The sequence below is a fragment of the Triplophysa dalaica genome, chromosome 14 (genome assembly GCF_015846415.1).
Source record: "Triplophysa dalaica isolate WHDGS20190420 chromosome 14, ASM1584641v1, whole genome shotgun sequence".
In the NCBI taxonomy this organism is placed as follows: Eukaryota; Metazoa; Chordata; class Actinopteri; order Cypriniformes; family Nemacheilidae; genus Triplophysa; species Triplophysa dalaica.
This window is the reverse complement of record NC_079555.1, coordinates 19,224,624-19,512,981: the sequence shown is the minus strand read 5'-3', so window position 1 is coordinate 19,512,981 and position 288,358 is coordinate 19,224,624. Positions and strand designations below refer to the sequence as shown.

General features: G+C 40.4%; 1 protein-coding gene across 2 annotated transcripts; it reads left to right on the top strand.

The window, feature by feature from the left end:
- The first annotated feature begins 141,638 nt into the window (after positions 1-141,638).
- spon1a (spondin 1a) lies at positions 141,639-262,965 on the top strand. 2 transcript variants are annotated; one of them, XM_056766733.1, is made up of 16 exons: positions 141,639-142,084; positions 142,998-143,104; positions 162,096-162,229; positions 168,642-168,715; positions 169,007-169,129; positions 171,858-172,006; positions 235,855-235,919; positions 244,547-244,745; positions 251,143-251,283; positions 253,337-253,412; positions 254,340-254,522; positions 257,226-257,396; positions 257,805-257,972; positions 259,045-259,209; positions 259,385-259,651; positions 260,712-262,965. In XM_056766733.1, the coding sequence occupies exons 1-16, from the start codon at positions 141,847-141,849 to the stop codon at positions 260,873-260,875; spliced, it is 2,424 nt and encodes an 807-aa protein (XP_056622711.1). In that variant the 5' UTR covers positions 141,639-141,846; the 3' UTR covers positions 260,876-262,965. The 2 variants fall into 2 exon arrangements, with proteins under 2 accessions (XP_056622711.1, XP_056622710.1); XM_056766732.1 differs by having other exon boundaries at positions 244,544-244,745.
- The last annotated feature ends 25,393 nt before the right edge of the window (positions 262,966-288,358 follow it).

Below are 288,358 nucleotides of genomic sequence, written 5' to 3'. Positions count from 1 at the left end.
CAAAATAGCACCAGGGATTGTTTGCGCCGGAACACGCCTCCTTTTTTGCGCAAGTTCATTCACTAGTTTAGCGACGTGCTTCTGTGGAGGGAAAAGCGCGCTCTGCGCGGGTGCAAAATAGGAATGACACATCGGTGTACAAAGTCAATTGCGCTCAGTGGCGGAGCCAGAGGGCTAGTTGGGGTGGCAATTGCCACCCCAGACGAAGTCCTTGTCACCCCTGTTGCCACCCCGCTGAAAACATAAGACTGTTAGATTTTTACGAACATTTCCCAAATCTCCCAGCGGACGTGAATGCATCCTTACGCAGCACGCACAAGCGTGCAGCCGCAGCGTGCTTGTTGCTGCTACACTTTTCATTGGTTAAGCTGACACGCAGCACCTTCGTGACGTGCTCAAAACGGCTCCAAAACTACGCCGACAGCACACGGGACAGATGAAGAACATTTTGCTGGTATGTACGGCTTTTATTGGTATTAAATTAAACGAAGTAGTGTTTTATCGGGAAGTAAGGGAGACGTTGCACTTTAGTGCTTAGCATTAATACTTCATGAGCATTACTAGTCGTGAAACTGACTGACTAATACTGTCACGCCTGCGTGAATATGCTTAAAACATGTCGTTAGCAAATGTTCAGCAACAATCACAGACATTAGGTAGACTTATTCATATTGGCACGTGTAATGCAGCACTAAGCTTAGTATAACAGACCGTTGTCATGAAAAACAGAGCGTTGCCATGGACGCAGGATTCTAACCGTAGAGACCGAACGGACAATTTTCTTTAGCGGAAGCAATATAAATAGTTTTTAAATCAATAAACTCCCTTTTAAATCAATATGTTGTGTCAAATTATTTATTTATTTGGTAGGTAGCCATGTAATCAGAGGGATAATGTATAGCGAGGCGGTTGGCTTTATGACGTTTAATGTTCTTTGTAGAGCTGCACGATTAATGGTTCAAAGATCCTGATCTCGATTCGAACACCCACGCGATCTCATTAATGAAAATCAACGATTCTCGTGTGTCTATTAATTTAGTTAAAAAACCTTCAGTAAAGTTAAAAATGATTGTTATAAGGTATGTAACGACGTCACAAACAGTCTTTTCAAAACACACACTATCATTATTTCTGTGACATGATCACAGAAGTACTGGGATTAAAGCAGTGAGTTGCCGACTCACAAGCATATGACGTGTTTACAAGCTCCTACTCTGCCCAAATTAATTTCACACCAAAAAACAGACCAACGTATAAAGTAAATACAGCCTGACAACAAAACTGTTCTTATGAGTGTCAGGATTGTGATACATTGTTCTGATTATGCTTCACATCTTAACTGGAAATGTTAGTAACGAAACTAACGATTGTAGTTTGTAGCGCGGACAAATCGGAGTGAGCGCTTATATCCGTCATTATGGTAAAACATGTTATCAGAGCGCCTATTACTCTATTAAAGCTAATAGAGAAGCTGCGCTATTAGAGCTTTCGTCAAGTTGCCCATCATTTCATGTTTTCAGGTTATTTTAAACTGTTTACAGGGGAGAATTCTGCGTTATGTTTATCAGTAGTGTCTTTCTGTAAAGACCCCTTCAAGCGGTCTGTATATATCAGGCAAATGTATTTCCCGTTTGAATAACTGATGTTTATGTTCCTTAGATTTAGAGAATTAAAACAGCAATAAAACAGCAATTCAATAATTCATAAACGCTTCTCAGCTTGTTTTGTAGCTTGTAATCATGAACAATATAATACTATCTGAAAGTAATAATCTAGATCAAGAAACATCAAGGGGCAATAATCCGCAGCAATGATTTTGTTATAATCTTGCAGTCCCATAGAATGAATATATGTTTTATCAAACATGTAAGATGCTCTGATCCACATCACTTAAAAGACACCTCTGGTGCTGCTTTGCTCCTGTTTAAATTAAGCAAGTTATCATGGTTAAACTATTTTTTCAACATTTTCATTATTTATATTTTATAATGTATTTAATCCAAATACATTCAGAATTAAATTAATGCCATTAAGTTGTGCAGCTGTTTTGTATACTGTACATATGTCACAGGTCAGGGTTAGACACACATTTTCTGCCGTGGTCTGTGGACCCCCTGAAATTGCCTTGGCCACCCCCTTGCCACCCCATAAATTAAACTCTAGCTCCGCCACTGATTGCGCTGGGTGCAAGATAGGGCCCATAGTGTTGAAGTAACTAAACAATAACTACATTTTTGCTCTGTGGTTTCAGCCGTTATTACCAGACACTTTTCAAAGCCCTCTGGTCTCGCTTGTTCTATTGCCTGTATCTGGATAGTGCGTTGTCGAGTATATTAACACATTCATCTTTTTGATGCCACACATACTTAATGGAGTGAAATAGAGATATCGCTCTCTCGCCATGCCCTGCTTCCACCTTGCCTCCTGCCATTTTGTAATTTCAAATTACTGATGCTTGGTACTGAATAAAAGCTTTGGTTCAAGAAATCTATTTTCTCTCCTGTGAAATCAGGATTCAGAAACCTTCATGTGACAAATGTAACCTTAAGAAGTTTTCAGCTGCCTCTCGCTGGGAGATTTATAATCATAGACCAGTAGTCTTATAAAAGAGAATGAATTTGTCTGTTGACACAGTCTGACTTCTCGTACCTCAGAAGAACATGCTGTAGGCTTTCGCTGTGATAAATGACAGTGACAAAGGCTGTTTTCAGGGTTGAGTCTCTCTCTCTCCCTCTCTCCCTCTCTCCACCTCTGTCTTATTTTAACTCCCTCACATTCTCTCTCTCCTACTTCCCTCTTTATCAATCTCTTATCCAGAATGACAAATGGGTCTCTACGTGCAGTTTATCTTGTAGCAGTGTTGTGAGGTCTAACCCAGATCAATTCTCTAAGCTGTGCACTGATTACAAAAACACCACAACTAAGATCCTGTCCACTGTTTGACATGACTCTTTTTTCAACCTTCAATGTACCACTGTCAAACATCTAGCAACGAAACATGAGGCAAAAAAAGTATCCAAGAATCTTTATTCCAAGTATTTTCATTTTTATTCAATATATTACATCTCCTGAGATCTATCTGCATACCATTCCCTGTCACGGTGTCAACATACATTATTATTGGTTTAACAGGTATCTGAATATGAATATAAATCTATTACGGTCTAGCATATTTTAGGCTGTTTTACATGTGTTACATTTAATGTTTATTTTGGTTGTAACGCTCTGTCTGCCGGAACGGCGTTTACCTGTTTGTTTGATTAAACTTATTCCTTTTAAAGACCCTTTACGGTGTACTTAAAGGAAACTGCTTCGTTACACTCAGGGGCGAGACTGGAGCGGTCGTCCGAGCAGAGCTGTGCTCCTTTGTATATTTTGTTACCTGATTAATTTCTTCCCATTCAATGCTTATGTTATTTAAATAAAACCCTAGACCGAGCCTTGTGTTGTCTCCCTCTTAATGTTATGGCAGTGGCCGTAACAGGCTGTGATTTACAACGATGTATTTTATGAATGGACCTATTATGATAACTAGTATATAAATCTGCTTTGATTATGATATACCACTATGAAACCACATGATGAATCAAAGTTCATCTCAAGTGACCTCTTCTTAGGCTTTTCATGTTGCTAATACTTAAATATATACAAAACATCAACGTTGACACTGAATAATGGTATACATTAATTAAACAACATAAAATGAAACATCAGCAACACAAATTATGGGGACCTCCTCTTACTGATATTTTACAGCTCGATTGTTACTGTAAATGTGCATGTATAATCTTGTTAAATTTATAAAGACTGACCGAACAAAAATGGCTTTAACCGTTTATTCATGTCATTTTTACCCCTAACATATTTCTTTCTTCGGTAAAGTACAAACAATATTTAAGGGCAATGGTTACACACAAGGAAAGTGAATCAGGATTAATACTGTCAAACTAAGGTTAAATTCTTATATTGCAAAATTACCCTCTTTATTACCACAGGTCTCACTTTGTTAGGCTAAAATATGTTGTTTCTTTTGTAAATTAACATTTCAAATATTTTGCCACAAAAGAATGATCAAACGTTAGAAAAGCAAATTTATTGGAATGCTAAACATCTTCATCATATGGTGAGTCTGTTTTTAAAATGGAAAATTTACTTTCAAAGCACACATAGAGTTCACACACCATTTATGTCCATTGTCTAATTCATGATTGTAAGAATTAGTTTTTACGAATTTAACTTTGTTTTGAAAAGTGGCGGGGACAAAGACAATAACGATACTCTAATAATTTTTTCGGTAGTAACTATTTGGTAATATTTATCATATAAAGTGGGCGGTCCGTCCGTTGGCTTCTTTGCTATTTGAATCCAGCTCTCACAGTATGTGGTTCCGAAACTATCATTTGGGGAAGGTCACTTGGCTGTTGCGGTACATTACACTTAAAATCAGTTTATTCATATGATTAAAAATGTCACTTGTTCAGTGGTTTACGTGTTTTTGTGCTTGGACATGCCCAAGCAAGCCCGCGAGTGCGGATGATGATATATCTAACAAATGTGAGCAACGGGAGATGTTTTCCACGAGAGTTTACAGTATCTCACAGAAGTGAGTACACACCTCACATTATTGTAATTATTTTCTTATATCTTTTCATTTGACAACACTGAAGAAATGACACTTTGATACAATTTAAAGCAGTGAGTGTACAGTTTGCATAACAGTGCTAATTTGGTGTCCCCTCAAAATAACTCGACATACAGCCATTAATGTCTAAACCCCTGGCAATAAAAGTGAGTACACCCCTCAGTGAAAATGTCCAAATTGGGCCCAAAGAGTCAATATTTTGTGTGGCCACCATTATTTTCCAGCACTGCCTTAACCCTCTTGGGTATGGAGTTCACCAGAGCTTCAAAGGTTGCCACCAGAGTGCTCTTCCACTCCTCCATGACAACATCACTGAGCTGGTGGATGTTAGAGACCTTTCGCTCCTCCACCTTCAGTTTGAGGATGCCCCAAAGATGCTCAATAGGGTTTATCTCTGGAGACATGCTTGGCCAGTCCATCACCTTTACCCTCAGCTTCTTTTGGGGGCGTTATCATGTCGGAATACTGACCTGCGGCCCAGTGTCCGAAGGGAGGGGATTATGCTCTGCTTCAGTATTTCACTTTACATATTGGCATTCATGGTTCCCTAAATGAACTGTAGCTCCCCAGTGCCGGCAGCACTCATGCAGCCCCAGACCATGACACCTACACCACCATGCTTGACTGTAAGCAAGACGCACTTGTCTTTATAGTCCTCACCTGGTTGCCTCCACACACACTTGACACCATTCGAACCAAATAAGTTTGTCTTGGTCTCATCAGACCACAGGATATGGTTCCAGTAATTCATGTCCTTAATCTGCTTGTCTTCAACAAACTGTTTACAGATTTTTTGTTGTTCATCTTTTGAAGAGTCTTCCTTCTGGGACGACGGCCATGCAGACCAATTTGATACATTGTGTGGCGATTGGAAGAAGTACTGACAGGCTGACCCCCCCACCCTGTCAACCTCTGCAGCAATGCTGGCAGCACTCATACGTAGGTTTGGGATTTGAAATTCAATTCCATTTCTGGAATCAGATCTATTAGAAAGGAATCCGATCTTTAAAAAAAAACATTTGATTCCACTTAACAATTCCGGATTTTCACGTCATCTGTCAAGACCTGAGTTACATGATCTAACATAGCAATCTGCGAGTACCTTCTGCTCGAATACTAAAAGTCATTTCACACGATGGACCGTGGAATGCGCACCAAACTGTGGCTGCTTTTTGCGAAATCACAAAAAGACAAAGCTAAGTGTAATTAAAGCTGCAAGCAGCATTTAGCGGGTTCGAGCAGTCTAAGGCCTCTATTGGCCTTGCCATTGTCAACTAGGCTCAGGAATGGCACCGTAACAAATCCACAATGAATGACACTCTTCCACACCAAGAAATATGACAGAAATGTTTGGTAACTTTTAATACAGACCATGCATGCGTACACTCGTATGCAAAAACGGGCGTAAACCGATAATACCTAAGGGACGAGTGCAATAAACCAATTCTCATGTCTCTATGATGATTTGTTGCAGAGATAGAGATCTTGCTAAACGGTTGCTAAGCTAACCTGTTCGGTTGCCATGGGTGTCAATTAATACCTGTCAATTAATAACACATCAAACCACAAGTCAAACGAACCAAGCCCCGTGTCTTTATAATATTCTACTGCAGAGATGTAGGTCTGGCTAGACGATTGCAAAAAATAATCTGTTTGGTTGCTAAGGGCGTGGCTTGGCAGCTGTCAATTGATAAAGAATGAAGCCATTAGCAAAACAAAGCAACTCCTGTGTCTCTAAAACATTCTATTGCACATATATAGGTCTTTTTTTTAATACAATGCACATTCTTCAAAATAGCTTATTTTGTGTTCTGAAGAATTGATAAAAAAAATACGACCAATTTAAATAGATAATTGATTCACATTCATGGTCTGCAACAATATTCCAGAAGACCTTGCCATTTAAGTGATGCTTATTTGGTTGAGTCTGGTGACTCTGAAGGCCATTGGAGTACAGTGAGCTCATTGTCATGTTCAAGAAACCAGTTTGAGATCATTTGAGCTTTCTGACATGGTCGATTTTTTTTACTGCTGGAAGTAGCCATCAAAACATGGACATGGTTGGCAACAATCCTCAGGTGGTATGTGTTATCTAATATATCCCATACCATATATCCAATTGTTTCTCCATTTTGATGCTCGGTTTGAACTTCAGCAAGTGTGTTTACCACGTCTAGAAGCCAAAATGGATTGAGTTTATGCTATGTGACTGGCTGATTAGCAATTTGACTAGCAAATGATGTATTTATTAAAGACAAGTTTAAAATAGTAATTTTAAATGTATGATATTTCACCTTTTTGACTGTTGTGAAGGCATGCCTCTTCCGATAAGAATCACATGTTGCATGCTTGTTTTGTGTCATAATATGTATAATAGTACTTAATGGCAAGTCAGTTGGATTAATTATTAAGGAGTGGTGACCTTCACCACACTCGTTTCACGCTAATATAATAAAGGACCCTGTTATGGTCACAAAAAAAAAACTCAACATGTTTTTGATGATTATTGACCTAGAGAGTCCAGAGAAATGCACTGTGTTGGAAATTTTGTAATTGCTTGAAAATCCTTGAACAAGTTTGCAAAAGTAGGTTTTATACATCATCACCAATAACTCACAAACCATTTGATAGACATCAATGGTTCAAGAGGCAAAGTTGTTATGAATGAGGAGATCTATCGTTTGATATCAATAGTTTGTGTATTAGTCAAATGTCACATGACACAAAGTTGTCCAGGCCACCAAAATACATGTACATTTTGCCTTTTTTAATGTTTTAGCGCCACCTAGTATCCAAACGCCACCTTCCTTTGTATGTGACCTTGGAGTGATGGTCTACACATGTCATCTGAGCCCCATGATGATATGTTAAGCCGTTCTGGATTTATGGCCATTTTAATGTGATAGGCTCAGACCATTTTAAGTTTTGGCGTCCCTAAGCAGCGGTGAAAGAAAAATTTCAACTTTTTTTCAATGATTATTTACATTCACACTCCACAGAAGTCATCTGCATTGGTTTGGTTCCGATCGGTTGAAAAACCAGGAACTAGTTCGCGAAAGTAGGTTTTTGACATCATCAGCGATAACTCACGAACCGTTTGATCGATAGAAGTTGTTCCAGAGGCAAAGTTGCTCAGAATGAAGAGTACTATCATATTATAACCATAGTTTGGGTAAATGTCAAATATCACGTGATACACAGTTGTGCATGCACTCCAAAAACGCTATTACGCCCCCCGGTGGCCGAATAAGTTCATGTTTCTTACACACCGTCAGGACCATGAGACAAATAAGCCCAGTGAGTGGCGTTTTGATCGGCCTCCGTTAACCCGGCGTAATGAGTGCTCAAACTTCATCGACCAATGGCGGCCATGTTTTTTGATATACGCCAATGTCCATTTAGATATTCATGTAGAATGAGACAAAGACACACCATACCAAATAATAAGTCAATCGGGCAAACTGTTGCGTAGTTATAGACATTTTCTAGCTCATTCAAATTATAGCGCCATCTAGTGGCCAAACGCCACTGTTTTTTTATTGTGACCCCGGACTGAGGGTCTACACATGTGTTCCAAGCCCCATGAAGATATCTCAAACAGTTCAGGAGTTATGGCCATTTTAGCTAAATATGTTACTTCCGGTTTGGATGTTTTAGCGCCACCTAGCGACCGTGAATTGAAAATTGAACTTTTTTTTAATAATTATTCATATTCACACTCCACAGAACTCATCAGCGTTGGTTTGGTTCCAATAGGGCAAAAATCCAGGGACTAGTTCATTTTTTTTTTTTTTCATAAAATGCTAATTAGCGAAAAATCTATAATGGCGGAAATGAAATCGGAGATATACGTTTTTTAAGTTTTGAGCCAGTGATTACACTGATATAAGACACTTGGGTGTGCGACAAACGGTTTCGGAGTAACAAGCGCAAACGCGTTTGGTATTGCTATAGCGCCACCTATGGGTCGATATGGCTGGCTCCGTGTATCTGAGTAGCGACAAGGACTACTACCATCTGACCAAGTCTCAGCTCTGTCGGCTTTACGGTTTGGGCTGCACGATCAGTTCTAGGGAAGAAGTATAATAATAATTAAAGCTGCAAGCAGCATTTAGCGGGTTCGAGCGATTTGAGGCATCTAAGGTACGTCTGCCATCGCCGATCAGTTTCAAGAATCGCACCATAACAGATCAAGGACGGACGACACTCTAGCGCACCAAGTAAAATGTCAGAAACATTTAATACTGTTGCAGAGATATAGATCTTGCTAAAAGGTTGCTAAGCTAATCCGTTTGGTTGCTATTGGCGTGGAATGGCACCTGCCAATTAATAACACATCAAACCACAAGTGGCGAAACAACTCCAGTGACTCTGCGATGCTCTATTGCAGAGATGGAGGTCTAGCTTAATGGTTGCTAAGTTAACAGTTTAGTTGCTATGGGTGTGGTATGGCACCTGCCAATTGATATTACATTAAGTCACAAGTGAAATTAACCGAACCCCTGTGTCTCTACAATATTCAACTGCAGAGATATACGTCTGTGTAACTGATTGTAGAGCTAATCTGTTTAGTTGCTATGGGCATAGCTTGTCACCTGTCATATTATAATACACTTTTCCATGAGTAGAACGAAGCAACTTCTTTGTCTCTATGACATTCGATTGCAGAGATATTGGTCTTTTTTGTTCATTTAATGCATATTTTTCAACATAGCCTCTTTTGTGTTTTGAAGAATTAAAATTGAATTTAAAATTTAGGACAATTTTAAATGGATACATTGATTCATATTCATGAATACATTGTGGTCAGTAGGACATTGACATTGTCTGCAATAATATTTTAGAAGGACGTGCCATTTAAATTATGTTTCTTTGGTAGACACACCTCACATGATATATCCCATTTCTTCTCAATTTTGATGTTTGGTTTGAACTTCAGGAAGTCATGTTTACCATGTCTAAATGCCTAAATGCATTGAGTTGCTGCCATGTGACTGGCTGAGTAGCAATTTGGGTTTACATGCAATTAAACTGGTTTTATCTAATAAAGGTGTGTTGTATATATATATATATATATCAACACAGCATCTTAAAACCAGCCAGACATGTGCTATATTTATAGATGTGTAAATATGGAGCAACTTTTAATCTGTAATACATTATATTTCTAACACTGTCTTCCTGTGAGACATATTTCATTACACACACATGCACAGTCTCGATCACACAAGACACACAGAACTATACAGTGCATTCACACTCTTATGATAAAGAGGGAAATGATACCCAGAAACATACACACATGCACACTACACACCTTTATCCTGCACACATTTATCGTTCCTTAAGCAAAGCTACATGCATTGTGATCTGGTGACTCTATAAGAAAGCCATTGAAATGAATGATATTTCACCTTTTTGACTCTTATGAAGGAAAGCCTATTCCTATGAGCATCACATTTTGCATGATTGTTAAGTATCATAATATGTATAATAGTACTAAATGGCAAGTCAGTTGGATCATTTATTAAGGACTAGCGACCTTCACCGTACTCGATTCACGCTAATATCAAAAAGGACACTGTTATGGTCACAAAACTAAAAACACTCAACATGTTTTTGATGATTATTGACCTAGAGAATCTGAAAAAATGTACTGTGGTGGAAATTTTGAAATTGCTTGAAAATCCTTGAACAAGTTTGCAAAAGTAGTTTTTTACATCATAACCAATAAGTCACAAACCATTTGATAGACATCAATGGTTCAAGAGGCAAAGTTGTTATGAATGAGGAGATCTATCGTTTGATATCAATAGTTTCTGTATTACTCAAATGACACATGACACACAGTTGTCTAAGCCACCAAAAGACATGTACATTTGGCCATTTTTACTGTTATAGCGCCACCTAGTGTCCAAACACCACGTTATTTTGTAGGTGACCTTGGAGTGATGATCTACATATATTTCCCGAGGCATATGATGATATGTTAAGCCGTTCTGGATTTATGGCCATTTAAATGTGATAGGCTCCACCCATTCTTTTATTTTGGCGCCCCTAAGCGACCGTGAAAGGAAATTTCTACTTTTTTTCAATAATTATTTACAAACACTTCCCACAGAAGTCATCTGCATTGTTTTGGTTCCGATCGGTCGAAAATCCAACGACTAGTTTGCGAAGGTAGGTTTTTGACCTCATCAGCGATAACTCACAAACTGTTCGATTGACAGAAGTTGTTCCAGAGGCAAAGTTGCTCAGAATGAAGAGTACTATCATATGATACCAATAGTTTCTGTATATGTCAAATGTCACGTGATACACAATTGTTTAAGCACTCCTAAAGCGTTATTTCGCCCCCCGGTGGCCGAATGAGTTCACATTTCTTACAGACCTTAAAGACCATGAGACGAATGAGCCCAGCGAGCGTCGTTTTGTTCGGCCTCCGTTAACCCGGTCTAATAAGTGCTCAAACTTCATTGGCCAATGGCGGCCATGTTTTTTAAGATACGCCAATGTCCTTTTAGATATTCATGTAGAATGAGACAAAGACACACCATACCAAATAATAAGTCAATCGGGCAAACTGTTGCGTAGTTATGGCCCTTTTCTAGCTCATTCAAATTATAGCGCCACCTAGTGGCCAAACGCAGCATTTTTTTTACCTTGACCCCGGATTGAGGGTCTACACATATGTTCCAAGCCCCATGAAGATATCTCAAACAGTTAAGGAGTTATGGCCATTTTAGTTCAATATGTTACTTCCGTTTTGGACATTTTTGCACCCTCTAGCGATGGGGGATGAAAATTTCATCTTTTTTTTAATAATTATTCATATTCACACTCCACAGAACTCATCAGCGTTGGTTTGGTTCCAATAGGGCAAAAATTCAGGGACTAGTTCATTTTTAATTTTTTTCATAAAATGCTAATTAGCGAAAAAATTTGCATACCGGAAATGAAATCAGAGATATACGTTTTTTAAGTTTTGAGCCAGTGATTACACTGATATAAGACACTTGGGTGTGCGACAAACGGTTTAGGAGTAACAAGCGTTAACGCGTTCGGCATCGCTGTAGCGCCACCTATGGGCCGATTTGGCTGGTTCCGTGTATCTGAGTAGCGACAAGGACTACTACCATCTGACCAAGTCTCAGCTCTGTCGGCTTTACGGTTTGGGCTGCACGATCAGTTCTAGGGAAGAAGTATAATAATAAATATAACTGCAAGCAGTAATCATCGGGTTCGAGCAGTCTAAGGGGACTAAGGTCGACTGCCTTCGCTGACTACGGTCAGGAATCGCACCATAACACATCCGCAACGGATGACACTTACCCATATCCAGAAAAATGAAAGAAATGGTCAGCAACGGTTAATACAGACCACGCATGCTTACACTCATATGCAGGTTTAAACAGATAAGGGACGAGTGAAATTAACCAATTCTCATGTCTCTACGATGTTCTGTTCCAGAGATATAGGTCTAGCTTAATTGCTGCTAAGTTAACCTGTTTAGTTGCTATGGATGTGGCATGGCACCTGCCATACATTATGATAGACGTGTATACATTTTTTTTAAGGCTTAAGGCCAGGAGCATCTTAAATAGATACATTGATTCACATTCATAATATTCTAGAATGCCATGGCATTTAAATTATGCTTAATTTTATACAAACACCTCACATAATACAATATACCCCATTTTGATGTTTGCTTTGAACTTCAGGAAGTCATGTTTACCATGTCTAAATGCCTAAATTTATTGAGCTGCTGCCATGTGACTGGCTGAGTAGCAATTTGGGTTTACATGCAATTAAACTGGTTTTATCTAATAAAGCTGTGTTATATATATATATCAACACTCATCTTAAAAGCAAGCAGACATGTGCTATATTTATAGATGTGTAAATATGGAGCAACGTTTAATGTGTAATACATTATATTTCTAACACTGTCTTCCTGTGAGACACATTTCATTACACACACATGCACACTCTCGATCACACAAGACACACAGAACTATACAGTGCATTCAAACTCATATGATACAGAGGGAAATGATATCCATAAACACACACGCACACTACACACCTTTATCCTGCACATATTTATCGTTCCTTTAGCAAAGCTACATGCATTGTGATCTGGTGACTCTATAAGAAAGCCATCGAAATGAATGTCTCTTCCTATGAGCATCACATTTTGCATGCTTGTTAAGTGTTATAATATGTATAATAGTACTACATGGCAAGTCAGTTGGATTATTTATTAAGGAGTATCGACATATAACATACTCGTTTCACGCTAATATAATAAAGGACCCTGTTATGGTCACAAAACAAAAAAAAACTCAACATGATTTTGATGATTATTGACCTAGAGAGTCCAAAGAAATGAACTGAGGTGGAAATTTTGAAATTGCTTGAAAATCCTTGAACAAGTTTGAAAAAGTAGTTTTTTAAATCATCACCAATAACTCACAAACCATTTGATAGACATCAATGGTTCAAGAGGCAAAGTTGTTATGAATAAGGAGATCTATCGTTTGATATCAATAGTTTGTGTATTACTCAAATGTCACGTGACGAACAGTTGTCTAGGCCACCAAAAGACATGTGCATTTTGCCATTTTTATTATTATAGCGCCACCTAGTGTCCAAACGCCACGTTCTTTTTTATGTGACATCCTAGTGATGGTCTCCAGATATTTCCTGAGCCCCTTGCTGAAATGTTAAACCGTTGTTGATTTGAGGCCATTTAAATGTGATAGGCTCCGCCCATTTTTTTATTTTGGGGCCCCTAAGCGATCGTGAAAGGAAATTTCAACTTTTTTTGATAATTATTTACCTTCACACTCCACACAAGTCATCTACATTGGTTTGGGTCTGATCGGTCAAAAACTCAGGGACAAGTTTGCGAAGAAAGGTTTCTATCAATATCTGCGATAACTCACAAACCATTTGATCGACAGAAGTTGTTCTAGAGGCAAAGTTGTTTAGAATAAGGAGATCTATCATATAATACAAATAGTTTGGTTATATGTCAAGTGTCACATGATACACAAATGTTTAAGCACTACTAAAGCGTTACTTCGCCCCCCGGTGGCCAAATGAGTTCACATTTCTTACAGACCTTAAGGACCTTGAGATGAATAAGCCCAGCGAGTGTCGTTTTGATCGGCCTCCGTTTACCCGGTGTAATGAGTGCTCAAAATTCATTGGCCAATGGCGGCCATGTTTTTTGACATACGTCAATGTCCTTTTAGATATTCATGAAGCATGAGACAAAGACCCACCATACCAATTATCAAGTCATTCGGGCAAAGGGTTGCGTAGTTATAGCCATTTTCTAGCTCATTCAAATTATAGCGCCACCTAGTGGCCAAACGCCACATTTTTTTTATTATAACTCCGGACTGAGGGTCTACACATATGTTCCAAGCCCCATGAAGATATCTCAAACAGTTCACGAGTTATGGCCATTTTAGCTAAATATGCCACTTCCGGTTTGGACGTTTTAGCGCCACCTAGCGGCCGTGAGCAGAAAATTCAACTTTTTTTCGATAACTATTTACATTCACACTCCACAGAATTCATCAACGTTGGTTTGGTTTCGATAGGGCAAAAATCCAGGGACTAGTTCATTTTTTTTTTTTTTCATAAAATGCAAATTAGCGAAAAAATTTGCATACCGGAAATGAAATCGGAGATATACGTTTTTTAAGTTTTGAGCCAGTGATTACACTGATATAAGACACTTGGGTGTGCGACCAATGGTTTAGGAGTATAAGGCGCAAACGCGCTTTTCATCGTTGTAGCGCCACCTATGGGCCGATTTGGCTGGCTCCGTGTATCTGAGTAGCGACAAGGACTACTACCATCTGACCAAGTCTCAGCTCTGTCGGTCTTACGGTTTGGGCTGCAGCATCAGTTTTAGGGCAGAATAATAATAAGAATAAAACTAACAAATACAATAGGTTTCTAGCCCTTCGGGCTCGAACCCTAATAAAACTAACAAATACAATAGGTTTCTAGCCCTTCGGGCTCGAACCCTAATAAAACTAACAAATACAATAGGTTTCTAGCCCTTCGGGCTCGAACCCTAATTATTGTGACAAACTATTATGTTGCAAGACGGGTGTCATCAGCAATCTGGCAAAGTATCTGTGGTTGGTTCATCGTATGAAATTACAAGAGTGCACCATGTTTGATGTGTTGTGCATCCTGAGTGCTCACACTGCCGACTCCGATTTCTCTTAAATAGCGTGCGATTCTTATGCTCTCAGTTTCTCAATGACTTACGGTTAAATGCCGCCACGTCTGAAAGCCGGAGGGACCTCTTGCGCAGAAATTCCGAATATGGGAAACAATTAGTTTCAAAGAAGAACAAATAATTGCAGGAAATGCATGTGGTCAAATTGTATCACTGTTCTTAAAACCTTAATATTTTCAGGATAATAAAGTATTTTAATAGTGATGATGTTTGACGAGTGTTGCTTTTTCAAATGTACGTTATAAACAACTCAATCTCGTAGTGATTTTAGATCGAACAGTACCTCCTACTGATCAAAGAGCTATTGTTCAAGGAAGAGCTGTGCATAAATATCAAATCAGTTTCAGAATCGATTTAAACATGTATAATTAGTATGAACCGCGATTTATGTATTGCCCCCAGCCCTATGTACACTTATTTGATGTGTTCATTTTAAAATTGTAGGACTATCTGACTGTGTATTTTGCATTGTAAAATCATCCAAGCTCTTTATTTTGTCAATGTGGTTTAGATTATATTAGGTTTTGCCCTGTGGTATCTGACAGGGTCAGTGTCAAACCCAAAGCCATGCTGGTAAATTGGATGGTCGCACTCCGGTGTTGTGAAGGCAAGAAAAACGTGAAAATGCCAGAAATGAGGTGGTTTTATTTACAAGTGCCAGAATCCCAATGCGTAGCAGGTGTATTTACAAATCCATATACAAAGTGCAAAGTAAACAGAAATAAACATAAAAAATATTTATAAGTTAAGCAAAATCAACAAATTGGCCAAAACTATACAGCAATGTCTGCTCTCTCACTATACGACCTTAAATCACTCAACAAGCTCTAACTCTTTCCAGCAGTAGTTGCAACAGCCAAGTCTCCACTCAACATACAATGGTTGTAAGGAGCCATTTAAGTAGATCTAGCACCTCCCATGGGCTAAAGCACCGTGTACGGTAAACAAGTAAGAAAAATAAGCTTTGTAAATTCTTCACATTTTCATCCATATAAATCAATCATTGTAATATACAATTCTTTTTTAACATTTGCATAATCATCCACAATAATCCACATGAAAATAATATTCACTAATTTCCCAAATAAGAACAGTATGTCAGATTCCCCTCCACAACTATATAGTTGGTTGGCGCCTTGTAATGGCGGGAACTGGTCAAAAATGCATTTGCCCATGGCTTGGTTTACATGGTTTGGAATGGAGAGATGACCCAGTACGTAAGTATATCTGTTTGAATATGTAAATGAATGAAATAGGAAACTTAAGAAATAAACCTTGCAAACTTGTTTTCGTGCTTATTTCTTAACCACATGAATGGATAACATAAACTAATAAACATTTTACTTCGATTAAAGCAGGATTACAAACATTTAGCATCCAACAATAACACATCAATGGAATTATAAACATTTAGCCTCCAACAATAATACATCAATGGGATTATAAACATTTAGCCTCCAACAATAACACATCATTGGGATTACAAACATTTATATTTATATACATACTCATACTTATGCATTTGACATTTTTATCCAAAGCGACCTATATGGAACGATATTCCGGACATTATTAAAATGGAATTGCAAATTGTATTTGCAATTGCGTTTTCAATTTGTGGAATCATAAAATGTGACATAATCCAAACTCAATTGCAAATCGCGCATTACCGTTTGCATTTTCGTTTAAGCAAACGCACACTGACTGCCAAATTTCAAATGGAAAAGCAAAGTCCGTTTGCAACTGTGTTTCCCATATTTTACGAGTTTTGACCCGGTCATATTTAAATGGTAATTTCAATTACCACGTCTGTTTTTTCACTTTCTCAGCGTCGCGTGTGTAGCCAGCCAAAACTCAAATGGAATCGCAATTCCCTTAGTATTTCCATTTCCGATGCCTTACACGGAAACCTGTCAATCAGTGTCAAGGGTGGGATTATGCTATGGGGCGTGTTTGTGTTGGGAAGTGACGTCACTCACAGTTGACGGTCAAGAAGCGATGCCCTAAAAAATCCGTGTGTCGTTCGTTCTTTTCATATTTAATTGAGATTTCAAAATCGGAAAATTAAAAAACAGTTTGATATTTCGTTATTCGTTTATAAATGTAATACCAAAAAACAAATAACGGGTCATTTTTTCAATCCGTGTATCATTCGTTCTTTTCATATTCAATTGAGATTCCAAAATCGGAAAATTAAAAAACGGTTTGTTATTTCGTTATTCGTTTATAAATGTGATACCAAAAAACAAATAACGGGTCATTTTTCGTACTTTTGATTTAATGCTCAGATCAAAAATAGGAAATGAAATAAAGGGGACACGACAGATTTTGATTTTGAGATTTAATTTGTTCGATTTGGGTAAACCGGAAGTTATCTTCGTGTGTATGTGTTGCACTTGGAAGTTTGCCGCATTTGCAAAAAGTTAAAAGAAGCCTGAAAATCCTCAATCTTGCAGTGATTGACTAAGTAATTGTTTTTGTAATTTCGTATCGACACCATGGCCGTACTGGAATCATATGCTGATTTAATTAAAGACTTATTTGAAACTGTCAAGACACATAAAGAGATGTCAACTACGCTGCAGAAGATGGGTATCCAGCGAAGTTCTGCTACAAAATGCTACAATAAAAATATCTGCTTTTTGGCTAGATGTTAGTCATGAATACTGGGTATAACTCCAATGTAGAACGTCTAACGCACCCTCAAAGAACTCGAGATATGGCACCCCAAATTGTCCAATAACCCAAAAATGCTACAGTAAAACTGTTTTCTTGCATGACGGTAGACATCAAGACAAGGTGTAACCTAGCTGTGGAACTTTTAACGCACCATCAAAGACATACTTGTACAAAAACACAGTTCTGTGTCAAAGTTTACTTAAATATATATACATGTAACTACATAGCAGTAATATAATGTGTGTATAATGCACTGGCTAAGACCAACAAGAGTATAATAAATTGTATAAGAACAATGGATCAGTAAAAAATTAGAATAAGCTTTATTTTCAAATTGTGCACACAAAGACAAGCAACGTGTTGTGGTTTCAGGAGCTCAGAATGAAAAAATACAGTATAGACAAACAAAGGAAATAGAAAAAATAAATATATAGAATAAAAACAGTTAATTATATATATGCAAAGTATAACAAAACGGTGTATACTATGTTTTTTTTACAAATATACACGTAAATTACTCATGCATAAACCGTACTGCATGTTCTGCACCAGAATATTGCACTTTCAAACATGTAGGTACTTTTGGATTCGATTAATATTCATGGTGGACATAGGCTGCCTAAAAAAACTGTTCGATCAAAGTAATATAGAGAATGTTAAGGGGAGTGGGTGATGGAGGTTCCACGTGAAGTTCACGGTCATCTCAAGGGGCATTCAGCAGGTCATGACTTAGACAGCGAGCAGCAGCCCATCCTCTGTGCACTCTCTCTCACACACGCACGCAGGCAGGCACAGACACACGCCAACAGACACACACACACGCGCGCGCACACAGAAACACACACACAAAAAAGTTTTTATTTTAAAAACGTAAAAGAAGAGAAACGCGAGATGGTCCCTAAGAATCTAAGCGTGAATAAGAAACTGCGAATAAGAAGCTGGATTCAGCCTCGTCTCATTTCAGAACTTCGCTGGATACCCATCTTCTGCAGCGTAGTTGACATCTCTTTATGTGTCCTGACAGTTTCAAATAAGTCTTTAATTAAATCAGCATATGATTCCAGTGCGGCCAGGGTGTCGATACGACATTACAAAAAAAATTACTTAGTCAATCACTGCAAGATTGAGGGTTTTCAGGCTTCTTTTAACTGCAACACATACACACACGAAGATAACTTCCGGCTTACCCAAATCGAACAAATTCAATCTCAAAATCAAAATCTGTCGTGTCCCCTTTGTTTCATTTCCCATTTTTGATCTGAGCATTAAATCAAAAGTACGAAAAATGACCCGTTATTTGTTTTTTGGTATCACATTTATAAACGAATAACGAAATAACAAACCGTTTTTTAATTTTCAGATTTTGGAATCTCAATTGAATATGAAAAGAACGAATGATACACGGATTTTTTTCGTACTTTTGATTTAATGCTCAGATCAAAAATAGGAAATGAAATAAAGGGGGCACGACCGATTTTGATATTTAATTTGTTCGATTTGTGTGAATCGGAAGTTATCTTCGTGTGTGTGTGTGTGTTGTAATTTCGTATCGACACCATGGCCGCACTGGAATCATATGCTGATTTAATTAAAGACTTATTTGAAACTGAAAGACACATAAAGAGATTTTCACTACCCTGCAGAAGATGGGTATCCAGCGATGTTCTGCTACAAAATGCTACAATAAAAATATCTGCTTTTTGGCTAGATGTTAAGTCACGAATAAAAGAAATCTACCAATGGTGTAAGAAAAATATAATCTTCAATTAAGTGACTAAGAAAAAGGTAAACCTTAATTCAAGATTATTTTTCTTACCCCATTGGCAGATTTTTTTGCTTGTTTTAAGCACAAATTCACTGAAATTTCATATTTTTTACTAAAAACAAGACTTATTTTCTTAGGTCACTTTGCTCACCAAGAAAAAGCATCTTGTTTCAAGAATTTGTAGACATTTTTACTGGAAAACACGAAAAAAAGACTAAGAACGTCATCTTTTGCAGTGTAATGGCCCTTAAACAATACACACCTTCCTCAAAAATCTCTTAATTTCTTCCGAAAAGTTATGGGGAGATGTCCCACCTGCAAACTACGCATACGGCAAAATAAGATACCTAATACCATAGCAAAAACTATTAACCAAACAAATACACAGTTCAAACGTTTTAAAGACAAGTAAACAATCAGTAAATAAGAAATATCTTTATTTCGGGTCTGTGTCATTGTGTTCGCTGCATGCAGTTAGTAAACAAGAACCAATTAAACAAGCCATGGCACATAATATAAATAAACAAACAAATTAAACTTTGCTTTAGATGCAGATATAATCAAATGCAATAATCAAAATGCTAAATTATATTTTCAGATAAGAATGCATACTCTCACTGTGTTACTTATAAAAATGACAATTTAACTGACTGTTTTCCTGGATTATGGTCATGTCGGGTATTTTGACATACTTCTGTATGTATTTGTCCCTTCAAGCATAAGACGACATGGAAAGAAAGGGAGAGAGAGGTCTGAGGCGCGCGCCCTCAACTCTCTTGAGCATCTTTCATACTGGCTATCGGGCACTCCAAAGCCCTGAGCTGGCTTTTTTAAATTAGACAAAGAGAAGGTAAGTGACAGCAATCATTATATGTTTTTTTTTACATTTCATCACAGTGATAGGCAAGGCAAGGCAAGGCAAGTTTATTTATATAGCACATTTCATACACAAGGGCAATTTAAAGTGCTTTACATAAAATGATTAACAGAAAGAAATAAAACGTATCTTTAAAATGCAAATGATTTAACATTACAAATACTTTAGATTTTAAGAAACAATAAAACAGCTATTAAATTGATTAAAATGGTGAGTGTATATGTGGCAGGTGGAGGAATGACACGTACACCAGAGCTTAAACACACACACCCCGGAGGGGAATTTATTTAAGTAAATAGGGCCTCCCGTGGCCGTGAAGGATCTCCCAAGTGTCCGTGACGTGGTGACTTCAGTCCGGGAGGTGTAATGGTGAGGTGAGTTCGTAAAGTTTGTGGTGATCTCCAACAGGTACGAATTCTTCCCCGTGTCTCTGTGGGACTGGATCCCAAGGTGAACTGCCGGTCGTTAGTCCGTGCCTGCTTAGGAAAAAGGGAGAGACACGTTAAAGCCTTCATGCCGTGGAGTTGTAGCCCTCTCTGCTCTGGGTTTGTCAGGCTTTTATGCTGCCTCTCATTATTTCCTAACGCCCGGCAGCTGCGCCTCAATGAAACCCTCTGTTTCCATGGCGACGCTGATTGCGCTAAGGGAGACTCGTCACACCCCCCTCCCCCTAAGCGTCGTCATGGGTCGACGGGACGTCCTGTCCGTGGGAGAATGTGGTTGTAGGGGGGGTGGATGTCGCTTACCTGACCGGGATGTCCAACCTGACTACATCCTCGACAGACCGTCCGCATTGCCATGGGAGGCACCGGCTCGGTGTATCACGGTAAAGTGGAAGTCCTGGAGCGCCAGGAACCAGCGAGTGATCCGCGAGTTTATGTCCTTTGCTTTGGCCATCCACTGAAGTGGGGCATGGTCTTTCACCAACGTGAAGCTTCTGCCCAGAAGGTAATACCTGAGCTCCAGGACTGCCAGGGCCTTGATTGCCAGGGCCTCCTTTTCTACCGTGGCGTAGCGTGTCTCAGCGGGGTTGAGTTTCTTACTTATATATACCACCGGGTGTTCTTCCCCCCCGAAATTCTGAGACAACAATGCGCCTAGGCCTGTATCCGATGCGTCGGTCTGGAGGATGAAGGGACAGCTGTAGTCGGGAGCGTGAAGTATTGGGGACGACGAGAGAGCCTCCTTCAGGGCTCGAAATGCTTGATCTGCTTCTGTAGTCCATAGAATCTTCTCCGGCCGTCCCTTTTTGGTCAGGTCGGTCAGGGGGCTGGCGATTGATGAGAAGTTGGGGATGAAGCATCTGTAGTATCCACCAGCCCCAGAAAGGCTCGTACCTGGGTCTTATTCTGAGGTCGGAGGGCTTTCCTTACCGCCTCCACCTTTCTCTTCTGAGGTTGGATCAGACCTCGTCCCACGCGAAAACCCAGGTACTGAGCTTCGTCGAGCCCCAGGTGACACTTTCGTGGGTTTGCCGTCAACCCTGCCTTCCTTAAGTCGACCAGCACCCTCCGTAATCTATCTATATGGTCTCCCCATGCCTCCGAGTGGATGACTAGATCATCTATATAGGCCGCGGCATATGATTGGTGAGGACATATAAGGACATCCATCATCCTCTGGAACGTGGCAGGGGCCCCATGGAGCCCAAACGGTAGTACCCGGTACTGCCAGTGTCCAGAGGGCGTACTGAAGGCTGTCTTTTCCCTAGCTTCTGAAGCCAGAGGTACCTGCCAGTACCCTTTCGTCAAGTCCAAGGTGGAGATATTACGGGCCTTTCCAAGACGCTCCAAAAGCTCATCCACCCGTGGCATGGGGTACCCATCAAAGCTAGATACCTCGTTCAATCGACGAAAATCATTCCTAAAACGGAGGGTGCCGCCTGGCTTGGGAACCATCACAATAGGGCTCGACAAAGGGCTGCGGGACTCCTCTATGACCCCCAACTGCCTCATCCTGGTGATCTCCTCCTCTATCGCCAGCCGAGGAGCCTCTGTGTAAGGACGCTGCCTGACTATGAGACCGGGGGGTGTCCGAATCTCATGCTGAATAATCCTTGTCTGCCCGGGCCTCTCGGAGAAGACGTCTTCAAACTGACTGACCAGGGACCTGAGATCTTGTTTTTGAAGGGCTGAAAGCTGTTCCCCCATGGGTATTTCCGGTGGTACCGTCTCCGCAAACGCCGCCATCTGGGCCGGTGGTGCTACCCATTTCTTCAACAGATTGACATGGTATACCTGGTCCTCCTTGCGGCGTCCCGGTTGACAGATTCGGTAGTTGACCGGCCCCAACCTCTCGACGACATTATATGGTCCCTTCCAAGATGCCAGGAACTTGGACGTCGCCATTGGGAGAAGTAACATCACTCGATCTCCGGGTACGAACTCTTGAGGCTGTGCAGTCCGGTCATACTACCTTCGATGGGCGCGCTGGGCCTCGGCAAGGTGTTCCCGGACCAAGGGCATCACTCGGTCTATCCGCGTCTTCATTTGCTGTACGTGCTCAATGAGGGTTCGGTGCGTGGCTGGTTGATGTTCCCAGGCTTCCTTGGCAACATCCAGTAGTCCTCTTGGTTGTTGGCCGAAAAGTAGTTCAAAGGGTGTAAATCCAGTGGATGCTTGGGGCACTTCCCTCACCCCAAAGAGCACGTACAGGAGCATAAGGTCCCAGTCGCGCCCATCCTCTGCCACCACCCGCCTCAGCATCCTCTTCAAGGTTTGGTTGAACCTCTCCACCAAGCAGTCTGTCTGAGGGTGATAAACTGGTGCAGAGTTGTTTCACCTGGAGTAAGTGGAAGAGGTCTGCCATCAACCGGGACATAAACGGGGTCCCCTGGTCAGTCAGGATCTCCGAGGGGATACCCACCCGGCTAAAAAGAAGAAATAACTCCTTCGCAATGGCCTTGGAGGTGGCCTTCCTCAGCGGTATGGCTTCCGGATACCGGGTGGCGTAATCGACAATGACTAGGACGTGCTCATGTCCCCGGGCAGACTTAGGCAGCGGTCCTATCAGGTCCATTCCCACGCGTTCGAAGGGCACCTCGATGATGGGTAATGGAATGAAGGGACTGGGGGGAGGTCTCTTAGGGGAAGTCTTCTGGCACACAGGGCAGGCCTGGCAGTACCTTTTTACCTCGGCTTCCAAGCCGGGCCAGTGGAACCGATCCCGAATTCAATAAGATGGTGTCTGTCTTCCCCTTCGGTACTACCAGTAGATGTTTCTCCTCCCCCCGTCTCTGTGCGACACAGTACAACAGACCGCTCTGGACAATGAAGTACGGGAGGGGTCGGGGACCCGGCAGTCGAACCTCCTCTTCTACCTTCCTCACTTGGTTCCAGCAGTTCCTCAGCCGGTCATCCTCTCTCTGTTCCTTACCAAAGGATCCACCTCCTGTTATCTGCTGGAACAGTATAGAGAAGAGGTTAGGGTCTGAACACTCTCCCTCCCTTTCGCTTTCCGTAGCCAGAAGCGCCTTGCGGTGTTCCTTCGGCTTCGGTCGTTGGCGACGAAGGCGACGGCCCATCCCCTTATCGGCGTTCCTGTAAGATGCCGCCAGCAGCTGGTCAAACGCTGGATAGTCCCGGCCAAGCAATATCGGCACTGGAAGGTCGTCGACCTCTCCTACATCCATCTCCCAGGCTCCTTGTTGAGTAGACAATGTAATTCGGTAGCTTGGGACTTTTTGAATATCGCTGTGGACGCACATGACTAGTATTCTTGTCGTCTTCTTTGCTTGAGCCGGCAGGACTCCTGGTTGGGACAGCGTTACTGAACTCCCTGAGTCTAAGGTGGCGGTTATAGCCCGGCCGTTAATGTGGACAATTCTTCTGGGAGCTCCAGGGAGGGTGGGTCCGTGTTGTCCACATCCAGACAGCCAGGATCGAGCGCTTGGTTTGGTTCGGTCTGTGGGCATGGGTTCGTCTTCAGGGTTAGGATTTGCCGGTCTGTTGCCTGGTCGGGAGGTGCCCTACGATGGTCGCCATGGTGGGGTCATTCTCCAGGTTGGTGGTCCTGTTCTCTCTCCTACCTCACGGCCTGATGACGCCTCGGCAAGCTCTACAGACTCCACCATTTCCTTCATGGTGGTGGGACGTCTAGGGAGGGCTCTTAGGAAACGATCCACTACCACCCTTTCGGCGACTTGAGATGCCGAGGGGTTGTCCCCTAGTAACAAGAGGTGAGCAATCCTTGAAAGTTGTGTGGCCTGGTGTCTCACCGGGAGCTGCTCCTCGTATGTCCACTGGAAAAACTTCTGGGCCGCACTAACCGCCTTGATCTCCGCCTTGAGGGTATAACAATATAATTGAGGTATTAACTACCTTAACGAGGTATTTTCTCGATGGGAGTTTTGGGTTCCTCACCACCGTTTGCATATTGTTTTGCACTATCTGCCTGGCCGGGGGGGCTGCTTTCAAATTCATACTTGGATTCAATGTGTCTCATGTACAGCTGCTTTGTAACAATGAAAATTGTAAAAAGCGCTATATAAATAAAGTTGAGTTGAATTAACTATTTTTAGGAGATCTGCTTCCAAACAGTTAAACACTCTTTTAAAAAAGGATGTGGGAAGTGTGTCAAGGCTGCAAGTTGACGCCTTAAGATGCTGCACCACTTCCTCCAGGGTTTTGAGATCAATTGTCTGAAATTCAGACAAAGTTACTTATTTCTGATGTACTGAGATCAGATCTGACTGCCGCAAGGAGCTTTGCTGATTTCCATTCTGATATTACTGATCTTTTGAGGGAAAAAATTTGCAAACTCATTGCATTTGTCATCAGACAGCATTTCCCTCGGAACTTGACTAGGGGGATTTGTTAGTCTCTCTACAGTTGCAAAAAGGGTGCGAGTGATATTTATTTTGGAGTTTATAATGTTAGAGAAAAATTTCTGTCTAGCTTTGCCTAAGTCAACATTGAATGCATGCAGACTGTCTTTATAGATGTTGTAGTGAACTTCAAGTTTGGTTTTTCGCCACATACGCTCATCTTTTCTGCATGTTCTTTTCATGCTTTGTACTGCTGGTGTGTTTCTTCAGGGTGCTTTACGCCTGCCAGTTATCGCCTTGACCTTTACTGGAGCAATGGCATGGATAGCATTTTTATTTTGCATTAAAGCTATCGAGGAGAACATCCATAGAGTCTGCAGATATACTCGGTGACAGAGACATAGCATTCATAAATAGCTCACTGGTATTCTCATTTATGAATCTCTTTTTTTATAGAGACGGGTCTATTTTCAGTGGCAGGACTGATTGATATATCAAAGAAAATACAGAAATGATCAGACAGTGACACATAATAGTGGATGAAATGTTTAGACCTTTGCTAATGAGCAGATCCAGAGTGTGTCCACGATTGTGTGTGGGACTGTGCACATGCCGGATCAGATCAAAATTGTTTAAAACATTTAAAAGCTAATTTGCATTGTTGTTTTCTGTCTTGTCTACATGAATATTAAAATCTCCAGCAATAACATAGTCAAATTCTGAAGAAATAGCTGATAGCAGTTCTGAAAAATCCTCAACAAAGACTGGGGAGTATTTGGGAGGTCTGTAAATAATTGTAAACAGAATGCGTGGTGCACCTTTTAGAGCAATACTCAAGTATTGAAAGAACAGGTAGTCACCAAGTAAATCTTGCTTGCAGTCAAAGTGATCTTTAAATAGAGCAGCTATTCCTCCACCTCTCCTAAAAGCTTTGCAAACATTTATAAAAGTAAAGTTTGGGGGGGCAGATTCATTAAGGATTGTAGCACTACAATTATCATCTAACCAAGTTTTATTTAGAAACATGAAGTCCAGTTTGTTACTGGTGATGAGATCATTTACAAAAAAAAGGATTTGTTTTTTAGTGAACGGATGTTTAAAAGTGCTAATTGAATAGTAACTGTTTTTAGTTTTTTACCCCTGTCATTCTCTGGGTGACGTCTAAAAGGTATTAGATTAGATAGCTTTGCCATACGACTGGAAAGGGCATTAGTTTTTCGTTCACTTATCAGGACACATATAGGGAAAACTAAAGGAACACTGGGTTCCCACTTGTTCTGTAAATATTTGGGATTGTTGCTGTTATCATAGCAGGGACCCAATTCATATTAGTTACCAGTGCTCTTTGCAGTCTTGTTTAGTCCATCTCCAGCAGATGGGGGTTTGTGTGATCCCTGGGGTTGTGGCAAAGCCGGAGAGCTCTTTCAGAGGGAACAGGTTGGTCAGGTTGACCCAGAGGCTGTGGTGGTTGTGGGGCCCGTCATTTTTTAGTTGAAACGTGATGACTCGCGACAATAGAGTGGGATAGTTTTGTTCCAGCAAATACTAGTTCCTCCATTTTCTCTGAGAAGCTCAAAAGAGATGATGTAGTAGAGAAGGAGAGAGTGTGTAGTGAGAGGGGATGCGAGTGTTTCTGAAGACTGAAGTATGTTGTTTTGGCTCTCCCGGTTGTTATCCACAGAAACGTCCTTGGGTGTTGAGTCCTCGTCATCGTCCAACTGATGTGATGTCACTGGGCAGGGTACAGCTTGAGTGGTGTTATCCAAATGTCCATCCAACTGCTGAGGTGGGTCACTATGGCCAGGTGTATTCGTGCCATTTAGGAGTGGAGTTGCACACTCTACTGATGGGTGAAGGAGGGAGAAAGGGATATTGTCTTTTAGCACTCAAGTTTGTTTGGGTGGAGGCAATCTGTTGTTAAAAGTTGTCTTTGACTCCAAAAGAGATTAAAGTTGTCAATGAAGTTCAGTCCTCTCATTTTGCAGGTTTTTTCCAGCTTTCCAAGCATTTCAAAGAGTTCATTAAAATCCCTTTTTAGGAGCTCTGACTGCTCTTTTCGAGTATCATATTTCACCACATGTACGACAATCTGATTTACTCTCAACTCAACTCAACTTTATTTATATAGCGCTTTTTACAATTTTCATTGTTACAAAGCAGCTGTACATGAGACACATTGAATACAAGAAAAACAACTAAAGGCATATACCTGTAAAAACAAGAAAAAGGTGAAAACAACAAAAGACAGACATACAAATGCTCTACACACACAATATGCATACATACTTACACACATTGACATTGACGCACACACGCAAACACACTCGCACACAAGCACAGTGAAAGCACACATAGGAGAGAAAACCCCAGGTCAAATATTGAACGGACTATAAATTCTTATATGCAATATTAATTATGTCTAAATTCTAAAGCAGCCACCCCGGCCAGGCAAATAGTGCAAAACAATATGCGAACGGTGGCGAGGAACCCAAAACTCCAATCGAGAAAAAAAACCTCAGGAGAACCCAGGCCCAACCAGGGGATTCACGTTCCCCTCTGGCAAAAGCTGCTGCCTCTGCACAAGCTCAACAGTGCTTGCACAACAAGGCTAAATAAAAAATAAATAAATTTACGAATAAGGTAAATTATAGATTAAAGATTATCATTAACAATCTAATAGCATTTTGCCGCGTCCTTTATCCAGCTCTATCATCTCAGCTCTTGATAGGTCATCGCTTCCCATTCTCAGCTTTGCCATCAGGTCTGGGCATGAACTGCATCCTGCGGTAACCTTGGAACAAAAAGACAAGACTGGCTAAGAGTAGAGTACTGTTCTGCACTCTTTGATGCAACAAGTACATCATTTTGTTGTTGGATGTGTTCCTGGTTCCGGTTGATCTAAATAATGCAGCCTAAATCCTCTGTGCTCGGTTTTTCAAAAGTAATCCACTAAAATTTTGGATAACGGATTGGATCAAATCTTGAAAATTTGTTTTTCAAAAGAAAAAACGGATAACATAATCGGATGAGATCACGTAATCCAATCTTGGTTTTGATCCGGATCAAACCTTTAGTTTGGGTTTTTCTGAACTTTTTTGTAGGATTTGGATCACTTTGATCCAAAAAATCTGGATTAAACTGATCCCATTAGAAGGGTGGATTCAGCGTGGATTTCATGGCCAAAATGTAATGAAAACTTTAAAAATGTATCAAATAATACTATATTTGGATCATGCAGTATCTTACAAGATATCCTATTTATTCATAAGGTTTTAATTCTATTTGTTAATCCATCAGGCTACAGTGATTAGGTAGGCTTTAACGTATTCAGCCTTTCAGTATAGGCCTACAGCAAAGTAGAAAGAGTTTGGCCTCATAAAATACTCCTCCAAACAGTTGCCAAAATTGACCAAAAACAATACATTTTATTAATTGATATATATATATTCATCACAATCGAAAATATTTTTGTTTTTAGAATATTTATTGGCGATGCATGCAATGATTACAGAATAACCAAAAAAATGCAAAGAATGGCAATCACTGATTTTTGATATCCAAAACAAATCCAAATCAGAAATAGTGTCTCACTATTGCGTTCCTTGTAGCAAGTCCTGTTTGCTCGTTCTGGCAGAATGCAGGAGGTTGGTTAGGGTCTCCAAGGGGCTCAGGTGCATCATTGTCAGCACAGAGAGGGACATTGCGCTTAGTAGCGATGTTGTGCATGACAATACAGGCAAGGGTTATGTTGCATGCTTTCTGATGTTACGCTCTCAGGTAGTTAAGGCATGCAAAGCGCCTCTTAAGAACTCCATTTAAACGCTCAATTGCACATCTTGCTCTGCAATGAGTATTGTTAAAGCGTGCCTACGCCGGTGTATTTGCTGTTAGAAAAGGTGTCATCAGCCATTGTAGGAGTGGGTAGGCACTGTCTCCTAATATTATGACATCCAGTCGGTTGGTTTGGAGGTCTCTATATAGAGCGCTCTCCCTCAGGATGTGTGCATCATGGACAGACCCAGGCCACTTGACAACGCAGTTGGTGATGATGAGGTCAGCATCACACACAAGTTGGACATTGATGCTGTGCCTCCCCTTTCTGTTTATAAACTCCCATTCATTCTCACGAGGTGCTTGTGTATTCACATGTGTGCAGTCGATAGCTCCAATAGTATTGGGCATTTCCCCCCCCAAAAAAAAAGTCCTTTGGAAAAGAAACAAATTCATTGACCAGGCTGACCAGTGCGATTGACACATCTCTGACCACATCACACACAGCTGATTTCACCACTCCCATATAGTCACCAACAACTTGATAGAAAGTACCACATGCATAAAATCGGAGAGCAATGAGGATCTGGTCTTCCACAGACAGGCCGTGACTCCTTTGGGTTCTTTGTTGAAGTTTTGGACTGAGAAGGTTCACAAGGTACTCTATATAAGCCTTCCCAAAGCGAAACCGGACATACTCCTCCTCAGTGGTGTATTGCTCCAGTGGCTTGGTACGTTCAACATAGACCCTTTGACGGTATCCTCTCCTGGCAAAGTGGCGGTGGCGGTGGACAACACCTGCCATTTCATGTCATTCTGTGAATCCTCTGAGAAAGGCTGATTTATATGGCTGTGTAGTTGGTCTTTTCAAACACACCTATTCCAACTGATTAGTTTTGGCATGTGTTCAATTGAGGCAATTGGACCCAAGGCCTATAATTGATGAACAATGTTCACTATAGTAAAGCAACGGAACCATGGACTCAAGAAGCTGTAACTTCACTGCTGCTGAAACCAATGCACTACTAGAGGGTGTTCAGTGCCATTATGGAACAATAGTGGGAAGTTTTTATTCTGCTAAGGATACCAACAAAAAGAAAAATGATGTTTGGATTTTAATCACAGATAATGTGAATGCCATAGGGTCTGGCCAGAGGAGGACCACAGACCAAATCAAATGGCGGTGGAAGAATCTTAAGGCCAGGGCAACAAAGGACCATGCCGAAGCCAAAAACCCACAAACAGGCAACAAGCCTTTTAAGAGGGGAGATTACACAGATGTGGTCCTCAACATCATTAAAGGTGAGAAGTCTCAAGCTCTCCATGGTATTCAAGGTGTTGTTGGGGATGGCAAGCCTTTGATTGAGGAGGAGAATCTGCCAGTTCCTCCTGAGGCTGATCCAGAGAGCGTATTTATATTGAATCTCAGCTCTGTTCCTGAAGAAGCTGGATCCTCATTGGTTGAGCCAGTGGTAGTTGCCACAGGATCTCAGAGAAAAGGCTTGAAGTGCCCTTCATCAAACAAAGATGATGATTACAAGGCACTTCGGCAAACAGAGACTGAAAGGGCAGAAGCACAGCTTCGTCTGGCAGAGGAACAACTGACTCTGACCAAACTGCAGCAACCCAAGGCCAGACTTGAGATCCGCCTCCTAAAGGCTACGCTCAAATAAACTGGTCTCTCCACATCAGATGAGGAAGTCTGAAATTATTATGGAGTATTTGACATGAAGTCTTTTCTTTTAATTCAATATATCTTACTTGATACTTTTTATAAATATCCTCGATGTACGGTATTTTTGTTGTAGGTCTCAGATGAGCGGACTGCTGGAAGAGTATAAGGTGGGGTTTTTCTTGTTTTTAGTTTTTTTTAAATGTGTGTGTTTTCATTTCAAATATAAAAATAAACTTATATTATCGAATCGATAATATAACTATCAAATACAACGCCAAGATTCTTAGCTGACGACGAGGATTTTTTGGAGCATCCATCAATAGTTGATCAGTATTCTGGGTTGTTACGTATTGCGGTTTTTGGTCCCCATTGCTTGAGGGAAATAGTATGTACGTATAGCCCTGCCAGAAGGTTTCTGATAATAGAGTCCCCCACTATCAGAGTATTTGATAAATAGGTATTTACCGTTAAAGGGACGACAGAAGTAAAAACACAAACACAAATTGATGGATCTAATAGATGAAATAAGCGCATGAAGTTTACATATGAACGCGACCGGAGATGAACATAGGCCTATTGAAAAAACATAAGTCAAGCAGTGTTTTTTATTTGTGCTTTGACAGCCGTGAGGCCACACCGAACACTGTAAGTTTGTGTTTGAAGTCTGGAATGGTGAGAAAACATTGTGCTTTGTATGTTTTTGTCTTTAGACCAAACTTTTAGGTATTTACCCGGTAAAGTTTAAATCCTGTCTGCCCAAGCGAGCGGAGAGTATGCGGTCTTTTGTGGTTGCTCGATCGTCTTAAACCACATGAGCATCTACACCACTGGAAGTGGTAAAAAGTCAGAAAACTCAAAACGTTTCACACCCAGTTTACACATGTATTTAACGTTGTCCACTTGTGAGTATTGACCAAAATCAGGTGTAGGTTACAGAGGCCCCGAGAGGGAACAAACAATAAGCACTAAGCTCAATCAATTTTGAATTTGTTAGGAGCAAGCTAAGCCACAAACGGTGAAAGCACAGTTGTTATTTAACAATTGAATTGTTACTGTGATAAATCATTGTTTTTATACCACAAAAGTGGATGGTAATTCAGTGGAATTGTTTAAGTTGAATTTTTTGCATGTTTTGTGCACTAACTCTTCCATACTTACTATTATCTATACTCTGTAACTGTTCAGCTACATTTGTGAAGAGAATCATTTTTGCATTTGTATACCAAGCCTCCTAAGGAAACTTTCTCTGTCCTATGTCATTGCCTCTGCACAATGCAGTTTGGGAGAAATCCTTCATGATGATGGACATGAGTTGATTTCTGGGTCTGGGGGACAAAGGAAACTAACACAGCTCAGAGGAAATTACATTTTAATGACTTGATTCCTTTTCTTCAGCAATTCATATCCCATGATCGCCTCATGGCTTTGTGGATGAATGTAACACATTGCAGGAATGAATGCTTATCAGATAATGTAGTGGTAAATGGTCAGAGATGATAATTCTCCCATCAAACCTTTACCAAAATTAAAAGCTAAGGTGTTAAACCTTTGATGTAATATATACTGTATATATATTATAAACATTAATTTGTTAATATGTAAACAAAGCTGAAAGATTGGATCTGGAAATTAAAAGTCTCTGTCTAGATTAGTGTATTGAATGTGTCCAATCTTTTCTGGGATCATGAAGGCAAAGAAATGTTATTGATCTAATTGGCGTATACAGCAAATCACACTGTATTATTTTTTTATAATATGGCACTCTGGCATACTTCATTCTGATTGGCCAATCACAGAAATCCGAAGTCTGATATTTCCAGATTGCTGCAAACTGATAACATGATAAAACAGGTACTGCAAATCATTTTGACGGGTCAACTTTAATATTACACGGGAAAATTAATATAAATGTCTTTTAGGGTGTGTTCATATATGGCATGTTTGGTTCGACAAAAACAAACTCTGGTCCGAACTCTGTGTTGGTGCGTTTTTTTCTAAACGTGTGAACGCTGCCATCCAAACCCATGCGCAGGGATAAACTGAGCATGTACCCATCACACAGCATTGTTTTAGATGACTGGTAAGTTCCGTTTAAAAATATAAATTTTAAAGCTGTCCAATCACGTTGCGACTTTACACGTAAGATGTTAGATTCGATATCTTTAGGTTCCATGTTAAAATGCCAGTCTGAACGGTAAGTGACCCAGGACTATTTTTTTTTCTTTGGTCCCGACAAAAAGAACCAAAAGAACTGAACTAGAAATGTGAACACACCCTTAATAGCATACATGACATTATATTTACAAACGATTAAACTAAATTGCCAGCACCTGGCATCTGAACAACGTGTCGAACCTAATGTTGCCCACCCCAGAAACCTTTAAAATAATTCTGGTTTATTTTATGCAGATAAAAGAAACAAAGTGTCTCAACATAGTGATCTGTTTATGCTTTTAACACACTCATTTGCAATTTTCCTCCTAAAACAAGTTAAAGTTTTATAAGAAAAAAAACACTCAGAAACTGCGGTCACAATTTCTCAACCCAGGCTCATTTGAAATACGTACCTCATCATTCATTCTAGGGATCCCAGATAGCAAAATTGATGTGGCCCAGATCTGGCTCACATTAGACACATTCATCAGGCCCACTGTTGGCATGGAATGATGGCACTTGAGCGGTCCGCCCTTGTTTGCCAGATATCAACCAAAAGAAAGCCTTAGCAATGCCATATGTCCGCCAAACACAGAACAAATAAACCAGATCTGGCCCAAATCTGGGCAACAGTAAATTTAATTTTGGCCCAGATTTGGCCCAGATCCAACACCTTGCTCCGGCCCACATACAGCATGGAATGATGGCACTTTGGTGGTTCACTCCTGTTCGCCATGTCTCACACACAAGAAAGCCTTAGCAATGCCACATGTCAGCCAAACACAAAACAAATGAAGCAGATCTGGCCCAAATCTGGCCAACCATAAATTTAACTTTGGCCCAGATTTGGCCCAGATCTAACACCTTGCTCCGGCCCACATACCGCATGGAATGATGGCACTAGGGTGGTTAACTCCTGTTCGCCAGGTCTCAAACACGAAACAGCCTTAGCAATGCCATATGTCAGCCAAACACAAAATAAATAAAGCAGATCTGGCCCAAATCTGGGCAACCGTTAATTTAATTTTGGCCCAGATCCAACACCTTGCTCTGGCCCACATACCGCATGGAATGATGGCACTTGGGTGGTTAACTCCTGTTCGCCAGGTCTCAAACACGAAAAAGCCTTAGCAATGCCACATGTCAGCCAAACACAAAACAAAATAAAGCAGATCTGGCCAATATCTGGGCAACTTTAAATTTATTTTTGGCCTATATTTGGACTAAACACCGGCCCACATACTGCATGGAATGATGACACTTGGACCCACTCCTGTTCAACCAAAATCAAGACAGATCAATGCCACATGTCAGACATGTCATTAAAACAAAGCTGGCTAGATCTGGCCCAAATCTGGGCAACATTAAATGTTAATTCTGGCCCAGATTCATCACCTTGGATGTAAAGGAGGCTTTAGCATGAACAATTGTATTGAAAAGATTACGAAATGCCGAAAAAATCACTGTCAAGTAAAGTAAGCTAATGCTAATGCTAACAAATACACCCCTACTCTTAAGTATTACCAAAATATGTCTGCATAACAATATAATAAACACAAACATACAAAACTTACTCTGGAAAATGTTAAGATAAGTTACAACAGATAATTCAGAAGCATTTTTTGAAAACAACTGCTTAATTTATTAAAATTGCCAAAAACAAACATTGCATGATTACACATCCAAAACTGGGAAGCAATCTGAATATGCAAAAACGTGTATCTTGGGCACTCCTCCGTTTCTCTCTTTCGCGTCTCCCACCATCACGGTCACCAGCCAGGTGAAGCCATTTTTTAATATATAATTCTATTTCTTGGTCAGTGGCCGTCGATGTTAGTGAGTTCTTTCTGACAGTTCCTAAAAAACAGAATCAATAAAAACGTAACAATGAGACTATATATTAAAAATAAAGCACTCAAGGCCACACATAATGTTGTTAATGCTGTAATTTGCTGTTACACCACCAAGGGTTTTGAATATATCAAGAAAAAAAACAGCTAGTGAAAACTGAAAAAAAAGTTGGAATAATTATATATTTAAGGAAAACAAATCATAACTGTAATATTACTGCAAAAAAGCCATAGGACCAAGTAACAAATTAATTGTAAAATTCTTTCTGTGGATCAGACTGCAAACAAAATACCCTTTTTGGATGTGCTTTGCATTCATGTTTTCGGATATTTTGCAATGTTTTCATAATACACTTTATTAAGGTGAATACTAAATTTAATTTTAATGAATTACGCCACATTTAGCATTTGGGAACACTGCTGGAACCCAATTTTGTCTATATAGTTGGGAAAACAGAGCTCTGTGTCCCACAAAATTAAGGCTACGTTGCTACTTTTATGAAGAAGCACGCGGATGGTGGGGATGAGGTAGAGGAAATGGGGCACATGTGGAGATCTGGAAAATGTAGGATTGCATTCCTCATTTTTCCCCCACCACATTTAAATATGCTTATAAAACTGTCTTTATCCAAGTTAGCGGCTACATAAATTGATTAACATGGTGCAAGCACATTAGAAATGATAAATTGTGACAATCGACTACATAAATATATAATAACAGGATGCTCTGGAAAAGAAATAAGAAAAAGTTGTTTACTTCATGTACTGTACTACATAGAAATACTTTTGTGCCAATAGAAATGACCCCAAACTTTAAAGAAATCATCACTGTAGTCCCGAACAGTGTAACCTACTAGATAGATCTGGACAGAAAAATACACTTGCTTCTAGGTTTATTTAATTTTATTATTCTATTACATTAATAATTTATTGCAATATTCATCTATCGCATGTATTCATTCCTTTATATTATTATTCACTTTTATTCATATTATCTGTTTCTTACTTTCCTGTTGTTTAACATCGTTGGGGGCTGTATTGTCAATTATGCTGATATGAGTATCCGTTGGTCTCCATCTCAAGGTTCATAATAATGTCAGGAGCAGTGTTGGGTGTAACTAGTTACTAAGTAATTAGTTACTGTAAGTTAATTATTTTTCCCTTGAAAAAGTAAAGTAAGGGATTACTCATATGTTTTCTGTAATTTAAATGCAGTTACTTTTGATGTAATTAAACTAAATACTTTGTTAAATATATGCGTGTGCAATAGCGTAATTGACTTCAAAATTCAAAGTCTTACTTTACAATCTGTGCTTTAATGTATAATTCTCACATTTGTAATACTTTGGTCAGTTAATAATATTATTTGAATGAATTCAATAAGCCGTTTCATGTATATTCTTGAATCACTTATCTAATCAAGGTTGATGTAGGATATAGAAAGTAATTAGTAATGAGTAACTAAATACTTTTTGGACAGAGTAATTTGGACAGTAATCTAATTACACTATTGAATATGTAATGAGTAACTAGTAATTAATTACTTTTTCAGAGTAACTTACCCAACACTGGTCAGGAGACAATGTTTTGATACTGTAATCTTAAATGGTTAAAAACACATATTGAATCTGTTTCAAGTCAGACAAAGTTTGATAGACCTTGACTGAGCATTACAGCACAATTGAGATAATTCAATAAATCATTTTTCAGTTATTTAACATCACTTCGTCTCCGGCCTGCTGTTCTTCCCATCAGCTCTGTATCTACCTGGTGGTTGGGTTAAAGTATTGACTCACAACGAAGTTGATTTTCCAGGTTTAATAAGTTCCTGACAGAGAGAGATCTAGTGAAACTGGACTCAAATTGTAGATCTATAAGATCTACAAGCCATATCTCATAGTTAGATCTATCATTACGGAATATAAATGTGTAAACTGTTCTGTAAGTTCTCAGACTACCATCATCGTGATCAGTGTTTGCTTTAGTTGGCATCTTGACTTGTGTTTTACAGCTAAAACGTTTGTCGACTGTTTCTTTGCCACAGAAAACAATTATTTATAATGGCACAAAATACAGAGAGTAGAATTTTATTTCCACGGCTGACTGATATATTAAGAGTGGGTTTTGTTAATGTTGACATCAAGAATAAGAGTATGAGTTACATCAATAGCTGCGTTTACATGGAACATTGTAATCCGACTAAAAATCCAATCCCAATGAAAATGCTTCATAGAAACACGTCAATCAGACTAAAAATCCCGATTTTAGTCGGATTGTAAAGGGTGGTCTATGTTGTTTGTAATCCGCTTGACAAGACATGTAAACACTTGATCAGATTGAAAATTGAAGTAGGAAATTGTGCGCATGTGCAAAGACATCACTCTGTTGTACAGACGTATGACGCACAAAACGAGCAGATGTTGCTGAAGAAACCAAAATCCATAAATCTGACAATGCAGCACAAATTCCATATGCTTGTCATCTCTACATGAACATTCATATTTGTATCCATTTAAAATGTCTTAACTGTTTCCATGGAGTGTTTTTTTAACGGCAAATTCTCCATTTTATTTAAAAATATGATAAAATATCTTATCATAAAATTTAAATTGTATAGTTACCGAGGATTTATTTTACATTTCCATGATAAGTCAGATGTGCAAAACAACATTGCTTCAATGATATGTTGAAATTAGCCTACTTTGCGCTTATGAACTGTACATTATTATGCTGGTGTCTGTGATATAAAATAAACACATGTGTACATGTTACACTTGTTTAAGTAGCCGCTTGTGTGAATATTATAATGATAGCCATGTCCACCGTGACCGTCTCCGTATACCATTATTGCAGATATGAATCTGTGTATTACCACTTCTAAAGTTCAGTATTAGCTGTCATTAGACATTTATTCAAATTATTGCTAGCATCCAGATGCTCTGGTGGGTCATTGTAATTTTGCCAAAATTTTAACAGCATCAGATGTGCTCCTGCTTTATTGGCACGAGATATCACTCTGACTTTATAAACTCTACATTCTATTCATATATAGGCTACACAAGGTGTGCTTTAAAACACCGTTTTAGTGGTGAACTTGTGCAGTCTGCGCATGTCAGAAGATTAAATCAGATTTTAGCTTTCACATATTAACACATACATAAATCAGATCATTTTATTTACCTTTCATGTAAACACTACGTTCGGATTGCACAATCGGAATAAATTAAATTTGATGTGTCCATGTAAACGTCCCTAATAGTGACAGTCAACAATCACTCATTCATGACTCCCAGCATGCATTGTAGTTGTTCTTTTTATCTGAATTAGTTTGATGATTGTCACCATTGTTGAGGTCTGTATGACAAATGTTGATGTATAAGTGTCTCATTGATTTTTTTGTACCTTGTCATAATCTCTCTGCATTAATGAACCTTAACATTCACACCAGTCATAAAAGTCTACCCTATCTCAATGATTATTTGTTATTATTTGTTGCAAGAAATGCTGTATGTCATGAAAACCACTCCTTAACTCCTTACACCCACAAGGTCTCTTGTTAGTTGTTTGCATAAGTATTTTTAATAAAACATATGCAAACAGTGAAAGGGAATTAACCTAATAATAAGCAAGCGTCTCTCAGTTTAAACAAACACTGATCACCATGATGGTAATTTGAATTTCAACATTATTCTGTCTGGAAAAGGATATTGGATCAATGGTTGCTTGCTATCTAAGATATTTTCTGTTATATTACAAATGTTTTATTCAAATATTACATGTAACCATAAATAATCTTGTCTTTACTCCGTCTTTACTCATTTTTGTCATATAATAATCAAGCAGCCCTATTTGAAAACCATGGGAAATTATTGTCATTTTATTCTCATTGTATATCTTTGTTTGTATGAGTTTTAGTATTGGCACAAAAATAAAACCTGAGCTGTTTTAGCTTCTTACCTAAAGGGTGCACTGAAAACTGTATTTGATGGCCACCAGGAAATTTCTGTAAAAACACATTGAATGTTAAGGACAAAAACATCATGAGTCAAAACAGTACATGGTATAAACATAATACAGACCAATTAATTTTATAATTACTTGAAGAAAAAAAAAACTCCAAAATTAACTTCCCACTATTAAAACCACATCTTAATCATTAACATATTACTTCATAATAACCACATAAAAGGGGCTGATACTAACCATAACCATACATAACCCTAATGTCGAGAATTTTTGGGGAAATATCATATTACAGACAAAACTGCATTTGTTTAACGGTTTAGTTACGATTTAGCATGACATACAAAAGTAATATTAGACTGGCAACAAATTACATCAATCATCAAATTCAGACTTCGTCAAAATAATCCGGTTGTAACCGTGTTTATATTAAACAGAGTTATAAAGATGTCTGATTCTGAAGCTGCACGTCTATAGCCTACTGCAAAAATTAATCTCTTACTTACATCTTATCCCCACGTTGTGTACGATAACGAGAGAGTTGGCGCATGTGCAGAATTACAATTTAGTTAGCCCGCGCAACTCCCATGAAGTCTCCGCGGTGCCAAATCAAACACCTCTGATTGGACATGGCATTCCTACAGTTTAAAAGAAACGTTTGCTATTGGTTATAATGCTCAGCGCTGCAAATCATATGTAAACGTACTATAATGAAACACGTGTACGTCATATTTGTAAGAAGCGCTTTACATTACGTGTAGACTAACCCAAAATTATATTTGTATGTATTTCAACTGTTATTAAGCCATCATTTTAAGCGTACCTTGTCTTTTTGCAGATTCCAACGATCTTCCTCTCTACAGCTGAATCATCTGGTTTTTGTCTTGTGAACCATTTCCTCGGCTACGTTTAAATTTAAAGGAGCGGTAGGCTACATATTACAGTTTTTTCAACCGCTAACAAGGATTGTTTAATACATTAAGCTACATTTTCAAAACTCTTCACACAGTCGACCATTAACTTGGCCAAACCATTTAACTTCACCTCCAAAACTCTCTCAGACCAACAAAATATTTCAAATATGTTTTAAAATAAACCAACATAACACTGTCAACAATTTTCATTCAGAAAATATACATATTTATAAAACACTGCCCTTAAAAAACTGGGATCATTACATAAATTATGAACTTTTATTTTTAAGCTTTTTAAGTTTAAATATTTTTTCACATAAAACATAGTAACAAAATATGTTATTATAGAATAAAAACAAATTATTTTTACTTTATTTACATCAGTACATGTCATGTTTATTTACATGTCAGTAGATGGCATGTGTACATTGTACTGTACTGGAATGTGTGGTTCATATGTCATATGAAGGCATATCTTGTTAATGTTGTTTTTAACCAAAATGCTGTTGGTGCAATGGTTGAGTGATCCAGATTTTGTTTGCACCCTTTGTGAAGAAAGAATGAGCAATGGTTTTCAACATGGTCAACCTTGAACCTTGCTAAAACAGAACTGCTTGTAATCCCGGACAACACAAAGTTTCATCACAATTTATCCATTCAACTTTATCCTTTTCTCTTTCTTCTACAAAGAAGCAGATGTCACATATTTGGGACATTACAATTGGGCCACTATAGCTCAAACCCACATGAGCCAGCACTCCCTCTGCCACATCTTTGCCAAACCTGGCCAAGATACGTTATAATACAACTGGGCTAATTTTGCAACATTACATGTGGGCCACTTTAGGCTCAAACCCACATGAGCCAGAATTCACTGTGCCACATCTTTGCCAAAGCTGGGCCAGATACGTTATTATACAACTGGGCTACATTTGCAACCTTACATGTGGGCCACTTCAGGCTCAAACCCACATGAGCCAGCACTCCCTGTGCCACATCTTTGCCAAACCTGGCCCAGATACGTTATTATACAACTGGGCTACATTTGCAACGTTTCATGTGGGCCACTTTAGGCTCAAATCCACATGAGCCAGAACTCCCTGTGCCACATCTTTGCCAAACCTGGCCCAGATACGTTATTATACAACTGGGCTACCTTTGCAACGTTTCATGTGGGCCACTTCAGGCTCAAACCCACATGAGCCAGCACTCCCTTAGCCACATCTTTGCCAAACCTGGCCCAGATACGTTATTATACAACTGGGCTACATTTGCAACGTTTCATGTGGGCCACTTTAGACTCAAATCCACATGAGCCAGAACTCCCTGTGCCCGCATTTGCCAAAGCTGGGCCAGATACGTTATTATACAACTGGGCTACCTTTGCAACGTTTCATGTGGGCCACTTCAGGCTCAAACCCACATGAGCCAGCACTCCCTGTGCCACATCTTTGCCAAACCTGGCCCAGATACGTTATTATACAACTGGGCTACATTTGCAACGTTTCATGTGGGCCACTTTAGGCTCAAATCCACATGAGCCAGAACTCCCTGTGCCCGCATTTGCCAAAGCTGGGCCAGATACGTTATTATACAACTGGGCTACATTTGCAACGTTTCATGTGGGCCATTTCAGGCTCAAACCCACATGAGCCAGCACTCCCTGTGCCACATCTTTGCCAAACCTGGCCCAGATACGTTATTATACAACTGGGCTACATTTGCAACATTACATGTGGGCCACTTAAGGCTCAAACCCATATGAGCCAGCACTCCCTGAGCCAAATATTTGCCAAAGCTGGGCTAGATACATTATTATACAACTGGGCTACATTTGCCATGTTTCATGTGGGCCACTTTAGGCTCAAATTTACATGAGCCAGCACTCCCTGTGCCACATTTTTGCCAAAACTGGCCCTGATATGTTTTAATAAAACTGGGCCACATTTGTGGCAGCAAGAGAGGGCCACATTTGGTTTTTACCAAGATAAGCCCTTGTCAAGTGTGCCACATTTTTGCCAAAGATGGCCCATATTTCTTCTTTAATATTTGGGCCATATACACCATTTACCACATGGGCCATGTTAGGTTCACATTTAGATTACAAATTGCTGTGAGTATAGCATCTTTGCCAAAAAAGGCCCACATCTGTCTTGTTATATTTGGGCCATATTTGCTACTTTACATGTGGGACACTTAAGGTTCACGTCCACTTTGTCCGGGCCACTAGAAGACCTGAAGTGCCACATCATTGCCTGAAGTGGCCCACATACGTTTGCTATCTGGGATGCGCAATATTTTCGGCTCCCAGAAATTAGTGGCTGATATTAGCCTATTAATTAAATATTGAAATTGGCACGATAACGTGTTTATGATTATGTGTAGGCGTTCTGATATGAGCGTGCACTCGCAAAGACACCAGCTGTCACAAAGCACATGAGTAGTAATGTTCATTTTATTTTTTGCATCTGAACCGTCAGCACAGTTAAAAACACCGGTAGCAGTTTTAGCTGTATGTGAAAATAAGGATGAGTTTAACTCCCCAAATATGATTCTCCACCAGATCTATCAAGATCACATTCATGAAATGAGTTATTCAAAACGTCAATTTCAGTCAAGGAAGTAGTTTAGCTCACAGGAAAATATGTATAATAATCGTCATTAACGATACATATAAATTTCTGATTGGGATAATAATCCTATATTTATTCGTCCAGCAAATTCATCAATGATTTTATACACTTAAATTTTATCTCATGACCATACGTAACGTGACTTTACCAAACAGAATTTAGAGCTGTGTTGGCATACATCGAAAAACAGTTTAAGTGACCGAATCCTATGAGAAAAAGCCAATGAACCATCATAAGGGAATACATGGTTATTTATTAAACTAACTCAACAAACAATTAGGCCTAGACATATAGTGACAAAACACATAATACGTAAACATGAAACACAAATGCGCTAGGAAGCGCAGAAAGAGAGAGAGTGAGAGAGAGCGAGTGAGAGAGAGAGAGAGAAAGAGAGAGAGAGAGAGAGAGAGAGGGGATGGCCAAGAGGCAGGTAAAACATGTCTGAAAACCAATAAAATCATATTGGACAAAGAGATCTGAACTTAACGTAGCTATTTTATATATAGAAAAGGATACATGGTAGCTCAGTGCTGGACAAATATCGGTATGCACGTGGATGGAAATCATGAAAATGGTTTAAAAATGCAGTCCTGTTGAAACGCTGAGTTTAGGTGTCCGAAGTTCAATGGCCTAAATTGGACTCCCCAGAGGGGAGCCGCATGCAGGGTTGTCCGTTGGATTGTCCTCTGCGTTATCCTTCTTTTTCCACCTAATTTCCCCAGAAGTGGATCGGTGATGGTGTTTTTAAATGCATACCTGCCCTGCCCCCAGGTGGCCTGCAGGCCAATGCCATGAAAGCGATAAGCGGGCAAGAGAAAGTTCCTTTGTTTCTCATGGTGCCTCATTTGCATAGCTCTGACAGTATGGTCAGTTTGCATATAATACCTAAACTTAGTTATGGACATAGTATGATGAATGCTATGTTTTAACATACCTCATCACATAGGGAATTAAGATACTAGTAGAGTAGTTATATAGGAAACATGTAAATCGTACAGTTACAGACTATTTAAAATGACACAAGGGCCAACACACAACCTAGACATTTATATACATTTATAGAAAAAGACAGTTTAATCACATTAGTTCCTATTTGTCAGAGAAGTTTCTCTGGTTAGCCACAGATATTAAGTTAGAGATAAGACAGAGATACTTCTCCCCTTTGCTTTGAAGCTTAGGAGTCGTAAATATCCCACAGAGAAACTAAAGAGTTATCCAAACTCTCAGTGAGATAGCACACCCTAAAACCAGACCCCTGGAGCCAGGTTTTGATATGGTCTTTTGATGGTGATATCAAGAAACCAGTACAAAAGGGAGTGGAGGGGTTTTATAGTGCTTCTTTCAATGATTCCGAGCATTTGGCTTATGCAAAATACTCTAAGGACACAAGGTTTTAGGTTTAGCCGGTGTCCTGACATTTTGTGCTACCATTAAGAGCCCTACATATTTTTGTTTCTCAACTTTTTAATTTACTAAGTATTTCTGTTCAATGACTGTAATAAACATCACATACTGTTTTTCATTGATACCAGAACACGGTTTAATAAAATATATGCTCTAGAAGCTGTAATATAATAGTTTGCGCAAGGAGTGCAACTCAGCTCATACATTCAAAATGGCCCTATATACCTCTTTTATGATACTGCACGTCAAGGTACAAGATATTTTGTTCTATCATCATCATCTAAAAGACTTATAGACAGTATATCGATATAGTCTATCGGCTAAAATTACTTCAAAAACATTCGCATGTTAGATATCTGCAAAAATTAAATACTTTGCATCACTAATTTATTTATTTATATTAACCTAAAGTTCCTGACTCACCAAAAACAATCAATCCTCAATCCTCACATCAGCTATGTGTATCCGCCACAGTCACACAAGCATGAACTGAAGAATATACGATAATGTTCAGTATCGTCTGCTGTGTAACATTGAATGTACTCGCATCTGAACTGAGAAAACCAAGCGCCTCTAGTGGAGGTTCCATCTGAAAGATGCATTAGTTTGCACCTGGCTTCGTGCAATACAGAAATGTTGGCAGAGGTACGTCTTTGCAATGAGCCTGTATTGCAGTTTATTTTATAAAAACCTTTAATCTCATTCCAGGCAGATCAGGCCCAGCAAGAGCTGTACAGTTTACACACTCTCATGTCTTTCTTCGCTCTTGCTCTTTACTAGTTGGGGGACTATGGATACCCCATGGTCACAGGTAATACAGAGCTGTCAGAATTTGATTGAGCACCTGTCTGATATACTCTAATAACTGCTTGTGTTTTATGCCTGAGATGAAGTTATAGATTTTCAATGTTTTTCCCTCACATTTAATAGGCTCAGTCTGTATATCTTCAAGCAGCGTATGGCCAAACACTACTACAGTCTTTATAAAAAGCATTTGATATGCATATTGGTCAGGTTGATTCTGAGACTCAGTTAACATATAGCCACTTTTCCTATCAGTCACAAACTGTTTGTGTTGTAAAATCATAGACCATTAACAAGTTATGTGAGAAGTAATATTATTCATCTGCTAATTGCTTTTTTATTATCTCTCTGAGAGTTATCATAAAATCACAATTGGGAGGTACTTTATTTGTTGTTTAAGTTTGATATGTTTTATATTAATCAACATAAGATGCTATTTGTGATGGGTTTTACTTTGTATAATTGGATATATTTTAGGTGCTATTTAACTAAGACAAATGTAGAGTAGAACTTTTTTCTTTCTGGAATTCATGAGATCACTTTAAAAGGGCACTATGTATAAGTAAAGGCAGATTATAGCTGGGGTATTGAAAATAAGGGGGATACATGACAAGGGTTGGAAAAGAAAGTGGTTTTAGAAAGTTCATTTGTGGATTAAGACATTAAGTATTTCTCAAAAAAGGGTTTCAAGTTTTCCAAAAAAGTAGCACAACATATCCAGTCTTCTCAATCTTTATTATTAACAGCTCTTCAACATGAATGTTTCTACTCAACATGAACGGTTCCTCTGAATTTGAACTTTCCTTTCTGAACATGAAATTCTTCATGAACTGTCCAACTGAACATGAAGTGTCCTTCCGAATATGAAGTGTCCTTCCGAGCATGAATTTTCCTTCTGAAAATGAATGATTCTTCAGAACATAGGCTTCTCTTGCCTATTCCTTACTGCCAGAGACCTGGCAGCGCTTCCTCTCACACAGCAGAGACACATTTGGCTTGAGGGAGGAAACAGTTGCTTGAAGATTCACATCAGTAACCTGAATCAGTATACCAGTAATCTGAACCTGTACTTTGACTTATTGAAGTTCATGGGGGAGAAGAGCTTTTCACATAGATATGTGCTCCCAAAAGGCACATGGTCCGCTTGAACATCCTGGACAGCTCAGGAAAGATGGGTGGAAATTATCTCAAAAATTGTCCAAGCTCGTCTGTGTTGCCACTCACCTCCCTGAACTTGGCTTTGAGTTCAGAATTGCACTGCAGGTCAATGAAGCATCGAAGGAGAAGAATTCAGCAAAAATGTGAAAAGTGGGTCTGTGTGTCTTGAAGTTTGCAAACCTGCGATCACATTCCTCCTGTAGCTTCATAATGGCATCAGCATACTTCTCACCACTGAATGGTGTGTCCACATCCATGAGAGCCTTGCATGCAGGGAAATGGAAGAGGTTTGTCTGAGAGAGCTGGGCTTTCCATAACACAAGTTTTGTAGAGAATGCCCTCACATGCCATAGGCAGCACTGACAAGCTGCCCCTGGCTATGTAACTTCTTGTGATGTAAACAAGAAAAGCTAAGTCCATGAGCCATTTGGGATCACTTAACAGAGCAACAGCCATCCCATTCTGCTCGCTGATGGCTTTCACTTCTGCTCTCAACTTAAAAATCTCTTCAAGACGTTTCCCCTACTGAGCCAACGTACCTCGATGAAGTATAGCACATCCTTATGTTCTAATTCTATTTCCTCCAAAAAGGTGCAGAACTGCCGGTGCATTAAGCCCCTGGACCTGATATGGTTGATGCATTTCACAACAACAGACATCACATTTTCAAACCTCAGGCATTTACCGCAAAAGGCCTGCTGATGCATAATGCGGTGCAGAGCAATGGCCTCCTCCACATTCTCCCCTTCCAGTTTTATTTGAACAAGTGCCACCAGTTCATTTTTCCTTCCTGTAATTGACGGAGCTCCGTCGGTTGTTATTCCAGCAAAACTTTTCCATGAAAAACCGGCATTCTCAATAGAACCACACAGCTGGCGGAATATCTCCTGAGCGGTGGTCTGACCATTCATTGGAATCACTGCAAGCAACTACTTGATCACTTCAAAATTGCTGCGAGCTGCGCAGTGTCGGTGTTGTCCGTGCTCTCATCAAGAGCGACTGAGTGTAGGATCTTGGCCGGATCAAAGGTGACCATTTGTCATCGTAAAATACTACGACCTCTCTGTAGGGGTCTAACCTTGCCAGCAAGTCTGATCCAACTGCTCTCTCTTAAGCATCCATCATTTGGTCAGGATAGTTTCTAACACCTCCCTTGGACTTCAAAGAAGTCCCAACGGGGAGGATGGGGTGCTTCTCCAACGATGGACCATTTGCTCTAAGGAATGTGGCCTAGGTTTCATCTCCTCTGGAAATTGTCTGTCTTTTCTCCTTATCCACAAAAGAATGTTCTAAATGGATATACCTCTATATCTCCACATTGTATGTTTGTCCCCATGTTATTCGGCATCGCCTATAACCTCAAAAGCATGTGTGTTTAGTTGTATTCTGTTTATATTTTCAGTCTTGTACAAACTTCAGGTCAATGTATTTATAACACTGGCATGTTTTATATCTAAATGTTTCTCTTTTCATTCCTTGAAAGATGATGTATAGCACAGTAAGGTGTTTCCTACCATACTCATTTTATCTAAGAGTTTTACAGCACCAAACTCCTAAGTGATCCTAAATGCAAATGAGCTAATAAGCGGAACAAAGAAACTTGATCTCGCCCCAAAAATCAGCTCATCGCATTGGATCACTCACTTTAGAGGGTGCGTGAAGCCCAAGCTTAAAACATCCGTAAACTGAGCAAACGATGCTCAGCTCTTCTGTGTGTTCCCGCGTTCCAGTTCAAGAACACCTCCTGAGACCTGTCTCTCTCTTCGGAGACAGTTTTTCCTTTCGGCAGAATTACTTCGGCTAACTTCGTCAGCCAATCCCCGCTCTAAGAAAGAAGTAGACGAACTCACCCGCTTGCTTTCAAACCATCAGGACTTTAAGAACACTTTTCCACGGGCACAAAACCTTGTCCAAGCACACTCAAAAGGAAACCAATGCAAGTATCAACTATTTCCTAAGTAGGTGCATTTAAGCTGTAACCCCTTTTAACTAACGAGACAGTCCTCGATGGTTCATGCAGATGTGAATAGTTGTTTGTAATACTGCCACTCTTTGCTTTGTCTATTTCTTCCATTTCTTTACTGCTTTTACGTTTCATGTTTGTTTGTTATTTCTTAGTTAGTCGGTCTGTTTTCCCTTTAGTATGGTCAATAAACCTGCATTTGTCTGCACGCTCGAATTGTTGCTGTGTTTCTTTATCACATATTAACATCACTTAAACTGCTTGATTTCGTTATAATTTCTGGAGCGGTACTGTACTACATACAGAAAGAGTGTTATGTTTCCAAGGCCAGGAAAGTAATATTTCTTAGATTTGATATACGACCTGCGGATCACTCGCTGGACGAGTGAATTTAGTTTGTTGCTATTATCAGGTCTGCCGAATCCGATAAAGTGTATAAAACAGGTATAGTTAATCATCATTAATTATGCGTCTTTTACTGTGATCAAACTCATAGTTTCCCCCGAAATACACTACAGAGTATGCACAAAAACATTCAGCTTTCTCACGAAGTTGATCATATGTTTTCTGACAGGTCAGAAATGCGCTCTGCCACTGTGTTAGCTGAAGGACTGATGTTGCTAAACTAACCCTTCTTTTCCGAACAGACTTTGCGGCTAGTAACATGCACTTTTTGATGAATTTGCATACTTTGAATAGTTTTCTAGCCCTAGCATTCAAATCACTTACCACGTAGTTAGCTTCGACTCGTGCTTCATTCTCTTTGCTTACTTTCTTGAATAAATCTTGTTGCCTCAATAGACATTTTTTAAGATTGGCGACCCGGTTCTCCCTGGTATTTTGTATACTCCTCAGCATGTCTAGTTGAGTAATGACGTCTGATTTCTTATTCACCGCAACTTTCTCTATGCATATGAGACACTTGGGTGTTCCCCCTCGACCAAAAAATATTACGTCTCCCACTTTTCATGAAATTGCCTGTGCTCGTCGCAAACCTTTCTCTTCACGACACGTTTTGAGAGAGACATGACTAGAACTGGTTGATGGCATATATTTTCTGTCCACTTGGTACCACTCCGGAACACGTTTCTACCAAGTGACTAACGTTGATACTTCAGTCATACAGAAAGTGAAAGTATCAAAAAACCTGACAGAGTTTTCGAATGCTGCATTAACTTCTAACTGAAGTTAGAAACATAGGGATTCAGACATTATTCAACCAGTTATGAATACACGATAGATTTCTTAACAAAAAAGAAACACACCTTACCTTACTCAAGGCAGCTTACTTACTTTTATCAACACTTGAATCATAAACATTGTCCAGTATGAACAATTATCCAAGATATCAAAGTTCAATCCGTCACAAATAAAAACACATAATGGTAGCTGCAGTCCTGGAAACCTTCAGAGCATTTTAAGGGTGGGTACAGAGAGAGAGATTAACTTACATGTCAGAGGACAAATCCCAAGGACTTAAATGCGTAGGGCGCCGTTTATTAAAGTGCTGATGGCCCAAAAAGTATTTAAACACTAAACTATGAATAAAATTATTTAAATACATATTACAGAAAGTCCAGAAAGACATTTCCCTTAATACAGGGGTGTCCAATGTCGGTCCTGGTGGGCCACAGTCCTGCAGAGTTTATCTCCAACTTGCCTCAACACACCTGTTTGGAAGTTTCTAGCCTACATTGTGAGACCTTGATTAGCTGTTCATGTGTGTTTGATTAGGGTTGAAGCTAAACTTTGCAGGACACAGGCCCTCCAGGACTGACTTTGGACACCCCTGCCTTAATGGGCATTGGGAATATAGCCATAGAAGCTGGTATGCCACTTCAAAAATGGAACGTAAGAGAACAGCAACAAACAAAACGTTTTGTACATTTGGCAGACGCTTTTATCTAAAGTGACTTACATTGCATTATACTACACATTTGTTTATTAAGTATGTGCAAACCCTGGGATTGAATCCATGACATTTGCGTTGCTAAAACCATGTTCTTACCACTGAGCCATTATGTAAATATAAGTCATCTCTGTCAACTACCCTTAAAGATGAAATAGTCAATATTTAAGTAAATAAATAAAAGAAAATCTTGACGGTTTACCTGGACAACATCATTAATTCTCTGAATTATCTACACATAACCACACCACGCATCCTCTTTGATATGTCTAAGTAAGCACTTCCATTTCTTACAGAAGGCAGGTATCATACAGATCCAATCTTATGGTGCTACAGTATGGTATATGCAGTTAAAACCCATTCAATTCGGTAAGTTCTGTTATCCCACTCTCTCGCCTCATTTGACAAGTAAATATGATTTAGTTTGGATTTGGGATTTTTGTAGTTATTTTCATACACCTAATGTTCTGTAGCCTAAACAACAAGGTGCATTTACTTGGCTGAAATATGTCTTGTAGGGATACACCGATACCAGTATCGATATCGGGGATGATACTAAGTTCACATACTCGTACTTGTACACGTAAAAAGGCACAGCTACCAAAGACCGATTCCATATGTGAAAGAACTGACAGAAATTTGTTGTGAAATTTGCTTTGAAAGTTTGTGACAGGCAAATAAAATGATTTATTTTGTTCATAATGTGTTTTCGGTGGAGTCTTTAAAAAATGGTATCGGTGCTTAATGTCTTGCTTAAGTCTTGAGCTGTCTGTGCAAATGCACTTCAAAGTGTTTTGCACCTGGCCTTTTGCATAAAATGCATAAAACAGTTTAATACAACTAGATGTGTGTTATGAACAATGTATTTGTATCAACATGATGTGCTCCAAAGAAATTAATTTTAAGCAAATGTCAAGCCATTTAATTTAACGTGTAAAGCAGAATGAGAGGAAACCAAAGTCACATAAACAGCTTCGTACGAACTTGTGTTGATCATGATGGTTGGTCCTGAGGGGCAGTTCTGCATTGATCTGTGTGTGAAAGAGCTCCAGCACACAACTGCAGCTCTGTGACACACAAACATGACTGTCTGTGTGTTAACATTCCCTCATGAGTCTGCTGTGTGTGGTCATTATCTGTGTTGTGCATATGTGCTAGAGTGATTGTGTGTTGAAGGGTCTTTTGTTTGTTTGTGTGTGTGACTGTGTGCTTTGAACCTGAAAATCCACCCACAGAGAAGGTGAGGTGAGAGAAGTGGCAGGTTTTAGGACATTGAATCACCTTGACAGTTGCATGCACTCTGCACACACACATCCATGCACGCACGCACACACACACACACCTAAACACACACACACACACTCGCAAACACTGTATGCTTCTGAAATGCTTCAAAGAAAATTTCATTCTCTGCTATACAGTTATTGTAGTTCTAGTACAAAGTTGAAAGTTAAAGGAATAGTTTACCCAAAATGAACTATAAGTGTCCATTGCAAATACAGCTATTAGTTTGGTTGCTCGTTCATACAGACAGCATTCTAACTGTAACTGTAAGATGCTGTTTGAACAAACATTTCCAGCCCCACGCCTGTAAGTAAAGTGTAAATCCTAAAAACTGACGGAAGGAACTCTACCTCATTGATGTAAAATGGGCATTTATAAATCATAAAATAAAAAAAATTGTGTTCTGGCTTTCCTGTGTCTGGTATTATGTTACGTTGTGGCACATCACTAAGAAGAATGCTATTGTAAAGTCCTATTCGCACAGGATTTGTATAACCTGGGGACCTCTATTCATTAACAATAATTACAGAGGTTGTCTATGATCTTAATCCCATGCGAATCGGCCATGTCTGTAATTTGTAACGTAAAGTACCTACCATATTTTGAGGTCCTATGATAGAGGTCCTATGATAGTATTAGTCCCGTAGTATTAATCCCATAGTATTAGTCCCATGTAAATCGGCATCTCTGTGATTTAGCGGGCTCATACATCCCTTTTCAAGGTTTTATCCACCGATTGTGAATAATGTGGGCTGTCTTGAAGTGTTTGTATATTATTTTGGGTGCTGGGTCATATCTATATCTCCCAACACGGATTGTTTTGGCCGGGAGTCTCCCGTTTTGTTATTGTTATTACTCATGGAAACTCTCGTAACATTTGAGACCAACGATCGATTTAGGTGATCTTCTGTCCGGCTAGCGATTGCAGGTCTCAAATGCTGAAAGGTACGGTCATATATCACAATACACCATACAACTATAGGCTACAAACTATACGTAAAGCCTTGCCCTCATATCTGGGAAATCAGTCAGTAAATTTGAATAAAATCACAACAAGTGATTTCTAAATAGCAGATTTAGGTGCCCAGATAATACTAATCCTGTGCGAATAGGGCTTTAGAGACATTTCTCTGGAAAATAAAAAAGTATAAGAGACTTTAAGTATTCATTTAGGTGTCCTTTTTAGTGCTTCTTGGGATTTACAGTCACTGATGACAGATTTTAAGCATGTATTTACACACACACTGACACCATCAACAATTTCTATTCTGGTCACCAGTAAAACTTCTGTTAGGAAGTCCTGGTGATGAAAATCTTTAAAGGAACATGAATTAAAATCACAATTGTTAGAACTGAAAACGCCCTAGCTACTGAGATTACATCTGTTATTGACACCAGGCCCAGGGAATCCCAGGTTCTGGAATGCACGTATCTTTTATAGGTTGAACACCACCTCCACAGAAAAATAGCAATGACTACTTCTCTAACACCGTCCACTGGTTCGTGCATGACAATTCTGAAGTAAAGCGGAACCAGATACAGCGAGCAAGCAATAAACAAACATGTATCTCATGAGAATTTGTTTGTATTTTGCCTAAAATGTGGTTCTACAGAACGTATATTTACTTACGTTTGTACAAACAATAAAATGCTAAATACTGACGTATTTGCAGCATCTAAACACACAATACTTACGTATTGACAACAAATAAACCTTGAATTATTTACACCTTTGAATTATCACCTTTACTTTACAAGTTAGATTTAGTAATGTTTACTTATTATGAAATGATTTCGGTTCTGTATGATTTCTGCTGCCAACTCGTTTAGAAGAAATAAGACTTTAAACTCATAAATTGAATAACATATCTGCAATTGTTTAACCATTGCCATCATTGCTATCTGACACTAAAAAAAATTCAGTCTGACTGACAGTGGAACCATAAAATACATCAAAAACGCAAAATAGTTACAAAAGGAATCAATTATATTCGTCAGATGTAATCCATATCTTCAGAATCCATTCGATATCGAGGAGCAGAACCAAATCCAAGCCTTTATTTGTCGATCTTCATCTCCATCCTGAGTAGCCACCGTTAGCAGCTACAAATCAAGAAGCTGTATGACTCTCATTGTATTGCTCACTGTAATATGATTCATTAAAAGGAAGGAAGGAGGCGGGAACCGGCAGACATTAAACACAAAGTTTTAATATAAATAATAACAGCCGGCGGCCCCTCACGGACGACCGCCGGCGAAATAACATAAATAACAAATATAAATATAAATATAGATTAGTGGTGGGCATAGATTAATTTTTTTAATCTAGATTAATCTAGATTAATTCCAAGATTAATCTAGATTAATCTAGATTAAAATGGCTCATTTGAATTATGCCGAAGGCATTCAGAATATGTGTGCTACCCAAATAATGACTAAAAGTAAGTCTTTGAGAACGGGTGTCTAAAGCCAGGTGGCGCATTAGACCAGGGGCTCATCTCCTGTTTCCAAAATGCATCACAAACTGCTTGAGAAAGCTGTTCTACTATGATAATTGGTGATGAAAATTAAATTATGTTCAATAAGATGAACTTGTGACTCCTGAGATAGGCGCAGGCTCCCCGTGACCCGAGGTAGTTCGGATAAGCGGTAGAAAATGGATGGATGATGAACTTGTGTTTACTTCCGCATTAGCTAAGGGATGCTTTGCGTTTAGGTGGTACTTGAGACTGGAAGAGCTCCTACAGTACATTTACATTTAGTCATTTAGCAGACGCTTTTATCCAAAGCGACTTACAAAGAGTGAGGGAGCAACAAGCGATATGTCATACAGGAGCCATAATACATTAGATCTCAATACAAAGTTACTGATTTTAACTAAAGCTAGACCACTACCTGTTGAGAGAAAGTGTTTTTTTTTAAACCAATTCCGCATTGCACAAGGTGCAAACAACCTTAGTCTTGGCGATGTTTCCATTGGGAAGCTTTTTAAAAATTAATATACCCTGAAGCATACCCGGCGGCTTCATAGCTGCATCCATGTTAGCACGTCACGTTTGATGCGGTAATTTCACAGTAACGTTATGTTGTGTTCAGACCTAATGCGAATGGCGCGTCAAGCGCGAGTGATTTATATGTTAATGCAAAGAGCCAATAGACCTACTTGCTGCGCGAATCGCGCGAATGAAGCCCTGCTTATGAGATGATGAGGCGGCTTCTGCTTCCGCTTCCGCGAATGATGCGAATCACGCGAGTTGAAAAATCTCGTTCTCGCTCCGTACAGTGCAGTTAAGCTGGTATACATCCGCGCTAAAATATCAAGGTGAAAGTCATCATAGCTTGCGTAGTATAGACCCAGCTCCCAACCCAACTTTGAGAATAGATTAACGGCGACAATTTTTTTAACGCGCGATAATAGTCTCACTGCGTTAACGGCGTTAACGCCGTTAACGGCCCACCACTAATATAGATACAAATACAAACGTAAAACAGGTTCGGGCCCGGTCCTCTCTCTTCGACGGTCCGGTCGCTGGTTCCTTTTATATGCTCCCTATCTCCTACGTGATTCGAGTCCGGTGTGCGCACAGCTGGCGCCGATTCACAATTACTCACTGGACTCGAACCACGGTCTCTCCCCGCCTACTCTACTACACTCACAGATTGTGATTTGACTGGAATGACTGGAAATTCAAACAGCTGGCACCCTCATGCAACAACACCGCCTTTGAGTCTCATGCTGTTACTGTCACCCACCCTGTAAAGCCACCGCATGTTGTAGTCATCTATCGTTCTACAGGGCACCTTGGACTTTTCTTGGAGGAGTTGGATGCGCTTCTGTCATCCTTCCCCGAGGATGGTACTCCTCTGGTGGTAGTTGGAGACTTCAACTTCCACCTGGAAAGACCACAGGCTGCCGACTTCAACAACCTGACTGCGTCGTTTGACCTCAAGCGAGTCCCCACTTCAGCAACCCATAAATCTGGTAATCAACTTGATCTTATCTACACACGCTATTCCTTCACCCACCACTATCATTTCCTCATCACTCTTGATCTCGACTTAACTTCTCCAGACACTAGACATGCTTCCCCACTGGTCATATTCCGACGCAACCTAGGATCACTTTCTCCCTCCCGCTTATCCTCTGCAGTCTCTGCCACTCTCCCTCCCCCTAAACATCTCTCTCTCTCTGTAATGACCGCCTGCCCTTCTTTTGCTTCATTGGAAGTTGTCAAGGGAACTTAAGGGTAAAGTTGCAGCACAAGAGAAGAAGTGTCTCACGTGCATCGCATAAGCTCACATCAGGGCAGCACTTAGTTTATTTGAAATATGTAATTGTTTAGTTTACCCTTTTTGGTAATAGCAGGACGAGGTACTTTATATTCATTTTGCATTTAATGCTAATGTGTATGTCTCTTATTTTAATGATGGAAGTAATTCTGTAAAGCTTTCCTGTAGCTCTGTGGTAAGAGCATTGCGTTAACAACAGAAGGTTGTGGGTTCGATCCCATGGGATTGCAAATGCCTATGTAAAATGTATAGGATAAAGCAATGTAAGTCGCTTTGGATAAAAGCGTCTGCCAAATGCCTAAATGTAAATGTAAATCTAAAATGTTTGAGTAAACCACACTGTGAAATGCTGTGAAGTTCACATTGTTACCTATTGGACACATACTGCTTGAGTTTAATTCTATTATGTTTCTTTTTGTATAGTTTTACGGTGATAAAAGGTGCAGTACGGATAAAGTGCAGTGTGGTGCATTGAGGTGCTGTGACGTACGGAAAGAAAAAATAATCACGGCGTTCTTGATAGCATCATGGCTGAATAAAATTGCTAACACCAGTCATAACTCTCTAGCTCATGTTTCGAATGCCAAAGGGGCCGCTACACTCTCCTTGATGCTGTCACGAAACGTATGGTGAGAGAACCCAAATGCAGGCAGTGAAGGGTTAACAAAATACTTTAATTAAATGGATACCAAAACACAAAACCCACAATGGGGTAAAATAACGGGGATAACAGAGACAGCCAAACAGGAACGAAAAACTCACGGAGGGAAAACCAACTGTAACAAAATCAACAAGGATAACAAACAGGAACAGGGCGCTGGAATAGAATGCTGGGACACAGCTTTCAAATGCATAGAGACTGTGTCTGTCCCCCGAATAATACAACCAAATAATAATTTATTTAAAAGTACGAGAAAAAATCTTATTATGATTAAACCAAAAGACAATATATTTAATGAGCAAAACCAACGCCTAAAGTTTGGGCTACTTAATATTAGATCACTAAATCCAAAGCCAGTTATTGTAAATGAAATGATCACAGACAACAGTTTTGATATACTTTGCCTTACTGAAACCTGGCTTAAGCCAAATGATTACTTCGGTCTAAATGAGTCTACTCCACAAAGCTACGGTTATATTCATGAGCCACGTCCGGTTGGTCGAGGTGGTGGTGTCGCAACAATATTTAGAGACTTTCTTACCGTTACTCGGAGAACAATGCATACATTTAAATCATTTGAAGTGCTTGCTTTGAACATAACAGTTCCAAACAAAAGTAAAAAACCATTGGTCTCTCTTACATTGGTTACTGTGTATAGACCCCCTGGGCCTTACACTAATTTTCTGATAGAGTTCGCAGACCTCTTATCGGATCTATTGGTTAATGTCGATAAAGGACTGATTGTTGGAGATTTTAATATCCACGTAGATATTGCTAACGATCCATTAGCTGTGGCGTTTAAAGAACTACTAGACTCTTGTGGTGTAACACAATACATCAATAGTCCTACTCATCGCCTTAATCATACCCTAGACTTGATTATATCTCACGGAGCCGATCTAACCAATATCGATATTATACCTCAAAGCGGCGATGTTTCCGATCACCATCTTATAACATGTACACTGCGCACTGCAGAAATTACTAAATACTAAAGATAGTTTTGTAAAGAACTTGCCAGATCTGACTCCTCTAATAACCTTTCCAACTAATATAGAATCGCTCGATGACATGACCACCAACATGGGCACCATTTTCTCTAATGCATTAGAAGCGGTCGCACCTATGAAGTCAAAAAGGATAAATGAAAAGATCACAGCACTATGGTATAATATCACCACTCGCGCCTTAAAAAGAGAAACGCGTAAACTAGAGCGCAAATGGAAACAAACCCAATTAGAGGTCTTTAAAATTGCATGGAAAGAGAGTGCAAGCTGTTACAAAAAGGCACTAAAAGCGGCAAAAGCCGAGCACTTCCGTAACCTCATAGAAAATAACAAAAACAATCCAAGGTTTTTATTTAGTACAATTGCTAAACTAACAAACAAACAGACTCCACCTGACCTGGGTATTCCGCCGCACCTTGGTAGCAATGAATTCATGAAGTTTTTTACTGAGAAAATCGAAATAATACGAGACAACATAACCAAACCTCCAAGTGTGTCGGAAGAATTAGTTTCAACCGTCACCCAAAAAGAAAAGCTAGAGTGTTTCTCTCCTATAAATCAGGAAGATTTAATTAAAATAATTGCAACATCCAAACCGACGACATGCTTATTAGACCCCATTCCGACTACTTTATTAAAAGAGTTACTACCTGCTGTAATTGAGCCCATTTGTAACATAATCAACTCGTCAATTAATCTAGGACATGTCCCAGGGCCCTTTAAGATGGCTGTAATCAAGCCTCTCATCAAAAAAACAAACTTAGACCCTAATGAACTTGTAAGCTATAGACCAATTTCAAATCTACCGTACTTGTCTAAAATACTAGAAAAAGTAGTGTCAACTCAACTGTGTACCTTCCTACAAAATAATGACATGAACGAAAAGTTTCAGTCTGGCTTTAGACCGCATCACAGCACTGAAACTGCGCTTGTTAGAATTACAAATGACCTCCTTATTGCTTCAGATAAAGGTTACATCTCACTCTTAGTCCTGCTTGACCTTAGCGCTGCTTTCGATACTGTAGACCATAAAATACTACTAGATCGCTTACACAGTTATATCGGTATTCAGGGACAGGCACTGCAATGGTTCAGATCTTACTTAACAGACCGATATCAATACGTCCATTTAAATGGGAAATCATCAAATCTTACGCAAGTAAATTACGGATTACCTCAGGGATCGGTCTTAGGACCCTTGCCTTTCTCCATATACATGCTGCCCCTCGGCAACATTATTAGAAAACATGGAATTAGCTTCCACTGTTATGCAGATGATACTCAGCTATATATCTCATCAAGACCAGATGATTCCTTTAAGCTATCCAAACTGGCAGAGTGCATCGAGGACATAAAACATTGGATGACTAGAAATTTCCTCCTTTTAAACTCTAGCAAAACAGAAATATTACTTATAGCACCAAATTCAAGTAAACAGAATATCTCTGACTACAACATGCAAATTGAAAGCTGCACTGTTACTCCAACAAATACAATTAAAGACCTAGGCGTTATATTAGACGGCAACCTGTCATTTAAAAATCACATCTCAAATATTACAAAAACAGCCTTCTTCCGCCTTAGAAATGTTGCCAAATTACGAAATAGTTTATGTGTTGCAGACGCAGAAAAGCTTATTCATGCATTTGTGACCTCACGGCTTGACTATTGTAATGCTCTACTTAGTGGTTGTCCTGTATCATCGATAAACAAACTACAGTTAGTTCAGAATGCAGCTGCCAGAGTTCTTACTAGGTCAAGAAAATACGATCACATAACCCCAGTTTTATCATCGCTTCACTGGCTACCCATTAAGTATCGTATTGATTTTAAAATTCTTTTAATTACTTACAAAGCCCTGAACGGTTTAGCACCTACTTACTTAACCGAGCTTTTATCACGTTACAACCCATCACGCTCTCTAAGATCTCAAAACTTAGGACTTTTGATAACACCTAGAATAACAAAATCCACCAAAGGGGGATGAGCTTTCTCATACGTAGCACCTAAACTCTGGAATAGCCTTCCTGATACTATTCGAGGGTCAGACACACTCTCCAAATTTAAATCTAGATTAAAGACACATCTTTTCACCCAAGCTTTCACTTAATGCATAGTTAATGAACAGCAGCTACGCTAATTATTCTCTTTATTCTCTTTCCGCCTCTGCCTCGGGATGCACATCCCGAGGTAAGAAGAAGTTCCACCGTTTCCAGACGACTGACAGATGCCCATCCCCAAATTGAGATTACGCCAGCTACAGCTGCAGACTGACTGACCATCCCAGCTCCATCTAAGGCAATTCCACCACCAGCCAAGAGAAATATGACCATCAGACCATCCCAGCTCAGACCACTACATCCCCAACCAAGAGCAAAGACAGATTATTTGTCTTATTAATGCTGAAGTTACAATATTTGGTATTAAATGCTAAACTAAAATCACATGTCACCAGTTTGAGTGCAGCTAAGACACGTCAGAGGGGATCTGGCCCTCCCGGTTGAGCCTGGTTTCTCCCGAGGTTTTTTTCTCCATTAATCAATCATTGGAGTTTGGGTTCCTCGCCACAGCAGGGCAGTGTTGGCCTGCTCACCGGGAGACTGCATTCATTCATTTATTTATTTATAAATTAGATATTATTATTAGAATGATCTTACTCGTTGTATAAACACCATGCACTGTGCTGTGTTCTAACTTATCTGTTTTTCCTGTTTGCCCCTGTAAAGCTGCTTTGAAACAATACACATTGTGAAAAGCGCTATATAAATAAACTTGAATTGAATTGAATTGACACAGCGTAGGGATTAATCCTTGATACGGCAGATCAGACAAGCAAGCGGATATCAAAGATACAAGAATAAACATGACATGATAGCCGAATCATGACAGATGCTAACATTGCCACCCACACCCTTTGCTCCACACTAACCTCCTGCTTAGACATCTTATGCCCTCTTACATCTAGGCCATCTCTTGCATCTCCTTCTGCCCCCTGGTTATCTGATATTCTCTGTGAGCATTATGCTACTCTCAAGTCTGCTGAGAGCAAGTGGCGCAAATCAAAAGAACCCACTGACCTCTCTATCTATCAGTCTATTCTCTCTTCCTTCTCTGCGGATGTCTCCTCTGCGATAACCCAGTACTACCACACTAAAATCAACAACCCTCCTGACCCTCATACTCTCTTTAAAACCTTTTCTGCTCTTCTTTGTCCGCCTACCCCATCACCTCCATCGGACTTAACAGCCGATGATTTTGCGTCGTTCTTTGTAAAGAAAACGACCACCATCAGCAATCGATTCTCTGTGCCACTGTCTCTTGACCACGCCCAATCCCTAGACACCTGCTTGCTCCCCTCGTTCTATCTCTTATCTGAAGAGGACGTTTCCAAGGTCATTTTTTTCTAACCACCGACTATCTGCCCCCTAGATCCCATCCCCACTCATCTCCTCCAGTCCATGTCTCCATCGGTTGTTCCCTCTCTGACCCACATTATCAACTCGTCTCTCACCACTGGTAGATTTCCTACACTCTTCAAAGAGGCCCGTATTACCCCATTACTGAAGAAACCCACTCTTAATCCTGCACTGTTAGAAAACTACAGACCGGTATCCCTCCTCCCCTTCCTTGCTAAAACTCTAGAAAGTGTTGTATGTAACCAGCTCTCATCCTTTCTCACCCAGAACAACCTCCTGGAAATCAACCAGTCTGGTTTCAAGAGCAGTCATTCCACTGCTCTCTGTCATTGAAGCCTTGAGACTGGAAAGAGCTTCCTCTAACTCATCTGTTCTCACCTTACTGGATCTATCTGCAGCCTTTGACATCGTTAACCATCACATCCTCCTGTCCATCCTCAGGGCTATGGGTGTCTCTGTAATGATGCTACAATGGATCAGGTCTTACCTCTCAGGGAGGTCATTTAGAGTATCATGGAGAGGTGAGATGTCTGAGTCCCAACATCTCGACACAGGTGTGCCTCAGGGCTCAGTGCTTGGTTTCTGTTTCTGTTTCGGCATGCATCTCAGCTTGCCTAGCCGACATCTCGCTCTGGATGAATGGCCATCACCTGCAGCTGAACCTTACAAAAACAGAACTGCATGTAATCCCGGCCGACACAAAGACTCATCACATCCTCTCCATTCAACTGGGCTCATCAGCCATCACATCATCCAGAAAGCCAAGAAACCTGGGAGTGGTGATCGATGATCAGCTTAACTTCACAGATCAAGTTGCCAGCACCGGCCGGTCCTGTAGATTCATCCTCTACAATATTAGGAAAATTAGACCCTTCCTATCAGAGTATGCTACGCAAGTCCTAGTACAGGCTCTTGTCCTGTCCAGACTGGACAACTGTAATGCGCTACTGGGTTTCCAGCTTGCACAACCAAACCTCTACAGAGGATCCAGAATGCCGTGGCAAGAGTTATCTTTAATGAACCGAAGAGAGCACAAGTCACTCCTCTATTCTTTGAGCTACATTGGCTCCCTATTGTCGCTCGCATCAAATTTATGACTCTGCTCCTGGCCTACAAGACCACCACTGATTCGTCACGCCTTATCTTCACTCAATAATGCAGACATATGTACCCGCCAGATCCCTATGGTCTGCAAACGAACAACATCTTGTGGTGCCATCACAAAAAGGTAAAAAATCTCTCTCACGTACCTTCTCCGGATCGGTTACACCTATGTGGAATGATCTGCCCGCTGCAACAAGATCTGTAGCCATCTTTAAGAATCGTCTGAAAACACATCTCTTCCGTCAGCACCTGACTGATCACTGACTTCTATTTCTTCTCTACTCTTTATAAAAAATAAATCTAATTTAGCTCTGTAATCTGTGTTAGGTTATATGAGACCAGTCTTCTTTTTTGATAAGACTTTTTGTTGTCCTTATTCTGTCCCAATTGCTTCCATTGCTTACCCCACCTGTAAGTCGCTTTTGATAAAAGCGTCTGCTAAATGTAAATGTTTGTGGGGAGAGTTCGTGGGGATGAGGTTTGGTTCCTGTTGGTGGCCCTTTTCTGGCTGGGCCGAGTGTGGATCTCGGACCTCGTGTCTCTGGTGAAGAGCCCTCTGTGGGATATTCCAGTCAGGAGAGACTTTCTGTCTCAGGCAGAGGTGTGGTTCTCCACCTCCACCCATAGCTTTAGAAGCTGTGGCTCTGGCCTTTGAGGGGTGACCTACAGCTGAGGACGCAGACACCATACTGAACTCTAGAGCCGCTCGACACCACACCTCACAGTGTTCCGGCCATTACCTAACAAAGAGAGTGAGAGATCTCCAGGACATGTTGGTATCTTCTACATGCCTTGAGTGTGCTCCTGGTGTAACAAGGGCCTTTTGTACCTAAGGCCTGGTTATGTGCCAAAGGTACTGAATAATGCGCCCTCGCGGCCGTTTGTTCTTCAGGCTTTCAGGACCCAACAGAAGTTGAACTTGGTGTGTCCTGTGCAAGCATTGGATGCATTCACATGAAACCTCAGTGGAGAAAGTCCATTGAGCAGTTATTTGTTTGCTTTGGTTCGTATAGGAAGGATTTCCCAGTAACAAATAAACCCTAGAAGCAGGTGGATAGGGGATCTTGCATGCTTATGAACGAAGTGGCACACTCTCACCTGTTGCAGAGAGAGCCACTCCACTTGGTGTATGGCTGCCTTTTAGGCCTTAGGGTCAGTGGCTAACCTTCGTCAAATTTTGTGACTGGGACCTGGACCCCTTTTAAGATTTCCAAATACTGTTGCCTAAATTGAGTCAGTTCACACACACTACAGGCATTTGATTCCATGGTGGCATGGGCATCACGTTACCATAGTGTTTCCATTGCAACGCAGTGCGATTTCCTTCATCCAGTTGTCACAGCATTGCTATGTACGTTGCCACAAGAAATGTTTGGTACTCAGATGTTGCAGCACATAGTATTGTTAGCTGGGCTGCTGATTACGCCTTAGGTTTAATGTCTGAAATAAACATGGGAGCAATCGGGAAGTGGTGTGTTTATGGCAGGCTTTAATACTCACTATATGCTATATTACAAGTATGTTCAAGCTGGCAAGATACTTTGCATCCCAGCCACGAACGTACCTTATGCTTCAGAGAGTGCATCCGTCCTCTACAGTCAGATTTTGGAGTAAAGATGTTTGGCATTGAAAATGTAAAGCAACAGCAGGTCATCTACATCCATTTTTGTGACTGTAACACTGCAGCACACTGCTGCACGTGAGCTTAAAATGAACAGATCTATAATTGTCATTATAGTTATCGTCATAATGTGAAGATTAGCGTCCAATCCACAAACACACAATTTTCTTACATATTTGTTTATAGAAGAAAAACAAAAACTTTAAAAATGTTTAAAGGGCAGATGTTAACTTTGTTGAGTGTAAGGTTTGATTTTTAATGTCTGTTTTCAGGTAATGAGCTGTGCACTACAAAAGATGATGATCCTGGATAAATCCTCTGTTTAAATGCTGTGTCTGCTTCAGATTTTCTAAAGACTCTTTCCCAAGCCTTTCACCTTGAGCAATGATGCTTGACTAAGCTGCTGCATTCAGCATTGAATATATGCAGGTACATCGCTTGTACTCATATTCTCTTCACTTGAGACCCAGTGCATGATCAGAATTAATTGCCTAAGTCAGAGAGAGAAAATTAATTTATTAACAGACTCTTTTGCAAAATTAAACTTTTTTAGAGCAATCGCTGCAGCTATTCCATTGAGGAGAAGCTTTTTAAAAGGGTTTTTAGCACTACTTGCCATTCACCTGCTCACAGATATTGTCTTACCTCAGACAGATACAATTTCACTGAAATATTTTAAAGTTCCCTACTTTTTATTATTCACACGATGACCACACATAGTCTAGCTTTAACAAATCTTTGAGATTTAATAAGATTGAGAAAGTGATACTTAGAAATAAGAAATAAATAAATAAAATCAGAGTAGTCAGAAAGTACAATGTTCCTTCTTTGCCTAACAGTGAGAGACTAATGTACTGAACATACTTTATGTCATAAGGTATGTTAACAAAACATTATTGTTTTAGGTTTTATTAATTTGAGAAACAGTCATGGGCTGTTCATGAATGCTTCAGTATATCTTTGTACTAAGATTACCTGCAGATTCTGTTGATGTTCTCTTTGATAACTTGAACTCAGTAGTTAAGAATGCTGTTGCTCTTGGAGCAATACAATTTTACAACAGTACTTTGTTTACCTTGCTGTGTTGAAACGGAATGAAGTTTTTTTTTTATGGACTCTGAATGAGCTCGTCAATGTAAATGTGATTGAGGTAGCCAAAAAATATAGGAAGGCAAGGATTACTCTCCAGTCAAATAAAAGAAGGTGAGATTTTATATTGACAGAAGCCAAGGTCCACTTGAACTGTGAATGAGCGTGATGTAAGTAGTTAAGTTTGAAAACTGATTTATTATAGTAAAGTTAGAGCTGTTCACATAAAACACATGCAAAACGCTGTCTGCGTCGCTTTCTCCCTCTTTCTGGTACCTGATTGGAGGTTGGCGCTCCCTCTGAGTCTCCCATTACTATTTGGGTATTTTAAATGACGCATGCCAACATTTAAATAACAAACCTGAGTAAACAACCGATGTCCTGTAATGTGCAACTCCCTCACTAACGGATGGATGGGGCCTAAAAGTTGACAGAAAAGAGGCTAAAAACCAGATAATTATTATAATATTATTATAATTAAGTGATAGATACTATCATCGCCACAGACATTCTTTGCTCCACACTAACCTCCTGCTTAGACAAATTATGCCCTTTTAAATCTCGGCCATCTATTGCCGCCCCTTCTGACCCCCCCGAAACACATAAGTCTCTTCTCTCTTCTTTCTCTACGGATGTCTCTGCGAAAACCCAGACTCTTAAACTCTCTTTAAAACCTTATCTGCTCTTCTTTGCCCGCCTGACCCCTCACCTCCATCGTACTTAACAGCTGATGATTTTGCATCTTTCTTTGTAAAGAAAATTACCTGTGCCAGCCGGAACGGCAAACTGTCTTGGTCTCCTTATTAAATAAACTGTTCTTTTCTCTCGGTTCTGGGTCCTCTACTATCTCTGTGACAAAATAATCTGTTGAACATGGACCCAGCGAAGGAGACGCCCATCAGCGGTCGAGATTCAGATTCAGTGAGTTATGCTGGGTAGGCAAGAAGAGTAGCTATCTGCAGCCAGGTGTACCTTGGAGATGATTTGAGATGTCCACGGGTGTGAGGCTACTTGTCTGCTTTCTGTCCTGCAAATGGAGAGGCGTTCTGTGTCTGAATACGCCATAGAGTGCCATACCTTGCTGCTACATGCAAATGGAACAAACCGGCCCTGGTTTCACGGTTTTTGGAGGGACTTAGTGCCACTCAAGGACAAGATCTACTCTTTGGAAGTTCAGTCTCACCTGGACCAGCTGGTAGACCTGGCAATCTGCCTGGATAAATGGTTTGAGCTCCGCCGCACTCAGGGCTATGATGACGTTCCCCCTCAAGTTGCTTCTTCCGCTGCTGATACCACTTCCGAATCCTTTTTGGGGTCAGAGCCCATGCAATTGGGAGGTGTCCGCATTTCATCTGCTGAATGTAAGCGCCCGCACTCCTGTGCTTTGGGAGTTCCTCCCCCCCTTGCACCACCCTTATAGACTCTGGAGCAGAGGAGAACTTTATGTACAAGACGTGGGCTCTAGAGAAGTTTTTCTAAAACTTTTCAGATCAAGTACCACCTTTAATAAAATTAGTTATTCCATGTACCCTCAAATGATCGCAATAGAAAAATCACATGAATAAACCTAAAATTTTGACACAATTATTAGTAGAGCTATGAATTTTTATCTTTACACCTCATACTCCAATTCTAATGTATTATTAACAATACAAACACATTTTTATTCACAAGCTGTGAGCAGTAATAGTGGAGACAAAACACTTTACTGTAGAGCACAGTAAACAGGGCTCTGTAAATAACTGGTGTGGTTACCAGTATATGGTCCATTGGGAGGGGTACGGTCCGGAGGAGAGAAGTTGGTCCTCATTGAGGACTTCCTTCGTTCTCGTCAGTCCTCTACATCTGGAGCGCCTGGGGCGCTCATCGAGGGAGAGGTACTGTCATGAGCCAGCTTTTATTTGAGCTACTTAAACTACATTTACATTTAGTCATTTAGCAGACGCTTTTATCTAAAGCGACTTAGAGGTGGGGTAAGCAAGGGAAGCAATTGGGATGGCCTAAGGACAACAAAAAGCATAAGTGCAATCAAAAGAAGAAGTCTGGTCTCATATAACCTAACACAGTTTACAGAGCTAAGTTAGAATTTTTTATTTTTTTTATTATTTTTATTATTTTTATAAAGAGTAGGTAAGAAAAAGAAGTCAGAACTGATCAGTCAGGTGTTGACGGAAGATATGTGTTTTCAGACGATTCTTAAAAATGGCTACAGAATCTGCAGATCTTGTAAGAGCGGGCAGATCATTCCACATAGGTGGAACAGATGATAAGGGGGTGCTGAACCAGTGGTTGTCTTGTAGGCCGGAGCAGAGATTTAAATTTGATGCGAGCGACTATAGGGAGCCAATGAGGCTTAACTCTTTCACCGCCATTGACGAGTTATCTCGTCATTTAAAAAAAAAGGTTCCCCGCCAAAGACAAGTTTTTACGGTAATCAGTGTAAGTACTGTTTTAAAGCAGGTGGCGCTATTACACACCTTTGGGAAAAAGAACAGAATCCCAGAACCTAGAACGTATATGTTTTAGCGGTTTTTAATGATTGTTCTGAGTGTAATCTGGGCAGAATCTTTGACAACGTCAATGTTAACGTTAAACGTTAATTGTCTCAGCTGTTTAATTTAAATGATGCATTTTTGAAGAAACCTACCCACATCTACGGAGTGATAAAAAACGAACAAATGAATATAGAAGAATACGGTTTCTTTTGATTGAAAGCTGAGACTCTGTTCTTTCATTTGACTTATTGTTTGTCCATGTATTCTTTACAGAAGTCCAGTCTGGACAGGACAAGAGTCTGTACTAGGACTTGCGTAGCATGCTCTGATAGGAAGGGTATAATTTTCCTAATATTGTAGAGGAGGAATCTATAGGACCGGGCAGTGCTGGCAACTCGATCTTGAAGTTAAGCTGATCATCGATCACCACTCCCAGGTTTCTTGCCATTCTGGAAGATATGATGGTTGATGAGCCCAGTTGAATGGAGAGGTTGTGATAAGTCTTTGTGTCGGCCTGGATTACAAGCAGTTCTGTTTTTTGTTAGGTTCAGCTGCAGGTGATGGCCATTCATCCAGAGTGAGATGTCGGCTGGGTAAGCTGAGATGCGTGCAGAAGCAGTCAGCTCGTCAGGCTGAAAAGACAGGTAGTGTTGTGTATCATCCGCATAGCAGTGATAGGAAAAGCCATGTTTCCGAATGACAGAGCCTAGGGATGTCTTGTATACAGAGAAAAGCAACGGACCAAGTACTGAGCCCTGGTGCACACTTGTGTCGACACAAACTACTTAGACTCAGCTGTTCCTTGTCGCAATTGGCATTGCCGCAAAATCATCTTGCACCTGTTTTCTCTAAATTAGATTTTCTCTGCTACTTTACTCTGTTACGCTGTCAGAGTCTTAGTTTATGCATCCTGTCTAGTCTAGTTCTACCAGAAAGACTCAGGAAACATAGAACGATAAATAATATTTATAAAACATAATGTTAAAGATCTTTGGGCATAGGCCCCGTCCAATAAATGAATCATGGCAAAATGATTCCGATGTTCCTGCCTGAAGATAAGGCAGGGGCGGAGCCTACCCCCGGACTGAGGACGGGACCCTGACCTGGTGGTGGTGGTGGGGAGGATGGAGGTTTCACTCATGCGTTAGTTTCTGCGAACGAAAGAGAGGGTGAGTACCATCCTTTTATAATACGTGCTGAGGGATGATAGGCTAACCGTAATTGATTATGCTGTGAGGAGTCTTCCTGATAGAACTTGCGCGGAAGCTTACATTTCTGCCGTGTCTGCGGTTTCAGTTTTGTTCAATGCCCAGTCGCACTGCTGCCTGTGCCTGCCAAGTCCTGTCGCTGTGGGCAAGAGAGAGTCAGCTGGGTGGGAGTAGCACCCACCTGCTGCACGACCGGCTAGTCTAGAGAGAGTCTGCCTTTTCCCCCTGAGTTCCTCCCAGTTCTGCACCTGCCTTTGCCGGCCGGAGTGGCAGACTGCAAACTTTTGCTTTTAACTGCTCTCGTTTTTGGGTCCTCTTTTATCTCTCATATGCTGTTTTAAAGTCTTGGATGAGCTTTAAGTCTATTAACTACGGGGGGGCTTCAATTTTGTTGTTTATATATTCATTTAAATACATTTTATTTTATTATACATACTACTTTTACATTATTTTCTTCTCCTGGTGTTAAGGTGTTATGTGTTGCTTGTTCGATGTGGTTAAATTTAGATTAATTTACTAAATTACTATGGCTTTGTGCATAAAAAGGTTACATTTTGCTAAAATGAACACAGACGGGTCCAGAAATTCTTCACTGTAATTAAAGGACATTCAACTTTCATTAAAGCTATAGTTCAACTTCAAAATAAAAATTCTGTCATCATTTACTCACGCTCTAGTCGTTTCAAACCAGTATGACTTTCTTTCTTCCGCAGTGCACAAAAGAAGATATTTTAATGAATGTGGTAACATCCCCCCGTTCATTGGTTACAATAGAAGTGAATGGGGATCTGTGCTGTTCTGTTACCAACATGTGTGGGCAGCATGAAATAACACTAGAGGAAAGTGAGCAACGAAATATTGTCATGTTGTGTTTTAAATTAAACATGTCTTTTACGGCACGTTGCTACATCAATTGCTGTCGCATAATAGCAAATACTGTACATAACGTATATGATAATAAGTCTGGCCTAAACACTTTCAATGTTAAGATTGCATAAGGTTGTTTTGGGTTATCTCTGGCAAGAAGTTATGTGCAGAAATGTTTGCAAAAGGTTGTGGGTCCAAATAAATACAAATTATATTTTTGTATAATACATTTGTGAAAAAGCAATATCGGTTACAATGCTTGAGTCGTTTGGTCTTAGTGTATGCTGGACCAGCATTTACTATGATATAACATTCAGCACTGAGCAAGCCTGATCAAACCCAGTATATTTCTTTTTTTACCTCTTGCTTTCTTTGTTTTTCATCTGCTGCTTTCTCAGTGGTTTCTAATTATCTTCTTTACAAATGCTTTTGCTTTCATCTCTGTCTCTACACATATTGTTGTCTGATTTTTCTCTGATTTATTCTCTGATATTCACTTGCTTGGCAGCAACATTGTGTCTGTATCAGCGATGTAATGATTAATGGGATTTTCTGGATGCTCGAATAAGGCGTGTGTTTTGCCAGTGAACCTTCAAGCCATGAGGCTCTGTCAAAAAGGTGCAATTACAGGGCTTTTAGCAGACCCCTCTTGTTCAGACACAATTTCTAGCCTTTTCCCAGGGGCCACAGTGTCACAGCACTTAGAAAAACCAAGCCCACTGTTTGCTTCTCCCGATGCTGGCAAAGTGCATTGTTTGGAAGCTGGAAACCTCGAGTGATTCAGATTGTATTCTTTCTACACGCAGATTGACTGATTGAAAACCCACTGTGATACAATAACAGTGTTGATGGTCTTGACAGCAGGAACAAAGTACAATCAATTGTTAAAAATTAATATTTTACAAAATTAGCATATTTAAAGACCCTTGTAACATCTTGGCCTTTTGTGGTTAGCTTTAAGGCTAAATAGATTCAAAACAGTTCATAATTAACTAAGCAATTAAGAATTAGTATACACACTTAAAATGTATCTTACCTGAACCCAGCGTGCATATATGCATTTTTTAAAAGAAAGACCTTAAAAGAAAAAAATTTGACCCGAGTCCAACCCTGTAATTTTTTAACCCTGTTCATCGATGTGCGTTCGGCCTGCTGCTCTGCACGCACCAGTCCTTACAATTGAGCAACAAAAGAAATATCGGTGGCCTGATGATGATATCTGAGGATTTTTCTGTTGACTGCGCTGCTTTTTACTGCATAAATGGCTCAAAATAAATAAAGCCTGAATGAAGACACAGCATAATGCAGTGTTTTTCTATCCAAGTTTGCTAATGTATTACTGTTCTAAGTACATTTCCTTAAAAATCTTTACAGATACACTGTACGTAGCCAATGTCAAATATAGCAACAAGTCAATAATGTGTAACCTCATTGGAGCAGCATGGGTGAATCTGTTAAATGACAAAAAAATGACAACTATATTATTTATCCAGTATTCATGTTGAGAATACGTCTTGGTTACGTATGTAACCTCAGTTCCCTGATGGAGGGAACGAGACGTTGTGTCGAGAACGACAGATGGGGGTTCGCTCCTGAGAACCTATCAACTCTGACTACTATAGAAAAGGCCAATGAAATTTGGCGAATGAAATTTGCATGCCGGGCTCCGCCCCCAGATATCCGGTATAAAAGGAAGCCGGCGTGCAGCATTCATTTACCTCTTGTTCTGAAGAGCCTGAGAGCCTCTCACAACTACAACAGAAACGATACAGGTTTGTGGCATAAGGGACACAACGTCTCGTTCCCTCCATCAGGGAACTGAGGTTACATACGTAACCAAGATGTTCCCTTTCTGTCGGTCTCTCGACGTTGTGTCGAGAACGACAGATGGGGTTATCAATGGAAAACGCCACAAACGTGTATCGCGTCACAACCTCAGCGAAGCGACGGTAACAAGCCGGGGCGTGTCAGCTCGAAGCTTTCGTGAAGCTTGTAACCTTCCAGTGTGGTAGTCGGGGGGTTCCAGAGCTTTCAGAGAAAGATGGGAACAGCCCTGACCGGTAACCAAACACGGACGGGGCCTTAGCTCGAGAGGCCGTCCGGTTCGGTTTACACTGGGAAAGCGCAACTCTTAATAGAGAAGCGCTGCAGAGGCCACCTCCTACCCGTGGGGAGGAAAATGGTGGGGAAAAGTATGGTCTCGTCCTGGGAGGAGAACGCATGGAACGTGCGGACTGGAGTTAACCGCGAGGTGGAGGTCCACCTGGGGAAGCTCATGGGTTACCAAGCTTGGGAACCATTGTCATGAGGGTATGGCAGACGGAACAGCCCTCGGAGGGGGTGTTACTGCGTCTGATAGCACAGGTCCGGTTAGAACTATGTGAGATAGGTCATAAGGTTTCCCGGCCTAAGGGGGAAGGCTGCTCTGCCCAGCCAACCCCCAGGAGTGCTTGCTTAGTGATGGAAGGAATGCCTGTTCTTAACCAGGGTGTGGGTAAGAAAGAAGGCTGGTGAGGTCCCAATTTTCATAGCCAGAATGGGTAAGAAGAAAAGGGGATAGATAGCACACTGACCCAACCTCGGGGAGGGTGGGAAGGTGCTTTCGCAGGCATACGCCCTCCCGGATGTCACTCCTACATGTCGCCACGTAGGACGTGAGCTGATACCGGGTTTACGCGAAGATTGTAAAACCTTGCGAAGGTGGTGGGCGTAGCCCAACCCGCAGCTCTACAAATGTCTGCCAGAGACGCGCCTCTGGCCAGTGCCCATGAAGTGGCTATACCCCGAGTGGAGTGAGCCGTAACCGCCAATGGGCATGGCAAATTCTGTGATCGGTATGCGGTAGTAACGGCATCTACGATCCAGTGCGCTAGTCTCTGTTTGGAGACAGCCTTCCCCTTCTGCTGTCCTCCGAAACAGACAAAGAGCTGATCAGAACTGCGGAAGCTCTGAGTGCGGTCCAAGTAGAGGCGCAGTGCGCGTACTGGACACAACACGGACCGGGTTGGGTCTTGCTCCCCGGTGGGGAGCGCCTGCAAGTTCACCACTTGGTCCCGAAAGGGAGTAGTGGGAACTTTGGGCACGTATCCGGGCCTGGGTCTCAGGCGAACGTGAGAGTAGCCAGGGCCGAAATCAAGGCAGTCCGGGGACACAGAGAATGCATGGAGATCCCCTATCCTCTTAAAGGATGCGAGCGCCACAAGAAGAACCGTCTTAGTCGTTAGGTGAGTAAGATCGGAAGCTTCAAGGGGCTCAAAGGGGGGCTCGGCTAGGCCCCTCAAGACCACGTTAAGGTCCCATGAGGGTATGGAGCGGAGACGAGGCGGGTTGCGTCGTCTTGCGCCCCTTAGGAACCTAGTGACCAGGTCGTGTTGCCCTAGAGACCTTCCGAGCACTGAATCGTGATGAGAGGCGATAGCGGCTACATACACTTTCAGTGTGGAAGGGGAGATGTTAGTCTCCAGTCTCTGTTGTAGAAAGGACAACACGATCCCGACCGAGCATCTCTGTGGGTCTTCTCCTTGGGAGAGACACCAGGATGAGAAGAGGCGCCATTTGTAGGCGTATAACCGCCTAGTGGATGGCGCCCGTGCCTGTAAGATGGTTTCAGCCACAGCGGGGTGTAACCTACTCAGGGTCTCCTCGTCCCGTCCAGGGACCAGACATGGAGGTTCCAGAGGTCTGGCCTGGGATGCCAGAACGTGCCCATCCCCTGAGAGAGCAGGTCCTCTGTCAGGGGAATGGGCCAGGGGGGAGTTGTTGTCAAGAGCATCAGCTCCGAGAACCAAGTGCGGTTGGGCCAGTAGGGCGCAACCAGTAACACCTGTTGCTCCTCTTCCCTGACCTTGCACAGGGTCTGTGCAAGGAGGCTCACTGGGGGGAAGGCGTACTTCCGCTTGTCTCGTGGCCAGCTGTGCGCCAGGGCATCCATGCCGAGGGGGGCCTCGGTCAGGGCGTACCAAAGCGGACAATGGGTGGTGTCGCGGGAGGCAAAGAGGTCTATCTGTGCCTGTCCGTACCGCACCCAAATAAGCTGGACTGCACGAGGGTGGAGTCGCCACTCTCCGCAGGGTGTGTACTGGCGAGAGAGCGCGTCGGCTGTCTCGTTCAGTACGCCTGGGATGTAGGTGGCACGCAGGGAGCGGGTCACCTGCTGACTCCACAGGAGGAGGCGTCGGGCAAGTTGTGATAGTTGCCGTGAGCGCACGCCACCCTGGCTATTGATGTACGCTACGGCTGTGGTACTGTCCAGGCGAACCAGTACGTGCTGACCTTGCACTAGAGGCCGGAGCCTTCTCAGCGCAAGCAGTACAGTCCACAACTCTAGGCAATTGATGTGCCAGCGCAGTTGGGGGCCCGTCCAGCGCCCCGCTACCGCGTGCCCGTTGCACACTGCACCCCAACCCTGCAGCGAGGCGTCCGTCGTCACCACGACGTGCCTCGTGGGCAGCCCGAGGGGAACCCCAGCTCGGAGAAAGGTCATGGAAGACCAAGGGGTTAGGGTGCTTCGACATACAGGCGTTACCACCATACGCCTGCTGCCGGTGTGCCACGCCGTCCTCGGAACTCGACTCTGTAGCCAGTGTTGGAGCGGTCTCATGTGCATCAATCCGAGGGGTGTTATAGCCGCGGAAGATGCCATGTGTCCCAGGAGCCTCTGAAATAGTTTCAGGGGGACCGCCGATTGCTTGAACTGGTCCAAGCAATCCAAGACTGACTGGGCGCGTGCTGCGGACAGCTGCGCCGACATGGTGACAGAGTTGAGTTCCATACCGAGAAAGAGGATCGTCTGCACTGGGGAGAGTTTGCTCTTTTCTCGGTTGACCTGAAGGCCCAATCGGTCTAGGTGCCGGAGCACCATGTCCCTCTGTGTACACAACAGATCTCGCGAGTGCGCCAAGATAAGCCAGTCGTCGAGATAGTTGAGTATTCGCACACCTCGCTCCCGGAGAGGAGCGAGGGCGGCCTCCACGATCTTCGTGGAGACAGGGACAGACCGAAGGGGAGGACTTTGTACTGATATGCTCGACCCTCGAAAGCGAACCGTAGGAACGGTCGGTGTCGAGGAAGAATCGAGACATGAAAGTAAGCGTCCTTCAGGTCGATTGCCACGAACCAATCCTGACACCTGATAGATGTCAGGATGCGCTTCTGGGTTAGCATCTTGAAGGGCAGCTTGTGAAGGTGCCTGTTCAGGATACGTAGGTCCAGAATAGGGTGCAACCCTCCGTCTTTCTTGGGAACGATGAAAACCGGGCTGTAAAACCCGCTGAACATCTCGGCTAGTGGGACGGACTCGATCGCCTGTTTCGCCAGGAGGGTGGATACCTCTGCCCGAAGCACGGAGGCGTCTCTGCCTCTGAGAGAGGGGGAGATGATGCCCCGGAACTTGGGAGGGGCCCTGGCGAACTGGATCGAGTAGCCGAGACGAACCGTCCGCATTAGCCACCGAGACAGTGTGGGCAACCTTAGCCAAGCTCCCAGGGACTGTGACAGGGGGACCAAGGGGACGGCCTGTTTCACCATTCCCACGGAGGGTGGTTCGTTGGCGGGTGGAGTCAACCGTGTGTCGCCGGGGCTTCCCCGGAGGGATGGTTGGCTCCACCTGTTTTCCTGCCTGGCGGGACAACGGCACGCACTGTCGGGTCGAGAGTGGTGGCAGCTGTCGGATGTGTGCGGCCTCACACCTCGCCAGGGTGTGAGGTCGGATCGCCGAGCACAGTCCGGGGGAGTGTGCGAACGGCTGGGGTGAACGCGCGGGGGAAACAACTCTCTTTGTGAGCAAGTGGGCGCCAGGCCCTGATAAGGGCCCGGCTTTGGAAACGAGGCAGGATTCGTCCCATACCGACCTGTCAGAGGTGGAACTGTGACGGTCGGGCCAGATGTTGCTTTCTGCGGCGTCTTCTCGTCAGGGGCGCTTCCTGGAAGGCTGCTGGCGAGGAGGGGGCCTAGCCTTCGGAGTCCTCTTCCGGGGTGCAGCCTGGGGGTGCGCCTTAACCGGTGTCGGGTTCGAAGAGGCCGGGGGGCCGTCGATTCACGGCGCGGTAGAATGTGGCTTATCGCCTCAGTCTGCTCCTTGACCGCCGAGAACTGCTGTGCGAAGCTCTCGACGGTGTCCCCGAACAGCCCACCCTGCGAGATGGGTGCGTTGAGAAAGCGAACTTTGTCAGCGTCACTCATACTCGCAAGGTTAAGCCAGAGGTGTCTCTCCTGGACCACCAGAGTGGACATCGTCCGACCCAGGGCCCGCGCCGTCACCTCAGTCGCCCTTAGAGCGAGGTCAGTGGCGGCGCGGAGTTCCTGCATGACACCCGGGTCGGCCCTACCCTCGTGGAGTTCTCTCAACGCCTTGGCCTGATGGACCTGCAGGATGGCCATGGCGTGGAGAGAGGAGGCAGCCTGGCCCGCAGCACTGTAAGCCTTCGCCACCAGAGAAGCAGAAGTCTTACAGGCTTTGGACGGGAGACGAGGTCGGGTCCTCCAGGTGGCAGCCGTTTGCGGGCATAGGTGCACAGCAATGGCACGCTCCACCTGGGGGACTTCGACGTAGCCCCTGGCTGCCCCACCATCGAGGGAGGTGAGGGAGGCGGAGCTGGTCTGCGAGGAACGAGCCGTGAGAGGGGCGCTCCAGGTCTGACACAGCTCCTCATGCACCTCCGGGAAAAATGGAACCGGGGGTGGGCGTGGCTTGACACCACGTTCCGACCCCAGGAACCAAGTATCCAACCGCGAGCGTTGGGGTAGAGGCAATGGCGTACATTGCAGCCCAATGCTGGTGGGAGCCCGGGTTAGCATGACCGACATCTCGACTTCTGCTTCCTCCTGAGCTCTACCCCCCGGGGGGGGAGTTCGGAATCTTCATTGTCGGATGTCGGCATCTCTCCCTCCGATGCTGCGATCGACATCTCATCCGCTCTGCGATCCGTTGCCGAATGCGCAGAGGAGGATCCAGACGGTGTGCCACCGCTGGGTGGGGAATGGCCAAAAGAGCGTGCTGGGGTGCGAACGGCCCGTGAGCGCTTGGCTGGCGGGTTCGCGTCCGCAGAAGTCCCCAAATCACTAACGCCGCTAACCGGTCCGGAGATCTGGGTTTTAGCCACAGATGTCACGGCCCGGGAAGCAGACGAAATGTTGGCTGGTTCCTGTAGGAAGACAGCCAACCGTGACCGCAACTTTTGCATGACGATCTGCCCGCAGTGCGGGCAAGATGCGTCACTGAACGCTGCCTCGGCGTGCTGGACGCCCAGACACCTAATACAGCGCTCGTGTCCATCCCCCTCCTCGATGAGGGTACCGCACCCAAGAGAACAGCGGGACATGCCACGCTGTAGAGTTGTTAGTCCTGAAAAGGACTTTTGTAGAAATTAGCTCTGACACCACTGGAGCCGCCGAGACACCCAGGGGAAGATCGCTGCAGGAGGGACGATCCGCTGGGACAGGTCTTAGATCCGGCAGTGTAGTTGTAGAAGAAAGAACTTCAGTTTTTGTACTCATGAGTCGATGGCTCTGAAGAACAAAAGGTAAATGAATGCTGCACGCCGGCTTCCTTTTATACCGGATATCCGGGGGCGGAGCCCGGCATGCAAATTTCATTCGCCAAATTTCATTGGCCTTTTCTATAGTAGTCAGAGTTGATAGGTTCTCAGGAGCGAACCCCCATCTGTCGTTCTCGACACAACGTCGAGAGACCGACAGAAAGGGAACTTAAATTACACAATTTTCACTTTTGTTAAAGCTGTGTATTTGAATTTTTTTTTAAAGTAGATGGATAAAAGAAATGAACATTTTATGTTAAGGATAAGATACCACACTAATAATTAAATAATAATAGAATGCAAAATAAATATACAAATTATATTTTGGTGATGCAGAAATGTAATTTATGTTGATATTACAAAAGCATCAACATAAATCTGTGAAAATTATGCTGGACTTTAGGGTAAAAGATGGATTGGATATATATTTCATATGTATCTCATGCATTTGTTCAGCTCCAGACTCATTTATTGCCTATAGTGAATAGATGGATTCTAGTCCCCTTGTGTGTCAAAAATACATTTAGCATATGTTCTGATGCCAAGACATTATAAACATTTTATTTCCCTTTGCAAATGGTTCATTGACGGTCAACTCCCACGACAGAACCCAATGCTAAAGGTGAACTTGACAGTCCTCCAAACATCAATTTAATATTTTGAGCTGTGCCCTTGTCATATGGTTTATTAGGATGTTTACAGTTGAAAGAAAAAGTATGTGAACCCTTTTGGGCTTACTTGGATTTCTTCATAAATTGGTCATAAAATGTGTTCTAATCTTCATCTAAATCACAACAATAGAGAAACACAGTCTGCCTAAACTAATACCTCACAAACATTATACGTTTTCATGTTTTTATTGAACACATCATGTAAACATTCATAGTTCAGGGTGGAAAAAGTATGTGAACCTTTGGGTTTAATAACTGGTTGAGCCTCCTTTGGCAGCAATAACCTCAACCAAATGTTTCATACAGTTGCAGATCAGACCTGCACAACGATCAGGAGTCATTCCTCTTTACAAAAGTGTTTCAGTTCAGCAATATTCTTCGGATGTGTGGTGTGAATCGCTCTCTTGAGGTAATGCCACATCATCTCAATCGGGTTGAGGTCAGGACTCTGACTGGGCCACTCCAGAAGGCGTATTTTCTTCTGTTGAAGCAATTCTGTTTTTGATTTACTTCTATGCTTTGGGTCGTTGTCCTGTTGCATCTTCCATCCTCTGTTAAGCTTCAGTTGGCGGACAGATGGTCTTAAGTTTTCCTGCAAAATGTCTTGATAAACTTTGGAATTCATTTTTCCATCGATGACAGTAATCCGTCCAGGGCCTGAGGCAGCAAAGCAGCCCCAAACCATGATGCCCCCTCCACCATATTTCACAGTTGGGATGAGGTTTTGATGTTGGTGTGCTGCGCCTTTTGTTCTCCACACATAGCGTTGTGTGTTCTTTCCAAACAACTCAATTTCGGTTTCATCTGTCCACAGAATGTTTTGCCAGTAGTGCTGTGGAACATCCACACCATTGCACCTCTTTTGCAAACTTCAAACGTGCTGCAATGTTTTTTTTGGACAGCAGTGGCTTCCTCCGTGGTGTCCTCCCATGAAGTCCATTCTTGTTTAATGTTTTCCTTATTGTAGATTTGTCAACAAAAATGTTAGCATGTGCCAGAGATTTCTGTAAGTGTTTAGCTGACACTCTAGGATTCTTCTTCACCTCATTGAGCATTCTGCGCTGTGCTCTTGCAGTCATCTTTACAGGACGACCACGCCTAGGGAGTGTAGCAACAGTGCTGAACTTTCTCCATTTGTAGACAATCTGTCTTACCGTGTACACATGGACATCAAGGCTTTTAGATATACTTTTGCAGCCCTTTCCAGCTTTATGTAAGTCAACAATTCTTGATTGTAGGTCTTCTGAGAGGCATGGTTCACATCAGACAACGCTTCTTCAGAACAGCAAACTCAAAACTGGTATGTGTTTTTTATTGAACAGGCCAGCTTTAATCAACACATCCAATCTCATCACATTGATTGGACCCCAGGTTGGCTGACTCCTGGCTCCAATTATCTCAAGTCATTAGCCTAGGGTTTCACATACTTTTTCCACCCTGCACTATGAATGTTTACATGTTGTGTTCAATAAAAACATGAAAACGTATAATGTTTCTGCGGTATTAGTTTAAGCAGACTGTGTTTCTCTATTGTTGTGACTTAGATGAAGATCAGAACACATTTTATGACCAATTTATGAAGAAATCCAAGTAAGCCCAAAGGGTTCACATACTTTTTCTTTCAACTGTAGATTAGTAGTTCAAATGAATGCTAGATGTATGTTCCGGTGGCTCTGTTGGTAGAGCATTGTGTTATCAATACAGATGTTTTCGGTTCAAGTGGCAGGGATCACTCATACTGATAAAATTATCTGTAGAGGCCAAAGTATGAAATACCAAATGCATAAATATAAATGATTTATGTGTATTTTACATTTTTCCGTTTTTTTTAACAACCGTAGTACCGTCTTATGAGTAGTATGACATTTTGGGCTTCCAATAAGAAGAAATTTACCCTCAGGCTTGACATAAAAACTGAACATAAACGCTGAGGACCCAAACATTCCCCTACATTAACAACTGAACAGAAATGCTGAGGACACAAACGTTCCCATACATTGATAAAGGTCACCCATCTAAAGGGAGGGCTAACTCTTAAGAAAAGGTCAGAGGGTCTGGTTGTTGAAAACATAATTCAAGCCCTTGTAAACAGCTGCAGGGATAGCCAACTGTTACCCGTCCATCGTGTGTCAAGATAGAAACATTATGTTTCAGGTATCCTAGCATACTTTTAAAAATGTAATACTGGAGACCGAAACCCCACATAAATTTGCTTCAAAAGAGCTTTTCATTTGGACAGTATTTAATTTTATGATTCCTTTCAAATGTCCAGGTATCCTTTAAAAATGACTTACATTAGCCAGCTGTGAAGCAGCCCACTCATGCACAGAGGTGTCCCATAATGCCTGACCTCTGGAAATGTTAATGGCATGTTGATCTTAAGAATACTGAGCGGGTTGTCAAAGCAATATAGAACTCTATAGACCGCGATGTAAGGCTAATGGCAAATGTTTATTGAAGAATCAAACACAAAGACCCCATGACACAGATATGTAAAAGCTGTAGCCTGATCTATTTCTAACTTAATTACTGCTCTCTGATTTGAATTGAGTGCAGAGCAGCTGAAAGAGAGCGTAACGACATTCCTATAGACTCCCATTAAAATGTAATGCGTAAGTGACTCACACCTGTAACAGACCCACTTTGCAGACGATGGGTGAGTATTTTAACAATGTTTATTGACACACATCGGTAAGAAAACGGGCTAGTTATTATATGAATGCTGAGGACTGAATTGACTGAATGGTAATTACCGTCCCTGTGTTCCAGGAGATTGTGGATGCAGGGCAGAGATCCGTGAATGTGCAACGTGGATACGTGAGACTTGAACTTGGCAGACTTGACACTTGGCAGACGTGTAAGACAACAGCCGTGGAGACTTCGGCGTGGGATAGCAGGTAGCTACTTTCAGGTAAGTAACGCATGTGAGTCCATATCTAAGTTGAAACCGGACAATGACTGAGGGAGTGAGTTGTGTTTTCTTGCTGGGGCTGATGAGCATGATGACATTGCAACACTTACAGAAATGTATCCATAGTTTGTTAATAAAAATTTGTTTTTTTTTGCTCGCAACATATTATGCTTTATGTAAAGCCATGTTGTACTAACTGCTTTAATTTTTTTTATATAAGCTTTTAGCACCATACCAGATGGTCAAAGTGTGTACAATTCCAATGTCTTTGTATTTTCCCTTGTCTATTTGTAAAAAAGATTAACTTGAGCATACATGTAAATGTCCAAAATCTGTACTACATTTACATTACATTTACATCCTGTCCTTTAGCAGATGCTTTTATCCAAAGCGACTTACAGGTGGGGTAAGCAATGGAAGCAATTGGGACAGCATAAACCATAAGTGCAATCAAAAAAGAAGACTGGTCTCATATAACCTAACACAGTTTACAGAGCTAAGTTCAATTTTTTTTTAAAGAGTAGAGAAGAAATGGAAATCAGAACTGATCAGTCAGGTGTTGACGGAAGAGATGTTCTTTCAGACGATTCTTAAAGATGGCTACAGAATCTGCAGATCTTGTAGCAGTGGGCAGATCATTCCACATAGGTGGAATCGATCCAGAGATTTTTCAACTTTTTGGGATGGCACCACAAGACGTCGTTCGTTTGCAGAGCGTAGGGTACTGGCGGGTACATATGTCTGCATTAGCGAGTGAAGATAAGGGGGTTCCGAACCAGTGGTGGTCTTGTAGGCCAGGAGCAGAGTCTTGAATTTGATGCGAGCAACTATAGGGAGTCCACCCAGTAGCGCATTGCAGTAGTCCAGTCTGGACAGGAAAAGAGCCTGTATTAGGACTTGCGCAGCATGCTCTCGTAGGAAGGGTCTAATATTTCTAATATTGTAGAGGATGAATCTACAGGACCGGGCGATGCTGGCAACTTGATCTGTGAAGTTAAGCTGATCATCGATCACCACTCCCAGTTTTCTTGCCTTTCTGGAAGATGTGTTGGTTGATGAGCCCAGTTGAATGGAGAGGTTGTGATGAGTCTTTGTGTCGGCCGGGATTACAAGCAGTTCTGTTTTTGTGGTGATGGCAATTCATACAGAGCGAGATGTCGGCTAGGCAAGCTGAGATGCGTGCAGAAACAGTCGGAACGTCAGGCCGAAAAGACAGGTAGAGTTGTTTGTCATCCGCATAGCAGTGATAGGAAAAGCATTGTTTCCGAATGACAGAGCCTAGGGATGTCATGTATACAGAAAATAGCAACGGACCAAGCACTGAGCCCTGAGGCACACCTGTGTTGAGATGTTGGGACTCAGACACCTCACCTCTCCAGGATACTGTATATGAGCTTCCTGAGAGGTAAGACCTGAACCATTGTAGCACCATTCCGGAGACACCTATAGCCTTGAGGGTGGACAGGAGGACGTGATGGTTAACGGTGTCAAAGTCGGCAGATAGATCCAGTTGGATGAGAACAGATGAATTAGAGGAAGCTGTTTCCAGTCTCAGGGCTTTAATGACAGAGAGCAGCGCAGTCTCAGTGGAATGACCACTCTTGAAAACAGACTGGTTGCTGTCCAGGGTGAGAAAGGATGAGAGCTGGTTACGTACAACATGTTCTAGAGTTTAAGCATCGACAGGGAAGGGGGGTTCCGGTTTGTTGTTTTCTAACAGTGCAGGATTAAGAGTGGGTTTCTTCAGTAGTGGGGTAATACAGGCCTCTTTGAAGAGTGTAGGAAATGTACCAGTGGTGAGAGACGAATTGATAATGTGGGTCAGAGAGGGAACAACCGATGGAGAGATGGCCTGGAGGAGATGAGTGGGGATAGGGTCTAGGGGTCAGGTAGTCGGGTGGTTGGAAGAAATTACCTTGGAAACGTCCTCTTCAGATAGGAGAGAGAACGAGGGGTGCAAGCATGGGTCTGTGGATTGGCCGTGGTCAAGACACGGTGGCGCAGACAAATGATAGCTGATGGTGGTCGTTTTCTTTACAAATGATGACGCAAAATCGTCAGCTGTTAAGTCAATGGAGGTGAATGGGTACGCAGGCAAAGAAGAGTTGAAAAGGTTTTAAAGAGAGTATGAGTGTCAGGAAAGTTGTTGATTTTATATTAGATTAGATTAGATTCAACTTTATTGTCATTACACATATACAAGTACAGTGTTACAAAATGTAGTTTGGGTCTAACCAGAAGTGCAATTAGCAAGTGCAGGATATACAGTGTGAATAAATACAGAATACAATATTAGGAAAATACTTTACAATGGGCATGTACTATGAAAATATGACAGTCGGTATGTACTATGAACAATATAAACAGAAGGCTATATACTGTGAACATTAGTGTACAGGTGGTTATGAACAGATAACAATATAGACTATACAATAGTGCAAGTGACTTGAGTGTGCATTAGTTACAGACATTAGCTATTAAAGTTACAGTGCAGTAGATGAGTTGATGCGGTTATTAAGGTTACAGTGCAGTAGATGAGTTAGTGCAGTTATTGAAGTTACAGTGCAGTAGATGCGTGAATGCGGTTATTAAGGTTAGAGTTCAGTAGATGAGTTAATGCAGTTATTGAAGTTATAGTGCAATAGATAAGTAGGTGCAGTTATTGAAGTTATAGTGCAATAGATGAGTAGATGCAGTCAGTTATGCAATAGATGCAGTAATGCAATAGATGAGTTATAGAGCAGTAGAGAAGTTGGGGCAGTTATTGAAGTTACAGTGCAGTAGATGAGGTAATGCACTTATGAAAGTTACAGTGCAGTAGATGAGGTAATGCAGTTAGGAGAGTAGTCCATTAGTGCAAATGAGCATTCAGTGTAATATTCCTGGTGTGCAAGTGAGCAATATAGAGTTCAAATGATGCTATGTGTGTGTAAACAGTCCGGTAGAGCAGATAACATGAAGTACTGGTGTGTACAGTTCAGTCATGCATGGCAGCCCTGTAGTGCAATGTAAACAATGTAATAGCAGCATTACAGTTAAAGTTATGAGGGGTAGTGGAATCAGTGGGGAGCAGAGTTCAATAATGAAACAGTTCTGGGAAAAAAGCTATTTCCTAGTCTGCTGGTTCTTGCCCGGAGGCACCTGAAGCGCCTACCGGAAGGCAGGAGAGTAAACAGTCTATGAGCGGGGTGAGAGGATTCCTTGATAATGCTGCGAGCTCAACGCAGACAGCGTTTCTTCTGGATGTACTCAATGGAAGGGAGTGTAGTTCCTGTGATGCGCTGGGCTGTTTTCACCACCCGCTGCAGTGCCTTGCGCTCAGCAACAGAACAGTTCCCGTACCAGATTGTGACACAGTTGGTCAGGATGCTCTCTATCGTGCAGCGATAGAAGTTCACCAGGATAGTTGAAGACAGTTGGTTCTTCTTCAGTGTCCTCAGAAAAAAGAGACGCTGGTGAGCCTTCTTCACCAGGCATGAGGTGTTGGTGGTCCAGGACAGATCCTCTGAAATATGGGTCCCCAGGAACTTATAACTGGAAACACCATCAACAGCCGTCCCGTTAATGTGGATGGGGTGTTGGAGGTGTTAAGGAGAAGGTTGTTGTTTGAGCACCATGTGGCCAGGTGCCGTACCTCTCCCTGAAACCAGTCTCATCGTTGTTGCTGATGACACCAATCACTGTTGTATCGTCTGCGAACTTGATGAAGGAGTTAGGTCCATTCACAGGTCTGCAGTCGAGTGTGAAAAGGGAGTAGAGAAAGGGGCTCAGTACGCAGCCCTGCGGTACACCAGTGTTGATGGTGATGGTGGTGGAGCAGATCTGGCCTAACCTAACAAGCTGAGGCCTGTTCGTCAGGCAGTCCATAATCCAGTTGCAGGTTGAATTGTTAATGCCTAGGTTTCCAAGATTGATGATTAGCTTGGAAGGGATGACGGTATTGAATGCAGAGCTGAAGTCTACAAACAGCATGCGTGCATAAGTGTCCTTATTATCCAGATGTGTGAGCACGGAGTGCAGCGCCATGGACACCGCATCATCTCTGCTCCTATTGCTACGGTAGGCAAATTGGTATGGGTCCCGTGTGGATGGTAAAGAGTCTTTCAGTTGTGACAGGACCAGCCGCTCAAAGCACTTCATAACAATGGGTGTGAGTGCTGCAGGGCGGTAGTCATTCAGGCATGTCGGGCTGGAATGTTTTGGAATGGTCACAATGGAGGTGGATTTGAAACATTCTGGAACTACTGCTTGGGCGAGGGACAGGTTGAAGATATCCGTGAAGACCCCAGCGAGCTGCTCCGCACATGCCCGGAGTACGCGACCAGGGATGCCATCAGGAACAGCAGCCTTGCGTGCGTTTATCCGGCTTAGTGCAGTGTAAACATCTGTGGAGTTTAGTGTGATGATTGGGTGGTCAGTAGAAGGTGTGAGCCTGTTGGCGGGTTCCTTATTGTCTCTCTCAAAGCGTGCATAAAAGTCATTAAGCTCGTTCAGAAAGTCAGCATCTGTGGAAATGGGGATGGAGTGGTTGGCTTTGTAGTCACTAATGGCCTGGATGCCCTGCCACATGCGTCGAGGTTCAGAATTGGTGAAATGCTCCTCTAGCTTCAGCTTGTAGCAGTGCTTGGCCTTTTTGATGCTCCTCTTCAGATTTGCCCTGGAAGTACTATAGGCCTGTGCATCACCTGATCTGAAGGCGGTATTGAGTGCTTTCAACAGGAGGTGCACTTCCTTGTTCATCCATGGCTTCTGAATTGGGTATATGGTAATCTGTTTTTGAGCTGTGACACTATCAATGGTGGTGTTGATGTAGTCCAATACAGAGGAGGTGTAGCTGTCTATCTCTGTGTGAGAGCCACTGGTGGGCTGAGAAGCAAACATACTCCAGTCTGTGTGTAGAAACCTTTCCTGGAGTGTAAAGTCTGCCCCCGCAGGCCACACCTTGATGGTCTTCACTGATGGCTTCACACGATTAATGAGAGGTGAATACTTGGGCGTGACCTACAAAGAAAGGTGATCAGATTGACCCGGGTGTTGGAGGGGGGTCGAGGTGTAAGCGTCAGCCATGTTTGTATAGACATGATCGAAAGTTTTGTTTCCTCTTGTGTGGCAGGAAACATGCTGGTGAAATTTAGGAGTGATTAAAATTTCCCGCAACAATAAATGTAGCCTCCGGGTGAGCAGTCTGTTGTTTACTGATGGCTGCATGAAGTTCTTTCATAGCAAGCTTGGCATCAGCATCCGGTGGAATATAAGCTGCCGTTATAATGGTGGAAGTGAATTCCCGTTGCAGATACAACGGTCTACATTTAACCATGAGAAACTCAAGGTTAGCCGAGCAGTGTCTCCCGACAATAACAGAGTTCGTGCACCAAGCTTTATTGACATAAATGCACAATCCACCTCCTCTTGTTTTACCGGATTCCTCTGCCGTTCTATCCGCCCGGTGTGTGTTGTAGCCCGCTATCTCAATAGCGTTGTCCGGTATGCCACTGTGTAGCCTTGTTTCCGTGAAGATTATGACATTGCAGTTCAAAAGTCTTTTGTTGTTTATGATGCGGAGTCGAATCTAATCCATTTTGTTCACTACTGATCGTACATTAGCAAGGAAAATGCTGGGTAAACATAGCCGGTGTGGTGTTAGCTTTAGCCTAGCTCTTAGCCCTCCGCGCTTCCCCGCCTTTGTTTACGGTCTCGACGCCGCCGGCGAGCACTTCCGCCCGGCCGTGTGGGGTGGGGGGGGTTTCCTCAGAGGAGACATCCTCAGAGAAAGAAGAGAGAATAGACTGTTAGAGAGAGAGGTCAGTAGGTTCTTGTGATGTGTGCCACTTTCTCTCAGAAGACCTGAGAGTGGCACGATGCTCACTAAGAAAATCAGATAACCAGGGGGCAGAAGGAGATGCATGAGATGGCCTAGATGTAAGAGGGCAAAATATGTCTAAGCAGGAGGTTAGTGTGGACCAAAGGGTGCTGGTAACAATGTTAGCATCATAGAGAGAGAGCTGTTTAGAGAAAAGGGAGAGTGGCAGATACTGCAGAGGATAAGCGGGAGGAAGAGAGTGATGGTAGGTTGTGTCGGAATGTGACCGGTGGGGAAGCATGTTTAGTGTCTGGGAAGTTAAGTCAAGATCAAGAGTGATGAGGAAAGTATCCGATGTGTCCAGCGGGGTGACCTGGGAGTGATTGGTGAAGCAAGAGCGTGTGTAGATAAGATCAAGTTGATTACCAGATTTATGGGCTGCTGAAGTGGGGAATTTCCAGTCTTTAGGAATAAGTAGACCGATTCCTCCACCCCTCCCTGATATGCGTGGGAGAAAGTGTAATTATTGTAGAGGACAGCTGGTATGGCTGTGTCCTATGGTTTGATCCAGGTTTCAGTAAGTGCTAAAAGAGAAAGACCAGAATGTTTGGCAATAGCTGTGACGCAATCTGCTTTGTTTACAGCAGATTGGCAGTTCCATAAACCAATGGGAAATGTAATAGAGGTAGTTTTGGATGCTGAAAGAGTGCGCAGATTATTAGCATTAGCACTGCGTGGCCTTCTACGTGATCCCGGTGATATATGAGTTGTAGTGACAGTAGGCATTTGAAAGCACATAGTGAAAAACGGGGAATAAGGAACGTACAAGACAAATTAAGAGAAAAGAATAAATAAAGTGCAATAGTGGAAGTGCAAAACAGTAATACTCAAGTGCCTTGTCGGTGTCCTTCCTCAGCACAGGTAGAGTCGATGGTCTTTACTCTCTGCAGTCTTCACGTGATGAGGGCTGTACTACACTTGACACATTTCAGATTGTACTCTAGGCTGGATGTTTGGAAATTACTAAACAATAGTTACATTCACTGAAGAGTAGGGATGGGTATCATTACGGTTTTAATGGTATTACTACTTTATCGATCCAGTACTTTAATGGTTCTCTTATCGGTACTTCTAGTTGTGTTTATGAAAACAAAGAATTAACAGAATTAACATCACTTTATCGTGTTAAATGATAAATTTTATAATTATCTATAGCCTAACAAACAGCAATGTTTGAGCAAATACATAAATAACACAAATGATTGTAAAACAAATAAATAATCAGAATTTTCCTTTAAAAGAATGTACCGTGGTTTAGGGCATTCGTATAGGCTGCCAAAGGACTAACAATTTTTAACCATTCTTCGGGAGAAAAATCAACATATTTGCCTTTTCTGGCAGAAGTTGGGGCATCTCTTGGCTTATTGTGTTCCCTGCGGTTGAAAATACCCTCTCACTAGGGGTTGGAGGAGGCTTGAGCATAGAGGTAACTTGTTGCAATGGTTGTGAGGAGAGGCAGATCAGCGCTCTTCTCCCACCACCACATCACTGGATCTTCAGCCATGGGAACGGGAGGCAAGCTTTTTTTCTAAGTCAACATGTTCACTGAGGGTAAGGCACAAGGTGTCCGTTTGGATCCTCAACTCAACTCCCTCTGAGAATAGCTCATTTTTATGTGCAGTAGATGAATGGTCTCCTCCATTTTCTCACCTTCGGATCTCTTCTTTTCCTGGTGCTCTATGTATGTCATCTCATCTGACAGCCCTATTGTTGGTCTCACATTGGCCTCAATAGCTTTCCTCCTCAGCCTTGGTGATTGCTTTTCGAAGTCGTGGGTCCAAGGCTAGTGCTTGTATTGCTGAATCCTGCTCCATGAATCTCTCTACCATTAGGTAGAGCGAGTTCCATCTGGTCTTGACATCATGTATGAGGGAGTGTTGTGGAAGGCCTGAAACAACAACAACAACAACAAACAACATGCATTTAATTACCACCTACTTGATTATTAAATTAAATGTTAAATGTGTAAATTTCAAAACAACATTTGCATAATACATTAAATGGACTTACGAAGGAGCTGCTTGTCAGACACTAGAGGGCAATGACTCAAGTGCCGGGTAAATAGTTGTTTAATAGGCAATACGGAATCCGTCTAGAGGCCCAACGTTTCAAAGGATCCATGGATGATCGACGGGGAGGAGAATGGCGGGGAGAAAACTCGACCCGAACCACAGCACGAGAGTATTTCGAGGTCCGTAGAGGAGCAGCTCAGTGTCTGTGGTGTCTTGTGAGTGGGAAGGATTGCAGTCCTGGGCGCCAACGGGAAACTGAATGAAGTAAGCGGACATAGAGCGGTGGAAACTGGAATACAACAGGGAAGACGAATAACGTCAGGAGAGGATAGAAGCTGTTTGACAAAGTTTGGACTATGGAAAGGCAAAGACTAATACTAAGACTTAAACACTAGAGACTAGCGTGAGGTAACGTCTAGACTGGCATAAACATGCAACGGTCAGACACAAGACGAGAGAACGAGAGGGGTAATAAAGAGAAAACTAATAGATGGGTATCAGTTGCATGTGTCTACTAATGGGGAGAGAATCAAGCTGATGGGAAATGATGAGTTACAGGTGTGAGTTATCGCCAGTGTGGGGAAAGCCCTGATGGGGAAACACGAGGGTGGGGCGAATGATGTAGTAGACAATTCGTGTGTGGTGAGGTGACAGAATAGTAACCACACACGATAACAGATAACATAACACACCCTCCATGACAGATAAAGTTAAGAAAAGACCGGAATCATGACACTGCAACTTTTCCGAAAGAACTGTTTCGGAAAGGGACGACCTCTTGAACCACACGACCACTGCCCTGATTCAGGCTTCCCATTTCTCAATGAAAGCAATTTAGTTGATCTTATGTGCTGCTAGATTCAACGCATGTTGAAAACATCCTATTGTTAGGATCTGTTGCTTCTTGATAGTAACATCCATATTGCCAGCATTATCTACAGTCACAGGCTACAATCTTGCTTGGCTCTATCTCAAACTCTTCTAGAATGTCAGAGATCTCCTCTGCCACTACTTAACCAGTTTGAGATTGGTACACTGCCCTGGTGTGGAGTACCTTCTGTTTTACGTTGCCCTGGCTTGTGTAATGCACTGTAACAGTAAGATAGTGGTCATGACAGTGGCTGGTCCACCCATCTGATGTGAGCTCACTTATCACATTGGCCTTCTCAACATCATACCAGGAGTGAATTAATGTGTCACTGAGATAAGTCCTGGAGGAAGGGGTATATTGTGGGTTGAGTGCCTTGCACATCTCCCTACAGAAAAAAAATCATTTGTTTTACTATCATTATTGAATTATTGTGTTGCTGTTTATTTTATTGTGGAGTTGTAAGACTTTTATAATTCTATTATATCCTAGTACATTTTATACAACTCTTTATTGTATACTGACAAACTGTTACTTGACAAACTGTTACTCGACTACACTGTTGCGAAGGGATGTAGGCCTTTCACTATGAACTTAGTCAAGGCTAAGTGGAACTCATTAACTCTCTCCTCGGGCATCCTGCCTCCCACTAGCTACCAGTGTGAAGGGGCTTTGGGCTTGTCTTTTGCTTGGACCAGATGTAGGAAGTGTAAAAATATAAAAAATATTTATTTTATAAAAATAAAAAACAAAGACCCACGATGGGGTATACCAGTACAAACAGAATTTTCATTGTTACAAAGCAGCTGTACATGAAACGCATTGATTACAAGTAAAACAACTAGTCATACACCTGTAAAAACAAGAAAAAGGTGAAAACACAAAAGAAAAACATACAAATGCTCCACACACACAATATGCATACATACTTACACACATCGACATAGACGCACACACGCAAACACACGCACAGTGAAAGCACACATTTGAGATTAAGCAGAGGGAACCACAGGTCAAATATTAAATGGACTATAAATTCCTATATACAATATTACTTATGTAAAACTTCTGAAATCTAAAGCAGCCCCCCGGCCAGGCAAATAGTGCAAAACAGTATGCAAATCGTGGCGAGGAACCCAAAACTCCAATCGAGAAAAAAAAAAGCATCAGGAGAACCCAGGCCCAACCAGGGGATTCCAGTTCCCCTCTGGCAAAAGTTGCTGCCTCTGTACAAGCTCAACAGTGCTTGCACAACAAGGCTAAAAAAAAAAATACTAATTGAGTAAATTATAAATTTAAGCCTCTGCTTGAACTGCCACCTTATCGTGGTGGAGGGGTTTGAGTACCCGAAAGACCCTAGGAGCTATGTTGTCTGGGGCTATATGCCCCTGGTAGGGTCTCCCAAGGCAAACAGGTCCTAGGCGACGGGTCAGACCAAGAGCGGTTCAAAATAACCTTATGATGACGACAATATCGAGGACCGTGACGTCGCCCGGCATGGCGCAGCCGGGGCCCCACCCTGGAGCCAGGCCCGGGGTTGGGGCTCGTATGCGAGCGCCTGGTGGTCGGGCCTTTCCCCATGGGGTCCGGCCGGGCTCAGCCCGATGGAGCGACGTGGGGCTACCCTCCCGTAGACCCACCACCTACAGGAGGGACCGTAAGGGGCCGGTGCAAAGTGGATCGGGTGGTAGTCGAAGGCAGGGACCTCGACAACCCGATCCCTGGACGCGGAATCTAGCTCTAGGGACATGGAACATCACCTCTCTGGCGGGGAAGGAGCCGGAGATTGTGCGTGAGGTTCAGAGATTCCGACTAGAGATAGTCGGGATCACCTCTACGCACAGCTTGGGCTCTGGAACCACACTTCTCGAGGGAGGATGGACTCTTCACTACTCTGGAGTTGCCCAGGGTGAGAGGCGGCGGGCTGGTGTGGGTTTGCTTATAGCCCCCCAGCTCAGCCGCCATATGTTGGAGTTTACCCCGGTGAACGAGAGGGTCGTTTCCCTGCGCCTTCGGTTGGGGGGTAGGTCTCTCACTGTCGTTTGTGCCTATGGGCCAAATGGCAGTTGTGACGGGCGAAGCAACGACACGCACAAGAAATAGGATATAACCACCCCCGAAGGGTATTTTATTAACAGAAATAATGGTAAAGTAAAGGTGAGAACGTCCAAACTTGCTTCTCCGATCCTCTTCCGGAAGTCTGGTACTCGGGCTGTTCCGGTCCTGTACTTCCGGGTTCTTTGTAAGGCTTCTTTCGGTGTCCTTAAGGATCCGATCCTGAGGGAATACAAAGGGAGAGAGAACTCAGTAGGTTGCCAGTCTTCTGGAGACGTTTCTCACCTTTGTCCTGTTTGCCAGCGGCTTTTGTAGTCGCTGGTCATTTGATGATTGTGACGAGCGGCCGGTGTGCCGCTCTGATTGCCTCCGTCTCCATGGCGACGCTGATAGCGCCAGGGGTGACTCGTCACACTCCCCCCCCCAAAGTGTCGACCTAGTCCTGTTGGGAGACGGAGAAATGTGTTGGGTGGGAGGGGGGGTGTCACCTGACCGAGATGTTCCTCCTGACCACATCCTCGACAGACCATCGGCGTTGCCATGGGAGGACCCGGCCCGATGTTTCACAGTGAAGTGGTAGTCCTGGAGCGTCAGGAACCACCTTGTGATTCTTGAATTAGTGTCTTTGGCTTTACTCATCCATTGTAGGGGCGCATGGTCCGTCACCAGGGTAAAACTTCGCCCCAGGAGATAATACCTGAGCTCCAGGACTGCCCACTTTATGGCCAGGGCCTCCCTTTCCACCGTAGCATACCGTGTCTCGGCTGGAGTCAGCTTCCGGCTGATATACACCACTGGGTGTTCCATTCCGCCCTTCACTTGAGACAGCACTGCTCCCAATCCGGTGTCCGATGCATCTGTCTGCAGGATAAAGGGGCAGCCAAAATCCGGAGCATGTAGGATCGGCGATGACGCCAGGGCTTCCTTCAGTGTCTGAAAAGCTTGCTCTGTTTCCGGGTTCCACTTGACTTTGTCTGGCTGCCCCTTTTTAGTCAGGTCGGTCAGGGGACTGGCTATGGATGAAAAGTTGGGTATAAAGCACCTGTAATAGCCCGCTAGCCCCAGGAAGGCCCGTACCTGGGATTTGTTGTGGGGTTGGGGGGCGTTCCGGACGGCTTCCACCTTCTTCACCTGGGGTTGGATTAATCCTCCTCCTACTCTATATCCCAGGTACTGGGCTTCGGCGAATCCGAGGTGGCATTTCTTGGGGTTCGCCGTTAAGCCGGCCTTCCTGAGGTCCATCAGCACTCTCCGCAATCTGTCCAGATGGGTGTCCCAGGTCCCCGAGTGGATAACAAGATCGTCTATATATGCTGCGGCGTAGGCCTGATGGGGCCGTAACAAAATGTCCATCATTCTTTGGAACGTGGCAGGTGCCCCGTGTAACCCGAACGGCAGTACTGTATACTGCCAATGACCAGAGGGGGTGCTAAACGCCGTCTTCTCTCGGGCTTCTGGAGCTAGGGGCACCTGCCAGTATCCTTTTGTGAGATCCAGCGTAGTGATGTATCGTGCCTTCCCCAGCCGGTCTAGTAACTCATCCACCCGGGGCATCGGATATCCGTTGAAGGTGGACACTTCGTTCACCCTGCGGAAGTCGTTACAGAAGCGGAGAGTGCCATCTGGTTTCGGAACCATTACAATGGGGCTAGACCACGGGCTACGGGAGGGCTCTATAACTCCAAGCAATTTCATCCGTTTGATCTCCTCCTCTATAGCCAGTCGACGAGTCTCTGGTACCCGGTAGGGCCGCTGTCTTACCACAACCCCCGGCGGTGTGCGAATATCATGTTGGGTTATCCGAGTCTGCCCGGGTTTTTCTGAGAAGACATCCCTGAACTGACTGACCAGGGATTGGATGTCTTGCTTCTGGACGGGGGACAGCTGTTCTCCCATCTGTACTACCGGTGCTTCGGACTCTGCGAACGCCGCCATTTGGGTTGGGGATGCAATCCATTTTTTTAGAAGATTGATGTGGTACAGCTGTACCTCCCGTCTGCGTCCCGGCTGACGGAGGCGGTAATTGACCGGCCCTACTTTTTCCACCACCGTATAGGGTCCTTTCCAGGATGCCAGGAACTTTGATGTGGCGGTGGGGGTCAGTACTAACAATCTGTCACCAGGCTGGAACTCCCTAGGTTGGGCCGGTCGATCATACCACCTTTGCTGGGCGCGCTGGGCCTCCACGAGGTGTTCCTTTACCAGGGGCATCACTCTGTCTATCCGGGATCGCATCTGCTGAACATGCTCTACCATGCTGCGATGTGGTGCTGGCTGTTGTTCCCAGGCGTCCCGGGCGACATCCAAAAGTCCGCGTGGTTGTCGGCCGAACAGGAGTTCGAAAGGCGTGAAACCCGTGGACGCCTGGGGCACTTCCCGGATCCCGAACAGTACATATGGGAGGAGGAGGTCCCAGTCGCGCCCATCCTCTGCCACCACCCGTCGGAGCATCCTCTTTAGGGTTTGATTGAAGCGTTCAACTAGTCCATCCGTTTGAGGGTGATATACCGATGTCCTCAGCTGTTTTACCTTAAAGAGGTGGCAGAGGTCCGCCATTAGCCGGGACATGAAAGGAGTTCCCTGGTCAGTCAGTATTTCCGTGGGGATACCCACGCGGCTGTACATCAGGAACAGTTCCTTCGCTATTGCTTTAGCTGTAGCTTTCCTAAGTGGTATGGCTTCTGGATATCTCGTAGCATAGTCCACGACGACCAAGATATACTCATGACCCCGGGCAGACTTCGGCAGCGGTCCTACCAGGTCCATCCCTATACGCTCAAAGGGCACCTCGATTACCGGAAGTGGGATCAGCGGACTGGGGGGAGGTCGCTGGGGAGACTTCTGTTGGCATACGTGACAGCACTGACAGAACCTCTTTACCTCTGCTTCGAGGCCAGGCCAATGGAACCGGTCCCTGATTCGTTGTGTTGTATTTGCAGCCGCCAGATGACCCGCCATGGGGTGGGTGTGTGCCAACTCGAGGATCGTCTCGGTCTTGCTCTTTGGTACCACTAGCAACAGCTTTTCCTCCCCCCTTCGCAGGGCGACACAGTACAGCAGAACCTGCTTGACTACAAAATATGGGAGGGAGTGCGGGCCAGGTTGGCGGTTTTCCCCATCAACTATTCGGACCTGGTTCCAACAGTGTCTTAACCTGTCATCTTCCCGCTGTTCTCGTCCGAACGAGCCACCTTTTGTCACCTGCTGGAAGAGGTCAGCAAATATGTTAAGATTTTGACACTCACCCTCCGGCTCGCTGTCTGTGGCCATCAGGACGGGACGAGGTCTCCGCTCTCGCTGGGGCCTGCCCCTCCGAGCCCGACCTCCACGGCCCGCCGTCTGTACGGCACTCGTCAATAGCTGGTCAAACCCGGGCCAGTCCCGACCCAATAACATCGGTACCGGTAAATCATCCACGATCCCGACCTCGAGCGTCCATGAGCCTAGGCCAGCCGATACTGTTACCTGTCGAGCTGGTACCCGATAGGTGTCCCCATGGACACACGTGATCGGGATGGAGGATTTCGCCCCGGGGCGGGGTCGAATTATCCCGGGCTGGACCAGCGTCACGGAACTGCCGGAGTCTAGAGTGGCCGTTACCAGACGACCATCCACTCGCACATTCCGTCGAGTAGCCCCGGACGGCACGGCTTGGTGTACCGCACAGCCGGCCAACCAAGCAGGAGGTCCGGAGGTGCCAGGCTCGGTAGGCATTGGTTCATCCATGGGACTCTGAGCTGTGGGTCTGTGTACCGGTCTCGAGGTGCCCTCCGCAGGTCGCCATATTGGATTCACCCTCCGGGGGACCGCTACCGCTCTCTCTCCGGCATCTCGGGCAGCTGATGCTTCTGCCAGTTCCACAGCCTCTACAAGCTCTCGGATGGAAGTGGGACCCCGCATGCTGACCGCCGTCCTGAACCGGCGAGGAAGGGCCCGCAGTAATCGGTCCACCACCACTCTCTCGGCTACCTGGAGCGAATTGGGTTCCCCAGTCAACAGCCATAGGTGTCCCAGCCGTGTCAATTGTGCGGCTTGGGCCCTCACCGGTGTTTGGTCATCGTAGGCCCAGTGTTGGAATTGTTGTGCCGCACTCACCGGGGACAAACCTATTCTGGCGAGGATTTCCCGCTTCAGGGCCTCGTAGTCATCGCTGGCTGGGGGTAATAAAGCGTAGTAGGCCCTCTGTGCTTCACCTGTTAAGAACGGAGCCAGGATCCGCGCCCACTCTGCTTTGTTCCATGCCTCTCTTGTAGCTATGACCTCGAAAGTATGGAGGTAGGCCTCGATATCATCTTGCGCAGTCAACTTCGTTAGCAGGTTATGGGCATTACTTCTCGGATCCGGCAGAGGGACTCGGCCGGCCGCAGCCTCTTGCATCAACCCTATTGCCTGGTTGGTACTCTCCTGCCGTTGTGCTAATTGTTCTGAAAAACGTTGTTGCCGAACCACCACCTCTGCCAATCGTCGTACCACTTCCTCCATGATGTTGCTGATGATGTCAGAAGAAAAAGAGAGAGAGCAGGTAGGGTTCCTGAAATGAACAATAGGATGGTTATTAACTAAGTACGTGTCGTAGCTTCGATGCTATGCCCGCATTCTCCACCAGTTGTGACGTGCGAAGCAACGACACGCACAAGAAATAGGATATAACCACCCCCGAAGGGTATTTTATTAACAGAAATAATGGTAAAGTAAAGGTGAGAACGTCCAAACTTGCTTCTCCGATCCTCTTCCGGAAGTCTGGTACTCGGGCTGTTCCGGTCCTGTACTTCCGGGTTCTTTGTAAGGCTTCTTTCGGTGTCCTTAAGGATCCGATCCTGAGGGAATACAAAGGGAGAGAGAACTCAGTAGGTTGCCAGTCTTCTGGAGACGTTTCTCACCTTTGTCCTGTTTGCCAGCGGCTTTTGTAGTCGCTGGTCATTTGATGATTGTGACGAGCGGCCGGTGTGCCGCTCTGATTGCCTCCGTCTCCATGGCGACGCTGATAGCGCCAGGGGTGACTCGTCACACAGTGTAGAGTACCCGGCCTTCTTGGAGACTTGGAGGGGTGCTGGAAAGCGCCCCGACTGGGGACTCCGTCGTTCTGCTAGGGGACTTCAACGCCCACGTGGGCAACGACAGTGACACCTGGAGGGGCGTGATTGGGAGGAACGGCCCCCCTGATCTGAACCCGAGTGGTGTTCTGTTATTGGACTTCTGTGCTAGTTACAGTTTGGCCATAACGAACACCATGTTCAAGCATAAGGGTGTCCATCAGTGCACATGGCACCAGGACACCCTAGGCCGGAGGTCGATGATCGACTTTGTAGTTGTTTCATCTGACCTACGGCCGTATGTCTTGGACACTCGGGTGAAGAGAGGGGCGGAGCTGTCAACTGATCACCACCTGGTGGTGAGTTGGATCCGATGGCGGGGGAGGAAGCTGGACAGACTCGGCAGACCCAAACGTACTGTGAGGGTTTGTTGGGAACGTTTGGCCGAATCGCCTGTCAGAGAGATCTTGAACTTCCACCTCCGGCAGAGCTTCGACCAGATCCCGAGGGAGTCTGGAGACATTGAGTCCGAGTGGACCATGTTCTCCATCTCCATTGACAACGCAGCCACTCGGAGCTGTGGCCGTAGGTCTCCGGTGCCTGCCGAGGCGGCAACCCCCGAACCCGGTGGTGGACACCGGAAGTATGGGAGGCCGTCAAGCTGAAGAAGGAGTCCTATCGGGCCTGGTTGGCTTGTGGGACTCCCGAGGCAAATGACAGGTACCGACAGGCCAAGCGGACTGCAGCCCGGGTGGTTGGGGAGGCAAAAACTCGGGCCTGGGAGGAGTTCGGTGAGGCCATGGAGAAAGACTATCGGTCAGCCTCGAAGAGATTCTGGCAAACCGTCCGGCGCCTCAGGAGGGGGAAGCAGTGCCCTATCAACACTGTTTACAGTGGAGGGGGGCAGCTGTTGACCTCGACCGGGGATATCATCGGGCGGTGGAAGGAATACTTCGAGGATCTCCTCAATCCCGCCGTCACGTCTTCCTTTGAGGAAGCAGAGGCAGAGGGCTCAGAGGCGGACTCGCCCATCACCCGGGCTGAAGTCACCGAGGTAGTCAAGAAACTCCTCGGTGGCAAGGCACCGGGGGTGGATGAGATCCGCCCTGAGTACCTCAAATCTCTGGATGTTGTGGGGCTGTCTTGGCTGACACGCCTCTGCAGCATCGCGTGGCGGTCGGGGACAGTGCCCTTGGACTGGCAGACCGGGGTGGTGGTCCCTCTTTTTAAGAAGGGGGACCGGAGGGTGTGCTCCAACTATCGGGGATCACACTTCTCAGCCTCCCCGGGAAAGTCTATGCCAGGGTACTGGAGAGGAGAATCCGGCCGATAGTAGAACCTCAGATTCAGGAGGAACAGTGTGGTTTCCGTCCCGGTCGTGGAACACTGGACCAGCTCTATACCCTCTACAGGGTGCTGGAGGGTTCATGGGAGTTTGCCCAACCAATCCACATGTGTTTTGTATTTTGATTTGGAGAAGGCATTCGACTGTGTCCCTCGCGGCATCTTGTGGAGGGTGCTCCGGGAGTATGGGATTCGGGACCCTTTGCTAAGGGCCATCCGGTCCCTGTACGACCGGAGTAGGAGCTTGGTTCGCATTGCCGGCAGTAAGTCAGGCTTGTTCCCGGTGCATGTTGGACTCCGGCAGGGCTGCCCTTTGTCGCCGGTTCTGTTAATAATTTTTATGGACAGAATTTCTAGGCGCAGCCAGGGGCCGGAGGGTGTCGGGTTTGGGGACCACACGATTTCATCTCTGCTCTTTGCGGATGATGTCATCGTGCTGGCCCCATCAGACCAGGACCTTCAGCATGCACTGGGACGGTTTGCAGCCGAGTGTGAAGCGGCTGGGATGAGAATCAGCACCTCCAAATCTGAGGCCATGGTTCTCAGTCGGAAAAGGGTGGCTTGCTCACTTCAGGTAGGTGGAGAGTTCCTGCCTCAAGTGGAGGAGTTCAAGTATCTGGGGGTCTTGTTCACGAGTGAGGGAAGGATGGAACGGGAGATTGACAGACGGATCGGGGCAGCTTCTGCAGTAATGGAGACACTGTACCGGTCTGCCGTGGTGAAGAAGGAGCTGAGCCGAAGGCGAAGCTCTCGATTTACCGGTCAATCTACGTTCCTACTCTCACCTATGGTCATGAGCTGTGGGTCATGACCGAAAGGACAAGATCGCGGATACAAGCGGCCGAAATGAGCTTTCTCCGCAGGGTGGCCGGGCGATCCCTTAGAGATAGGGTGAGAAGCTCGGTCACTCGGGAGGAGCTCAGAGTAGATCCGCTGCTCCTCCACATCGAGAGGGGCCAGCTGAGGTGGCTCGGGCATCTTTTCCGGATGCCCCCTGGACGCCTTCCCGGGAAGGTGTTCCGGGCATGTCCCACCGGGAGAAGACCCCGGGGAAGACCTAGGACACGCTGGAGGGACTATGTCTCCCGGCTGGCCTGGGAACGCCTCGGTGTCCCCCCGGAAGAGCTGGAGGAAGTGTCTAGGGAGAGGGAAGTCTGGGCATCCCTGCTTAGACTGCTGCCCCCGCGACCCGGCCCCGGATAAGCGGAAGAAGATGGATGGATGGATAAATTTAAGATTATCATAAACAATCTAATAGCATTTGAAATTTTGTAGTGAAATCTTGTCAAGAAATCTTGTCAAATCGCCACAACCTTTATCCAGCTCTATCATCTCAGCTCTTGTCACGTCACCGCTTCCCCTTCTCAGCTCTGCCATCAGGTCTGGGCATTAACTGCATCCTGCGGTAACCTTGGAACAAAGAGACAAGACTGGCTGAGAGTAGAGTACTGTTCTGCACTCTTTGATGCAACGAATACATAATTTGTTGTTGGATGTGTTCCTGGTTACGGTTGATCCAAATAATGCAGCCTAAATCCTCTAAGGATTAATATTATGGGAGTGTAGTGTATGCAAGATTGAAAAGATCTGTCTTTAGTCTAAATTTAAACTGACAGAGTGTGTCTGCCTCCCAGACAGTGCAGGGAAGAATATTCCAAAGTTTAGGCGCTGTATAAGAAAAGGATCTACCACCTGCACTTGATTTTGAAATTCTAGGTATTACCAACTGACAGGACACCTGAGAGCGTAATGCACGTGGAGGACTGTAACACAATAGAAGTTCACTCAAATACTGCGGTGCTAGACCATGTAGGGCTTTATCGGTATTAAGCAAGTTAATGCGATGATTTCTAGGTAACCAGTGCAAGGTTGACAGAACCGGGGTTATATGCTCATACTTTTTTGTACATGTAAGAACTCGAGCTGCCTCATTTTGAACCAATTGGAGTTTTTGTAATAGGTCTGCAGGGCAACCACCTAAAATTGCATTACATTAATCTAGTCTTGATGTCATGAACACATGAAATAATTTCTGCATCTGACAATGACAGCATATGACGTAGTTTAAATATATTTTTAAGATGGACAATACAATTTTACAGGTGTTGGTGAGATTACGTTGTATTCGATAGTACACTGTCATTTGAGAGCAAAGATTCTTAGCTGACGATGAGGATTTTATGGAGCATCTGTCAATAGTCAAGCAGTATTCTTGGTTGTTACGTATGGCGGTTTTCGGTCAAGTAAGTAACACTTCGTTTTTTCCAGAGTTCAGTAGTAAAAAATTGTTGCTCATCCAGTTTTTTAAATCGACTATGCATTCCGTTATTCGATGGAACTGCTGTGTTTCATGAGGCTTCAAGGAAATATAACGTTGAGTATCATCAGCATAACAGTGAAAGCTAATTCCGTGTCGCTTTATTATATCTCCTAGAGGTAGCACGTATAATGCGAAGAGCAGAGGCCATAAGACTGAGCCCTGTGGTACACCCTACTGGACTTGCGATTTGCGGGACACCTCATTGTTTATTGCTACAAATTGAAAATGGTCAGATAAATAAGAATTAAACCATTCAATGCTATTCCGCTAATGCCAACGTAATTTTCAAGTCTATGTAGGAGTATGCTGTGGTCAATAGTGTCAAATGCAGCACTAAGGTCTAGCAGCATCAATAACGAAATACAGCCACGGTCAGACGCTAAAAGCAGATCATTTGTAACTCTGATCAAAGCAGTCTCTGTACTGTGACATGCTTGAAATCCAGACTGGAATTCTTCATTAATGTCATTCCTTTGGAGGAAGGAGCATAATTGAGTTGAAACTATTTTTTCCAAAACTTTAGATATAAAAGGTAAATTCGATATAGGCCTGTAATTCCCTAGTTCCCTTTCTGTCGGTCTCTCGACGTTGTGTCGAGAACGACAGATGGGGTTCGCCCTTAAAAACCAATCAACTCTGACTACTATAGAAAAGGCCAATGAAATTTGGCGAATGCAATTTGCATGCCGGGCTCCGCCCCCGGAAATCCGGTATAAAAGGAGGCCGGCGTGCAGCATTCACTTACCTTTTGTTCTTCAGAGCCATTGCTCATGATTACATCTCAGGATTCTCAAATCCTCTTCAAACTTCACTACCGGATCTTCGACGTGTTGCAGCGGATCGTCCCTTCCTGCAGCGACCTTCCCCTGGGCGTCTCGGTGGTTCCAGTGGTGTCAGAGCTATTTCCAAAAAGTCCTTTTCAGGACTCGGCACTCTACAGCGCGGCATGTCCCGCTGTTCTCTTGGGTCTCTGTCTTCCTCCGAGAACCAGCCAACATTTCGTCTGCTACCAGGGTTGTGACATCTGTGGCTACGGCCCCGTTAGACACATGGCGTCTTCCGCGGGGGTAATACCCCTCGGATTGATGTACATGCAACCGCTTCAGCATTGGCTACAGAGTCGAGTTCCGAGGACGGCGTGGCACACCGGCAACAGGCGTATGGTGGTAACTCCTGTCTGCCGACGCACTCTAACCCCATGGTCTTCCATGACCTTTCTCCAAGCGGGAGTTCCCCTCGGGCAGACTGCGAGGCACGTTGTGGTGACAACAGATGCCTCGCTGCAAGGTTGGGGTGCAGTGTGCAACGGGCACGCAGTAGCATATCAATTGCCTAGAGTTTTGGGCGGTGCTGCTTGCACTGAGAAGGCTCCGGCCTCTTGTGCAGGGCCAGCACGTACTGGTCCGCCTTGACAGTACGGCAGCCGTAGCGTATATCAATCGCCAGGGTGGCGTACGCTCTCGGCAGCTAACACAACTTGCCCAACGCCTCCTCCTCTGGAGTCAGCAGGTGATCCGCTCCCTGCGGGCCACACACATCCAAGGCGTACTAAACGAGACAGCCGACGCGCTCTCTCGCCAGTACACGCCCTGCGGAGAGTGGCGACTCCACCCCCGCGCAGTTCAGCTCATTTGGGTACAGTTCGGCCAGGCACAGATAGACCTCTTTGCCTCCCGAGACAACACCCATTGTCCGCTTTGGTACGCCCTGACCGAGGCTCCCCTTGGCACGGATGCCCTTGCGCACAGCTGGCCGCGGGACAAGCGGAAGTATGCGTTCCCCCCAGTGAGCCTCCTTGCACACACACTGTGCAAGGTCAGGGAAGAGGAGCAACAAGTGTTAATGGTTGCGCCGTACTGGCCCAACCGCACTTGGTTCTCAGAGATGATGCTCTTGACAACAGCTCCCCCCTGGCCCATTCCCCTGACAGAGGACCTGCTCTCTCAGGGGATTGGCACGTTATGGCATCCCAGACCAGACCTCTGGAACCTCCATGTCTGATCTCTGGACGGGACGAGGAGATCCTGAGCAGGTTACACCCCGCTGTGGCTGAAACCATTGCACAGGCCAGAGCGCCATCCACTAGGCGGTTATACGCTTACAAATGGCGCCTCTTCTCATCCTGGTGTCTCTCCCAAGGAGCAGACCCACAGAGATGCTCGATCGGTATTGTGTTGTCCTTCCTACAAGAGAAATTGGAGACTAACATCTCCCCTTCCACGCTGAAAGTGTATGTAGCCGCAATTGCCTCTCATCACGACTCAGTAGATGGAAGGTCTCTAGGACAACACGACCTGATCACCAGGTTCCTAAGGGGCACGAGAAGGCGGAACCCGCCTCGTCTCCGCTCCGTACCCTCTTGGGACCTTAACGTGGTCCTGGGGGGCCTATCCAGGCCTCCCTTCGAGCCCCTTGAAGCTTCCGATCTTCCTCACCTGACGAGTAGGACGGGCCTTCTGTTGGCGCTCGCCTCCTTCAAGAGGGTAGGGGACCTCCAAGCATTCTCTGTTTCCCCGGAGTGCCTTGAATTCGGGCCTGGTAACTCTCACGTTGTCCTGAGACCCAGGCTCGGATACGTGCCCAAAGTTCCCACTACTCCCTTTCGGGACCAAGTGGTGAACTTGCAGGCGCTCCCCATCGGGGAGGAAGACCCAACCCGGTCCGTGTTGTGTCCAGTACGCGTACTGCGCCTCTACTTAGACCGCACACAGAGCTTCAGCAGCTCTGACCAGCTCTTTGTCTGTTTTGGAGGACAGCAGAAGGGGAAGGCTGTCTCCAAGCAGAGATTAGCGCACTGGATCGTGGATGCCGTTACGACGGCATACCGATCACAGAATCTCCCATGCCCATTGTCGGTTACGGCTCACTCCACACGGGGTCTGGCCTCCTCATGGGCATTGGCCAGAGGCGTGTCTCTAGCAGACATTTGTAGGGCTGCGGGTTGGGCTACGCCCACCGCCTTCGCAAGGTTTTACCATCTTCGCGTAAACCCGGTGTCAGCCCACGTCCTACGTGGCGACATGTAGGACTGGCATCCGGGAGGGCGTATGCCTGCGAAAGCACCCTCCAGCAGGTTGGGTCAGTGTGCTATATATACCTTTTCTTCTTACCCAATCACATGGCTAAGAAAATTGGTACCTCACCAGCCTCCCTTCTTACCCAGACTCTGGTTAAGAACAGGCATTCCATCCATCACTAAGCAAAGCACCCCCTGCGGATTGGTTGGGCAGAGCAACCTTTCCCTTAGGCCGGGATACCATATGACCTATCACAGATAGTTCTAACCGGCCTGGTGCTGTTAGACGCAGTAGCACCCCCACCGTGGGTTGTTCCGTCTGCTATACTCTCATGACTATGGTTCCCACACATGGTAACCCATGAACTTCCCCAGGTGGACCTCCACCTCGCGGTTAACTAGCCAGTCCGCACATTCCATGCGTTCTCCTCCAAGGACGAGACCATACTTTTATCCACCATATTCCTCCCCACGGGTAGGAGGTGGCCTCTGTAGCGCTTCTCTGATTAAGAGTCGCGCTTACCCGGTGTAAACTGATCCGGACGGCCTCTCGCCTATAGAGAGCTAAGGCCCCGTCCGTGAAAGTTACCGGTCAGGGCTGTACCCATCTTTCTCCAAGAAAGCTCTGGAACCCCCGACCACCACACTGGAAGGTTACAGTCTCACGAAAGCTTCGAGATGACACGCCCAGGCTTGTTACCGTCGCTTCGCTAGAGATTGTGACGCAATACAGCGTTGTGGCATTTTCCATAGGCAACCCCATCTGTCTTTCTCGACACAACGTCGAGAGACCGACAGAAAGGGAACGTCTTGGTTACGTATGTAACCTCAGTTCCCTGATGGAGGGAACGAGACGTTGTGTCCCTTATGCCACGAACACGTATCGTATTCTGCTGCAGTTTTAGAGGTCTCAGGCTCTTCAGAACAAAAGGTAAGTGAATGCTGCACGCCGGCCTCCTTTTATACCGGATTTCCGGGGGCGGAGCCCGGCATGCAAATTGCATTCGCCAAATTTCATTGGCCTTTTCTATAGTAGTCAGAGTTGATTGGTTCTCAAGGGCGAACCCCATCTGTCGTTCTCGACACAACGTCGAGAGACCGACAGAAAGGGAACTGAGGTTACATACGTAACCAAGACGTTTTCTAGGGTGGAGTTTGGGTTTTTTGAGAAGGGGCCTTATAACAGCGACCTTAAATGCTTTAGGCATATGTACTAATGTCAGAGATAAGTTAATAATACTAAAAACAGGATCTATAACTTCTGGGAGCATTTCTTTCAGTAGTTTTGTAGGTATAGGGTCTAACATGCAAGTTGTTGATTTAGATGATCTAATGATTTTAGACAGTTCATCGTAATCTACGGTAGAAAATGATTGCAATTTCTCTTTAGGAGGGCTGTAGTTAGTATGTTCAGCGGGTTTAACTTCTGGTTGCATTGTTATAATCTTTTCTCTAATATCTTGGATTTTACTAGTGAAGTAGTTCATAAATTCATCTCTGTTATGCTGAATCTGAAGTCGCTGACAACTTATTTTTTGTTAATTTAGCCACTGTGTTAAATAAAAAACCTAGGGTTGTGATGGTTTTCTTCTAATAGGGATGAAAAGCAGTTGGATATAGACGTTTTTATGGCATTCCTCTTTTTCGAGTACTATCCTTCCATGCCCTACGAAATACCTCCGATTTTGTTTTTTTTAAAGTTCCGCTCCATTTTCCGGGTCGCTTTCTTTATCGCCTGAGTGTGTTTATTATACCACTGTGTTGGGCTGCTATTTTTGATCTTATTTAAACGCAGAGGAGCAACGGTGTCTAATGATTCTGAAAAGGTGGAGTTAAAATTTTCAATAGTAATGTCAAGATCTTCAACGTTTTTACTCATGCTAGAGAATTGAGATAATTCAGGCAGAATATGGAGAAACGCATCTTTGGTGGTTGAAGTAATCATATATTTGTAACAAGGAGTTTGATTTTCAGCCGTAGGCCAGTGAAGCAAACATAATATCAGATATTGTTCTGAAATGTCTTCACTCTGCTGAACGATTTTAACACTGTCCACATTAATACCGTAAGAGTAATAAATCTAAAGTATGACTACGAAGGTGAGTGGGTCCTGACACATGTTGAATAACGCCCATGGAGTTAAGAGTGTCTTTGAAAGCCATTCCCAAGGCATCTGTATCATTATCTACATGGATGTTAAAGTCACAAACGACAAGGACTCTATCTGGGGCCAGTACTTGTTCTGATAAGAACCCACCAAATTCTTTAATAAAATCTGTGTGGTGCCCTGTAGGCCTATATACAATAGATAGAATAAATAAATAAAAAATGTTTTGTACTTAGTATTAGGTATTGACACGTGAAGTACCATGACTTCAAAAGAATTGTATTTAAAATTATATATATATAGACTTCTGAGAGATGCTAAAATAATTATTGTGAAGTGCAGCGACACCCCCCCCCCCCCTCTACCTTTTAGACGAGGCTCGTGTTTATGGTAATAATCTTGGGGAACGGATTCATTTAGAGTAATATTATCATCTGGCTTTAGCCATGTTTCTGTCAAACAGAGCATGTCTATTTTATAATCGGTCATCATATCGTCAATAAAAAGTGCTTCTTTTGACAGAGATTTAATATTAAGCAATCCAAGTCGTAACAGTTGATTATCTGTATTTTGTCCATGTTTGATTTGTTTAACGTTTATTAAATTACTTTCAAGAGGTTTACGCATTATCTTATGTTTGCTAATCCGGGGGACAGACACAGATTTCCAGTCATGTCATGTCACATAATAAGTCATGTCAGATAATTAATATTGCATATAAGAATTTATAGTCCGTTTAATATTTGACATGTGGTTCTCTCTCCTTTATCTCAAGTGTGTGCTTTCATTGTGCGTGTGTGCGAGTGTGTTTGCGTGTGTGCGTCTATGTCAATATGTGTAAGTATGTATGCATATTGTGTGTGTGGAGCATTTGTATGTCTGTCTTTTGTTGTTTTCACCTTTTTCTTGTTTTTACAGGTATATGACTAATATTGTTTTTCTTGCATTCAATGCGTCTCATATACAGCTGCTTTGTAACAACGAAAATTGTAAAAAGCGCTATATAAATAAAGGTAAATTGAGTATTTTATGATTTTTGTGAGAAGGGATTATTAAATGTTGCATATTTTGTGTATTCTGCAACGCGAGACGGCAAGCAGACCGTTTGTTAAGCCATTCTGTCTCCTTCCTGACCTGGGCCCCAGGTAGTCAGCTTTTAGCATTATTAAGACTGTGTGCCTAATTTCTAGAGAGAAGGGAAACCTCATCCTAGGAGGGATGGAGACCACCTTGTTTCAACAGGTCAGGTCTGCCCTCAAAACTCTTCCAGTTATTTATAAAATCTTTATAATTCTGCAGGCACCACTCAGACAACCAGCCATTTAGTGATGATAATCTGCTATAAATCTCATCACCACGGTAAACAGTGAGGGGGCCAGAGAATATTACAGTGTCTGACATCGTGCTTGCGAGCCCACACATCTCTTTAATATTATCTTTAGTGATCTCCGATTGACAGAGTCTAATATCATTTGCGCCGACATGAATAACAATCTTACGGAATTTACCATTAGTCTTTGCCAGCACAATTCAATTTTACTTGATGTCAGGCGCTCTGGCTCCCGGTAAACATTTGACTATGGTGGCTGGTGCCTCTATGTTAACGTTCCAGACAATAGAATCACCGATAACTAGGGCACTTTCAGCAGGTTTCTCAGTCGGTGCGTCACTGAGCGGGGCAAACCTGATGAGTCTTTAATCGGAACGGTTGAGTGATGTTTTGTCTTGTGACTATGCCGTCTCACCGTCAAAAAGTTTCCCAGCTGCAGGGGAATTTCAACCGGAACCGAGCTGTGTGCGCTAATGTTGCTCGCATCCAAAGTGTTTTCTACGATCCTAACTCTCTTCCTTTCCTCAAATAAAGACTGGATGCGAGACTTTAATTCTAAGATCTTCTCCGTCAGCCTAACTACTAACTAGAAAAACCTCGCCGCTGACAAAGAAGGCTATACTAAACAAATGACATGAGGTGCAGGTAACAACAATAGGAATAGAAGCCATGACTCACCAGATATGAAGTGCAATCCTAACTTACCAAGGTTGGTTGATGAGTCTTAGTATATACGCTTAAAAAGAGAAACAGTAGCACACAAGACAGGGGGAGATGATATTCCACAGTGTAAACAGAAAGCAAGCTAACACGCTACTACTATGCTAGCGGCATTAAGTTTCAATTAATATAGGTTTAGAATATAAAGTTATAAATAATTCGGCAATGACAGTGATAGGTAACGTTAGTAAAATACACTAATATTAAGACCAAGAACAAATGTGCGGTGAAGCAAGTGTCAGAGGATACAAACTAGCCGCCGGCAGCGATGCAATCAGGAACCGGAAGCCAAAGCTACATCTGAGTGTCTGTCGTGATGTCAACTAAACTAAAACAGTTTAGTGCTAGACTAACTAACACTAAACTGAGATAAACAACATCATACATAAACTAAACTCAACACTTACTAGACTTGACAGATGTTCACAGTTAGTTCCTGTTCCTGTAAAGTTCTGAGGCAGAATACACACACAGAATAGAATGCACGAGCACTGGACAATGAAACATGAGGAGTATATAAGGGTAGACTAACAAAGGATAATTACAAGAACCAGGTGATGGGGATTAAACACTTAAGGAAAGCTAACGAATCACATCAAAATAATAATCCACAGTCTCTTGTAAGAATCCTTCAATCTTTCGAACAGTCTAGGGTTCTTTTCGTCAGTAGTAGTCCTCTCTCTCTGTAGCTCTGCTTCCTAGCCGACTTTATGCTCCCCAGCAGCATTTACTAAAATGAGACACAGGTGTTTGTCATTTACACTTGACCCACTTACTCACCGCTCGTCTCCCAGCTCTCTCCCGCTTTAGACTTCGCTGAACCACGCCCCCCTTGCAACAATGGCGTTTTATTCACAGCATGTAGCAAGACTCTGAAACAATCGTTGACACATCTGGTGGTGGTGGCCTTACAAATCCATGCGCTAAAGGTGTGGATGTTGTAGGTGCTCTTAACTTTGAAAACATTTAAACAGTTCCCGATTACACACTGGGTAACGCTAATGTTGAGCTAACGCATAAAAGTTTTTTAGTTGTGGCAGTTTCAAGAACTGTATCCCTGTTGTAAGGGAGACAGTAGGGCGGGGCTGAGCGGCATGACAGGAAGACACATGTCGCAAAAAGATAACAAAAGCCACGTGTCTCCACACATAACACATCAAAACGATAAGATATGGTACGGTCACAACTCTGTACAGGTAGTTAGAAAACTTGCGACAGGAGTCCTGACATTCCCCTCAGACCGAGGGATGACCCATCGCGTCCCAATGGAGAAATGGACAATTAATGCCAAGCATCCAGGATTTATTTAAGGAAGGTGGTTTGCCAGCTTTCTGCCGACAATTGAAACTCTTCAGGATAACTCCGCTGCCCACTCTCAAACTGGTGTGAAAATACCTTCTTTTGGATCAACAAGCACCTGCTGCTCACACTGCCACAAACGTCTACAAAAGATTTCAGTTCTCAAAACAAAGCTACTCACAATATTGCTGTCCCTGCAAAAACACACAGCTGATACTCGCCGTGGACCCCCTCAGCATACAGCCGGTGAGTTCTGTTAACCCAGCACTTCTCATCAGATTATAATTAGCTCAGACAAACCTGTACAGATGCAAACAAAGGTGGCAGAGGACACAAACCGTTGGCAAAAAAAGGGCGCAAGACCTACAGATGCTCGTTATATCAGACTGTCAAGAGTTTCACATATTGCCACATTAGCTTCATCTACCCCAGAAATGGCTAAGACTCGACTAGACAACGTTGGTACGGTGCCAACCCCTGTACATCTTGAAAATAAATATGAGGCACTGATGAACATGGGTGAAGACTCCCCAAATGTGGTCATGCAAAAATCAAAAGTGGACACTGCAGACGCTTGGCAGACACTTGGCAGACCCTCTGTGTCAAACAGGCAACTGCACTCTGCTCAGAAAGCAGCCGAGCCAAATACTCTGATAGTGGGGGACTCTATTATCAGAAACCTTCGTAGCAGGGCTATACGTACATACTATTTCCCTCAAGCAATGATTGCTGATATAAACAAGGAACTGTCAAACATCCTGAAACAACATAAGTCTGTAAATCGGATTGTCATACATGTGGGGAAAAACGATACTCGAAAAGAGCAGTCAGAGCTCCAAAAAAGGAATTTTAATGAACTCTTTGAAATGTTTGGAAAGCTAAAAGTTTGTCAGTCTGAACATATTGCTGCAAAAAACCTGCAACATGGAACTGAACTTCATTGACAACTTTAATCTATTCTGGAGTCAGAAACAACTTCTAACAACAGATGGCCTCCACCCAAACAAACTTGGTTCAAGAGTGCTAAAGGACAATATCCTCTTCTCCCTCCTTCACCCATCAGTGTATGGCACTGTATCTCCATTCCTAAATGGCACAAATACACCTGGCCATAGTGACCCACCTCAGCAGTTGGATGGACATTTGGATAACACCACGCAGGCTGTACCCTGCCCAGTGACATCACATCAGTTGGATGATGACGAGGACTCGACACCCAAGGACATTTCTGTGGATAACAACCGGGAGAGCCAAAACAACATACTTCAGTCTCAGAAACACCAGACTCACAGCCCCTTTCACTACACACTTTCTCCCTCTCTACCACATCATCTCTTTTGAGCTTCTCAGAGAAAATGGAGGAACTAGTATTTGCTGGAACAAAACTCTCCCACTCTATTGTCGCGAGTCCACAGGTTTCAACTAAAAAGCGACGGGCTCCACAACCACCAAAGCCTCTGGGTCAACCTCAAAGAACTCTCCGGCCTCTGCCACTACGACAGGGATCACACAAACCCCCATCTGCTGGAGATGGACTAAAGACTGCAAAGAGCACTGGTAACTGATATGAATTGGGTCCCTGCTATGATAACAGCAACAATCTCAAATATTTACAGACAAGTGGGAACCCAGTGTTCCTTTAGTTTTCCATATATCTGTCCTGATAAGTGAACACAAAACTAAGGCCCTTTCCAGTCGTATGGCAAAGCTATCTAATCTAATACCTTTTAGACGTCATTCTGAGAATGACAGGGGTAAAAAACTTAAAACAGTTACTATTCAATTAGCACTTTTAAACATCCGTTCACTAAAAAACAAATCCTTTTTGGTCAATGGCCTCATCACCACTAACAAACTGGACTTCATGTTTCTAAATGAAACTTGGTTATATGATAGTTGTAGTGCTTACAATCCTCAATGAATCTGCCCCCCAAACTTTACTTTTATAAATGTTTGCAGAGCTGTTAGGAGAGGTGGAGGAATAGCTGCTCTATTTAAAGATCTCTTTGACTGCAAACAAGTTTTACTTGGTGAATACCTGTCCTTTGAATACTTGAGTATTGCTTTAAAAGGTGCACCACGCATTCTGTTTATTATTTATTATTTATTATAATTATTTACAGACCTCCCAAATACTCCCCAGTCTTTGTTGATGATTTTTCATACTGCTATCAGCTATTTCCTCAGAATTTGACTGCTTTGTTATTGCTGGAGATTTTAATATCCATGTAGACAAGACAGAAAACAACACTGCAAATGAACTTTTAAATGTTTTAAACACTTTTGATCTGATCCAGCATGTACACGGTCCCACACACAATCGTGGACACACTGTGGATCTGCTCATTAGCAAAGGTCTAAACATTTCATCCACTATTATTAGGGATGTGGCACTGTCTGATCATTTCTGTATTTTCTTTGATATATCTATCAGTCCGCCCTGCGATGGGTTGGCACTCCATCCAGGGTGTATCCTGCCTTGATGCCCGATGACTCCTGAGATAGGCGCAGGCTCCCCGTGACCCGAGGTAGTTCGGATAAGCGGTAGAAAATGGAATGGAATATCAATCAGTCCTGCCACTGAAGATAGACCCGTCTCTATAAAAAAGAGATTCATAAATGAGAACACCAGTGAGCTATTTATGAATGCTATGTCTTTGTCACCAAGTATATCTGCAGACTCTATAGATGTTCTCCTCGATAGCTTTAAAAGTTTAAAAGCAAAAGTCAAAAATGCTATCAATGCAGTGCTCCAGTAAAGGTCAAGGCGATAACTGGCAGGCGTAAAGCACCCTGAAGAAACACACCAGAAGTACAAAGCATGAAAAGAACATGCAGAAGAGCAGAGCGTATGTGGTGAAAAACCAAACTTGAAGTTCACTATAACATCTATAAAGACAGTCTGCATGCCTTCAATGTTCGCTTAGGCAAAGCTAGACAAAAAAAATTCTCTAACATTATAAACTCCAAAATAAAAGACACTCGCACCCTTTTTGCAACTGTAGAGAGACTAACAAATCCCCCTAGTCAAGTTCGAAGGGAAATGCTGTCTGATGACAAATGCAATGAGTTTGCAACTTTTTTCCTTCAAAAGATCAGTAATATCAGAATGGAAATCGGCAAAGCTCCATGCGGCAGTCAGGTCAGTCTGATTTCAGTACATCATAAATTAGTTACTTTGTCGGAATTTCAGACAATTGATCTCAAAACCCTGGAGGAAACGGTACAGCATCTTAAGGCATCAACTTGCAGCCTTGACACACTTCCCACATCTTTTCAAAAGAGTGTTAAACTGTTTGGAAGCAGATCTCCTAAAAATAGTTAATACCTCACTGCTCTCAGGAACTTTCCCAGAGTCCCTAAAAAATGCCGTTGTCAAACCTTTTCTAAAAAATGGCAATCTAGACAAAACCTTACTGTCTAACTACAGACCAGTATCAAATCTTCCTTTTATAGGCAAGATCATTGAAAAGGTTGTCTTCAATCAGCTGACCAAATTCTTGTACTTAAATGGCTACCTGGACAATTATCAGTCTGGCTTCCGTCAGGATCATAGCACAGAGATTGTGCTCATAAAAATAATTAATGATATTCGATTGAATTCTGATTCAGGCAAAATATCAGTTCTGGTTTTACTAGATCTCAGTGCTGCTTTTGACACAGTAGATCACATTATACTCCTACATAGGCAGGAAAACTGGGTAGGGCTTTCTGGATTGGTACTTAAATGGTTTGGGTCATACCTTAAAGGGAGAGGTTACTATGTGAACATAGGCAACCATAAATCTGACTGGACACCCATGACTTGTGGTGTTCCACAGGGCTCAATTCTTGCTCCGCTCCTCTTCAATTTTTTTTATGATCCCACTTGGCCAAATAATCAAAAAGTACCAAATTGCCTAACACAGCTATGCAGACGACACTCAGATCTACCTAGCCCTCTCACCCAGTGACTACAGGCCTATTGACTCTCTTTGCCAATGCATTGATGAAATTAACAGCTGGATGTGTCAAAACTTCCTTCAGTTAAATAAAAACAAAACTGAAGTCATTGTTTTAGGTAACAAGGATGAAACTAACAAGTTAAATACATACCTTGACTTAAGAGGTCTAAAGAGACAAAGTAAGGTAAAAAATCTTGGGGTAATTTTAGAGTCTGACCTTAGTTTCAGCAGTCATGTCAAAGCAATAAGAAGATCAGCCTACTACCATCTCAGAAACATAGCCAGAATCCGATGTTTTGTCTCAAGCCAAGATTTAGAGAAACTAGTTCATGCATTCATCAACAGCAGGGTGGATTACTGTAATGGACTCCTTACATGTCTTCCCAAAAAGGCCATCAGACAGCTGCAGCTCATACAGAACGCTGCTGCCAGGATTCTGACCAGAACCAAAAAAATCTGAGCATATCACTCCAATCCTCAGGTCCTTACACTGGTTACCAGTTACTTTTAGAATCAACTTCAAAGTATTATTAATTGTCTATAAATCACTTAATGGTCTAGGACCTAAATACATCTCAGATATGCTCATTGAATATAAACCAAACAGACTTCTCAGATCATCAGGATCAAGTCAGTTAGAGATGACAAGGGTTCACTCAGAACAGGGCGAGTCAGCGTTTAGCCATTACGCCACCGTAGCTGGAATCTACTTCCAGAAGATATCAGACATTCACCAACAGCAGCTACTTTTAAATCCAGATTGAGAACACACTTGTTTAGCTGTGCATTCACAACCTGAGCACTGTGCTGGTTAACATCAACTGCACTTTTATTTCTAATTTATTTTGCTCTTAGTCTTTTAACATTTTTTAATCAATTGTATTGCTGTTTTACGGTTTCTTAAAAATCTAAAGTTTTTGTGATCTTAAATCATTTGCACTTTAAAGATACATTTTATTTCTTTCTGCCAATCATTTTATGTAAAGCACTTTGAATTGCACTTGTTCATGAAATGTGCTATATAAATGATGTTTTATTAACAAAGTTCGGGAGGAACCTAAGCATATAATCAGCACGCCGTTCCATCACCAGCAAATACCTATCAGCCGAGCATGCAATCTATGCACACCATCTCGGCTGGTACATCATTAGCAATCACAGCACCTACCCTATCAGCTCAAACAAGCTCTACTATAAATAGACAAGCAGTCTTACCTGATGCTTCTCGCCAGATAAACATCCCTCCTCCACCCCGGCTCCTCTTACTTTCCTCAGTCCAGCTGGACCCTCGTGGGGGTGTGTTCTGGGCTCGTGCCGGTTCAGAGCCCGGCGCACTTGCCCTGACCAGGGTAGAGTGCTCCGGGTTCGGATATATCCGGTATGCTCGGAGCCCACTCCCTGCACAACACGCCAATACGCATAACATGCATACCGATGCTTTACCAATCTATCCCTATAACGGAGCTGTTTATCTGTGAGGGCGAACTTGTGAAATAAACTTGCCTTGCCTTGCCTTGCCATGGGAATTCCTGGGGGGAACTGCCTACTGGAATGTCCGATTAGGCCATGGAACTTCGGACTCAGAACCTAAACTCAGCATTTCAACAGGATTGCATATTGAAACCATTCAAGATTTCCATCCATGCGCATACGGATATTGGTCCAACACCAAGATAGCAAGTATCTGTTTCTATATATAGAATAGCTGTGTTAAGAGCGTGCCTCTTTGTTAAAGATGATTTTATTCCTAGCGCGTTTGTGTTTCATGTTACATGTATTTGTTTGCGTTTATGTGATCGTCATTTTGTTTACCATGTAGAGTAGAGTTTAATAAAAAAACATAAAGGCATATGTGATGTATTTCCTGTTCTCACGCTGATAAACGGGTCACTTAAACTATGTTTAAATCTATGCTACCTCTGCTCTTAATTCTGTTTTTGGCAGAGTCACGTTAGTTATGGTCATGGGGTAACGTTAGTGTATAAAATCATTGATGCATTTGCTGGACGAATACATATAGGATTTTTATCACTTTACTGCTAATCAGAAATTGTAAAATATGTATGTGTAATAACGGCAACTAAACTAGTTCCTTGACTGAAATTGATGTTTTAAATAACTAATTTCATTGATGTGATCTTGATAGATCTTGTGGAGAATCATATTTGGTGAGTTAAACTCATCCTTATTTTAACATGCAGCTAAAATCGGTACACTCCTAAGGCCCTCGCCACATAAATCGACGTATTACTGCACTCGGACCGAAATTGGTCCAACGTTTTTTGACAAAATATAATTATAATAATGCCAATGTTTCACTTTACTTATCGATATCAGGATTTTTAGAGACTTCAAACCAGCATGACAAAAAAGTTTTTGGACAGGATTGCCAACTCTGCCTTTAAAGAAGAAAAACTGGGGCCCCCTGTCCGAGACAATGTCCTCTGGAATACCATAGTATCGGAATACGTGCTGAAACAAGAGCTGGATTCCAGTGCAGATCTTTAAGAGGAATCAGATGGCGGGATTTAAAAAATCTATCCACAACCACAAAAACGCAAGTATTACCACTGCAGTGGGTGGAGGTAAGACCATAATGAAGTCAACCACACCACAGTCAATTGTCCATCAGGAGTGATAGGAACTTCATGCAGGTGTCAGGCACTTTTGAAGATGTGCATGGCATCAAAGAGAAACTGTCAGGACCCGGTCGCGAACTTGGGCCTCCGGTGTGAGAAACAGTCACCCATTGCATAACTGAGCCAGTTGAACCCAGACGATGAGGCAGACACAGTAGAAAAAAAATAAACAAAGTTCTCTAAATTTATTTTAGCAGAAAAAGCCTCGAAAAATCATCCAAAAGATAAACAAGTTACCAAACAAAGGTAAGAGAAAAACAACAAGTTTTAATAGGGAAACGTGAAATGTGGGATTTATTTTAAGGGATCTGTGTTAGTGCAGGCAATAGGAAAAGGGATTCACTCTCCTAGCAACCTTGATGCGGCCAATGTATTTCTGGGACAGTTTGGAGGTAAGATCTTTTGTAAAAGCTAGACCCTCCAACCAAGGTGGGGCCGGGATGGCGACGTCTGTTGGCTTGTCGTTGGTACAATTGTGAGGAGCGCAGAAGATTTAGACGAGTCTTTCTCCATGTAAGCTGACAGCATCTGACGAACTTCAAGGATGAAGGCACTTTGACTTCGGCCTCCTGGTCATGGAATAATGGGGGGGAATAGCCAAACTGACTCTTTTGTGGGGACATTCCAGTGGAGGAGAGGCGCAAGGTGTTGTGCGCATACTAAGCCCAGACAATGAAGGACGACCATGTGGACAGATTGTTGGAGGCCATACATCTGAGGGCGCATCCAGCTCCTGATTCATCCTTTTGGTTTGGGCGTTGGACTCCGGATAGTACCCTGAAGATAGGCTGGCGGAAGTCCCTATGAGCTGGCAGACGACCTTCCAAAACCTTGAGGAGAACTGGGGGCCTCTGTAGGAAACCATATCCTGAGGGATGCTGAAGACTCATAACATGTGGTTAATAACCAGTTCTGCAGTTTCCTTTGCAGAGGGTAACTTACGTAAGGGGACAAACCTGACCGCCTATAGAAAATCTGTTGATGATTACTTGGATATTTGTATTGCCATGGGACGGCGGAGGCCAGTGAGTCCATTTGGACCAGAGCCGGTGGGGAATAGGTGAAGGTTGAAAGAGTCCTTGAGGGCAGAGGAGAGAAGGTTTACCCTGGCAGCACACGGGACAGGCCTTGATGAAGAAGCCAACATCTTTTATGGTGGGTGATGATGTATGCATTCTTGGACCGGGCGGTGGGAAGCGACGAGGGTTGTAGCTCGAAGGAGGGAGAACATTGGGTAAAGAAACCCTTACGAGTACTCTGATAACCTGAGAACCTTTGAGGAGGCGGAAGATGATGTTTAGCTAGGGGATTAACCGCCACGGGCACTTGAATATGAGGTACTGGAGTGGGAGAGGCTGCTGGGGGAAGTCGATCAGATATCTGCTTGATGCAAGTCAGCATCTCCGACAGAAGTTGAGAATGTCTAGCCATCAAGGCCTCTAGTTTAACCAGTGTGGCTTCGTGACGTTGGACAGACCCCTAATGGTGGGACAATGTGGCGAGGAGATCCTGGGTACTGGTTGCCTGTGGGTTCATGTAGGCTCTATGTTCCTTACAGGACCTGGTCGCAAACTGGGGATTTCCGGTTTGAGAAACATTCACCTTACAAACTGAGCCAATAGGAGCCGGTAGAACCCAGAAGATACAGTAGTACTGGAGATTGAATTTAATAATAAAGAAAGCAAAGTTCTCCAGGCAAAAATATAATCCACAAAATCAAAAGTAAATCCAAGAGATAAAAAGGGTAATCCACAAAATCAAAAAGGAAATCCACAAGGCAAGTAAATCCAGCAGAAAAAGCCTCGAAAAATCATCCAAAAGATAAACGAGTTACCAGACACAGCATTCAACCGGCTCAACAAATGTTCACAGCTTCACTAGGCTGTGTGCTAACATACAAACATAGAGCAAAGAACTAAGGAAAACTAAGGGTTTAAATACACTCAAGGGAAACAAGGCACAGGTGCAATCAATAACTGAAAACAAGGGAAAATAAAGGATAAAAAAAGCACAGTGAAGGCCTCTAATGGCCAAAACTAGAAAAAACCCTACCGGATGCTGACGGAAACTGGATATTTTTGTGGTTGTGTATATAAGAAACGAATAGTTAGCTCCCTCTGCCCAATATCCACACTCTTCCATTGCGATTTAATTACAAAGTAGCTCTCGGTCCCTAATGTCATAATTTCTCTCCGGCGAGGTGAGTTTGTCAGAGTAGACGGTACATGTATGGAGTGTGGGAGGATTCCTCTGCCACTGCACCCGCTTGATGAGGCTTCCAACACAAAGATGAAGGGCAGGAGCGGTGCAGACAAGAATAACTTTTTGAGTTGGTTGAATGCGTCAGTGGCCAATGGAAACCATGGCAGGGATTTAGGCTGGTCTTTCAGCAGATTGGTGAGAGGTGTGACTGTGGCATTGAAGTATTTTATGAACAGGCGATAGAATTTGGCATAGCACAGGAAGCGTGTGAGTTCCTGGATGTCCGTTGCGTGGGTCAGTTCCGCACAGCTGCCACCTTCCCCTCGTCCATGGTTACTCCATCTCGGGAGATGTTACAGCCGAGGAACTGGATTGAGGGCTAGTGGAAGCTGGACTTCTCAGCTTTTTAAAAAAGTCGATGGTCTCTCACCGGCTGAAGGATTGATGTAGATGAGTATGTCATCAATATAAACCAACAAGAATCTATGAAAATATCAAGTTCAGTTGTGGCCTAAATGATAAACTCAATGTTACAAGTTTCATTCCCAGGCTGGCGTGTTTCCAAGGCTATATTAGATGACCCCCAATGGCATCACATATTTCATACTGTTCACATATTTAAATTCTTGTTATAACTTAAAATTTACATAAAAAAATTAGATTTGTAATTCCTTAAAAATGTATTTCTGATCCTCAGCCTCCTCTTACAGTTTAGATTAGTAAGGCATTTACCAAATTTCAATCAGCTTTTCAGGATAGGTCTTTTCCACCTTTTTTAACATTTGGAAAGCCATGGCCTTTTAGCCAACATAGTAAAAAAAGGTATTTTGATGTATTTGAAATTCATTAATTTAAAACAATATAATTCATATAATTCATATATCTAAACTTTTTTATATTTAATAGTGTTTATAGTTTTATAAACATATAAATTCAGGTACATAATATTTATGTTTTTTTATTTAGCACTTTTATACACTGATGCAGATTTAAGTCTTTTGAGTGCTGTCCTAAAATGTGCATTGATATAGGTGGATGTTAAAACAAATGGCTGCTTGACATTTCACTCTGTTCAAGACAATATTGTGTAAGCTGTGTGTTGAGGTGTGCAATATATATATGTTAAAAGAGTGAAGTTTGCAAAAAATGTCATCTGAACAAGTAATATATCTGCCACTTCTATTTTGATTAAATAAAAATGTAAATGTTTATACATCACATTACTAACATCTTGTCTGTTCATCAGAAATAAAGCCATGTCTACATCAGTCTTTAAATGAATAAATGTAAATACTTCAGATCGCAAATTTATCGCCACCTCTCAAAGGCACAGTCAATATAATTTTGTGTCTTAGCATGTCCTCTGTCCTCTTCCTTTTTGACTGCAGCATCCCATCAGTTCGAGGTCTCTTGGTGTTTCCTCAGATGTAATGACTTAATAAATCAATATGTTTACGTGACATTACCCAGATAACTGCCGTGATGAATTTTCCAGATTAAAATCCACCATCATGACATGTTTATATTTAAAGCAACTGCTGTCAAAACTAATTATGAACGCTCCACCAGGGTTTCCAGATCTGTGAAGCAAACTGTGTGTCATTTGACAGAAACTGGTAAGTTTAAATGCTTACACACTCAATTGCAAATTGAACTTTGAATGCACTAAACTTTACACGTGAATAGAATATTTGATTGTTTTTTTATCTGTGTGTTTAATAAATATTCTTGGTCAAAATGTTGTCGCTTTTGACATGTTTTTAAAATCAAAATTTTAACCTGAGCTTTTGTTATATAAGAAGGAATCGTATTCACGTGAAGAAAATGTGAGTTTTCCTGTAACTCAGTGGTAAGAGCATGGGGCTAATGATGCCAAGGTCTTGGGTTTGATCCCAGGGGATTGCACATACTTAGAAACAAATGTATAGGATAATGCAATGCAAGTTGCTTTAGATAAAAGCATCTGCCAAATGCGTAAATGTAAATGTAAGTGTCAGAACTGAAAATGCCCTTGTTATTGAGATTACATCTTTTATTGACACCAGGCACAGTGAACGCCAGGTTCTGGAATGCACATATCTAACATTGATAGGTTGAACACCACCTCCACAGAAAAATATCAATGACTACTTCTCTATCCCCGCCCACTGGTTCGTGCATGAGTGTACTGAAGTAACAAGTTGCGCAGAACCAGGTAGAGCGAACAAGCAACAAACAAACATGCCGTTGAAGATAGCTAAATATTGTGCCACCCCTGGTTGTGTAAGAATACAGTCGCTGCATAACCTTCCCTCGGATTCCGACATTAGTAATGCGGGGTTAAAGTTTAATTTTAAAGACTTTCCAGCTCATGTGGGAAAAACATGAAGTGTTTGTTCGTTTCATATCTCAGAGGATTCCGATGGTGCAGCATTCTTACTTGACTAAAACGTGCATCATTATGTTTTATTAGATATTGCTTGATGTGCCCTGAGCAGTATCGCACAAGATTAGTATTACCTGAGGACCTCTAGTCAGTTGTAACACCTGCAGGGGTTGTCTGTGATCTTAAGCCCGAGAGAATGTATATATCCCGTGCGAATGCGTCACATGAAATACAGATGTGGGGAGATCATTTATAAATCACAGGAGGTCTCCAGATAATACTAATGCCGTGTGTAAACTAACATTACGCCACTAACCAAATTCACAGAAGGCTCCAACTATGCAAACTGCTGTTCAATCAAAGCAGTGGGAGTTTACTTATAAAGTCTTCAAAACCTCAAAACCCGGGTAGAAAATAGCCTATTACTTATTGATTTTTTGTAAAAAGCATGTGAAGGTCATAAGTAGACCTCATACAACAGAATAAAACAATAAACAAGCCCAGTTCATCACATCTTTAATGCTCTGATTTCACAGCAAAGTCACCTGATCTAAACGACTATAGTAGAAAAGGTTTCTACTAGTGTTATTTCTTTAAAGTCTTAAATGCAGTCAGGGCCTATAGGCTATGGAGGACAAAGAGCCAATGAGCTACATTTTACTTTTCACCCATGGGGTTTCCAATGCCAGCCATCCACCATCCATGGTGTCCTGTAATGGCTTCTGAAGAACCTTAGATGCCTTGAATCCAAATATCTGAGTCAGATTGGTTAAAGTCCCTGTGAAACGTAAGTTGCGATCGTTTTTACTTCCGTATCCTGACACATTTCCGAGGAACTTCAAAAGCATGCCACTCCGGCCTAGCCTTCTAATTTACGTCATTGGAGATGGATAGTCATTTCAGGGCAGAAGTGCATTTTCAAATTGTAACTGAAGATTATGAGAGTACATAAATAAATAAAAAAACAACCACGTTGATGAGCTTTTTACTATAAACGCTTCAAAATATCATGATAAAATAAGAATTGTCATTTTTAATTTCACTAAGACTTTTAATAACTTAATTGAGTAACTGTTAACTAAAGCACCGCTGACTTAACCAAGCTAACAGGACACATAACTAACGGAATATGTAGTCGAATCGGACAATAAATTACTTAATAGGCCTGGCAGAGAATACTTATAACAGATATAAGTGTATCTGACAGTCAGTAACGTTATAATTATGTTCAATTACCTTTTATTATCCAGGATTTGGAGCTGATTAGTGGGGTAGTCTAAGTGATACGTAGGTATACGCAATATACCCACTAGAAAAGATCAAGCATTTCCAGATAAGCACTTAAAATCTTCAAAATCCTACCTCTCTGGCAGATCCTTCAGGGTGTCATGGAGGGTCTCGCTTTCCACTGCTCACCACGGTGCTACATGATCTCACCATCCAACTTGGAAATACCACAATCAATCATTCCAAAACAGTCAGGAACTTCAGAGTCCCATTTGATGAAAAGCTGTCCTTCAATGGCCTTATTGCAAAGACAACGCGGTCATGCCAATACCCCTTATACAACATTAGAAAGTTTAGACCCTATCTCACTGAGCATGTGGCACAACTCCTTGTCTAGGTCCTGGTAATCTAAAGGTTGGACTACTGCAATGCTCTCTTGCTGGTTTTTCTGCAAAGGCTATCAAATGCTCCAGCTGGTTCAAAACATTGCAGCACACCTCGTCTTCCAATAGCCCAAAAGGGCTCTTGTGACACCCCTATCATCCCTCTCCACAGTAAATCGCTTTCCCGCTCTTTCTCATTCACAACTCTTTCCTAGTGTAACAGTCTTCTTAACTCGGTCCAGTCAACCACATCTCACAACATTCAAAAAACTACTTAAAACCCATCTTTTCTGTGAATACTTGACCGTCAAAAAATACCCCAACCATCTCTCTTTCTGTCAACAGCTAGTGGTCTCCCTTTGTTGAAACCAGTAACTTTGCATCAAACTTTGTCTAAAAGTTTTGTCAATTTGTCTGAAAGATTACAGAATTTAACGTGTAGTTTTACGCACCATTTATACGTGTTATGGAGCAGGTGTACATTTCTTTTGTACAAACTAATATTTAGAAAATACAAACATTTTCATGAATCTGATCATTTACGTTAGAATGACTTTACGAACGATATACACACAAACAAATGCTTGTGTTTCATGAATGAGCCTCAGCATCATATTCAAAAATCTTTATTTAAAAAAATCTTTATTTGTTAATATAATTAAAAATCCAACAGTGCTGTCAGGTTTTGATTTTGTATAGATATTATTATGTCATAACTTATGTCTCCTTGTAATCCTTGTGTTTTTTTAGTGTTTCAACATTGCCCCATTTTACTTTCACTTCAATATGATGAGTTTTAATGTTTCAAATGTTTGCTTATTGGTAATTTAATGTATCTTGTTTTCATTTTTCATTGATTCATGTCTTGGATACTTAACATGCTATAGAATGTATTGCACTTTTTGATTTATAAGATATATTCTACACCTGCTTCTTCATGGGACAGTGTATTACTCTTCAAAATGTATCCTTTTGCACTCACAACAAAATTAACAGCAACAAAAACCCAGAAGTGTTTAATTTCAGTGCCACAAGAGTTATCAAATGGAATTGCAAAACAATGACCCAAACATCACTACCAAGCTGTCATTGGTCAGGTCGTTGTTTGGAAAAAAGTAGTGCTCTTCTCAGACTAAGGCAATGTTGTCGATTGGAATTATAAGGTTCTTTCTGCATTCTGAACAGTGTTGAGAACAGTGTTGATCTTCAACGTTTGTGTATTCTTTCTGACTTTGTAGATAGAATCTTTTTGATTTCTTAACACAAAGAAAGTACACCACATAATGTAAATAAGTTGTCACAGAACAAGAAAAGAGTTCAGCATTTTACACTGTTTTAAAAAAAAATGTAATACTTTTTTTAATTTACTTACTTTAACAATAACTAAAAGCGATCTAACACAATAAAAACATAAATAAAAACAAAAGAGTTAGATGTTTTGCAAAAAAACTCATAACTCAATATTGACAAAAATAATAGACCGAAACCTTTTAATTCCAAGGAATGTTGAAAGTGCTCAAGTCTGTACACTCTTCTAAAAATCAACATACATGTGACTGAACTCTTGGTGGCTGGGCATTGACTACTCATTCTGCAGAATTTAAACACCTACACTCAAGAAGTTTGCCGGAGACCTATGGAAGAACAGATGGTTTCTTTTAAGGTGTTGCAATTAAAGCCAACTTGTTAAGAAACAATAAATTCAGCAGAAAATAACTTCTCACGGCTGTTTGATGTCAACATTATAGCACCTTTTGGTTTAATTGTCATCTGTGCTTATTTCATGTTTTAATTGGTAAGCAGCATTTACTTACCTGGTAAAACTTCAGATGGAAATTAAATAAAAACAAACAAAAGTCTGTTAGATTTGGAAGTGAAGACTGTTTAAAGGATTCAAGAGGAGATATAAAATGTTTTGTTTCCTTATTTAAATTATTAAAAAAATATTAATTAATTATTAATTAAATTCCATTCCATTCCATTCCATTTTCTACCGCTTATCCGAACTACCTCGGGTCACGGGGAGCCTGCGCCTATCTCAGGAGTCATCGGGCATCAAGGCAGGAAACACCCTGGATGGAGTGCCAACCCATCGCAGGGCACACACACTCACTTATTAATTAAATTATTAATTATTATTTTCCTTATTTTATTATAAACTACACAAATCATGATATACAAAATTAAATCTACAGTTCTTTTCAGTTTGAAGTCAGGCACTCTAAGATATTTGAGAAAGTAGGCTTACATTTATATTAAGACATTTAGCAGACGCTTTTATCCAAAGCAACTTACAAGTTGGGTAAACAATGGGAGCAATTGGTTCAATTGGGATTAATCATTGTATCAGGGCCGCTTCCTACTTACCGACAAGGGAACGAAAAGTTCAGTAGACTATTTACGCTTAATAACTGGTTAATGTCATGGTGTATTGAACAGAAGCTGCTCTTTGTAAATAATTTTGATCTGTTCTGGGAGAGATCAAGGCTCTTCCGCCCCGACGGGCTGCAACCGGGAAGCATTGGAGCGGAAATTCTGTCTGACAACATCTCAAAGATGCTACGCACCATTTGACTAGTAAGTACAAATTTTAACCATAGTCTGTGTTCTTCTCACACACCTGTTAAGAGTGTTACAGTAAAGAATGTTACTGCTTTCAAATGCATAGAGACTGTGTCTGTCCCCCGAATAATACAACCAAATGATAATTTATTTAAAAGTCAGAGAAAAAATCTTATCATGATTAAACCAAAAGACAATATATTTAATGAGCAAAACCAACGCCTAAAGTTTGGGCTACTTAATATTAGATCACTAAATCCAAAGGCAGTTATTGTAAATGAAATGATCACAGACAACAGTTTTGATATACTTTGCCTTACTGAAACCTGGCTTAAGCAAAATGATTACTTCGGTGTAAATGAGTCTATTCCACCAAGCTACGGTTATATTCATGAGCCACGTCTGGTTGGTCGAGGTGGTGGTGTTGCAACAATCTTTAGAGACTTTCTTACCGTTACTCGGAGAACAATGCATACATTTAAATCATTTGAAGTGCATGCTTTGAACATAACTGTTCCAAATAAAAGTAAAAAAACATGGTCTCTCTTACATCGGTTACTGTGTATAGAACCCCTGGGGCTTACACTAATTTTCTGATAGAGTTTGAAGACTTCTTATCGGATCTATTGGTTAACGTCGATAAAGTACTGATTGTTGGAGATTTTAATATCCACGTAGATATTGCTAACGATCCATTAGCTGTGGCGTTTAAAGAACTACTAGACTCTTGTGGTGTAACACAATACATCAATAGACCTACTCATCGCCTTAATCATACCCTAGACTTGATTATATCTCACGGAGCCGATCTAACCAATATCGATATTATACCTCAAAGCGACGATGTTTCCGATCACCATCTTATAACATGTACACTGCGCACTGCAGAAATCAGTTGGTTATCGACAGGGTAGAACAATCACCTCAACTACTAAAGATAGTTTCGTAAAGAACTTGCCAGATCTGACTCCTCTAATAACCTTTCCAACTAATATAGAATCGCTCGATGACATGACCAGCAACATGGGCACTATTTTCTCCAATGCATTAGAAGCGGTTGCACCTATGAAGTAAAAAAGGATTAATGGAAAGATCATAGCACCATGGTATAATAACACCACTCGCGCCCTAAAAAGAGAAATGCATAAACTGGAGCAAAAATGGAAACAAACCCAATTAGAGGTCTTTAAAACTGCATGGAAAGAGAGTGCAAGCTGTTACAAAAAGGCACTAAAAGCAGCAAAAGCCGAGCACTTCCGTAACCTCATAGAAAATAACAAAAACAATCCAAGGTTTTTATTTAGTACAATTGCTTAACTAACAAACAAACAGACTCCACCTGACCTGGGTATTCCGCCGCACCTTGGTAGCAATGAATTCATGAAGTTTTTTACTGAGAAAATCGAAATAATACGAGACAACGTAGCTAAAACCAAACCTCCAAGTGTGTAGGAAGAATTAGTTTCAACCGTCACCCAAAAAGAATAGCTAGAGTGTTTTTCTCCTATAAATCAGGAAGATTTAATTAAAATTATTGCAACATCAAAAAACCGACGACATGCTTATTAGACCCCATTCTGACTACTTTATTTAAAGAGTTACTACCTGCTGTAATTGAGCCCATTTGTAACATAATCAACTCGTCAATTAATCTAGGACATGTCCCAGGGCCCTTTAAGATGGCTGTAATTAAGCCTCTTATCAAAAAAACAAACTTAGACCCCAATGAACTTGGAAGCTATAGACCGATTTCAAATCTCCCGTACTTGTCTAAAATACTAGAAAAAGTAGTGTCAACTCAACTGTGTACCTTCCTACAAAATAATGACATGAACGAAAAGCAGCATCACAGCACTGAAACTGCGCTCGTTAGAATTACAAATGACCTCCTTATTGCATCAGATAAATGTAACATCTCACTCTTAGTCCTGCTTGACCTTAGTGCTGCTTTCGATACTGTAGACCATAAAATACTACTAGATCGTTTACACAATTATATCTGTATTCAGGGACAGGCACTGCAATGGTTCAGACGTTACTTAACAGACAGATATCAATACGTTCATTTAAATGGGAAATCGTCAAATCTTACGCAAGTAAATTATGGATTACCTCAGGGATCAGTTTTAGGACCCTTGCTTTTCTCCATATACATGCTGCCCCTCGGCAACATTATTAGAAAACATGGAATTAGCTTCCACTGTTATGCAGATGATACTCAGCTATATATCTCATCAAGACCAGATGATTCCTTTAAGGTATCCAAACTGGCAGAGTGCATCGAGGACATTAAACATTGGATGACTAGTAATTTCCTCCTTTTAAACTCTAGCAAAACAGAAATATTACTTATAGCAGCAAAATCAAGTAAACAGATTACAGCCTGCAAATTGAAATCTGCACTGTTACTCCAACAAATACAGTTAAAGACCTAGGCGTTATATTAGACGGCAACCTGTCATTTAAAAATCACATGTCAAATATCACAAAAACAGCCGTCTTCCACCTTAGAAATGTTGCCAAATTACGAAATAGTTTATGTGTTGCAGACGCAGAAAAGCTTATTCATGCATTTGTGACCTCACGGCTTGACTATTGTAATCAGAATCAGAAATCAGAATCAGAAAGAGCTTTATTGCCAAGTATGTTTGCACATACAAGGAATTTGTTTTGGTGACAGGAGCATCCAGTACACAGAATAAGCAACAACACACAGACCATCAAACAATACAAAAAACACTTACACAGATGATTTAAATAAGGGCCTATGGGTATAAAAAATAAAGAAATACAATACAATAAACATAAGAGTAAAGTTATGTGTGTATGTAAATATGTACAAGTAAAAAATAGAATAGACTATTTCAGTAAAAGGTATGTGTTATATACAGCAAGATGAAATATAATTTACAGAAAAAGTTGTATAAAAATAGATAGTGTATTATCTGAAGGATATTGAAGATTGCACTTTATTATTATTGCACAGAGTTAAATGCACATAAGAAGTCTTGCACGCAAGACATTTTTTTTTTTAAATAAAATTAACTGTTCAAGAGGGAAGAAGCTATTTTTGTGTCTGGTTGTTTTGGTGCTCAGTGCTCTGTAGCGCCGACCAGACGGCAGCATTTTGAAGAGATGATGGCTTGGATGTGAGAGGTCCAGGGTGATTTTCTGAGCCCTTTTCCTCACTCTGGATGTATACAGTTCTTGGAGGGTGGGCAGGGGAGCACCAATGATCTTCTCAGCAGTCCGAACCGTCCTCTGTAGTCTTCTGAGGTCTGACTTTGTGGCTGAGCCAAACCAGACAGTGATGGATGTGCAGAGAACAGACTCTATGACTGCTGAGTAAATCTGTTTTAATAGAGTTTGTGGTAGGTTGAACTTCTTCAGCTGATGTAAGAAGTACAACCTCTGCTTGGCTTTTTTAGCAATAGAGCCAATGTGATTGTCCCACTTCAGGTCCTGAGAGATGGTGGTGCCCAGAAACCTGAATGACTCCACTGCTGCCACAGTGCTGTTCATAATGGTGAGAGGGGGGAGTGCAGGGGGGTTCCTCCTGAAATGCACAATCGTCTCCACTGTTTTAAGCGTGTTCAGCTCCAAGTTGTTATGACTGCACCAGACAGACAGCTGCTCAACCTCCTGTCTGTAAGCAGATTCATCACCATCCTGGATGAGGCCAATGAGTGTGGTGTCGTCTGCGAACTTCAGAAGTCTTACAGAAGAGTCCTGGGCAGTGCAGTCATTTGTGTACAGGGAGAAGAGCAGTGGGGAGAGAACGCATCCCTGGGGGGCGCCAGTGCTGATTGTGCGAGTGCTGGATGTGAGTTTCCCCATTCTCACTAACTGTTGCCTGTCTGTCAGAAAGCTAGTGATCCACTGACAGATAGAGCCAGGAACAGATAGCTGGGTTAACTTTGTCTGGAGCAGTGATGGGATGATGGTGTTGAAAGCAGAGCTGAAGTCCACAAACAGGATTCTTACATAGGTCCCTGGTCTATCCAGATGTTTCAGGACAAAATGCAGCGCCATGTTAACTGCATCCTCAACAGACCTGTTTGCTCTGTAGGCAAACTGCAGGGGGTCCAGTAAGGGTTCTGTGATGTCCTTCAGATAAGCCAATACCAGTCTCTCGAATGACTTCATGACCACAGATGTGAGAGCGACGGGTCTGTAGTCATTCAGTCCTGTGATTTTGGATTTCTTTGGGATGGGGATTATGGTGGAGCACTTGAAACAGGAAAGAACTGTGCACAGATCCAGTGATCTGTTGAAGATCTTTGAGAAGATGAAGGCCAGTTGAACAGCACAGCTTTTAAGACAGGCTGGGGAGATACCATCCGGGCCTGGTGCTTTTCTTCTCTTTTGTTTCCTAAAGACTCTGCACACATCCTCTTCACTGATCTGAAGTGCAGGAGGTGCAGGAGGTGGGATGACTGAAGGTGATAGGTGTTGTGTAGAGAGAATTTCAGAGTTGGGGTGAGGTGTTAAATTAGCGTTTTCAAATCTGCAGTAAAAGTCATTCAGATCATTTACCAGGTGTTGATTGCCTGCAAAATTGGGGGATGGTGGCTTGTAGTTAGTGATGTCTTTAAGGCCCTTCCACACAGACGCAGGGTCATTGGCTGAAAACTGGTTTTCCAACTTTTTAGAGTAGTTTCTCTTAGCCACTCTGATCTCCTTTGTCAATGTGTTCCTAGCCTGCCTGTACAAAACCTTGTCCCCGTTTCTGTAGGCATCCTCCTTGGCTTGGCGAATCTGTCTGAGTTTTGCCGAGAACCATGGTTTATCATTGTTGTATTTTAAGGAGGTCCTAGTAGGAATGCACAGATCCTCACAGAAACTGATTTATGATGTTACAGTCTCTGTGAGCTCGTCCAGATCGGTGGTAGCAGCTTCAAAAACACTCCAATCAGTGCACTCGAAACAGGCTTGTAGGGCAAGCTCTGTTTCGTTGGTCCATCTTTTAACAGTCCTTACCACAGGTTTGGCAGATCTTAGTTTCTGCCTGTAGGCTGGGATAAGGTGAACCAGGCAGTGATCAGACAGTCCTAAAGCTGCTCTAGGGACAGAGTGATATGCATTCTTTATTGTGGTGTAGCAGTGGTCCAAAATATTTTTGTCTCTGGTAGGGCATGTGACGTGTTGTCTGTATTTTGGCAGCTCGAGTGTAAGTTTTGCATGATTAAAGTCGCCAAGAATAATGATAACGGAGTCCGGGTGTTGTTGGTCTGTGTCCGTGATGTGATCGGCGAGCTGTTGTAACGCCACGCTCACGTGCGCTTGCGGCGGAATGTAAACACACACGAGAATGAACGAGGAAAACTCTCTCGGCGAGTAAAAGGGCTTACAGTTAATGAAGAGTGCTTCTAGGTCGAGACAGCGCATCTTCTTCATCACTGTTGTATCTGTACACCACTTTTCATTGATGTAAAAACATACCCCACCTCCGCGCGATTTTCCTGTTGATTCTGCGTCGCGGTCCGCTCTGAACAGCTGGTAGCCGGGCAAATGTAACGCGCTGTCCGGGATAAAGTCGTTCAGCCACGTTTCCACGAAACACAAAACAGCAGAGTTTGAAAAATCCTTATTTGTCCGGCAGAGTAGAAGAAGTTCGTCCGTTTTGTTTGGCAAAGAGCGCAGATTCGCCAGATGTATGCTAGGCAGTGCAGTTTTAAAGCCGCGCTTTCTGAGCCTGATCAGCGCGCCGGCTCGCTTACCACGCTTGCGTGTCCTGGAGTGCTTTAGCAGCGCTGCTGCGCCTCCGACTACGATGTTAAATAAAGCATCCGAATAATCAAAAACCGGTAAAATATCAGATGGTGTGCAGTTCCTAATGTTCAGCAGTTCACCTCTTGTGAAACTAATTGTATGGGAAAAACATAAAACAGGACAAACTAACAAAAACACTAAAACAACTGGAGAGCTCCACACCGAGGCAGCCATCTGCGGCGCCATCTTGGAACAAGATGCTCTACTTAGTGGTTGTCCTGTATCATCGATAAACAAACTACAGTTAGTTCAGAATGCAGCTGCCAGAGTTCTTACTAGGTCAAGAAAATACGATCACGTAACCCCAGTTTTATCATCGCTTCACTGGCTACCCATTAAGTATCGTATTGATTTTAAAATTCCTTTAATTACTTACAAAGCCTTGAACGGTTTAGCACCTATTTACTTAAACGAGCTTTTATCACGTTACAACCCATCACGCTCTCTAAGATCTCAAAATTTAGGACTTTTGACAACACCTAGAATAACAAAATCCACCAAAGGGGGACAAGCTTTCTCATACGTAGCACCTAAACTCTGGAATAGCCTTCCTGCTACTATTCGAGGGTCAGACACGCTCTCCCAATTTAAATCTAGATTAAAGATACATCTTTTCAGCCAAGCTTTCACTAAACGCATAGTTAATGAACAGCAGCTACGCAAATTATTCTCTTTCCGCCTCTGCCTTGGGATGCCCATCCCGAGGTAGGAAGAAGTTCCACCATGTCCAGACGACCGACAGATGCCCATCTCCAATTTGAGATTACGCCAGCTACAGCTGCAGACTGACTGACCATCCCAGCTCCATCTAAGGCAATTCCACCAGCTGCCAAGAGAAATATGACCATCCCAGCTCAGACCACTACATCCCCATCAAAGAGTAAAGACGGACTATTTGTCTTATTAATGCTGAAGTTACAATATTTGGTATTCAATGCTAAACTAAAATCACATGTCACCAGTTTGAGTGCAGCTATGACACGTCAGAGGGGATCTGGCCCTCCCGGTTGAGCCTGGTTTCTCCCGAGGTTTTTTTCTCCATTAATCAATCATTGGAGTTTGGGTTCCTCGCCACAGCAGGGCAGTGTTGGCCTGCTCACCGGGAGACTGCATTCATTCATTCATTTAATTAGAAATTAGATATTATTTATTAGAATGATCTTACTCGTTGTATAAATACCATGCACTGTGCTGTGTTTTAACTTTTCTGTTTTTCCTGTTTGCCCCTGTAAAGCTGCTTTGAAACAATACACATTGTGAAAAGCGCTATATAAATAAACTTGAGTTGAATTGAAAGTTCAAACATTAGGACAACAAAAAGCATAAGAGCAATAAAACATGTCTCACAAAGCCTACTACAGTGTACAGAGCCAAATTTAGTTTATCCAAGCATGCTTTTTTTAGGCAAATTACAATAGGCATTGTATTCTTTTTTTCACTGGGACTTTAAGTGAAATGAAACGTTGTCAGTGTCTCGAAAATTTATTCAAATCACTCATGGTCATGGTTCTAAAAATTACAGCACAGGACGCGAGGGTATTGATCACATGCTTTAGTTAATAGAATTGGGATTAACACATTCTCTGCGAGTTGCCTTTTAAAGGTCTCTCTCTTTCATTCACATTCATTTTCATGCACATCCTACCTTGTTATTTCTCACCAATAACTTCACTGAAGCAGCACAGCACACATTTAAAAGAAGTGACGGTTTGAAATTAGTAGCTGAGGTTTGTTTAACTGATGTGCTGGGCTGGAATTCGTAGTGGACAAATGTAGTTTGCCAGTTCCGGAGGGTTTTAAAAGAGACTACTATGTTGTTTCTGATTTACCTTCATACTTTTCCCGTCAAACCGTCAATTCAATGCAATATCGCTCTCGTATTCGTTTATATAGTGCTCTAATATCAGCGGCTGCATTGTCTCCGACACTCGGCCTGCAGCCTCGTGCTTCTGGTTTAATCACAGCATACTCAAGTAATATTGCATTAATACAAATCAAAGTAGGTTTTCCAAAAACATTTCTCAGGAAATAGTGCTTACGTGACTTCCTATGACATATAAGCATGGGCGCCGTAAAGGGGTGGAAGGTTAGGACGATTCTAAGGGCCCAGGCTGATTTAGGGCCCAGAAGAGCAGACCCCCTTTTTATTTTCCTACTTCTTTTTATTTTTTTTATACATACATTAAATGTGCTAGGGCCCCTCATGCACTAAATGTGTATTTTGTCCGTTTTGACCATAGATTTAATATTTAAAAAACAAATAATGTATTTACTGTTTCGGTCACAACCCTCCCTGCTCCCTCTCACAATGGTTCATTCCACCTGCGCTGTCCGAGCTACGATCGCTAGTGTAGCATCTCTTGCTTATTGGACTTGCCGCAGACAGTGACACACGCAGACATGTCACATCAAAAGTCAGGGAAACAAAAACGGAAAGAAAAGAAGTCAAGAGAAGACAGAGAACGCCAAAGTCGACAGTATGTCACACAGTTTTTCAAAAAGAAAGGTAGCTTGCCATATTCCTGTATTCCAAAACTTATTTTTGTTGCTACATGACCTGCTTTTATCTAGCTAGCTTAGTTAAATAATTACTGAATTATGATTTACATCCAACAACAATAACATCTCTGCTGTCTCCAGGACGGGTTATCATGTCTCGTAGACACAGATTCAGCGGCTGCTGCACACCCACGTCCCCCATTCCCCGTCTCAGCCGAACAAGGTGAGCCTTAGCGCGAAACTTCGCGAAGATCTAAGCCTCTAAACACGTCTTATCTACTGTGTTCGCCACATAATGATAACTTCTCAAAACAAAGAGTAATCTACACGCTTCAAAAATTACAAAATTAGTTTGCCGTGTCGTGTGTTCTGTGAAGTGACAGTGCTGCTGCTAAGATCGATGCTTTCAAACTTGACGTTCTTAATATGAATAAAATGCCCCAGAAAAAAATAATATAAAATTGAATAAAACGTGTCTCTACTGTAGCTGATGTTTCCTGAATGAGCAGTTTGACCCAGCTAAAGCTTGTTCATGTAAAGTATATGTCAATATGTGTACATAATGTTCTGTTGTGCTTGCAATTGCAATTAAGATAATAAATGTTCTCCCTTTTATGTAAACAAGTACATATTTCTATATTTTTTTCTTGTTTTTGAAGGCTTTGTACTCATTTTAACTATGCAATGTGCTAAGTATCTTTTTTTAAGTATACAGGCCATGTTTATTGGGTTAAATTTTATCTGTATAAAATGTAGGGGACCAGAAATTTTGGTTTCCATAGGGCCAAGAATTTCTGGCGGCACCCCTGCATATAAGCACCATCTACTGCAGTGATGAAGATACTGAACTTAGTCACAATATGGATTCTGCTTAGTGAAGAATGCAAGTAATACAATAGTGATCGTTTTTAATTGGAAAATCAGCCAAATATTTGTTGACATTTAAATTTACATTTATGCATATGGCAAACGCTTTTGTCCAAAGCGACTTGCTTTATTATCCTATACCAGTGGTTTCATTTTTTTGTCGGTCTCTCGACGTTGTGTCGAATCGACAGATGGGGTTCGCCCTTGAGAACCTTTCAGCTCTGACTACTTTAGAAGAGGCCAATGAAATTTGGCTAATGAAATTTGCATGCCGGTCTCCGCCCTGGATATCTGGTACAAAATGAAGACGGACCATCTTCTACAGGGCCATCGCTCATGATTACAAACTTAAACCTAAGATTTAATTGCTGGATCTACGACGTGAGCAGCGGATCGTCCCTATCCTGCAGCAACCTTCCCCTGGGCGTCTCGGCGGTTCCAAGAGGTGTTAGAGATTTTTCCAAATAGCCCTTTTCAGGGCTGGGCTATTTCTCCAACGCGGCATGTCCCGCTGTTCTCTTGGGTGCGGCACCCTCGTCGAGGATGGGGACGGACACTATAACTGTGGAACTTCCAGCCTGCTGAAGCTGCGTTCGTAGACACATCTTGCCTTCATTCTATTCCTCCGGGAACCTGCCACCACTTTGTTTGCTACCCGGGCTGTGACGTCTTGGCTAAGGCCACGCTGTCCACTAAGGCTAGCAGCGTTGGTAATATGGGGACTTCTGCAAGCATAAACCCCGGGAGCCAAGCGCTCACGGGCCGCTCGCACCACGCCTCACTCGTCTGACCGTTCCCCAACCAACGGTGGCAGACTGTCCTGATCCTCAGCCACGTATTCGGAAACGATGCGTGACGAAGATGAGATGTCGCTTGCAGCATCGAAGGAACTCAACTCAACTCAACTTTAATTATATAGCGCTTTTTACAATTTTCATTGTTACAAAGCAGCTGTACATGAGACACATTGAATACAAGTATGAATTCGAAAGCAGCCCCCCCGGCCAGGCAGATAGTGCAAAACAGTATGCAAACGGTGGTGAGGAACCCAAAACTCCCATCGAGAAAAAAAACCTCAGGGGACCCCGGGCCCAACCAGGGGATTCCAGTTCCCCTCTGGCAAAAGCTGCTGCCTCTGCACAATCTCAACAGTGCTTGCACAACAAGGTTTAATAAAATATAAAAATTAAGGATTTAAGATTATCATTAACAATCTAATAGCATTTTAAATGTTGTAGGAAAAACAAAGTTGTCACGTCCTTTATCCAGCTCTATCCTCTTAGCTCTTTTCAGGTCACCGCTTCCCATTCTCAGCTCTGCCATCAGGTCTGGGCATATACTGCATCCTGCGGTAACCTTGGAACGAAGAGACAAGACTGGCTGAGTGAAGAGTACTGTTCTGCACTCTTTGATGCAACAAGTACATCATTTGTTGTTGGATGTGTTCCTGGTTCCGGTTGATCTAAATAATGCAGCCTAAATCCTCTGAGGATTGATATTATGGAGGTATAGTGTATGCAAGATTAAAAAGATGAGTCTTAAATCTAGATTTAAACTGACAGAGTGTGTCTGCTTCCCGGACCGTGCAGGGAAGAATATTCCAAAGTTTAGGCGCTAGATAAGAAAAGGATCTACCACTTGCACTCGATTTTGAAATTCTAGGTATTACCAACTGACAGGACGCCTGAGAGCGTAATGTACATGTAGGTCTGTAATACAATAGAAGTTCATTCAAATACTGCGGCGCTAGACCATGTAGGGCTTTATAGGTAATAAGCATGATCTTAAAGTTAATGCGATGCTTTATAGGTAACCAGTGCAAGGTTGACAGAACCGGGGTTATATGCTCATACTTTTTTGTACGTGTAAGAACTCGAGCTGCCGCGTTTTGAACCAGTTGCAGTTTTTGTAATAGGCCTGCAGGGCAACCACCTAGAAGTGCATTACAGTAATCTAGTCTTGATGTCATGAATGCATGAATTAATTTCTCTGCATCTGACAGTGACAGCATATGACATAATTTAGATATATTCTTAAAATGGAAAAATGCAATTTTACAGGTGTTGGCGACATGGCTTTCAAATGACAGAGTACTATCGAATACAACACCAAGATTCTTAGCTGATGACGAGGATTTTATGGAGCATCCGTCAATCGTTAAGCAGTATTCTTGGTTGTTACGCATTGCAGTTTTCAGTCCAGTAAGTAGCACTCCTGTTTTGTCCGAGTTAAGTAGTAAAAAATTGTAGGAAGACTTGTTGGCATCCGACACTGAAGACTGAGCTCCCCCTCAAGGGAGGTCGAGCTCAGGAGGAAGCAGTCGTAGAGATGTCAACCATGCTTACCCGGGGAACTGCGAACATTGGGTTGCAGTGTACCCCACTGCCTCCTCCCCAGCCCTCGCGGCTGGATACTTGGTTCCTGGGGTCGGAGAGGGGTGCCAAACCTCTCGCGGTACTTTAATGCGATAGGCCAAACAATCTGCACAGACCAACATTAAGTTGAACACGTCTGTTCCTGAAGTCACTGATTATCCTCTTCAGGTGTTTTATCCGAGTTGGGTTACTTAGCTGTAACCATGCTCCCTGAAAAAGCGGGAACAAGATGCTGCGTTTCAAACGCTATAGGAGAACTGTCTTTGTTTGACTGGGTGTGAAGCATATGTGTCAAACACGGCACATTTTTTGGGCTAAATAACCTCAGCAGGTGACGTGGCTAATTAAACCAGCACCTGCAGGTTATAAATACGCGTGGCACAATTGCGTCTTCAGGTTCCAACTTTGTCTGAAAGGACGTCCGGGCACGCCTACAGTGCGCCATTGAGGCGCAGCATCTCGTTCCCTCTTTTTCAGGGAACAGGGTTACAGCCAAGTGACCCAAGACGTTCCCTATCAAAGGATACATTCGATGCTGCGTTTCAAACACTATGGGAACGAGAATACCAACGCCGCTGCACTGGAAGTGTCTGTACCCCAGAAAGGTTGTGTGGCGTGTGTGCACAATCCGAGAGGACCAGGCCGCCGCATCACACACTTGCTGCAAGGGGACACCTCTTGCTAAGGCCATAGAAGATGAAACCCCCTTGTTGAATGAGCTCTGACTCCTATGGGCAAAAAATAATCAGGACTGCGAGGTTGAGACCGCCTGCAAATCTAAGATTCTCTAAACTCTTTCACCGCCATTGAAGAGTTATCTCAGCTGTTTAATCAAAGTGATGCATTTTTAAAGAAGCCTACCCACATCTAAGGAGTGATAAAAAAAGAACAAATGAAGATAGAAGAATACGGTTTCTTTTCTTTAAATGCAGAGACTCTGTTCTTTCACTGAACATATTGTTAGTCCATATATTCTGTAAAGAAAATGTACAGTGAGCTATTAAACTTAGGTGAAAATGTTAAAAAACGCTGGTGTAGGCTGGCAACTTTTTTTTAAAAGGCTGGCAGGGAAAGAAGGTATTGCCATTAGAAAAAAATTTTTAAAGGTCTTTCTCTAAATCCGATGAAGGGACTGTCTGCCTACGTGGCATCAGCCACCTTGCTCCACTAATAAAGCGGACTTTAACAAAGTAAGGAAGGAGACGGGAACCGGAAGACATTTAAATAAAGGTTTAATAAAAATAATAACAGCCGGCAGCCCCTCACGGCCGACCGCTGGCGAACAAAACAAATCACAAAACAAAAACGTGGGAAGTAAAGCACACAAACAACCATAAAACATGTTCGGGCCCGGTCCTCTCTCCTCTACGGCCCGGTCGCTCGTTCTCTTATGCTCCCTATCTCCTACGTGATACGAGAACAATGCGCGCACATCTGGCGCTCATTAACAATTACTCACCGGTCTGGAACCACGGTCTCGCCCCGCCTACTCCACTACACAGACAAATAAAGGGTGTTTTCCCACAGAAAGCCCATCAATCTGGGTGTGGCAGGCCGAAATGGCGGCAACATAAACCCTGATAGTACCGGGGCTTGTCCCTGACGCCTGGGCCACACATAATCCGTGTGCGGTGGGTAGAGCAACATGTATGCAGTACAGATCCATCATGCGCCATCGTGTTTCCACACATACTACTTTACGTTTGCGTGCAAGCGGTCCGTGTCTTCGGTGTGTTTCAGTCAATAATGGTTAAGTAACTTCTCAATGTTTCGAAGATTATTTGAAAAATAAAAGGTTTATGAAGCGCTATTTTCGTCATTTTGATTCTTTCTTTTAGTTAGTTAGAGTTGTTGATAAAAAAAGGCTATCACCCTTATCTGTTGCTAATAAGGTTGCGGAGAAGAATGAGGTTCAGACTTTGGGTTCACTTCACTCTCTGAACCAGTGCAGAATTGAACATGAATCATATTCCCCCTTGCTTGTCACGTGATTGTCACTATCTGCGTGCACCTTCCTCATTAAATATAAACACTGTAAGATATTTGTACTACACAACATTTTAATCCGATCTATTGTTTTTACAACTCTTGTTTTGTTTTTATTGCTTAGTTAAACAAATAACATAAATAAAGAAGGTAGTCAATTAATTTATATGCAATTTTGGTGAAATTATTGCATTTCTGTGTCAATTCCCATTCATTTTGATCATGAATCGTGTGCTATCACGTCCGTGCTGTACAGCAAAAATAGACTCGATGCGTAAACAATCGCAGCACTGACGCAATGTAACGCATCTGCAACGGACGTACCGAACTGCACACTAACATGGGGACGTAAAAAAATACAGACTGCACACGCACTGCACACGGAGTATGTGTGGCCCAGGCGTGAGGAGAGTTTCTCTTGCAGAAACTCAGACACTGAAACGATCTGGCAGTGAATTGGGTCTGCATGATGTGACATGCACCATCTGTCAAAAACGCTCCATCTAAGGGAGTAGCTCCTTCTAGTGGAGGGAGCACTAGCACTTAGAATAGTCTCTTCTACATCAGGCGGAAGCCCAGAACCTCTCAGCTGGTGCCCTTCAGGGGCCAGGCATGGAGGTTCCAGAGCTTGGGATGGGGATGAAACACTGTCCCTCTTGCCTGAGAGAAAAGATCTCTCCTGACTGGGATTGCCCATGGCAAGTCGTCGAGGAGGGATACTATGTCCCAGAACCAGATTCTGGTTGGCCAACGGGGAGCTATCAATAACAGGCGAGACCCCTTTTGACGGACTTTCGCTAGGAGTCCCGGGAGCTCTAAAGAAATGCGTAAAGATGCAGTCTGGGCGACGTATGGGCCATCTCGTCCAGATCCAGGGGAACTGGATGAGTCAAAGAGAAGTAGAGGAGACATTGTGATGTCTCCTGCATTGCAAATAGGTCCGCCACTGCTTCGAAAATCTTTCCCAGATTTGTTTGACTACTTCGGTGAGGAGTTTCCATTCCCTGTTTGTCACAGCTTGTCTGAACAGCAAGTCTGCTCCCACATTCATATGCCCTGTGATGTGAATCGATCTGAGGGACAGGAATTTGCCCTCTGCCTAGGACAGGATCTGTTGGGCCAGTTTGTTCAGGTGGCGCGACCGCAGCAGGCCATGGTGATTTATGCACGATAGTACTGAAGGGTTTTCCACCTGCACTAGGACATGGTAGCCTCACCACTTGCCGGAGGAAGTATTTCAGGGCCCGAAATACAGCCATCATTTCGAGGCAATTTGTGTGCCAATCGAGAAAATTACCTCTCCAGATCCCTTGGGCTGGACGATCTTGCATTGACAACACGGACCGAGAGTGGGACCTAAAGTCAGAAACCGAGGTCTGAACCACATAGAAAGCGTGCGAAGCCCCTGGCGCGTATGGGGGTTGGCCCTTGGATGAAACCCCCTGGCTCTGAGCAACAACTGAAACGGTCTCATATGCAGGAGGCCCAGAGGTTTCACTGTGGAAGCCACCGCCATGAGACCTAAAACTCTTTGAAAGTGATGATTAGAAAATTTCTGGCCTAGCCTGATGCTCCTCAGGGAACTCCGGGTGGATTCGACACATGTAGTAGACAGTCGAACCTCAGGAATCTTCTGTGGTGTGGCAAAATGTCTATGTGAAAGCAGTGGTGGACAGTAACGAAGTAAATGTAATTCGTTACTGTACTTAAGTAGTTTTTTTGTGTATCTGTACTTCACTCAAGTACTTCAATTTTGGTAGACTTTTACTTTAACTCCACTACATTTCAAAATCAAATATCTTACTTTTTACTCTACTACATTTTCAAAACCAAGCGTTCCTTTTTATTTATAAGTCAGTAAAAACTTAACTGGTAAAACGAGCCACCAATCACAGTACACCGCGCGCTTTATTTTTTATTTGTTTTGTATTGCCCCCGTTGTCGCCTTGGTCACGTTATCTACTTAGCGCGAAAATACGATTAAACACATCAGATTCAGTGCAACCTGTTGCAACAACATAACATTTCGACTGCCAATGTCTTTAGTGAAATCATGGAAGAAACTGCAGAATCTAACTTGCCACAAAACCCATGGCCTTATTTACGCGATTTTTTTGAAATCGTTGAAAAGAAGAACGAGTCTTTCATTTTTATGTGCCTTCTCTGCCTGCCTCGGTCCTGTACAATTTCTTCATACAAGAATTCTCCTTCCAATAAGGGAACACATAGAGGTAAGCCATTGTAATTTCACTCATTTAAAATAAAGAGATATAAATCTAACAGTAGCTTGCAGAACACATTTGGTTTAAAATATAGACTATTACGCTACCATGAACATTGTACACGTCGTCAGTTTAGTAAATTTAGCTGTTTCAGCTTATTTCAAATTTGAATTTGAACTTTTCAAGCTGAGTGCTCTGATATTGTGAAATGGGAAACAATCGAATTTAACATTTTATGTTGGAATTTAAATTAATTATATTTTGACTAGGCTGCACCGATTCAATTCAGATTTATTTGTATTAGCGTTTTTCACAATAAATATAGTTTCAAAGCAGCTTGAATTTGTCTACATAAATATTTTGAGTGATTTGTTGTCAGAGGTGACTGTCTAAGTTATCTAAATGTACAGTTTTAATATAATACAAATCATTCCTTTAAAGAAGGAAACAATGAGCTAATTAAAGTAATAATTACAAGTTGGGAACACAATGATTATATTATAAGAAAATTTTGCATTGGTGCATGTATGATGCTAAAACAGCTGACTGGTGGAGTGGAGTGCTCCTTATTAACAGGTATTGTTATTTTCAAAAGCTTCCAAAGACTGATCTAACTAAGCCTATGCTGAAAATAATATACTCTGTATATACTCTGTATTTCTTATGACATGCTTAAAGAAAAGCACATAAAATATATTTTCTTTTATTTAATCAAAATAATAGTACTTGGATACTTGAGTACATTTGAAGGCAAATACTTTTGTACTTTTACTCAAAGTATAAAAACTTTGAGTACTTTTACTGAAAGTATTAGTATTAGGTGTCGATACAGCCTTTAGCATTATTAAGACTGTGTGCCAAATTTCTAGAGAGGAGGAAAACCCCATCCCAGGAGGGATGGAGACCATCTCGTTTCAACAGGTCAGGTCTGCCCTCAAAACTCTTCCAGTTATTTATAAAATCTATATTATTCTGCAGGCACCAATCAGACAACCAGCCATTTAGTGATGATAATCTGCTATAAATCTCATCACCACGGTAAGCAGTAAGGGGGCCAGAGAATATTACAGTGTCTGACATCGTGCTTGCGAGCTCACATACCTCTTTAATATTATCTTTAGTGATCTCCGATTGACGGAGTCTAACATCATTTGTGCCGACGTGAATAACAATCTTACTGAATTTACGATTAGTCTTAGCCAGCACATTTAAATTTGACTTGATGTCAGGTGCTCTGGCTCCCGGTAAACATTTGACTATGGTGGCTGGTGTCTCTATGTTAACGTTCCGGACAATAGAATCACTGATCACTAGGGCACTTTCAGCAGGTTTCTCAGTCGGTGCGTCACTGAGCGGGGCAAACCTGTTCGAGACTTTAATCGGAACGGTTGAGTGATGTTTTGTCCTGAGACTATGCCGTCTCACCGTCACAAAGTTTCCCAGCTGCAGGGGATTTTCAACCGGAACCGAGCTGTGTGCGCTAACATTGCTCGCATCCGAAGTGTTTTCTACAGTCTTTACACTCTTACTATCCTCAAATAAAGATTGGATGCGAGACTCTAATTCTAAGATCTTCTCCGTCAGCCTAACTACTTCCCTGCATTTGTCACATGTAAAACCCTCGCCGCTGACAGAGAAGGCTAAGCTAAACATATGACATGAGGTGCAAGTAACAACAATAGGAATAGAAGCCATAACTCACCGGGTATGAAGTGCAATCCTAACTTACCAAGGTTGCTTGATGAGTCTGAGTATATACACTTAAAAAGAGAAACAGTTAGCACACAAGACAAATAGGTGGAGATGATATTCCACAATGTAAACAGAAGGCAAGCTAGCACGCTAATATGCTAGCGGCGTTACGTTTCAATGAATATAGGTTTAAAATATAAAGTTATAAATAATTCGGCAACGACAGTGATATGTAACGATAGTAAAATACACTAATAATAAGACCAAGAACAAATGTGAGGTGAAGCAAGTGTCAGAGGATACAAACTAGCCGCCGGCAGCGATGCAATCAGGAACCGGAAACCGCAATCAGGGAACACCTGCAGGTGCTGGTGTAATTAGCTACGTCACCTGCCAAGGTTATTTAAAGCCCAAAAATTGCTGTGTTTGTCAAAGGTGCTTCACAACTGTTCGCACCGCCTGAAGAAAGAAGATACACCCTCTCACATAAACACTATAAATATGTTGTTAGAATGACACAGTGGGTTGGTTCTTTGTCGAGACGACCCAGCGCGCGCTGTTTCTGATCAATAAACTTCAACATTTGTTAGAGTTATTTGAGCTGCCTTTCTCTTCAATTTTTGACCACGCAGGACAGAAAAGTCCATCAGAACACAGACTACCATAGCGTTTGAAACGCAGCATCAAGCGTAGCTTTTGATAGTGAACTATTCATATAGCGCTTTAATGTGTATTGCTGTTCACATAAAGTGCTTAACAATCATATGAGGGGGGTCTGACCTCAACCACCAATAGTAAACACATTATCCATATACTGGAATACCAAAAATTGCATAACACAACATTAGACGACACAAAGTTAAAATCTGACCTCCTGTCTGAGTTTTAAAAGCCAATTTGAACCGATTATGAGGCCCTTCCTGACAAAGGTCATATAGTAACAACATATAGTACAGCAAAAGCTTTTTCACACTTTTCTAAACAAAAGCTTGATAACACTTTTTTAAACTCTGCATCTAAACCAAATCCGGAGAATATCCAGAAGCAGTTTATAACTTGATTTATTAAATGTCCTGGTCAGGGAACAGCAAGTATTAAAGAGACATTTTTTATTTTTGCTTCATGTCATTGGTGTTCAATACCATCATATAGGTTTATCCTCCGTTACTTTTAAAGGAGGAGCAATAATACCATGATTTGAGATTTGAATGGAATACTGTCAAGTCGCTCCATACTTTTAATAAACCTGCTTTAACAGAATTAATAGCAGAACCTATTGAGTGGGACTACAATTATCTAAAACTTGATAGTAAAACATGTTAACCATATAAGTTTTTTTAAACAAAAACATTTAGTAAGATGTTTGACTTAAAAATATGCAATAATCGAAGTAGGAATAGGGCCTCCATATTTAATTAACAATTCACTTGTATCATTTATCGCGGGACATAGTTTAAATTCAAACAAAAATAATGTTAAATGTCTGTGCGAGAGACAGGAAGAGGAGGGAGCGCACGAAGAAACTACTGGCTGCCCTGCTCTGAGCATGTGCTCTTTGTTTGCGGTGTGTGTGTGGCTGAATGCATCTAGCTGTCAGTGTGAGACAGCGGCAGTACAGTCTGTCTGGTGGTTTAGATTCCTCATCTCTCTCGTCTCTTCAGGATGCCACTATAATAGAGAGGAGATATCACCATCTGCATATATGGAATCTTGCTAGTACACCGAAGTTTGGTTTGCAATAGAGTTTTCAACACTCTTGACACCCACTTGTAATCGAACACTTTGGAGCATGATGGGAGCACGATCGGGACTCTGGAGAGCCGGTGTCCTGCTGCTTCTCAGCGGCTGCGTGTGCGGAACTATGCCGGAGGAACCCGCGGACAGACCGGGTTCGTCAGACGGCTACTGCAGCTGGATAACGCGAGCTCAGCCGCACGGAGTCGGGGGCAGGAGGGAGAGCTTCAGCGATTTCAGACTGCGGGTGGAGGGAGATCCGGAGTACTATCAACCCGCCAGCACTTACCGAGGTACGTGCCGCTCTTTCAGATCCTGTTAGAACCACCGGCGCGGCGCGGATAGTGCGCATCTAATCCCAGAAAACTACCAACATTAGACAGCATATTTGGGGATTATATAGACTCATTGCCACAAAACAGGGGCAACACAGGGTGGCCTGTCTAACGAAAAAGTTGTCAAGGGTCCTGTAAAAGCATTGCAAGAATGCTTGCTGTCCCTACAACTGGTTTTCAGGGTAATAATAGGATGTGATAACTTTTTTGTTGCAATTGTAGTTCACTCATTAGAGCTGGCAAAAGCAATTAATTAGATTCACCTTTCAAATGTTTGCTGTTTTGAATTATTCCGTGTTTTTGTGTTTCATCATCGAAAAGCCATGAAATACACATCCTGTTATATAATGAATACAAATACTTTTAAACAGCTTTTCATTAAAAACTTAAATTGGTGCTAGTAAACAGCAGGTTCCTGATAACAACCTTCCAACATGCGCTCTTAGTGCTGTTCACTTTTTATGTTTAATAAAAACATTAACATAAAACATATCAAAATGTTCACTTGAGTAAAATGTGCATCCCCCAATATACCGTAAAACAATTGTCCACGGTGCCCCAAAATGTTGTCAGGGCGCCTCACAAGTTTTCATGACACACTTCTGTAGATATGACATATTTAACTATATTTTAATCTCATTTTACTAGTAATCTGTTTATATAATGTAATGTAGCTGACAATGTTGAAGATAGGTAAAATGAACACATTTTAAAGAATAAAATGGTTATCGTTCAAGTAAATATTGTAAAGAACGTTTGATTGTTAACTATCGTTATTGCATGGGTCTTATTGAAACTGCCATGAATGTTTGTGTTGTACCTGTAGATGCAATCATGTATGTGACAGATTTATTATTGTGATTACTTCCAGTAACCCTGTATACTACCAACCCTGCATACTTTAGAGGCTTTACTCTCATTGCTTTGAAGGAGGGACAGAACGGTGACCACGAGGAGGATTATGCTGGAAATTTCAAGGTATGAGTCAGAGTCATGCGCAAATGAAGATGCAAAGCATTTTTGAAAAACATAATTCTGTGTTATCAAGTGGTTCTGATAGGGTTCTGGAAGGGTCGCTGACAGCATGGGAAAAGTACTATATGCATATAAATATGAAATAGATACAGTGCAGTGGCTATTAAGATGAGACAAAACCCTTCCCCTCTTTGAGACATTTGTTTCTTTCAATAACATTTTCTATAAAATGTTAAAACTTTTTGCATTTCATTGGTAACTATTTCATTTTAAAATCTGGGTGCTGAGGCAGAACAAGTTGAGCAGCACTGATGTATGAAACCTTACAGATTCCATGAGTGTTTTAGAAAGGATCTCATGAACGTTAGATAGCTACTGTAAATCCATCTGGAACAAAGGAATAGGCCTACTGAGGACTCCATGCATATAGAGCCGATGCTCTAGGCTATTAAAGTAGTCATCCTGATGAGGATCTATAGTGTACTGTCTTTGTGTGAAAGAGCCAAGCTGAGATTCAGCCACACCTGGCAAAGCTCTTACATCAACACCATATGCCGTCTCTTCGCACCAGCTCTCATGCTATGCCAGAGAATGGAAAAGAAAAGAAAAAGACCCATTAAATGTCACATAAACCATAAGTCTGAGCTCTCCACAGATAAACCCTGCTCAGACCCTGCCTTGCACAGAAGGGATTTCGTGGAATTGGGATATAGAGGGCAATTCTATATCTCTTGACAGTCGATTTTTTATGTGTTTCATATTGGAGGTTGTTTGATATCTGAATCTGTCTTACAGTGTAGGTCAATGAAGCCCTTAAAGGGTTAGTTCACCAAAGAATGAACATTCTGCATTTACTCACCCTCAAGTCATTCAACAATCAAGACCTTTGTTCATCTTTGGAAATCAATTTAAGATGCATGCGTGTGGAGCTGATGCACGAAGCAGACAAGAAAGAGAAGAAATTGTTGAACAAAGTCATGATTTTTGTTTTTATTGAGCACAAAAGTATTCTCGTCACTTCATAAAATGTAGGTTGAACCACTGTGGTCACATGGAGTATTTTAATTACATCTTAACTAACTTTCTGCTCTTTGAGTGTATGTTGCGTAGCTCTCCATGGGGGGACCTCATAAAAAAATCTTAATTGTGTTCTGAATATGAAGTAGTTGAGTTACATTGCAGATCGACTTGAGGGTGAGTTATTAATGACAAAATGTTTATTCTTTGGTGAACTAATTAACTGCCACCAATTTTTTCAATTGCACAGATCCTCAGAAAGCTCTGTGTTGTTTTTACTAAATTCAAAACCCACATGTTTCTTGAAACACACATTAAAACAATAATCATTTATTTATAAATATTCCTGGTGTTTTTGTCTCCCAGAATATAACCATAACTATTTCTTATATGTACAGTATAAAGAAAAACAAGACAGACAGATAAGTGCAATCACAGTAATTCAAGTAAAAAATTAAATAAAAAATAAAGAAGTCCACTCTAGGGAACAGAGCAGAATTTAAATGGTTAATCGCTGAAAATATTTGTATTATTATCCTAATCCATTCTGTAAAAGCGGTTTTGTCCTACAAACACACCTCCCCAGATACATGGCATGATGCAATCTATGACCAAGCAGGCAAGAGCCAATGAGCGTTCAGTAAAATGTATTCCTTTTTTAGTTATTTTGCGTTTTTGGTGTATTTTACGGTTCTACTTTCTCTAGAACCGTATTTATGTTGTACAAACATAAATAAATATACGTTTTGTAGAACCACATTTTACGCAAAATAGGAATTCTTATGAGATCACGTTGCTCTGCATGATGTATATCTTTGTGCCACATTATTGACTATCCAGTGGCCAGGCTCCTAACTTACACTAATGCAATCAATTTCGGCCCTACTTTTATCTCTTTCTAGAAGTCGTTTCACTTGGATATACGTGGTAATATGGAAAATAGAACAACACACTTCTGTTTAAAACAGAGTTCAAAGTACCCAGATTAAATGAGTTCTCAAAATACTGAACTGCGTACAGAAAGAAGTTCTTCGTTCTTGGCTCAAAGGTAGAAATAAATTGGAAAATAGCTAAGTAGCAGTATTCTGTTTGTCAACACTCACAACCTTGCTCTGATTGAGTTGGATTTACATAGGCTTTGTGTTTGACAAAGTGAGGGGAACAGCACCGTTTTTGGCCAATAGCTATGCGTTCTTCCATTTTGCCGAAGAATATTCAGCCCTTTACTTGGATATTATTCTTTTTTTGAACAAATGATTTAATATAGCAACAATTTAAAATAACAATTCCATTAGACTTTAGTTAAATAGGATCGTATTTGTCTCAATTAAGCATTTACTTTACATTAGACATAAAACGTAATATTACCAAGTTATAAGGCTGCATGAGAAACGTCAGTCTATTTTCCAGAGTTCCACATAAACCTGCATGATTCTCTATAGCTCAGTCTGTTACTGAGAAAATGGTGAACTCACTAAGGGCCATGAGCGTTTAGCTGCCACTTAACAGTAGATTGAGAGAAAATGGACAGAAGGGGGAGAGAATATTTGATTTAAGTAGAGGAAAGGAAGCCAGATGCTTCAGACTGGGGTTTCTGGTAATACGCTGTGATGGAAGATTACATAAGGAAGCCAAAAAAAAAATACAAGGGTTTGTTTTTTTGGCAGAACATCCTTTGTTTTATGATACTTCTTTTTGAACACAGAGTGTGTAACAAGATCCACTAAAATGCTTAATGCACCACATTATTATAATGCATAGACCAACAACATACAGTAGCATACTTAAAAAATGACCATTTGCATATGTTGCTGTGTTATTACTAAATATACAGTTTAATACACATTAAACCTTTAATTCACATACATGCACACACACAGAAATATTTCTTAGTCAGAACTTTAAACACATTTTTAATTATATTGCATAAAATTAATATATAATTTTAGCATAAGACTGCAACATAAATAAAAATGGGTATATTAATGAAAGCATTGCAATAACGTTAAGTATTTAAATGGCACAGTTATCCTGGATACGGTTTATTACTGATAGATGGTTACCAGCCAGAATTTCTCAACAGTATTTAACTACCTTCACCCAGAAAAGCGTGAGAAATCGTGAGAAAAGACACTACATGATGTCATCGTCTAAATGAGTTAATATACGCATGGCATAATCATTCTTATGAGCTGGCAACATGACACATTCACACCAATTCAGTCTTTTTTCTAAATACACAGCCAGTAATCTTAAATAACTTAAGTATCTATAGCACCGCTGACTAAACCCAGCTAACAGGACAGACGTGTTATGATTCTGGTTATGGAACTCTTCCACTCAGATCCCCCTGGACTCATGCACCACACAAACTGTCAGGAATACACCCTGAACTGCATTTCCCACAACCCCTTAACTTTATTTATATAGCGCTTTTTACAATTTTCATTGTTACAAAGCACCTGAAGCAGCTGTAAATGAGACATATTTACTATAAGGAAATCAATTAAAGTTATACCTGTAAAAGCAAGAATAAATGTTAAAACACAGAAGACAGACATACCCACATACAAACGCTCCACACACACAATATGCACACGTACTTACACATATAGACATACACACAGACACGCGTACACGCACAGTGAAAGCACACATTATAGATAAAGGAGAGAGAAAAACAGAAAAAATATCAAACTGACTATAAATTCCTATAAGCGATACTTATTATGAATTATTTAGTAATATTCAAAATTCGAATTCTAAAGAAGACCCCCCAGTCAGGTGTGGGGCAACTCAGGAGAACCCGGGCCCAGGTTTCCAGTTCCCCTCTGGAAAAAGCTGCTGCCTCTCCACAAGCTCAACAGTGCTTGCTCAACAAGGCTAAATAAAATAAATAAACTTACTAATAAGGTAAATTGTAGATTTAATATTATCAATAATAATCTAATAGCATTTGAAATTTTGTAGCGAAGTCGTGTCAATGCCTTCTTTATCCAGCTCTATCATCTATCATGACAACTCTTCTTGTCAGGTCGTCGCTTTAGAATTAAACTGACAGATTGTTTGCAGCGAGTCCCGTTTGAAGTGACTTCGACACCCTCTTTGACTGATTCGCTAGAGGAGGAGCTTTTGTCTAGTATAATTTGTGCAATATAATTAAAAATGTTTTTTTGCATTTTTGCTTATAATTTTTTTTTAACATGGCCGCAATACTTTACTTCAGAACTTTTAAGAAAGGAACGACAAAAAAATTGCCTTTTTTAATTCAGTTTTAAGTGAAGCAATTTTTGAAGTCGGAATTACCTTTTTATGCATTTGGTGGCTTTCCTCTGAAAAAATACAGTATCTCACACAAGTGAGTACAGCGCTCACAGTTTTGTAAATATTTTATTGTCTTTTCCTGTGACAACACTTAAGACTGACACTTTGCTACAGTATGAAGTAGTGAGTGTACAGCTTGTATAATAGTATACATTTGCTTCCCCTCAAAATAACTCGACACACAGCCATAGATGTCTAAACAGCTGGCAACAAAAGGGAGTACACCCCTCAGTGAAAATCTCCAAATTTGACCCAATTAGCCATTTTCCCTCCACGGTGTCATGTGATTCGTTAGTGTTACAAGGTCTCATGTGTGAATGGGGATCAGGTGTGTTAAATTTGGTGTTATCGCTCTCCCTCTCTCATACTGGTCACTGGAAGTTAGACATTGCCTCTCATGGCAAAGAAATAATTGTTGGTCTACATAAAGATGGCCTAGGCTATAATAAGATTACCAAGACCCTGAAACTGAGCTGCAGCACGTGGGCCAAGACCATGCAGCGGTTTAACAGGATAGGTTCCACTCAGAACAGGCCTCCCCATGGTCAACCAAAGAAGTTGAGTGCATGCGCTTAACATCATATTCAGAGGTTGTCTTTTTGAAGTGCTGCCCCCATTGCTGCAGAGGTTGAAGGGGTGGGGGGTCAGCCTGTCAGTGCTCAGACAATATGCCGCACACTGCATCAAATTGATCTGCATGGCTGTTCTCTCAGAAGGTTGCCTCTTCTAAAGATGATCACAAGAAAGCCAGCAAACTGTTTGCTGAAGACAAGCAGACTAAGTATAACTGGAATCGTGTCCTCTGGTCTGATGAGACCAAGATAAACTTATGTGCTCAGATGGTGTCAAGAGTGAGTGGCAGCAACCAGGTGAGGAGTACAAAGACTAGTGCGTCTTGCCTACACTCAAACATAGTGGTGGCAGTGTCATGGTCTGGGGCTGCATGAGTACTGGCACCACTGGGGAGCTACAGTTCATTCAGGTAACCATGATTCATGTTCATTCACCAACACTGTGACATACTGAAGCAGAGCATGATCCCCTCCCTTCGAAAACGGGGCCACAGGGCAGTATTCCAACACGACAACGACCCCAAACACACAGTCAAGACGACCACAGCCTTGATAAAGAAGTTGAGGGTAAAGCTGAAGACCTAAACCCTATTGAGCATCTGTGGGGCATCCTCAAGCGGAAGGTGGAGGAGAACAAGATCTTTAACATCCACCAGCAGCGTGATGTTGTCATGGAGGAGTGAAAGAGAAATCCAGGGGCAACCTGTGAAGCTCTGGTAAACTCCATGCCCAAGAGGGTTAAAGCAGTGCTGGAAAATAATGGTGGCCACACAAAATATTGTACTTTGGGTCCAATTTGGACATTTTCACTTAGGGGTGTACTCACTTTTATTGCCAGTGGTTTAGACATTAATAGTTGTGTGTTGAATTATTTTGAGGGGACAGAAAATGTACACTATTACACAAGCTGTACACTCACTACTTTACATTGTAGCAAAGTATAATTTCTTCAGTGTTGTCACACGAAAAGATATAATAAAATATATTTACTAAAATGTGTGGGATGTATTCACTTCTGTGAGATACTGCATATCCCACATAAAGAAATGGGTAACACTTTATATTAAGGTACACAAATTCATTATTAACGATTTGCTTATTAACAAGCATATTGGTTGTTTATTATTTGTATGTATGAAGCACATTTTAATGTTTTATTCTGCATTACTTAATTCTACCTCCCCAAATCCTACCCAAAACCTAAACCTAAAAACTATTTAGGAGATTTTTGAGACAAAAGTTGTTGTTAATAGTTAGTTAATAATGTGAATTCTGCCATATCCTAAGGTGTGACCAAACTACAAAAAGTAAATATTAATATAGCAGATCCTCTTTACATTGCTGAGCACTTCGTTAAGCCAAAACAACCTGATATTGTGATACGAAGTCCGCAAGAGCTCACCGGAACCATCTTGTGCAACTAGCCCATTCACTACAGTTTACTCAACTCAACTCAACTTTATTTATATAGCCCTTTTTTACAATTTTCATTGTTACAAAGCAGCTGTACGTGAGACACATTGACTACAAGTAAAACAACTAAAGTCATACACCTGTAAAAACAAGAAAAAGGTGAAAACACAAAAGACAGACATACAAATGCTCCACACACACAATATGCATACATACTTACACACATCGACATAGAAGCACACACGCAAACACACTCGCACACACGCACAGTGAAAGCACACATTTAAGATAAAGGAGAGAGAACCACAGGTCAAATATTAAACAGACTGTAAATCCCTTTATGCAATATTAATTATGTAAAACATTTTAATTCTAAAGCAGCCCCCCCGGCCGGGCAAATATTGCAAAACAGTATGCAAACGGTGACGAGGAACCCAAAACTCTAAAAAACTCAGAGAACCCAGGCCCAACCAGGGGATTCCAGTTCCTCTCTTGCAAAAGCTGCTGACACTGCACAAGCTCAACAGTGCTTGCACAACAAGGCTAAATAAAAAATAAATAAATTTACTAATAAGGTAAATTATAGATTTAAGATTATCATTAACAATCTAATAGCATTTGGAATTTTGTAGTGAAATCGTGTCAAGTCGCTGCATCCTTTATCCAGCTCTATCATCTTGGCTCTTGTCAGGTCACCGCTTCCCATTCTCAGCTCTGCCATCAGGTCTGGTCATGAACTGCATCCTGCGGTAACATTGGAACAAAGAGACAAGACTGGCTGAGAGTAGAGTACTGTTCTCCACTCTTTGAATCAACAAGTACATCAGTCGTTGTTGGATGTGTTCCTGGTTCCGGTTGATCTAAATAATGCAGCCTAAATCCTCTGAGGATTAATATTATAGAAGTGTAGTGTATGCAAGATTGAAAAGATGCGTCTTTAGCCTAGATTAAAACTGACAGAGTGTGTCTGCCTCCCGGACAGTGCAGGGAAGAATATTCCAAAGTTTATGCGATAGATAAGAAAAGGATCTACCACCTGCACTTTATTTTGAAATTCTAGGTATTACCAACTGACAGGACGCCTGAGAGCATAATGCACGTGGAGGATTGTAATACAATAGAAGTTCACTCAAATACTGCGGCGCTAGACCATGTAGGGCTATATCGGTAAAAAGCAAGAACTTATAGTTAATGCGATGCTTTATAGGTAACCGGTGCAAGGTTGACAGAACCGGGGTTATATGCTCATACTTTTTTATACATGTAAGAACTCGAGCTGCCGCGTTTTGAACCAGTTGGAGTTTTCGTCTCGCTTTATTATATCTCCTAGAGGTAGCATGTATAATGCGAAGAGCAGAGACCTTAAGACTGAGCCCTGTGGTACACCGTACTGGACTTGCGATTTGCGGGACACCTCATTGTTTATTGCTACAAATTGAAAACGGTCGGATAAATAAGAATTAAACCATTTCAATGCTATTTTGTTAATGCCAACGTAATTTTCGAGTCTATGTAGAAGTATGCTGTGGTCAATGGTGTCAAATGCAGCACTAAGGTCTAGCAGCACCAATAACGAAATACAGCCACAATCATACGCATCAAATGCACCTCTGATCAAAGCAGTCTCTGTACTGTGACATGCTCGAAATCCAGACTGGAATTCTTCATTAATGTCCTTTTGAGGTAGGAGCATAATTGAGTTGAAACTACTTTTTCTAGAACTTTATATATAAAATGTAAAAACACTGTTAAGTTGATAATCAGAATCTGAAGTAGCTGACAACTTATTTTTGGTTAATTTAGCCACTGTAATAAATAAAAACCTAGGATTGTGATGGTTTTCTTCTATTAGTGATGAAAAGTAGGCGGATCTAGACGTTTTTATGGCATTCCACTCCATTTTCCGGGTCGCTTTCTTTATAGCCTGAGTGTGTTCATTATACCACGGTGTTGGGCTGTCATTTTTAATCTTCTATAAACGCAGAGGAGGAACTGTGTCTAATGTTTCCGAGAAGGTGGAGTTAAAATTTTCAATAGTAATGTCAAGATCTTCATTGTTTTTACTCATGCTAGAGAATTGAGATAATTCAGGCAGAATATTGAGAAACGCATTTTTGGTAGTTGAAGTAATCGTTCTACCATATTTGTAACAAGGAGTTTGATTTGCAACCAGTGAAGTAAAAATAATATCAGATAATGATCCGAAATGTCTTCACCCTGCTGAAGGATTTTAACACTGTTCACATTTATACAGTAAGATACCATAAGACCGCCCATGGAGTTAAGAGTGTCTTTGAAAGCCGTTCCCAAGGCATCTGTATCATTGTCTACATGGATTTTAAACTCACCAACGACAAGGACTCTATCTGAGGCCAGTACTAGTTCTGATAAGAACCCACCAAATTCTTTAATAAAATCTGTGTGGTGCCCTGGAGGCCTACTGTAGTAAATACTAAAGTATGCTATAAAACTATACAGCCGCAGAACAAATTTAAAAGACCATTTTATTAAGTAAAATTTTATATTTTTTGTTTCATTCTGTGAACTATTAACAACATTTCTCCCAAATTTGAAATACAATTTTTGTGTCCTTTTACATTTATTTGCAGAAAATGAAAACTGGAGAAACAGGTCAAAATAACCGAATATAGTCTTTGCATTTTTTCAGACCTCAAGTACTGAAAACAAGTTATTAACTTCTATGCAATACAACAGTAGAAAAGGAAAAAATATGTTTTTTTTTATGTGATGACCTCAAACTTTTATCATAGCTTTCATGTGTTTTGTCATGCTGTCAGTCTTTCACATTGTTGTTGGATGAGTTTGTCACTCTTGAGGTTTGAATTTCTTGAAATTCAACAGACTGGAATGGCCTCCTTACATTAGAAATCGTCATTTGAATTCAAAATTAGGAATGGTCTCTTCATTTTTTACTGCGGTTGTAAACTTGAATCTTCAAATCACACTTGAGTTTTGCATAAAAACTGCTTTTATGGTATGCAGTCAGAATAGAGGAGAGCAAAACAGTCTTGGAAAAAAAGCTGTTGTCTTGCAATCATAAACCAAATTTATGCTACTTGAATCTTTTGTGTAATTAACTGAAACGGAGTCACAAATTACTGGTTTTGGTGTAATAACATGCCTCTGCAAACTGCACTCCCTAAGGGATGCAAACCATAAAAGGCTGAAGGTAAGGTCAGGCGCTTCACGGACCAACATCACAGCTTCTCCCTCTTTTCTCATGTCTGCACTTTTCATTTATTTCCTCCGAAAGCCCACCTGTGTGCCTGTCCCATTGATGACAGAGCGCCCTGCCTTACTGACTTGCCCGTCAAAGCTTCCACACTGAGAGTCACCTTTGACCTCCACTGTGCTTTTATCACTGAAGCCAGGAGAGATTGGAGCTAATGCCTGAGTCTTACATGCTGTGGAAAAGCTATTATGGTTTGACTTTGTCAAGGCCACGTTTCATGAGGTTGGATCGGTTTTGAATTGAGAAGCTTAGATGTTACTGGTCTTTAGCTTCTGACTCCTTGTAAACTCTCGGTTTCTGCACCATGTTAACATTCTAGCTGTGCTTAGAACACACTGAAAAAAAAAACTATTAAAATAAAGAATTACAGTGGTTTGTTCTTATACTATGATTTTTGGACATAAGCAACTGTGATAGCGGACATAAATTTGGCACAATATATAATAAATGTTGAAATATTGTAATGTAATAATGTATGCATAAATACATATTTTGTAACAAACTTTATCTCTGCAGTACTCATTAGTACGTACTGTAAAATATATTATACTTTTAACTACATGGTAAATTGCAGGACGTAATCTTAAATGTAAATCCCATATTTAATATGGTTATCATTCATTATTATATCAATGCGCCATGTTAACACACCTTGTAATACAATACGGTTGTAACGGGTGGTCAGACTCAAGGACAGGACCTGGAATCGGATGCAGGTAGGTAATGATCAGACACACGGAAACACCAGGAGCAGACGCAGGAGAGCATGAATCTTCTGTTCAGGGATGGAAAGAGAGTATAATTTACCTATGGGCACTTATTCGTCGGGTAGAAGATTGTTGGCACAGTCCCATGGACTGTGAGGTGATAATTTGGAGGCTCGTTTCGGGCAGAACACATCACTGAAGTGGGCATATTCCTTCGGAATGTTGATGGAGCGATTCTCAAGGGGACTCTCTATGGCTGTGAGGTTTACGGGGATCGTTGGAGCTGGCGAGATGAGTCTTGGAATGTTAGGTAAACATCAATAAAAATATTCTTTGCCCCACTTCAGGACCTCTCCTGTTGACCATGAGATGGAAGGATTATTATGGGAAACGAGCCAGGGGCGCCCTAGGACGATCGCAGCGGTGGATTTCTCCAGAACCAACAGACAAATGTTTCCCTTTTGTAACTGGCCAACCCGTAGCAGAATGGGACCCATGCAATGTCTGACTAAGCTTCGGCCGAGGGGACTCCCAGTTTTGATTGGATTTTATACTTGATTTCGGCAAGTCTTTTCTTTAGCTGGAGTTTATGGCATAAGTCAGCGGAGATGAAGTTGCCAGCTGACCCAGAATCGAGGAGGGCATGAACTGAAACACAGTGGAAAAGGAGTAGTGAGCTGTTCTATGGTAGTCAATGGATATGCATTAACGGAGGAAGAAGAAACAACACTCACCACTGGTCGCTGGGGACATGCCCGAATTACATGTCCTTTTTGGCCACAGTAGAGACATAATCCATGGATCAGCCGGTGGAGACGTTCACTCGGGGACTGCCGGGTGTTGTCGACTTGCATGGAATCATACTGTGATTCTGGAGGGCTGGGAAACTCTGGTTGGCGGGACGAAATGGGTAGATTTTGGCATCGATTTGCCTCCATACAGCTGTGAATCAGAGTGGCCACTCGGATGAGTTGGATAGAGCGCTCGAGCCCCATGGAGTCATCATAGGCGGAGAGATGCAACCGTAGAGAGGGCACTAGTCCTTGGCGGGTAACAGGGAGGGTTCGTTCCAACCACTTGAAGCCACTAGAGTGCGGAACCGAAGGGCATAATCCTGCACAGAAAATTTTCCTTGCTTCAGATGATAAAATTGCTCACCGATTGAAGCATCTTTCACTTTTCGACCGAAGACTTCCCAGAAAAAGAGTAGTAAAGGCATTCAATGATTGGGTGACCGGTCCATCCTGTTTAGACAACAATTCCGCCCATTTGAGTGCTCGACCTGTTAACAAGGACAGAATAAATTAAATTTTAGCTTTCTCAGTGGGGAACCGATGTGGTTCCATCTCCATGGTGAGCGAACACTGCAGGATAAATCGATTGAAATCGTCCGCCGAACCAGAGTAGGGTGTTGGATTGACCATGGGACTAGCAGAATAGATCGGTCCAGGAGGAGAAGAAACTGGTAAGGAAGCCGGCTCGATCGTTGATGTGGATCTAACAGGAAGGGTGAGTACTCAGCGAAGTGAATCCACCAGCTCCTGTAATGAGTCCACGTCTGTTCAATCCATGGTGGTAAGGTCTGGTCTTCTGTAACGGATGGTTAGAATCAAACAGACAGGTTTATTGTTGAGCAGCAATAGTAGGTGGACAATGCCAGATATAATGCCTTGAACTTGGAAAGAGATGACACGGAGTGCAGAGTTCTTGTTTACCAGGGGTTTGGTGATCATAGGGTGATGGAGAGGATTTCCAGGACCTGGAATCAGAGATCGGATGCAGGTAGGTAATGATCAGACACACGGAAACACCAGGCGCAGGAGATAAAGAATCTTGGAGTAGGGACTCAGATCAGTAGCTAGATATTGGCGTAGAGTCATTTTCCACATTGGAGACCAGACAATGTTCTTGTGTGTGCTGTGTGTTCTTATAATGTGTTGCTGGTGATTAGTGAGTTACTGTCAGGTGCGTGTGATCAGAATTCTGGTGATTGGGATCGCTGATTGGTGGTGGAGCCTGGTGTTTCCATGACAACGGTGCAATTAAAATTAATATAATTATGCATAACATATTTAGTAATTATTTAGGACCAAGGAATTGTTTAATGCTTGGAGAAAAAAGCAACAGGGGTTTGCCACCAGAGTGCTGGCAGTTTTTTGCAAGGGTATACGGAAGAGAGTCCCTTCAGGCAGACCTGGTGATTCATGACCACACACAACGACCTCCCCATTAGCCTCCAGAACCAACCCGGTGGGCAGTCGCGTTTATTATTTCGCCCCTTATTATTCTCTGTTGCTGGCAGACACCCTCTCTCTTTTAGGGGCTTTTATTTTCACTTTAAATTGATTTTGTGCCATAGTTTATTAGTGCCAGCCTTGGGTTTCTTTGACTGGATGATGTGTTGTATGGTTCGGCAAAGGGAGAGATTTCAGGGAACTGAGGAATCACATCCTGACCATATTCATGTCAGAAATGATAAAGGCACGGTGAGCGTATTGTTTCCAAACACTTCTTGACCACATGAAGTGTCTGGAGAAGGTGAAGGAAAATGAATTGCCTCGAAGAATTTTTGTTGAATGTGATGCTTGTTGTTTGACAATGCTACTGTGTTTGAAGTGTTTGAACAGAAACTTTGTTGCTCTTTTCCAGAATCTAGTGAAAAGCCTTGCTGTTTACTACACATTCAACCTAAGTCTCTTAAAGACAGACACTGTGGGTGTTATACAAAAAATACAGTATTTGTGCTCCAATATGCCCCTCACGCAGACTCGAACCACAAGTGTTTGCTGTTACTATGTTGCAAAGCTGATGACATTATTGAAACAGTCCATGACTGTAAGTTTTATTTTATTTCAATGCATTACAGACGTTCATTAGCATTAGCTGGACAACCAGCCAGTATGTTCTTAAAAACCTGCTTGACTTAAGATAATGTAAGCAGCTAGCTTGTTTGATGTTGGTCCAAAGTGGTCTAACCATTATTATTGAATTCTTCAGCAGGGTAAGCAAACCAACTCCACTAGGAACTCTTTGTATTATTTTCACTCTTACCTCACTCTTTCTCTTTATGGACAATTCTGCAGAATTCGTGCAAACTGCTGTCCCACATAAAAAAAAACATGTTTAAAAAGCATTCAAGTTTTCAAATCTTAGTTGTTTACTTAGATCCTTGTATTATCTATTGAAACCCACAATAATATCTAAAATATCAGTAAGCTTAATATATATAAAATCATCATTTATTGGGTACTTTCAATAGGAAGATTGAAAGTACCCAATTTATGAAAATTATGTTAAGGAAATGTTTGCATTTTTTTAGATTGACTTCTTTAAAAATATTTCAAAAAGTTTTTTTTATTTTGATATGATTAAAATTTATGTAAAAAATATGTCTCAGGTTTTCATGTCACTTCCAAAACAGTATATGTTTTATTCTATTGGCTCATACTGATTTTAGCCACACTCTACATTTTGGATCAAGAATCATTATGGTGTCGCGCTCTCTAATAAGCTACATGGTTAGTAGATCATTTTAAAGTAAATTTGTTCAAAAGTCTAGAATCTATGTGTAACTTTAAGGAACGTCACTACCAAAGATCTTTTTTTACAATTAAGCAAGCTGTTTGTAAAATTTAGTTTTCATGTGTGAACATCTGTTCAGAACTGTGCTTGCTCTAGCTATGTGGTGATTTTTCTTAGACTCAAAGGTATTCAAAAGTTATCACTGCCGAAACAGTTTTGACTGAATATCACTGTGAATCATTGTTTTGGTAGTATCAAAACAAATTTGGTAGTGAGAAAACGGAACCCTTAATCCTTTATTTGGGGAAATAAACAAATGTCTGTCAGATGTGTGTGTGCTATTTGTGCTGACTGCATATTTATAGTTATTCGCGTTAACATAAAATGTTGACATTTTGATTCAGCTGTTCAAATTAAATATTGTGATATTGTGTACCGAAAAATTACAATCACTATTGAAAATGTGTGTGTCACGACCGAAACATAGGATGTTTTGTCAAAAATAAAGTATATTAAATGATCAACAAGGATTTTATTGATAGTTTTTGGTTCAATATGTAAACTTATGAATCCTTAACTTAGAAATCACTATGATCAATTTTATGCTTTTACAAAGAAAGATTGGATTCAACATACAACAAATCTCATAAATTACACTTGAAATATTGTTAAAATTGTAGCGGTAAGTGATTTAGCAAAATAAAAATTAATTCGGTAGTGACACAATTTGGGGAGAGGAAGCGTATTGCAAAACTATCTGAAAATACAATATGGAAATTAACTACACAATTACTAGCAATGTGTACCTACCTATTATACAATTTGCATAGAAAAAAATATATATTTTTTTCAAGATGTTTTCACATCCGATTTTGCACCAAGTCTGTAGAATGGCCCATATATTTTTGTTGATGAAGGTGAAGACATTCTTACCCGGGAGACTCATGGCTCTTTCTGTACTCAGCTGGTAGGAGAGGCAGACGTATCAAACCAGCCACCTCAGAAACAGCCTCTCTGGACCCTCTTCCATAGATTCAGAGTCTGGAGTGACACACCATCTCCCCTCTCTCCTCAGACTTCAAGGTTGATATGGCCAACTAAGGCCTGGGTTTTTTCTTTTGCTGTGCCCCCAGAGAAACCTTTTGCAACAAGGTTTATTTGAAGTAGGGCTTAGTTTAATTTGTGGGCATGCACTATCGCGGCCATTTTTGAGACTGCTCTAAAAGCGTTTTTTGTTGGGCTCTCCCTTGAGAGGAGCTGACCCTATAGTGCTCACTGACTGACTGACTGATTGACTGCTTCTCATTGGACTGATAACAACATGTGGTTTAAGCAACACTCCAGCAAACACACATTTGATGCAAATTTTGCAGCTTGTTCCTATTAGAGTTATCAACCATGCTGTAGTAACTGCTGAGCCTATAGGCATTGTGCTTTGTATCCATTTAGTGGTCATAAGCATTATTTAGACATGATTGGTTTTCTAAAGGATTTTGAATTGCCATTATTACCATTGGATGACTGTCATTTCCAACATATCCTCCAGCAAATAAGACAGTATAGACTGTTTACTAAATTAACAGCCAATGTCACAGTATTTGCCATATACATAAATCCCAAAGCAAATATTATGAATTTAACGTATGGAAAAATGGTGGGTGAGGGACCATGTAAAAAGTTCACATATTCTTATAAACAAACTTGCTTTTTTTGGAAGTGACATTCAAACGGCATTTCATGAAAACATTGTTGTGTTTTTTGTGCAAAGTAAAGACATTTGGGTCAGGCTCATCATTTCATGTAATGATTTAAATGGGAATGTGATTTCTGTTCTTATTACAACGGATCAGTTTGTTTGATTTCTAGCATCCAAGATTGTTGGAGTTTATTTCTCCACAAACAATAGACAATGATCAGGTATAGGTATCATTCAGATTTTAGTAGTATGGCTACTCTTACCAGTGCTGCTCCCCGGTCCTGTACTTTAACAGTATTCTTATTGGATCTTTTCTATATGTTTTATAAATATAAGGAACCAAAAATAAGGAAATCAGGAATACAATGAACACTGATTTATTTTCTGCAATGCGAACTAAATTGTCTTAAGCTTGAACTAGCAGTATTAAAATAAGTCGGTTGGTTCATTATACTGAAGATGCAACTTTAACAGAAACTTTTTTAATATTTCACGGTCACACTTTATTTTAAGGTACAATTATCGCCATTAACAAACCATTAACTATGACTTTTGCCTAAATAACTACAAATGAATGCTTACTAGTAGTTAGTAAAATAATTGTTAGGTTTAGGTATTGGGTAGAATTAGGGATGTAGAATATGGTCACACTTTATGTGCTTTATAAGTACTAATAAACAGCCAATAAGCTAATAATAGGCATGCTAATAAAGCAACTGGTTAATAGTGAGAATTGGTCCCCAAACTAAAGTGTTACCTATTTAACTCTTTTTTTTAACTCTTTTTTTAATACCGGGTTTTGGTACCCATCCCTAAAGATGACTCGCTGACCATTAGACTTACTACTGTACCTTTAAGAGTCTACTGTGCAACTGACCTGTTAAGATCAATCTCCACTGTTGTTTATAAGGGTGAGATAAATTGCTGAATGCTCTTATTTAAAAATTAAAAATGTTTTTTGTTGGTAGATATTTCTCAACAATTCATATATCTGCTTTATCTGAGGGAAATAACAATTCCAATACCACAGATATTTGTGTGTGCGAAATAGATGACTATTGTTCTGTTATGGCGTAAAGCCCTTAACTATTGTAACAGATGTCTTCAGTTTGGTTTTCTTCTTTGGTTGTCTTCTGTGTTCATTGTTAGTTTATTAATCCCTCACCTGATTCTGTTCTACCTGATTCTGTTTCCCCTGTTATTTAAGGCCTGTGTTTTGGCCCATTCTTTTGTCCGGTATTGATTGTGTTTCGTGTTCTTGTGTGGTTTCTCTTGGAATTATTAAAAGTTACCCTTTTGGATTACCTTCCTCGTCCTGCGTATTTAGTCACACAGCGTTCCGTAAGACCTATTCTAGATTCAATGACATTATGCTCTGTTGCTCTAAAATGGTTTGAATGTCTGGCTGGGATTTGTTTGACAAACATTGCTCGTTGGCAATCAATCAAATGGTGGAGGTCAGGGCAGTGAAGATCAAAGGTCAAGATGATGCTTTTCTCAGCTAAAGGTACTACAGCGTTCCCAACGATATATTGGAGATAAATGCAGTAATCAATCTCTTCTTACATAGCTAGAATTAACAACTCTGGCAATTCTACAGATCTCGCACTTTAAGCCAGAGGTCAACCTGGATATGCCAAGCAACTGTAATTTACCACATTACTGTAATGTAAAATTCAACTGATATGCACTCACAGATATATTTACAACACATCATTTATATCTATCATTACTGCTTTAATTTGTTGCCTATAACTTAAGGATAACTAGTAATTATCATATTTTTCTATAAATAGAAAGAAAATCTGATGAATGACCTTTTATTTGATGAGCATATACAGTCTTCAACTGGAATAAAAGTCTAATAAACAACTGTCTGGGTATGTATTATGTTCTGGTTTCATTTAATACTGACAAGCATTAGAATTAGCTGCCAGTGTGCAAATCTGTTATTCCATTAGATGCACGTTTCACAAAAATCCAATTTTGTTCTAGTGAAACTAGTCTCAACCTTTGACTTCCACTGAAACCTAAAAAGACAACTCGCAATATCGAAAAAACTCATTGTCTGGAAAGAAACAGAGACTCCCTGAGGCTTATAAGTTTGCAATGAATATTCTCTTTAATTAATGAATATCTTAAATTCCCTTTCAGGAGCCAATACATAAAGTTGACAGCCATTGCTAACTTGTGGGAATGCGGATACTATAGACTGAATTTGGAAAAATGAGAAGTTGTTTTGTCATATCCAGAATATCTCATATAATATTACACCATGGAGCTTTTTATGCAAAGTTTTGTATTTGTTTCTGTTTTGATGCAAAGGGTTTTGCTGTCTTAAGAAGTACACAGAGCTCCCTGTCAGACCATATCTATCACTTCACTTATTGCTTTTCGGGTTATGTGTGACGGCAGAAGTGGTTCTCAACTAATCATTATTTGTTACTAACAGACTGAGTTGCATAATTTCCATAATACAATTAATGACATTTGCTGTTTTTTACAGCCTGGGTCATAATTGTTGTGTTAACACTATGTCTAGATTGAGGTTTCTTAGAGAGTTGTGGGTATTGCCATTACATTTACACTTTTGGCAGACACTTTTATCCAAAGCAATTTACAGTGCATTTAAATAATACATATTCTATGTCCTAACAGTCGAAACCACAAACTTTTTGTCGTGCTATAAATGCAATGCTCTACCAGTTGAACTACATGAACAGTAGTTTTAGAGTAGCATCTCCAGGTGGGAGTTCACACACAACAACAACACACTTCGCTATTACAAATCACCCTCCGATTGGCCCTCAACAATGGTCTTACAATACTATATCACAGATTCTTGGGCAACGAAAATTTGTATTTTTGTCTGTTCTGCTTTTCAAAGGGATTGCACTAAGATTGTCACCTGGTGGATTATAGATCATGAAAATCCTTTATATTTACATTGAAGAAGTGCCATTAGCTAGAGTATATTTAAAGATCAGAGTATCAAAGACACTTAGAGGTCAGCTTTTTGTTGTTGTTTGGACCAGCATAAAGTGCACATAGCAACTACCCAGAACAGGATGTAGATGTATGGTGATTTTGTCAGACGATGTCATGGTTATAAATCAGGATTGAAGCAGTTATAGAGTATACTTTTTCATGTGAACAACAACAAAAAAGTAAAATATGTAAATGGTGACAGCTTTCTTGACATGTAGTTGTATTACAGTATGTGACAGTTTAGAGTAAAGCAAAAACAGAACTGAGGTTCCAACAGTCCTCTGAATACAAACACAGTGTGATGAAGTTACTCATATGCAAATTAGCGCATGGCGTTATCCAGTGCCACAAATCGCATAAAATCCTGCGGGAAACACTGTTTTTAATGTGAATAGAAGCAGAAACACAAATCTTGCAGTACACTTTTGATTATTTGCACAGGAAACATTTGAATGGTTCACATTTGTATTTACATGAATGTATGTGTTTTTTTGCCCTGCAGATCATTGATGAAGAGGACACACAGTTTATGACAAACTGCCCCCCAGCAGTCACAGAAAGCACTCCACGCAGGAGGACCAGAATACAGGTGTTCTGGACAGCGCCCCCCTCAGGCAGTGGCTGTGTACTACTGAAGTAAGTCATTCCATTATTACAAGGGTTACATTGGGAAGAACCAACAATCTGGTGGTGATGAATCTGGTGGCTGGATGAAGTTTTTCATTTAAAAGAATTTCCAACTGGTTATATTAGAGGAAATGTCGGGGTAAGATACACCAAATCAAATTCATGTCTGGGAATATATGTATATGACTATCCCTCCATCCATTCTTGCACCCTGAAATAAACAAGTTTATTGGGCCGCACACAATTTTTTGTGCTATTTATAAAAAATGACAGACTGATTTTCTGGTTAAACTTGGTTAAAGGGTCATGACACTCAAAAAAATCATCAAATGTTATGTGATAAAGATATAATTGTCATTGTGTGTACACTGATTTAACAGCATGTTTCTATCTTTCAGGCAAACACAAAACAAATGCTGTGATAAATTTAACCCAAATTGTGAATCAGTAAAGAGTCATGAATTTCACATGTGATCACATGTGTACAAAATGTGTTTAACATGTGCAAAAAAAATTTGAAATGTGTGTTTTTGGAACATTTTTATGTGAATCCCATGTGAAACACATAGGATAACATATATAAAAAAAAACATTGGATGACATGTGCAACACCTCATTCCATGGGATTTTACATGCTATCCCACTTTTTACATGGGAATTCAAACCAAAATGTTCTAAAAACACACATATCACAAGATCACACATGTTTTTTGCACATGGGGTTTTTGTGTGTTTTATCTGGCAAAGAGCGACAAACCCTACTGATGTGTTAAATTAACCCAGAAAATGTTAAGATTTTACCAAATCATAGATTGAAACAGCCCAGAGTGGGTTAATTTATATCCTTTAAATCCTTTTATGACCCTTCCATTGACACCACCATCTAAAGACTCTTGCATTCTGTTCCAGTCAAAGGTGCTGCCTTTAGCGGTTTCTGAACTCATAAACACATGTTGTACAAGAGTTCCCTTTATTCCACCCCAACCTTTTCATACCTTTCATTTTTTTCAAAACTGTCCCATGTTGAAACAAATTTCGTTCCACTTAACATCCTTTTAAAACAGATTATCACTTTGCCTTTACTAACCCTCAGTCAATCAGATAGATTTTGTTATCAGTCTAAGTCTGTGGGCACTCTTAGTTAATCCATACAACATTAGATCATCACTGGTGGATGCTAATGACAGGGTACAGGTATTTAGTTAGGAACTAGACAGAACAGAAATATATCACAAATGAACCCTGCCGTGAACTTGATTTTTACGGTGGAACAGTCTTGTTAGTCTTATAAATTCTTGTGCCTTGCAGCTTGTAATAGAGATGCTCGCAAGAGACTCAACTCCAGCTCAAATTTTACCTGTGGAAAGAAAATGTATGCATGCTTTAGTGGTCGGCAAATAAAAAAATGCAGAACAGAGACAGAGAAGGTACAGAAGACATGAAACGAAGTGCAATGCAACAACTGTTCGAATTTGGAAGCATTAAACCAGCATGAGCGATGTCGGGGATATGCTTGAGGCAGATAGGGATGGGGAACAGGGCTGAAGAGATCGTGCGTGGGTAATGAGAGGAGATCCGCTGTGAGGTTGCCGAACTCTTCGCTGTGAGTGAAGTCTTGAAGGGATGCTGGGAGCAGAAACGTTCCGTGAAATCAAAACTTTCTGTTATTCCTCCTTGCTGTAAACCGCCTTGCAGGTGAAAGCAAAAGATTGAGAAACTAGCTAGACTTTGCGAGATTTAAAGAGCAAGGAACTTTCTGTGATGTGTCAAATTGTTTTCATGCCCCTAAACCTCCCCTTCACCTGAGAGCTCTTGATTAAAATCTTGATCCAAAACAGAAACAAGTGAACCTGCAAAGCCAATATTCCTTCTGATATATCTAAAGATCACAAAGCTGTTTATCTGGTAAAATAACATTGTACAGTGCAAAAAATTGGCTTCATAAAATATATACTTTCATATTAAATCATTATAATGAAACTTTCAACATGACTTCTTCATTGTACATAATCTTTCATGTTTGTTATTTCCTTTTTGGTTTTCAACAAAATGGTATTATTCGGAGTTTTTACACACTTCGAACCAAATTGTCGGGTCGTTATGCTGTTAAGTATATTTTTGTCATGGTTCTGCCATTTCTGTTCAGGCTTTTCCAGCCTTTGGGTTGAACCATGATAGAATCACGTGTTTAGTGTGAGAAAGACATGGCTGTGTATATATATTGACATGGCATGTGCTTTCTCGTGCCTCGTTAGCTTCCCTTCAGTGTTTCATTACCCACACATGCCTATTGTTAATTATCCTTTGTTCGTCTCCCTATTTAATGCCCTTGTATTCTCTGTCCTGTGCTCGGTGGTTCTTGTATCTTGTTGTGTCCGCATGCTCGTTGGAACTACCTTATTTAGGATTGGTCCACGCTGTGTCCCAGCGTTTTTGCTCAAGCGCTCTGTTTCTGTTCATTATCCTCTTTGATTTTAGTTACAGCTTGTTACCGTCCGTGAGTTTTTCATTCCTGTTTGGCTGTCTCTGTTATCCCCTGTATTTTACCCCATTGTGGGTTTTTGTTTTGTGTTTTCGTGTCCTTTAATTAAAGTATTTTGTTTAACCCTGCAATTGGGTTCTCTCACCACACGTCCCGTGACAATTTTGGGATCGAATTGTAGTTGAAAACTTTTGATGGCAGAATTAAATTTCTTAGCTTCTGAAACCCCAGAAGAAACATGTCAAATGCGAGGAGAAACATCTAGCAATGTCCTTTCAATTTAATAGCCTTTCTGGGTAACGCATGAAAAATTACACTGAAGAGATGTAATTGTGAATTTTACTACCAAGAAAACATGAGTGAGATATAATTAATTTGGCTGTGGCAAAGGTTAGACAGGAACATAACCAACATAAATAGAAGTATTTTCTGTTGAAGCTGCACTTCAAAGACTTGGCCTTCATGAAAGTGTGTTATGAAGGCACTGTGAAGCACTGAATGAAATGTAGATGTTTTTCAGGGCTCATTACTGAACTCAAGCTACAATCAGTTTTGTTAAAAGCCATGCTGAATAATCCAGTTTAACAGCCACAAGGTTAAATTACAATATAATCAAAACGCATGTTTTCACGTTTCCAGGTTCACGGCGTATGTGTAACCTGCAAAGGGTCTCATCCTGGCACAGATCTTATTCAGGGTGGTACTCTGCGTTGATGTGGGCTCTTGAATTTGCATTTTAGCCCTTGAGCACTGGCCTGAGAAGATCACACACACATACACACATGCAGAGAGAGGCGATTAGCATCAGCTGTGTAAAAGCGGGAAAGTGAGTCTGCCCTTAATAACATCTCATTGATAGAATTTAAATTGGATGTTAAATAACCATTACCGCAGCTGATTGCCTGGCCAGCCCTGGAAAGTGAGGAGGCTTTCTGTCAAAGACGCTCTCCTTCAGATATGTGAAATTGGGGTGAGATTGAATTAGAGCACGGACAATTAGAGTGGTATCGTCAGTACCTTTACATAAAATAGTGTGCGGGTGGGTATCTGGGTCTTTGTGTGTCTTCGTTTCATTGGATGTGATCCATCTGGATCCCTCAGTGCCCTGCTGACTGAACGTTCCTGATGGTGAATTGTGTTTGAAAATGTGTTGGTTTCGATTAAATAATGGTGGGAGACATGTCCTCTAAAAGTGTCCTGAAGATGAACAATGCTGCAGGGGTAGGCACATAACAAGGCACCTCCCTCGATATCCTTCAATCTCTGGGGTTCAACAGCTGGTGGATAGAACTGCCAGATGAAGTGATTGAAGTAAAGTTAACTTCTGGTTTCATTTTCATCAAAGTATAAGCATTTCAGAAGTAAAATATTAGTTTTTTGAACCTGTTTTGCAAACGGTTGCCTTAAAATAAAAGTGTGTGTTTTGGGGGACAAACAAAAAACACTCTTTTACAATGCAGATTAGGTCGTATAGGTGTCAGATGCCAGCCAATGAATAGATATTTGTGTATATCACAATGAAAGTTATAAAATTAAACAGATATGAGCACGGGAAACATTGAAGGGCTGTCAGTTTAGTCCACACATCATGAACGGTAATGTGTTTGATGGAGCATCGACTGAGACCACGACCCTATTCAATTAGAGTAAAATAATAATGTATGACTCTTAGCTGTGGCCAGGGAAAATAAATAAAGAAACAATATTTAAGTGCCTCCTATTCCACTCCTCCCTATCTCCATTTTAATTTTCTCATAAAAGGCCTTATTTATTATTCTAACCTAGAAATGAGTGCGGATTTGTGAACTGACATCCTCTTACGCGGGGGTTCACGTGTGATTCATAAAATAATTGTTTGAATGATGTTGATTAAATATGGAAACAATTGTTATTGAAACGAAATGAAAATCGGTGTCTTTTCATTTCTTATTATTCCTTTCAGAACATACATCAAACTGATAAAACATAAACCTTCACGCGAACTTGCGTACACAAGCTGAAATCTGATGTGAGATTTGATTGTATCTATTCATGCATCCCTATTGATAAATGTCAAGTATTGTGTGGAAATGACCATACAGACATTTTTTTGCCCATTTCATAAATAAAGCCCCTTTTTCAACCCGCTTTCTTATCTTAAGAATTGAACTGTTTGTTGCTACTGTACCTCAAAGTCTTATGCTGGATTCACACGAGCGGTGGATTTTCTGCGCGGCGGCCACTTTTAATCCGATGTGGCTGCCACTGCCGTTCACAAAAGATAAAACAATTTTTATCTTCAGCTGTGCATGCTGCAAAGAGCCGTGTCCGTGGAAATTGGAGGAACTTGGATGCACGACCACCACTTGCGCACCGCCTCCACTCCACCAACAAAGCGGCCCGTGTTTCCCTTTGAAAATAATAAACTCTTTAATGATTGACTAACCTCTTCACATCAGAGACATAAACTAATTTGTAATGTTCTTCACAAAGATACATTTTGAAAATAAATTTATTGAAATTTTAAAACAAAAACAAATATTTCACAACCAAACCACCACTTCTAAAAAAAAATTGATGATAAAATTGCCACCAACACTTCAGGAATATAATGTGATGTGTGGCCAAGATGTTATGGTTAGCGTTTTTTTTGTTTGTAATAGTCAGCAATAGAAACAAAAAGCATTTTTATCATATAGTCACTTTCATTTTACTAAACATTTATTTATTTCTCAAAGTTTAATGACCATTCCAGTGTGGTTGGTTCAAAATTGTTGGTTCATAAATATTCCTTGTCATTTGGATGTGGACCACCTTGACTAGCTCCAGCTCTCAGTATAATATTGACAAGCCTTTTCTTTAGATGAGAGCTCTCACTTCCTCATTGTGGAAGGAGGGTAGGCTTTTTCACTATAAGATTCTTCCAGGCTGTATAAAGACCTCCATGGTTGCCACAAGTACTGTATCTCAGATGGCACCATGTGAACAGGCTAAATGGTGCAGCCTGTTTACACTCTGCCTCAAGCTCTGTTTTCAGTCACTCATTCGGTTTTAGTTACAACTGTCTGACCGATGTCTCTCTTGCCTTACATTTCATGTATTCCGTGTATTCTCACGGATTTAAACCATCTTTTAAACAAACCAGAGAACAACTGCGCCATAGCAACTAGTCTCACCGACTAGCAATTATTTAAGACCAATCAGTCTTACTTTTCATATTTCAATATGACAAATCTACCCTCTTATGTAACTGACTTGAAGAAGTTATGACCAGTCTTGAAGAAAAAAATCTAGATGAATAACTTGTAAGACTAGTCTAAGTAGTTTATGCAACTTGCCCCTGAAATACCCACTATTTCCTATGCACATATTGAGATTTATAAAAATAAAAATAGTGTTAAAATGAGCATACCCTACAGCTGCTTTAACTCTGCAATTACAGTACTTACTTGATTAAATCTACTCAAAATGTTATACATGAAGCTCCGGATCTGCCCAGTATAAATTTAGGCTGGTTTATAGTGGTCTGGTGATCATTTGGTGTTTCAACAGAGTAATTATGTTTGTCAGTAAAACTTACTTGGTTTTGCTGGTTGATCAGCCATATTGTTCTGGTGAAGTTGATCCATCATCTGAAATGCAAAATTGATATGCATTACTGTTTTTTTATGGTGGGCCACTGTTAAGAGTGTCAATAATCCATTTTACTAGTAGTTAGAAACTTATGACTGTGATTCTTGAATTTTGTGATGCATAAATATATGTTCACATCTGCTGTCTTTGAAATCCTGTGGTGCAGTTCTCTTTAATGACATGCAGCTATTGAACTTGCACGTGGGATTAGAATCACTCCACGGGGGTTCATGATTGCTGCCTGTTCAAAGAGCTTATTCCTGACAATTGCCTATTTCACTGCGTCCTTCTTTTCTCCTTACTTACTACATCTCTTTATTTCTGCAGGGCTAGCATTGTTCAGAGAAAGATCATCTCATTTCAGGATGAAGGTTTCCTCACAAAGCGGATGTGTGAGAAAGGTGAGTCTTTCGTTAATTCCAGCTAGATCTACTGGTACATGCTCTTCTTTAAGATGCTATCTCTATCTGTCTTTTGCCTCATATTTCTGTTCTTAGCCTTGGTTGCATCCTACGTTGCCCTGACTGTTAGCCTTTCTAAAAAGACCAGTCTACAACAGCACAAATTCTGGTCCTCGTTGGTTCATGTTCATGATTCAGTTTTAAATGAACCCTCCAAAAGCCATATTTTTGTGTGCATGCATATAGTAAACATTTCTGTAAATAATCTAGCCATGCTCTCCTGTATTCCAGAGACACTGTATGGAGAATCTACAGACAAGCCTCTGCTGGACTGCTGTGCCTGTGGAACTGCCAAATACAGAGTAACTTTCTACGGGAACTGGTCAGAGAAGTTGCACCCAAAAGACTACCCAAGTAAGACAGTCCATGATCAGATTGAATATGTAAAAATGCTTACTCCTGTGACAGTTAAATGTGCCCAGACAGCTAAAAGCCATTTATAGATGGACATTCAATCGCTTTACAATCTCTTTTGAACATCTTTACTACCTAGACACCAACACAAGCACAACTTATAATGTAAATAAACAAGAATGTTCGCTTAAGTCCCACTAGTGGTTCATAAATTTCACTTAACTCACAATATGTTCTCCATAAGTATGCAATGTCCTCATCTCTTCCCCCAGTGTCTCTGCTCTAGTCTTTTGTGGTTGGTGAGGATAACCTTGAGAGTGTCTCATTGGGAGTAAATTAAGCCAGGGGATTAAAGGCACTCTGCACTTGAGCGTCTGCAGCTCAGATCAATACTCTGATTAGAATGTACTCTGGGATCTAGATGAACCAGATAAAGAAAGAGTGGTGCCCTAATTTATGGGTTTAGGAAACAGTGAAAGGCACGCGAGGAAAACAGACATTTATCGTGCAGATAAACACAAGGGATTTATGATGAACGTGTGTAATATCAAAACACACATACACTCTCCTGCGCTTATTTGGAATATGTACTATACTACCTATTTTAATATTTACACTGCGGTCACTGCATTTTAATTAAATATATTTGAATGAAGATCCTAGTTAATCACTGTCACAACAAGCACAGTTTAATTTTTTTTTAATTTAATTTAATTTTACTTTACTTTACAAATTATTTATTTTTTATTAATATTTTTGTATTATTATTTGCCACTACTCTGGTAAAAAAAATATTAAAGGTGTTGATGTACAGAGAGGGAAAAAGTGAGAAATGCTGTTATTGGCAGGAAATATGAAAATAAGCTTCAGAACATCAGAGCGCATCAGTTAGATTCGATACAGGTCTGACGCATTGAAAGGATTAACTGTAGAAAGAGGATGTGATAAGCGGTTCTCCACCGAGAGTCACTCTGTCATGGCTTTGGAATAGCTTAAATTCGTGAGGAGAAATTAGATTGAGGGGCTTTAAAGGCCCAGAGTGGGCAGATCTGGAATCTAATACCTCAGGGTATTGATATTCCACAAGGTGACTTTATTGTTAAAGTGGGACGTTTTGAAATTGAAAGTGGAATATGAAATTATTTAATAACTTTCCCAATACAGTAGGAAGTGTCATTTTAGCTCACCTTTTCACTAGTTTTAGAAAGCCTATCTGTCATAGATTGTGTATAATATATCACCCTAATACAATACAACATTTTCTTTCTTCAATGCAGTTTGTGGTGATGTTGAAACTTGCCATTGAAGGGCTGTAGTAAGGGACAAATTGAGGACACACACTCAAAAAAGCCATTGGTAAAGCTACTGTATTCTAGTGTTTTTTAGCCTGCTCCTGTGGGACAACCCAATTTTGTGGGAGGTGGAAACCATTTGTTGGAGTTGAACAAGGCACAGAAAGCTTCACTGTTACATTGTTTCTGTTTTATGCATCTTATCACATCTTCAGAATGACAATGCCAAGTTTATCCTTTAATTGCATGTAATGCGCTTAATACATCGCTTCTACTTTATTTAAAGTCATGCGCATTGGACGCAGAATGATGCGCTTAATGCACCCGCTTCCCTCACGAGCATCCCGGATAGTGATGATCCTGATGTTGCAGGGATCTTTGCTTCCCAAGTTCAAAGCAGTTATAACACAAAGAGAATATATATGTCATTGTAACAACGTTCAAGCTCTGAGGAAGAAAGGAGGCGGGGTCGGCATGACTGAGAAACGCAAGAATCTTTTATTTGGTTACTTCCGGTTTCACTTCCGGCATCAAACATTCACACTGTCTATTTATAGCTCTTCGTTGAGTAGGATTCCTTCCTTTTAGTCCTGGACACAATGTCTCGAGGCTTCTCCTGGGAGACGTTTCTCAGCAGTCTCTCTCTCTCCATTTGCTTCCTCCGTCGCGCCTTATAAGCGTCTCCTCGCCAATTACTAGAACAAGAAGCAGGTGTTTTCACTATAGCGTTGATCTGCTTACTTACCGTCGTTCTCCCGACACGCCTCTCTGCCACAGACCGTGTCAGACCACGCCCCCCTTGCCACAGTCATGTTTTTAAATCATATACATTGGATCAATCCTAAAGTAAAAAAAATAGTTTTTGTGTATGAATGACGCATATCATGGACCGCTTCAAGTGATTGAATCTAAAAACGTTACACTCAGCGAGTACAGTCTCCGGCAAAATGCATTTTAAACAAAACCACAGTCTATTATCTAGCAATTATGAAAAATATTGGAAAACATTGGAACGAGTAATGTCCTGAATGTTCCCGGACACACGCATGCTGGATGGAGATTGACAGGTGACCGCACCAGCGGAGGTCAGAGTTTTTTTATTTATGCTATATTGGTTTATTTCTCGCATAAAGCTATTGAAATACATGACATCGAATACAGTGCATGACAACTTTTTTGGTAATTTCCTGATAGTTAATACTTTTTGAAGCTGTAGAGTAACATCCACGGGTATCGCAACGGATCGGACTGAAGAGAACCCGTCAGTCCGATACCCGATCCAGCAAAAAAGACCCTTATCGGCCCCAATTCCGATCCAAAGATCGGATCGTTGCATCCCTATACCCATCCTACTCAAGACACATTGAAATATTTTTTTCATAAACTAGATTTTTTACATGACATCTTAACGATTTAAAAATGTTGTACCTTTACAGGGAGAGCTAACCACTGGTCAGCCCTTATTGGAGCATCTCATTCGAAGAGCTATGTACTGTGGGAGTATGGTGGTTATGCTAGTGACGGGGTTAAACAAGTTGCTGAACTGGGATCACCGGTCAAGATGGAGGAGGAGATCCGTCAGAAGGTAAGGGTGTGGCGCTACTGCTAAATCAAACTACTAGTTTGTTCAGTCAACGAATGATAAAGGAGATTATTTCATATTCAAGCTTATTCAGACTTAATTAATTTAACCAAAGATAACTAATCATATAGCTAATCATGCTTATTTAGAATTAACTTGGCTTATCCAGAGTAAGTCACACTTATCCAGAATTTAGAAATGTTTAAGAGCAGAGAGCTGTTCGTTAAAGTTCATCAGTCGTTTTAAAGTGATATTTTAATCTATCCCTCCGGTCAAATTAGGCGTATTCGCAGTAGATTGTAATCATGGGTTGGCCAAGTGTTACTGGGAAGTAAAACAGGCTATGTAGCTGTCTGGATCTAGAAATAATATCTTATGCATCCTCACACAGTTTAAGCTCAACTGGAAAACCTGCAGCTGCAAACACATAATGGTCTAATGATAATTCACTTGAATGCTTGGTTGGCATTATCCTCATTTGTCCTTGAAGAACTTTGATAGTATAATCATAGGCATAAGAAGCTGTGTCCGTGGCAGCACAATGCTCAAATATAGTTAAAATGGATCAGGTTGATCATTACAGTAGTCTTCCATCGGAGCATTACAATTACCCGCTGCTCGCAATGTATTGTGAGGGACATCGAAAATAGACCGAAGCCTTTAGCATTTGATGAGGTTGGTGTCTATTCTCTATGTGCTACGAAGCATTCACATGCTGTTGTAGATCTGAGAAAGGCTTAGATGTTTGGTTCTCGATACGCCTAATGGACTTTCATAGTGGAAGATCAGCTGAGAATTGTCATTTTGGCATAAGACTACCCAGCACACAGTGAAAATAACGTTGCCAGTTAGTTGTTATTTGGTCATTGTGATGTTTTACTGTGACAACATTCTGAAAACGTTAATTTTGATCAACGTTTTCAGCAGATCCTCAAATAACATTGTAGCAAGTGGTACACTGATCTCTAGATAACCTGCACACTGGTCTGTTTAGTATTTGGTAATTTCATATTGTATTATTATTTGGTTGCCCTCCAAACCCATTTCAACTGATTAAAATAAAGACATTTAAGAATATTGGCCTGTTTCTGACATGAAAAACATAACAATGACCTTGTACATATAAATACATACTGATGTTGCGTTTACACCAAACGTGAATTAAGCGCGCAAGTAAATTACATACAAAGTCAATGCAAAGACGTGAATAGACGCAAACTGAGTGATTTAACGTCTTATTAAAGAAACATTTAAAGAAACAACACAGGAAAATGTACATATGCTATTGTAATCCTTGAGTGCTCTGCTATGAATTAATATTAAACTTCAAGTTGACTCTAAATTGAAGCCTTCAATAACACTTTGAATGCACTAAGCTCTGTCAACTGAGATCAGTAAGTGAGATGTAAGTGTTCAGATTTAGCAAACATGGCATTCTGTGATGAAGTGCAAAGCTATTGCTCTGATAATGGCAGTACATACAGTAAATCGAGGAATCAATATGTGCTGTTAACACCTCCATCGAAACAAAGCAGTTGGTTGGAGCCCAGAGTTAGTGAGATAAATGTGGAGAGATGTCTGGTACAGTGAGCCAGCGGGTGGGATCTCTCACAATGTGACATCTTTCTTTCTCTCCAGCAGAATGGGCGCACCATCTGTCTGAGATGTCTAATTCTGCTGTTTACTTCCATTCAATCACTGTCATTTTTTATGAATCTTTCAAGTGGCTTCTAATAGCATTATTCTTTGTGGATTACCTCTCATTGAACTGAAGTATTGTCTATTCACTGAGATGAATGTTATTGCTTTGTTATAACATGATGATAGGTTGGCAACTTTTGACATATTTTGGTTGTTTACAACTCATCCTTCGCTTGATCTTGACAGAGGTGAATCATCAATCTTTGAAGCAAAATGCTGGAACGGAAGTCTTTGTGTTAGCAGTCTAGATTTTGTCTGTGTATAAATGGTGCAAAACTTGTAAACAATTCCTTTGTGTCTCAGAATGTGTCGGGAAACAGAATGTGTCGTTTTATATCTGTTTTAGCCTCTGTCCATCCTTCTGTCTGGCTTGTTGTCCTCTTCATTTTGTTGTTGACAAAGAACCATGCCGATAAATAAGCATTCTTTCTTCTCAATTTCCTGCACTGCCGCTCATTGAAATATGTTGTCTTATGCCAGTTGTCACTGTGTGCTGAAATGTTTTTCATAAACTTTCAGGTCGTCATCGGCATTCAGTGAGGAAGTTAATGGAAAATAAAACCTACCCGTTACGATGGATCCATCTCACTGAGCTCAGATAACACTCATGTTTTCTCCAAAACCTTTATGCTTCTATTATTTCTGAAGAGTCCCGGCTTCTGGGCGGCAATGAGAGTGTGATTGCTTGTGTTCTCACCCATGTAATTCTCTAGTAGAGTGCCACATTGCCATATGTTAGTGCTGCGTGTTTGCATATCTGCTGTGGCCTCTCTCTTTGGGAAGTGCCTTTTTTAACATTGGGTATATATATTGTGCTTAAGAGCGCTGTTTCATGCAGATGGCAGGAAATACAGGACATAATGGACAGTTTGAGAATTCATTAATTCTATATAATATAACATTATTTTGTATTTTAAGCTGCATGAATACTATATACAAAGTTAAGAATTATTAATGTTGATAATGTTTTTAATTATATATGAATTACAATATATGTATTAAATAGTAATGTTGAATTGAATAGACAGTGCAAAGCTCTCTGTTTGACAAGACTGTCTGTCAAGTGACAATTTTTATGTGTTTTTTTTTGTAATGGGTTAATCTGAAATAGGACATCATTTAAAGTTATGTGGAACAGACAGATGTGCTCAGGGATGTCCTGTTTAATTTCTACTATTTGGTGCAGTAAAATAAATGTTGATATTCAAAATTGATTTCCAAACAAATCAAAGATCCCTACCCGAAAGAAACACATGCCTGCCTTTGTTGCTGTGCCATCAAAATAGTGAACGCTTGCTCTCTCTCTCTCCTCCCCATCGATGCCTGTTTATGGCCCCTATTGCTGACTGGTTATGAGATTCAGATTCCAGAACAAAGAATCGAAATTGATTCCATAAAAATTGAAATCAAACAGCCTGTAGTACAATATGCATGGCTGACCTTTTAAAGGAGGAATGATTTTTCAGAGTTTGAAATGATTGTTTGCTTTTCCTTTTGGAGACTTTTAGATAGTATGTAAATGTACTAGTATGCAGGTACCATTTAATTTGATTTTAAGCAGATGTAACACACACTTTCTGCCAATCTCATTTGAATCTCGAGCACCTATAGAGTATTATTGCATACTTCTTATCCTCTAAGAGTCTTTAGTTTGATCACATTTATAAAAGACAGACACAGCTGTACGATTATTTCCGAATAGAAGAACTCAAGTGCTGTCACACAACATATCATTGCATTTTCTAGCGGCATATCTTTTAAGTCACTATACATTTTTGTTGTTTACCTTATGCACGTATGTGCCGATTGACAACAAAACAAAGACATTTGACGTATAACTTTTAACACTGAAATGCAGTGAACAAACAAACACAGCTGAACTTCAGTACAATGAACAAAGCACATTGATGGAAGTGCTCTTTCTCTCGCTCTCGCTGGTGTGCTTTTCAGTGAGGATTGTCCAATAAGGGACTATGAAAAGTTGTTATGTAATGGATTTTCATGTTCGAAAAAAACTGTATCGAGTATCGTGTGTATCGTGTGTATCGAGCACAGAAATACAATGTCATATGTCCAACTTGTTTTCTGACAAGCTGACCATGTCAAGCATGAGAAGCCAGCACGTTTAAAATTGAGCCAGAAAGTAGAAAAAATAGCATGGAACCCACCTTTGAATAATATTTTATAAGGCAGCCTTAGTTCTACACTTTACTGAGTACAGATACCACAATGATGTTTTACTTGAATAAATGTTTTTACAATGTTATACGTTGACTAAATCTGAACACAATTAAGGAGTCATGCAATCCCTAATAGGGTCATGTGATTGTGCAAGGATTTTCACATTTTCCTGTGTGGTATTCATGAGACTGTCTGTATACAATCCATGGAGATGCTGCCTGAAACATAAAGGAGAATTGATGCTGTCCACACTCCATATTACACGCTCGAGTAACACCATGGCCTCAGCGCTGATGTCATGGTATCTTCACACCAGATTTTTTCTCACTACTGTCTCAGTGGGTAATTTGTGCATGCAGCTGGCTGCTACCTCAGCTCAGTGTGGTGCTAATGAGGAGACTGGTGCTGTGGTGGCTTTAATGGCTGCCTTGTCTCTGACTCCGGTTCTGCTGGCAGGGGCCACCGGAGGCTCTCAGATGGATTGTGAAATTCTCCATTTCCTCACTGAACAACTGTTGTTCTCTCACCACATGGGCAGAAATGAGATGCCACCTGTGATTAAGATGACAGCGATGCCAGTCAGCTCTGCTGTGCCAGTGTGGATAGGACACTGGACATTGAGTTTCCCACACTCATTCTTTGGCCAATATCTTGTTCTTTGACGGATACTTAAATAAAGGATTTCAACAAAAAGTTAAAAAAGGATCTATACAATATTAAAAATATACTCTCAAACATAGATGTTTTATAAATGTACTTTCTTAATGCAGTTACTACAAAATAATGAACTATGAATTTAACAGCCATCCTTCTGACACACAAATTGACTCAACTGCATGTGCCAGATCCCCACTTTAACAAAAGAAAAAAACATGCATGATCTAAGATGATTTTCTGGAGTCGGTTTGAAAAATACAGATTCAAATACTGATTAATGTTATCCATTTCTTTCTGAGAAAAAGTTGTTAGATTGTATTGTGTTTATTTTTGTTCACTCCAGCGTTCTATGCTCGGATGCTGTGGATTAATTTATTTGATTTATAGATAACACCATCGTTAGACTGTCAGTAGAGAATTGCTGGCTTTAGCACTTGACATCAGAAAAAAAATCATAACACCCCGAGTTGTTCTTAGCAATGCGTAGGTGAGAGAAATGTTTTTGCTTTATAACAAAAGCGCCTTTAGTAATAAACGGAAAGAACCAGCTTGATGTGTGACACAGTGACAGATTTGACATGAAACAGCATTCAGTCAGTGCTCAGCTGGAGGTTTCTTCTCTCGCGTTTGATGAGGAAGAGTTAGATTCTCTCTCTGCGTTTTTTCTTCCTCTTGTCTTTAGAACTCTGCGAAGGAATAACAGTTATTTCTTCTAAGCTTTGACACAATATATCCTAATCAATAGACAACACTCCCTACCTTATAATTGATACGCTGTGGAAATGGCTTTATTAAGATGACAATATTGATCTACCCTTGATGTTTACCCCTTAATGTAAAACAGTTCAAAAGGATGGATTGTTTGTGTCTTCGCGCTATATAGTACGTTTTTAATGACGAGCCCACACAGGCTTTTTTCTGTTACAGTGGTGTTCTTTTTACACACACCACACCTTAAAATGTACAATATGTAAGTGAAATTTATTATTTGGGCTTTAGTCTCATAAAATGCAGGAGAATGACGGATTGATAACCAGCTTCATTATTCCTGTTATGAAGCACTTTAATTTTTTTTTTACTTTTTCATCTTTTTTAAAGCTGGTTTATAATGGGGTTCTCCACTCATCGTTCCCATTTCACCCTTGTTTCTTCGGTTGCCGCCACAACAGACACCAAGCAGCAGGGTCCACTCAGCCTCTGAAGCTTCTCCATAAGGAGAAGTCAAAGATCTTTTGTACAGGGATCACTGCCAACTGTTCCTCTTTCATCCTTGAAATGCACTTAGGTTTACCAGGTCTGTATGGCACCCTTACTGGTTTTCTGATCCAACCCAACATCAGTTGGTGATCAGTTCACAACCCTACTGCTCTCTTTACCAGAGTTACCAAAACATACAGCCACAAGTCTTTTGGCATGACAGTTCAATTACCAACCTTTGGTTTAAGGTGCTTTGGTATCAAGAAAACTTGATTAACCTAGGGCGACCACCACCCAACAAACCTATTATGGGGGTCAGGTAATATATTTGTGTTGGACACTATTGAAAGGTATTGTAAAACTTTTTTACAAATGTTGGTACCTTTTAGCTTGTAAAAAAAACTATTTTCTAACTACAACATTACAAGGCACAAAATAAATGATTTGAACAATTTTAAGGTTAGCTGTTTTGATCAATGTAAGGTACTCAAAAAAAAACTGAAATAAAATATTAATGATTCTATGAATTTTTCTATGACGGACGAAAATATTGGAGGCTGTAAATATGTGTATCATATTTGTGTAAATATGATTTACACAAAGTGAGGTTGTATTTATGCGAAAATTTCGGATAGCAATATATTCGACTCAATTTGAATTGGGCTTTATTCGTCATGTTGAGATGGTAGAATTGCAACACGATCTACAGTTTGAGTGATGTTAGACATATAGACTCTTGAGGACCAATTTGACTGTCTTCTCACACATTGCATTAAAAGGTTGTGGTCACCCTAGATGAACCTAATGTTCAAAATATGGTAAACAATATCAAATGTAATGAACTTGATTATCACCACTCCTGCTTGGCTCATTTTAGTGTGTTACTCCTGAGAAGGTGTCAAACTCCAGTTGAAACTCCAGGAGTCTGGCTCTGTTATCATCAGAAAGGGTCAAATTCTATGAACCAATAGCCAATTTCTATTAACAATGTCTGGTTCACACATGCTCTGACGTCGGTACCTGTATTGCGATAGGTTCATATTTTACTCCTTACAAGTGGTGTGCTCCGAGTGAATCCCCATGCGAGGAAATGGGATCGTCTTCTGTCTAATTCCTTTGACATCACATCTCCCAGGGGCACTGGTGCACTCAGGCCCTATCCGCATCTTTACGTTTTTGTTTGATTACGCTTTCTATTCTCTCTGTTGTGGCCCTACATCCATACTGAGATAGCTTTTTGGTCAATAGAAACAGAGCTTTTTGAAAACACTCTCTAAGGCGGATAGATTTGGAAATTCTGTTTTCAGGTTACAAAAAAAAGGTGACTACAAATGTGATGTGTCTTATGGTTTACTCATGCACAGAACATGCATGTAAATGTTTTTAGGATGTTTGGGCAGCACTAGGAAAATGCGCGAAACGCTAGTGTGGACGAGGAGCATTTGATGTTTCCGTTTTAAAACATAGAGAATAGTTTAAGTGCAGAGTGTATTGTATGTTATTTGGGACACAGCTACAGCTTTATTGATGCTAATGTTTAATGTGTAATATTGCTGGACGCAGATTTCACCAAAATTATACTTGATTGAGTTGCATGTGGTTGCGTGTCTCTGTATAAAACATAACAGAAAAATATTATGAATACAAATACAGCCCATTAAGCAGCATCCATGCCTGGGTGGCCAGACAAGCGGCAAGTTTTTCATCTTGAAATCTCTTTGTCGTTCTTGTGAGAGAGCCCCTGTGAAGAGTCTGTCATAGAATCGACAGTCCAGATCTTGTCTAATGGATGACATGCTGTTCTACCCCTCCCCTCTGCACATCAAATCATGTCATCAAAGTGATCTTAATAAATTACATCTTGTCCTCAAAGACATGCTTCTTTCCCCTCATTATTACTTGAGACACACCAGACTTTATCATTTATAAAAAATAAGCTTCCTTTGTTGATAATGACAAAACACTTGAATAGTCTGAGCTAGACGGCACAGCCACAGTCCACTGGCTGATACATATTTTACATAAACATGCGCACTTCAAGTCTACTCAACACCTCAGCTTTGCGTCAACAAAAACACCTGTGTTTTTTTCCAGTTGCATCTTAGTCATTTAAAAGGCTGTGTAATGTTCCTTGTATGATGGCTACGTCAGTAAAAAGACAACTTTGGCAATAGAGACTTCCATATTCCGAAAGAGTTCTCAAGGCCAGAAGAGTCTAAGAAAGAAGATGGATATCCAGATGGGCATGTCCTCTCCATGTTGCATCTATCAATTGTGTCTGTGTATGAGTGGCCTCCCTACAATGTCATACTTCAACCCTGAAAGCAACAGACTGGAGAGATGGCACTCTTGGAGTATCCGCTGATAAATTTGACCTGTATAATGTGCATTCGCTCCGCTCCATGTCCCATTTGCAAGATAGACATTCAGAAAAGACATTTCCTACCACAAAGAAGCCACAAAGACACAGAGCAGCACGATCTAGGAGTGTTACCATTTAAGGCCGAAGAACAAGTATACCAAATAATGGTATAAACAAGTACTTAACTATAGCTAACTATGCGTGAATAAGTGTAAATTCAATTTGTAAAAACAAAGTTTTGTTCTATACTTCTGGTTATTACTTTAGAATCTTCAGAGGATAATGGATTATGCATTCATGTCTAAATAAGATGCAGAGGAGGGATCAGACCTCAGATAAACAGCCTGATCAGGAATGACACACAAGTTGATAAATGTATCTTTGTTAATGGCATTCTCTGCCGTGGTATTGAGGTTGATATCCGTGGTGTAAGTCATGACTTCTTCCCCAGCCATTGTGCCAAAGCCTGAAAGGCAGCTGCAGGAGATGCAGGGAACTTATTCTCTGATGCCTTTTCACAAACAGTCTTAAGCCATTAGGACTTCGAAGAAACATTTATTTTCTTTCTTCCTATTTTCTTCACAACGTATTCACTTTCTATGAATTCAGCACATCCCTGTTGTAGTTGGTCCCTTAAAGCTTTATGCTGCCTCAGGCTGCTGCATTGTTAGAGAAACACCATCCTGCATAATGTTGGAGATGATTGTTTAACTTCTGTCCACTGGCATATTTTTGGAAGCTTGTCAAGGCAGCTATAGACGGTGGGCAGAGCTGTTTCCCCTTTTAGGAAAATGAGGGTTTTCAAAAAGAGCAGCTACATGTTTTTGGCAGGCAAAACTGTTATTATGATTTGACATCCTGCAATAATAAGCGCTGGCAAGTAGGTTTTAAAATACAGTGTGAAATTAGGATCATCTGACTGTGTATTTATGAAAGTATGAGACGCTGTGAAGACTGCAAATGGTAAGTGACATCAACAGGGTGGACCTGAAAACTATGTTTAGAGGGGGTTCTTATAAAACAAAACATATTATTGACCATGTTTAGCAACTACATGTAAAAAAGGACCATTTTCTTAAAGATTATATTAAGAATATATTTTACTGAATTCTTTTTTTCCTTTTGACCAGCAGTTTTTATTAATTTGAAGGTTAATGTGAGCTGAAAATGCTGAGGTCATGTGCTTATTTTTTTTGAAGGGCACTTCTGTATATTTTAGGCCAGACTGTTGTTCTGTAGCTTGGAGCTGGACTGTTTGCCTTTCCCAAAACAAAACTTTAGACACAATGAAGTAAATCAATCACAATAAAGTCTGTCCTTGAAAATAAAAATAAAGTGCTGGTTTCTCACAGGCTGATTTTTATATGCTGGTGAGAAACGAAAAGGAGAAAGTGACATATATAGCATGCTGTACTGAGAAGGCAAGATTGCGAGACCCTGCCTTGTTTTTGGTGTTTGAACTCTTCATTGTTAAAAGCTGTTTGGAACAATCTCCTGAACATCCGGACTGGCCAAGGTTAGCTTCATAGTTATTATGTTCAAAACTGTATTAAAGCATACATGGACTACAATTTTACCAGTTATTAGTATTTTGTTGATTGTGTCTTGTAGAAAAATGTTGTAGTCATTCTCAATTTAGTACAAGAATTATAGACACACTTTCAATATATGTTTGATAATATATTTAAAAGTAAAGATTGAAGTCATACGTTTTTTTGACAATGGTGTAGTGTAAAAAATGGCCCTCACACGTGTTACCACATGGAATATATATATATACACAGTATATATATATGTGTCATGATTCCGCCATCAAGTCATGTTTATTCTTTGTCTTGCGGCGGAGTCATGGCATAGCCTTAGGTTTTGTGTGGAGCCATCCCATTTCCTCGTTACCTTCCCATCAGTGTGTCATCCCCTAAACCTGCTCCCTTGTCAATTATCCTTTGTTAGTCTCCTTTAAATAATGCATTCTCGTCTCTTGTCCTGTCCCCATTCGTTTTGTGACAATTGAGGTTTCCGCTTCATGCATTCATTGTAGCTCTTGTACCTTTGACTAGTATTTTGTGTCCTGTTATTGCCTGTGATGTTCTCCCAGCGTCAGTAAGTTAAGTTTAGTCTTAACCTCCTGCAGCATCTCCACCACCAGCCAGCCTTGGTGGCAAACAGGGTAGGTGAGAGTCCTGGGGGTGCTCTTCGGAGGCCTCCAGCCCAGAGCCAACCGTGCCCTTCACCTCGTTCCTCCAGCCGACAAACAGACGGGTGTCTCGGCTGAAGAAAAACAGGCAACGGAGGGCAGCTCGGAGCACGGTGGTCCCGAGCCCGGTGGTCCCAAGTCAGATGGTCCCAGTTCCGGTGGTCCCTAGTCCGGTGGTCCCGAGTCCCGTATCGAGTCCAGTGTCCAGTCTGGCAGGCCAGACGGCGACCTGCCCGGCCTTCCAGCCGACATCAAGCCCCGCCCAGCCGGCCTTCCAGCCTGTGTCAAGCCTCGCCCAGCCGACCTTCCAGCCGGCGTCAAGTCCCGCTCAGCCTTGTAGCGTGTCTTTGTTATGTGTTTATATAAAGTCTTTGTTATAACCGTCTGCACCGCTGCCTGCAATTGTGTTCTCCTTCGAATTTCATCACATATATATATATATATCCTGTCGACCCTCAAGGCTATGGGTGTCTCCGGAATGGTGCTTCAATGGTTCAGATCTTGCCTTTCAGGTAGGTAATTTAGAGTATCCTGGTGAGGTGAGGTCTCGGAGTCCCAACATCTTGATACAGGGGTGCCTCAGGGCTCAGTGCTTTGCCCTTGCTCTTTTCTATATAAATGACATCCCTTGGCTCTGTCATTCGGAAACATGGCTTTTCTTTTTGCTATGCGGATGATACACAACTCCACCTGTCATTTCAGCCTGACGATCAAACGGTCATTTCAGCATGCCTGAGTGACATTATGCTCTGGATGAAGGACCATCACCTGCAGATGAACCTTGCAAAAACAGAACTGCTTGTAATCCCGTCCGACCCTAAACTCCATCACAACTTTTCCATTTTACTAGGCTCATCAACCATCACATCTTCCAGAACAGCCAGAAACCTGGGAGTGGTGATCGATGATCGGCTAAACTGCAAAGATCCGGTTGCCAGCACCACTCGGTAATATAGATTCATCCTCTACAATATCAGGAAAATTACACCTTTCATATCCGAGCATGCTACGCAGGTCCTAGGCTCTTGTTCTGTCCAGACTGGACTATTGCGAAGCGCTACTAGCTGGACTTCCTGGTTGCACGACCAAACCTCTACGGATGATCCAGAATGCAGCGGCAAGAGGGGTCAATGAACCGAAGAGAGCACATGTCACTCCTCTCTTCATTAAGTTACATTGGCTCCCTATAGTCGCTTGCATCAAATTCAAGACTCTGCTCCTGGCCTACAAGATCACCACTGGTTCGGCACCACCTTATCTTCACTCGCTAATGCAGACATATGTACCCACCATCCCTACGCTCTGCAAACGAACAGCGTCTTGTGGTGCCATCCCAAAAAGGTAAAAAATCTCTCTCAATTGCTTCCATTGCCTACCCCACGTGTAAGTCGCTTTGGATAAAAGCGTCTGCTAAATGACTAAATGTAAATGTAAATGCAATAAGCAATATGTCGTACAGGAGCAACAATGCAATAGGCCACATACTGTACATACGCCAATACGCCAATACCTAAAAAAAATTGGGTATAAGCAAATAGTGTATACTGTATACAATATAAAGTAAGTGTTATATATCATGATTAGTAACACAATTGTATTTGTTTTATCTAAAGCAAGGTTTCCTTGCATGTGACGCTTAATGAGTTATGAAATACAAATTATGATAATAATAAATTTGTTTTTAAAGAATGATCTTTATATATTAAATACTCACACATCTCACGTTCTGTTCACCATAAGAGAAACTTGAGCAACATTTCTACACACCTGGTATAAGAAAATAATTCTCAAGGACTTTTCTTAACAAGACGAAAATGCTTTGCTGTGTTTATAACCACAGCTGGCTGATAGCTCACAGTGACATGCTGCCAAAGGCACAGATATGCCCACCCATCAATATACACGCACAATTTTACAGAAGCAAGCAGGGAATTTACAAACTGCCAAAGATGCAATTCTGATATGCTTCATAAGAGACTAAATTTGCATATGTTAAATGACTTTTGATCATGGACTTCACGTGCATGCTGAGCAAAAGATTTCCAGCTATTTCTGGAACAGCACAGCCCACTCAAACACACACTCACAAATCTTCACTTCTTCTGACACTCTTTATGTGTGTTGCTCTGTTTCCCATCTTTACGTTCACTATAAACTTGAATCATGCGTTCTGGCTCATCTTTAATTCATGTGATTCTCTTCATAAATCTATTTACTGCAATGGTCCATACCTGGCCGGTTTTATGTATGTAAATGAGCCCTCCACTCTGTCAGATTTTATAAAGTATAATATTTATCTGATTTACAGGTTCGCTGAGTTTGCCTTTTCTCTTGAAAGGTCGTATTAGCCCAAGCCAAAGTAGCAGCTGCATTGTTGCGTTAACACAATGATTGACAGCCAATGTATTGAACAACTGAATAATTTGACCTGCCATTGTTTGTAATGTATAACCCCATGTGTGTTGCCTGCTCTCACCCGTTTTTATGCAAATAAGAACCATCCAAAGAGGGTATTGTGTATTATTGTTCCACAATAGATAATTTTGTAGCCTTTAGGGCTTTATTGAGTTGTTATAGGGAAGAGAGAGGAACAGGTATAAGGAAAGGACCATGAGCCAGGACTCTGGCCGACAGAAATGCTACTGTTACACTTGTCCTACTTGCAGCCCACAAACATATATGTTTTTGAAAACCTTCTTATATTTTGTTTCTAGTGACTTTGTGGTTTTAATGATCTTCCTTGATAGCATTTGAAGGCATATGCCGCCACTCCGACATAAAAGCTGTATACAGAAGGCATCACGGATTAGACAAACCCAGAACATTTTAAATTGTAAATATTTTGTTCAATAATGTGAGCTTCTGAAATCATTAACCTGAAGCACGGGATTCTAGTTTCTAGGAGGCATTTCTTTGTCCAATATCATGCCACCCTGCAGCCTTCCGTGTCTTGTATCATGTTGGCTATGAAAGCAGGTTATAGTTTATTCAATCTCAGATATTTGTAACAATAATAAAAATTATAGCAAACTCTAGTGAATAGGATAAAAGCTGTATGCAACACGAAGGAACTCTCAGAAGAAGAAGGCCATGACATTCAATTAAGTGCAATCAAAAGTAAAAGCAAGTTATTTATTTATTTGTGAAACACTTAAAACACCTTTAAAACATATGCTGCCAGTTCTGCTAATAAAGTCTGCTTTAGTGTTTATATCTTCAAACAAGCTCTAGACAAATTTACTCAAAAGCAGTGGTTACTGTATGTGCGGAAAAATAATTTAGCACATTTTAGCTGTGTTAATTTTGGTCAGCTAAAGAAACCTGATTGCTTGACATGACTGCTCGGTGTAGCTGGGGATGGAGGGCTTATCAGAGGAAACATGCTGCTTAGGCTGAGGAATTGAAAGCTGTGGCTTTCCGTGACCCACCGGCATTGCATTTGCATGGGGAGATTATGAAGGCAGTGACTGCAAGGAGTAGAAACATTTTCGCTAGTGGGTGTCATTTTTACAGAAAACACTGTAATTCCACCATCCTTTCATGACTTTTATTTTTTATAATTGTTTTGTTTTGTTTGGAGTTTGGTGTGTGTGATATGGCCAGGCAGCAGTCACGCTACATAAACCAAGTGACCTAAAAAATACATAGTGTTGCCTGTCATGGCTGGTTAGGTTCAAATAAAGCAAAGCCTCTGATTCAAGACTTTCTTAACCAACAGATATCAGCCTGATCTCTTGAAATTTCCTTCTTTCTGACATAAAAGGGGTTTGTGTGTGTGTTGTTTTAGCTTTTATTAGATGGTAAAAGTAACCTGCTAGTGGAGGGGGAGGCTTCTGTTAACATCATTTACTGTAATTCAACCTGTTTGTCTTTTATTGATTTCATTTAACCAATGTAACAGCTTAGAGTTACTATTAAAAAAATATATATATATATTATTAGTTATTGACTAATTATTATCACTTATTCTTCTCAATTGAGAATTTACTTGTTGTTTAGTTTCATATTTTAAAGTAAACCGTGGTCTGTTTGTATATTTGATTCTGATTGGCTGTAAGGGTGTTCCAGTCAGTTTGATCAACATTTGAAATGTCTGATCAAATATTCCACTGTAAACATCAATAACATCTTTAATTTGGCAAATGACTGTGGAATAAGCAGGATAATCCACAGCTAGCCTTGCATTAAAGGCCTCCACATCGTGCATTTAAATCCTTTAACATAAGGCTAGCCATGGATTATCCCTTACGTGGTTGACCCATTGCTCTACAACATAATATCATACTGGCATACATTTTTGTTCATGTAAATGTCATAAAAAAATGAGATGAACAATACAATTTCTAAGAATAAGAAGATATTAATGTTTTCCATTAAAAATGTGTTTTTTGCAAAAGAAATCAAGCGGCTTCGGTGCACAGATTCATTGTTTCAAGAAATTGATGACAGGGTTTTTTAGGATGGACTATTTCTGTTTAGTTTAAAACTAGAATCTTTGTTAAAATGTGTAATAAACAATTACAGAGACAGTGAGAGCCCAAACCCCCTCATAGCATTGCGGGTTCTGTTTCGTTCAGAGAGGCTTCTAAAAAATGGACATTTTAAGCGACATAATGGTCCATTTTTTTGGTCCAAGTATTATTTTATATTTCTATTAGCTGATAATGATTTTGTTTGATGTGTAAATAGGGGCCCGGCGACTTTATTTAGCAGCAGGAGACATCCATCATGAATTACACTGCTTCACTGGCACTGCAGAAGTCATTTCTGAAAGCCAGTGAACTGCGATCCCTAGAGCCATTCTCTACCATATGGCCAAGACAGCGATTAGATGAGTGAGCAAGAACTGTGTGAATTATAACATGGACTAGTGACTGTAAAAGGGTCATTCTCCTGAAATACTGCCATGTGTGGTTTCCCATTACCGCCAGAATACTAAACTTTTTCACATTCTATAAATAGACTTCAGACTGTGTGATGGGAATTCAATTGAGCTTATTTATTGGTATAAAAGTAGTATTTTATTACGTTGTTTTCCTTACAAAATTCTTTAGGACTTTCTCTTTAGCTCTATTATTCTATGGCATGTTTCGCCTCCATTTCTGCCTCTCTTCCGCTGGCACGCGCATAAATGAGTGCAAATTAGTGCCTGCCTGATGAAAAATGCATTTAAAAACATTTTTAGAGAAATTTAGTTCATATTTATATATGATCTCATCCACCCGCGACAGAATGTATTTTTTTATTAGCCGACCCATCCGACCCGCGGATCATCCGCAGCGGCCACGGATTTAACCGCCATCCGCGCATCACTAGTGCGCGGTTCTATAGGTGAGGATGTCCGTTGCTAAAAAAAAAGGTTTACGAAGAAAACAGAGCTTTTAAAGATGACTGGACAGAGAGCTACGGCTTCATGTGGCCCCAATCCAGCACAAAGCCATTCTGTTTAATTTGTAACGAGACAGTTGGAATTATAAAAAGTGGAAATGTCAAACAGCACCATGAAACAATTCAAAAAGATATTTTGAACAGCAGTATCCACACAACACAGAGGTGAGTACAACAAAACAACAACAGCTCTATATTTTATTTTTGGCCTATACCTCTTGGTATGTTTTGCCCCTTTTGGATATGTTGTAAATGTATTTTAAAAGCAAAATACTCTCTTTTTTCAAAAAAGTAATGTTAATTCATTATAAAAAGTTATAAGGATGTGTATTAAAAACTAATTTTGAAACAACCAATTGTCCGGACCTTTGACATTCTCGTGAATTCAGATTTGGACCTTTGAAAGTAGACTTTAAGAAGCCCTGTTCTATGCCATGCCTACTATACAAATAATGATTTCTTCCTGAAATTATTACAGGAGCAGGGACATCATACCAGGGTTGACCTCTTTGTTTAAAAAGGTGGTCCTCTATAATATCTATTAAACCTTGGTGTTATATAACTGGATTAAGTTGGTAAAAGATGGCAAACCTAGCACCAAATATGAAAACAATACTGTGACGCAAAACAATGGATGGCCTCTTAAAGTACAATGGACTTATCATGTGGAAAGAAATAGCTCAAATGAGGTCAACCTCTATTGAGAGCTAATATCCACTCTTTTTGTTGTGGCGCTGATAAATGACTGCATCTGGCCTTACAAGCACACATGCTGTCCACAGAGTTGTTCCAGGCACAATCGATGACCACAGTCACCCAATCAATTTGAAATCCTTCTAGAGAGAATGAAGGCATTCTTCTTTAACTTAGCACCGTAAAGTGGGAAACTATTCGATTTGACCATCCCCTAACTGTCCTATTTAAGATCCAAACAGAAATGTTCACCAAAGATGTACGAGGTGTTTCATCTGTACCAGGTGTGCTTTTCAATTAACACTAGAACCACAGATGTATTTCAAATTAAATAATCTCCCAGTCATTGACGTTTACTAAAATTGTGTTATTTACAACTCCTCTATGTTAAAAGTTGTTTAGATAAAACCAGATTAAAAAGCGGGGGATTTATATGTATACGATTCTCTTTGATAAAGGATTTTCTTACTTTAGATTAGAACATAAAACAACAGCACAAAAACATTTTGATGACTTTAGTTGATGACTAAAAATAATAATTTCATGTCTCTAGACATTACATTGCGATGACAGTCACATTAAACCGTGACATGAGAGTTTTTTTTATAGCAATATCAAAACAATATTCATATGCAAGGTGTAAATTTTACCCCCTGGCGGTTTTAGGTATCCAGCAAACCTGGCAGTTCTAGTGTTAATTTAGGAGAATGTGCATTAAAAATGTCAGTGGAGACTTCAGTCACTCCTGACATTGTCAGGCTATGTAATTGCCATTGTGTCCTTACTAAGTATGTTATGGGCTGGTAGAGAAACAGCTTATTGATTATGAGTAGTCATTTATAAATTTGAAAGTCTGTTTGTGGTGGATGGAGAACCTTTGTCTGTGTTTTTATTTTGGAATAAAAATGCATGGGCTGTAGGAAAAAGATCTGTACAATGCAAAAATTCAAAGATTAATTTCTAACAAATACTTCAAAATTCATGAGTATATAGTTTTATTTGGCGAGGTTAGCGAAATCTGCAATTGACAGAGAGGAGTTTCCTTACTTCCTTACTTCCTTTTGTACTATATGGTTTTACTTCTACATTGCCTGCAGTTTACCAAAGTAAATAATAATGATGCATTATTTTCATAATGGGTATGTTATAATTTGCTAAAGTAAACCAGACTTTAATATTGACAAGTCATAGCAAACACCTTTGAGTTTCACTCTGTGTTTGACAATGGCTCAGATACACTTGGATTCTGTGACTGTGTAATGCACTCAAAGTGTGAGGCAGAGATGAAACAAACTTGTGATCCATCAGTGTTTGTGTGGAAACATAAAGTTGAAGTTCTGCACGTAACACAAACCTACTGTTAATTACTGTTAAATACACGTGCACTGTACGGGACGAATATGTGTAACGTATCACTGCTACTTTAAGTGTGCGCAAACTTTATTCTGTTAATTCTTTATAATAGATCAAAACAGTTGTTTATTGTAGCATTATACCAAAGTCTGTTTCAATACTCTATTCTGCATGGCTGGAAGGCATGCATTAAAACCTTTTAATGCACAGGTAGTTCCAGTCAGTTTGATTAATAACTGTCATTTTCACCTCTCTGATCACAAACTTACACTGTAAACGTCAATAACAGCTTTAACTTGGCAAATGACCATGGTATAATGTGAGGAACTGTAATCTATTCATTTGTGTTCATCAACCCAAATTTCCTCTTTTTTGTGTTTCACCAGCACGACAATTTTTCAATACACAGACCACGTGTGTATGTACATTTATATATTTCTAACCTGATATCAAAACAAGTCGCAAATATTTTAGGAGTTGGCTAAAATCCAGAACCTAAAATCATAGCCCCAAAGGCAAATTTAGCAAAAAATGCTAGTTTCATGAGGTGGCAAAGCAATGATAATGGCTACCCTTACCCTGCCCCTAAATCTAACATCACATGGGAAAAGTCATATCATAACAAAATATATGAATAAAATAGTAGGATTTAGGAATTTACAAGAATGAGCCACCTTGTAAAATAGGTATGAATTTCCATCAGATTGCGTTGATATATATTTATTTTATACATATGAAAGATATCGCATATTAAAGTACGTTTGATGGAAAGTAGTGCTGGTTGACACGCAAAAATTGTTGATAGACACAAATTAATAGATTACGCTTTGTGACAATTTCACAAATTCCTGTAAAACTGTGTTGTATACGCATGATAATCCACGGCTAGCTGTGCAGTAACCGCCTTTAATGCACTGCTAGTTTACATTAACGTTAGAGAAAAAACGAGTTGATTATAAATTTGGGAATGCAGTGTCTCCGCAGTCAACTGTTGATACTGTAACATCATTGTATGATGGGACCACAATTGTGGCATCCAAGTGAATTATATCCTTTTGTCATGACTCAACTTTTGCAGTGCCTGTGATATAGCCAGTATGACAACTCTAGAGGTGGATAAAGCTAAGACACTTGTTTAAGGGGTGCTGCAACGATGTGTCATGCATTCTGACTTCTTTACAATGTTAAACGTGCTGTCTTCTCATGCTTTACGTGGTCAACTTGTCAAACAATGAGCTGGGCGTTTTAAGTAGTTTTCTTTGCTTAGTACACTCCCCCAGCGATCGTACAGGTTTCAGCAAGTTTTTTTTACATATTCAACTTTTTTGCAACAATTTTCTTAGTCCCTTAGTATACAATGCTCAGGGGTGCCGCCAGAAATTCTGGGCCCTATGGAAACCAAAATTTCTGGGCCCCCTACATTTTTTACAGATAAAATTTAACCCAATAAACATGCCCTGTATACTTAAAAAAAGATACTTAGCACATTGCATAGTTAAAATGTCTAAAGATGAGTACAAAGCCAACAAAAACAAGAATTTTTTTTAGAAATATGTACTTGTTTACATAAAAGGGAGAACATTTATTATCTCAATTGCAATTGCAAGCACAAGAGAACATTATGTATTGACATATACTTAACATGAACAAGCTTTAGCTGGGTCAAACTGCTCATTCAGGAAACATCAGCTACAGTAGAGACACGTTTTATTCAATTTTATATTATATTTTTCTGGGGCATTTTATTCATATTAAGAACGTCAAGTTTGACAGTATCGATCTTAGCAGCCGCACTGTCACTTCACAGAACACACGACACGGCAAACTAATTTTGTAATTTTTGAAGCGTGTAGATTACTTTTTGTTTTGCGAAGTTATCATCATGTGGCGAACACAGTAGATAAGACGTGTTTAGAGGCTTCAATCTTCGCGAAGTTTCGCGCTCAGGCTCACCTTGTTCGGCTGAGACGGGGACGGGGGGTGGGGGACGTGGGTGTGCAGCAGCCGCTGAATCTGTGTCTACGAGACATGATAACCCGTCCCGGAGACAGCAGAGATGTTATTATTGTTGGATGTAAATCATAATTCAGTAATTATTTTACTAAGCTCGCTAGATAAAAGCAGGTCATGTAGCAACAAAAATAAGTTTTGGAATACAGGAATATGGCAAGCTACCTTTCTTTTTGAAAAACTGTGTGACATACTGTCGACTTTGGCGTTCTCTGTCTTCTCTTGACTTCTTTTCTTTCCGTTTTTGTTTCCCTGACTTTTGATGTGACGTGTCTGCGTGTGTCACTGTCTGCGGCAAGTCCAATAAGCAAGAGACGCTACACTAGCGAGCGCAGGTGGAATGAACCATTGTGAGAGGGAGCAGGGAGGGTTGTGACCGAAACAGTAAATACATTATTTGTTTTTTAAATATTAAATCTATGGTCAAAACGGACAAAATACACATTTAGTGCACGAGGGGCCCTAGCATATTTAATGTATGTATTAAAAAAAGAGAAAAGAAATAGGAAAATAAAAAGGGGGTCTGCTCTTCTGGGCCCTAAATCAGGCTGGGCCCTTAGAATCGTCCTAACCTTCCACCCCTTTACGGCGCCCATGACAATGCTCCCGGAAAGCACTCAGCACGCCCATGCGGCAGCATGGAGAGCAGGAGAAGGAGCATTCGCAGACGTCACTTTCACTTGTGTGCAGGAGAGAGAGAGCACATGTTCGCGAAGTTCAGGTGTTTGTTTGTTCACTGCATTTGGGTGATGAATGTTATGTAAACTGTGGATATAACACTGGATTTGGAGATCGTTTGAAACTGATATATGGAGCCGTCCCATCGATTTAAATGCCGGACATGAACTGCATGCGGTGAGTGAAACTAATGTCTGTGTTTTGTTGGCAATGTGCTTTAGGTCAGCCTACCCCTCCGCACACGCCGTATGATTTTGGAAGTAGTCTTATCTATCTTTTGTAAATGTGATCAAACGAAATACTATTCGAAGATACGACGTATGCAATGCTACTCTATAGGTACTCAAGATTAGTGAGACTGGCAGAAACCCCATGTGTTAGGGCCGCTTTATAGCTTTCTTATAATAAATCTGTATCATTTCAGCAAATTACCCAATGTGATATCGAATCCATGTACATGCACTACTCCACTCAGAAGAATTATGCATCCAAATATTAATGGGGTGAACAAAAAAAGGGAGGTATTTGCATGCTAATTAGCTCTAATGATCTTTTTAGCACAATGATTAACTTCAGAGTGATCAGCTGGGATTGAGTGCTACGGGGACAGAATTGTGCCAGATACCAATGCTAGCACAGAGCTTTCTCATTCTGATGTTGCATTCTACATAAATCGCATATACATTACTAATGAAAGCAGTGACTGGACAGATCCCTCCTCGGTGCCAAATACCTTAACAACAACTGGATTGTAGTAAACTAATTCTTAGTTTAAACATTTAATGAATTCAAGTCAACATTATGCACATTTTGTTGGCAGTTGTGGCCTAGTGGTTAGAGAGTCGGACTCATGACCAGAAGGTTGCCGGTTAGATTCTCAAGCAAGGAACCTTACCCCCACTTGCTCCCGGGCACTGCAGTGATAGCTGCCAACTGCTAGGGGTGTACATGTGTTCAAGACTTGCTGTGCGTGTGTTCACAACTCTCTGGATGGGTTAAATGCAGAGGTTACATTCGAGTATGGGTCACCATATCTGACAAATAGGTCACTTTCACTTCACTTTCAAAATACAGCAATACATAAAACACAAAAGTGGTCCAGGAATGTGGGGCACAGGTGGATGACCATGGTCCTGGATAACCAAATGGCATTGGTAGAGCATGTATGAACGTATATCATGGCGGCCCAAGCTTGTTAGTGGCCCATGGCAGAGCATGCTTGGCGGTGTACTATTTCGTTGCTCTCGACACGGTGTGTCTTCTGGACATGGCATGGCGCCCTCGTTTTTGGCCTCAGTGGTGTTGGTGCACTCACTCAGGGCCTTGCTGGCATTTCAAAATACTTTAAATACTCGCTTGTGAGATTTGAGTTGAACCAGCTGAGTGATCTTCCACTGATACCCAAGCTGAGGAGAGAGGACTGCAGGATCTGGTGGAGAGTTCAGCTCCAACCCTTATCAAATACACCTGCTTGATATGCTTAAAGAATCCGGAAGACCTTAACTATCTGGTTTAGGTGTGTTTTAAATACTAATGGTGAATTTTTAAATCAGAAAAACTGAAGAAATATTTTGAAATATTTTTTCTGCAGCTGTATGTTATTTGCATAAATGGCCTATGATGACATTATTCTCAAACACTAAAAGTTTGATCTCACAATGTTATGATTATAATTTCTTTAAACAAATGTGCAAGGATGAGCTTATAGTAGATAATATCATACAGTTTTTATTGATAAATGTATTTGTCAAATGCAAATGTAACGAGCGAGCACTAGCAAAATATCCCTGGCAAATCTCATGAGGACAACACTTCTTCAAACCATCTTCACATCACTTCAGGACCTGCGATGCTTCACTCTGGCTGTTCTCTTTGGTTACGCTGCAGGCTTTCAGCAAGAGTCAATGGGTGCCTGCTGCAGTTTCCTTAAGGCAGGCCATAATAATTGGGCACACTTAACCATTCATGAACTCTTATTGGGCATGCCTGTGGCTGTCTGTAGTATGGAGCCATTTCAGTCATTTTACATGCCTCATTTTTATTCACATAGTTTGTTATGTGCTCTTGTACATATGCGCCTGCCAGGGACAGTTGAATAACTTGCAATTATGGAGAATTTCAATACAAAATTGATCTAATTAATAAGGTCATGTTTTGAGGGGATGTTTCCGTCCACTATAACTTCATTTTATGGCCGCAAAACGAGTGACTTGTCAAACGCAACATGGGCTTTTATTTGCACCTCAGTAGCCCAGAGACGGTCATGCTATCCGCCAGAAAAAGCTTGTTAGCCTCCTCAGGCTTGCCATGTTATGACAGTTATTAGGGGATGGAGTAACTGTTTTGGATTTGAAATGGTGTTAGAGATGGCGAAGCAAATGAGGCATTGGCCAGTGTGTCTGATTATCAGAATGAACATCTTCTGTCTTGTTTGGATTAAACTTCTTTCTTAACAAGAAATTAGTTCAACTGAGCAGCTCAACAGACCGGTTTAATGCACTTCTTGCTGTTAATGCTAATGAATTCAGTGTCTTTTATAATAATTATTTCTTAAAGTCTGGGTAAAGTACATTTAAATATGTGTTGAACTTGAGTTTGTCACACCATTTAAATGTATTAAAATGTGTTATCAAATATGTAGTTAACCACAATTAAGTTATCAAAATCCTTAAAAAAATATATCAATTCTCTTTGCTCTCTTACACTGGGGGCTTGTCCGCTGTCTGTGCTGAAACCACACTCATGTCAGTCAATGTGCACAATCTTTATCAACAGATCAACACATCAGACCAAGGAACCAGCCTCTATATGATGGGTGATGATGTATGTTGAGTGGAAGGCAGCAGTGTGCGTTTGAAAATAAATAGTAGGAAAGACATATTTTAAAGCTACTGCGCCAAAGAATTAGGAATACAGTGTTTAGTGAGCATCTTAATGAGACAGACTTTAATTGTTCCGTGGCATGATGTACCTTAAGAATTCTACATATCTAAGGTACTCAAGACTGATCTTCCTTATGACCCTTTTGTTGCAATACTTGGTTGGGCCCCGACCTTGGAAGCATATAGCCTTAATCAAATTCAGACAATACAATATAGCAGTGGTCACCAGCCCTGCTCCTGGAGATCGACCGTCCTGCAGACTGTAGCTCCAACCCTGCTTCAGCACACCTGTCTGTTATTATCAAGCAAACCTGAACACCTTGATAGTTGAAGTGTGTTTGATTGGGGTTAGGTCTGAAATCTTCAGGACGGTCGATTTCAAGGAGCAGGGTTGGTGACCACTGCAATATAGAATGACAATTGCAAAGAAGGCAATTCTGTTGATGTGGAATAAAAAGATTGTACCCAAATTTGAGATGTGGCTCAAAGAATTTAGTAGTGTGCTACACATGGAAAATATCAGATATGAAATTGCATATCTTTGAATATTTGGAGGGTAATCACTGATCATTGAATTTACCGGTCTGGTCAAATGCATCAACAATGGTGGTACTGTGGTTTATATATGGGGCAATGTGCAATTATTTAGTCCTTCCTCTCTTTATGTTTGGATGATTATTGACATAGGTGTTTTATTTTGAAGTTATGTACATCTGTCTATGCACATATGTATGTTTTCATATTGTTTCTTTATGTATGTATGAGTACTCGCCCACGTACAGTTGTGTTCAAAATTATTCAACCCCTACTGAAATTGATTGTTTTGGTCGGTTTGACATTGATTATGATCATTCAGTCATCCTGCTTACAATTAAATCAAAGAGGCACGTGTAGGTCAGACAAATATAACATAACATTTATAATGAAATAACCACAAATGTCTTTTCTGAGCTCACATCATTATCAGTTTTATTCAACCCCCAAGTGACATTCAATCTTAGTACTTAGTACAACATCCTTTTACAGTCATAACAGCTTTTAAACGTGAAGCATAGCTTGACACAAGTGTCTTGCAGCGATCTACGGGTATCTTCGCCCATTTTTCATGGGCAAAAGCCTCCAGTTCAGTCACATTCTTAGGCTTGCGCACTGCAACTGCTTTCTTTAAGTCCCACCAGAGGTTCTCAATCGGATTTAAGTCTGGTGACTGCGATGGCCACTTCAAAATGTTCCAGCCTTAAATCTGCAACCATGCTCTAGTGGACATGGAGGTATGCTTGGGATCATTGTCCTGTTGAAAGGTCCAACGTCTTCCAAGCCTCAGGTTTTTGACGGACTGCATCACATTGTCATCCAATATCTCCTGGTACTGAAGAGAATTCATGGTACCTTGCACACGCTGAAGCTTCCCAGTACCTGCAGAAGCAAAACAGCCCCAAAGCATGATTGACCCCCCGCCATGCTTCATAGTAGGCAAGGTGTTCTTTTCTTCATAGGCCTTGTTCTTCCTCCTCCAAACATAGCGTTGATCCATGCGCCCAAACAGTTCTAATTTTGTTTCATCTGTCCACAGAACGCTATCCCAAAACTTCTGTGGTTTGTCCACATGACTTTTGGCATACTGCAGTCGACTCTTCTTATTCTTTGGGGACAGCAAGGGGGTGCGCCTGGGAGTTCTGGCATGGAGGCCTTCATTACGCAGGGTGCGCCGTATTGTCTGAGCAGAAACTTCAGTATCCACATCTGACAAATCTTTTCTCGTTCCTCAGCAGTCACACGGGGACTTTTCTCCACTCTACGCTTCAGGTAGCGCACAGCAGTCGAAGTCAGCGTCTTCTTTCTGCCACGACCAGGTAGCGTTTCAACAGTGCCCTTTGCCTTGAATTTGCGAATGATGCTTCCTATGGTGTCTCTTGGTATGTTTAACATCTTTGCAATCTTCTTGAAAACACTTCATTGAACCTCTGTTCTTCAGAGTGGTAGTCTTAAGGGGTTGAATAATTATGTCAATGAAGAATTCACAAAAGAAACATTTACTACTGTATTACAAAACTAATTGATGTCATTTTAGTTGCATATGGTTCTTTAAGAAGTCCTTGTAGTATTTCATTCTGAATACAATTAAAAAATGTACACTAAATTCCCTAAAACCATTTACAGCATTGGGGGTTGAATAATTTTGAACACAACTGTATGTGTATACGGGTGTGTATTATTGTTTTATATTGCATATCCTTGATACTCATAATTTATTTGCTGTTTATTTGCTGCCAATTGTAGTATTATATACTACATACTGAAATGAGTAGGAATACTTGCTTAAAATAACTGGATTGCTGCTGCATCAATACTTTTTTATCATTCGGTGAATGAGTGATCATATACTTTTGCATATATACACCAGTATATATATATTATTTGTTGGTTTTTGGGAACACTGTAAATCTTTTCAAAAGTTTGATCATTCTATGATAGATTAAAAAAACATATTCTCTCTAGTCAGTATTGATAAACATTGCTTGTGCTTTCACACTGTTCTAGCAGTAGAAACAGATGTTATGTTATGCTCCAGATCCTGGTGCATGCCATGGGGATGGACATTTTGCCTTTTCCCAAAACCATCTGTTACACTAAATAATATTCATGGACACGACACACTTGGGCTATAGGGTTCAAATCCAGTCAATGGAGATTCAAGACTGGTTTAAAATTCTACGTGAGTTACCTTGCTATTATCAAATATGTTAAAACAATGATGTCTGGAAGCAAAATAATGTTCTTGCTTTTACACCTTTTTTGTCTTTAGTGGAACATTACAGATTTAAATATTTATGATGCTCTTTCAAAATGTATTCATACAATTACATACATATTCATACAACCATAATTCAGCAGATCCTTTGAAAAAGCAATACGGATTTTTGTGAGATTTGCCTGTAGTCTCGAAACATTTACTGTGAGGTTCAGTCTGCTAACATTAAGTAATGAAAATAAGAATAATCAAGGTGAATAATGTATTTGAAGTAATGTGTAATGTTCTACATTTACAATACATGACATTTCACACCGTTTAAATGATTATAATACAGTATAGTTAATTTATTATGAAAGAAAATTAACAAAAATATTTTTTTACATAACTGTGAAATCAGAATAGCAAATGCTATTTGTAATTGCTAGTGCATGATATCCAAGCTTGTATCTGTGCATAGGAACCAGGTACATGGGAAAAATGCCAACATCCACTCAAGCCAAATTAGTAATATTATTTTAAATGCACCCAAAGTGGTTTGCTGTCATGTTGTACAAACAGAAAACAAAATATTTGTATTTATTTATTATACTACAGCATGATGGAGACATGAAATTGAGCTGCATACTGCAGCAAAATCCCTCTAACTATCCCTATTGCATGGTTTTCATTCAAATACTGCACATAGTAAATCCTCCTCATGTTCTGTCAGAAGTAATAACCATCTGACCATCTGTCTGTCAAACCGCACTCATCGCATTGCCCTCCATTTGAATACGACCTGTTCACTAGACATCACATCCTGAGAGGCAGCCCTGAGCTCCATCCAGCTGTTTCACACTTCCCTTCAGATTTAGGACAGGCTGTTGCTAATGTAAAGCCAGCATTGAGTCTCTGAGCACAGCCAAAGCCTTAGCCATGTTAACCGGCACGCCGACCCAGCCAGCGTCCGTGCAGAAGAGCTCCTTCCATTCGTGCTATTTTTGTGAACTTTGTCAGCTCTTTCCCTCAGGCCAGCAAGTGCTTGTGACAGGATAGAATAGGTGTCTCCAGAGAAACCAGCAGAATGGAGCTGCTGACAGTAAACTAAACTATTCAAGTCTCTCTAATGATGGTGGACAGACAAAGGGAACATAAACCAACTGCTTTCTCATCAAATTCACTGTCAATAGATCCTCCCAGCTGTCTCACTCATGTACTAGACATCAATCAACCCATCATTACGTGCTGAAATATTGGTGATTTTCAAAGAAACCTTTAACATGTTACTCACAAAGTAGTGGATATGACAGATACTACATATCCATTATATATATATATCACATATATATAAATACATATGTGTAACCAAACTTGGTAGATTGTCATAAGGACAGAATATATTCAAATTGTGACAGCTCCACCCAACCATAGTTTTTGTATTTTTAGAAAATCTCTCTCTTCAAACTTTTAAATAATCTTCCAAAGGGATTTATTGCATTCTTACCTAATTTGATTTACATTATACCAATACATACACAGCAAACATATAATTTGCATAGTGTTGATATGGTAAGGTTAGAAAAAGAGAAATGTTGCATATTCTCTGTGTACATTTAGATTTGCAACAAATTATGGCTGGAATACACTACATGAATTTCAAAATCTGAACACTTGGCATCATAAAGTCATGTGCACTTCCTCGGGAAATAGTGAAGAATTTTACTGATTTCAGACAGAAAGGTCTGCAATATGCATTTGAGCAATACATTCAGGATTTAAGATAACTAACAATAATTATACCTATATTTGTATTCACACCAGCAGAGTCAAATTCGTGCGATGTAGTAGGCTACTACTGTCACACAAATGGATGTATAGCCAACCTAAATTTTGTGTATTAAGTGTTTATATTTACTCCGAAATTTATAGTTATGAGAATTTTAGAGAGAGTAACTTTGGGAGTTCATGATATACAACGTTGTATCTGTGCATAGCAACCAGTTAACTTTGGGCAGAGTTTGTGGCTGCAATGGAAAAAGTGCTGTTTTTGTGTGTCGCTTTGAATGCAAATGAGCTTCTGCTCCCTTCCCCGTATGCAAAATATGATGTAGAGCGCTTACACATGTGCTTTGGATGACAGCAAGACGAGCAATATGGCAGTAAGCGTCATTACGTCTGTAATGCCCTATTAAGACCAAATCCATACAATAACTGCAATAAAAATCACCTTAATGCCTTGTTCATAAATACAAATTAAATGGGGAAGACAAAAACATAGATAGAACAACATATGCTGTATTTAATGTTGGCCATCGATGATAAATCATGTGCATGCATATTACTATTCTATCCAAGTGTTGTCGCACTTAGGACATACAAGAAAACACTGAACTACTTTCTTTCGAAGTAATGAATAAGCTTTCAGAAACGATGTCGGTCACAAGTCTGAACCGATGTGCGTCATGTGTTTGACCACTAACATTACGACATAACACCTGTCTTTGGACCAATGCAAAGTCTCAGGTTTAGCCGTGAACATTGACAAACAGCCGCTAACGTGCTAAACACATTATTTAAGAAAGGTGATTTGAAAACGATGTGTAATACTTACTTCTTCCGGAGATGAAGCTTTATCACAAACAGCTTGTACTGATCCACTCATGAGAATCTTTTTTTTTTGGGCGAAACCCATGCTATACTGACAGGCCACCAGGTCCCAGAGGTTAGAATTTTCAACCTTTCCGGCTTTCGGGAGCTCTAGCTCCAGACCTTGGTGTTGCATCGACTCGCGGTCAGCGTCGTTCGAATGCCCCGGCAGAGAAATTTCCACCGAGCCCTGGCTCGTTTCTCCAAATCTTTCCAGACTGGAGATACGGACCAGTGAATGTTGGTTTGTCGATCTGAAAAAAGTTAATTATTTCCGAAAATTAAGTCATCATCGTCCGCCCGGGACTTTCAACCATTATTTGCATACTTTTATGTTCCATTTTACATCCAACAACAGCACACATTTGTTGTTTCTTAGACATTTTTGTTGTTGGCTAGTGGCCACTTCTGCTCTTGCATGAAAATGGCTGAAAGCGTGTCTTTGGCTGAAGGTGGACATAAGCGCACATAAGGCGGAGTCTTAGAGCAGTTATGGGCAGGCGTAAACAATGTGACATCAGATTGTTAGGGGATCGCCAACAGCCTGTTTTTGTGTCACTGTTGTGGTTTAAAGGAGATTACAAAAAGAAGAATAGATGGATTTGTATAATTACAGGGTGTTTCTGCACATACGCTGGCGTAAATATTTAAAAGTGCTTTTTTCTGGGATTGCGGCCCTTTAAATATTTGTTCCGTACAGAAAGGAATAACAGTCCATCAGTATCTTAATCTTTGTTTGTGTTCAATACCTCATAACAGAGTACAGCTGTAGATTTTCGACTTCATTGCTGAAAACATCTTTCTTTAAAATATCCCAGCAAATTCTGGGTGGATTTGTGCATGCCCTAGACTCCTGGTGTGAGTGATATCTGAGCGAGACGGAGCAATCGCTCCGGCCTTTGGATAAATACCCACTCCAAACTCCTTATATGTTTTGCCCGCTCCTCTCCACTCACATGCTCTGGTCCCAGTACCTGTTGGCATTCATGGTACCCTCAATGAACTGTAGCTCCCCAGTGCCGGCAGCACTCATGCAGCCCCAGATCATGACACTCCCACCACCATCCTTGACTGTAGGCAAGACACACTTATCTTTGTATTCCTCACCTGGTTGCCACCACACGCTTAACACCATCTGCACAAAATACTTTATCTTGTTCTCATCAGACCATAGGACATGGTTCCAGTAATCCATGTCCTTAGTCTGCTTGTGTTCAGCCCACTGTTTGCGGGCTTTCTTGTGCCTCATCTTTAGAAGAGGCTTCCTTGTGGAATGACAGCCAAGCAGATCAATGTGACCCCTGGCCTGGGCCATCTTTATGTAGAGCAAGAATTATTTTTTTCAGATCCTCAGAGAGTTCTTAGCCATGAGGGGCCATGTTTAACTTCCAGTATCAGGGAGTGAGAGCGATAATACCAAATTTGACACACCTGCTACCCATTCACACATGAGACTTTGTTACACTGAAGAATCACATGACACCAGGGAGGGAAAATGGCTAATTGGGTCAAATTTGGATTTTCACTTAGGGGTGTACTCCCTTTTGTTGCCAGCGGTTTTGACATTAATGAGTTATTTTGAGGGGACAGCAAATTTACACTGTTATAAGGCTGTACACTCATTACTTTACATTGTAGAACAGCGTCTGTTCTTCAGTGTTGTCACATGAAAATATATAATAAAATATTTACAAAAATGTAAGGAGTGTACTCACTTCTGTGAGATACTGTATAGTCTGGCTTAACACCACTTCCCGAAATCTCCTGTCTGTAATACGTACATTAATGATTACAACAAAATTGTGTCTCGTATCTGTATTGGTATAGTTGTGATGTGAACTCCACTATTCTTCTTCATTTAAAATGGTTTTTAAGAGTAACATTTACATTTAGGCATTTGGCAGACGCTTTGGATAAAAGTGACTTACATTGCTTTATCCTATACATTTTACATGGGTATTTGTAATCCCCTGGGATCGAACCCACAACATTTACATAGGTATTTGTAATCCCCTGGGTTCGAACCCACAACATTTACATGGGTATTTGCAAACCCTGGGATCGAACCAACAACTTTGCGTTGTTAACGCAATGCTCTTACCACTGAGCTACAGGAAAGCTTAGTCTATTTCCTATAAAACTTAATTAACGTTAGTGAACGTGAAGTACTTTTTTGTTTAGGGGTGGGGGTTGGATTTGGCTCATGAAGTTATTATTGTAGATTTTAAATAAGCAAGTGCAGGTTTCTTTTTTGTTTCTTTTTTAATAAAAATACTTTTAGATTTACTTATAATAGTAAATGTGGATACCTCTGACTTTCACCACAGAAAACAAAAGTGTCATGTCCCTGGTGCATATTTAAATGTGTTCATGGATGGGTAGTTACGGTACGCGCAGCATTCTAAAATCATCTCAAAATATTAAAATATATTTTGAAACTGGATGGAACTATGATCATCTGAAGCTAAAATACACTAAGCTATTATCTGTGAAATCTGTTTCCTCTAAAATTTGCAAGAATTGTCAACTCATTCAAATTGGGGCACATATAAGTACGGACTGGGTATTTTTGGAGCCAAAACCCGGAAATAAGTAATAATTTTAGCGTTTCCGGTTTCATCCTCCCAAAGTCAATGGGTTTTGTTATCAACAAAAGCTCCAAAAATTATGTTTTATTCTGTGATCTTAAACACACCCTGGTGGCCAACAGACAATTAAATGACAGCAAATAAAAAATGGAATAAATCTCTTTCTAAACTCTTTATTTATTTGGCCAAGCAAACATAGTCTGGTTGAGGCAGATAATCTCAAAATGGCCAAGTAACAGCCTGACTGAAATCATTATTCAATTGGAATAAGATTGAACGCCTCTGTGAGAGTAATAGACCAAATTTGCTAAAGCTTACCCTCTGCCAAAGTTAAAACATGGCTTCAGAATCATTTAACATGCAAGTCATTTTGACTTATTTTATGGTTCCTTTTAATGAAGCCTTTATGTCACTTCTGAGATCTATAACATCTATTCTCATTCACTCTGTCTACATTGAAAGAGTAAATATTAAATTCAAGTTTTCCCATTTGTCCCACAGACAAAAATAAGTCATACATGTTGGGAACAACATAAGGGCAAATCAATTATGACCGAATTTGTCATTTTAGGTGAACTTTTAATTTAATGAATATTTAAAAGGCAGAAAACTGAGGGATTAATGCTAATGTTGAGCGTTCATTTTAATTGGTGTCTTCCTCAAAAGCATGAAGCAAAAAAAGAAGGACACAGCAAAGACTTCTGGAGGAAAATGTCACACCTGTTATTTTGATTGGCGTGTGGTGACAAAATTATCGAGGATCCCTGTTGGATTTCATGAAAAATAAGATAAATGCATAAATTAACAATGACGCTAGACTGGATGCTTCTGCTAGGATTGACATTTTTCGGGGAAAACAAAAGGATTAAATGATTTTGGGAGGGAGGTTTGAATTTGAATTGGGCTAAAACTCAATAAGACTCTTAAAAAACTGCAGAGAAATTAGTTTGTTTTGGGATTGTTGCCGTAATATGACATGGCTCTGATTTTTCATGTGTGACGAGATGTTAAATTTTGTTTGTAGTGTTTTTTGAAACCACTACAAAAGACCCTAATCAGGGTAAAAGTTAAGGTTGAGCTCCCTTTCAGAAGAAAAAATATATCTGACAAGATTCATTAGCTGATGTGTGTGATTATAAAGTATTACTGAAGTAAAAATGTGTTGCCTATTAATGTATGATTTTCTGTCTTCAGCAAAACACAAAAGTTATTCTTCATTGCAATAATACAAAGCCACTTTTCTAAAATTATCTTCTGTTGTGTTCCACGAAAAAAAAGTCATACAGGTTTTGAATGACAGGGTGAAAAATTGATGACCGGATTAAAATTTTTAGGTGATTTATACCTTTAAATCTCATTTGATCTGCATTGCCAGTGTATGGCTGTTGTGATGCAATTAACAATTCCTTAAATTTAACAAAAAGCATGGCACATGTGAAAATAATGACTAATTAAAAGGGTGGAAACTAAAAATGAATCAATATGAAGGCCTATGTGGCCAACAAACGGCCATAATCCTGACAGAATTTGGTCTTTTATAAATCACTGTTTTACTGCATTAAGCTACATTACGTTTTTTATATTGTTTATGGCACTTACTGCCTGTGATGTGACTCCTCTAATGACGGACAATACACCATAAAGTAAATTTTAGTAAAATGTTAATTACATGCACATACAGTATTACAGTGTTTCAAACCATATACCCTGTTGAAAAAAACGGTATATGCTGGTAAGGTAGGTTTTGAAGATGGGTAGCTGGTTTGTGCGGATTTAAGATCGTCATATGCTGGTCATGTCCTGGTTTAAGATGGTCCTTAACTAGTTTAAACTGATCATGAGCTGGATTAAACTGGTCCTAAACCAGCACATGACCAGTTTAGGACCAGCTCACGACCAGCTTAAACCAGCACAAACCAGCTACCATGCTTCGAAACCTACCTATCCAGTAAATGATGTTTTTTCAACAGGGTAATGCCACAATATTACCTGTGAAAACACAGTGGTAAGCTATAGTATTCATAGTATTTGTTTTACATTTCCAACAATTGAACAGTTTTGGAGATACCAACAAGGTTACCACCTGACAGTGGTGTTATGCTTATGTCAGCCACAGGTTAACCCTATTGGTCCATTGTTTCAAATCCTTCATCTATTGAGAATTAAAAGTTCTGCTTTTACTTGCCCGTATTTTATAAACACAATGCTCATAATATGAGATGTTGAAAGAAGAGATATGCTGTGAAATCGTCAAAGATGTCTGTTTGACCCATGTGTGCAAAAAACAACAAAATGAGCACATAACATGGCCCTTAAGACAACTCTTTTGTAACCTCTGCATACAGTATGTACCAAACAATGTAGCACAACTAAATCATGCTGTATACACTCATAAGATAAGGTGCGACTGTAGATTTTGGAGCAGTGCCTTCAGTGTATCTGTAGGTTATTTTGCCAAATAATACATTTTGATCTGTACCCTGAAGCTGTTACAATCTAAAAATACAACTTTGAGGTTTGACATGGATGCTGCTGGGTGAATCTGAAGAAATATACTGTCATTTCAAGTCACTGTGTGTACAGTGATGTTAACATAAATTTATTTGTAGCTCTGTGGTGCTGTGAGTTTAAGGCTGCGACAGTGACAGGAAGCTGCAGTGTGGCATACAGTAACACAATGTGTTATCACTTACAGCTATGATGTGTCCACATAATTAACCAGAGCTCAATCTACAGCATCAGAGTGTCAGATGAGCTTGTATCAACACATTCACACTTTCACTTCTGTCATGACACCGGCTGTCTTCGTACATTCACAAACACACCAGTACAACACATGTAACAACCCAAGGATGTCTTGTCTTTAATTTAAAAATAATAAAGCAAACCCCCAAAGTTGCCCAAAGTTCATTTCAAATCAAGACCTTGTCCGGGCTAGAGCTGCATTATAAGAGGTGTGGGTCAAGGAATGGTGTCATTAAATACTGCTATGGCGCTAACACAGTCATAGCCCCTTTCTCCAAGCAGAATCCCATTATAATCACCTGTTAAATGGACCAATGCAATTCTGTTATACCCAGTAAAATTGTTATACAGTGTGCTTGACATTTTATTCCCTCAAACCACATATAAATGTGATTCTCTGAAGAATCTTGACTTATGCACAGATCCAGGTATATTTTCTTTATTGCTGGTGATAGGTACACATTGATTAAAATATCTTAGATGGCAAATTATTTAGTCAACTTTGTTTTCCTTTTTGGAAAATATACTTTTTTGCTGTAGTTTTATTGTAGATTTACTACTTAAAGATGAGTTAACACAAGAAGTTTCTGCCCTTCTCATAGTAATCTTGATTACCTACGATACAGTATTGTTGCATACTTTGTATCTTCCAAGAATATTTAGTTTGATCAAATTTATAAAAGACATAATACAGCACAAGCACACAGTACATCATTACATTGGTTCACTATGGCTATGGCCCAGTTTCACAGTCAAGGCTTATCTTAAACCAGGAGTAGGCCTGAGTTGGCTTAGCATATTTGAATCACTTAAATGCTTTAGAAATAAATATTACCTATGTGCATCTTTAGACAAAACCGGGCGTATAAGTCTATGTTGTTTACATTATGCAAGTACACAGCAATTGCCAACAAAAAACCGACATATGACTTAGTTTCACTTACCATGTGCAGTTCATGTCCGGCATCTTATAGCGCTGGGACCGCGCCATCTTTCAGTTTCAAATTCATCACCGACATGCAGTAAGCAAACTCTCACGCGTGGGCGTGCTCTTTCTCTCACGATGACCGGTCAAGCCGATCGGGCTATCCCTCCCATATCGCGCCCCCAAAAATATTTGGGCTGAGTTCAGGTGCTCATAGGGAGGTCGGATGGGACCGGCTGGGTAGCGGGCTCTGTTGGCTGGGTAGCGGGCTCTGTTGGCTGGGCAGCGGGCTCTGGTGGCTGGGCAGCGGGCTCTGGCGGGACCGGGTGGAAGGCCTCCGGAAGGCCGGACGGAACAGGCTGGAAGGAATCCGGAAGGCCGGACGGAACAGGCTGGAAGGAATCCGGAAGGCCGGACGGAACAGGCTGGAAGGAATCCGGAAGGCCGGACGGGTCTGTCCCTGAACTCGTGCGCCAGACACCGAAGGGAGACCTCATCCAACCCCATAACATAACACGCATTCAGAGATTGGTCATCCATACTCACCTCATGGCTAAGTAAAATGAAGTCCTCCACATATTTCTGGAGAAATGTTGAGATGCAGGCAATCCATAATTTCTTCAAGGTCTGCTATTCTGTCACGTGTGCTGGCAGAAGAGAGCGTACTCAAAAGGTACCCAAAATAAGGTACTTTTAATAAACAATACAAAGGGGCAAAACAGGAACCACGAACAGAACACACATTAACATTAAACAATAGCAGACAACAAACTGAGGAAAATACAGGGCTTAAATACAAGGGAAGACGTAATCAAGGGAAACTGAAACAGGTGAGGGACTAATTCATTAATAATGAAATCAGCCACAGAAGGAAAAAACCAACCAAAACATAACACAACTGTGACAATCATACTTACTGCTTTGAAATTTGCCTTCTTTCGGACCTCATGGGGTCGTGATAGGAATGTGTGTGCACAAGTCTATGACTACCAAGTACAGTAAACAGTAGACTGCACCTGTAAAAATACAGCAAAAGTGTACAGAAATGTACACTGTCTGAGGTGATGTAACAAACTGACTTTTTAATATGAAGGGTCAATAAATATGGTAAGCTTACTGTTCTGTTTATACCAGTCCAGGATAAGCATTAAAGAATCAAATAATCCATAATCATGCAAAACACCGACAATCAAATCAAGCTAACTGAGTAAACCGCACAGCAAGAACGGACCCCTCCATTTCAGGTATAGTGTTGTTTTATAGGCTTGCCAGGGTGGTCAAACAAACAAAGCAAGGCTTTGAAAGAACAGTTTTATACTTAAGGTAAATAATCCTACAAATGTTAAAGGGCAAGTCAAGAGTTATTTATGTGACCTTTGCAGTCAAAACTAGAGACTTCATTCATTAAAACATTTCAGTCTACACGCATTCTATAAACAGTTACCTTACTATGGCAAATCCTGCTCAAAAAATCTTTGAATACTTCAAGAGAGACCTCACCTGGTTGCCTCAAACTGAAGATCAGTAAACAAAAAATGACATGCATCACTTTTAAGATAGGCACACCTTGTCTACCTTTAGCTCTGACGCAGAAGAAAAAAAAAACATATAAAAAAACAAAAGCATAATCCATTGTTCTCAGACCAGAACGTATGAGCACAGTGACAATATTTAAACCGCAGTTCATTTTTACTTTCACTCTGGCTCAAACCAATTTCATGGTTGATCTGCTCAGCTTTCTGACACGACAGGCCAATTCTTCCCAGACAAGGGAGCCCTGCTCTGAGAGCCCCCAGAGAGAGGCTTGGGGTTTCAGCTCGTATTGTCCCCATTTAATGGGTCAAGAGCAAATTAAAATGTGCATTAGACCTCCCACAACCACTAATTAAACTTAATATAGTTTTAAAATTCATAGTCGTCCTTGGAAGTAATTCTGTAGGTAAATGCAGGCTTAAAAACTTCTTCACTTCAATGACCTTACTAACAGACACTGACTCACATATGGATATGGTGAGGAGATGAGGGAAGAATCTCTCTTGTGATTGACCCCACTGAGACAACGATATGTCAGTTGACAATATTCCTACTCTATTTTCGTAAATTATGTCAATTTAGAAATGTTTTTTTCAGTGTTTCAAAAGGGACTTTGGCCAAGACTGATTACATACATATTGTTGGCAACCTACAATGCTACGTGTACTAAAAATTTAAGCCAGCGTTGTAATCAAATATGTTAAGTTAATAAATATGCCTGGAGCTGACCTGAAAATATTCTTGTTCATTAAATGTTATAAGAGGTAAATTGTGTAAAGGACAAGTACTTTACACTCTTATTATGCACTCTTTTTGTCCATTTGAAATCTACATGTGTGTCACATATCTTATTACATCCTATTCACTCTATAGCTGGATTGCACTTCATTAATTATGGTATTATCTTCATATAATAAATTCTGGTGAGAGCATAATTTCAATTCATATTCATTAATGTGCATGTAATTAATTTATGCTAAATGTGTAATTTTAACAGTTATGGAGTTTTAGTTCAACCCAGTATCGCGTCAAAGCGTTTAACAGACACCGCGGTCCACTCAAAAATGCGTGTCAGGGTCACGCTTTGCATCCCCTTGGCGTGAACATTTCATGCATCTATGAAGGTGGAGTAACGTTAGCAGACCTGCACTTTTCTAATATTTTTATATTTCATGACAATTACTGGTGTAAATGGTATTATGTGTACGTTAATTACTTTGTGCGATCACTTTAGACGCAGTTTAGCACGCAACCTGACCCCACCCCTCCACCTAAACAGTTTGTATATTACACAATAGGCTATAAAACACAACAGAAAACAGGCAGATACGGCTGCAGATGCTATTTATTAAAAACAATCTATTATTCCAAACGTTCCGAGGCCAAAGAACAGCAATCTCCTTTTCTGTCTGCCGTAAAACCGGTTCTGGTTGCGTAGGCTGCAGCTTTGTCCGAAATAGCACCCTAAACCCTAATATAGTTCACTATTTGATTAGACATCCAATTTTAATGGAGTACAAATTCATAGTGGACATTATTGAGTGCACTCATTCAATCACATGATGCATCATAATATTGAGAGTACAACCAATGTATACTCAACGGCTAACTGCTACCCATCTATTAATTCCCGCGTGCTTCCAGTGTCCGAGTTTACTCACTCGTTTTCACCCACTCCTTAAAATGGACTATGTTTGTGAACTAATCTAGGGAATAGTGAATAAGGGTAAAGGCTGGCTATTGGACACCGCCTACAGTTTCAAAAAATTGCTAAGGAAACATTAGCTTCGATTTTGAAACGGGATTGGCTCTCGTGTGTCTCGTGACTGCTGCCATCATTACATTAGCTTACGTGTCTTTGATGTGTTGTAAGTTGCCCATGCCTGTATTAGACACGTTAATTGCAAAACTGTTAGTGACAGAACAAAAGATGCTCACCCAGACCTGCCTGAAACGCCTCGTGTAACCACACCCACACGAATCTACGTCATTTTGTGTGGTACGAGTTGACTAAGACCGCCCACATCTATGCACAAGTAAGGTGGGCAGACTTGTAAATCTCATTGTTTCGTCAGAGCCATGTCGTGGAGACGCTGTCTGTTTTGTTGTGAAAAGCCTTGTTGCTTGCCCTTTCAAAAGATGAGACAACTAAGAACGAATGATTATATTTTGTTTACAATACTGTTCCAGAACAGTACATTCAGAATTTTCAAGTGCATGCAGCGCATTTCACAGATGACTGCTTCATGAACCTGGGAGAGATCAAGGCCGGCTATACACGAAAGCTTTGTTAAATAGTGGGGCAATTCCAACCATTACAACTTAGCAAGGACAGTCTGAAGCTTCAGATTCACAGCCTGTAAGTATATTTTCATTGTATAAGACATTGTTACTGACTAACGCGAGTTGAGTTCATTGTGTCAGTGCATGTTGTTTCTTTGTGTGGTCTGTAAATGCAGGCGTGCGAAACGTGATAAAAGACAACAGAAGTCCTAATAATCAGTAAATATGTTCCAACTAGAGGCAACAAATGTTGTGTTTATAATGGGGTTTATTATCTTTGTTGAGTCACGACGAGACATGGGGTAAAACTGGTTGATCACTAACGGCAAATCTTTATAACGTCGTATATAAAAGGTAAAAAAGTTAGCAATAGTTTTTAACTATTTAACATAATATTTGTTTTAAAATTCTTACCAATCCTTTACATCCTGCTCAAGTCGCGCTGGCAAAGTTGATGTATCGGCTTGATCATCTTCATTTTCCTGATCAGATTCGGGCTTGAATTGATAAGGAAAGTACCGATGACATTTTATCACCTGTCAGTATAATTGCTTGGAAACATGATGTTCTGAATATGGTAAGAGGCGTTACATTTCCGTCACACGCTTGCAGTATTCGATCAATCACTATGCACTGGTTAACTGGCCAATCATAGCACACCCCGCTTTTCAGAGCGATGAGCTTTAAAAAATTATCTGTGCGTTTCAGAGAGGCTTGGCAAAGAGGGTTTACAAACATGCACGGTATGTGGAAAATACAGAGTTTTTGAACCAGAAATAATGTAAAAACATAACATTACATCTTAAATAACATTACATCATTTGACCCCATTAAGACTGTGTCTTCCTCAGTTCCTTTTCCAGTTTTGTGATTCTGTCATGTGCGCTTGTGTTATTCCTTCTGTGGATTTAAAAAAAATACCCTTTTGGATATACACCTTTGTCATGTGATCATTGCTACAGAGAATCTTGTGACAGTCATTTCCTCCTTGTACTCGTTTAATTAATACTTTTACATTATCTATGCTACAGAGCATGCAGTGTTTCCACATTTAGGAAAAATAGTAAACTCATCAAAAATGTTTAATATCACAATGCGAACTATGAGAAATATGTGGTGACAAAGAAATTGAAATGAAAGATCATGAAACAAAACATGTTTTTTATTTAGAAGGCAACCATTTAAAATTCATTTTCATTCAATTAAATTCAATTTTAATTTATATTTTAGTTAAAAAGATTATATATTTACACAATTATATGTTTGTCTACAAAACTAATTTGAGTATACATCTTCAGATTAAAACCTTTTTAAGAGATTTCATTCAAGTGTTCTTAAACCACATACACATACCGGTCAAAAGTTTATTTATTTACAATAAAAAAAATTATCCATAACTCTTAGCAGTGTGTTCAGTAATAAATAAAGAAATATGCTGGTAAAAACAAAATAAAATGCTGGAGAGTAGCCCACATTCTTAATACGCATTTATTCAGGGGGTGGTTCAGAGAGAAGGCGGCACTGTGATTATAAACTTATGGCTTTTGCACTGTGATATGGATGATGATGCACTATTTGTTTTGTATTCATGTAAAACGACTTCCCACAAGGCCTTCCTTCAACTGTCACTTCAAAGGGTGACTATAAAGATATTCACTATTGTTTCCTATTAAATAAGTCAGCCTGAAGAAATGTCAGTCCCTCTGAAAAGCTCATTAGTAGATTTTCCCACAGCAAGTAGAAACTTTAGCAGTGAGGGCTCCTGCTGTTTGCCAGATCCAGTGTATTGGGTCATTCTGTTAGTTTGGCCATCAATTCATTAATAAGCTTTATTAGAAGAAAATATTCTGTGCAGATATGTTTTCTATCTCAAATCATGCAGTGCCAATAGATCAAACAGCAGGTGGTTTGTCAACTAATTTGAAAAGCAACCGCTCAGTCCACAACTCCCCCCTCCCTTTCGAAGTACTACGATTAATTACATCCAGGATAAAAGTTTGTGTTTACATAATATATTTCTATGCACATTAACTTAAACAATGCATTTTTTTGCACTGCATTGAATTATATTTTAGCATTTACATTTAATCATTAAGCAGATGCTTTTATCCAAAGCGACTTACAGGTGGGGTTGGCAATGGAAGCAATTGGGACAGCATAAGTACAACAAAAGAATATAACCTAACACAGTATACGGAACCATTCATATATATATACAGTTGTGTTCAAAATTATTCAACCCCCACTGAAATTGATTGTTTTGGTCGGTTTGACATTGATTATGATCATTCAGTCATCCTGCTTACAATTAAATCAAAGAGGCACGTGTAGGTCAGACAAATATAACATAACATTTATAATGAAATAACCACAAATGTCTTTTCTGAGCTCACATCATTATCAGTTTTATTCAACCCCCAAGTGACATTCAATCTTAGTACTTAGAACAACATCCTTTTACAGTTATAACAGCTTTTAAACGTGAAGCATAGCTTGACACAAGTGTCTTGCAGCGATCTACGGGTATCTTCGCCCATTCATCATGGGCAAAAGCCTCCAGTTCAGTCACATTCTTAGGCTTGCGCACTGCAACTGCTTTCTTTAAGTCCCACCAGAGGTTCTCAATCGGATTTAAGTCTGGTGACTGCGATGGCCACTTCAAAATGTTCCAGCCTTTAATCTGCAACCATGCTCTAGTGGACTTGGAGGTATGCTTGGGATCATTGTCCTGTTGAAAGGTCCAACGTCTTCCAAGCCTCAGGTTTGTGAGGGACTGCATCACATTGTCATCCAATATCTCCTGGTACTGAAGAGAATTCATGGTACCTTGCACACGCTGAAGCTTCCCAGTACCTGCAGAAGCAAAACAGCCCCAAAGCATGATTGACCCCCCGCCATGCTTCACAGTAGGGAAGGTGTTCTTTTCTTCAAAGGCCTTGTTCTTCCTCCTCCAAACATAGCGTTGATCCATGGGCCCAAACAGTTCTAATTTTGTTTCATCAGTCCACAGAACACTATCCCCAAACTTCTGTGGTTTGTCCACATGACTTTTGGCATACTGCAGTCGACTCTTCTTATTCTTTGGGGACAGCAAGGCCTGGGAGCCTGGGATGACAATAATTATGTCAATGATGTCATTTTAGTTGCATATGGTTCTTTAAGAAGTCCTTGTAGGATTTCATTCTGAATACAATTACAAATGTACACTAAATTCCCTAAAACCATTTACAGCATTGGGGGTTGAATAATTTTGAACTGTATATATATATATTTTTTAAAGTAGAGAAGAAAATAGAGTCAGAACAGATCAGTCAAATGTTGACGGAAGAGATGTGTTTTTTTAGACGTTTCTTAAAAATGGAATCTGCAGAATCTGCAGATCACGGGAATATCAGTTAGATTAACGGATACGGTACTGGCAGAAAATTGTTAGTTACTTTTTACAGTGTGTCTTAGGCCATGTTTACACCATGAAAAAGTTTTTCCTTTTAGTTTAAAAAAATTCATATTCACATGATCATGTTATCAAATCAAACTGCATTTACAGAAATCTTCAAAGACGTCTAAACCATGCCATGAAAGCCAGGTCAGTAGCTGGCAATATGTCCAACCTTTAAAAAACAGAAGAAACACATAAAAGAACGTATGAGAAAACACACAACATACTATACAGTATTTGTTATGACCAAACAGATGTTTCAGCGGTGGCATGCAGCTTCATTTATAAACATAATGTTTCTTTTGACATGCGTAACAGGTGTTTAATAACTTACAAAAATTGTAATAGTATAGTGATGGTTCGCATTATGTAATAATTAGGAGTGTGATGAGATCTCATGGCATTAGATACTGCAGCTTGGATGACTCAACTTAAAACATTTCTACTTCACTGTCATACAGCATCGTCAGGGTAGCAATATTTGCTTCTCTATATTGCCAACAGTGTTGTTTTTTTTCTAAGCACAAAGCCAGAAAAAAAACCTCAAGCTGGCTGGAAACTGCCTCTCTGCTGGCCAACTACCATTCACCCTCTGACTGGGATGTAACCGGGACAGATTTGGGACCAATTGCTGGCACAAGTTCAGGACAGATGGCACTTAATTGGTCACCAGAAAGAACTAAAACACTGTGTAACAACGTGTGGCCTACCCAGCATGCCTCTAAAACATTAGAAACCCCTAGAATGAACAGAGAAAAGGATTATACAATTATGGGAAATATCTTTCAGGAGTTGCATGACCCTAGGTCAGGGTCTGGTACACACACACACAGACACGCAGAATACACACAAACTGAGTATGCACTGGGGCAGGATACAGTATGTTTTATCACTTTTGCCTGCTTCTTCACCGCAGAGAACTGCTGTGAAACATCCTCCACGGTGTCCCTAAACAGCCCAGCTTGCGAGATGGGCGCATCGAGAAGGCGAGCCTTCTGAGAGTCAGTCATCTGCGGAAGGTTTGAGCCAAAGATGTCTTTCCTGGAACACTAACGTAGACATCGTCCGACCCTGGGCACTTGCAAGGTCAATGGCGGTGCGCAATTCGTTCATGCGAGGGGTGTCGGCCTTCACCTGACCGGCATAGCGTGGAGGGCGAAAGCAACTTGACCCACAGCACTGTAAGATTTCAACACTAGATTCGAAGAGAGCTATAAAGTCTTCAAAGGGAGCTTTTGTCGACCCCTCCAACAGGCTGCAGTCTGCGGGCAAAGATGCATGAACCAAGAATCCAGCCACAAGCTATTCGGGGAGGGTGGCCGACGCTGCCAGGGCAATACAGGGCAGTATCGACTTCATCTTGGGCTATACAGGGGTCTTCCACATCAGATGCAAGGAGGTAGCCGTCACCCATCGGGAACGAGCCAGGTGAACGTGCCGGGGCCGCTAAGCCGAAGCTTACAGAGCTACATCCATGGGAACCCCCAAATCACCCCCTCAGCTCGCTCGGGAAGCAGAAAGGGTTGCAGCAGCATTTAGAAAGAACGTAGCCAGCTGTGGCCGCAACACTTTAATCAACATGTTCTCACAAACGGGACATGTCGTATCGACAAACCCTGCCTCTGTATGCTTGAGCCCCACACATGAAGTGCAGGTGTCATGCCCGTCAGACTCGGGGATTAGTCTGTCACAACCAAGAACACATCTGCGAGACATGCCCGCAACTGTGGGAAATTTGCTCTTTTAGATGCTCTGTGGCTCACTGCCGAAACTCCCAGCGGAAGTCCGGATGAACACAGGGGGAGCTGCGCTGCACGCGTCTTATTTCCATCAGTGTAGTAGTTTTCTAAAAGAGAATAGTTGCCTGACGTCCAGTCATGCAGGTTCCGAAGAACAAAAAGATGAATGAACGAGTGCCGGCATCTCCTTTCATACCGGTATGCATGGGGCGGAGATTACCATACGCGTGCCATTCGCCAAGTTCATTGGTGATTTTAATTTCCTATCGTAGATAATTGGTCCTCAAGATCAACCCACACCCATTCTGTCTCTCAACAGAACACCGCGAGAGCAACTGAAAGGGAACTTGTATAATAATGCTGTGGTGACATGTCAATGTTTAAATTATTCATGACAAAGTGTGTTCTTGTGCAAGGAGTCAACATTTCACTTAATTATTTATGACAGCGAGTGGTGCTTTGCTAGACAGATGCTAAAGGATAACAGATTAACTGTTTATGGGATGCAAGTAAATGTTTCTGAAATGTCACAACACATTAAAGAAGGTATCTTTTCATTGTCAGTTTTTGTCTACACCAACCGTGGCAGCGAAATGCGACAAGGTACAATTAGATTCAGTATTTTGTTTAAATGTTGCAGGTCACATGTAGACAGCGTAAGAGTTTGAGGGAGTTGCAATGTTTTCAAGACAAAACTTTGGCCATCAACTACTGTACCGACACATTGAAACTGTGTTTACTGTACAAAGCTCCTTTCTAGGGAGAATGGACAAAGGTGGACTTTTGTGTCCATGCAACAATGCATGGAAAGAATCTCGTTAATGTTTTGAACCCATGTATATTTTTATATTTTCAAATATATTTATAGTGGATGTATACAAACATAAAAAAATATAGATCTACATAATTAATAGTATATATATACTTTTATAAAGATTTTTTTTTACAATAACTTTGATAAGCCCCATAAGCGTGATCAGGACCGGACGTGAATCAGAGGATCTTTTATCAAACTGAAGTAGGGCTGTAGTCAAGTCCACTGTTGTCGAGTCCAAGACAAGTCCAAGACCAGGACTAGTCGAGACCGAGTCAAGACTGAGTCCAAAGAGGTTCGAGTCCAAATCAAGTCCAAGTCCAGAGAGGTTCGAGTCTAAGTCAAGACCAAGTCCAATTGGTACGGTCAAGACAGAGACAGAAAAAAATCATGACTACAAGACCACATACTTAACTATTGATCATTTATTGATCATTAAGATTATCCTCTATTCTAAGATAATCATTTTCATTATTGTTTACTATGATCAAAAAGAAGATAAAATAAGGTAATTTTATTAGCTTTATGTATAGCACTAAAGTCACAAAGGGGAAGTGTAACTTCTAATTTTTTTATTGAAGTGTAACAACTGTATTCTGCCAATAGAAAATGTAACAAACAACCAGCAAACACTTGAATGTGCATGTGTGTGTGTGTGCGTGCATGCGTACGTGTGCGCGTCTGCCCATGATCGTGCGTGTTCGAACTTTGGATAGAGGTGCCGCCAGAAAGAGCAGAGGCCCCACGGCTCGTTTAAAAGCACATTTTGGTGCCCATCCTTATATAACATATTCATATCGCAATGACAATAAAAATATGATCAATCTTATCTTCAAGCCCTACTTTCTAAACTTATTAAAATACACAAACATGGCATTAACTTACCTCTCTTTGTGATGCCTTTTTCATGTGTCTTACGAAATTGGATGTTATCCCACAAGTTTCGGGGGAAAGTTTTGTTGCAAAAAGTCTCCTTTTAACCACACTGTCGATAAATTCTTTATTATTTGTGAAACAAAATTGTATTTGCCCTCTGCTCGCTGAAATCATGTCTGATGAATGATTGATGCTCTATGGTTCACGCCGCCGACAAATCATTCATTTGAACCCGTTCTTTCTTTTTAGTGAACCGGTCGAACCAGTTCAGCTGAATCGTTCGCGTTTAAGCGTCTCCCGTAAACACTAAATATTATCCACAAATTAATTCAGTTATTCACTTTCTGGCGTGCATGCAAGTCCCACGGACTTGAACCAATATACAGGTGTTATTTAGTTACACCGACAGCACATACGGAGCTGAACTGCTGTGTGAAGAGAGAACTTATGAGCACGCGCGGCTCTCATTCTTGAGTCCCCAACATTTTTCGGATCACAAGAATATTGATCTATCCATGTTTTGTTTTGAAGAAGAAAATAAAACCTATATTGCTGCACTCGGACAAGACCGACTAGAACATTTATCGAGACCAATACCAACGAGTCCGAGACCATAAAAAAAGGTCCAAGTCCGGACTCGAGTACTACAGCACTGAACTGAAGGGGCTTATTTTACGATAAAAACCAGCTGCTTTTACATTATCCTGCTTATTACACGGCTTACCGATCACAATTCCAGTGACTGTACAGATCTTTGCATGTTAGCTATAAACATTTCTGTGTGATGTTTGTGTAAAGAGAAGGGCCCGGTAACATAAAGCACCTTAAGTTTAATTTTCCCTTAAGTGTGCCCTTAAATATACCTTAAGTTTTCCTTAATTTATTGTCCTAATGTCTTCGGTAAAGGGAGATCAACCCTTAAGTGTAACACTTCAGGGAAAAACTTAAGGTGCTTTATGCAACTGGTTACAGGTACTTAATCTGTACACTTCCGCATAAACATCGAAATATGTACATTCACTGTAGAGGTCGTGTTTTAGTGCATGAACAGTTCAAAGCGGCAAAAATTTGTAGTACTCCAGCTGAATTCTCTAAAGCAAACTCCATTTTCTTGAGGGATTTTAGAGTATTAATTCAAACTTTTATTTTATTTAAATTATCAGGCTAGAATAATTTTTATAGTTATACTTTTTTTTACAAACAGATTCATTAAACAGGTTTTGGATGAAAACATCTGCTAAAGGAATAATTGTAAATTAACTTTCTGTCCATTTAAAAACAACAGTTTAAAGAGATCCCTTTTGTGAATCATCTTTACTATGGGCAAGCTGCCCACAAACCCTGAAATATATATACTTATACTCAAAGTCATTGTGGAAATATAGCATCAATATCAGTTCTCTGAAGCAGCTTTGCAGCAATGTGTTCATTGTTATAAAAAAACAAATCAAAGCCTTAAATGTCCAATGTCTGTTTATAGCACGATAAACTGATCAATGATATGTCGTATATTGTGCTATAAGGCCAATAAATCCCGCTGTTGCTGTTCATTAGCCATAATAACAAAGTTGCTGAGAAAAATTATTTCAAAAGATGAGTTTAGTCACGTCTCTTTAGTAAAAAAAAGCTCATAATGAGAAAAGGTTCCACTGCGTTTTACTCCTTAGTGGGACTAATGCAATGTAGTTTGCTATACTAATTGTTTTGATACACTCATTTAATTTCTTACAGTATACTGTATATTACTCATAATATACTTAGTTTCCAAGCAAATGTGATTCACTGTCTTAATTTGTTAATGTAAATATGTAATTGTAATATTTGAATGTAAATGTAAGATGATTGTTTTTGAGTAAGTATAAAATAAAAAAATAAAAATAATAAAAGCCTATCACCATTCTTAAAATAGTTATTAAAATCAAAGCTACTGACTTCAGGGGCACTAGAGTGGCCCAAATAGGAAGGCTAAATGAAATTGTGTGCGTCATTTGCAGAGGTTTTCTCCGAATAGCAGATGGTTTCAGGGAGCCTTTCTTGAGTGATGAAATGGGTTGCTGATTGAATCTAGAGGAAAGAAAAGTGAGCACTTTCACCTGCAGAGAGAACATCTCAGTGCAGAACACTAAAATGGTAGACGGCCTTTCAATCAGCTCTCATGTTTATAATGGGGTTGGAGGCTGGATGCAACTTTTAGTTCTTAGTTGACCCTCTGTAACAAGACAAAATTCAGCAATGTGAAGACAGAAATCTGGTGAAACATTAATTGCTGTGATTGCTAATCGATAGCCAGCCGAGTTAATTGATTGGTGTGATTGGTAATTGAAAGCCAGCTGAGTTAGTTATCTGCACGTGCTCCTCCTGAACCTTGTTAATAAACCAATTTTTTTAGGGATATGCACATGAGTTCTGTCTGTATAAATTATCTCAAACAGTATATTTGAGCTTGTTGACACCTTTGACACATCCGGATGCGCGAAGACACTCTCTGATGGGTATTTGCGTGAGAGACATGGAAAACAAATAATTCCACAAGTACTCTAAAGCAAAGAACTCATGCAGGTTGCAAACTTTTTTATTTAATTTTGTATGTTTTTTAGTTGAATCTGCTCCAACATCAGCATGACATCAGTATCTTATTTACAATTTTATTTAAACAATGTATTATGTTACAATTCTCAATAAAGCTCCAAGCCAGCTGGTGTGATCTGTTTTATTTATAGTCACCAAAGAACATTTTTACTTGCATATGGTGGTGGTGTTAATTTTGGACCTGGCATAACTACAATAACTGAATATTGAGTGCTTAAACAAGTTTGGAAACAGTTAATGAATAAGCAACGGTGGCACAGAAGACAGCAGTACTCATCCAACACCGATCCTTTTCTTTTTCTGTCTCTGCCAGCACGCTGTACAGGCGGATGCTTAAACAGTCAAAACACAAACCGCACTCACAAATCAGCCCCTGCAACTGCCAGATTTACCCCGCCTTCTGAGTAACAATGGAGCCACGTTAAGTTAACATGAACTGAATTAGCATATTCTCAATGCCATGTCTAGAGTTCAGCATGTCAAAAACAGAGGTGCTGCCATCCCATACACATTAGAAACGGTTATAGATTTCAAAACCTAGTCCCAACTGATTTTAACAGAATATTAAGTCTTTTTTCCATGATGCTTTGATGGACTCTGCAATTTTAAATTGTTTTATAGCCTGCTTGTGTGGTTTTGATGGTAGTAGAATGTGATTAGCTTCTGTTTCCTTTTGTAATAAGTCTTTAAAATACATGTGAGGAATGCCAGATGTCTTTTACTCCAATCTTATTAACAATGTTGAACATCATCCTTTCAAGCTATATGACTGAAACTTTCACCTAAATGTTTTGTGTTTTTTAATGTGGGTGCTAAATGAAAACAAGCCTATCCTAAGCATCCATCAAAAACATAAATGTAAAAGCCTATTTTGTAAATTGAATATTGTAACAATGGAAGATAAGGGAAGGTTTACACATCACCCAGCTAACGCAGTATGTTCTGACGACGTCGCCAGTCGTCTTCATTTGGTCACTGTGATATTACTTTGTGACCGCGTTCTGACGACGTCTCGGCAACGTTCCATTTCTCCATGGGATTAATTCAAGACGTCATTTGAGGACGTCTCGGCAACATTCAACTTCTTTCAATATTTGCTTACAATGCAGAAATTTCCTCAAATAACGTTGTGAATTAATCCCATGGAGAACGTTGTAGCGATGTGATGTACTGGTCTTCAGATAACCCTGACATTGGTCATTTGATTAATGAATCTGGTCATTGTTGATAACATTCCAGAAATGTCCTAGCTATGTCCTCAATTAACGTCATGAATTAATCCCATGGAAAATGTTGTAGCGACATGATGTACTGTTCTTCAGATAACCTGGACACTGGTCATTTGATTAATGAATATGTTAATTTCTATTTATTATGTTATTGTATGGAAAATTTATGATCAGAATCAAATCGGGTATAATGTCGAGATGAATGCCTATCACGTTCCAGAAACGTTATTTGGTACGTCGCTGTGACGAATATGGTACATTCCAGGTACGTCTTCAGGAGGTAATCACCATGTCTCAACAACGTCCAATGTTACGTCGTCACGACGAATATGAGAATCACAAAGTTACGTCGCCAGAATGTTGTTATGGTACGTTGTGGCAACGAATATGGTCCGGTCCAGGTTCATTGTCACAACGTAACTGTGTTAGCTGGGATCTCACATGATTAAAGTATATGCAATCTGGTTGCTTTTGTTTAGCCAAAATGCCAGATAGTTTGAATTCATATCATTCGTTTTTCTTTCGTTGAGAAGTGATGCAAATATGTGTGACTTGAGACAAAAGACTAAAAAAACTATGATTATTGTCTACATTGAACATAAAACAAAGTATGAGTGAGAGAACTTGATACCCTTGACAGGAATCTCTGGGGAACTGTTGACATTCTGCAAAACTGAGGAAATTGGACAGTCTTAAATGTTTCAGAATTTAATTCTTATACCCTCAACACAAGCACTGCCAGCCAGGATACTGTATATTATAGATGTGAAGGATTGTTGGAACGCCATTCCGGCGTCTTTTTTTTTAAATTCCACCTTCTCTGAAAGTAACAGCTGTCTAAGATCTTCTTTCTTCCATACATGCCTGTCAATAAGCTTTTTGTTGGCTGTCAGAGTGCATTTAGGTCCTCCGTGAACTAAATCCTCTTTCCTCCACATGGACAAGGAGGTGTTGCTTTGTTGTTGGTGATGAGTACCTTCAAACTGCTTCGTCTGGGTCCTAAATTTTACTGACCATCTTTTATCCATCTCATGGCCACCAGCTGGACCTGTGCTTAAACACTCCCTGTTGCCTTCTTATAATATCACAGTTTAGTTGCAAGATTCTATTGACTTGAAATTGAGTTCATGGTTTATTGCTGTGGCTCAGAATGAGTAAAGAGGAGAGTCACTATGGTTGGTTGATCGGCCAACTAGATTTTGGGAAGGTAAGTTCACTGTTTCTTTGAACATAATTGTCTCTTTTTAAACACGCTAACACACATTTTGTAAACACTCCCCAATCTAAGTCACATGGACATCCTTGTACAAGTTAACAATTAATAAAAACTTTTGCACATTCCTGTTTATATGCCACTTTTTAGTATGATTTTCCTTGCACATTTTTACAAGTGCTAATGCCAAGGGTTGGGAGAATTTAATGCTCTTCTCCTACAGCTTGTAAATGATTTAAGATGCCTTCTGTGCAAAACATACAATAAATCTGAGAGGTTTACATGGCTGACGTCAGGAAGGGTTCCCTCTTTACTATCACAGAGAGAATGTTTGTTGCATTTATTTGTGTCCAGTTCTCCAGCATGCGCTACAGTGCTATTCTTGCCAAAATGTGCTAATGCAAGATTTAATTCTTCTAATGAATTCTTATAGCCACAACAACCTTCTTCTTATGGAATTTAAGTCTTAATTTATGACACTGTTGAGTGAGCAGGGATATGCATATTATGCAGTCTTTCTAAAAGTTCCCGCAAGGAGCTTCCAATTAGAAGCAGGGTTTGGTTTGAACTCTTCATCAAAGGTTTTATTGAGGATTAAAATGAGTATAAAGCTGTTTCCTAAGAGATACATGTTCGTCCCCTCATACAATTAAAAGGATACAGCACATTTTCACCCACTGCTGTGCCGCAGAGTTGTGGTTTTCACAATGCAGGATTGTCAATGTACTATAATGCATTGTCGTACCTTTCTGTTAAAATATCTACTATTAAAGGGATTGTTCACCTAGAAAGATCTCTTCCCCCAATATTGCCATGCTAGGGAAAATAAATACTATGGGAGTCAGTGGAGGAGGAGATCTATTTGGTTACTGACATTCTTCCAAATTTCTTCCTTTGTGTTAAGCAGAACAAATACATTTATACAGGTTTAGAACTATCTGAGAAAAAGAACGGAGATACAAGTACCTTGTAAACCTGAATCTGCGGTCGGTAGGAGCAGAGTCGGATAACGTTCAAAATCGATTACCAGGGAAGCCCAAACTTCTGTTAAAACCTTACGTGTCATAAACACTAGCTGCTTTTAAAAGAACGAGTCCTTATTAAACGGAAAAGGAAACAGCTTAACATACAGAAACCAGAAAAACGGAAATGGAAAACCAATTTTCTGTTAAACTTAATTGTAATAAAAAATAGCTACTGTTAAAATAACAAGCACTTACAGTACGGTCCATAAATATTGGGACATCGACACAATTCTAACATTTTTGGCTCTATACACCGCCACGATGGATTTCAAATGAAACAAACAAGATGTGCTTTAACTCTAGACTGTCAGTTAACAATCAATGTGTGTCAATGTCAACAATCAAGAGAAGACTTCACCAGAGTGAATACAGAGGGTTCACCACAGGATGTAACCATTGGTGAGCCTCAAAAACAGGAAGGCCAGATTAGAGTTTGCCAAATGACATCTAAAAAAGCCTTCACAGTTCTGGAACAACATCCTATGGACAGATGAGACCAAGATCAACTTGTACCAGAGTGATGGGAAGAGAAAAGTATGGAGAAGGAAAGGAACTGCTCATGATCCTAAGCATACCACCTCATCAGTGAAGCATGGTGGTGGTAGTGTAATGGCGTGGGCATGTATGGCTGCCAGTGGAACTGGTTCTCTTGTATTTATTGATGATGTGACAGCTGACTAAAGCAGCATGATAAATTCTGAAGTGTTTCGGGTATTATTTTCTGCTCATATTCAGCCAAATGCTTCAGAACTCATTGGTCGGCGCTTCACAGTGCAGATAAACAATGACCCAAAGCATACTGCAAAAGCAACCAAAGAGTTTTTGAAGGGAAAGAAGTGGACGGTTATGCAATGGCCAAGTCAATCACCTGACCTGAATCCGATTGAGCATTTTCAGTAAACACTGGCATTTTCCCGCTTCAGGAACAAAGTAAATTCACATCATAAATGTATATAAAGTAGCCCCCTTTTAATATATTTACAAATTCCTGTGAGGTGAGACTGGACATTCAGGTTCTCTTTGCTTTATAACTTTGATGCCCACTTAACAACAGTGTGAGTTTCATGCAAAAGGACTATTCCAATGGGGCATAATACAGGGCCAATGAAGAATGAATTTATTTTTATGTCTGTGTCACAGTCCCTTCTGTTTCCCAGTCTGTTACCTCGTATTTCCCCTTGGACTTCATGTCACATGTTCCTCAATGCTCCCTCACTTGTTCCTCATCCGTAATCACAGTACCTCTCAGCAATCCCTTCATCACCCGGACACTATATAGACTCACTCCGTTCTCCCCATTATTGTTTTGTCTTCAATTTAACCTGTTTTGCTTCGCTGTTTTATAGATTTTGGGATTATTCATTTAAAGTGTTATATGGTATTCTTCCTCGTCTGTGGTCTGTGGATACACGTTACAGTCTGTGGACTGAGCTCCCCCTTCAAACATCATTGAGCTGGGTCACATCGCCCAACATCAATAGCTCCCCCATGTAAGGTTCCTGAGGCTGAATGAAAGCAAATCCCAGCAGCAATGTTCCCATTTCTACAGAAAAAGTCTCAGAGGTGGTGAAGAAAGAGATTACTCATGCTCTTTATTTTTCTGACTCATGATTTATTAGGATTTTATCCATGTGCTTCGATTCTTTGAGAAATTCCTCTTTTCGTAAACTGTTGCCATCAGTTCAAATTTACAGATCTTTTAAAAATGTTGATATAGATTATTAGAGATTATTTTGAGTTTGTACAGTCAAAGGTAGACACTGCTATTTTTTTGAACACACCCCTTTCAACTAATTGCCCAATTGCACAGCCTTAAGAGCGTGCATATCATGAATGCTGGGTCTCATTTGTTTTCTGAGAATCTACTGAACCTACTGGTAACTTGTTTGCCACGTAGCAATAAAAAATATACTAAAAACCTTGATTATTCTGGTTAGTCACATTGTACTGCTATTATTTTGAACAATACTGTATGAGCATGCTATGTTATTCTTAGTTGGCCCTTTTTATTTTTCGCATGTTGCATATTTTAAGTGACCCAATATTGTTTATAACTTTTATTTTTAACAAATATAATTTATATTTTTTCAGATCATATTAAGCTTGGACATCATAGTTAACTTTGATGCAAATGCAATTTTTTAAAATGCTTGTTCTTTTTATGTCATTTTGGTATAAAAAGAATAACCATTTTCATCCAGAATATTAAACAATTTCCATTCAGAGTACCTCCACATTATCTGCAATCTACCTGGAATCCCTTTGTGGCCGTGTCTCTAAAAGAGGATTTCTAATCCATTTCTTCATCCAGCATGAGTGAACATGATGATGAGACTCTCTTTCCCACTCCTCTGTGAAGAGGTGAATCATGTGTTCCCTAAATTAAATCAAATGGATTTTAAAATGACCCAGGCCTGGCCTGCAGATGCTCTCAAATGAGGTTAAAAAGTGCATTGTAGTGTGTGGTATAGTAAAGGCAAGACTTCTCTCCATTTCTTCAAGGTGCCCTGACAGAAAAAAAGGAGAACTACAGTACAAAGTGAAACCTACACCTGCACCATCACTATGAAAGAAATATCTGTTCTACACTGCGCTTTAAATTACGCTTCTTGGTATAGCTCATTGTTTGTCTATATCCTTATTGATCTTTTTTACCCCAAAATACATAGTGCAGTTGTGTCTGTACATAGCACTTATATTCCTTGACTCACTTTGTGTTGTCTAGTCTCAACAGCACGAATATTTGGAAGAATCTTAAAAAAAAGTAGAAATGTATAGTATTTTCTCTGTCCAAAGACTCAGATGGCACAATGGTGTGGTACAGTTCTTTTGAATACACTTTTAAATACAACAAAATTATAAACTAGGAAAGTTTGTTGTTTGATTTTGATGACAGTGGTTGATAGCTCTATTAACATGTATTTATTTAGGTTTTGGTAATTATGAATAAGAATTCCTACAGCTTTCCTGTAGCTCAGTGGTAAGATTGCAAGGTTGTGGGATCGATCCCAGGGGATTGCACATACCTATGTATAAATGTACAGGATAATGCAATGTAAGTCGCCTTGGATAAAAGTCTCTGCCAAATGCGTAAATGTAAATTAATAAGAATATAATAATCTCCAAAATCAATTTATCCTTCAATACTTTTCTTAAAGCTCTCTCATCACTGCAGAATAAATCTATTGCATGGACTGATGATAACAAGACAAGTTTATGACTAATTCAATTCAATTCAGTTCAATTTTTCATTGTTTCAAAGCATCTTTACAGGAAGAGAGAAAAAACATCAGGGATGATCAGTTAAATTGCAGGATCTCGCTGGAGGATAGCACATAACAATCAGCTGGTGCTGGTGTAATCTGTAGTTTTCTCGGGATGGGTGTCCCAATGGTCGGTCAGTCGGTATGTTCTCACAGAAGGATGACACGAGATGGTCCTACTTGAGCCAGCAATCTATGGTCAGCTCAGTATGTGAATTCCACGGTAGGGGAGAAGGGCAGAGAGAGGATAGTTAGCGTAGCTGCTGTTAATTTACTTACAAACACAAGTTTGCTTTATATGTTTATACTTTTTTTATCTAGACCTGAATTTAGAGCATGTGTCTGACCCTCGAATGGTATCAGGAAGGCTTTTTCAAAGTTTAGGTTCTAACTATGAGAAAGCTCTACCCCCTTTGGTGGATTTAGATATTCTAGGTACTATAAGAAGTCCAGAGTTTTGTGATCATAAAAAGCGTGATGGGTTGTAGCGTGATAGAAGCTCTGTTAGACTAAACCGTTTAATGCTTAGCAAGTGATTAGAAGTACTTTATAGTCTATACAGTACTTAATGGGTTGCCAGTGTAGGGATGATAAAATTGGTGTTATGTGGTCAAATTTTCTAGACCTTGTAAGAACTCTAGCAGTGGCATTTTGAACTAACTGTAATATTTAATGATGACGGAGGACAATCACTAAGTAGTGTATTACAAAAATCAAGTCTTGAAGTCATACATGCATGAACTAGTTTTTCTGTGTCAGAAAAACACAGAATATTCTGCAGTTTGGCAATGTTTCTCAGATTGAAGAAGGCTATTTTTGTGACGTTTGACATCTGGTTTTCAAAAGACAGGTTGCTGTCCAATGTAACGCCCATGTCAACTATATTTGCTGAGGTAACAGTGCATCCTTCTATTTGCAAGTTGTAATCTGCTTACATGTATTTGGTCTGCAAAGTAATATCTCCGTTTTAGCCGAATTACTAGTCATCCAATGTTTAATGTCCTGAACGCACTCTTCCTGTTTTGTTAATTTTGAGGTTCCGTCCGGTCTAGAGGATATGTATAACTGTATATCATCTTCATAGCTATGAAAACGAATTCCAGGTTTCCTTATAATGTTACCTAGGTGGAGCATGTACTGTATTAGAGAATAGACAGAGGAATAGGAATAGGTCGTGGCATAATAATTACAGACTCGGACTTGTAATCCATACATTGGCGGTTTGAGCCTCCGTACCAGTAGGGATTGTAGGTGTTGGGAGTGAATGGTCAGCGCTCTCCTCCACCTTCAAAACCATGGCTGAGGTGAGACTCTTCCCCAACTGCTCCCTGGGCACCACAGCAATGGCTGCTCACTGCTCTGGATGTGTGTGTGCACATGGATGGGTTAAAAGCAGACCACAAATTCTGAGTATGGACCATACATGGCTTTAATTCCGTATGCGATCTAGAAGTTTGGCATGATCAACGGTACCCACCCAGCAAAAAGATGTCAGTGCCAGACATCCAAACTACGTCGAAATGTGGTTGAAAAGTGAAAGGTGATAAGACGTATTTTTCCGGTCTTTGAGAAGACGTCTTTTTCGGGTTGTTGAAAGACGTCTATAAAAAGTTTTGTCTTTTTACAGACTTGAATTTAACTTCATTTTAAGCATAAAATCATTTTTATGCATTCAATATTATATTATATACCTCAAAATAAGACAGCTAACTAGAAGTACTATGAAACATTTATTGTCAGTTACATAACATACAAATGATCGAAACATTTGAATAACAAAATGTAATAAGAACAGTTTAGTTTGCACGGTGCCCGCTACCGCCAGATCGCTCAGGGGCCGTGTGGTCTCGCATGGCTTTGACTATGTGGTCGGTGGCCTTGCTGTTTCACATTTTGACTGCATCTGCAGTGACAAAGAAAAACACATTTGTTCTCAGTTTGTTACTCAAAAGGAATAATTAATTTGTTGTAAAGATGGTTCAGTTCGCATATAGCCTAAATGAAATGCCTCGATTCACAGTTTAGGAATATAGATTTACGGCGCCTTCCGTACAATAACATTGGACCCGGCAAAGGTATTTTACATTGTACGACAGCGGCCTTTAACGTTATACGGTTCAGATGTAAACAGCACATAAAAGACAGGAAACCATGTGTGAGCAGTTAATGCAGTAGCCTACATTTAACGGAAAAGACGGTCCGTCAACTGTTGTGTGAAAGCGTGAAAGAAACTCCCCCCAGACTGTCTGTGTCCTTATTCGATGATTATTACTATGATTATTATTAATTTCTTCATAATATGGAATTTTCTTTTGTTGTAAGCTTATGCTTTAGGTTGAGTTTAAATAAAACGGTTAAGTAAAAAGCTTTTACCTCAGAAAAACGGCTGTAGTGTGTTCCACTCAGAAGTGAGTCGGGTACACTTCGCGTGACGGTCACAGACCACAGTTTATATTCCAGGTTTCGCGGGGTTGGCACGCGCAAGCAGCTAAGAAGTACTATTTTATATATGACATTTTTAATGTGTATCTATGGAAACATACCCTGCGTTATACTAACTTATGACAAAAAAGTACAAAGATTAGAAAAAATTTGCAGTGCGGCTCCGTAAGCCTAGGCTAACTATAGTGGTGTGTGTGGCTCTTTGCTAAAAAGTACACTTTCAAAATATACTTAAATTGCTCTTTTTCCGTACACTAAATTGTATTCTAAAAATTCTGCTTTAGTACTACTGTTTTAATAGCCTCCTCAGAGACAAACTCTTAAGTTGAAATCTTTGCTATAGTAACAGTTCCGCTCTATCTAGTAGTCATAAGCAAGATCCTAAAGTTAATGCGATGCTTTATAGGTAACCAGTGCAAGGTTGACAGAACAGGGGTTATATGCTCATACTTTTTTGTACGTGTAAGAACTCGAGCTGCCGCGTTTTGAACCAGTTGCAGTTTTTGTAATAGGCCCGCAGGGCAACCACCTAGAAGCATCAATGAGATGTGAAGTGAAGAACCTTCTCATCCAATGGTCTTTTTCTTCAATGGCATCATTTACATTTTACATGTAGTCATTTGGCAGACGCTTTTATCCAAAGCGACTTACAGTGCACTTATTACAGGGACAATCACCCTGGAGCAACATGGAGTAAAGTGTCTTGCTCAAGGACACACTGGTGGTGGCTGCTGGGATCGAACCAGCAACCTTTTGATAACCAGTTCAGTGGTTTAACCCACTAGACCACCATCTCCACATCGCATCAAAATTTACTTGTCGCAGAATGAAGGCATTGGTTTTGAAATTTGAAATGAACTTTGTTTAAGATCAAGTTTTCATTTTCTCAAATCCACTGCAATCGTGGCCATGTCACAAACATTATTCAAAATTTCTCCCTTTAAATTCAGCAGAGCAAAGACATTAACACAGGTTTGGGACAATTAGCAAATTATGAAATAATCATAATTTTTGGATTAACTATTCTGAATTTGCCGCAAAGAAGCTAATAGTTTCATCTAAACATAGAACCCAGTTTATTGTAAAGTTTCATTAATGTGCAGCAACTGAAAAGCAGGAGTTTGCTTTGGGATGAGAAAAGATAATTGTTGTGCTTTGGTCAACGACTTTGTCAATATTGATTGACAATGATGATCTAGCATAACATTAATGCTTGTTTTTGGCGCCGTAAAAGCTGTAATTATAACAAATTACAAATGACAACAAATATAACAAAAACCGGAAAAACTAATGCACTGTGTAAATTGCGGAGAACGGTTGCGTGATAAATAAGGAAATCTCTCACGAATGCAACATTATGAGCAACTATTAACAACAAATCGACCAACCTTAAGAAACGTCTGAAAGGTATGTGCCTCATGAAGAAGCGGGGAAAACACTTTATAAAAATGTATTATAAGTCACAACGTTATTTTTATGGATATTTTATATTGAATATTACGGCTTCCATTGTAAGCATATCGGCTCATTATATTAATATTTGTGTGCTTTAGCCACATTGTTGAACTTGTTAAATTATATCTTAAGAAATATTCGCAACACACGTTTTTATCAAGAAACTACTGCAATGTGATTTTCTTCTCATGTCAATATTAGTAATATACGCCGATCTTTGGGCTAATTTCGACCAAATTTCGACAGACCCAAAAGACGTCCAAATGACATCTAGTGCTGGGTGGGTAAGGTCAAGCAAAACTAGGAGTGAAATGCAGCCATGGTTTGATGCTAGGAGTAGGTCAATTGTAATTTTATCAAGTGCGGTTTCCGTGCTATGGTGTGGCCTAAAGGCCTTAAGCCTTTCGTGTAGGTTTGTTTTTGTAGGAAAGAGCAAAATTGTGTAGATACTACTTTTTCCATTATTATCTGTAAATCTATCTTTAGTGGTTGGGATAATCGTTCTGCCCTGTCGATAATGTGGAGCGATGCAGCCTTCAATTCCTATATGCATTTTATGTGACACTAGGTAGGGATCATAGACATTATAACTTTGAAGCAGGATCTTTATATCGATAATATCGATTGCATGTGATATAACTAGGTCTAGGATATGATTAAAGTGATGGTGGGTTTGTTAATGTTTTGCTTAACCCCAAAATGAGTTCAATAGAACTATGAATGCAATTAAAAAAGCATCATTTGCATTATCTACCTGAATGTTGAAATATCCAGCAATTAGTTCTTTGTCAGCATGAACCAATAGGTCTGACATAAAGTCTGCAAACTTTTTAGAAAATCAGCATAGGGGCCTGGGGGTCTAAACACAGTGGCCAAAACGAGATATCGTAATGTTTCTTATCTTATATCTGGAAGAGTGTCTTTTAAAACAAGCGCTTTAAATGACATAAACCTGCATACTGTAGATGAGTAACATTAAGAATATTTCTATAGATTGTTGCAGCACCGCCTCCATGACCAGCTGAATAGGTTTCATGTTTATAACAGTAGCTAGGGGGAAGACTCGTTTAGACCAATGTAATCATTATGTTTAAGCCACGTTTCAGTTAGGAAAAGTATGTCAAACCTATTATCTGTTATCATTTCATTTACGATGACTGCCTTAGGTGTAAGTGATCTAATGTTTGGTAGCCCTAACTTAAAAAAAAAAATTGCCTATTGTTTGATATTTTGCGTAATCAGATGTTTACTAGGCCCTGATTTTTAGTTGACCTCACCATTCGGGGAAATGACACAGTCTCTTTAAGATTTACCTTTTGTGAAGGATGCGCAACGTTCTGCATGATCAAGTCAAGATCCATGGACACAAAATTTCAACATTCTGGTCCCCAAGCCACTTAGTTATCACTTTTGCCTTATGGCACGGTGCTCCATTTTGCTGGAAAATGCATTGTTCTTCACCAAACTGTTGTTGGATTGTTGGAAGAAGTTGCTGTTGGAGGGTGTTTTGGTACCATTCTTTATTCATGGCTGTGTTTTTGGGCAGAATTGTGAGTGAGCCCACTCCCTTGGATGAGAAACAACCCCACACATGAATGGTGTTACGATGCTTTACTGTTGACATGACACAGGACTGATGTTAGCGCTCACCTTTTCTTCTCCGGACAAGCCTTTTTCCAGATGCCCAAAACAATCGGAAAGGGGCTTCATCGGAGAATATGACTTTGCCCCAGTCCTCAGCAGTCCATTCACTATACTTTCTGCAGAAGATCAATCTGTCCCTGATGTTTTTTTTTGGAGAGAAGTGGCTTCTTTGCTGCCCTTCTTGACACCAGGCCATCTTCCAAAAGTCTTCGCCTCACTGTGCGTGCAGATGCGCTCACACCTGCCTGCTGCCATTCCTGAGCAAGCTCTGCACTGGTGGCACTCCGATCCCGCAGCTGAATCCTCTTTAGGAGACGATCCCGGCGCTTGCTGGACTTTCTTGGATGCCCTTAAAGCCTTCTTTACAAGAATTGACCCTCTTTCCTTGAAGTTCTTGATGAACCTATAAATTGTTGATTTAGGTGCAATCTTAGTACCCACAATATCCTTGCCTGTGAAGCCATTTTTATGCAACGCAATGATGGCTGCACACGTTTCTTTGCAGGTCACCATGGTTAACAATGGAAGAACAATGATTTCAAGCATCACCCTCCTTTTAACATGTCAAGTCTGCCATTCTAACCCAATCAGCCTGACATTATGATCTCCAGCCTTGTGCTTGTCAACATTCTCACCTGAGTTAACAAGATGATTACTGAAATGATCTCAGCAGGTCCTTTAATGACAGCAATGAAATGCAGTGGAAAGGTTTTTTGGGGATTAAGTTAATTTTCATGGCAAAGAAGAACTATGCAATTCATCTGATCACTCTTCATAACATTCTGGAGTATATGCAAATTGCTATTATATAAACTTAAGCAGCAACTTTTCCAATTTCCAATATTTATGTAATTCTCAAAACTTTTGGCCACGTCTGTATTAAGAAACTGATACATCAAAGCTTAATGCAAATATACTGGATTTATGCAACAGGCAGTTGCAATTAAAGCTGCCAAGTACATTTGGAATCTGTTAAGAACTTAAAGCTGCCAAGAACACTTTGTAGCCCTCAATGGAATAATACAATTGACCAGATTTCATAGTGGACTGATGAAACCAGGCCCTTGTTTTCTCTTTTGTTGTTGCTTTGGAACAAATGATTAGTGTGGATATGTCAAGTGTCTGTTGTATATTCCTTGCCCACTGACAGATGGCATTTCATAATAACTCAAGAGTTTGATGCTTTTTTCTCTGGCACTCAAAACCTTTGGTCTCATGCGACAGGCTGAGCATCTGAGTGCTCGTGACTGTGGAAGAGGCAATTCTGCTTTCAATTTGTTTGCCATCCCCAGCTGGAAAGATGCCTTAAAACACCAACCAATCATTTAATCCACCAACTAGCCAACCATCCAACCAACCAACCATCCATTCATCCATCCTATTTGTTTTTTGTCATAGTTGGTTGGTTGGTTTGTGGGTCTGTACATGTGTGTGTGTGTGTGTGTCTGTGTTTCTGTGTGACTGTTTGTGTTAGCTGAGTGTTTATGTGCGCTGTGTGAATATGAGCATGCGTGTGTGTCCTTCTGCCTCATGTGAGTTGTGTGCACTGTATATTTTGTACAAGAGTGTATCTATTAACTTTGCTCTTGATACCTATTCTACACAGCAAAATTGCAGTGTTATTGAAGGACAAATTAACACTCAGTTTGTATATATAATCCATACTTATATTATATAAATTTAATGTATTGCTTATAGTTAACATGTTTTCATGTGTTGATGCATTGTAAAAATTAAAATTGAACAAAGCGCTATAGATTTAATTAAGTTGAGTTACTTCGTTTTTCCACTATAGCTTTGTCTTGCATTATTAATGTCCTGATTATGTCTTAACAGCAAGTAAGGTTTGTGGAATCGAATTAGAAATGCATTGCATTGTGGTTTTACCTCCCATTAAAGTACGTAGACAATGCACTGAATGTAATACATTCTGTGGCTTGTTTCACTCCAAGGATTTACTCAATGCTTGAGTCTTGCACTTATTTATGTATTTGAGGGAAAGCCAGTAGCTGGTGAATTATCCTGTGTATCATCACTGGTTATTCTGGACACCAGTGTCTGCATCACATTAAAACCACCAGAGTTTACATCTGCGCCAGCAGCCACCAGCTCACAGAGATATCATGTATTGCTACCATAATGAATCCGTGTAGATAGAAATGAGTGTCTCTCAAGCTCTTGATTTTGTTGAGCTTTGTTTTGTCATTAAACCTGACAAACGTGTCCTAACCAGTCGCCATGCAACAGGTTTTCAGTAAGAAGTAATTTGTCTGTCCACAGTTAAGGCAAAAATGCTCTGTGATTCCACACAATAACAAATTAATCAGAAGATATTTGACGTTTGTATAATGCATATGTGTATGAAATGGAATTTTGGACCTTTTTTAATTGACTCGGGAGCGGGTTTCTATCCAGTAATGCCACATAAATACAAACCAAGTAACTGACAATATGTCCTGCTGCTTTTGGGACATTTACTACACAACAACAGTGTAGTAAAAAACTGAAAAGTTTTTCTCCTTTTTTTCTAGACGGTGTTGTGAGTTTTGATTCTTGTCTTCAATTAACTGAAGTTGCAGGATTGTATTTACATAGAAGCACATGCAAGAACAAAACTACACTATTATTTGGCTGTCTTTTCTTAAGGAAAAATGTGAATCTAGTTTGCATTCTGATTCTGAACAAACAAGAAATAAAAAGATGTTAGTCTGAGCCCTGTTGTGAAACAGAGCTGAGCTTTACGACATGTCAAACTCAAAAAAACATGGCGTCGTACTGTATTGTAAAGAAAGGTGCCCTTTAACCCAGAGAAATAATAACACTCTGAGTTTTGTGACACCGATACCCTTCCTATGAACTCCTGATGTGATTTGAATGGAAAAGAGCTGTACACACATACAGCCGGTCTGTGTGCCGTGAGCCATTGATGAAATATGTTTACAGCTTTTATGAGACTTTGATGCGAACACTCCATCAGCAGCGAGGCAAAAGAAGCTTCATTCATAACTTCCTGTCAAGAGAAAACATTGATAACATGAGATGAAGATTAAGAGAAGAATACAAAGGTTGTTGTTCTGCCACTGTACGATTTCATTTTATTAGGCGGTTCCCTCCCTTTTGAAAGCCAGTTAAAGCGATAAACTGATTATACCTCTTCATAAACAAACTTAACGCAATGACAATTTACAGTTGCAAATCTGCAGATCAATTTGATATACTTTAGATTATGTGTTAACAGATGTGTGTTCATTTTACTATAGCTAGTGGTTCGTTTAATGTGAATTTAAAATTCGAAACTATCAGTTTCATAAATGTCAAATTTTTGTAAATGTATTCTGTTAAAACTGCTTTTCTCTGTTTTGTCACACAGGGTGATGAGGTGTTGACCGTGTTAAAATTGAAAGCCCAGTGGCCGGCCTGGCAACCTCTCAATGTGTAAGTAACTGTTATAGCTTTTGAATGGTGTTGTGTGTGTCTGTGTGTGTGTGCGCGTGAGTTTGTGTAAACTTATTTTTATTGCTTCAAAAGAGTAGAAATCTCAATGCATAAATAGGTGAGCCATTGCTAAATTTTTAAGTAGAGTTTATAGAATATAAACTGTGGTTCTGTGTTCTCCGACTCTGACTTATAGGGATAGTTTACCCAAAAATGAAAATTCTGTCATACCTCAAGTTGGTCCAAACTTGAATAAAGTTAGTTGTTCTGCTGAACACGAGGAGATGGAGAATGTTTGTAACCAAAAAGTTCTAAAGGACTATTAACTATTATAGTAGACAAAACTATACTGTATTCAGTAGGGCCCCAGAACTCTTGAGTTAACGCCTTTTTTCATAGACTGATAGGAGTCATTTTACTTTTTTTAAACTATAATTATTTTATAATTGCATTTAGTGATTCTAGTGTAATCACACAATTCACATCCACCGGCATTCTCAATTGTATCCTCAGATGAACCTGCAATGTTGCCATGAACTGTTTTGCCCCATTATAGAACCAGTAATGATAGTTTATATCATAGATCCATTGTAAAACGATATCAACAATGTAAAACGCTTTTCACTGCATCACTGTGTAGCATTAATAACAACCTTTCCTTACATACAGTATCTGCTAGCAGATTGATGACACTTTGTGAATTTGCTTTCAGAATGTTTTTAAAGTGTAGGTAACATATGTTTTTTTTAGGCCCTACTTTGGGTAATCGAGTGACCAACAACAAGTTTATCTACATACAATGTGTAAAAACACTTTAATCTCGTAATTATATGCAGTTATTCGTACCCTAATTCTTGAGTTACTCTCAAATAATTAGTTCCGCGATTCACCCGTCTAGGCCCCTCCAAACGGTTACCTCGTGTCATGTGATTGGTCAGATGGTTTAGTCTGTTGTGATTGGTCAAACGCGTTCATCATTTGTCACAAAGTGAATGCCTACCATCATTACAGGATTACGGTTTACATGTGGTTGGATCTCTTTATATATATGTGTAGATAGAGATGGCGGCGATTTTACCGTACCAGTTTGAGCTCGAGTCTGACGAGGAAGACGACGCTAATCCTCCACAAACTCCACCACGACTGGAGCAGGATGTTTGTCAGTGTCAAGTGACAACTCTTGTCTTGTCAACTCTCAGTGTGAAAACATGCATGTTGTGTTTTGCTTATCAATGAAGTAAATTATTATTTTTCTTAAAATACGTTAGTAATACTATTATTTAGTCTAATTGTGCGTTGTCATGGTACATAGAGCATTTCAAAAAGTCGACGTTATGAAAAATTATTGTAGTTTCACCCAAATATATCTATATAGGTACACGTGCGGCAAATGTGTCAAACTGCAAAGCGAGGATGAATATATTTGCTGCCAGGAAGTGCAACAGGTTGTTTACAAATTATTATGAATCAATTTGTTATGAAAAATATTTTCTATCGTTTGTTTCCATCACAACAAAATAATTTCATAAAACATTCAATTAAGTTCATAAACGTTTAAAGTATTTGGAGAATTAATTCATCGTTCTGCAGATCCCAGTAAGAAAAAGGACTTTCACAATTCTCTTGTAACAGTATTATACATGGACTAGTTGACAGGGCATACAGTGTCCCGTGTTCGTATCTTCAGATGTTATTACAATACAGATAGTACTCGACTTTGTTCTTGAAACAAATACTTTGAGAATTCATGGATTGAACAATTAAATCAGCCGAGTAAATAGCAAGATAAACAAACTGTAACACCCCAGAAATAACGCTACATGCTAATGTTAGCGTTATATGCCTTAACTAAACACAGACATAAGGTACGAAAATATTTCTTGAAGTTCAGACAAATATCTAAAGTCACACTTACAGGTTGGGACTCGGTGGAGCTAAAAGGTCCAAATAGAGTTGGTATTCCCCCTCTCTCAAGGATCGTCGTTTCACATATCATGCACTGAACGCACCAAGATTATCAAAGCAATCATCTGTGAAATGACGCGCGCACAGTACAACCCTATATACTTGTGTTATACTCCTTCGGTATTCTTTGAAAAATTAATTGTAACCATTTTTCCCTCAGACGTTCTTGCTTTGGTAGCTGAAATAAGACGAACTTAGTTTCACACCGTAGAACACAGACACTAGACATGATACACGAACGAGCGACAGTATTTGGGGGAGGAGACATAAGTTTTTCCGGCAGTCTCAGAACCACGTTTATGTTTAGTAACGTAGATATGCATCCACGGCTCGTTTGTGTGATTCAGAGTCGACTCTCATTTTTATAAGCAAATAACTTCGTTATTTATTCACCTTCGAACTTACAACTTGGCAGACAGCTTACTTTCAAACACTTAAAACATAACAGACTGCATGAAACGTCATTTTCATGATCTCATGTTACGTACTCTTTAACATAATGTTAGTACATTTGTGATTATACGGTACACTCACAAATATCAAACTACATTGTGATGAAAATCATTTTCAAAAGATTTATAAAAAAGCAATTTTCATCATATGTTAATTTGTTCTTCTCAATGCCTGTTGGAATCTTTGATGTGTGTGTGTGTTTATTTGCCTATTTAAGTGTGCCGCTGACTGATGTGTTTGCCAGAGATGTTTATTCCATCAAGGTTAATGGCAACCTTGCGACACATACAGTTTAAAACGTCATTTTGACCTATTCAATCTGCCTGTCAGTAAAATCATGGGCTTTTACATTTTGCAAAGGGACACAAGAAAGTGTGTGCAGAATATTTAGAACAACGCTCCTCTCATCTTATCACAAAAATGAACTGATATTAAAGAGTAAGTATTACAATGTACTTAAAAGTATGTCCAATGCAGTGTGTAATGTTGTTGTGTATGAATTTAAGCAGTCTGCCAAGTTGTACAACCGAAAGTGAACAAATAACAAAGTTATTGGCTTTAGTAAAATGGAGTTGACTTTTCATTTACAACACTTTGCGGTAGACCACCACAGCAGACTAGACCAGCTAACCAATCAGATCAGAATGGGCTGACAGAAAGGAGGGGTTAGACAGATGAATCACCAAAAGAATCATTTGAGAGTCGGTCAAGAAGTAAGGTAATAATAACTGCCTATTATTCGAAAATGAAAGTGTTTTTTCACCTTGTACATACTTAATTTTATTGGACACTACATAAACCAAAGCAGACATTAAAACTCTACATTTTAAAAAATGTGAATATCAAAAAAATCTAAATTAAAAAAAATTAGACATGTTTTTGACATACAGTTCAATTTTAGAGATCTAAAATGAATGATTTTGTCATCCAGCTCTCTTCTGAAACTACTAAGACATATGTGGGATATTTTCTGAGGGGTGGGAGACTTTAGCAAACATGTACATTTGCTCTGCATTTAAACAATAAATAAAAATATGTAAAATATCCAATATGTCCCTTTTGTAGCTTTTTACAAAGTTAAGTATATAGAATCATGTCTTTCTCCATGAATACCAGATACCGCCTGCAATACAATACGTCTGTGTGCCTAAAGTTCTCTACTTTACCCTCATTTAACATTTATGTGATCTAAATTGGTCAATGTGCACAGAATCCCTTAACAGAGACTTTCACTTTTATTGTGATGTGTTCAGCTCACCGAGTATATTTGGTCGCATTAGGACTTGAGAGTAGATGGGAAATTGCTTCTGAATGAACTCAGAGTGTCATGAAATTCTCCGAATGAAGCCAGAAGTGCTTGAGACCAGAGCTATAAATGTCTTTCCTCCCACTGCAGAATAAAACAGATGCTATCATTTGACTCTGTAACGGTGGTTTCTGTCTGAGAGAGGATAGATGTTCAACATTTCTTTTCCCTCTCATCTTCTCTGCAGGTCTGCTCCTCAATAGCCATATGTTTTGAATAGCTGTATGAAGTTTCCAGGAGCCCTGAAAGACTTGACATGAGTTTATTAGCAGTGCGCTGACAGGCGGAAATAAAATAATGGGTTGTCAATGCAAGCAATCTCTCTAATTAGCTGCGTGATTTGTTTGAATGTGTGTGTGTGTGTGTGTGTTATAAAGTGGGAGGCTTTCAGTTTCTCTTAAGGAGAAAATTAAGATATGACTTTCCTTTCAGACTTTCCTTTCCTGTCGTTAACTAATATTGACATGTAGCCTAATAAATACTGAATTGTACAGCGTTGTTATAAAGCATATGTGTGTATCTGTGTTTGTCAGCTTAAGTTACATGTCATGCAGGCGGTGCTACCTTTTACATCAGTATTTATTATTTCAAATGCATAGCATGGAATAATTAGTTACATTAGAATGTACTGCATATAAATGAGAGTATATATTAAACTGTGTGCATTGTTCACATATTGTTTGGTCAGTTTAAAACAGTAGTTTATTGACGAAGAGCAACCCACACTCACTCTAGGAACATGTATGAATATTTGACTCTGTAATTCATGCCTGGTGGTCCAGCCTACTGAGGGAGCCTGACACGCATTCTCTGAGGGGTTAACTTTATCTCTGACAGCCACATTGGACAAACACAAAAGAGAGATATAACTGTCAGGCAATGGATCGCTGGGGGGGAGGTGTTGGGGGATTGGTGGTGGGTTACAGAAACCTGCGGACAAATATAATAGTATGAAATTCTGTCACTGTTAATGTGACATTGACAGTTTACTTCATGTTTGTGTGTTTTGTTTTTGTGTAAATATAAATTGAGATTCTGGTTCATTTAGGTCAATTTTGTGCTAATTCATTTTTAATTTGTATTTTATGTTGGAATTTTTATAATTATTTGTCAGGTTATATTTGAGGTCTCCCAGTGAGTAAGCCAGTGGCAACGGTGGAAAGGAAACAAAACTCCATTATATATGTATGTATGTGTATAAGAGTGGAGAAAAAAATCCCTTGGGAGAGACCAGATTCAACCGGGAGAGCCAGTTCTCCTGTGGCATTTTAAAATATACTGCTTCAACTACAGAGTGAATGATTACTGTTAACCCTATTTAACTGCATGTCTCGTCGCTCACATATCCTACCAAGCGTTATTCCTTTTACCATAACTCTGCAACCTTTTTTGCTATCAAAACAATTTATATGGTATATCACGGCAATGTATCGTCTGAACTGGTAGTTACGGAGCTGCTGTTTTCGTGCAGCGGGAGTTTAGAGAGTTTTTGGGCAAGCAAATAAATTACAAAAAAACATACTTAAGAGGAGATACACAACAGAAGAGGCGATTGGGATGATTTTTGACAGTGAAACGTGTGTGATGTGGGCCTGTGCTTACAATTAGACAGAATCTGCTTCAGACACCTTCACATTTTAATGAATAGAGCAAAAAAAAAAACTTGAGAACTGGGGAAAAAAGCCTGTACATGAGTGACACTAAAATACTTTTATGCATGCACTACATTTGTTTTCGAATAATGCTATAACCCTCTGTCTATTTCTTATTTATTATCAGGGTAGACAAAGATAGTCAAATCTGTCCTATAGCTATAGGCATCTATTTAGATACACTCACACCCAGTAACAGGAGACTCATCAGTGGACTGTTCGTAGCCTACTTCAAAGATGTCAGTAAACAGACGAACGTATAGTTTTATAACTATAGGTTTGATTAATTACAATTAGCAAAGTTACAATTCATATACTTAGGGTAGGCTGCACCAACAAGGATCAGTCTTAAATCTAGATTAAATCAAGGTTTATTTAATGATTCTGTTGCACCAACTGTAAACCTTGTTTTAAAGTAATCAGGGCCCGTATTCTTTAAAGCTTCTAAGACTCCTCTAAGAAAGCTTTAAATTTAGCTTTAAAACTTCTACGTAGCAGACTTAGCTCTTAAAGCGATTGAGGACCAATCTGAGAGACACTTTATGCTAGGAAAAGACAAAAACTTTTATTTAGTAAGGAGGCAGGGCTGATCCTGTTGCTATGTATGACATAGTCTTTTTAAGATTGGTTGTTTGTCCAAGAAGGAAGAAAGTGCATGGTTAAGTATGGGGTCGTTAGTTTGAAATTTCATAACAAATTTTTTTCAGTTACTCACGTGCACAAATGCACAATAGATATGTATTTGCGAGTGTACATACATATATTTTACCATGCTGAGCAAATCAACAATGTATTTGATAGAAAATGAACAGTGACGTTGATGTAAGTGCCGTTATTGTTTGTGTGATCAGATTTTGACCGATGTGACAGAACGAAATGATCTCTGCTGCATAGATGCATTTCTTTAGTTGCCAAATATGTTAATTCCTTCTATTTCTGGCACTATGGCATTTTGCGCTGTCTTGGAGATGTTAGCGTGTCTCTTCTAGGATCGGTCACAAACATGAATCCTGCGCGATCTAATGTGTTTTATTAACTCACTGTCATTAAGTTCAATGTATTAAAGCGCTTTTACATTTTGCATTGCATGAAAGCAGCGGTACAAGAAAACCAAAACCAAGAAAAACAGTTGAGCACACACAAAAACAATTAAAAGAAATCTGATAAACCTTGAAAGTAATATGGAAATTGTCATGTATGCAACACATTTCTTTTCACTTTTCGCGTTTCGTCCATTTTCTCTGCTGCTAAAGAAACTCTTAAGTCTCTTGAAAGTCCTCCTCACAACTCCTAAACTTTTTGACCTTTGGAGCTCTTTTAAGTGTTAAAATGCTTTATGAATTACTTTTTTCTTATCTAAAATATTTTCTGTAACTTTAAGGGGTAACGCCCACATTTCTAAGAATTTTGTCACTAGGATTAACTCTTTGCTAAGATTTTTCATGAATATGAGAAAACTGTTGCCCATATGGTAGTATTGTGTACTACATGTAGTTTCGAATTAGAAAAGTCTTTAGCAAATAAAAAGTGAGTTTAAATTCATGCTGATATAAGGTTTAGATAATGGAAAGTTTAATTGTAAGGCCTGTGTGCCATTTAACCAAAGAAATATTAAGCAAAAAAAAGAAGCTTATGTTTTTGTATAGATTTAGAAGGGAAATCCGCTTGTGGACATCACTAGTTTCAAACTAACGGTGACTATTTCTATGCTTAAGTTTATAAAAAATTAATATAGTAACACATATTTATGTAGAGACAATCTCTAATGGTTTTTCTTTTTGCGTAATGTAGATTCAGAGGGGAGATTGTTTCCTTAGGAAAATAACTAGTTTCCCCCAGACAAACAGTGACTGTTTCTCTGATTGCTGTCTGTTGCATTAGTAATGGAGAGAGAGAGATAAAGAGAGCGGTATAGTGGTGTAATTACGGATAAGTGGTATTATGATTACAGAATATCATAGCAGTGGGAATGAAAGGATCCCACTTTGAGAACAAAGAGCAGAAGCCTGCACCTATTGGGTTCGTAAATACCCCTCTACCATCTTCTTCTGCAGAGTAACACTCTGTTTATTAAATGTTACACCTATTTACTCATTAGGATTTTTTTACCACTGCGGTGATAAGGGACAAATGAACCATGCTGGTACTGTGGTTGGGAAATATATGTATTGTGACGAGGTGCCGATCTGGGATCAGCGTCACCTGGGAAGCGGCCCGGCAGCTAATGCTGATTGAGATCACCTGACGCCGTTTAGCATAAAAGCCGCTTGCTCCCAGCACTCTGAACACAGTTGCAATTAAATCACTTATGTAATGAAAATATTATCATAATGAAACCACATAATAGTTCTTGTAGTTATTATTTTCTTTAGAGAGTACATAACTAAGGATGATTCTTAAAGTCCTGCTCTGGTCTATGGAGTGTCCATCAACAGGTTTATGTACATAGGAGTCATGATTCTGCCCCATCATGACATGTTTCTGTTGATCTAGTGGCAGGATCATGACAGAGCCTTGTGCTTTGTGTTGAGAGAGGCAATTATGGCTCTTATAGCCTTCCATAATCTCTCTCCGGTCTCATCTTTGTCCCTGCACCCTTGTTTCCTCAATAATGATCGTTAATTATTTATTATAATGATTTTATCCCTTTATAATCCCCCTGTGTTTTCTGTCCTGTGCTGGTTCATTTTGAATTGTGTTATGTAGTTCCTGTGTCTTGTTTATTTTAGTTTAGTCTAGTCTAGTCCAGTTATTTGTAGTTTAATTCAAGTGTTGTCTTAGTCTTGTCTAGTGTAGTCTTTGTTCCTGTTTATCCATTACGATTTTCCCTTGTCCTGTTATGTTACCCCCTGCATGTTTTTTTTTAATTAAAGTCTCTTCTCAACCCCTTACCCGGACTAGGGACGACTCGTTTGGGTGATTCAGAGTCGACTCCCTTTTTTCTAAGCCAATAACTTTGTTATTCATTCACCTTCGAATTTACAACTTGGCAGACTGCTTACTTTCAAACACGGCAACATTAGACACTGCATGAAATGTAATTTTCATGATCTCATGATATGTACTCTTTAAGCACAATTTTTATTTTATTTTTAATTACGGAGTTAAAAATGTTCTGGTTGTGCTTTTGACATCTTTTTGGAAATGTACCCATCTGTTCTGTTTTTCTTGCTCATACTGTATATGTGCCATGTCTCCTAATTTGGCATTATATAAATCTGATTTTGTGTTTTGTCTATGTCCTTCAGAAGAGCGGCTCCCTCGGCTGAGTTCTCAGTGGACCGCACACGTCACCTGATGTCTTTTCTGACCATGCTGGGTCCAAGTCCTGACTGGAATGTAGGTCTGTCCTCAGAGGATCTCTGCACCAGAGAATGTGGTTGGGTACAGAAGGTGATCCAGGACCTCATCCCCTGGGACGCGGGGACAGACAGTGGGGTCACTTACGAGGTTCGTACTCGTAAGAGATTTGATTAGTAACCAAAACCTTTGAATATTGCCATTTTACATAACTTAAACCAAAGAAATGATATCCTGCATTCCTTTCCATTAAAAATCCTATACATTGAATGTTTTTTCAGATTTTGGACTAAACATTCGCTGTCAATATCAGTGACAGGTTTAAAAAATTAAAATTGACTGGATGGGAAAGTGAAACTTTGATTGATTGTATCAAAGCTGTGACTTTAGTGAGCTGCATGTGTGTGTTGTTTCTTGGCAGGCATCCGTCCCTCAAGTCTTTAGTAAATATGAGTAAATTTAAAAAAATTTTTAAAAATAAATGAATAAATAGCAATTTGGCAGTGGTCCACGGAGACAACACATTCACGGCTGCAGCTTATGTCTGCCATCTGCTGGTGTATGTTCAGTCTGCATGAGGTGCCATCATTTCAGTAGAAAATAATACTGAAAATAATATCAAGGTGATCCCTGTCTTTATAATTTATCTCTGAGGTGGTGGAATTTCATATAAAACCATATCAATTATTTAAATAATTAGTTTTTTAATGTGTATACACTATTCACAATGGAGGTTTATAGGGTTAATGTATACCTTAAAAAGATATTGTTAAAAAGCGTCATACTTTTATGAGTGCACCACAAAACATCATGCATGAGTTGGCATGAAACAATTGTGTAGAAAAATCTAACCAGCCTCTTTTTATCAGGTTTTTATGGCATATTTAACTTATTTCATATGATATATCAGTGTAAATTTGCAGTACCCGCTGGCAACAAAAGGGAGTACATCCCTAAGTGAAAATCTCTGATTCACATTTCCCCTCTCCCCGATGTCATGTGATTCATTAGTGTTACAAGTTCAACATGGCACCTCATGGCAAAGAACTTTCTCTACATAAAGATGGCCAAGGCTATAAGATGATTGCCAAGAGCCTGAAACCGAGCTGCAGCATGGTGGCCATATCCAGAGCTTGTCTTTGGGAAATAGACATATGAGTGCTGCCAGCATTGCTGCAGAGGTTGAAGGAGTGGGGTGGTCAGCCTGTCAGTGCTCAGACCATACGCCACACACTGCATCAAATTGGTCTGCACGGCTGTAATATAAATAAATGTCCCGTTAAATTGAACACTCAGACAAAAAATACTTTAGTGAACTATAATATTTGCTATTGAAAAGTGTAGTGCCCTTTTAGTAAATTGATAAACACTGTGTACTATAGTAAAGTTCAAAAACACGATAGTATCTAAGAATTTTACTGCAGTTTACCAGAGTTTCTGCTGTTTAAGTATATGGTTCAGATATCCATCTGTATGTACCTTGAATGTCATTTGTCACTTACCTGCCTTTCATGATGAACTGCACTTCCATCATTTTTTTAAATAATGACAACCGAGAATTTATACTTTTGCTCCTACTGTTTGGCCTCTGCTAACAAACTTTAAACTTAAGATAATGTAGAGGTAATTGCTGTTACTTCCTGAGTGGACGTTTGCCTACTTTGTAGATATTAAGCTTTTGTTTGCAGCTTAAAATTGCACTGAGCGGGACTTACAATGAGTCTGCGTGGCCACTCACCCGTGTAGCTTCAGACGGAACATTGCCCTCCGTCAATTTGCAGTCGCATTCTTCCGTGCATTCGCGATCGAGTTCCAAAGGTTTCAGAGAACCGTCGTGCCCCAGCTGCAGTACCTCTGCGCCCCCCTGGTCGAGAACCACTACTAGCACAGGAGCGACCCGCACATTTTTTAAAGTTTCCCTTTTTGCACGATATAGTAAAAAGTCATACAGAAACACAAGAGTGAGTAAACTCTTTTGTTATGTTGTACTGAACCCAGAAAATCCCTTTAACTATAATGGTCCAATTATAACCTTGTATTTCTGACTATTTGGTTTGATTCAATGTAATTTGTATTGCACACCCAGCTGTGTGTGCTGTGTTCCACCTCTGTAAATAACCTTGCTGTTGTTGACTGTGGAACTAATCTCTTTCTCTAAATGAGGAAAAGCAATGTAGAATGTGCTAAAATAAACAAAATTGTCTAATAGTGTATTAATTATTCAAAGTCAATTCAAATGTCACTATTGTTTTCCTCTTTAGAGATTTACAATCTTTTAAAGGAACACTCCACGTTTTTGGAAATAGGCTCTTTCTCTAACTCCAGAGTTAATACGTTTGAGTTTTAACATTTTGGAATCTATTCAGCTGATTTGCCGGGTCTGGCGATAGCACTTTTAGCATAGCTTAGCATAGCTTAGCATAGCTCAGCATAGCTCATTGAATCCAATTATACCAGTATCATCGCGTTCAAAAATGACCAAAGAGTTTCAATATTTTTCCTATTTAATACTTGACTCTTCTGTTCTTAGCACACGTCTTAGCACACAATATAACTAGTTTGATAATTTTGGAACACGACGCTACTGGTCTAATAAGATTCAATGATCTATGCTAAGCTATGCTAAAAGTGCTATCGCCAGACCCGGAGATCGGCTGAATAGATTCCAAAACGGTAAAACTCAGCTTAATAACTCTGGGGGAGTTTGAGAATGAGCCTATTTCACAAAAAAGTGAAGTGTTCAAATAAATTATTCAACATAAATGACAGGCCTATTTACATTTCGAGTTCAGTGAGGCCCGATGTTCTCCCGAATGGATTCAGTGACTATTAGAACACTCATAGTCCAGGAAATTCTCAGAAAATCTGTCCAACCATCATGACATTCGGGACTTTACTTGTTAGGTAAATGGGAGAATTTGGCCTGATTATCTTCCCTTATTGTTTTAAATGTAGAAACTTAATGACAAACTAACTAAAATTCATCATACCATGGACATGGAACTTGAAACTATACAGTGCTTAATTGCTGGATGGTGACAAAATAGTTTTGATAAACTTTTCCTTTGATTTGGAGTGTTATGTTACTGCTTTTATGTATGGCTTCTGAAACAGTAATATTATGCATGCAGCACTAATTTGTTACAATGCATGACATTTTTGTTTATTACTTGTTACAGGTGAAATAACATGGTAAAAATCTTAAAAGATTTCAGACTTGAATAAAATGTCATTGTTCATTAACATCATCCATCCATCCATTTTCTTCCGCTTATCCGGGGCCGGGTCGCAGGGGCAGCAGTCTAGGCAGGGATGCCCAGACTTCCCTCTCCCTAGACACTTCTTCCAGCTCTTCCGGGGGGACACCGAGGCGTTCCCAGGCCCGGTGGGGCATGCCCGGAACACCTTCCCGGGAAGGCGTCCAGGGGGCATCCGGAAAAGATGCCCGAGCCACCTCAGCTGGCCCCTCTCGATGTGGAGGAGCAGCGGATCTACTCTGAGCTCCACCCGAGTGACCGAGTTTCTCACCCTATCTCTAAGGGATCGCCCGACCACCCTGCGGAGAAAGCTCATTTCGGCCGCCTGTATCCGGGATCTTGTCCTTTCGGTCATGACCCACAGCTCATGACCATAGGTGAGAGTAGGAACGTAGATTGACCGGTAAATCGAGAGCTTCGCCTTGCGGCTCAGCTCCTTCTTTACCACGACAGACTGGTACAGCGACTGCATTACTGCAGAAGCTGCACCGATCCGTCTGTCAATCTCCCGTTCCATCCTTCCCGCACTCGTGAACAAGACCCCCAGATACTTGAACTCCTCCACTTGAGGCAGGAACTCACCACCTACCTGAAGTGAGCACACCACCCTTATCCGACTGAGAACCATGGCCTCAGATTTGGAGTTGCTGATTCTCATCCCAGCCGCTTCAAACTCGGCTGCAAACCGTCCCAGTGCATGCTGAAGGTCCTGATCTGATGGGGCCAGCACGATGACATCATCCGCAAAGAGCAGAGATGAAATCGTGTGGTCCCCAAACCCGACGCCCTCTGGCCCCCGGCTGCGCCAAGAAATTCTGTCCATAAAAATTATGAACAGAACCAGCGACAAAGGGCAGCCCTGCCGGAGTCCAACATGCACCGGGAACAAGTCTGACTTACTGCCGGCAATGCAAACCAAGCTCCTGCTCCGGTCGTACAGGGACCGGATAGCCCTTAGCAAAGGGTCCCGAATCCCATACTCCCGGAGCACCCTCCACAAGATGCCGCGAGGGACACAGTCGAATGCCTTCTCCAAATCCACAAAACACATTTGGATTGGTTGGGCAAACTCCCATGAACCCTCCAGCACCCTGGAGAGGGTATAGAGCGTGTCCAGTGTTCCACGACTGGGACAGAAACCACACTGTTCCTCCTGAATCCGAGGTTCTCCCATTGGCCGGATTCTCCTCTCCAGTACCCTGGCATAGACTTTCCCGGGGAGGCTGAGAAGTGTGATCCCCCGATAGTTGGAGCAGACCCTCCGGTACCCTTCTTAAAAAGAGGGACCACCACCCCGGTCTGCCAGTCCAAGGGCACTGTCCCTGACCGCCACGTGATGCTGCAGAGGCGTGTCAACCAAGACAGCCCCACAACATCCAGAGACTTGAGGTACTCAGGGCGGATCTCATCCACCCCCGGTGCCCTGCCATCGAGGAGTTTCTTGACTACCTCGGTCACTTCAGCCCGGGTGATGGGCGAGCCCACCTCCGAGCCCTCGGCCTCTGCTTCCTCAATGGAAGACGTGACGGCGGGATTGAGGAGATCCTCGAAGTATTCCTTCCACCGCATGAAGATATCCCCGGTCGAGGTCAACAGCTGCCTCCCTCCACTGTAAACAGCGTTGGTAGGGCACTGCTTCCCCCTCCTGAGGCACCGGACGGTTTGCCAGAATCTCTTCGAGGCCGACCGATAGTCTTTCTCCATGGCCTCACCGAACTCCTCCCAGGCCCGAGTTTTTGCCTCCCCAACCACCCGGGCTGCAGTCCGCTTGGCCTGTCGGTACCTGTCAGCTGCCTCGGGAGTCCCACAAGCCAGCCAGGCCCGATAGGACACCTTCTTCAGCTTGACGGCATCCCTTACTTCCGGTGTCCACCACCGGGTTCGGGGATTGCCGCCTCGACAGGCACCGGAGACCTTACGGCCACAGCTCCGAGTGGCTGCATTGACAATGGAGGTGGAGAACATGGTCCACTCGGACTCAATATCTCCAGACTCCCTAGGGATCTGGTCGAAGCTCTGCCGGAGGTGGAAATTCGGCCAAACGTTCCCAACAGACCCTCACAGTACGTTTGGGTCTGCCGAGTCTGTCCAGCTTCCTCCCCCGCCATCGGATCCAACTCACCACCAGGTGGTGATCGGTTGACAGCTCAGCCCCTCTCTTCACTCGAGTGTCCAAGACATACGGCCGTAGGTCAGATGCAACAACCACGAAGTCGATCATTGACCTCCGGCCAAGGGTGTCCTGGTGCCATGTGCACTGATGGACACCCTTATGCTTGAACATGGTGTTTGTTATGACCAAACTGTAACTAGCACAGAAGTCCAATAACAGAACACCACTCGGGTTCAGATCAGGTGGGCCGCTCCTCCCAATCACGCCCCTCCAGCACCCCTCCCAGAGGCTCCAAGAAGGCAGGGTACTCTACACTGCCATTTGGCCCCTAGGCACAAACGACAGTAAGAGACCTATCCCCGACCCGAAGGCGCAGGGAAGCGACCCTCTCGTTCACCGGGGTAAACTCCAACACATGCCGGCTGAGCTGGGGGGCTATAAGCAAACCCACACCAGCCCGCCGCCTCTCACCCTGGGCAACTCCAGAGTGGTGAAGAGTCCATCCTGCCTCGAGGAGTGTGGTTCCAGAGCCCAAGCCGTGTCTATCTCTAGTCGGAATCTCTGAACCTCACGCACAATCTCCGGCTCCTTCCCCGTCAGAGAGGTGACGTTCCATGTCCCTAGAGCTAGATTCCGCGTCCAGGGATCGGGTTGTCGAGGCCCCCGCCTTCGACCACCACTCGATCCACTTGCACCGGCCCCTTACGGTCCCTCCTGTAGGTGGTGGGTCCACGGGAGGGTGGGCCCACGTCGCTCCTTCGGGCTGAGCCCGGCCGGACCCCATGGGGGAAGGGCCGACCACCAGGTGCGTGCATACGAGCCACAACCCCGGGCCTGGCTCCAGGGTGGGGCCCCAGCTGCGCCATGCCGGGCGATGTCACGGTCCTCGAATTTGTTGTCATCATAAGGGTTTTTGAACCGCTCTTGGTCTGACCCGTCGCCTAGGACCTGTTTGCCTTGGGAGACCCTACCAGGGGCATATAGCCCCAGACAACGTAGCTCCTATGGTCTTTCGGGTACTCAAACCCCTCCACCACGTTAAGGCGGCAGTTCAAGGAGAGGATTTTTGTTTATTACTTGCTACAGGTGAAATAACATGGTGAAAATCTTAAAAGATTTCAGACTTGAATAAAATGTCATTTTTCATTAACATCATCACTTATTTTATTCGCCACAGTCCCCCAACAAGCCTGCAGATCCCCAGGAAAAGATTCGGCCCCTAACAAGTTTAGACAACCCTCAGAGCCCTTTCTACGACCCAGAGGGTGGTGCTATTACTCCCGTGGCAAGGATTGTCTTGGAAAGAATTGCTCGCAAGGTCTGTTCCTTTATTTCTTCTCAAATTATTCAATTTCAAAGAAGATGCTCTTACACTTGAGCTTTTATAACTGTGCCAAACAATTCTGGATTATTTATGTCATAAAAGTCAACAAGTGAGAGCTAAAATAACTCTGCAACCACAGATTGTACAAATTTATGGAGCCAGCATATCACAACAGTGCCCTAGAAGTATACTCACTAAAAACAGGTGGGTTAAAATGGACCCGGCAAGTAACCCAATGCTGTGTTACTATAGCACAGACCCATTGTTGTGTTATCTATCCCAATGTATTGGGTTACAAATTTAACCCAACATTTGGGTTATGAAATAACTAATTTGTTGGGTCATTTTTGCCAACAAGTTATTTATTATTTTATTGTTATTGTTATATCTGTTGTCTATTATTTTTGGCCATTTTATTTCTTATTATTTTATTGAAGTGTAAACAAATAATGCACTAGATAGAAAAACCTTTATAATTCTTTATTACCAATACAATATGTTTTGGTTTCAGTTGTTTTATTAATGTACTTCCTTTTATCATAAAGTTACTAGCAATTAAGTAATAATTTACAAGAATCAAATAAATAAATAAACAGAACAGAGGCTAGTCTAGCTGAAAGCTCATACAATTATAAAATACCTCAGCAAAAGCTACCAAACAGCAGCACCACCAGGCTTGGCATACTACAAAATGTAAATAAACAAACAAACAAACATATCAACTGCTTAAAGACGATCTTCTTCCTTTAGCATCATGCTTCCCACAATAACGAAGACTTAAGAGGAACTGGTTTTATCCCCAAGCTGCAGAACATGAAGGTCTTTCATTGCTCCTCCTGATACTGAATGATGTTTGTTCCAACCAATAAACATATATTATCTTTAGTGAATATGCACACATTATTATTAATAATAATAATAATAATAATAATAATATTACAATAATTATTTATAATTAAGCTGTATCGTCAAAAATAATGTACATTACAAGCACACTTTTCCTTTTGACTTTAAATGTGAAAATTAGTACACAATGTTAGTTCACGTGTCATATGATAGATTATATTAATTTATTATTACGTACATGTTTCATTACATATTTGTTTAAATGTCAAAAAATAAGTTTTCAGACATTATCTCTTACCTACATATTTGTCAGTTAAGGCTTCAGGCTCCCATTTCCCATTTCCTTCGCATATCATCTCTCTAAAAGATAGATAAATATATTGAAAGCTTGTCAATGAAGCCCATTGCTGCAAGTCTGTTAATAACAGAAAACGAAACTGCGTCTAAGGCAAGCACCCTCTTGTTTTGGTCGGTGAACACCAAAAATATATATTTGCTGCTTTTTGCAAAAAAATATGATAAAAGTAATAAATGTAACAAAATAACATAAACACACTCGTCATTGGAATATTCCTGTTCGGAGCCCTGGCGCTTCCGCTGGTTCATAAAAACTCATAAAAAAGTGCTCCGCCAAATATCTAAGAAGGCCAGGAAAAACCAAAGAAAAACATAGCAAAAATAAACAATTATTTTTTATCAACGTTTGAAATAGGTTGGTTATAAAAGCAAGTGTTTACATCGAGAGTCATGCATATTATAAAAACAGTAGACAGGGACACGGCATACAAACATGTATGTATATATATATATATATATATATATATGTATATACTGTGTATACACATACACACATTATTATTAATATTAGCTTACCTCTCATCTGTCAGAAGTGGCCCGGGCGACAGTTGAAATTTGAAATATATTTTAACCCAACTTACTGGGTTGTTACAGAAATGGCACAACGTTTTTTAGTGTTCTGAAAGTCATGCGTCCTCTATTGCAGGGAAGTTAGTTTGAATGAGACTGTATGGAAATTAGATGGGATATGAGGAAAAAGTATATTCATTGTTACCATTTCCTTTTTTCAGTCTGGAATCCCATTCATGTTGAGCACAATAGAAATGAAAGAGGGATGTCATTTAAACTCGGATTGAAAGTTTGAGTTGTAACTATACTCTAAGTTGTTTTGCTTTGTCTGTAGGGTGAGCAGTGCAACATTGTGCCAGATAATGTGGATGACATTGTGGCTGACATTGCCCAGGAGGAGAAAGAAGAAGGTTTGCAATTATTTATCTCATCATCATAGGAAGAATTTACAATATTCCAAATCACCCGATCCAACCGGACGAAACTGGTGTTCCTTGCAGTTTGATTCAGTGTCATATGTTCTCCCTAACATTCAAAACTTAGCCAAATGATAAAACGATTTTATGCACTTTTGGTTTAGACTTTTGAAAAAGAGAAATTCATCCACATCAAAACCTGTATGTGACTCTATGAGCCCTATTTTCACAGTCTAAGTGTATAGTCTAAAGCGCAAGGGCGAAAGTGCACTCAGGGTGTGTCCGAATCCACTTTTGCTTGTTTAAGGAAAGTAAAACGGTCAGCGCGCCCAAGCGAATAAACTGATTGCGCAGTAAACGAATCAGAGTCTCATCTCTCATTCCCTTTAAGAGCCAGTTGCTCTTGCGCCATGGTGGATTGGCTATTTAACTCATTCCCCAGCAGCCTTTTCAAAAAAAAGTTGCCAGAAGTACAGAATCCCAGAACCTAGAACGTATATGTTTTAGCGTTTTTTAATGATTGTGAAATCTGGGTGGAATCTTTGACAAAAAACGTTAATTATCTCAGCTGTTTAATAAAAAATTTCGAAGAAACCTACTCTCATATACTGAGTGATAAAAAACGAACAATTGAAGATATAGAAAACGGTTTATTCTGTTCTTTCATTGGACATATTGTTTGTCCATATATTCTTTACAGAAAATTTACTGTGAGCCATTAAAGTTGGGTGAAAATGTTAAAAAACGCTACCGTAGGCTGGCAACGGTATGAGGCTGGCAGGGAATGACTTAATGTGTCTCTAAGGGTTAAACTTATACCTAGGGGCCGTTTCTATACACCGTTATGAGTTACCATAATGTTCACAGACTAAAATATTCTTATGAGCTGAATACAGCATTAATTCATGTCTTTGCTCTCAGATGATACTCCAGAGACTTGTATCTACTCAAACTGGTCTCCGTGGTCGGCATGCAGCTCCTCAACATGTGAGAAGGGAAAGAGGATGAGGCAGAGGATGCTGAAGGCCCAGCTGGATCTCAGCGTACCGTGTCCACACACACAGGACTTTGAGCCCTGCATGGGGCCCGGCTGTAGTGATGAAGGTCAGAATCACACTCACCAAATTAGCCCAGTAATAAATATACAAATCATGTGGGGCTTTAAAGCTCACAGGGACATGATTATTTCATAACAAGACATCTATTTGCCCATTAACACTTGTTCACTCCTTTCGAGAAAAAGACCAGGGGCCTCATTTATAAAGTGTGCGTACGCACAGATTTGATCGTAGAGTGTGCACCCGCCAAAATCCACGGCAACGTTCATATTTATTGAAACGGTCTTTGACGTGTAAAAAGTGCTTAGGGCCAAGATCACTTAAGATGTATAGACGAATAAAAGATCTGATTTATATCCGTTCAGCTGAGACCCATGTTGTCAAATGTAAATGGAACAGTAACGCATGAAGTGACCAGATCTAAAAATGCCCTATTTTAATAAAACACAACAGCCTAGAATTAAAACTTAAAAATAAAAATAAAAAATTATCCTCTTTAGCTTATTTCTTAATACCTATACCTGGTTCAATTTGGAATGGGTGGTAACCCAGACTGACCATCATTGAAACTGGTGGGGACCTGGATTTACGAAACTGTTCTTAAAGCGACCGTGCAGCGGTGTTTCATGCATTCTGATTTCTTTACAATGTTAAACGGGCTGTCTTCTCATGCTTAACAAGGTTAACTTGTCAAAAAACGAGTTGGGCGTATAACATAGTATTTCTGTACTCGAAATACTCCCCCAGCGATCGTAGAGGTTTCAGATAAATTTTTTGGAACATATAAAACTGTTTCGTAACAATTTTTCTTGGCCTCTTATTGGACAATTCTCCAGCAAAAACATGCGGCACGCCCACGTGGCAGCAAGGAGAGCAGGAGAAAGAGCATGCGCAGAGGTCACTTTCACTTGTGTGCAGGAGAGAGAGAGAGAGAGAGCATATGTTTGTGAAGTTCAGGTGTTTGTTTGTTCACTGCATTTGCAAAAGACGCCAGACATGAACTGCAAGCGGTGAGTGAAACTGATGTCTGTGTTTTGTTGACAATGGGTACGCACCTGCTTTAGTTCAACCAACCCCTCCCCCCCACACGCGCCGTATGCTTTCTGAAATAATCGTACAGCTGTATTTATCTTTTATAAATGTGATCAAACTAAATACTCTTCGAAGATACGAAGTATGCAATACTACTCTATAGGTACTCAAGATTAATATGAGATTTGCAGAAACCACTTGTGTTACGGCCGCTTTAAGACAACATATAAGATTGTTACCTTGATAAATTATAGCAAGTTTGTAAGAATGATCCTTCTTAAGAAATAATTTCAATCAAATAATCAAATCAAATAATTTCTTTAAAAATCTTAATTTTTTCATAAGAATAATATGACATATGCTTTGTAAATCAATCGTGAGAAAAAAATAAGATACGTCAGTTTGGCAGAATTTTCTTCTTAAGAACGTTTTTTGAATCCAGCACCTGGCTTAATAATAATGTTATCCTTGAGAATTGTGTATCCATTGTGAACAAACAGAGCTACTGTCTAAGACAAAACACATAGTTGTGGGTGGACAGGTGGGTGGGCTTCCCTTATTGTTTAATGAACTGTTGACAGCCGTTGTCGATTGATTATCATGTGAGTGGGATGACATAGAGTTGGCCCTAGGGGATGGTGTGTTTGCTACGGATAAGCTACGGTTTATCAAACAGAACATATGTCTATAATTTGAGAGGGGAGAACGGGAAGTGCCCCATAAAAGATTAATCTTGGCCGTATGACTGATGAGGTTATATTAATCATTCATGATTACGCAGTATATTGTCGCCTGCGTTTAGTGAGAAAGCCTCCGGAATACATCCTGAATATATCTATCACAATGGTAGAGCAAAGATTATTGTTAGAATAATTTTATATATTAATTCTTTTTAATAAGTAAATAATAGTGTCACATTAACCTGTGCAAAATTAAATAAAATACAACATACTGTAATAAATAAACCTACTTTGGGTGGCATTTGTGTTTTGGAACACAATAACCTGCTAAACTCACGAGAAGCAGTCTGAACCGTAGAAAACATGATTTAAAAAAAAAAGCTTATTAGTTAGTTTATATATTTTTATTTAGCCTTGTTGTGCAAGCACTGTCGAGCTTGTGCAGAGGCAGAAGCTTTTGCCAGAGGGGAACTGGAATCCCCTGGTTGTTGTTTCTCGATTTGAGTTTTGGGTTCCTCGCCAGTGTTTGCATACTGTTTTGCACTATTTGCCTGACTGGGGGGCTCCTTTAGAATTCGAATTTTAAAGTTTTACATAATTAATATTGCATATAGGAATTTATAGTCTGTTTAATATTTGACCTGTGTTTCTCTCTCCTTTATCTTTAATTTGTGATTTCACTGTGGATGCGTGCGTGTCTGTGTGTGTGTGTTTGCGTGCTTGGCTCTGTGTCCGTCCATGTGTGTGTGTCTATGTCTGTGTGTGTTAGTACGTGTGCATATTTTGTGTGTGGAGCGTTTGTATGTGGGTATGTCTGTCTTCTGTGTTTTCACCTTTGTTTTTTTTTACAGGTATATAACTTTAATTGATTTGCTTATATTCAATATGTCTCATGTACAGCTGCTTCGTAACAATGAAAATTGTAAAAAGCTCTATATAAATAAAGTTGAGAGTTGAGTAGTTCCTTAACATTTTTTGCTAAGGAAAAAACATGTGAACAAGAACATAAATAAATATGTCAACTTTGAATTCCACAGATGCGTCCACATGCATGATGTCTGAATGGATAACGTGGTCAACATGCAGCGTGTCGTGTGGCGCCGGGGTGCGATCTAGGGAGCGCTATGTCAAACAGTTTCCTGATGACGGCTTTGCTTGTACACATTCGACTGAGGAGTCGGAGCCCTGCACTGTCAATGACGACTGCTGTGGGTATTTTGTTGGACACAGCAGATTTATTATATTTTTTCTTTAGTTTAACACATTTTACACATTTTTACTCTGACAAATTCAGCGATTTATCAGCATTGGCTTCAGATTTAAGGAATTGCTGTTAAATGTAAAATGTTCTACTTTTTTGCCAGGTTTCCCTATAAGTCAACATCATATCGTTAAATGTCTTTTCACAAAATGCACTAGAAATGATCAACTAGCGAGTTATAGAGAATTTTAAAGCTAATGTATGTTACTCCGCGTTGCATGCTGGGGTGGTGCCACCTGTTAGAATCTGTTCTATATTTCCAATTTATTCGTAGAGTAAGCATTGTTTTATCAGAATACATGACTACTTTTGAATGTCCGTCTATCACACTATATTAACTTGTTTATGTTTATAGCTCCAAGCAGTTGCTTGGTTACTGAATGGGGCGAATGGGATGCCTGCAGTGCCACCTGTGGGCTCGGCATGAAACGAAGGGAGCGCATGGTAAAAATGCCCCCATCTGACGGCTCCATCTGTGGGGCTGAAGTGGTGGAGATTGGCAAGTGTATGATGCCAGAATGCCGTAAGTGCAAATGCAAACATGTTAACCCACTTTAACATATTTATGTACATTGCCACAAAGAATACACACGTACATTAAATTGTTTACACACACAATTCCTCATTAACATAGTACACAATAAACATGCACCTAAACAATTCACATGCAGCCAGTAAAATATTCAAAGGCAAGCTAGGCCAAATTAATTCATCAACACATGCTAAGGCTGCCACATGATGACAAAAACATAAACACTAATACAATTGTTTCGGCTAATATTGAGATTGTTATTATTTAGCATGATTCCTCTCTTTGAAAACATGTAATAATTTAGTGAAAAAAATCGAAATCGGCACAAAAAGTGGATTCAGCTGCAATAAAATCATAATAAAAACTGTAATAAAATATATAATGTATTAATTCATATATCTTAATTAATCATAGAAAAGAATGAATACTATCCGAGATGTAGCACAGTGGTCAGTGCACATGCATTTGTATGACTTGTATATACTGTATGAGTCGTGGGCTCACGGGAACCCGGGTTCGAGTCTGATCTGTGTCATGTCTTGCCCCCCATTCTCCTGTCTGCCCCCTCTGTCCTATTTAAAATTAATAATATTAATAAATACAAAAGCTAATTAAGTTAATTAAATCTTTTCAAATCAGCCACCACCTACTGATAATAACAGTCCAATGGAAAATAACTGTGCAACAATGACATAAATTATTGAGGCAAACATTATAACCACTCTAGCACACATGCATTAACATATTTACACAGAACACTGAGACAATTTATGATTTGCATTTAATGATTGCATTTTAAATAAAAAGAAGAAGAAATACATTCCTGTTTCCCCTTCTAGCACATATTTCTCTACCAATTCTCATGTCTCTAAGGACAGAGTTTTTGCCTCATTCAAATATATCCCTGCGTTGCTCCACTTATTTTGTTTGGTTGAACGTATCTGCTAAATGCCTAAATAAATAATGAAATTAAAGATAGCTAAAATAAAACACGTTTTATGTATCAATACGTTTTGAAAATTGTAGTGTTTTCTAGAGTATTGATGTCGAGTTGTTTGTGTAGATACAATCCCATGTTTACTCTCACCGTGGTCGGACTGGAGCGACTGCAGTGTGACATGTGGTAAAGGCACACGGGAACGTCAGCGCATTCTAAAATCACCTGCGGAGCTAGGGGAATGCAACGAGGAGCTGGAACAGATGGAAAAATGCATGCTGCCAGAGTGCCGTGAGTTAACCAGCCTCTTTTGTCCAGCATGGTCTCTGTTCATTTAAGCATACTGTATGTTCAGTTAAATACATGAACACACATTATATCTTTCACCGCAAAGTATCGTTTATGTTTTAAAGTATTTAAACACTTCCTGTCACATTCCTCAGCTTGAATATTCTCTATTCTCTAGCAATGGAGTGTGTGATGTCAGAGTGGACGGTGTGGTCGGAGTGTAATAAGGCCTGTGGAAAGGGTCACATGATTCGCAGTCGTCAGATCTTGCTGGAGCCTCAGTTTGGAGGCGAGTCATGCCCCGAGACTGTACAGAGAAAGAGGTGCAAGATCAAGAAATGTAGCCAAGGTGGAGCCAACAGCGAAGAGAGAAGGAGACGCAAAGAAGAGCGCAAGAAGAAGAGGAACAAACAGGGGAGGGAGGAGAGCACGGATGAGCTTGCAGGTTAACATTTTTTTTTTTTATTATAATGCAGAACTTACATATTTACATACATACCGAATACGATCAGCAAAAAACATCTTCATAACTTTACAAATTGTAAATAATTACTTTATTTAAAGAAAATCATATATTAATCGAGGTTTACGTATATAAAATTGTCAAATAAATGAAAAAATAATAATAATAAATCAAAATAAATAAATACATAAAAATATCACTAAAATAAATTCCTATCTGTAAATCAATCACCTTAATAGGTCAAATAGGTTACACATTTTTTGTTATATACAAGTCTCAGAGATAAAACAATTGACTTAACTTCGGCAATGAAAATTGGAAATTGGAAAGGGGATTTCACCCTTTTTCGTATTAAAATAAAAAAATTAACAACATTTTCAAGAGAGCATGTTTTGGGGCATTCATAGTAAAAGATAATATCTTTAAGAGTGAAACTATGGGACACATTTATGGGGCCAAACAAATATTTGCTTAAGTCACTCAAGAATTGTCTAGTTAAAACACAATCATAAAATATATGTGTGGTGAACGTGCAATGTCACATTTCTGATCAAAATTACATCACCACTGCAGATACCGATGTTTTTGAAGTAAATCAAAGCCAATAAGAGAATAACACTGATGCTGTTTATTAGGAAATCAACAACGAAAAATCCCTGTAACAGACATTAGTGATTTAGATTATATGTACATCTTCGCATCACAGGTACTCTGAGATAACTAAAAAATCTAAAAAGTTTTTTTATTGTGCATTGCAATTGATATCAATCAAACTGCAGTTGGTTTGTTTTGATTTAAGACATAATAACCCCCAAAATACAGCTAACTATAGTAACACGATGAAACACAATTAAAACATGATAGCATGATAAAAACATGATTTTAGCATTTTGGAACCAAACTCTTCATATGCATCATAAGATTTCAAATGGAGGCAACGAACTGCATTGAACCTATAAAGATGTTTTGCAACAATATTTAATAATGAATGATCCGTCTCGCACTGACAACAGTTGTATTCTGTGTATATATGCTTCTGAAGGATGTAAAATGAAGTCATGGTCTAGCTGGACTGACTGCACCAAGCTGTGTGGTGGAGGGATCCAGGAGCGTCTGATGACAGCCAAGAAGAGATTCAAGAATGTACAACTAATCAGCTGCAAGGACCGAAAAGAGATTCGGGCCTGCAATGTTCATCCCTGCTAGGGCTGTGCTGCACAGCCGTATGGGACGGGACGCCATCCAGATTGTGGACAGACTGTGGCACACTCTCTGTGCTGTTGTCCAGCTGCAGAAGCTACTCTGTTCGTTTTTATTTTCTAGCATTTATAGTGACCCAGGCCCTGCCTCGCCTGAAACAAAATGAGAAACCCAGAAGGGTACTGAGAGCCACGCACTGTAAAAAAATTCAGATTAATATGCATTACTACTTGAGATTAACAGCCCTTTGAGGAGCTTTAAAGAGAGAAGTTATTTTGAAGATGGATTTTTCACGAGAACGACCATGGCGTATTAAAGATTAAATTGTTCTCACATGAAAAGCAAAACAAATTTCTCATTTTATACTCCAAACACCACCTTCATTCACACTCATATGCACAGTAATATACGCACGACATCCCACACAGTAATGACTTTTGAAGTCAAATTGTCACGTCAAGTCACTCGTCAATAAATGTCAGCGCTCAGAAAGATTATTACATACACAGTCTATAGTCTCTACTCAACATACACCTCTGACAAGTTCCCAACGATTAGCACCATTATGATCTGGAATCAAAATGATCAGAAGAGCTGCTTTACATGCATGCAAATCATTTATTCAAGTGCATTATAATGTTACAATTACCAAAAATGGGGTATTTTCAGTAGAATATATTACACAATTGCTTACAAAATTACGTCTAAACTTTGCTCTTCTGTTCATTTTGGTATCTCCTGACATTTGAATAAGGAACATTCATTTTTTATTCTTAGTGTCACTCAGTTCCTCTACTATACCAGACATTTGGACACTCCAATGAAAAAGTTGTGTTGGGGTTGAGGCTAAACTTTGCAGGTCAGTGGCCCTCCGGGAGCAGGATTGGACACCTCTGCAATAAATGATCAATTATCAAAGCAAGTGGCATTAGTAAGCAAATAATAAGCCCACAATATATCATTTTCAGCTGTTTTTGTAACGTGATCATTTGCAGTTTGCAATGGCTGTCACACCATATCTGATTTTTACTATACATTATGATAATCGTAGACTAAATAATTCACATCAATCTTATCACAGATCACATTTACATATGATATACTTTATATGAGTGCATACGAAATAGCCACCTCATAGTTACACGTTAACCGTGTGGTCAATATCGGGTGTCATACAGATACTGGGGCTGAAAAATGTACGATATCATTAATATCACATACGTACTTTGTGTGTAATAATCTCCATGAAATCCATGCTCATTGTCAATCCCCTTATATTGTGACACCCCTGCTATAGACATTTTCAACTAACCCTAACCAAATAATGTTGGAATACTTTTGTATTTAGTATGCGCATTGTTTTATCAACTTCATCAGTGCCACTGTGTTTGATATTTGGTTATGCAATATATTGACATTCATTCAATTTTAAGTGCCAAGAAACTGATTAGGGGGCAACTGTAGCATTAACTATTTTCAGTTTTTTTTTAAAGAAGAAACAAACAAATAAATACATTTAAGGGATTTTGCCTGTACCATACCGTTTACTGCTTTTGTAAATCAAGCCTCAAAAGCAGGTCATTGGTTCGATTAAAACATGTTATTTGCCCAGTAGTATTGTCATGTATTCAGACCAAATGTACTCATTTTGCAAGATTTCTGTTAACTTGTTGTGGGAAAATGTATTCTTGAGTAATGAAAATGCTTTAAGCCAGTTCACATCATTAATGAAATGTTTCTATCGTCTGCTGTGATGATTTCTTTCATGTGTAATATTCATAAGACTAAAAGCACATACAACCAGCCATTCCAGAGTTTTATATGTCTCATGTATGAAATCATGTCTAGGACTCACGGATCTGTAATGACTTTATACCCTAGTGTAAGACATTTAAATGGGAATATGTTTAGTTTGATGGATTTTCTTTTTCAATGTAGGAGGCTTTCCTAAGTTTTTCCTAAGATTTTTTTATTCTTCTTGCCAAAGCCTTGCGTAGATGTTTTGTAGTGATCTCTCTTCCCTGTTCAACTGACATGATTCATATTTTTTGAATATTTCACCTTTACAATAAAAGGAAATGTGACAAAGTGCCTAATTAACGGCCTGGTCATTTGACTAAAGTATTGTTAACATGTAGCTAACACGTGTGCTTTGTGGATTTCATGCTATTTTTAGATAATATCGTGGTATTATATGTGCACATGCAGTAATACCGCACTAAAAGGTCTCCATTATTAGCTTTGAACTGATCTTGTGCTCCCGTATGAATGTTAACATTTGAAACCTTTTTTATTTCGAGTTATGCTTGTCCCTTTTAGTTTAAACACCAAATAATCTTGCAAAAAAACTTTTCCTATGTTCCTTCGCTGTAAAAACTTTTTGGTTCAACTAAATCTTTTAAGGCAGACAGGTAACTTCTTTTTTTAGTTAATTCAACTTTATAAAGTGTTATAGCTTATAGGTTATACGTTTTTGCAATGCCTTACAGTGTAATTATACATTTAAGTACTGAGTAATAAAAACCAACCACACATACTTACTACAGGGTAAGGGTTTGGTGAAGGGTCAGTTACATGTAGAAGTAAAGTAAACACTTTTGTAAATACATGTAACGTGTAACAAGGGCACCGTGAAATAGTGTTACCATATTATACAACTTTATATAATATTAGTTAGTTAACACAATGAAGTTGAGGTCATTTTTAAGGTAACCAGGTAACTTATTTTATTTAGATGAACCAACAAAAACCAACAAATAATTTTAGTGTTGAATAAAACAATCTCATCTCAAACAATTTCCTGCTGTATGTGCAATCTAGCAACTGTGTATTCCTTGTGTTCAGCCACCAGAGGGAGGTAATAAGACATGTAAGTTTGCTGTTTGCAAGTATTTGAAAGGTTTAGGAATCGTGTATATGCCTGATGCTCTGTATGTTTTATGATCATAACTACGTCCAGTATGATTAACTTTTCAGGTGTAGTTTATCTGATCCAGCATACTGTGTATGCCATAATTTTTTTTTATAGCTTTATGTTCTGTCCACACTGCTACTCCGGTGTTCTAGCAAAGTATGCTCTATATCTGCATGGTAACATTTAATCCGTTTCTATTCATTTAAACACTTCTTTTCACAGCCTTGTTTAAAATACTGCAGGGAATGTGCATCACAGTTTCACAGAACAAGTGAGGAAAGGCCTCTAACTTGCGAAATGTGTGAAAAACAATTTAGAGCTGGCTGACGTCACACAACCATGTTAACAAGTCAAGAATAGAAGTGGTATGAGAAAGAACTTAAGTGCTAAAGTTACCAAATGTATTCATTTGCATTGTTGTTTTAACCATTTAATTTTAGATGAACATAATTATTTAACAGTTTTACATTTTCGCTCAGTCAACATGAAAGTAAAATTTAGTATTCATATTTTTACATGGATCTACATCACAAATAGTCTCGTCTTTTATTCAGCTGTATATAGCGTTTCAGCTTATGAGATGTGTCAAGAAAACACGTTTTTGATATAGGGCTGGCAGACTTGTAGATGATCTAAAATCTTGTATGGCAACAGTGCCAGCATCCAGTGTAAGCATCTGAAACTCTTCTCAACTTTTTTCGGCAACTAATGAATTTGAATGTTCTGTACATATGTTCACAGGAAATTTGTTCTACCCCAGCTGCTCAGTATGTTGCACACCCACTTAAAAAACGTAGTGGAGGGAACCTGTGACTTTTCCTGGTTTGGCAACAAATTGATAGACTTAAAAGCTTTATTCTAGCTTGTTTTAATTGCCCTTCTGTTTCTGTTTTGGTCCTCCTTGGAGCTTCACAGCCTGGTCACTTTATTTTCTGGCATGGAGCAGGAACATTCTCCTAAACATTTGTCCAGATGGGAATAAGAAACTTGTATATGAAAATCTTTAAAGGGGTCATATGACACTGCTAAAACAAATACTATTGTTTGTTTAATGCAATGTGTATTCATGATTTAAGGAAAAAAACTTTATATTTTCCACATACCGTGCATGCTTGTTTCTTCTCCTTGCCCTGCCTCTCTGAAACGTGGCTTTTTGAAAAGCAGCTTTATTTACAAAGCTCATCACTCTGAAAAGAGAGGTGTGCCATGAATGGCCAATTAACCAGTGGATAGTGATTGGTCGAATACTTCAAGTGTGTGACAGAAGTGTAACTCCTCATACCAGATTTGAAACATCAGGTTCCAAAGCAATTGTACTGACAGGTATGCCCACTTTACTTGCAGTCTTAGTAAAATCATACCATGAACTGACGTAGATTTGTGGGGGTGTGGTTACAGGAGCCGTTTCAGGTTGTGAGCATCCGCTTTAAGATAGAATGCATCTTTTGTTTCGACACTTTAATTTTTGCAATTATACATGTCTAATAGAATGTAAGAAGTGCAAAACAAAAAATGACGCAATATCAACGCAATGTCAAATCTAAAAACAGGATAGCAAATCATAAAACACAACAACAATTCAGGAAAAAAAATAAGTCAGAAAACACAACGACAAATCAGTCAAACCGAAAAAGGTAGGTATTTCGTTGCAGTGGGATAGCTCGTCTGATTGGATGATTCTCCTTTCATTTTCGAAAACGCAGCGTTTGTTGTATAGGTAGCTAGGTAACCCGAATCAAGACACAACAAGTTTCTCCTTCATGTCTCCATTCGTTCCAATTCTGTAAACTTTGTTACCACAAGGGAAGCCCCGCCTCTCCACTCATTCGATTGGACTATGGAAAAAAGCGCACATGATGTCCATCGCTTTTCGCTTAGAGTTGAGTTCTGTTCAACTTCGGGCGCTTGGGGCGCTCCGCCTAAAACGCGAGGCACAGCAGGCGGCAGAAACGGGAGGCGCCCAGCGCGCATAAGCATTGTGCAAAACGATCCCTGCCAACTGAAAACAATTCAAGAGAGACACGTCTCACAGCAAAAGACGCTTTCTGTGTGATCAGGCTCTAAGGTTTTTCAGGCTCTAATGCAGCTTTAAGGCGACTGCCTGTGTACAATTGAATTCATATTCGTTTTTCCCTCACAAAATACATACAATATAAGCATATAACATGATATGTACTTTAATCTGTGTCCCTGTGGGTTGTTGTGAGAGTGACTGACGGGATCGTTTGTTTCGCTTACAAATTTAAACATACGTTTATACGCGCGCATCTAACGCGTGCGGTGTACGCGATGCAGTTCTGCGCGTCTCGGCTGTTATGTAAAGCCAAGCTGGAAAGCAATAACTTTGCTTTGGTTTGTTTGTACAACTTTAAAAGAAAAACGAATATAAAGAGACGTTCAGAACAACTCAGCCACACCGCATGCGTCAGATGCGCGTTTTCACAGAATATTGGCTTATATTTATAAGCGAAAACAAACAATCACGTCAATCTCTCACCATAACCAACAGGGACACATATTAAAGTAAATATCAAGTTATATGCTTATATTGTATGTATTATAACAAAATGTGGCTTTTGAACCTTAATCAATGAATATGCGCTGTATCACAATAACTGATGAATATTGTTTTCCACAATAAAGGAATATGCATGTCCTTTCAGATAACATTGAGCGTCATGGATATCATTATTGACCTACCTTTCCGGTTTGACTGACTTGTCGTTTTGTTTCCTGACTGGTCGATGTGGTTTCTGACTTCTTGTTTTGTTTCCCGAATTGTTTTTGTGTCTTATGATTCGCTATTTTGTTTTGATATTGTGTTTTCAGATTTGTCATTTTGATTTTGGGGTTTTTATGTTTATTTTGCTTTTAGATTTGTTTTTAGTTTAGCAATTTGTTGTTTTGTTTTGCACTTCCCGGCCACCATACTAATAAATACATGGGCAACTCATAACAAACCAAAGGCACATAAAAACACGTTCGCGAAATTTGAATTTAAAATGCTTTTTTCGATGTTCACGGAGGATAGCCCGGTAAAGTGATTAATGTACGTAACCATCTAGATATACAGTATATGTAACGGAGGCCAGATAAGAGCTGTAGCAAAAGACGTTAGCGACACCCTCATCGTTAGAGCAGGCCTATCCACCAAATAAGACCGTTGGAGGGTGGGAGTGAGACGGCCCGTTATAAATACCAGTGTGACAATTTCTTGACCGTGACATCCATAACGTTAATGGCTTACATTTCTGTATAAGTACGGTTTTAAGTGTAAGTTACTCTGTGTAATTTGCTTAGTTTGATTGTGGAGTCACTTATACTTAAATGTAGTTTAAATGTAAAAAGCTTAAAGCTAAAATTGTATAGTAACTATTAACTATTGTCACGTGTGGTATTGTTTGTTTTAGGACACACTTTGCCATGCAGGCCACTGGATGCTGTCTACTGAAGGTTAGGTTGTGTGTGACGGTGCTCAGCACAGCTTCATGTCTGGCCTGCCCACTCTGTTCATAGCGTGTTACATATTCAATCTTGAGTACCAGGATGGGTCAGCGTGTATCTTGGAGTCCAATGAAAGGTATTAGTTGACCAAATTCTGGTAACACTTTATAATAACTGCACGCTATGAATCATTAGTTAAGCATCAGTACATAGTTAATTAATCATTTATGAAGCATTGGCCCCACATTAATAGACATAAGTAAGCAGTTTATAAATACAATCTTCATTTATAAGCATGTATATAATATGCTTAATAATCAAATTTTCATACTTTATTAAGGATGAATTCATCATTTCTAAACTAAGGATTACATTACTTACAAACCAGTTAGTTAGGAGTTGTCAGTGGTTCATGAGATCATTTAGAAAGTGCAAGTAAATGATCAATAAACTCTTTGAATGCTCATTTATACATCTTATTATTCTGACATATAACAACAGTTACTTAATTTGTTAATAAATGCTTTTTAACACAAATTCCTGCTGTAATTCATGATTAATTAAGGTAGTTATAAAACATTTACTAGTTGTTAAATAACGATTTTTTGTGAGCTCATCTAAAGTGAGGACTATGTATGCCTTGTAAAGCGTTTACAAATGAGAGTTGCATATCACTTCACGGTTATATTTTTTCTGGAAGTGTGCAGGAATTAAAACAATTTCAGAAGTTTATGTTAATTTATATGTTCGGTTGTACAATTTTAATTTTGCAGAGGTTTATTTTTTATTTTATATTAAATCGTTTTATATTCATTAATATGTACAGTTGTACAGATTAATTTCTTTTGCATCTTGAAATAAATATTTCTATGTTCTGTATCCCTCTGTGTTGTGTTTTTCCTATTTCTGTTTAGAAGATAACTGAGCCTTTAACTCTCATTTGTAAATGCTTTACAAGGCAAACATAGTCCTCACTTTAGATGAGCTCACAAAAATAGTTAACTGACAACTAGTAAATGTTTTATAACTACCTTAATTAATCATGAATTACAGCAGGAATGTTTGTTAAAAAGCATTTATTAACAAATTAAGTAACTGTTACTATATGTCAGAATAATAAGATGTATAAATGTGCATTCAAAGAGTTTATTAATCATTTACTTACACTTTCTAAATGATCTCATGAACCACTGACAACTCCTAACTAACTGGTTTGTAAGTAATGTAATCCTTAATTTAGAAATGATGAATTCATCCTTAATAAAGTATGAAAATTTGATTATTAAGCATATTATATACATGCTTATAAATCAAGAACAAAGCATTTATAGCTGTATTTATAAACTGTTTACTAATGTCTATTAATGTGGGGCCAATGCTTCATAAATGATTAATTAACTATGTACTGATGCTTAACTAATGATTCATAGCGTGCAGTTATTATAAAGTGTTACCCAACTTCCTTACCTGCATTTCATAGATATGTTAATGTTATATAAATGTTAAGACCTTTAAAACAATATTTCTCAACGAGAGATGGATTTTTTTAGTGCAAATTATTTAGAAGTCTCCCCTATTTAACACTTGCAAGCTGATCATTTAATTCATGTGTTTTAATATAATATATTTTGTATATTTAATATCTAACATTTAGTTTTTCCTGACTCTTTGTAGATATTAATCCAGAGAGTGGAACAAGAAGAAGCGTCATCTAAAATGCCAGGATACAGAAGAAACAGGTTGCAGTGAACCCGCATGTTGCCGCTCTTCTAAACACAATGATGAATTTTCAGTGAAATCCATGGAAAGTAAGAAGCACACACACACACACACACACACACACACACAGATGTCATCATTGAATTACATCATTTTAATATTCACTGTCTCTGACTGTATATGTTGTCCTCTGTTTTTCCTCTGACTATAAATATCTAACATTATTCTCTTTTTTCTTTTCCATAGTTCTAGCTACTTGTTGTGCTCTGATGGATCAAGATGTGGACCGTTTTACAGACTCACTTGGGCTTTGTTTTGCGATGTTGTTACATGATGGTTATGTTGGTTAACGTGTTGTTTAAACATGAATGTTTAAACATTCCTTGTTTAAAGAGCCATGTTGGCTACTATGAAGTTGTAACTGAATAAAAATATTTCATGTACAACAAGGTACAAAATTTGTCTGTAATGTATTATTGTATCAATTAAAAAATAAATAAACACTGTATATACAGTGATTATGTATTTCTTCTAAATACAGTAAATTAAAATCAAGCAATTGGCTGTAAAAATTACAGCATTATTCTGTTGCTATCCAAAATTACAGTTTTTTCCTGTATTATGCAATTACAGTAAATGCCTGTAAATTAAATTACAGTACAGTGGCTGTAAAATTTACAGTAACTGGCTGGCAACCCTGCTGCCAGTAATTTACTGTAAATTTTACAGGATTTTTTTACAGTGTAGATATGAAAGATATGGTGTGGAGGAATAGAGGATGAATGGTAAAAAATGAAATGCAAAACAATGAATGCAGCTCACATTTTCAATCTTTATTATTCACCTGATTATCACAAACCTGTGAGAGTCTGAAAATACCTTTTGAATGTGGTTGCCATAGGAACGATAGTGATGGTCTTAGCCCTCCTAAGCTGCAGTCTTCCACAAATGCTGTTGCCTGACATCATTCTGCGCTCTGCTCCAGCAAAGTGAAAACAGCAAATAAAACATGTTCTGTATGCTTCATGTAACAGACCCTACAGTTTAAATTCTCCAGAAATACAAAAATGATATAGAACGGTGAGATAATGGTTTGTGTGCATTTGTTAGTAACATTTGAGTGAATAATTCAGTGTTCTGATTCAAACATTACACATTGCTGTTGCTATGGTAACCTAGTTATGCATTAGTGGGGGCTTCATTAGAGGTTGTCATAGTGATGGCTGTTGACATACAGTCAGCATTACACATCCATAGAAATAGCTTTAAAGAAACACTTATAGCTTATTGGCAGGTTTTGGAAATGAGCCCGATTTTGAGTTGTGTACGGCACTCACTTGCTCATAAGGTTTGTTTCTCTCTTTGGCGTGTGTCATGTTGACAGCATGGATCCACTCATAATCACAGACTTCATAATCTGCTGACATTTCACAATGTAAACAGGCTATGCCGTGGTGCTGCCCAATCTCTTCTCCCAATCGCATGAATTTATTAAAGGGACAGTTCAACCAAAAAATTCAACCACTCAGTCATCATTTACTCACCCTCAGGTTGTTTTAAACCTAATTAAATTATTGTTTAAAAAAATTGTTTCAATAAACACAGCGAAAGATATTTGGAAGAAAGTTAGCAATTTTCAGTTCTGGAACATCATTGACTACCATAGTAGGACAAAATAATCAGTAGTCAAAGGTGCCCCATACTGCAAAAAATTACTTACTTTTACTTAGTTTTCCAGTAAAAATGTCTACAATTTCTTGAATCAAGAAACATTTTCTTGATGAGCAAACTGACCTAAGAAAATAAGTCTGGTTTTTATAAAAAAAATTATGAAATTTCAGTGAATTTGTGCTGAAAAGAAGGAAAACAAATCTGCCAATGGAAAGAATGGTAAGAATTTCTATTCTCAGGTCGGTTTGCTCATCATAAAAATGCTTTGTGATTCAATAATGTTTTGACATTTCTACTGGAAACAAGAAAAAAGTCTGAGCAAGAATCCTTTTTTTGCAGTGCAGAACTGTTTGATTTCCTTGATTCTTCAAAATATCTAATTTTGTGTTCAACAGAACAAAAATTATAACATTGCTTTTCTACGATGGTAGTGATATCCCAAAACTGAAAATTGCTAACATTCTTCCAAATGTATTTCTTTGTGTTCAAAATAAAAAAAATAATGTATACAGGTTTGAAACAACCTGAGGGTGAGTAAATGTTTAAATAATTTTCATTTTTGGGTGATCTATCCCTTTAAGACATTACGTATAGGAAACATTGGTTTTTGATTTGTTATGATGTCTTCCAGTCTTTTATAGCATTTTATAGCTTTCGGATGCAGCCATTGCATGTAGGTCTAAAGTCCTCAGGAATACTGGATTCTGAATGCTCAGTGATCAGTGTACAACTGAGTTTTCTCAAGCAACCAATTTCTTAAATTAATGTCTTGCGTATCACTCTGTATTCTCTTTCTTCTTAACAAACTTAATCATGTACAGTATTTATAAAGCAGTGCATTCTGATGAAACGGATGCCTCTCATATCTTTCAGCAGCTGTATTATACAGTATTTAGCCCTTCTGGGAGTCTGAATAATCTTCCTCTGATTACACTATTCAATACACATACTACACACAACACACACATCCTCGTAGACACTGGGAGAATAAACACTGTCAACCTCCAGCAAACATTGAAATGAGCACTGGTAGGTGGTCCCTAATGCATGCATGCCTTATCACACAAGATCATTTTAAACCACTGAACTGCAGTAAACAGACAGTCTGATAGTGTTGATTAGAATGTCAATCTTCTCAAGAAATGAAGCTAGATCCAACCAGGAAATGAAACAATAAAAAAAGAGTTATTATCCTGGCCATATTTCTCATTAGTAATATTCTGAATTCAAAGATTTTAGAAATATCATGGGGCTCTCCTATACCACCACTAGTGTGTCACATCCACCTGAATGATATACACCAGTACGCATCTCCTTGAAATCCTGCAGATTTTGACAAATTAGAGGACGACTTCCAATCTGCTGAAGTGTTTCCAGTTAAGTGTGCTATATGCATCAGACATTCAGCCACTTGGTCTGTGGGTGTCAGACTAGCTATTGGTAGAGAGAAGAGAGTACAGTGACACTCTCATTAGAAGGCTTGACATGACCAAGCAGAGGAATTTGGCCAGGACACCAGAGTTACACCCCACTGTCTTTAAACAAATTAACACCATTACCATTTAAACCGAAGGACACCTTACAGTGTCCCTATTAGATACTAGTGCATTAGGACACATACCACACATACCCAGACCCAAGGGTCAGTTCCCCTTATTGCCTTCATTAATCCTTCTTCTGGCTGCAAGCTTACTGTTCCCAATAGGTCTCCTATTCCGTGTATATACAAACAGCTATGTACCAGTATTATGCTGAAATCTATTTCAACACTGTTTCTTGTGCTGAAAAAAGATGTTGCATGTTTAAAAATGATTTATATTCACTTGTGCTATCTGAAACAATAAAGACTCTGTACTACATACTGTTAGTTACATAAATAACATTGACATCCATCGTTTTTTAGTCATTGACATGAAACAATATGCATATGTCCGGATCATCAAACAATGCCACGTATCTCTCTACACTAAACGTGAGGCTCTGTCATGATTCTGCCACTATACCAAGAAATACATGACATGATGAGATAGAATCATGACAGCATATTGTCACGATTCTGTTCTGTGTTATTATTTTCTGTAACGTCAAGTAACCAGGCAAAGAAGCGGATCTAAATTCAGTGTAGATTTAATTAAATAATAATTTACAAAAACAAACAAAGTTAATCCACAGAACATAGAAGGCACAAAAACAAAGCATGAAATAAAGACCGACACCAAATAAAGGAAACACTAGGACTTAAATACACTGGGATAACAAGGAAACAAGAAACAACCGGTGAAACTATTTAACAAGAAAAACTACAAAGGACTACAAACATGGCACACAACATGAAACAAAGCAAAAGTCCAAAAACACAGAACAAAACCGTGACACATATCTACACCCTATAATTTATGTGAGTTTGCTAATAGCATGTAAAAAACTAACCCTTCAATGTTTTAAAATAATACTTACAAATATAGTCAATTTAATATAAAATTATTGGCTTTTTTAGTTTCGTATTGACATTTTCTCAACTTTATCCAGTACAGATTCTTACAGATTGGAGTGATTTTGGGGTATAATTTCTAAAAAGTTTAGTCATTAGAAAGTATGTGAAAATAAACTCTTTTAAAATTTACAATATAAAACGGTCAGTTCTGATGCTTAATTCTAATTGGTTAAGGTGAGTTTTAAGCCGTTATAAAATACCCCGATGTATAACTGCTGACCACATTACATTGCCTAAATATCACTTTATTTACTGTATTTTATGAAACCTTGCTACTCATATGGAATAACCATTTATAAAAAGCAATAAGCCTCGTGAAGCAGTGAGTTACAGCTTCGCGCCGTGCTACACCGCCTCTAGCGGTTATAAAATGCACTGTAACCCACTGCTTCTTGGGGCTTATTGCTTCATTAAAAAGGTCATCTTGATGCTTTACAATGCTGCCTTCACACCCAGTTTACAAGGTTTAGAAACAGAGATTTATTAAAAGCATCCATCCCACCACTTAGTGATCAACAAATGCAACTCCCACCTAGGCAGCTTCTGCTTGTTTTTCTATCTATGTATACATATTGTGCATCACCATATTAGCGGTCATTTTGTGAAGCTTAAGCACAACACAATTTCTGAACATTCAATTGTTTGTGGAACATGTTGAGACAGCATTCCAACTTGCTCCACTTTAGAAGGAGAGATGATTCCAACCACTTTCCGTTCCCAATTTTCTCTACTCAGTCTTTTACACTTGTTCTTTTAATTTCAGCACTCACCAGAAAATCACATTTAATTTCACTTAAGCGACCATTAGAGTCTACTTCTTTTCATTCCAGTTTGTCATTCACTATATAATCTCACACTATGCCACTGCAGAGGCTTCATCCTCCACCTCCTTTACCATTTTATTTTCATAGATCACCCACATTTAATTTCTAAACACAATAAACCTAGCAGCACAACACATTGCCCACGATGCCCACATAATGCTGATAAATGATCCATAAAACTGTTCTTCTGAATATTCAGTCTCTATACAGTTAGTGGTTTCTCATCTACACTATATTCTCTCACATCAAACACACTCTGTAGTTCCTCAAGTCCAAACATTTGAAATAGTACGGACAATTATCTTTTGTCCTCAAATTTTCACCCAAGCTCTTTGATCCCAACTCTGGGATAACATTTTTTTACTTAATTATCGAAATGTGGTTTTACCAATAATTCCCACGGTCTGACAGTGAATCTTTGTTTAATCAGTAAAATATTATGGCCACAAAAGGAATCCGTGTCACGTAACAAACTGCAGTCCTTATGTAGAGTTTGGTTTTCTGGTTAATCTATTTTCGTTTAAAAAATATATCTATTATACCCAGACATTTTAAGATGGATTTTTGGGGGGTTCAATGAAGATGCCTAAACAGCCAAACTCTACTGTTTTTACCACAAAATTAACCTAGTTTATTACTTTGTGTAACCTACTTAATTTTACATTATGTGCACTTATCTTTAAGTGTACTAACCCAACAAAATATGGGTAACTACAAGTACTTAATATGTGTTAGGGCTTGAATTAGTGGTAGGTTCATTGTTACTACCTAGTAATTACACGGTTATGCAGTATGTACAGTACCCTTAATTGTATAAGTGATAGGAAAGTAAAATTAAGTGATACCATTGAAATAGTTATAGAATACTATGTCTCAATTTAGCTTAAAACATTTACATGGTAATAAGAGATAAATTTGCTATCGTTTACATGAACAATGATATTGTATTGTAAACAAATGACTAAAGTGATTGTGGTAAGCTGCAAGTTTGCAATAGCAGGAAGTTTCTTATCTTTTTTTAGGAATAAATGGTCTATGAAAAAACACACTCATTTCACGATTAACAAAAAAGAGTGTGTTTGCAAATTAAAAACCCAGTCTGCTAAATTATGAAAAAACTGTTTATGCAGATAAACGGGTCTGCCACATTGTGCTTTACATAATGACCAAACTTGAATAAATTTAGGGTTTAGTTGTTTGTTTGGACCACCTTCCTTCACACACACTTTAAAAGGTTGGCTTAGAAAATGGGTTACAACAATGGGTTAAAGTGACCCAACATGTATACAGTATTCACAGCATATATCCATCATTTTCTGCTAATGCTGGCAGGAGATTCTGCATTTTATTCTGGGGTGTTTCCAAGCCAGATGAGAAATATCATTCCTTCAGCATTTCCTGGGGCTAACTCAGGGATTATTCACATTTGGGATGTATTCTGGTGACATCCCAACCAAATGCCCAGAACACTTCAACTGACTTTTCTCCGACCCACTCCAGGATGTCTTATTTTTTACATAAACGAAATTAAACTGTCACAGTGAACAGGCTCACAACAATTAATCATGCTACTCAACAATATTTCAGAGAGGTATTTTAGAACCTATATCATTGCATTTGGTTGCCTCAAATCCTTGGGTTGTCAGGGTATGTAGGCAATAAAATGGCATGAAACTGCAAGCTGCCACAACACTCAAAATGTAGTTGCGTCATTACTTTCAATTCCCCACCTCAGTTACTGGTTGGTTTAGAATTCGTAGTGTGTTTTTGTGAATCACTACATATGGTCTATGTGGTGATGAGATTAATTAATTGGTCATCAATTTATATCCATCTGTGTTGTCCTTACTTATTAAAATTAAATTATTGCTCTGAATTTATTAAATGCAAATAGTAAAGATCATTCGTAATAATATAACACATGCTGGCACACTTCTGGGCTTCATTTACGAAGGGCGTCCGCCAGTGGCTGGCCGATGCGAGCGATTCCTCGGACATCTCCTTCCTTCCCTTCTTTTAATTATAATACAGTGGTGCCAAAACCGGGAGGAAGGAGAGATATGCTGTCGGAGAGTCCTCGCCGCCGAGTGGCCTAGCAGTGCCGGAGAGTTCGGGCAGCGCGGATGAAGGGCGTCCGCCAGTGGTTCTGGAGAAGAGGAGGAGCCATCGTGGGCCGCAAAAGCTTTGGTGGGACGGTGATCTTTGCTTGCGCACTCCTGGGTCGAGGTGGGGTGGCTATCGTCCAAGCGGGAGCGGGGGAAACACCACCATACGCCAGAGTCTCACCGTACTCTGAGGGGCAATGGTGGTATGTAGCGAAGTAGGCGGGACGAGACCGTGAGTCGAGGCCGGTGAGTGAGTGATAATGAGCATCAGCTGTACGTGCACCCCGCTCGTAAACCATATTTTTTTTACACAAAACGAAGTAAAATGACGCCAGCTCCCGCACAGTCGACTGCGAGCCACAAAAACATAAGCCATAACATAAAATCCAGGCCTGGTCCTTTCCCGGTCGCTCGTCCTTTTATGCGATAAGAGATGCGATACCCATGCGATATGCAGCTGACACTCATTTCATCACTTGCTTTCATCCCGCCTTGCTCGTTACAAACGCGTTTGACCAATCACAGCAGACTACACAACCTGACCAATGACATGACACTAGGCTAGTGGATTGGAGGGGATTAGAAGGATGAATCGCAGAACGAATCATTTGAGTGAGTCAGTCAAGAAGTAAGGTAAGAATGATGACCTATTATTGCGACATAATAGTGTTTTTACACCTTCTATGTACATAAACTTGTTGTTGGACAATCCATAAACCAAAGTAGGACCTTAAAAATCATATGCTACTTACTCTATAATAACATTACAAAAAAGGCACATTAAGCCCGTACAGCTGTTTCTATGTGTCCTGATGCTGCCAAAATCCCTGAAGCAGGTGCGTTCTGACTAATGACAAGACAGTTTAGTCTCACTTGGCTTAAATTTCCAAAAGTTGGTATTTTTTAAATGTTACCAACCATGTGAAAGCAAACCTAATCAATAAAAAATGCATTATTACACCAATTTAATCCTGGTTTTGGAACAAATGAAACCTGACAGGAAACACCCTAAATCAGGTGATTCTAAAATGACCATAAAAACGAAACCGCAGTCAATCAGTGGGACTGCCAGTGAGCTAGATAAAAATGTGTGACGTCTCACAAATATGAATCTAAAAGCTTTTAGGACACAAAATTGTTGGCTGAGAGGAGAACATGCTTCATCATTCGATAATGAATTGGAGCTGATGTGGAACGAAGCCAAAGAGAGACAGACTCACAATAAACCAATTAAAAAAGAAGAGCTCACGGCTTCGCTGCCATTCATCAAGCCCTACGTCACCATGACAACAGTATCCAGCCCTGGCAGCCCATGTGTGTACAACAGAGGTGAGAAAAATATATCCATGCTGTATATCAGAGTCAAATAAGAAATGCGACACCTTTGACAGTACTACTGTGAGGTGTCATTGTGTTCAGGGAATATTCATAAACTAATTTCATGCAGGAGGTCAAACCAATCCCGAAATTAGGTGTAAGGTGAAATTGCTCCCAAGAAACGAGAGAACAAGTCCCCCCACATATCAGGAGTCTGTAATGTCTATTTCTGGCTCAGTAAACTGCAGGAGGGCAAGCATCCGCACAGTTTTTAGGCTTTGGCTGCATTGTTGCACTGCATGATCGACCGTACTTGCCTGTGGCTCACATCGTTGTGTTTCTTTGGCAACAGCTTCCCTCAAACTGTGACAAGTGTTTGTGTGTTCACTGATGTGTTTCTTAGTGTGTGTGCATGTATTCTCTGAGCGGGAAGTTGAAATCCCACACAGAAGAGGATGCGACCCTCAGTCTATTCCTGCAGAGTTGTGAGGAATGGCATGGAGTGGTGGGGGAGCGCTCAGCATAGCTAACATCTAAACACGTAACTCCCTCACGCTTATCGGAATTTGATAGCATCTCAGCTCTCTAACAAGCTTTTATAGTATTCTGCTTGTCGAGAGACAAGAATGTATTAGTCTTGCTCTAATGAAGAACAGAAGTCAGAGTCCATTGTCCACACATATTTTTCTGAATGTCATTATCTCATGACATCAAAACAGAATTTGTTCTCTTAGAAATTGGTTTTATTGCCCTTCTAATTCAGTTTCTTTGTAATATTATCTACAGTTACCGAGAGCATGGCAGCAGCTATGTCTAACAGCCATATCGCTTCTTATTGCAATCCTTTCACTGTGCAATTTTTCAATTTATGTAATATTAAGTTGAGTCATGTGCTGGTCCTTAACTGTTTTAAAGCTGATCAAACCAGCATCAAAACTAGCATATCCTGTTTTTTGAAAAGGGTATATATAGTATTTTATCTTATCATCCCAAAAATAAAGATTTAAAGAAGAGTAAAGGAAGACACCAGCAATTTCAAGTGCTTTCCTTGAACCCATAGATATTCAGAAAAGCTAAACAATGTATAGAACTGTGCTCAAGTTTGTCAAGATAGCAAAGCCTGCACTCATGTCCAAGGTCTTAATACGAACACGAACAAGATCTCAACACTTTCCATAACATTATTAAAGCATGAAATGATATGCTTTCTACATTTTATAAATGCAAAGTCTATTTATGTCTAAATGTATAAATTAAACAATGTTTATACTTAAATGAAACACAAATGAGATCTCCAATCAGTCTACTTAAGAAGGAGTAAGAGTATCATCTTAGCCATACACTTAAAGTTTTTTTCAGGTTTGAAGAATGTCTGATTTTATAAACTATATTCCCCAAACCCCAAAAATCTATAAACTCAGAGGCACATGAAAGGTTGAAAAAATGGTAAGACTGTTGTTTCATATCCAGCAACATCCCTAAGGCTAGTCTTAAAGGTTCAGGGTCACCAACAAGAATGTTGATCCAGAAACATGCCGTCTGTCACATTAGTTCGATACATTTTTAGCTGGTGAGATACAGCGATCCCCAAAGATGACTTTGAATTCGTTAGAACCAGCTTTATTTAGGAAATAATGGACCAAAAAAAATATTGTAGGACATTTGGTTGTTAATAGTTCTGAGTTTTAGCCACTATGATAAACTACGTAGGACAGGGATCTGAGCCATCAACTCTGCTAGTCTTATTTTCTGTTAGTTTAAAGACAGTTCTGTTCTGACTGTTCCATCTTTGCTGTGAAGGAACATTTGACCACTTTTGCCACAGATGTGAGACACATGACAGGCCTAAGAAATAAGGCTGTTTTGGAGGGATCAAGATAATGCCCAGATGCAAAGATAAATAGGGTACAACTGGGGTGAAAGGCTCTTTTGATTTTATTTTCCTGTAAACCACTGCATGGCAAAAAAATGCTATGTGGATCGTGATCTTTGACACGTTTTTCAATAAGAGAAGAATATCTAAAAGTATATGGTATTTGGGTTAGAAAGCACCACTGTTGTTGGTGCTAAAGGTATACTATACATTTAATAATAATAAACGACTGGCTGAATTTTGGTTCAGTTTTGTATATAGTGTGATATTACTGACAGATTATTTTAATGACAGTACATTTATTGAACAAAAATGTATTATTTTGTTTATCGAAAAAAAAAATAGTGCAAACTTTGCTAAAGTGATAGTTTTGAACAAGCATTTACTTTGAAGTCTTTACTTTAAAATCATATTAACTTATCTAAAGTATTTGTGCGAAAAGTGCGAAAACGGCACTTTTGCCATAAGTTAACTAATGTCTGTCCGGACCTACTACTTTTTCCCTTTTGGATGCTAAATTTATGAAAGGAGATCATTTAAATAAATCGTACTTTGCGATTTACTAATTTAATAATACTAACCCTTCACAGTTGTGTTAAAAACAACACATTTATCCTTAACTGAACAGATCTCTGTGTTATTTCTGGGACCAAACATTTTTACGTTAGGCTACTTCAAACAAAACTTATGTTGTCCCTTTCATTTATTTCCCACAAAATCAACCAAGATATTTGTTAAAACAACACTTATTTAAGACACGTAAAGTCTTAAAGGTACGATTATTCATTTCCATAAGATTCTATTTGTTTTTTAATGCGTGCCTTGTCAGTAAATCACTTTTTGTGAATTGAATCACTGAATTTTTACTCCCATTGGCACTTTTTTAATTGTGCCCTCACACTATTTTGCACCGTTTGTTAAATCTAGCCTTTAGAGACGAACATGCTTTTCTATTAAGCTGCTTTTAATAATGTGCTTTGTGAAAAGTGCAATACAAATAAAAATTACTTGACTTAGATTAATAACTGTAGTGCCTTCATTCCCTTTAGCTGTTTGCCACATTGACTTGCTCAATGAATTGTGTGGCAATGGCAAATGGTTTACGGGTAAGGTAGGAGGACCCTTAGCAGTATTTTGCTTAGGGCCCTAGGGAGGTCAGGACTGGCTCTGGGTCTCACACATTCGCTGGTTCTTACCGGCCATTAAAGATTCATGGGATGGAATGGAGGTACGTTTTTACTGTCTTTTATCTGTGATTCCATTCAGTTTCTCCGTGCAGGCAGTGTACTTAAGCCCCCTCGGGATGAACATGAGCCAGTTAGGAGATGAGGCATTCGAAAAGAGGAACACTCAGTGTGGAAATGATCCATTTACCCAAGTTAATCGCTGCTTTTACTGTTCAAGGCCACCTAATGGGTTTACTAGTGCACACACGTAGAGAAACAAAACATCTCTCTAGCTCATTCAACAGTATACAGTAGCATCTGATGTTATTTGTGACGGAGTACGTTACTGTAATTTGGTTTAGTTACTGTAGCATAACAGATGTAACATGATGCTAACAATGCTTGTCATGAGATCCCATGCAGGGAGCACATGTACCTACAAATAAAACGTAGAGCTAAACTGCTTTGTAAGTTGCTTTGGATAAAAATGTCTACCAAATAAATGTTAGTTGCATCACTTACAATCTTAATTTTTACAGTGCCATAATGAAATGATTCACTTCATTTATGAAACTTTATATATAAATAGGGTGTTGGGTACACATTGATATATGATTTCAAAAGCTTATGCTGAGGGCATCTACTTTTTGCTTGGGTCTCGCGAGATATTGCGGAAAGTTTTCCAGTGTAAGTTATACTACTACTCTTTATGATAAGGCTATATCTTTATTTATTCTATGTTTGGCAAACACTTGTTTTCTTTGTTTTTGTTTTTTGGGTACAGCTGCTTTGATACATTACAAATAAAGCTGACTTGACTTGACTATATAATTAGATATTACATATAATTTAGAAGTAAAACGTAGTGTTGCACATTTTATTGGTGAAAACTTCAGTTATGTATTTTGTAAAATTGTTTTTTATAACATAATAAGAAACACCACATTAATTAAGGTTACATGTTTGCACTTGCTAAGTGTGTCCCATCGGGTTGAAATACTACATGCTCACTTGGGATCTTCACTCCCATCTAGAACACTAGGGCAAAAAACAGGAAATACGTCATGAAAGTAGTCAAGTGGTCAAGTGCAAAGACCGCAAGTGGGGGTATTTGGATGCAGCCTTTGTGTCTTGTCTGTCATTTTGTATTGTTTTATACTGCCTCGCCCTGATTGTGTGCACCTGTGTCTTGTTACCTTGATAAGTTTGTCTATTTTAACCCCTGTCCTTTATTAAATGGGTGTGAGTGTTAAGGGATATTGTTTATTTGCTACTTTGTTTAATTTAACTGAAACTGACTGCATTTGTATCCTCTTTCTCTGTTGATTCCTTCACCGTAACAAAATTATAAACAGTCATTTTACATTCAAGGCACTGAGGATAGCTTTAAGAAGAATGACCGAAGTCAGCAGATAGTACAAATAGTTGGGTCAGTAGCTCAGTAGTGAACAATATGGCCAGACAGGGGAGAATTGGGGAATCATTCCATTTGGCCATGAGTGAAATGTGAAGTGGACTTTACAGGGTATTCTCATTTTAAGTGCTATTCCAATCCCATGGGTGAGAAACATGTTCAGTTCAAAGGGCACTGCAAATGCATAGGGAATAACGGAAAATCAATACATCACTTCACCGGAAGTGGAAATGGAAACTCACCTAACTGCAGAAAAACAATGGAAGAGATTACGTATGTCTGTCATATTGTTAAAGCTTATTTAATGATTTTAAATTATATTTTGTGTTTTATTTCAATTTTTGCAGCATTATTACATTATTACATTTGTCACAATGTTTTAATGCTTCTGCAATAACTGCCTAGATATAGAAGTTAACCAATAAATATAACATTATGTACAATTGTGTGTGTGTGAGAGAATTGGTTTATAGTGTTTTCACTTGTTTATCTTATATTTTAAACATAAAATGTACGAGTCTTCATTATGATTCCATTCGATCAAAATGGAGTATCTATACTTTATGAAAATAAGTATGGAGTGTGTCTTTTTCCAACCATAAAAGCAGATATTATGTGCATTAAGACACATAAAACAATCAATCATCTTGAAACAATAGTTTTCCAATAGAAATCAACTGTTTACATAACTTAGACCTTGCACAAGCAGTCATTTATCTTGCCAAGTCCTTTGTACTACAGTGTGTACAAAAAGTGTTTTTTTAATAAGTGATGAGACATTTGGGAATTATTCATTGATTTGTAAACATGGATGTGCCTCGTGCAGCCCTTTTACTGTCATCAATAGCTCGTTGCGTTTTTTGATTGGATGAAAAAGCATGACTCACTGAAGGCATTATATTGACTCAATGAGCATGATGATGTTGCAATCTGATTATAAGTGTTGCTCATTTGATTACAGTATTTTACAGTATTTTAACTTTAACTTAACTACGCTCTCTAAATCAAGATAACATCTGAAATTAAAATCTGTATATAAATATAAATGGTCATCATTTCCTCAGTCTGATTATTGTTCTGGAATAATTTAATTGATTGAAAATCTTTCACAATCATGTTCTGTAAAAACTCTGGTACACTAACAGTTAACAGTCTCGGGTGGCAAGCTCTCTGAAAAATGTGATGTGCATGATTATGCAGCCTATTGGTAAGTGATGAAGAAAGTATTCTTATAAGATTAATGCATTTCATATGCCTTAGTTTCAGTTAAAAGTATTTGTAAATTGACATGATCCAAATCATGCATGGTTCTCTTTAAATCTGAATTATTTGATCTAACCATCCAGTGTTATATTATTTACTTGCCCTGCCGTATTTTTACTTTGTTATATTATTTTTACAGTTTTACTGGCATAAAGTGTTGCTGTGTAACCTTATAAAAAGGTTATGACAACAAAACCTTTTTTAAATATTGTTTAAGTCAAGTAAACGACGATGCATTTTTGTGACAATGTGGCTCTGCAGACCAATTTTACTTTTAAAGTGTCTCCAGAAGTGTTACAGGACTTAGTTTTCGATTCCTCCAATATATCACCCAACCGAAAAAATTCTCCCCGCTCACACCTTAACCAGTGGTTTAATACTGTAATTGAAGTGAAAGTGACCTTTTGGTCAGATATGGGGACCCATACCCAAAATGTGACCTCTGCTTTTAACCCATCAAGTGAGTAATGAACACACGCACAGCAAAGCAACCTTCTGGTCACAAGTCCGACTCTCTAACCATTAGGGCACGACTACCCCACAAGTAAGAAAACATGCTTGCTAAAAACCCACTTAGGAATGGTCAGTGATTAAAATTATTTAACATTTAGTTGAAATGCACATTTCTGTGGTTTAAAAGCTCTGGATAAACACTCTTTCCACGGGTTCTCTTAAGGCTTTCGGAGAAGACTTCAAAGAAATCATGTAACAAATGTCTTTGCAAGCAAAGATACAAACTGCTATTAAGTAAACATAATTAGATTGTATTGTATTTATCTCAAGACCTCCACTCGTATGAAGCAGGGGTGCATGAACAGATTTGGGTACTGGGCAAGATCTCAAATCTATTGGTATCAATTTGAGAAAAAGTCATTAAATAGGGCTGCAATGATTGTTGCTACGAAACAAGTTGTCATAACAAGCAGCACTGCCACCTCACTCACACACAGGCAGATGTGTGAACAACTGCCCCCCAAAGAGAGAGTAGTGATGTTATCAGGTGCAGTAACCTACAACACTCGAGAGGCACCACCCCACAGATGCGAGTGACAGCTACACATCCCTCAGCGCCCAGCTGGAAGTCTGCTGATGACAGGCTTTGGGGAAGGTGATGCCATGCCCGGCTGAAAAGAAAGGACAAGAGAGATTGCATGAGATTCATTAAATGACTCACACTTAACATAAATAACATTCACACTTTATTTTAAGGTCCAATTCTAGGTTATTTTTAAACCACTGACTATGACTTTTGCCTCAGTAAACTATTAATTTGCTTATTAATAGTTAAAGCGACAACCAGCCGTTTTGTTGTATCGTTCCCACAAACACCAATGTGTGTGTGTTTTAAAGCTGAATAAAATGTGCAAATGTGCATCATCTTCCAACAATTGAACAATTTTTGTGTGGCTGAGTGTGTGTTACATTAGCATCATCCTTATAAAACTGAATAGCCAACATTATTGTGGGAGTGTCTGTAAATTTGTTACTCCGTGTTTCCCTTCACAGGCCTGTGGATTTCCCTGTTTTGTTACTTTGTATTATTTACTTATGTACTTGTATTATTGTTTGGGGGTGGTTTCCTGGACAGGGCTTAAAACTAATCCCAGACTAATTTTAATGTTACAAGTATATTAATAGAAAACAATTTGTAATTACATACAGTATCTTAAAATATATTTCTGAGATTGTTTTGTTTCAAGATGAACATTAAATTATAGCTAAACGGCTTAACACTTTTAACTAATGCCTAGTCCTGGTTTAAAATAATTCCTATCCGGGAAACCACCCCATTGTGTTTATACTAGTTTACTGTTTTACAGAAAATACTGCATGATAACTTGGTTACTTTTGAAACAGGTATTGATTCTATATTTGACCTTGTCAAATGGTTACGTACATGAACAAGATAATAAGAGATAACTGTACCACACCAGTTAAGAATAAATGAAAGTATACATATTCATAAAATGCATAACCTGGTATCTATCTTGGAGCGAAATGTTATCAAGCATTATAACGTAGTGTGTAAAGAAACATTAGAGCTTTATTTATAGCTTAGAGGCATTAACTGACAGCCACAGATTTATCAGTTTATGACTGTGAGTTACATTAATACTAATAAACTAAATTGCAGTATGTTGTAATTTGCATTAAAACAAACTGTTTGATAGTGGAGGTGTAGGCTAGTTGGTCCAGTGATGTCAGTGTTTTAATTTATTCGTTGGTGTTAGTTTGGCATCCATGAAAGCCAGCATGTGAAATGTATTGTGGAGACAGCTTGAAGCAGTTAATAGATTTTAGTACATTTGCATGTGTTTTTTACACTAGCTCACACAATGGCTGCATCAGTATTACAGCACAGAACCAAGGGCAGAAAGTTTAGTCGGTGATAAATGGATAAGCAACCGCTTTGGATAAACAGAGGTTACACCAGGCAACAACATACACTTCATAATCTGTTATCTTAAAATTATAAGTATACATTTTGTTATATGCATTCACCCTTGCTCTGTCTACTAAGATGATTTCAGTATCATGTGTGATGTGTTCTCCTCCAGGGGAGCCCACGCCAATGGCTTAGGCAGTGCTGAGCAGCAGGTCCATTCATCTTCATTAGTGGTTCTTGACAAGGGCTGTATGCTCCCATTCGCATTAGGCATATGTCCCTGTGTCACAGTCTGTCACAGTCTTAAGGAGACGGTGGTGACAAAAAAGGCTCTGACTTGCATGCACACAGAATCGCAACATCGTGATTTAAGTCACTCAGAGGCACAAAGCAAGGATCTCCTCTTTCATCCCTTATCTTTGCACTGGTCTTAGAACCATTAGCCATACCTATACGCAGCAACACAAATATTAAAGGTGCCCAGGCTCGTCAGCAGGAACTTAAGATACTTCTATATGCTGACAATATCTTACGTATTTCTATCAACCCACAAACAACTTTGCTCCTTAATCGAAGACTTTTCTCACATATCGGGACTACAAAATTAAATAGAGTAAAGCTGAAGTGATGCCTCCGTCTAAAAGTTCTTTATGCTAAGAGAAAAGTGGCCATTTAAATGGATCCCATCTGGGTTAGTCTATCTGGATATTAAACTTGTACCTGGTTTAGAAAAAAATATGCAGGTTAATTTTTAATCAGTTATTCAAGAGATCCAAAATCTGTTACAGAACTTTCAATGTCTATTTTAGGCCTTATTAACCTTGTCAAAATTATAATAATCCACAACAATACTTATTTGTCATATATGCTGCCCCTTACATTACCTCATTCACATCTGAAAGAGTACAATAAAACCATGGAATCCTATATCTGGCAAGGGAAAATGCCCAAATTGTATTCTGCTAAAAGCTCGGGTGTCTGCCCAGAATTGACTGGTACCACTGGTAGTTTTCATTCTCACAGCTGACTAAAATAAAAGTTGTCACGATTGTGCGGCCGGAACGAGGAGAGAGAACCCAAGCGCAGGCAGCGGTAACGAATAAACAAAAAGTTCAATAATTAACACACAAAACAAAAGCCCAAGATGGGAAGTAAAACAGGAACATAACTAAAATGCAAAACTTGAAACAAAAGACTGGGAGGACATGGTCTAACTTTAACTTAAACAACGTATACAGGACTGGGGAGACAAGGCATCAAAACAATCCAACACAACAAGGTAATTTCACAAGGCAAGGTAAACAGGACAACGACTAGTGATGCACAAGGTGAAAAGAAACTGCACAGGACAGAAAACACTAGGGCAATATAGGGAGACCAGATAAAGAGGTGCAGGGCATGAAATTATCAACAATTACTAATGGGGAAACGAGAGGCCGGGAGCAGAGACGAGACCAGAGAGAAAGTATGGCAAGCCAACAGGGCCATATGCCTCTCTCCACATAAAACAAGAGGCCCTGCCATGATTCTGCCACAAGATCAAGAAAGACATGACACGAAGAGGCAGAATCATGACATAAGGGGATTAAAGGGATTTACTGGCCCCTTTTACAGAAGAGGCATTTCTGACACAGCACGTTCAGCCAATACTTGACCAGAATCCTGTTCTTAGATTTGGCAGAGAAAGTTGGAAATTGTATCAACACAACCATACAAAATCCATGGCTTACTCCTCGAGCCTTGATCATGTACAATACTGAATTACAAATAGACATGAAACCTTTCTTTTGGAGACAGTGGGCCAAAAAGGTATTTCTTTTTTTGATAACCTTTACAAGGAGAAAATATGGTCTCATTTAGTCACTCAAAACATGTCATGATTCCGCTATCATGTCATGTTTGTTCTTGTTCGTGCAGCGGAGTCATGGCAAAGCCTAAGCAAATAGCCTCCTCTATTGAGGATTTGTCCATACGCTGTGTCCCAGCGTTTCTGCTCCAGTGCTCTGTTCCTGAGTTTGGATTTAAGATTTTTGTTGAAGCTCGGGGGAGACGGGAATCCTGGCGGTCCTCGACCGAGACCTTCAATCCCGAGCTGCCCACCCCATTCATCTCATTCCTTCAGCCGACCAACAGACGGGTGGCTCGGCTGAAGAAGAAGAGACAACGAAAGGTGACTCAGACCCAGGGGGTCCCGAGTCCGGAGGTCCCGAGTCTGGAGGTCCCAGTTCCGTCCCAGAAGCCAGAGAGCTCTGCCCAGCCGGCACTCCAGTCCGTGTTCCTGCCGGTCTTTCAGCCGGCGTCAAGCCCCGCCCAGCCGCCCTTCCAGCCCGGAAGCCAAGCCTGCCCCTGTTCCCCACTGGACTTCTCTCGTCAATCCCCCCGGGGCTTCGCGCTCCCGAGCGCCACCCAGGACTGTGACTCCCCCTAAGACTGTCCCACCCTATCCATACCCTTTTGGACTGCCCCCTAGGAACTCTTGTTTTGCCCCACCACCCCTCCCAAGTCTGTTAATTTTACTATGCCACCCTAACCCAAGTATGATATTTGCCTGTCTGCCCCTAATCATGTTTTCAATGTTTTGTTGGTTTTTGTCTGTTACCCAGTCTGTCTTGTCTTGTTAGTTACCCCTTGGTGAACACCTGGAGGTGTTCATTTGAGGGGGGGGGGCTTATGTCATGATTCCGCTATCATGTCATGTTTGTTCTTGTTCGTGCAGCGGAGTCATGGCAAAGCCTAGGGTTTTGTGTGAGAAGGATATGGCATGGCTTAGATATTGGCTGTCATGCGCCTTCTCGTGTCTCCTCTATTGCCCCGCCCCTCTCGTCTCCCCGTTAGCCTCCCTTGAGTGTTTTATTACCCACACCTGCCTATTGTTAATTATCCTTTTTTCGTCTCCCTA

Coding starts and splice junctions, on each gene's coding strand:
- spon1a (XM_056766732.1), top strand. CDS start 141,847: ATGATGGGAGCACGATCGGGACTCTGGAGAGCCGGTGTCCTGCTGCTT. Junction 168,716..169,006: donor AAAGCGGATGTGTGAGAAAG/GTGAGTCTTTCG, acceptor CCTGTATTCCAG/AGACACTGTATGGAGAATCT. Junction 169,130..171,857: donor GCACCCAAAAGACTACCCAA/GTAAGACAGTCC, acceptor GTACCTTTACAG/GGAGAGCTAACCACTGGTCA.